The 288358-nt window shown below is 35.4% G+C and overlaps 2 long non-coding RNA genes across 2 annotated transcripts; one reads left to right on the top strand and one right to left on the bottom strand.

Moving 5' to 3' along the window:
* Window positions 1-106894: 106894 nt before the first annotated feature.
* LOC128314743 (uncharacterized) lies at window positions 106895-242147 on the top strand. Its single transcript, XR_008296720.1, has 5 exons — window positions 106895-107035; window positions 107765-107837; window positions 180277-180343; window positions 241565-241653; window positions 241842-242147. It is a non-coding gene; the product is annotated as an uncharacterized LOC128314743 (long non-coding RNA).
* A 23117-nt stretch (window positions 242148-265264) lies between these two features.
* LOC128314744 (uncharacterized) lies at window positions 265265-267941 on the bottom strand. The gene is made up of 3 exons (XR_008296721.1): window positions 267769-267941; window positions 267468-267513; window positions 265265-265864 (listed from the first exon to the last, which is right to left on the bottom strand). It is a non-coding gene; the product is annotated as an uncharacterized LOC128314744 (long non-coding RNA).
* Window positions 267942-288358: the final 20417 nt, after the last annotated feature.

The raw sequence follows: 288358 nt of genomic DNA, 5'->3' as shown, positions 1-288358 counted from the left end.
CCCCAGCGGTGGGATGGGGGCAGATATCAGGTCAGACTGCAGCCCCGCCCACCAACTCCAGTTATACACCACAGCACAGGGGAAGTGCCCTGCAGGTCCTCACCACACCAGGGACTATCCAAAATGACCAAGCGGAAGAATTCCCCTCAGAAGAATCTCCAGGAAATAACAACAGCTAATGAGCTGATCAAAAAGGATTTAAATAATATAACAGCAAGTGAATTTAGAATAATAGTCATAAAATTAATCGCTGGGCTTGAAAACAGTATAGAGGACAGCAGAGAATCTCTTGCTACAGAGATCAAGGGACTAAGGAACAGTCACGAGGAGCTGAAAAACGCTTTAAATGAAATGCAAAACAAAATGGAAACCACCACGGCTCGGATTGAAGAGGCAGAGGAGAGAATAGGTGAACTAGAAGATAAAGTTATGGAAAAAGGGGAAGCTGAGAAAAAGAGAGATAAAAAAAATCCAGGAGTATGAGGGGAAAATTAGAGAACTAAGTGATACACTAAAAAGAAATAATATACGCATAATTGGTATCCCAGAGGAGGAAGAGAGAGGGAAAGGTGCTGAAGGGGACTTGAAGAAATAATAGTGAGAACTTCCCTGAACTGGGGAAGGAAAAAGTCATTGAAATCCAAGAGGCACAGAGAACTCCCTTCAGACGTGACTTGAATCGATCTTCTGCACGACATATCATAGTGAAACTGGCAAAATACAAGGATAAAGAGAAAATTCTGAAAGCAGCAAGGGGTAAACGTGCCCTCACATATAAAGGGAGACCTATAAGACTCGTGACTGATCTCTCTTTTGAAACTTGGCAGGCCAGAAAGAATTGGCTCGAGATTTTCAGTGTGCTAGACAGAAAAAATATGCAGCCAAGAATCCTTTATCCAGCAAGTCTGTCATTTAGAATAGAAGGAGAGATAAAGGTCTTCCCAAACAAACAAAAACTGAAGGAATTTGTCACCACTAAACCAGCCCTACAAGAGATCCTAAGGGGGACCCTGTGAGACAAAGTACCAGAGACATCACTACAAGCATAAAACATACAGACATCACAATGACTCTAAACCCGTATCTTTCTATAACAACACTGAATGTAAATGGATTAAATGCGCCAACCAAAAGACATAGGGTATCAGAATGGATAAAAAAACAAGACCCATCTATTTGCTGTCTACAAGAGACACATTTTAGACCTGAGGACACCTTTAGATTGAGAGTGAGGGGATGGAGAACTATTTATCATGCTACTGGAAGCCAAAAGAAAGCTGGAGTAGCCATACTTATATCAGACAAACTAGACTTTAAATTAAAGGCTGTAACAAGAGATGAAGAAGGACATTATATAATAGTTACAGGGTCTATCCATCAGGAAGTGCTAACAATTATAAATGTCTATGTGCCGAATACCGGAGCCCCCAAATATATAAAACAATTACTCAAACATAAGCAACCTTATTGAGAAAAATGTGGTAATTGCAGGGGACTTTAACACCCCACTTACAGAAATGGATAGATCATCTAGGCACACGGTCAATAAAGAAACAAGGGCCCTGAATGAGACATTGGATCAGATGGACTTGACAGATATATTTAGAACTCTGCATCCCAAAGCAACAGAATATACTTTCTTCTCGAGTGCACATGGAACATTCTCCAAGATAGATCATATACTGGGTCACAAAACAGCCCTTCATAAGTTTACCAGAATTGAAATTATACCATGCATACTTTCAGACCACAATGCTATGAAGCTTGAAATCAACCACAGAAAAAAGTCTGGAAAACCTCCAAAAGCATGGAGGTTAAAGAACACCATACTAACGAATGAGTGGGTCAACCAGGCAACTAGAGAAGAAATTTAAAAATATGTGGAAACAAACGAAAATGAAAAGACAACAATCCAAACGCTTTGGGACGTAGCGAAGGCAATCCTGAGAGGAAAATACATTGCAGTCCAGGCCTATCTCAAGAAACAAGAAAAATCCCAAATACAAAATCTAACAGCACACCTAAAGGAAATAGAAGCAGAACAGCAAAGGCAGCCTAAACCCAGCAGAAGAAGAGAAATAATAAAGATCAGAGCAGAAATAAACAATATAGAATCTAAAAAAACTGTAGAGCAGATCAACGAAACCAAGAGTTGGTTTTTTGAAAAAAGAAACAAAATTGACAAACCTCTAGCCAGGCTTCTCAAAAAGAAAAGGGAGATGACCCAAATAGATAAAATCATGAATGAAAATGGAATTATGACAACCAATCCCTCAGAGATACAAACAATTATCAGGGAATACTATGAAAATTATATGCCAACAAATTGGACAACCTGGAAGAAATGGACAAATTCCTGAACACCCACACTCTTCCAAAACTCAATCAGGAGGAAATAGACAGCTTGAACAGACCCATAACCAGCGAAGAAATTGAATCAGTTATCAAAAATCTCCCAACAAATAAGACTCCAGGACCAGATGGCTTCCCAGGGGAGTTCTATCAGACGTTTAAAGCAGAGATAATACCCATCCTTCTCAAGCTATTCCAAGAAATAGAAAGGGAAGGAAAACTTCCAGACTCATTCTATGAAGCCAGTATTACTTTGATTCCTAAACCAGACAGAGACCCAGTAAAAAAAGAGAACTACAGGCCAATATCCCTGATGAATATGGATGCAAAAATTCTCAATAAGATACTAGCAAGTCGAATTCAACAGCATATAAAAAGAATTATTCACCATGATCAAGTGGGATTCATTCCTGGGATGCAGAGCTGGTTCAACATTCGCAAATCAATCAACGTGATACATCACATTAACAAAAAAGAAGAGAAGAACCATATGATCCTGTCAATCGATGCAGAAAAGGCCTTTGACAAAATCCAGCACCCTTTCTTAATAAAAATCCTTGAGAAAGTCAGGATAGGAGGAACATACTTAAGATCATAAAAGCCATTTATGAAAAGCCCACAGCTAACATCATCCTCAACGGGGAAAAACTGAGAGCTTTTTCCCTGAGATCAGGAACACGACAGGGATGCCCACTCTCACCGCTGTTGTTTAACATAGTGCTGAAAGTTCTAGCATCAGCAATCAGACAACAAAAGGAAATCAAAGGCATCAAAAATGGCAAAGATGAAGTCAAGCTTTCGCTTTTTGCAGATGACATGATATTATACATGGAAAATCCGATAGACTCCACCAAAAGTCTACTAGAACTGATACATGAATTCAGCAAAGTCGCAGGATACAAAATCAATGTCCAGAAATCAGTTGCATTCTTATACACTAACAATGAAGCAACAGAAAGACAAATAAAGAAACTGATCCCATTCACAATTGCACCAAGAAGCATAAAATACCTAGGAATAAATCTAACCAAAGATGTAAAGGATCTGTATGCTGAAAACTATAGAAAGCCTATGAAGGAAATTGAAGAAGATATAAAGAAATGGAAAGACATTCCCTGCTCATGGATTGGAAAAATAAATATTGTCAAAATGTCAATACTACCCAAAGCTATCTACACATTCAATGCAATCCCAATCAAAATTGCACCAGCATTCTTCTCGAAACTAGAACAAGCGATCCTAAAATTCATATGGAACCACAAAAGGCCCCGAATAGCCAAAGTAATTTTGAAGAAGAAGACCCAAGCAGGAGGCATCACAATCCCAGACTTTAGCCTCTACTACAAAGCTGTCATCATCAAGACAGCATGGTATTGGCACAAAAACAGACACATAGACCAATGGAATAGAATAGAAACCCCAGAACTAGACCCACAAACGTATGGCCAACTCATCTTTGACAAAGCAGGAAAGAACATCCAATGGAAAAAAGACAGTCTCTTTCACAAATGGTGCTGGGAGAACTGGACAGCAACATGCAGAAGGTTGAAACTAGACCACTTCCTCACACCATTCACAAAAATAAACTCAAAATGGATAAAGGACCTGAATGTGAGGCAGGAAACCATCAAAACCTTAGAGGAGAAAGCAGGAAAAGACCTCTCTGACCTCAGCTGTAGCAATCTCTTACTCGACACATCCCCAAAGGCAAGGGAATTAAAAGCAAAAGTGAATTACTGGGACCTTATGAAGATAAAAAGCTTCTGCACAGCAAAGGAAACAACCAACAAAACTAAAAGGCAACCAACGGAATGGGAAAAGATATTTGCAAATGACATATCGGACAAAGGGCTAGTATCCAAAATCTATAAAGAGCTCACCAAACTCCACACCCGAAAAACAAATAATCCAGTGAAGAAATGGGCAGAAAACATGAATAGACACTTCTCTAAAGAAGACATCCAGATGGCCAACAGGCACATGAAAAGATGTTCAGTGTCGCTCCTTATTAGGGAAATACAAATCAAAACCACACTCAGGTATCACCTCACGTCAGTCAGAGTGGCCAAAATGAACAAATCAGGAGACTATAGATGCTGGAGAGGATGTGGAGAAATGGGAACCCTCTTGCACTGTTGGTGGGAATGCAAATGGGTGTAGCCGCTCTGGAAAGCAGTGTGGAGGTTCCTCAGAAAATTAAAAATAGACCTACCCTATGACCCAGCAATAGCACTGCTAGGAATTTATCCAAGGGATACAGGAGTACTGATGCATAGGGGCACTTGTACCCCAATGTTCATAGCAGCACTCTCAACAATAGCCAAATTATGGAAAGAGCCTAAATGTCCATCAACTGATGAATGGATAAAGAAATTGTGGTTTATATACACAATGGAATACTACGTGGCAATGAGAAAAAATGAAATATGGCCTTTTGTAGCAACGTGGATGGAACTGGAGAGTGTGATGCTAAGTGAAATAAGCCATACAGAGAAAGACAGATACCATATGGTTTCACTCTTATGTGGGTCCTGAGAAACTTAACAGGAACCCATGGGGGAGGGGAAGGAAAAAAAAAAAAAGAGGTTAGAGTGGGAGAGAGCCAAAGCATAAGAGACTGTTAAAAACTGAGAACAAACTGAGGGTTGATGGGGGGTGGGAGGGAGGAGAAGATGGGTGATGGGTATTGAGGAGGGCACCTTTTGGGATGAGCACTGGGTGTTGTATGGAAACCAATTTGACAATAAATTTCATATATTAAAAAAAAAAAAGAATCTCATGCTCTACTGACAGAGCCACAAGGCCCCTGGGTTGCTAATACTTTATTTATGATTGTCACATCTATGTTTATGAATGAGATTGATCTGAAATTTTCTTTCTTGTAATACCCTTGCTTGAATATGGTATAAAAAATATTCTATTATTATAAAAAAATATTTTGTGTTTTCTATAGCTTCTAAAACCATGCTATATATGTGGGAGATAATAAATATTTAATGGATGATGGATTGTTATTCAGGAACTTGAAGTAATTGAAGTGTATCCAGAGAGGACTTAACTCATATTTTAAAGAAAGTAGCTTGAGTACTTGTAAGTAATCTAATTTGCTTGTTATACATTCTGATCAGAAGCTTTTGGATAGAACCTTTCTCTTTATCCATTATACTCCCACTTACTGTCAAGTACAAACTCTTTTCTAACACATATTATTCTGTCTTGCCATTATTTGTTTACATGTCTTCTCTACTCTTTGAATGCACAGAAAGTGTCTTATTCATATTTTTCCCTTCTCCTTGGTCTTCCAAGGAACTCAAATGTTTGTTTAAGTAATGAACTAATTAGTGTATGATTTTTTTTAAGGCTGAATCAGTGCAGAGGGGAATAAATATATTTCATTGGAAACTTTCAGGATGATGGAAACTTTACCCCTCAAAAAAGAGGGCAGTAGTATCACAAATTAATATTGGTCTGTTAAACCCAAAGTCTTGATAGCCTGATGTGTTTTGTTTATAATAATATGTGAATGTTTTTAGAGGAGGTATTTTTCTGGAAGGAGCAATCAGTATCTCTCAGCCTTCGTATAACACAAGTTCAATAAAACCTAGGTGTATCAAATACTCTTGAATATAATTTCTTTAAATGTGATGGCTCTGTGATTGGGATGTTATTGGGGAGTTACAGAGCTTACGGCATGAATTATTAATAACTGAGTGCAGGGGAGTGCAAGAGGAGAAAACCATGAATTCAAAAAACATAGCTTTTTACCATAGGAAAGCTCATGGTGCTTGGAAAGTAGACACAAGAGGGTAAGGGAGGGGTTTTGGCTCAGTAGCTGAGCACTTACAAACACTCTGTTCACTCCCCCAATAGTTCAGCTTTTCACAGTGCAGCCTAGAGAGAGAGACTCTTTGAAACTAAATGGAATTGTGTACTCAAATTACAACATACACCGTAGGGAAAAACATAGAGATTCATGGCAGGAAGAAAAGACATAGTAGGCAATGGTCATGTGGAAAAATAATTTAAGTTTCTGAGATTTGAAGAGAAGGTGAGATATTTCTAAGGCCATGTAGAATCATATTAACCCAAATTACATCTTCTGAATACCTATTATGAGCTATATGTTGTGCTAAAAGCCCTCATATGCGTTTCCATATTAATCTAACTCTGATAGAATCCTAAGTATTAGATTTGGGCAGGAGCGTAATATCATATCAAGACTAATCTTTCATGTCTTCAACTGGTTCTGGAAAAACTATTTTACATGAACAATTCTTCTGGGATTAAGGAGAGTCTACTTCTGTTGGCCTTCCTACTCAACCCTAGTTGAGTGAGAGGTGATGCACACTTAAAATTAGAGCAGTTCCAGAAAAGAACAGAGAGGGATATTGGTAAAACAAGTAGCATGTTAGTCTTTTGCATTACCTTCCTTGATGTGCATTTGTGAAACTATCATCCTCAGACTTTTGTAGTAAGAGACAAGGACTGAAATAATTAAATTGTAAGATTTTCCATAAACAAACAAACAAATAAATGTAAGATTTTCCTCAAAACTAACAACATAACAACTGATTTAACACTACTATATCCCCTGGTCCAGAATCAAAGCAATAATAGACATTATTACTAGAAGGGGAAACTGAATCACAAAATTTGTCTCTTTGTCAATATCAGATTGGACCAGAGGGGCTAGGATGAACCTACTAGATGGTTTAGAGGACAGATGAATGACTCTCAGCAGAGGCACAATGGTTTAATGTCAGCACCAGTGGTTATAGTGGTCCATGTGCAAAGGGCAAAAGAAGACAATCAGACGAGCGAGAAGAATGGCACACACCTTAAAAGAAAATCAGAAACTAGAGTTACTGTGTAGTTCTTTGGTATCAAGCTTGCCATGCTTAAGTGCCAGTTTACTTGAAGCCCAAACTCTCCTCCCGGGTTCCCTGAGATTCTCTTCAAACAAACAAACAAAACCAAAAAACCCTGCCCTACCCTTTTTTGAATGGCATTTCTTTTTCCTTCAACCCAAAAAGACCCTGGCTAAAACAAGCTCATTGTCTCAAAAAAAAAAATCTTTCAATTTCATACCAGAATATTAACATCAGTTTATCAAGAATCTAATGTTTAAAAAGCTTCAGTAACAGTCAGAGGGTTGTTATTCTCTTCATTTTTGTGTCTGAAAACATAGATCTGGGTCCAGTTGTACTGATCAATGTAGTTATTTGCTAAGAGTCTTTCATTACTAAACTTCTGAGGTTTTGATTGTTAAATCTTTGTTATAAGCAAACTTTATTTAATCTGTAACTGATCAATATTGATTTACATTTTGACTTTGGGGATGTGCTATTTTATACTTTGTCTGAACTTCAAGTTCAGAAGCCTGAACCATTTTAATCAGTGTACTGCACCTAGAATTTGTGATTGTTTTGAGGATATTTTTCCCAATTTAGTTAGTCAAGCTCTCTACTTATTTTCCTGAGATGCCTTTATTTAATATTTGACATATCAGAAACCATGTATCTGAATTTCTTTCTTTCAACATTTGGATAGGTCATTTCCTCTTGATGGCTTGTTCTCAGGCCGAATATGTAGTTTTATTTTTTGAATATGAAGCTAATATAACTCTGGATAATCTGTAAAGGATTTGGTATATCTGAATTAAAATTTAGATTTTTTTTTGCATAAGCCATTTACCTTTTCTGCTAAGTTGACATGAGTTATATCTTTGTATTAAGAAAAGATTCTCTTGATATTTGAGATATGAGTAGTGCACTGCTGAGACACTTTTTCTGAGCCATTAAAAATGTCAGTGTAAGAGGATGTCAAAACTGGAATTTCAACTTAGGCATCAAGAAGCAGTAGTAGTCACTGAAGGCACCAGGTCAGTATTACAAAAGGAATGAAAAAAGATTTGGATTCAAGATTCTCAGGAAACCCTCAGGCAAAGGCATAAAAAAAAGGTATTAGATTTGGAGAAGGCAAAAGATTTCTTAAGAGAGTGTGTGTGTGTGAGTGTTCTGTGTGTGTAAAAGAACTGTTGTCATGCTTTGAATGAAGATTGAAATATTGATTAATATCTTACACTGAACACTTCTAACCTCTAGATTGAGACCATGTTTTATAACTTGAGATAAATCTTGAACAATTTATTACTCTAGATTCAGCCCAAAAGTCATAGAGCACACATTTTCATCCAGTGAAAGGAAAAATAAGCTGCCCTGGTGAATAAAATTTAAAAATAAAATTATGTTTTGTTTACATCCATAGGGTATACTTTTTCAACAAAATGGCTACATCGATGTTTAGTTAGATAAAATATGCTGTTGGAGAGTTATCTCTTGTGTTTCATGTATCAGGTGATCAGGAAAGGTCATTAAAAATAAAACAAAACACAGAACAGATGAACATAAGGGAAGGGAAGCAAAAATAATATAAAAACAGGGAGGGGGACAAAACATAACAGACTTTTAAATATGGAGAACAAACAGAGGGTTACTGGAGGGGTTGTGGGAGGGGGGGATGGACTAAATGGGGAAGGGGCATTAAGGAATCTACTCCTGAAATCATTTTTGCACTACATGCTACTAATTTGGATATAAATTTAAAAATTAAAATTAAAAGAAATAAAAAATAAATAAAAATTCCTTAAACTATAAAAAAATATTAACAAAATTTAGATTGGTCTGTACCAGATAATCACTCTTGCTGTAAACCACATTTTATCAGAATATCTTATTTTGTGATTGATAGAATAATAAGAGATGTATTCCTTAATATCAGTAATTTTTTTCAAATGACTTGTTCCTTTTTGAAAGCATAGTTGAGTGGAACGGTATATAAATGCAATATATTGGACTCTTGAAGCAAAGGAATTCAGGTTGAGGTTGAGATTTTTGAAGACAGCACAAGAAATAAGAAAAAAGCAGTATCTTAAAATTTAGCTCCATTAGAATCTAATGATACAAGTTTTGAATTAACCCTGACAACAGTATAATCGTTTTAAATGACATTTGGTTGCAGTGAGGAGGAACCAAAACCTTACTGGAGACTAAGAATTAGTTGGCTGGAATTTTTAAAAGAAAGCACAACAAATGAAGACGGTGGCCTTTTTAGATGCTCCAAGGAGGCCCAAAGTAGGAAAGTTAAGTATATTTCTGTGAGGAACTGAAGAAAATAGAACTCCAATAATTCCAGTACATGAAAAAAGAAAATGCTAAAGAAAGGACAGGGATGGGGCACCTGGATGGCTCAGTGGGTTAAGTGTCTGACTTCAACTCAGGTCATGATCTCACAGTCCGTGAGTTTGAGCCCCGCATCGGGCTCTGTGCTGACAGCTCAGAGCCTGGAGCCTGCTTCTGATTCTGTGCCTCCCTCTCTCTCTGCCCCTCCCCTGCTCATGCTCTGTCTCTCTCTGTCTCTAAAATAAATAAAAACATTAAAAAAAAATCTTAAAGAAAGGACAGGGAGTACCAGTAGGTTCTGGGGAGTTATGAAGCCAGTGAGGGTAGATGAGTTTGTCATTATAGTTAAGCCCAGTTAGTCGACAGAATAAGAGACAGAAGGAGAGAGCAGCTGCCACCACTAGAAAAGAATGTCCTAGTGCTAAGAGACAATTATTGAGACACTGTTTTCATTTCACTGAATATACCATTCTCTCAAAAAGCCATTTTAACAGCCCATGGTTGATTTTATATGGGTCAGAATTGATATAACTAAATTGACGGAAGAAATAGACAATAATAAAAATAGTGCCCTTTTATCAAGTTTGCCATCATTAAAACATCTTCATGCAGTATAATGCCATAGTTGACAACAGGGATCTGAGAAGCTGTGGATAAATGGAGAACCGCCTTAGTAATAAAATGTAAGTGAGCTATTGACATCTGCATACCATTTATTTGAGAAGTAGAGTCACATAAATTCAGGACAATTAACGTTTTATATTTCACTTTTGGGTTTCATAGCCTGACTATGTGGCACTGGATTCATAGAGCACCCCCACCCCACCTTCTCCTCCTCCTTTCTGTTGATGGCCACTTTTCAGTCATTTCGCTTCATGTCAATAGGTCCATCACAGTGTGGGAGGAGAATGACAGAGAGGCTGTAAAGCCAGAACCAGTTTGTATTTGTAATTGCTAGTAGTACTGTTAAGGGCTTACATGGAAACAGATTCAAAATACTAACTAAAATTACATTAGGGTATTATTTGTGGCTTTTAATCATCCATGCAATTTTTGTCTGTCATTACCACATATAATTGAGAAATGGCCACTCGTGAGAAGACAATAAAAGCAAAAATTCTTATCCCTTACAAACAATAGAAACAAAACGTGTTAGCCAAGACTGTACCAGTTTTCGTTTGTAGAAATATCCCCTTTCTATTACATTAATGGATATTTAAATGTAAAGAAACCCAATTATTTCTGGAAAACAGGGTAAAATTTATTGCGTTCCTTCCATAGGCATACAATATTTTTGAACATTATGCAGGTGAATTTGTGAAGTCATTTTCCATGAATCCACAATTGTAAAATTAATTTATTTTATTTTGTTATAAAAAGGAACAGTCCTACACCTGAAAATATGGAATTTTCCCTTTATAATAGCATCCTTTTCAATTTTACTTCCTAGAGATAACCAACCACTGTTAACAATTTAATATGTAACTTGCCAAAATATTTTCCATGAACATATAACATGAAATCATCCTACCTATGGGTAACCTGTTCATCAAAGAGTCATAATTCATTTGATAAAACATAATGTGGCTTTAACCTTATGGCTTCTGTTTTCATAAACAATGTGTTTACATCACCCTGTGTCCAGTGCCTCTTCCTTTAAATTTCTGACTACTTTTACTTATTAAAGTTTAAATCAGCATTCAGTACATATTAAGATTCTAATATCACATTTAATAGTTTTCCTTTCTCTAGCTTTCCTCACTTGTATTTTTCTTTCTTGTTTTTTGTTTGTTTGTTTTTGGGGGGTTGTTTTGTTTTGTTTTGTTTTGGTGAGGGGAGCAGGGAGAGGGGAAGACAGGTTGTAGGACTTAAAATTGGAAGGAAAAGAGACCATGGCCTGCTTTTTCACTCCTGGTCCTGACCCCCTGCCCTGGGTCTAGACCCTCTAGGAAAGGAATGGGGTATGGGAAAAATAGAGATCGGGTTTTTACTATGAACGGGAACTCACCACCAGTAATAGGTTGGTTTGCCCTGTTTCCTTCAGGTTTTCTCTTTTACTGGTGGCCTCCACTGGTTTGTAGTTTATGAGTTCACTATACGTCTGATATCTTGAGATGGATTTTAGCCTCACTCGCCATTGTAGATGTCATCTACAAACACCTGAGGGAGAACAACCTATGCTTTTGACCCTAACTGACATCTGTATCCTCTGTACAGGGCATGACTTCCCTGGGCATGAACAGCTCTTACCCCTACTCCAGGCTTCATGCTTCTTTGTGAGACCTTTTTTATTCTCCGGGAAGCACAGAGATTGATCATGGGAGCCTGTTGTCCTCATCTCAGGGATACTATCCCAAAGATCATTTTCAGCCTCTCTGTGGCTACTTCCAACAACCTCTACCTTCAGAAACCTCACGCAAAATGTAGTCTCCAGCCTCAAAATTCATAGTGACTTCCAAACTCAAGAAACCTCTGTTGGCACAGATAGTTTTAACACCATGTTTTGCTGTTTTGGCCACAAAAGAGAGGCCTGAGTTTTAGCAGTTGAGCAAGCACGCAGCAAGAAGGAAGAGAGGTGCTTGTCTCATAGAAAGGCACTCTCCATGTTTACCAGTCAGTTTCTCAGAGCTATCCTTGCATTTGGCGTTGAGTGAAGTGGGATAGCAGGTGCAGCAGGTTCAGGGGAAGAGTTTTGAGTGGAGATAACATTTTCAGAATTATTTTTCTCTTTCCTCTTTGTAAGCCTAAGAGAAGGATCTGGATCTAACCATCATTTGGGGTTCACTAGGAAGTGAGCCACCTAGCACAATGGTCCACAGATGTACACACTGATACACACATACACATGCATTCATGAAGTACAATAGACATTCACTGTACTACCCACCTTGTTGTGCAAATTGGTATTGTTTAACATTTTATCAGTATTTCCTTCTCTGTAAATAAAGTGCCACACATTCTGTTAATAGAATGAACCTGAGCCATCTCCTGGTCAGGATATTTAATTGCTGGTGACAGATCCTCCAGGGGTGTCCCCTCTGCCTCAGTGACTGGCAGATTTGAAATAACAGCTGCTCCATCAGGCAATGCCCTGAAGCAAGGAGATATGGAGACTTGAGGCATTAGTAAGAAACAAACCTATGTGTTAAAAAACACTAAGGTTTGGGAATGTTCATTATTACACCATAGCGTTTCCTATTCAGACACAATAAAAGCTGCAGTTATTTATTATGTCATTACATTTAATGCGTGCCATTTATTTCATTTCATTGACTCTTGCACTGTTTCAGTGAATATCACTCTACATTTATCTTTGTACTTATGAATTACTGGACAAAATATTTAAGCTGTGTTGCAAAGTGTTAAATTTGTCTCTAAAAGACATGATTTATACACTCACCAACAGTATTTCAGGATACTTACCCCAAATATTATGAATCTCTTTACTAGGCAAAGAAGTATCTCATTTTAATTCATATTCTCTGGATTAGTAGTAAGATTTAGTTCATTGGGAATACTTTGGTAAATTTTTCTTTGAAACCATTTTCTTTCTTTCTATTAGATTGTTTTTCTTTTCCTATTTAGAATATTATAGAAATTATTTGAAATTATTTGAAAGTAAGGTCCTTGACCTTTTGTCTTTAAATAATTTTTAATACTTTCTCCACTGTAGATCATTGGAAATTTTTCAGGAATATTTTATTATATAAAACTTGACAATTTTCATAAGGTCATATCCATCATTCATTTCATCATACATGTTATGTCATGTTTCAGAAGGCACCTTGTGAAGGTTTTTTTATATTTTTCTTCATATATCAGAAGCTCAACACTGACTGCTCATTAGAATTATTAGGGGGGATTTCCTTTTTCTTTTGTTTTAATTTTAGTTAACATGCAGTGCAACATTGGTTTCATGAGTAGAATTCAGTGATTCATCACTTACGTATAATACCCAGTGTTCATCACAACAAATGCCCTCCTTAATATCCATCACCCATCTAGCCCATCCCCACCCAACTCACCTCCCTGCATCAACCCTTAGTTTGTTTTCTATCATTAAGAGTCTGTTTTATTCTTTGCCTCCCTTTTTTTCCCCACGATGTTCATCCGTTTTGTTTCTTAAATTCCACATGAATGAAATCATATGATATTTGTCTTTCTGTAATTATTTCGCTTAGCATGATACATTCTAGTTCCATCCACATCTTTGCAAATGGTAAGATTTCCTTCTTTTTGAGGGATGAGTAATATTCCATGTCCTCTCTATCCATTCATCAGCCAGTGGACATTTGGGCTCTGTACATAGTTTGGCTGTTGTTGATAATGCTGCTATAAACATTGGAGTGCATGTAACCATTTAAATCTGTATTTTTATATTCCTTGGGTAAATACCTAATAGTTCATTGCTGGATCATAGCGTACTTCTATTTCTAGTTTTTTGAGGAATCTCCCTACTGTTCTCCAGAGTGGCTGCACCAGTTTGCATTCCCACCAGCAATGAAAGAGGGTTCCCCTTTTCTCCACATCCTCACCAACACCCACTGTTTCTTGTGTTGTTGATTTTAATCATTCTGACAGGTATGAGGTGGTTTCTCATTGTAGTTTTGATTTGTATTTCCCTGGTGATGAGTGATATTGGGCATCTTTTCATATGTCTATTAGCCATCTGGATGTCTTCTTTAGAAAAGTATATATTCCTGTCCTCTGCCCATCTCTGAACTGGGTTGTTTGTTTTTTGGGTGTTGAGTTTGATAAATTCTTTGTAGATTTTGGATACTAACCCTTTATCAGATATGTTGTTTGCATGTATCTTCTCCCATTCCATAGGCTGCCTTTTAGTTTTGTTGATTGCTTCCTTCACTGTGCAGAAACTATATTGATGAATTCCTAATAGTTTATGTTTGCTTTTGTTTCCCTTGCTTTCAACAAAGTGTGTAGTAAGAAGTTGCTGCAGCCAAGGTCAGAGAGGTTGCTGCCTGTGTTCTCCTCTAGGATTTTGAAGGTTTGCTGTCTCACATTTAGGTCTTTCATCTGTTTTGAATTTATTTTTGTGTATGGTGTAAGAGGTGGTCCAATTTCATTCTTATGATTGTTGCTGTCCAGTTTTCTCAGCACCATTTGTTGAAGAGACTGTTTTTTTTTTCTTTTTTTCCATTGGATATTCTTTCCTGGTTTGTTGAAGGTGAGTTTACCATATAGCTGTGGGTCAATTTCTGGATTTTATATTGTATTTCATTGATCTATATGTCTTGTTTTTGTGCCAGTACCATACAGTCTTGATGATTATAGCTTTGTAATATAGCTTGAAATCCAGAATCATGATGCCTACAGTTGTGTTTTTCCTTTTCAGAATTACTTCGGCTATTGAGGATATTTTGTGGTTCCATACAAATTTTAGGATTGTTTGTTCTAGCTCTGTGAAAAATTCTGGTAGTATTTTGATAAGGATTGCATTAAATGTGTAGATTGCTTTGGGTAGGATAGGTATTTTAGCAATGTTTGTTCTTCCAATCCATGAGTACGGAATGCTTTTCCATTTCATTGTGTTCTCTTCAATTTCTTTCATAAGTGCCTTATAGTTTTCAGAGTATAGATCTTTTACCTCTTTAGTTAGGTTTATTCCTGGGTATCTTATTGTTTTTGGTACAATTGCAAATGGGTTGATTCTTTGATTTCTTTTTCTGCTGCTTTGTTATTGGTGTATAGAAATGCAACAGATTTCTGCGCATTGATTTTATATCCTGCGACTTTGCTAAACTCATGTATTAGTTCTAGCATTTTTTTGGTGGAATCTTTGGGAATTTCTACATAGAGTATTATGTCATCTGCAAATAATGAAAGTTTGACTTATTTCTTGCCAATTTGTATGCCCTTTATCTCTTTATGTTGTCTGATTGCTGAAGCTAAAACTTCCAGTATTATGTTAAATAGTAATATTCAGGTGCCTGGGTGGCTCAGGTTGAGCATCCAATTCTTGATTTCAGCTCATGTCATGATCTGAAAGTTGTGAGATCAAACTCTGCATTGGACTTCAGGCTGAGTGTGGAGCCTGCTTTAGATTCTCTTTATTTCCCTATCCCTTTACCCCTCCCTGACACCCTACTCAAGTGAGCATGTTCTCTCTCTCTCTCTCTCTCAAAAAAAAAAAAATAAGTATGGTGACAGTGGACATCCTTGTCTTGTTCCTGACTCTAGCAGAAAGGCTCTCATTTTTTCCCTACTGAGGATGGTATTATCTGTGGTTCTTTCATATATGGCCTTTATTTATTATTTTTTAATGTTTATTTTTGAGAAGAGAGAGAGAGAGAGACAAAGCACAAGTAGAGGAGGGACAAAGAAACAGGGAGACACAGAATCCAAAGCAGGTTCCAGGCTCTGAGTTGTCGGTACAGGGCCCGACGTGGGGCTCAAACCCGCGGACCGTGAGATCATGACCTGAGCCGATGTTGGTTGCCCAACTGACTGAGTCACACAGGCACCCCATATGTGGCCTTTATGATGTTGAGATATGTTCCATCTATCCCCACTTTGTTGAGTGTTATCAAGAAAGGATGCTGTTTTGTCAAATGCTTTTTCTGCATCTATTGACAGGATCATATGTTTTTTTTAATTTTTTTTTTAGTGTTTATATATTTTTGAGACAGAGAGAGACAGAGCATGAACAGGGGAGGGCCAGAGAGAGAGGGAGAGACAGAATCTGAAACAGGCTCCAGGCTCTGAGCTGTCAGCACAGAGCCCAACACGGGGCTTGAACTCACGGACCGCGAGATCATGACCTGAGCCGAAGTTGGATGCTTAACCGACTGAGCCACCCAGACGCCCCCAGGATCATATGGTTTTTATCCTTTTTTTTTTTTAATTAATAAATGTGGTGTATCACATTGATTGATTGAATGGATATTGAACCAGCCCTGCAGCCTAGGAATAGATTCCACTTGATCATGATGAATAATTCTTTTTATGTATTGTTGAATTCAATTTGCTAGTATCGTGTTGAGAATTTTTGCATCCAGATTCATTAGAGATATTGGCCCGTAATTCTCTTTTTTTAGTAGGGTCTTTGTCTGGTTTTAGAATCAAGGCAATGGTGGTGTCACAAAATGAGTTTCGAAGTTTTCCTTCCATTTTTATTTTTTTGGAACAGTTTGAGAATAGGTATTAACTCTTCTTTAAACGTCCAGTAGAATTCCCTTGGGAAGTCATCTGGCCCAAGATTCTTGTTTGTTGGAACATTTTTGATTACTGATTCAGTTTTTTGCTGGTTATCAGGGTTCAAATTTTCTGTTTCTTCCTGTTTAATTTTGATAGTTTGTAATTTTCTAGGAATTTGTCCATTTCTTCCAGATTGCTCAGTTTGTTGGCATATAATTTTTCATAGTATAATCTCTTATAATTGTTTGCATTTCTGTGATGTTGGTTGTGATCTCTCCTCTTTCATTCATGATTCTATCTATTTGGATCCTTTCTCTCTCTCTCTCTCTCTCTCTCTCTCTCTCTGTCTCTCTTTGCTTCTTCTTCTTTTTCGTCTTCTTCTTCTTCTTCTTCTTCTTCTTCTTCCTCTTCTTCTTCTTCTTCTGGATAAATCTGGCTAGGAGTTATCATTCTTTCAAAGAACTAGCTCTTAACTTCATTGATCTGTTCTGTTTTTGTTTGTTTCTTTATCATTTATTTCTGTTCTAATCTTTATTACTTCCCTTCTTCTGCTGGCTTTAGGCTTTATTTGCTCTTCCTTTTCTAACTCCTTTAGGTGTAATGTTGGAGTATGTATTTGGGACCTTTCTTGCTTCTTGAGATAGGCCTGAATTGCAATATACTTTCCTCTTAGGACTGCCTTTTCTGTATCCCAAAGGGTTTGGGCTGTCATATTTTCATTTTCATTTAGTTCTTGTATTTTTTTTATTTCTTCTTTAATTTCCTGGTTAATGCATTCATTGTTTAACAAGGTGTTCTTTAACATCCCTGTATTTGAGGGCTTTCCAAATTTTTTCTTGTGGTTGACTTCAAGTTTCATAGTGTTGTGATATGAAATTGTGATATGAAAATACGCATGGTATGATCTCCATCTTTTTGTACTTGTAGAGGGCTGATTTGTGACCCAGTGTGTGATCTACTCCAGAGAATGTTCCATGTGCATTCGAGAAGAATGTGTATTCTGTTGCTTTAGGATGAAATGGTCTGAATACATCTGTTAAGTCCATCCAATCCAGTGTACCATTCAAAGCCATTGTTTCCTTATTGATATTCTGCTTAGGTGATCTCTCCATTGTTGTAAGTGGGGTATTAAAGTCCTCTACTATTGTTGTATTATTATCAATGAGTTTCTTTATGTTTGTTATAGGTCAATCTATATATTTGGTGGATTCCAAGTTGGGAGCATAAATATTTATAATTGTTATATCTCCTTGATGGGTAGACCCCTTAATTATGATAAAATGCCTTTCTTCACCTCTTGTTACAGTCTTTGTTTTATTTTAATTTATTTTTATTTTTTATTTTTTTACACTCTTTGTTTTAAAATCTAGTTTGCCTGATGTAAGTATGTCTACTATGGCTTTGTTTATGTCCATTAGCATGACAGATGGTTCTCTATCCCTTCACATTCAATCAGCAGGTGTCTTTAGGTTTAAAATGGGTCTCTTATAGGCAGCAGACAGATATATCTTGGTTTTTATCCATTCTGATACCCTTTGTCTTTCAACTGGGACGTTTAGTCCATTTACATTCAGAGTGATTATGGAAAGTTATGAATTTAGTGCCATTGTGTTACCTGTAGAATTGGTGTTTCTGGTGATGTTTTCCAGTCCTTTATAGTCTTTATTGGTTTGGTCTTTTTTTTTTTCTCTCCACTCAAAGAGTCCCCTTTAAAATTTCTTGCAGGGCTGGTTTAGTGGTCATGAACTCCTTTAGCTTTTGTTTGCATGGGATACTCTTTATCTCTCCTTCTATTCTGAATGATAGCCTTGCTGGATAAAGAATTACTGGTTCCATATTTTTCCCATTCAGCCTGTTGAACATTTCCTGTCACTCCCTTCTGGCCTGCCAAGATTCAGTGGACAGTCTACTGCTAACCTTATGTGTCTATCCTTGTAAGTTAAGGACCTTTTGTCCCTACCTGCTTTCAGAATTCTCTCTCTTTCTAGTTTGCAAGTTTCACTATATGTCGTGGTGTTGACTGTTTTTGTTGATTTTGAGATTTCTCTGTGTCTCTTGGCTTGAATGCCTGTTTCCTTCCCCAGATTGGGAAGTTCTCAGCTAAAATTTGTTCAAATGAAACTTCTGCCCCCTTTTTTCCACTCTTCTTCTTCTGGGACTCCAATGATATGGATATTGTTCAGTTTTATGAAATTGCTGAGTTCCCTAAGTCTACATTTGTGATCTAATATTTTTCTTTCCAGCTTCATTATTTTCCATAATTTTACTTTCTCTACCACCCATGCTCTCCTCTGCTTCTTATATCTTCATTGTGGCCATATCAAATCAATTTTGCATCTCAGTTATAGCATTTTTTATTTTAGCCTGACTACTTTTTTGGTATTTTGTCTCTGCAGCAAATATTTCTTCTATGCTTTTTTTCAAACCCAGCTAGTAGTCTTATGACTGTTATTCTAAATTCTTGTTCAGATATATTGCCTATATCTGTTTTAAGCAAGTCCCTGGCTCTGATTTCTTCTGGACTTTCCTTTTGGGGAGAATTCCTTCATCTTATCATTTTGGCTAAGCTTCTGTCTTTCTGCATGTTTTGAAAGCTTGTTATATTTCCTGCACCTGAGAGTAATGCTATATTAAAAAAGCATCATACTCTGTCCAAGGCCTGGCACTTAAGTGTTTCTGTTGTATGCTGTGTTGCGTTTTGTCTGCTCTTTCCAACTGGCCAGTCCTCTGCAGAGCTCCTCCTTGCTTGCAATGGGAACTGTTTGGAACTTTGCTATCTTAACTCCTTCAGGAGAGATTTTAAAAGCATTGATATTCTAGTCCCATTCCCAGATATCCTGATTTAATTAGTCTAAGAGGGTCTAGGTATCTGCATTTTAAAAGTTCCACCATACCACTTTCCCCAGGGCACTACTGGGTCACAGAGTGGGCCTTTTCCATTGACAAATTCTCTTCTTTGTGAAGGGAAAATGGGATAGGCCCTTTTCCATTGAGTAATAGACTGGCAGCCTGGATCTAAGAGGTGCTTTAGGGGTGTTCTGTGCAGACCAGCTGCCCAGCGCATTTTTCCAGTTATGTTTTCCAGTCCTTTATAAGACTGATGAAGTGTTTCCATTGTGATGAAAGAAGAAACACCATCTTGTGGGAAGCTTGCAGGTGCATCCCCCACCATGGGGGCTACTCAGATTTCAGCTCAGCTCTGTAGTTGTCCAGGCAACCCAGAGTGAGGTGACAAGACCATTTTCAAGCATTTATGCTCAGGTTACAAGAACCTGGATTGAAAAAAAAAGTGAAGGCAGAATTAGAAACAGATATTAATGTAGACAGGATCCTACTAAGCAAGAATATGTATTACTAAGACTTAATAGTCGTAAGATTTTAAAATATGATAATGGTTTTGTTGCTGTTATTAGAAAGAAAACCTATGCAAAGATATCAATGTTTAAAATGTAGAGAGGGGCACCTGAGTGGTTCAGTCAGTTAAGCGTCTCAGTTTCAGCTCAGGTCATGTGTTGTATATGCAAGGGATTACTACCCAGAAGTAAAAAAGAATGATATACAGACATATAGTCCAAAATGTATAAATTGCAAAAGAGTTATGCCAGGTGAAAGAATCAAAAAACATAATTCTGCATAAAATATGATTACATTCATATGAAGTTCTAGAAAAGGCAAAGCCACGGTGGCAGAAAGCAGATCAGTCATCACCAGAAGTCAGAGCTGGAGGGAGGGAATTATTGTAAGATGACATATGGGGAATTTTGGGGTAATGGAACTGCTCTATGTCATGATTATGGTAGTGGTTGCATCACAGTGTGTCAGAAGGTTTAATTGTACAATTAAAATCTGTGAATTTTTATATATATAAATGGTACCTCAATAATACAATTGTTCAAATTAAAAAAAATAAATTTTCATTTCTACAATTATGAATGAAATTAAAGATTAATCATATTTATTAGCATTTCATATTTGAAATTTTTTTTAAAATATTTATTTTTGAGAGAGAGAGAGACAGGGCATGAGCAGAGGAGGGGCAGAGAGAGAGGGAGACACAGAATCTGAAGCAGGCTCCAGGCTCCAAGCTGTGAGCACAGAGCCCGATGCAGGGCTCAAACCCATGAAGAGTGAGATCATGACCTGAGCCGAAGTCAGATGCTTAACCAACTGAGACACCAAGGTGCCCCTAGCATTTCATATTTTTTAATGAATTACTTTGCCATCTCTTTTGTCTATTTGGATGCTGTTCTTAATGATTTAAAAGAGTGAAATTAAAAATTATTTAAGTAATTTGTTCTCCTGCTCAGCCAATATAGGCTATACCTCTGAAAGACATTTCTTATGAAATGAGTATGTGGTCAAATATATTACTTTGATTCATTATTCTCTTGCTTATATTCTTAATATTTTTATTCTGATTCTTTTATAATGTCTATCTTTTAAACTTATCTCTGTGGCTGTCAGATTTAGAAAATAAAAATATATAAGACACTGCTAAATTAAATCTTAAGATAAAAAGCTGATGATTTTTAGTGTATATTGCATAGGATGTATATTACAACTTTTGTTGATTACCAGAAATTCTAATTAAATTATATGTACTGTACTTTATCAGACAAATCTATTTCATTTTGGAATTATTTGAGAAATTTGGTCATAATGATTTCTTCCAAAAATATTTACCCAAATGTGCCACTGATACAATTTTTAATAATAACTCTACTATTTAAATTCCACCTTCATCAAAAAACAGCAACAATGTCTTTTATAGCTATATTTTTGGCTCTGTATTTTATTATTCTTATTTTAAAATAAATACTTTTAAGTTTTAAAATATCTCAAACATTATTAAAGTTGGAACAGCTTTGATTTTATGCATTAATATGAAAAAATAATATCAATATTGAATTGCATACAAAAGGATGTTGGTATCTTTACCTTTATTCAATCTCCTTTATAATTCTTATTAAAATTTTATTGATTCTTTTGTTCTGCCAATCAATGCTCATCTTAAGTTTATTCCAATGTTTGTGTGTGTTTACAATTTTCAATGTAATAGTAGTATTACAAGTATGTAAAAAAGCTCTTTCTATGAAGTTGAAAACTTAAAAAAAATTTTTTTTAATTTTTTTTAGGGAAAGAGAGAGAGAGACAGAGCACAAGCAGGGGAGGGACAGAGAGAGAGAGAGACGGAGACACAGAATCTGAAGCAGGATCCAGGCTCTGAGCTGTCAGCAAAGAGCATGATGCAGGGCTCGAACCTATGAACCATGAGATCATGACCTAAGCTGAAGTCAGATGCTTAACCAAATGAGTCACCCAGGTGCCTCTGTGGAGTTGAAAATTTAAAGTGCCCATGAATAAAATTCTATGGAATTAGTCTTATTTATAACAGTTCAAATTTAATAGCTTTAGAATTTTATTTTATAGACCATTTTTTCTCATGGGAATATGATGCTCCAATTTTTTTTTAGAATTACACACAGTATTTTCTTATACTATTATCTATTTTATGTTCAATTTATATGTACTCATTTTTTCTTTGATTTTTAAAAATTATTTGTCTATTGTTTTACTTAACAAAAAACATAGCCTTGGAGTTACTTATTCATTTTATTTTTATAATTTCTTATTTTCTATGATTAACTTGATTGCTCATCATGTTTCCCAAAAGTTTTGTTTCAGAGTTTCTGATTTTCATACTCTACAGAAATTCTCTTTAAGTTCAACCATATCATCACTTATTGTAAATGCTTAATGACACTATAAACAACTTTATCCTTTCATTGGAAGGTGAAAATTTAGAGATATAATAATTATGTCACCTTTAACATTTAATTATTTAACTGAATTTATCTATGTCATTAATTTTTCTGCTTAACTATTAAATACTGGGGAAGGTGTATTAAATTTTTTAATGTTTTCTGTGAGTTAAATGGCTCATTTTACACATGTAAATTACATATAGTATAGTTCATCATAACTTTTGTTTCTCAAGTAATAAAACCTCCACTTAGTAGATTTACTTCAGAGTCTATTTTGATTTGCATTTATATTTTGATTTCTGCTTTTCCTTATAAGCCTTTGGCGATGTATATTTTATTCTACATTTACTTAATTCTTTTGGTCTTTGTGGAAATGGTGTTTGTCTAAATTTTGGTGTTGTATGTTTTATTGAGGCATTTAAATAATTTAAATTTATTGCCAGAACTCATGATAATTATTGGTTTATTTTCTACTCATTTCGACTCAAGGAACTCTACCAGCTCCTTGAGGCTTAGAATTGTGGTACTTGTCTGTACATCCTAAAAAACTTATATAATAGTCCTGATTCAGGGGCACCTGGCTGGCTCAGATGGTAGAGCACACAACTCTTGATCTCAGGGTTTTCAGTTCAAGCCCACATTTGGCAAACAGCTTACTTAAAACATACAAAATCTTGGGGCACCTGGGTGGCTCATTTGGTTTAGCATCCAATTGTTGGTTTCAGCTTAGGTCATGATCTCATGGTTTGTGAGTTTGAGCCCTGCATTGGGCTCTGTGCTGATGGTGCAGAGCCTGCTTGGGATTCTTTTTCCTTCTCTCTCTGCTTCTTCCTGAATTGTGCTTGCTCTCTCTCTCTCTCTCAAAATAAACTTAAAAAAATATAAATATAAATATAAATATAAATATAAATATAAAATCCTGGTCCATAGACCATATTAACATTGTCAAATGAATGAGTGGCCTTCTATCTCTTCATTTTCTGTTTTTTAATTTAGACTATGATCCCAGTTTAAGTGTCAAAATATTCCATTTTAGTCCTCAAAACTTCCAATTTCACATGGTTTTTAATAGGAATTAGTTCACAAAATAAATCATTAAACACATTTCTAGTTGTGTATAAATGCTTAAATTGGTAATGCCAACATTTTAGAGTGTTTTATAGACTAGTATAGAAAATTTACTTTTAGCAGTATAAGCTTTAAATTTTTCTAAAATCATTGACCAAATCACTGGAAAAGATGTTTATTTGGTAAAATAATAAGATTAGTTACTATTTATCCAAAAAATGATCTTACTGAGCTGCTGAAATATAATAAATTCTGTTAGAAATCAGCACTCTGGAAGTTTAGACACATAACTTAATGGACAAGTTATTTTAACATTCATTTAAAATTTAATCCTTAAACTAAAATTATTTTCACAGTTAATTATAAGGTTACACACAGAGTTATTCTGAAGAAGTGTATTAAATGTTACTTTTCTAGGCACTTGATTAAAAGAGCAGTAGGAGTTAAAGAAATATGAACTGCAGGACATTTTTCAATCAATGCAATGTCTGGAAATAGACCAACATATTGCCTTGAAGACAGAACTTAGTGTGTTTTATTATTTTCTACAAGTTACTCTGCATCTAAAACTGACATTTTTATATGTAAAATGAGAATATTATACATACTAATTACTATTTCAATTAGTTTTGAGGTGAGAATGAAATTACAAATGCAAAAAAAAATTTAACATTTTTCTTGGATTTAGTAAATATTGTTACCAGGATTAAAGTCCAGGTCAGTCATCAAAACCTCAGGAAAGAAGGGAGAGATCATGAGTATTCCCACTCACACACACTCAAATGTACTCAATGAACTGGCAAAAGAGCTCATGAAGAAACAACGGTCCCCACCAACAGGTCCTTGTGATTCTAATATTCTCTTTAGATTCTCCTAATAGTGGGATCCTCATGACTCTGATTTCCAATATTTAGGGCTAATTCTTACCTTTACTTTTCAGGTTTGGCCATGAATAAAAATGTCTCCTTTTTTTTTCCACTTAGATTAGAAAAAACAGAAATTATAAAAAATTTTGAAAAAAGACTTTACTGAGGAAATCATACAAAAAAAAGGGATCTAACAAAAGGATTGTGAAACAAAATGTTAATCTACAATGCTTTCTAAATTCTAATGAGAAAAGAATTAATGTTTGTAGATCTGAGTTCCATCCATTACCCTTATATAATCTGTCCCATGGTCTTTGCCAAGAAAATTTTATTTTCATATGTGTGAGTAATCATTCCTATTCATCTCATTTTCACCCTACATACTCTCCCAGAGTGGGCTAATGTATGAGTTAATTACGCTGCTGACTACTGCTGACCCTTGAACAACATGGGGATTAGGGGTACTGACCCCTAGAATAATTGAAAATTTGCAGATAACTTGATTTCTCAGAAACTTAACTACTGATATTCTACTTTTGACCAGAGCCTTACAAATATCATACAGGCGATTAATACATGCTTTGTTTTTTATGTATTACATACCATGCTTTTGCAATAAAGAGAACAGATAATGTTACAAAAATCATAAGGGAGAAAAAATACATTTATAGTACTGTATTTATTAAAAATTCATGTAAAGTGGATCGCATCATTCAAATCCATGTGTTCAGGGATCAACTGTATTTTCAAGATGTCATGGCCCATAGTATGTTATTCCTTAACTCATGTTCAGAAGCTTTTATTAACCATCTTACAAATCGCACAGCAGAATCTTTGACATATTATTGTATAAATTAATGCATAAGTGATGTATTAGTGATGTGTAAAAGTATTACTAGTGAATTATGTTTATCTAGAATGAGCAATATTTTGTACTCTGTGCAAATATATTACTATATTATCTTACCCTTTCTACTGATTACAGTTTGTATCCTTTCTAAATCTATGTCAAATTCTAAAGTTACTATTTTACACGTGGGCCTTAGTAACACATAATTCATGATTTATATTGAGGATGTTTTAATATAACAACACATCCTCTTCCACCATCCAATTTCCACAAAATAATGGAAACATAATGAACATTTGAGAAAAGTGTCCCAGTAATAAAAATGAAAAATGTTTTCTTTCATATGCCATCCCAGGTAAAATTTCCTCTCAGGAAAATAAATGATAATCTCAAAGCAGAGCTAGAAATATAAAATTAATAATTTCAATAAACAAAATGAAGATAATGAATCAGAAGTAATAAACATATTTTCCTAGTCATACCTCAAGGAATGGTTAGTAGAATGAATATTGTATAATTTATTGTGCATCATAACGTGAAAGAAGTTTTAAAAGTGTTTTAAATGAAATGATGGTAGTAATTTGAAGGAGATAAAGAGAAGTATTTTATAATGAAAGTGGAATGTTTTCCTTTATCATTATTTGCATGAAATTAAAATATTGTGAAAACATTATCAAATTAATATGCAATTACTTTGAAAATCCTTCACACCTGAGCTTTTATGGATTTACAGACTATGCTTCATTATTATCATCATCTCTGTTCTTTGTTTAAACCTTTTTAAGAACTAAGACCAAGTGTTGTTTTTTTTTTACAGAGTTTTGCAAAACTTTTCTCCTCATTTCCTCTGTAGCACAGTGTATTAAAATGGATAAGAGCTTCAAAAGACCTTCTCTTAGTACTCCTTACTTAATGTAGCTCCACTGACAGCCCTCACCGTTTTTCCACAGGATAAGAGTGTAAACTGTTTATTCTGAGCCTATCTTATTTTTCATGTGTAAAGTTGGAGACAAAGCAGATTTTCCAGCTTCTGTTGTAATTAGTCTATGAAAGTAATACAAAGCAGCAGCATGTTGGTTGTTACCATGCTAAAATCATTCCTGTGGGGTATTTTGAGACGGCACAGCTGTTACAGAAAAGAAACTGCAAAAAAAGAAAAAGAGTTAATGTAAATCTTTTGAGGGGAGGTAGATGAAGAGTGTTTTCCTCACTATTGAAGAGAGACAGCTTCAAATATGGACAGAGAAGCGGCTGCAGTTTAAAATTAGGACAATGTGAAACTTTTTATTCTTTATTCTCAAGGTAGTTTTTAAAAAGGCTCAAATTATTTTTCTATAATATGTTAAAATAGCAGTAAGCTATTTTAATTTTAGTTTGGCAATCAATGTGAATTTCTATATGACGTGTTGATTTTTGATGTCTTTTTTTTTTACAATATTAATGAGCCTGATTAACTCTAATAGGAAAATCTTATGTAAATCTAATAAATTATATACCCTTCTAAAAATAATTGAGCTTCATTTAATTAATTCATTTATTCTTATTATTTGAAAATGCCACCATGACCTAAAGTAAATGCCACACAATCACATTTTCTTTTTTAAAAACAACTCTTCTCCTTTTATTCATATATTGCTTAAAGCTCATAAAAGTACCAAGGAAAACAAATGAGTAAGCTTTATTCTCTACCTACACTCAGGATACTGGTGAAATAGTCAGTATATTCTCTAACACTTTGTTAAAATTGTTTCAGAAATGCAGTGAAATGGGTAGTTATTCTGTTCAAATAGTATGTGATGCTTTTATTTTATTCACTTCCCTGTTATTACAGCATACCATCTAACAACTTCCTAAGAAACTGTATGTGTTAGGTAGATTATTGGGGTCTATGTATTTATTTAGTTTTTTTTTTTTCATTTTATTTTGATGTTCTAACCTCAGACGTAAATGATAATGTAGGTAGCATAGAACACTAGGTTGAAAATAATTTTCTTCCAAATTTTAAAGATATTTCATCACTCTTGTATATGTTTCTGCAAAGAAATACATTTCTGTGGAGAAGTTGATTCTATTCTGATCTTTATTCCTATGCTGGAATCCAATTTCTTGTTTGTTGTTGTTGGTGGTGGTGGTGGTGGTGTGTGTGTGTGTTGCTCTTACTCTCTGGTAACTTTTCTTACCCTCTGTTTACATCCCGGTGTTTTTAAGTTTCACGATGAAGTACTGTGGTGCAAAATATTTTTTTATATATTTTATTAATTATGTTGGAAGATAAATGCAGCCATTTTAATCTCAATGTTTGTGTTTGTCCCAGGTGGGATTTTTTGGTGCTTATTTTTCTTTTATTTTTCAAAGAATTTTTCATTTTAGTATAGGTTTAAATTTACTGAAAAGTTACAAAATAGTAAAGAGGGTTGCCATATACCACACACTCAGTCTTCCCTATTATTAATGTCTTATATTAGTATGGTGCATTTGTCAAAATTAATGAACAAGTATTGATACATTATTATTGGTTGAAGTTCATACTATATTCCAATTTCCCTCATTTTACCTAATGCCCCTTTTCTGTTCCAAGATTCCATCTAGGATACAACATAAAGATTAGTTGTCGTATCTCTTCTTGGCTCCAAAAGCTTTTCAGACTTCTTGTGTTTTGAATGACCTTCACAGTTTAGAGTAGTAATGGTCAAGTAGTGTTGCAGTGTCCCTCAATTAGGATTTTTCTGATGTTTTTCTTATGACTAGACTTGGGATTATTTTTCTTTTGGTATTTTTAAGGAAGATCACTGAGGGGAAGTGTCATTTTCACTGCATCGTATCAAAGGTATACACTGCCAACAAAACTGACTTATCATTGTTAGTGTTAATTGTGATCACCTGGCAAGGTTTGTCACTGTAATTTTTTTCCCCTTTACATGCCATAGTGTTTGAAAGTCCATATGAGTAGACCACACAGAGTAGGGAGTAACACCACTCCCCCTCTGTGAGGGAAGAGTATCTATATGAACTATTTGGAATTCTTCTGCCTGAACAGTTTATCTATTCTGATTTATGTATGCAAAATGTTTTAGTATCTGTAAGAGCTCATGTATATGCATTTTATACTTGATATTTTAATCTACTGCTGTTTTATGTAATGTGTTGCTCAAATTGTTCCACTTTGGCATTAGGGAGCTCTTTTATTTGGGTTCCTGTGTCCCTTTGGCATACCTCCACCCCTGTAAAGTTTGTCGAATACTTCCTAATTTTCTGCCACTACAAGATACTTCAGGCTCCTCTCATGTATTTCCTTCCCCAGTCCTAGAATCAACCACTTCTTCAAGGAACCCTGGTTCCTTTCACTGGAAAATGATATTGGAATCCAGGATCTGAGCACTGAGTGTTCTTCTTGCTATTGGTGTATCACTGTTTTCAAGCCCTTACACCTGACAGAAAAGGAAATACATGTGTGTATACAAACCCGTATATACACACCTATAAATGCTTCTGTATGTAATCATATGTGTCTATATTAAGTTAAACTGGAGTTTATACTGATGTTTCCAGCTCTATCCATTACCAGACAGATCAGCCTAGTCTTCTCCCCTTGTTTATCTGCAACCACTCCAACAGTTAGAAGCCTGGAGCTCACCATCCACCATTCATTTACTTCATTGTTCAATTCAGAGTATATATGTACTGTGTTTTCAGAATTGTTAACCCTTGCCTGTGTGAGAAACAAATTTATCACCTAGAATACAGAATACTTGTGGTTCTCTTTGCCTTTATTCTTGAGGATTCCATGTATTACCAAAATTATGTAAATCAGCACTTTTCACCTTCCCTGGGTGAGATTGTTTCATACATTTGCCATACAGTTTTGGGTAACAATCTGCATTCCATTCTGGGATTCCCCAACCTCCATAGTGATTGCTGTTCTTTTCTTAAGTTTTACATACAATGAGGTGCTCTTTGTGTTGTAAAGTTAACATGGATTTTAACAATTCGTAGGGTTATGTATCTACCACTACAATCTCATTCAGAATAGTTTTACTATCTTAAAATATACCCTGCACTTCACTTATTTAGCCCTCTTCCTTGAACCCATAGCATCCATTGATCTCTTTACTGCCTTTATTATTTTACTTTTTTCAGAATGTCATATAAATGGACTCACGCAGTACTTAGCCCTTTCTGATTGGCTTAATATAATGTATTTATTATTCATTTCTTTCTTTTCAAAGCTGATGGTTCATTCCTTTTTACCCTGAATCATCTCATTTTGTGGGTGTATCAGTTTGTTTATCCATTTACTTATTGAAGGATCTCTTTACTGTTTCCAGTTTTTAGTGATTTTTAATAAAGCTGCTATAAATATTCTTAGTGCAGGTGTTTTTGTGGGCACACATTTTCAAGTGAGTAGGGTAAAAACCTAGTCATGGAATTGGTAAATCAAATGGTATGATTCTGTTTAGCTTTGTAAAAAACTCTACCCTGCCAGAACCACAATGAGATTTCTCTTGGAGTGTAGGAGTCCCCCCTAAGATTATGACCTGAGAAGTTTTCACTCATACTGGTCCACATATAACCTGCAGTAATTTGGCAAAAATAGTCATTTAAGTGTTTTATACCAGTTTGTGAATCTATCAACTTCTGGTCCAGATAATCACATCATAGCTGCATTTCTCTGAGAAATAGATGTAGTATCTGTCTTCTCAGATTTCTAGAGTGTTGATTTACCTTGGGTATAATAAAAGTCATTAATTTTCAGTTTGTACAATTTTTTCCTTGACGTAAGGATAGGAATGGCAGCTTCTAAGCTCTTTACATGTTGGAGCTGATACAAATAGATTTTTTTTAATTTTCATAATTTCCCTTTTTACCATTTTTTGTCCTTTCTCTTCTCTTATTGTCTAGTTCCTGTGAGAGTCCTTAATTTTTAATTTTCATGAATTTTCTTGCTTTCTAATTATTCTGCTTTACTGTATCCTCTTTTTGATTATGAGTGTATAATTTATTTTAACTTTCTGCAATGTAAATTATAGTCAATTAAATCTGTCTTTTGCTCTCTGTACTATCTCTGCTTTTTATTTACTCCTGAGTTCTGATTTTATTTCCATTTGTCTCTTGTTTTTATTTCATGTCCAGTTATTTTTGATATCTGTTCAGAATTATGAGTAGAGCTTTAAAACTGTGATTTAATATTCCACTTAGGTAGGTAGTGTTTCAGTTTTAGAAGGTTGAAAGAATCTATGTGCCTGGATGCAGAAGCATTCAAGGATATCCTCCCTGGGGTGGGCAGAGAATCTAGCACATGGAAGGAGTGTTAGAGCAGTTTATGTCAGGGCTGGCTGATGCCTTTCTGGAAGGGAACAGAGGAAGTTGCTGAAAAGTCCTTAATTTAGGAAAAAGACTTACAGGGGTGCCTGGGTGGCTCAGTTGGTTGAGTGTCTGACTTCGGGTCATGATCTCGTGGTTTGTGGGTTCTAGCAGCTCAGAGTCCTGACAGCTCAGTCTGGAGCCTGCTTCAGATTCTGTGTCTCCCTCACTCGCGCCCCTCTCCTACTCCTGCTCTGTCTCTTTCTCTCAAAAATAAATAAACCTTAAACAATTAAAAAAAACATATTAAGCCTTTTTTTAAAAATGTTTATTTATTTTGAGAGAGAGAGAGAGAGAGAGAGGGAGAATGAGCATGAGTGGGGGAGGGGTAGAAAGAGAGGGTGAGAGAGAATCCCAAGCAGTCTCCACACTGTCATTGCAAAGCCTGACCCAGGACTTGATCTCACAAACCATGAGATCATGAGCTGAGCTGAAATCAAGAGTCAGATGCTTAATGGATTGAGCCACCCAGTTGCCCAAGCCTTCTTTCTTAAGTCCTCTGCCCTGCATCTGCCTTGGTGGCCTTGCATCCAGAGTGTTTTTTGTTGTTATTGTTGCTGTTTTTGTTGTTTTGGTTTTGGTTATTCAGGAAGTCAAATCCTTTTTAATTTCAGCCTTTGAAAATTTGATTTAAATCTTTATTCAGTTATGCTTCCCCCACCTCCCTACCCCATCTCTTATCCTTTTGGGCAATTTTTTTTCTTCTATAAATATAATTTAGTTAATATTTATTAGGGAGAAGAGATAAACATATGGTATCAGTGTGTTTAGATGTAAACACATATAGGGTGCTAGCCACACATTTATGGATAATGTCTAATTTTATTTGGTTGTTGTTTGAGTACATGCATCTAATGATTTCTGCACTAGGGAAATTATTAATAATAATATAAAAGATTATGTGATTCTTAAAAAATATAATAGGAACTTGAAAAGTTGTCATTTTCTTAGGATATGTAATTAAATATCTATCTAATAAACCCATCAATATTTGACTGGTACTACATGCACACACACACGCATATATACATATATTGTAAATCCATTTTAAAAGCATGTATTCTTAATGCAGTCAGGCAGTCTTTGAATTTTAATAGGGAAATTTAATCCATTTATAATGGTTGTCATAAGCATTATTTTGGTTGTCTATCATGTACTTTGTTTTCTATTTTTACTCTTTTCATTAATATAGTGTGTTTTATAGGCTATTATTGAGAAATTTTAAAGGTATAAATAATGTCTCTATAGTAGTAAAAAACTTTAAGCTCAGAATACATTATATAATTACTAGGGATGAAAAAGTTGTTAATTTCATATTTCATATGTAATATACTTTATAAGTTTAATTTTACTTCCATGTCATTTTTCCACACCAGTTTTCTTGTTTCACTATGCGATTTGGAATTTTAGATCTAGATTAGCAATTTTTTCTTTAATGTTCTATATTTTGATTGCAGACATTATTTTGACATATATTTGGACATATGTATTTTTAATGTTTATAACAATTATTTAGGAATCTTTCTTTAATATTTTTGGACATCAAATCTCTCTTTTTTTATTTTCTAATGTTGCAATTTTTGAGTTAATCTATTTTTGTAATGTTTATTTAGTTTTGAGAGAAAGTGCATGTGTGCGGGGAAAGGGGCAGAGAGAAAAAGAGAGAGGATACTCTGAAGCAGGCTCTGCACTGTCAGCACAGAGCCTGAGGTGAGGCCTAAACTCATGAACTGTGATCATGACCTGAGCTGAAATTGAGTCCGACACAACCTAATGAGCCATCCAGGCACCCCTTGATCTCTTTAATTTGTGCCTTTATCTCTCTTTCTCTTTCTCTCTCTCTCTCTCTCTCTCTTTCTCTTTCTCTCTCTCTCTCTCTCTCTCTCTCTCTCTCACACACACACACACACACACACACACACACACACTCACACACAGCTGCCCCAGCTCAAAATGAAAATCTTACCTAAGGACCCTGAGACCCACATGCAAGAATATTTTGTCTAACTGTGCACAGCCTATGGCCTTCACTCTTGTCATATAGCTTCTCTAGGCAATTAGTAAAACTGGCATGTGATGAACACGTAAGGTGCAAGCTCCCTGGAAAGCGTGTTTGTACGAGAATGCACAGCACAGCTGCACAGCTCCTGGCCGTCTCCTTGATGACTGCACCGACTTTGCGCTGGGAGAGCCAATCCCTCCAGGAGCCCAGCAGAGCTCTCTGCCCCCAAACTACATAGATGTGGTCCTTTAGGCAGTCGAAGAGATATATATTGGCTGTAGTTCTCTTTTTTTATAGTGTTTTTATCTGGTTTGGTATCAGGGTAAATCTGGCCTCATAGAATGAATTTGGAAGCTTTCTTTCCTCTTCTATTTTTTGGAATAGTTTGATAACAATAGGTATTAACTCTTCTTTAAATGTTTGGTAAAATTCACCTGTGATTATCTCTGGTCCTGGAGTTTTGTTTGTTAGGATTTGTTTTTATTACTGATTCAAATTTCATGGCTGGAAGTTGATCTGTTCAGATTTTCTATTTCTTCCTGATTCAGTTTTGGTAGGTTATGTATTGCTGGGAATTTATTAATTTATTTTATGTTGTCCACTTTGTTGGCATGTAATTTTTTATAATACTCTTATGATCTTTTGTATTTCTGTGGTGTCAGTTGTTATTTCTCCCTTCGTGTCTGATTTTGTCATTTAAGTCCTGTCTCTTTGTTTTTGTCTTTTTTTGTTTGTTTTGTTTTGTTTTGTTTTTGTTTTGTTATGTTTTATGATGAGCTGGCTAATATTTTTCCAAGTTTGTTGATCTTTTCAATGAACCAACTCTTGGTTTTATTGGTTTCTTTAGGTGTTATTTTATTTCTGCCTTAGTCTTTATAAATGTCCTTCCTTCCACTGTTTGGGGTTTTGTTTGTTCTTTTTGCTAGCTCCTTTAGGTGTAAGGTTAGGTTGCTTATTTGTAATTGTTCTTCCTTCTTGAAGTAGGCCTATATTGCTATAAACTTCCATCTTAGAAGAGCTTTTGCTACATCCCAAGGATTTTGGACTATTGTGTTTTCATTTTTAAAGGAATCATCTTACTTTAAGTCTTCTTACTTTAATCTCTTATAATTCCATCACACTTTTACTCTTTTATCTTAAGTCATCCATTTTTTCTTTAATTTCCTAAGAATACAGAGTAAACTTATTTCTAAAACTTAGTTATCTTTCCCATAGTATGCCTTTATCAAAAATATGTTTTGCCTGTGAAATTTGAAAGACTACTCTAGTCCTTCATATTGTAGTTTTTTGTTTGTTTGTTTGTTTGTTTATCCTTGAGAGAGAGAGAGAGAGAGAGAGAGAGAGAGAGACAGAGCACAAGCAGGGGCTGGGCAGAGAGAGAGGGAGACACAGAATCCAAAGCAGGCTCCAGACTCCGAGCTGTCAGCACGGAGCCCGCGCGGGGCTCAAACTCTTGAACTGTGAGATCATGACCTGAGCCGAAGTTGGACGCTTAACCGACTGAGCCACCCAGGCGCCCCTGTAGTATATTTAATCGGCTAAAGAAATGTTCTTGTTTATGAGTTCCTTGTTGAGTGAACAGCAGTCCATATAGTCAAGGTGACTTTTTTACTACTTGTTCTCTCTTACTAATGGTCAAGTTGTTATTCATATCCTGCCCTCAGACTTAAATATTTGAGTGTTTAATGACATAAAAACCTCTTGAGGGAGGTTAACACACTAGTAGCCATCTCCCTAATCTGTCTTCTTTTTTGCAGTTCTATTGAGATATAATTGATATATAATATTGTATAAATTTAAGGTGTACTTAATGATTTTATATATGTATATATTGAGAAATGATTACCACAATGAATTTAGTTAACCTCCATCTCCTCACAGAGATACAATTTTTCCCCAGATTGACTTCTTTCTCTACTTGATAATCTAATTGTGGAAATTGTAGAATAACTTAATTCACAAAACTTGAAGATCTTTTTTTTCACCAACCTCCAGATACTCATAAATGCCACAAACACCAGGGCAAGAACAACAGTTATAAGGTTCTTTCCATCATCAACAAAAGGCATTAGTATTTATTACAGAATTTTAATAAATATACTTACAAAAATACTTTGATAATTACTTCATAATTATCACCAAGGATATTTGTGGAATTTTGGAACTTAAACTGTTTTACATATAGGCACTCCCAAAGTCTCTCGATATTATCATGACAGAAATATTAAGTAAGTATAGAATACCTAAATTCAGTAGCTTAAGTTCTTCATTTTTCAACTGTTTAATTTCCAATGATTCAGTGTGGCAATAACTACCTAATTCCAACCAAAATCCCATGCTATTATTAAGAATTATAATGTCACAAATAACTGTAGAGCAGAGAGATCTTAATGATGCAATTGAGATGAAGAGAAATTGCCTTGATTGCCTCTAAAAGACCTTTCCATGCCTTAGGGATATGACTTCTCTCCCTTAAACAGTGAATATTCTAGGTCTCTAAACCAGGAATGTTCCTTAGGTGTGGGTGAAAATCTGATTAGCTTTCTAACTGGTCATGGTGTTTTGCTATGGAATTTAATTTCTGCTGTCATTAGTAGGAACTCCTCTTGATGCCCAGCAGATTGTAGATTAATTATTTCAATTTCTCTGGTGCAATTTTGCATTTTCTCCATTTTTCTATAGATAATTTGATGAGGAGTTGGAGGATTTCAAATTGGACACTAACTAGCTACCACCTTAACTCTGAAATTTGAAGAAAACTTTTCAAATAGCAGTACATGATTCCACATTGAAATATACAATGTAACTTTTGTGCACAAAAGAGTTAGAACAGTCTTGTCAAATATTAGATAGAATATTACAGTTAGGCAATGGCTATCCAAGAAATGGGGGATTTATTTTTTTAACATACCTATGATCTTCACTTAATATGTGTATCTCTTAAAGACTAGAACTTTCCATTTTGCTGGCAATTCTCTAAACACAAAGATTGTAACTTCTCTGAATATGAAGGTGACCCTTAGTGCTTTTTTTTTGCTTCAAAAAATTGTCGGCCTGAATGTGCCAACTAACACACATTCGTTTCCTCCACTGGATACTCAAATACTTACTTATTAGCTCTTACCTGTATTTACTTTCCATATACTTGTGCATACATTCCTTATCACCCTTACTCTCTATCTTTGTGTACAGTGGAGAAATCTGGATGAGTTAGAAAGAATAAGATGTCTTTATGTTTACAGTGATTTGAACTTTTGAATACCAAGGAGCATATAGGCCACAGGTGGGAACATGACATGGCCATAGGACTGGTGGGTTAAGGGTCAGGGCAAGGAAAGACCTGGAGTATTAGATCTATACAGTCAGTTCCAAGAACCAAGGTAGGCTATTCCCTTTAGCCTTTTACTTGGTCATTTATTTTTTCCAATCTATCAGGAGATAGGTTCGGGGCATCCCCTTGGGCATATATGGACTAAGTCTGTGCTCTAGAAGTTGGCCCTGGGCCTCCTGATTGTCTGGATTATCTTCTACTTTTGCATATGAAATGGAGTCAAGTCCATAGGTAAGATGAGGTGTTCTGGCTCACCCCTAGAGTCCCTAGGCACCCTTACAGAGATCTCTTTGAAGAACTCAGAGAAAGAGTAGTTTAGGAGAAATACATGATGAAAACAGGGGAGTTTCTTACTGTGCTTACTAATAATTAGAGTGATTGGATAAATGAATGTCTGTGATGGTTTGCTAACAATAATGGGAAAATTTATGAAAATGATCATGTCAAAGACTTAATGAAACAGTTCTCAAATGAATGGCAACTAACAGAAAGTACCAAAGACTCATAGCATCAGGAAGACGTTCTCTGCTTGTGAAATACCGTGTCTGCATAGTTGAAACATATTTCTTATTTCCTAACCTTTAAAACAGACTCTTGATCAAGGGAATAGATCCTTATTTTATGAATAATCAGTTGACAACATGTTAGTTTGGAGAGATTATCACTTTTTGCCAAAGTCTACACCATCTGTTCCACACTCTAATTACCAATAAAACAAGGACCTAATTCACAATTGCATCATAAAAAAGTTAGATGTGATTTAAATGCATTTGTTTGTTTTTTATTTAAAGAAGTTTCAATGATGCATCTGTTACACATTTTTCAATATTTTGACACAGATGATAAGAACAAGATAGGTATATAGAGGCAAATATGCAAAGTTTCCAAATGGATAATTCCTGTCAGTATATGGACCTACAAATAGGTGTTATTAACCATTGCATTAATAATTGAATAAGAGCAATTTATTATAAAGTTAATTCATATTTTGAAACAGCATTTAATTTGTTTTAAGTTTTTAAGAATATTTATTTCTTTTTGAGAGAAAGATAACACTGTGAGCAGGGAAGGGTCAGAGAGAGAGGGAGACACAGAATCTGAAACAGGCTCCAGGCTCAGCTGTCAGCACAGAACCAGATGCAGAGCTCAAACTCACAAACCGTGAGATCATGATCTGAGGCAGAAGTTGGGACACTTAACCCACTGAGCCACCCAGGTACCCCTAAAAAAATTTAAATTCAGATTACCTAAGAAATTATATCTGTGAGTTGACAAACTACTATATTTCAAGAAGAGTCAATTAATTTATATTAGGATTCAGGGCATTTGGAAGTTAATTAGGATTAGATAAGCTCCTGAGAGTAGAGCTGTCATGAATGGAATTACTACCCTTATAAGGAGTGAGGAGAGAGGTTGCTTCTTCTCTCTGCTCTTCATCATATGAAGATTCAAGGAGAAATCAGGAATCTGAACACAGAAGAGAGCTCACCAGAACTCCACCATGCTGACACCTGGATCTGGGACTTCCAGTCTCCAGAACTGTGAGAAATAAATTTCTGTTATTTATAAGCTATCCAATTTATGGTACTTTGTTATAGTAGCCAGAACTAAGCATGTGAGTTTGGACTACTTTGGAGCCACCTTGAGGCTCCATGAGGAAAACAGAGCCAGAATGTGGGGAGAACAGATTTCCTGTTGCCATTTTAACTGTTTGACCAAGCTGTGTTGAAAACCAAGTAGTACTTAGACATGTCAATTATATAATCCAGTAATTTTATAAATTATACAGGCTTTATTTTAGTCTCTAACCTTGCAAATGAGTCCTCATTAATCATTATTAAGAGCTCATTAATTTAGAAACAAAAAGTATTCAAACCTTTTACACAAATCATTTATATAAAATTAGTTATATATCATTAGGAATTTAGAAGGAAATGTAAAAGGTTTTTATAGTAGTTTACTGTTCTTGATTATCATATGGATTCATATAAGAATAATATTATAATTGGGAGCCATCATGTGATTATATCCCTGACAATCAACATATGGTAGGTTCTGAAAAAGATGCTTTTCATATATTATTTAACTTAATCTCTTTCATACAATAAAGTTCTCAATTTAATTTTTAAAAGTTTTCATTATTTAACTTATTTAAAAATATTTCAAATATAGACATAAAAATATAAAAGTATACTGAAATCTCTGCATGCCATCCAGTTTTATAACATATTTGCTTCTAATACTTTTAAAATACAAACATAAAATACACATCACAAAAAAAAAAAAACTGAGGGCTCTTTCTCTAGTCTCACTTCTGTTCATCTCTACCCAAAGATTACCATCCCCACCAATGTTTATCCTTTCCATGTATGGTTTTATACTTTAATCACATGCTTATATCTAATAATCTTCTATAATTGGATTATTTATATTTTAAACACTATAAAATTGTGTCATATTGTGTGGACCCTCAGCTTAGCTTTTATTTGTTTACTCTTCATTATTTTTGGAGACTGGTCTAAATCTTAGTTTATTCCTCAAAAAGTGCCATAGAGTTGTCTATTTTATACATGTGCCACAATTTATTTTTTGATGTCAGCATTACCTGCATACTGAAAATTGAAAAGATTATACAAAAGGCAAAATTGCAAGTCAAATTCATTAAATAACTGAGATATAGAAATTCTAAAAAAAAAAGAAAAAAAAGTACTAAGAAATCACATTTACCAGTATGTGAATAGGATAAATCATTCTGGAAAAGTTGGGCTGATTCTATGAATACAAAATTATCTTAGTATTTTCTAAACAACAGAGTAATTCATATTTTAGCAAAATAAAGAAAAACAATCAGATCATATCAGTCGATGAATAAAAAGCACGGTGTGAGTTTTGTTATCTATTCTAGGGAAAAAAATTAAAACTTTGCCTTTAGTTCTAAAATAAGATAAATAAGCTTGCTATTATCAATTCTTTATAATATTTTGTCTTCTGCCATTGAGGCATGCAAAATACAGAAACAATTATAAGGATTTTCATGCAAGAAATAAAAAGTTATTATTTTCAAAGAATATTATGTTCCTGTGGTTTTAAAAGAAAATAAAAGTCAATGAATATCATTACAGTGACTTAAAAAGTTGCTAGATACCAGATCAATATACAAAACTCATCTACATTTCTCTATACCATCAATAAGCATACAATAAAATAAATATATATGTGCCGTCTAAAATTATGGCATCAAATTAAAATATATTTGAACAAATCTAATAAATAATACCTAAGACATCTTCCAGAAAACAATGAAGTATTCATAAAAGAAGGCAAAAAGACTAAGTAAATGAAGGAAGGTTCCTTGTACATGAACTAGAAGATAGTCTCATAAAATGTTGTTCTCCATAAACTGATTCATTAATATACTTCCAATAAAAATCTCTGTATGTGTTATGTGAAAGTATGAGTGTACTTGAAACTAATTGCAAAATATACACAAAAGCTTAAAGAGCCACATACAGCACAGTCACTGTTGAAAAAGAAAAAAAGAGTACTCGTATAAGTGTACAAATTGATCAATGTAGCAGAACAAAGAGCTATGAAACAGTCCTGGACATATATGGACCCTTGATTTATACCAAAAGTTTACTGCAGACAGTAGGGCAAAATAATTATTGTCAATATATAGTATAGAACTATTGGATATCTATGGAAAAGAAAAAACAAAAACCAAAAACTTGATCCTTGCTAGATACCAAACAAAATCATGTCAGGTTGGAGGAGGGGGAAGTTTACCTAAATGCAAAAAAGTAAAGCTGTTACAATTCTATAAAATAATATTGGAGATTATTTTCTTGACTCTGAGTATGGAAGCACTTCTTAAGTAAGCATCAGAAAACTCTTAACAGAAAGTGAAAGGTGGATAAATTGGACTACCTTGAAATTAAACCCTTATTTTCTTTAAAAGAATCCACTAAAGGAATGGAAAGATAAACTAAGAAATGGAAAGATATATTGGGGCGCCTGGTTTGTTCAGTCAGTTAAGCGTCCGACTTTGACTCAGGTAATGACCTCAGTTTGTGAGTTCGAGCCCTGCTTTGGGCTCTGTGCTGACAGCTCAGAGCCTGGAGTCTGCTTTGGATTCTGTGTCTCCCTCTCTCTCTGCCCTTCCCCCACTCATACTCTATCTCTTTCAAAAATAAAAACATTTAAAAAAAAAAGAAATGGAAAGATATATTTACAATGAATATATCCATGATATATATATTACTACTACTATATTTTCATTAACAATACAAGAAGAAAAATGGGTTAGAGTCATAAAAGATATTTTACAAAAGAGGATATCCAGTGGTCACAAGCCTATGAAAAGACACTCAACTTCATTAGTAAGAAGGAAAATGGGAATTAAAACTATAATGGATAACTCTGCAACACTTACCCGAATGCATAAAATTTAAAAGTCTGATGAATGTTAAATGTTAGTATGGATGTATAGGCGAGGGTGCTCACATAAACTACTGCCATGTGAGGAAAGTTTAGTATTATTTACTGTAGTTGAAACTTCATGTCTTATAAGAACCAAAATCATACACGCAGATATATATAGCCAACAGCAATTTATACACATATGCACCAAGAAGTGTATAAAAAATTGCCCCATGGCAGCAATATGCATAACTGGCATAAATTGGATTGTCCATCAATATTTAAATGAATAAGCAGATTTTTTTGTAGAGTGGAATAATATTCAGCAACGGAAACAAGTATCACTACATGCAGTAGCATAGTTAAATCTCATAAAACAATGTTGAACAAAAGAAGCCAGACAAAAAATCTAAATACTCTGTAGTCTATATATTTAATGTTTAAAATGAGAAGAAACGAAACCACAGTGTTTAGACAAATACTTAGTTGGCATCTAAACACCTAAATACTTAGTTGGGTTTATGAAGAAAACTCAGGAGCACTTCCATAACTGCCGGACTCGTGGTTACCTTAGGATGGGAAGGGAGGGTTAAGTGGTTTAGATAGGACAACATGAGGAGTGGGTTCTTGAGGGTTCCATTTGCTCTTTTTTCTCTTGATATGGGTAACTATCACATGGGATTCATTTTGTGATAAAGCACTGAATAAAACAAAACACAACAAGAAGTACACAGTCTTAACCCTTACCCCTTACCAAAATGTCATTTAGATTATCTGGACTACAAGGTATCATGTGGCAGGAATGTAATAGGTATTTCAGGTAAGAGTTTTCATGATCTAATACAATTTAGGTGTGTTGTTGTTGTTGTTTTTGTTGTTGTTTTGTTTGGTTTTGTTTTGTTTGATTAGCTATACAGAAGATTGAAGTGATGGTCTAAATGTCCATCTCATTTACAACTTGTTAATGACCTGCTGAGCAACAGCCTTAGGCAATCTTTTGCTTTTACTAAGTCAGTCATTAAGAGAGGAAACTGTAAATGACCAGCAGGGAGTAAATTGCCCTTAGTTAAATGGAAATGTGTTAACTTCATTTGGCTAATAAAATTACTTTTGGCACTAAGCCACAAAATGGGAAATAGCTACAATTCCTACTAGGAGCTTGAAGTAAAAAAAAAAAAAAAAAAAAAAAAAAAAAATTATATACTTTGATTCTTCTGAATTTGAAATATCTTAATTGTGTTTAATTTATTTCAAAAGACTAGACATTTATTTGTCATTGGCAAATAATAAATAATTTTTAAAAAGCATAGGAGCTGTACTAAAGCAGTATACAGCATTTTGAACTACTTTTGTTAAGCAAATTTTAAAATAATTTTAAAAAACACAAATTTTATTCAGGAAAATATGTCTTACTTTATCGGCGTCTCCTCTTGAGGCAAAATATTGACAATTAAATCCTTTGTTTTCAAATGTACTCATTACATTTATATGCACTACAAATTGATACAATGTGCCAGTGACCTTTAACATTCTTGCTTGCCTCTCTGCCTTTGAGCCCTCTGTTTTCTCTAGTTGGAAAGACATCCCTTTCTTCTCACTTTTCTGTTTTCTTACCTATGGCGCAGCCTTGTTCCAATGCTAAGTGTTCTTCCCCTTTTGTTCTTAGTCTAAATAAATAATACCATGCTTTGTTCCTGGATCCCTGTGTTTACATTTACACTATATAAAATATAATCAGAGAGTTTTTTTGTTTTGTTTTGTTTTTTAATCCAGGTATGTTTCAATGGCACTAGATTATAAAATGAGGACAGGGACAGATCTTATTTATCCTTTATATCTGTAGGACACCAACTTGGTATCTTAAAAGCTTATTTATTGAATTGCTTATTTATTGAATTGAACTAAATTTAACTAAGATAAAGAAGATTAAGGTCTAAGATAGAGTGAAAATTTCATGTTTTCTCCTCTCAAGATAAAATCATTTTCAGCTAACGTGAGAATGCATCCCTGCTTAGTAACAAAGTTAGCTCTACCATTTTTCAGTGGCCCATGTTTAGAGATTTATTATTTGGACAATATTAAATCCAAGCCAGTGCTTTAAGGTGGCTTTAAGGAGCCACATTAGGAAGGATACATGATTAAATTCATATTTATTATTTACAGATGCCTCTGCCATTTTAATAGCTAACATTTATTAAACACTATGTGTCAGGTAGTCCAATAAGCACTTTAGTTGATTTATCTTTTTCAATCATATCACAGACCTGAGGTTGTACTATTTTATCTCCATTTTATAAATGAAGAAATGGAAACTCTCAGGCAGTAATAACAGGCACAAAGTAGCTGAGCTGGTAATGGACAGGATAAAACAATAGGTAAGGTCATGACCTAGGTTTAACATCCTAAGATAGAAGAAAAACCCATTCTACTACCCTGAGTAGTGTGAATGCTTTCGAATGTTATGATAAGCTCAAATATGCAAATATATAATGAAAAATCTCCAAAATGCCTAGGCATCAAGGTTTGTAATTTCTTTTTTCTTGATAATATTACTAGTACCAAGAGGTTTTATTTAAAAACAAACCAGTGTGTTTGAAATGGATGAAGGTAAAACAAAAAGTGCTGAAAGCTAAATAGATATTGATAGTTCAAGAAGGTACATAATCATGAATGAAATCATAATTAAGTTTTGTAGTAAAATGTGGTGAGTTTAAAGTTAACAGTAGCTTCAGTTTTGCCCTATTGTAAACTTTAGAACAAATTACTTGACAGAAAATGCTGAGGCTATGGTATTTCAGGTTATATTTATAGGATTTATGAATTAATATTTGAAAAATGTCTTTAAAGAACCTGTGACTTAAGGAAATATATGAAGTTATAATCGTATGATCTTTCTATCTAAAGCAACATTTATGATGACAAAAATATATCAGGTCTATTTATTTATTACTCAGGAGTAGAGGAGTTTCCTTAAAATGTCAATTAGAAAAAAAGCTGGTATAGTGTTTGCTCTCAAAAGTTTTACTTACTAAGATTTCTGTAGACAGATTGATAAGAGATCTATGATCTTGAGAGGGCTATTGTAGCCACACTTCTTTTCATTCTAATTCAGATGACATTTATTGAAACAGGGGTCTGAATCATTTAATAACTAGACTTGCTCGACTTAACTTTAGTTGCTCTTAAGTAGAGTATTTTCACACTAGCTAGTTTTTGAAGGGCTGGTTATATACAATGTCCAAAACAAAGTAACAACTCAGAAAATGTTATAGAATGATCCTTTGGATAAGGAGTAAGTTGGGGAACGTATAATTACTGTGACATGAAACTAAGATAGATAGAGATCTAAAGAAGATTGTAAGAAATCAATTCTTCTCATGCCCCAAGAAATCATAGTAAAGCAAGTGCCCATGGCAATATGTGAATTCCACGATTGTCTTTGCACTCAGACTTGTGTGTTCTGAAGTGAAATAGTTCAATGCTTATGGGGTTGTAAACATGTCTATTTCTCATAGAGCTCCATAGTCCAGGATTCAGTTTTTTACAAGCAAACTTCAGAGCACAACATGGTATTTTATGAACTACTGTTTTAGCAACTTAGTCTAGGTGGAGAAATTCACAAACCAGTTCAAATCAGTAAAATCTGGAAGGATCTTACATCCTCAGAAATGGTTCAGGTAGAACAATTCTAGTTCTAGTCTACCCAAAAAAAGAGCATACAGTTACTGCTTAAATAAGCAGATCTACCTTAGTACTATTGTGGCTGAAATTGTGGAATAATTGGTATGGTTCTCTAATAGTGCAAGATTGACACTTCTACCTAGTTGGTGCTCTGCTTGAAAGTGGAAAATATACTTTCACACATTTACAAAGAATCAGCAGGTGGCCTGCCTATCTTACCTCATTTATCAACATGATGCAGTAAGACAAATCCTATTTCTCAGAGCTATCTGGACATTCTGTGGTTTCTAATGCTACGAAAACTTTTTACTTATATCTCTCCTAGAATAGCCTCCATTGCACAATACACATCTTTTACAACTCGAAAAAAGACTATAAGGTCAAAAGGGCATCACTCAGGTGTCCTGTCCCAATTTCTTACTAAAATAGAGTGAAGATACAGAACAAGATTTTAAAAGGTCACAAATGAAGACAGACAAAATAAAACCGAGGTATTAGAAAATGAATGCAACTTTCTCTGATTATAAGACAGATGAGACTATGTGACAGATTCCTGTTATGTAGGTATATCTGGCTTCCCTTTACAGAATAAAGAGAAGACTGCCTGGACAAATATAAGAAGAGAAGGGCATCCTGTAACACATCCCACTTGGGCCATTATCATTGGAATCTTGATTCTGAAATGCAGAGCCCAACAATGGATCTTAGCCTCTGTCTCTACCTTTTTGGATGTGTTGTGTAATCATTTTTGTGCAGGAAAAGATTCCAAATCCCTGCTACAAGCAAACAAAAAACATGTCAGGAAAAAGTGGGAGAAGTAACCGACTCTTGGTGATGATCTGCAGGATTGGAGTTATAATTCCTGTTAGAAAATTAGAGTTTTCAGGAATGAATATAGAAAAAACTGTGGAAAACATACCATAATGGTTCATTTAAAAAGAATGACAGGAAAGATAGTAAAGATATTAAAATGTTTTCTATATTTTCTTTCTTTAAAAAAGTGTGGTTATATTTAAATTACAGAAGTAATTTGTGTTCACTGTAGAAAAACTAGAAAGTTCATAGATTATGGCTAAGCAAAGTTTTAAAACTTGTCCCTCCTCTACCTTAAAAACCTTTGACGGTTTTTAAGTTTTGGAATTAAATTGTAGCATTTTTACTATTGATTTCTAGTTTGTCTTGGCTCTAAAATATTTACTATATTATTCCTATATTAAACATTTTAAATATTGCATATAACTTAGAAAAAGTTATTATCTAAGTTTATGGGAATCATAGGTTCCCTTTTTATGTCTCCATCACATCAAGACTAAAAATCATAAGCTAAATTACCCTAATATTATAATTCTATTATTAATTTTTCTCATATGCTTCAAACTAAGGCTTACATGTAAAAATCTGAAATATTTACACTTACTATAAATTGAACAATTTATCTATATAAATGATACTGCTTTTCATTCAACAATTTTATTCATTATATATTTCTTAGTGTTACTATTGTAACTGCTATTGTCTTTTGATATTTCCATACTTGTGCTGTTACCCATAAAATCCCAATCTTAACGCTCAGGTCTTATTTTCTACATGATCTTCCTGGTGATCTGATCTATTTTCATGCATTAAATGTCAACTTTATAATGAAAACTCCCTACGTATTTATATATGTAGTCTGTCCTCTGAGTTCCAGATTCATATTTTCAGGTGTCCATTTCACATCTCCATTTTGATATATCACAGACATCTCAAGTATAAGTATTTCAAAAAGGAAGCCCTAATTTTTTCCCTACTCAATTCCTCCCACTACCTATCTATCTACTTGCCTTCCAGTATGTCTTCTGTATGTCAGTAACTAGAATTAATATCCACCCAGATGATAAAAACAAAAGAAAAATTTTCTGGTATATCAGGCTAGCAGCAGAAAACAAAAAGTACACCCAAATTGGGTAAATTTGAAAGAGTTTAATAAAGTTTTACATGCATATGGGGGGGGGTGGTTAGGAAAACCATGAAGATAGCAAAGTATCCCAGGACTAGCAAAAGTGGGAAGATAACACCACCTGAGACTTGAATGGGCTTGTTGAAGGGCATTTATCAAAATATGGGCAATATAGCTGTTTGGAGATAGCTACCCTTCGCAGGAGCTGTGGTTTCAATAGAGGGTTATGTCATCCCATCATGAGTCATAGAAAGAAATCTGAAGGAATAAACACCGTGCCCTTGTTCTCTTCCACTCTGATCTCCTGCTTGTACCTGCCATTGACCAAACTCAGTAAGAACCCAGATAGTAAGGGGATTCTGTTGATATAGTCCATGAAAGTCAGGCTTTCAAGGGCACAAAGCAGGATAGAGTAGAGTAGAGGGGAATTTGAATGGACAGTTTAAAAAGTATGAGTATTAGGTATATGGTTCAAAGACAATTATCTCTAAACTATAATATGAAGTGAAAAAATGAAGTTTTAGAAAAATATATATGGTATAATTGCATTTATTTAAATCAAAATTACTTAAAGAATACTGCATATTATTCAAAAATATGTGAAATAATTTAAAAATGTTAACCAAATTCTTGCTTATGGGGGTCTCAAGGGAAGTGGGGATAGTTTAATAACTGTCTTTATGAAAGGAAAACTCAGAGGTTATTTCCACTTTCTTTTCTCAAAACAACAGCAATAACAAATCAAGTTAATGTGATGAAATATGTTACAACATTTATTTTTGTATTTCTATTAAGAGGTTTCCATCTGAAAGTAATTTTCATCAAAAAATAAGGAATTATATATCATATATGTATATCCATTTCTTCTTCTGAAACTCCATTTTCATTATAGTCACACCCTATTCTCCCCTGCCCTCAGCCACTGAGAGCCATTAGTCTACCTTCTGTCTCTAGAGATTTACCTATTCTTGATATTTCATATAAGTGAAATTAAATAATATGAGAATTTTTGTGTTTGGCATTTTTCAACCTTAGCATGATGTTTTCAAGATTCATTCATGTTGTACTATAACTTCATTTCTTTTTAGAGCTGAATAATATTCTATTATATGAGACATCATTCTCAGACTTTGTCTTGACTTTCAAGGCATGGTTTTCTTTTCTTAAAAAAAAAATCTACTTAAAATAGATTTAGTCTTTGTCTAGTAAGTCCAGTATCTGGTGTTGCTAGAGACAATTTTTATTGACAACTTTTTTTTCTCCTGTATGGATCATGCTATTCTGTTTCATTGTTTTATCTCCTAACTATTTGTTTAAGCCTGGCTATTTTAAATAATATGGTGTGTAAACTCTGGAAATCAGATTTATATCCTGCGTCCTGGATTTGTTGTTGCTGCTTATCACTATTGTGCTGCTACTGCTGTTTGTTTAGTGATTTTTCCCGAATTAAATCATTAAATTCTATATTCTTTATTGTATCCCATTACTAAAGTTTCTTTACTATTAATTTCGTAGTCAATGGTGACCATACAGAAGCATTTTCTTAAATGCCATAAGCTAATATGTCGCCCAGCCTTTGCTAAGGAACTTAGTCCATGTTTTGGGGCAAGCCTTCAAAACTTCAACGGGCTTATACAACGGACTTATACAAGTCCGCCTTATTCTTTACTTCCTGCTTGTGTAGAACCTTAAGGTCAGCCAGAGGTGAGATCTTAGGACCTTCTCAGGACTGCTGTCTTTCACTTTCTGCTTGTGTAGAACCTTAAGGTCAGCCAGAGGTGAGAACTTAGGACCTTCTCAGGACTACTGTCCTTCACTTTCTTCTTGTGTAGAACTTTAAGGTCAGCCAGAAGTGTGAACTTAGCACCGTCTCAGGACTGTTCTGGGCATGTGCATAGCCTTGTGCATATGCATAGGTTTATAGATTCCCAGTATTATCAAAGGTTTTTTCAAAGGATCGTACGGACATCTCATTACTCAATATGTTCTTTTAAGTTTTTTAGTTAGTTTCTTATTAGTTTTAATTTTAACACTGCTTCAGCAGTGACCATGTTAAACAATTATTCACTGTTTTTTTTAATGTTTACCTTTTAGAGAGAGAACACAAGCAGGGGAGGGGCAGAGTGAGAGGGGAATCTGAAGCAGGCTCCAGCCTCTCAGCTGTCAGCACAGAGCCCAATGCGGGCTTGAACTCATGAACTGTGAGATCAAGACCTGAGCCAAAGTTGGATGCTTAACTGACTGAGCCACCCAATTGCTCTGTTTCTGATTTTTTTTTTTTTCATACACTCTGCACTTAGGGCTGTCCACATAAAGTGAGTCATGAGTCAGTTCAAACTAAAGCCCTAAGAAAGGAGCTCTTCAGAGAGTTTTCAGATAGGTCAAATGGTGACTATTCGCTAGGGATGAGGCTTTGAAGAACTCCAAGCCCATTCTGCTGTATCCAGGCTACCAGGCTGCTGTTTTTCACAGCTACCATGTTTGCAAGTCTGTTGGTTTATAAGGATGCCACAGAGCTAAGGAGAGAAAGATAGAATTACAGCAAAATAAAATGCCACATTGCTTACTGCTTATACTGAGATTTAGCCATTTTTCTTGAATAAACACTCCTCAGATTGTTTTAATTCTTTCTTTAGTTAATATCCAGAGTCCTAAAAAAATTTTTGATATTTTTTTTTCCAAATATCATTGACTTTACGAAAGGCTGAATTTTCGGAGATCCTTACTATACTGTTCTGGAAGTCATGTCTTGCCTCTTTCAAAAAGAACTAAATCTAAATCAGTTCCCTGAATGTTGCGAGCATTCCTAAGAACATATGTAGTTTGATACTTTAAACAAACACTTCCTTGAGCTGAAGGATGTCACACACAAAGCAAATGATTCATGAGCCCTTTTTTCCTGACATTTGGTTTGGGTATACAAAAGATAATAAAGTGGGATGTTCTCCAGTGAGTTATGAAATTAAATAAACAGTAACTTAAATGTAAATCTACATATTATTTACAATTAGCAACATTTAACATTCCCCTCATTTGTAATATGTGGAGCAAGTTTTGCACAAAAGGCAAGCAAAAGGGCCAGAGAGTAGCACTATCTCAGCTAGAGTCCAAATAGATTTTTATATAATAGGAACAATAATAAGATGGCTGAAGCAGCTTATTAAACAAAGTAGACAATTCCAGAAAAATAAATTATTTAATATTAAATCAGAAATTGTCCCTGTCCTTCTTGAAGAGTATTTAGAGTTTAGAATTTTGGAGCTCCTTATTTCATAAGATCCAGACTTATATAAAGCATATTTTTTTGGAAAAACATTTGAGCTTAATTTACTAACAAATACATAAGGTATGGTTGTAATGTCATTGTGTTTACTTTAGAGGTAAAGAAGCAAAGATATTCAGTTTTCCAAAATAATGAGAAAGATTAGGAATATAGTATATGAGGAATAAGTGCAAACCAAGTTGATGTGACTCAATATAAACAAAATAGTTACATGACTGATGACGAAGAGTCCTGGGACTTACATTATCAACAAAAATGTTTATGGGCGCCTGGGTGGCACAGTTGGTTAAGCGTCCGACTTCAGCCAGGTCACGATCTCGCGGTCCGTGGGTTCCAGCCCGGCGTCGGGCTCTGGGCTGATGGCTCAGAGCCTGGAGCCTGTTTCCGATTCTGTGTCTCCCTCTCTCTCTGCCCCTCCCCCGTTCATGCTCTGTCTCTCTCTGTCCCAAAAATAAATAAAAAACGTTGAAAAAAAATTAAAAAAAATATTTATTACTTCACAAAATCATCAAGTTGAAGATGTCACAAAAAAAGAAATATTCTAATTGTCCTGCCACTATCATATAGGTCCATTTTCTCATAATTCATTTATTTATTCATTTTATTAGTTTTACAGTGATCCTTTCTCCTTGGTTGGCTCCCCAGTAGCCCCAGAATACATTTCAAGCCCTTGTGTTGGTTGGTATAAAGGGTTCTTCATCATATGATCTCCACATACTTTTCCAGGCTCATCTCTCGTCAAAGAGATGTCTCCAAAAGCCCAGTCTTCCAGTTACGATCCAAATGCATCTACGCTTCTGCTTCTGATTTGTTTTGCATACTTTTTTTGTTTTTGGAACTACCTTCTGGCTCCTTGCCTTGAGTACCCAATTTAGATGTTACTTTGTGACGTCTGTCCGGACTTCAGAGAAATCTCATAGTCTAATGATTAAGAATGAACATCCTTGGGGTGCCTGGTTAAGCTTTCAGCTAAGGTCATGATCTTGCGGTTCCCAAGTTTAAGCTCTGCATTGGGCTCTGCACTGACAGTGTGAAGGCTTCTTGGAATTCTCTCTCTCCTTCTCTCTTTGCCCCTTCCTGTTTGTGCTCCCTGTCTTTCTAAAAATAATACATATTAAAAAGTTTTTTTTTTAAATAATGAAGATCCTCAAGTCACTGAAACTCTAGGTACTCCAAGTTTCTTATCTGAGAAAAGGAAATAGTAACAGTACCAACCTCATGGATTTTTGTGAGGATTAATTGTGCTGATACATGTAAAACTTCTAGTAAACACCATACACTGCTAATTTACCTCTGTCACTACCATCAGCAACACTTTTAGACTGTAAGGGGAATAGAATTGTGGAAGATGAAACTGGAATGGAAAATACGTGATAATTTCTCAATGGAGTCCGAAGAAAAGAATTAAGAGACAGTAATATGCTGGAACAACGGCGTGGAAAACAAAGACCCATGCTAGGAAGAGCAGGATTTGACTAGAATATTGGGAAGGATTCTCTCAGGGCATGAATTTCTGCTGCTGCTGGTTCTCTGCACACTGCAAAATTTATGATTATGTTGCCTCTAAAGGCATGTACAGTCTCATGTTCCTATTACATCCAATTTAGCTTTATCTGAACAGGAAGCACAGAAATGATGTTTCCATCTAGGAAAGAAAAAACTGAGCATGCTGGCAGCATTTTTCACAATAAATTCCTCAGAGACCTGCTCCCCTGAGATGTTCCTTGAGGAAGAATATTACATGAGAGGCTAAGTTTGGGAAATACTGCATACTATCAAACTATATTCCTCTCTTGGTATTTCACACATTATATTCAACTACTGAAGAATCTGCAAGGCTGTAGTAGAGTATCTCCTTGATGCCACCTAACATAGTGTTTCACAGATTTTTAACCATTGAAAATGATATTTACGGGGCGCCTGGGTGGCTCAGTCGGTTAAGCGTCTGACTTCGGCTCAGGTCATGATCTCGCGGTCCGTGAGTTCGATCCCCGCATCGGGCTCTGTGCTGACAGCTCAGAGCCTGGAGCCTGCTTCAGATTCTGTGTCTCCCTCTCTCTCTGACCCTCCCCCATTCATGCCCTGTCTCTCTCTGTCTCAAAAATAAAATTAAAAAAAAGAAAAGAAAATGATATTTACTCCTTGTTTATTTTTTGAACGTTGTTTAACACGAATTCGCATTTTGTAAAAAGAAAGTTTGCAATTTGTAATCTTTCATAAGGATTTAAGGAGAATTTTCTAATACGGATTTTCATCTCTATCACTATAAGGCCCTCTTTTGGGCAGAGTCTTGGCAAATGCCACATTGTAACACAATTTGATGTCCTTAGTTATCAGACTGTTCTCAAAATTAGTTAAAGCCCATAGGCCTTAACATATATACAAGTGGACACAGCAAGGGTATACTGCTTAAATGCAAATTTAAAACTACTAATTTTAAACTACTAATTTTAAAGTTTGAGAAGTCTGTCCATAAATGATAAATTGGAAATATTACCATTACGTGTACCAATCTTTAAACTCAAACTTTAAATCCCCCAATAAAATCAATGACCAATTCACATGGCCAGAAAAGAGAGAGAGAGAGAGAGAGAACAAACTTCGTGATTTTATCTCCAGGGCAGCCTGAGGTGATACAACATATTCTATGGTCCTTACTGAGTCATTACACTGACTAGAAATTCCTCATTTCCTTCTCTTACCAGTCAATGCAGATGGAGTTTCAAGGATGTCACCTGGCCCTTACTGTCCCCCTCGCCTTCCTCCTCTTAGCTCCCACTACTACCACTTCCTTCTTCATCGGTTCCAAACAGGTTTGGAGTCAGCTCTCAAGTGCATTTTTCTCATAATGTGGGTTCGCTATTTAAAGAGACACACTTTGCACACATTTTCTAGACCACATTTGAAATTAGGAATTGAGTATACAATTCAGTATCATGTTTTTAAGTTTTTTCATGAAAATCCCATCCTCCAGAATAATTTGACATGTTGAGTGTGTAATATCACCTAAATGTTGTTAGAACTGCAGTACAGCATCATGCCCAACAAAGACTTAAGTTCTCAGTGTGAGAGCACAGATAATGATCTGAAGGATGCAAGCGATATACTTCAAAGGCTTCAGAAAATAGTGAGAAACATAACTGTTCTGCATCAGATGAATGTAATGCCACAAATTGTCACTAGAGATTCAGTGTGCAGGGAAATAGAAAGTCTTAGGCCTAGAAGGCACAAGGTCTGGGGCTCAGCCCTGAGTCAACAATCACAAGTCCAGCAGACTGTGTTGCATGAGCTTTGAATGGCAAATTACATCTTTTCTTTGTGCCTCAGTTTCTCAGCACCATAGTCATTATATTATTTCTGCCTACCCCATATGGTTGTTTCAAGGAACAAACATTTGGTATTTGAGGATGTCACATGAGCAGGGCAAAGACTTCTCTAATTCCTCTCCTCTCTGTCAGTCATTACTTTTCATTCTCTCCTTTAGATCTCCCTGTGATGCATCTCTTAAATATTTTGAAAGTGCCCTTGGTTGTCTTGTTCTCTGACTGCACTGTTCATGCTAACTGTCAAATCCTCAGCGCTGCATTAGTTCTGCTGTTACCCTTTTTTCTTCCTTAGCTGGGACTATGGAGTCCTGCTGGAGAAAAAGAACATATTGGTGCTGCTATACATCTGTGTCTGCCAACCTCAGCTGGATTCCACCACTGTCCAGTCATCTCTCTTTATTTCCTGGGTAGGGAGTTGTCCACAGTGGTATTTCCAAGCTATGTCCACTTTTCTCAAATACTCACCCCCTTTCTTCCTCATTTTTGTCTCTTTCTTAATAAAAAGTACGAACATCCACATGAGAAGTCCCCAAAGTTTTATCTTTATAAGCACTTTACAAGTATAAAATTACTTACAACATAACTCATCTGTTCCCCATTTTCAATGACACAGTGGGAAAGATTACCTTACTCTTCACCTGTGCTTTGAATCTCCTCATCCCCTGCTTCTTCAGTGACCCTAGCCTGTAGATTACCTCTTCTGTTTTATAGCTTCATCCTCTTCATTTCTTAAAATAGAATTTATTCTTTAAGGAAGTTTGGGGTTCACTCCTCAAAAAAATATGAGACGAAGTATAGAGAGTTCCCATATACCCTCACACCCACATAGCGTCCCCACCATCAATGTCCTGCGTCAGAGTGGTACATCAGAGTGGTCCTGCATCCGAGTAAGTCCAAATGATGCACTTACGTTGACATGTCATTACCATCCAAAGTTCATAGTGTACATTAGGGTTTACTTTTGGTGTTGCGCATCACATGAGTTTTGGCAAATGTATACACTAATATATTATCATATAGAATAGTTTCTCTGCCCTAAAAATCCTCTGTGCTCTGCCTATTCATCTCTCCCTCTCCCCAACCTCTGGCAGCTACTCATCTTTTTACTGTCTCTATAGTTTTGCCTTTTCCAGAATGTCATAGAGTTGCAATCTTACAGTATGTAACCTTTCCAGATTGGCTTCTTTCACTTAGTAATATGCATTTAAATGTCCTCTGCATCTTTCTATGGCTTAAAAGCTCATTTCTTTTTAAAGCAATCCTCTTTATTTTCACTGTTTTCTTTTTAACTAGGAAAGTAAATACCCCTTTATTTAAGTACTTTAAAATCTCATCAGTCTTCAATACAAACAGACCAACAAACTAACACATAAAATGACCCTACAAACCCTTTTGTCCTTCACAGGTCATCCTTTCTTCCCCTTTCTCTAATAACACAAATTCTTGAGTTATTTACAGTCACTCTTTATTTTCTCTCAGTTTACTTGCCACCCACACACTGAAATCTGACTTCCACTCCCATATATCCACAGTTATTTTTTGTTTGTTTGTTTGTTTTTGTTGTCTTCTTTTTCATACTGACATCACTTTTAAAAGTTTTTTTCCTGGGGTGCCTAGGTGGCTCTGTCGGTTGGGCGTCTGACTTTGGCTCAGGTCATGATCTTGCAGTCTGTGAGTTCAAGCCCCACGTCAGGCTCTGCACTGACAGCTCAGAGCCTGGAGCCTGCTTCAGATTCTGTCTCTATCTCTGTCTGCCCCTCCCCTGCTCTCACTGTGTCTCTCTCTGTCTCTCTCAAAAATAAAATAAAAACATAAAAAAAAAAATTTTTAAGCCTTTTTTCCTTTGACTTCCCTGAGAACCAAATCCTGATTTTCTCTTTACTCTTCTTTATTCTCCTTGATTTACCTCATGTGATCTTCTTTTTGAATGGGAGATAGATAGATGATTGATAGATAGGTAGATAGATAGATAGATAGAGATTTCACTCTGCACATTCTCCTCAGACAATCTTATCCTCACCCATGCCTTTTGTATTACAATATAAATTATAGGCAGTCTTTGCTTTCCATGATACCATGTTAACCTGAAATGTGTACACATTGGAATCATGCACTTTGCATGGTTCCTATATGCATGGATTTTAATTAATACAATATCATGCAAAGTGAAGATTGCCTATATTAATTATATACCACTATCTTTATCCAGAGCCCTGTACATAAGTATATTGTTTTCTGCCAGTTTTCTCCCCTGGCTTTCCCAAGGGCTCCTAAATATTTGTAGGTCCAAACCTGATTTTTGCAGCCTCTATCCACACTCCGCCTCCCTGCCATATTCTCTATCATAGGCAATCAGTCAGTAAACAGATATTATTAGCACATGTTATTGCCAGGAACTGTGCTGGATACCAGTGATATGGTGATAATAATATTTAAACATGTCCTCTTCTCTCATGTAATTTACAATCTAGAAGAAAAGGAAACTTCCCAATATAATAAATGCATATATAATGATTATAGTTATCCAGTGTCCTGTAAAAGAGTTTATTACTGAAAGAGAAGATGAATATGGCTGATTTTCCTGAGGAAGTAATAAATAAGCAGGGATGTGAATGTTAAATCAAAATTAGGTTTAGAAAAAAAGGATCAAAAGAGTATATAAGGATGGGAAACCACATATGTAAAAGCTCAAAGCAGGGGGAAAATGGGCTCTCCAGGAACTGATACTATAATTGTCATGGTAAAAGTCAGAGTAAGACTAGCACATAGCAAATCTTGAGAGGTGAGTAGGAAATGAAAGGTCTTGCGATTACTACTTTCTTTTGTGTTGCTCAAGTCATTTTTCCCTTCCCTCTACTGTATGTAAGCATTCCATCGCCAAATTCCATCATCTCTATCTCCAGAATACCTGTCAGACATATTAGTGTCTTCCTATCCCATTTCCAGAGTTCTAACAGAGTATCTCACAGTAGATGAAGGCCTAGAAAGGTGTCTGGATGGGTCAGTGTAAGGGTCTGACTCTTGATTTCGTCTGAGGTCATGATTTCATGGTCCATGGGATAGAGCCCCACGTCAGGCTCTGCACTAACAGCGAGGAAGTTGCTTGGATTGATTCTCTCTCTTCCTTTCTCTCTCTGGTGTGTGCTTTCTCTCTGTCTCTCTTAAAATAAGTAAACTAAATAAATAACATTTTATTTATTTATAAAATGAAAGAGAGACAGAGAGACAGAGAGACAGAGAGAGAGATAGGGGTGCCTGGGTGGCTCAGTTGGTTAAGCATGTGACTTCAGCTCAGGTTATGATCTCACTGTTCATGAGTTCAAGCCCTGGTCGGGCTCTGTGCTGATAACTGGGAGCCTGGAGCTCCTTCAGATTCTGTGTCTCCCTCTCTCTCTGCCCCTCCCTCCTTGCACTCTGTCTCTGTCTCTCTCTCAAAAATAAATAAACATTAAAAAAAATTTTAAAGAGATATAGGTCCAGAAATTATGTATTCAATGTCATTTATATCGCTTTACTTCCTCTTTTTTATGTTTAGAAATGTTAGGACTCATAAAAGAAAGCACTTCTGCATAAACATTACATAGACTTAAATAGTTAAGAGACATGATCTGTTTGGTTCCTTGATTTTTTTTAACTTTTTCAGTATGAGAGGACTAAAAATGGACATTATGCAGAACTCCACATGTTCATTTATTTATCATTCCTTTTATATAACATTTATATATATAAATGTTAGATAAAAATGTATAACTTTTATGCACGGTATTGTGAGACCGAACATACAATTTTAATGCAACAGTAAACCAGAAACAGTAAGATTTTATGGTCATTTGTTGTTAAGAGTGGCTATAAGGATAGGAAACTGTACTGAAACTCCCCTGGGAGATTGGAGACAAGATGTTGCAGAGAGAGAGAGAGAGAGAGAAAGAGAGAGAGAAGAAACATCATATGAGGGTTCTTCCTACCAGCAACATTGTTGAAGGTTTAGGCTTGTCTGTAGCTCAGAGAGTAGTAGGCTAGATGATGACAGCCAATGTGCCTCCTATGGATTACTGAAAAGTTGGGAAGTAAATCTGCCATAATTCAAGAGATTAACCGGATGCCTCCAAGACTTAATGCAGATCTCAGAGAAAGAATAACTCTCTCATCCTAATAATGACTTGTGCATCATAATTTTGGTGGGGACAGAAGTCGGTATGTGCAGCAGAGTCTTGGGAAACCTATAGGGTACAACATAAAGGTAAATATCCCCCAAGGAAAGGCTTAATCTTCATCTTATGGTGGTCTGAGAATAAAATATTTGGATCTGATGAGCCCCAAAAGACATGTTAAGTCAGTCGTAGAGAGAATATTCTAGACCTAAAATCCTTAAACAAGAACAATTTAACATCCCACAGGTAAAAAAATATATATTAAGTAAATTTTTAACATTTTACATTGCTAGAAAAAAATGACTATGACTCATCTGACTAATATATTAGCTAAAGAGATTCTATTAAAGCAGAGTAAAATTTTTCATCTCCAAAGGTCCTGGTTTTTCTTACTCAGGCTGGTTATGAAAATGTTATGTATAAAATGAAAAATAAATGTAAAAGGTTTGATAGATTATGTAGCTATTTTATACTGACTACTTAAATAGATGAGTGGAAGCAATTTCTTAATTGTGGTTGGTTAAAGATACATCTTTTGCCTTATGCCTGACTTGGTTATACATATTCAAATACTAGTATTCTGTTTTTTAACTTCCTTTTTTTATGAAAAACAGGGTGGAGAAACCTATAATAATGAATAATTAAATTAGATATTGTATGTAAAGTAACTCATCTAATGCCCACAATATTGGCAATAATGATAGTATTATTCGTTGTTTAAAAACATAGTATTTACCTATTTGTAGAATATAAGAAATGATTTTTTTTGTTATTTTACTATAGTAAAGTATGTAAATCTCAAATGTAGATTGCTGAGTCCTGACAAGTGCATATACCTGTGTAGCTGACCTCTCAAACTAAGCCATGGGACATTTTATCACCCAAGAAAGTTCTCTCATGCCCTTTCCAGCCAATCTCCCAAGCCTGCTCTACCATAGACAACCATAGACAACTATGAGACAATGTCATAGTTGAGTGGAATTTATGGTGCATATCTTTTTGTAAAATGTTATCCAATTGAAGGCCTTCTGAATTAAAAGATAAAAATATTTCAGGTAGGAGGAAGATCCTCTTTTGAGTTAGTTAATTCAGTTAAAAATACCTGCCAATTAGACAACCAAGATTTGTTCTTACAAAGGTGATATGAATAGTAATAGACTTATACAATTAATACAAGGACCTTCATCCCATAAGCTCCCCAATAAGACAGAGGTACTAATGGGTAGAAAACTGGACTGTTTGAATAGAATATTGAATATGTAGGAATGTAAAGTGTCTCCCCTCAATAGATTTTGGACTCCAGAACCAAAAATAATGTCTCATTCAATTTTGAATGTCCTACATCTCCAAGTCATGGAAAATAGCTGATAATAATAATAAAAAAATTGTTTCCTGGATATTTACCTTAAACGTTCATTGATAAGAACCCTTTTGATGCCTCCACAGACTAAACAAGCAGAAAAAGTAATTTTTATTTTGGAACTCTACAGTAGGCTGGATTGACAAGATTGATTATATGTGCTAGAATTAGAGAGTTTGCATCATCTAAATCAAAAGTTGCATACTTAAGCATGAGTAAAGACCAGACTAATAGTGTATCAGAATGAAACCATTCTTATGGAACTAGTGAGTGCATGGCTATCTAAATGGTAGTTGCTAATCAGCTGTGGTCAATAGTAGCCATCAGAAATTGTTACCATGCAGACCCACTTGCCATGAAAGAAGGGACTCCCTATAGAAGTCACAGTCATTTGAGAATTCAGCAACTACCAATGAGGGTCCCAAAGCAAAGAAGAAGTAGAACAATAACATTCTTAATCTCCCTTTCTTCCTGCCCTCTGATGTTTTGTGGTGTTTCCCATTGACCAAATCACATAAAAAACCAGTCAGTAATCTGCAAGGGTCAGCCACTTTGGACTCAGAGCACAGTGGAAAAAGATCAAGAGCAGATCTCTGGTGCCAAGTAGAATATAACCAGCACAAGGAGTAAGTGTTTCCCTTGTAAAAAGGAGAGGAAAAATGTAAATCACTGTTATAGTTATGCATTTCTCTATCTCATTTATATAATGCTGCCATGCTTTATTTTAGATAAAAAGGATGTGTAATATTTGGAACTGTGTCAACACATTGAAATAGGTATATGTGATACTGAAATAATAGAGGCACTGTTTTCAATTTACTAAATATTTACTATTTAACTACTATGTACAAAGCCTGCTCTGGGTTGATTGGATATTCTCTACAATCAAGGATAGAACAAGGAATAGGCTTAAAGTGCAAGATGAAGAATTTATCATTAATATTAGTAAGACTATGACCTCGTATTAAATATTTACCTGTCTGAGCTCACTTGGATTAGCACAGCTTGCAGAGAGAGCTATGAAATCTGTTTTCTTTATACCTAGGTGTTATTTTTTTAATTTTTTTATTTTTTGTAATGGAGGAATGATGCTCACCTAGAAAGGCTAGAACTTAGTAATTCCTGCTCACAGGTCCAAAGTAATTTAATCTACTCATAATGCCAATTTATGTGAACAAATGTCATAGAAATAAATTGCTTTAGAATTTTTTCCTGTAAACACAAGCAAATAAATGGCAATTGGCATCATAATGTATTATTCTACATGCCAGTATAGAATCACTCTGTGGGATTTTTTCTGAGCTTCAATGTCAAAACTACATTCAACAATAGAGGCAACTTCCAGAACAATGTTTAAATATTATGCTCTTGTTTACTATATTTTACCGTGTGTGACTCTACCACAAATAAAATGGACAAGTCTTTTTTGCTCACAATATTTGAGAAAAACACCTTACAAAGAAATCCTTTCTTCTCACATGAAAAATGTATTAGTTTCCTAGGGCTGCTATAACAATGTACCACAAGCTGAGTGTCTGAAAACAACAGACAGTTCTGTTCTCATAATTCTAGAAGCTGCAAGTCTGAAATCAGGACCACCCTCCCTCTCAAACCCTCAAACCTGTAGGGCAATCCTTTCTCGCCTCTTCCTAGCTTCTGGTTGTTTCCAAGTTATCTTTGGTGTTCCTGGGCTTGCAGCGACATATCTCCAATCTCTCCATCTTTGTCATCACATTACATTCTCTCTGTAAATCTCTGTCTTCACATGACTGTCTTCTTATAATGACACCAGTTATATTGGATTAAAAGCCCACCCTACTCCAGTATGACTTCATTTTAAGTAATTATATCTACATTTGGAGGTATGGGACTTAGGACTTCAACATATCTTTTAAGGGTGATAATCCATAACAAAGAATAAGTGATAAAATTTTAAGTACAGATCTAGAAATGGGAACTAAAGAGGTTTTTGTAAAATCATTTTATTATTTTCTATTTTTCTAACAAAAAAAGCCATTTCTGATATTTTCTTAAATACCATTTGGTTGTGTTCAGTTGATTCAGGTACAGCCAGTTGAAATGTAAACAAATTAAATAAGTATTTTTTTAAATTTGGTCAGTAACCAAAAGCTACTTTAGTTTTCTACTACCCATCCCATTCTATTGATAAGTTGTCATGGTGTTAGAAATACTTTATTTAGAGTTTTAAGGAGATTAATTAGAGGATAAATTAGGGTAGGATAATATTGGAGAAAGAAGTATTATTATTAGAGTATTGCTGTGTTTAGGCTAGAGATAATAGGGCCTGATTTAGAACCGAAGAGAAATGGAAAAGAGGTAACATGGTATAGTGTGGGACACTTTGGTGTTGATGTCTACTGGTTATGTTAAAAGATTGTGTGTGAATTAAGGATTTTCTTTGAAAATACCCTGCCCTTATAGGAAAGAAGAAAATGACTTTATTATAAGATAGATAACTCAAAGAATCTCCAAGAAGAGTAAGTGGGAAGATTAGACTTAAAAACCTAGAATGACCCCTTCCTGGAAATGGGAAATAAAAAAAGGACCTTTCGCATGCCTAGCAGGTTCAAGGCACAGCAAGGAGGCCATTGTGGTTGGAACACTCTAAGCAAGACAAGGTGTGCTGTTGAATGACAATGGAGGGATAAACAGGGTCTATATCTTGTGAACTCTTACAGATAATTGTAAGGACTTTGATTTTTACACAGCCCTAACGAAGCAGCATTCCTTAACAGGTACAGGTGCTATCGCTGCCATGTTTGAAAGGAAACACTGCACATCACTGAGGCAATTATAAGAATAAAAGCTCAGTCAAGAAGTCTACCATGACTGCTTCTGAAAGCTCAGTTTCTCTGCCACCCTTACCAGAATCAATTCACTTCATCATGCCTTTTTTTCACTTTATTCTCTTCCAAACCAAAGTCTGTAATGGCTGAGTCTGGTTGTCAGAGTTTAGGTGACAAGCCAAGGGTGGGGTAAAAGTTTCCAGTTTCTGCCCTAAAGTAGGTCTCACAGAGCAGAAATTCCTAAATGCAGGTAGGGTTTTCAAAACATGACAAAAGTCCAGTAGAGATCGAAGGATGTGAGAGGGTGAGAAAGAAGGAAAATGTAAAGTTAACCCTGAGTATTCAAGTCAGAGAAACAGGGAAATGATTTTAACTTGAAAAAAGATGTCAAAGGACGAGTAAATTTATGGCAAAGGAGGTGAATTCCAGTTAAAACAAAGGAAATTTAAGTTAGGCCACATCAAGTAGAAGTATTCACTAAGGAGTGACAGTGAATGTGGACAGAGGGATAAAACTGAAGCCATTGACGAAGATAAAGATCTTGAAGCCAAATTCATGGATTGCCCATGGGCGTGAAGTAAATATCTATTCTTTTTGGAAATTAAGTAATGAGAGTTTAACAAGAATTGGAACCAAGAGTGCTTATACATTTTGTTGTTGTCAGTGGGGGATAGGAGTAGTAAGAAAATAAGATGAATTTGAATATGTTAAAGGAGAAAAAAGTATTTGGTAGAAAGATTGATAAGTTGAGAGTAAGAATGATAGAGTATGGTAGAGAATTTAAACAATTCAAACATTGTTGAAAAGGAGATTGAATCGAAGAGCATTGTGTTTTATTTTGTTTTAAAAAGAGAAAATATCTTTTCCTATCAGGCAGGTACAAAGAAATAAAATATTTTTTTTCCTCTGTTTTCTTGTAGGAGTTTTATAGTTTTAGATCTCACATTTGGGTCTTTAACACGTTTTGAGTTTATTTTGGTATGTGGTGTGAGAAAGTGGTCTAGTTTCATTGTTTTGCTTGTGGCTGTCCCATTTTCCCAACAGCATTTGTTGAAGAGACTGTCTTTTCCCCATTGTATATTCTTGCCTCTTTTGTCATAGATTAATTGACCATATAACCCAAATATAAACCAATTTACTTTTATTTTTTGGACTCTCTATTCTTTTCCATTGATCTAGGTGTCTGTTTCTGTGCCGGTACCATACTATTTTGATTACTAAAGTAGTAGTAGTATATCTTGAAATCTAGGATTGTGGTATCTTCAGCTTTGTTCTTTTTCAAGACTACTTTGGCTTTTGAGGTCTTTTAGTGATTCCATACAAGTTTTAGGATTATTTGTTCTAGTTCTGTGAAAAATGCTGTTGTTATTTTGATAGGGATTATATTAAATGTGTAGATTGTTTTGGGTAGTATGGACTGGATATTTTAACAATATTTGTTCTCCCAATCCATGGGCATGGAATATCGTTCCATTTGTTTGTGTCATCTTCAATTTCATTCATCAGTGTTTTACAGTTTTCTGAATATAGATTTTTCACCTCCTCCTTGGTTAAGTTAATTCTAGGTATTTTATTATTTTTGGTGCATTTCTATATGCTAAAAATTAAGCAGCAGAAAGAGAAATTAAGAAAGCAATCCCATTTACAATTGAACCAGAAATAATTTTTTAAAAACAAAAAAGAAAGAAAATTTGAGCTGAGGTTTGGGAATTTTAGGGAATATACATTCTTATTTATTTATTTTTTTTATAAAATCATATATGACCCTGGTTTTTAAAATGCAAATACTATACAAAGGTTTCATGTATAAAAAAAGGAAAATGCCCTCTACATCTCCTTCACAAAGACTAACCACACTGTTCAATTTCACTATGCATTTGTGAGGTTGTGTACATGTGTATGTATGTGTATGACACAAACATGATGAAAATTACATCTGTGTTTCCTTTTGGAAATTATTCAGTTAGAATCACTGGATTTGTCACATACTACTCTGAAGAAATACTAAAACAATAGATACTATTGTATTGTATACTATTGTATACTATTTTTGAAATTTTATTAGTCCTGTTAGATTATCTTAGGTTGTGATAAGAAAGTATTCCCTAGTTTTCAATGGATTAATAAAACAGGTTTATTTCTCACTGAGGTTACATGTATAATTCAAATTAGTGGGAACTCAGCTCCATAAAATCACTCAAGGGTTCCAGTTGACAAAAACTCAAATTTTGTAGTTGTACCATCTGGGAACATGTAGGCTGTTTTTAAAGCTCCAATATGGAAGTGGCATACTTTACTTCCCTTCATAGCACATTGACCAGCATTGAGTAAGATGCTATGCCTTACAAAAATTGGGGCTCAGGTATGTTGGAAAGCAGAATTATAGTCACCTAGCAGTAAATAACTCTGCCATGCTAACTGACAGACACATCAAATTACTTATATAGTCCTTTCAGGTTTCAGGTTAAAGACAGTGAAATAATATATAATTATCACAGGATTGATAGGTAAATATCAACTTTCTGTGAGTACATAATTGTGTGACTTCAAGTGATTAGCCTTTTATTTTCAAAAATAGTTAAACAGACATTAATTCCTATTATAACATACACAACAGATAAATATTTTTCTTTAAAAACCAACCATGTAAAACATAACCTCCTTTATTAATAGCTATATTTCACAGGAAATAACAGTAAACTTTTGAAGCCTGGATATCTCAAAAGTGGAATATAGTAGTTAAACTCTTAATACTTTAGGAAGATCCTTATTAGCATACAGACATTGATAGTAATTTACCTTTATATAAAATCTGTATGGTGTCATATAAACATTCAGTAAACCTTTTCTTGTCTGCATATTAAAGTGATGTTGTAAGCACTTTAACATATATTAACCCATTTAGTTATATCAACAGTATGTTGAATTAGTTGCCGTTTTTGTTCCCATATTTAGTAAGAGAACTGTGAGAGGCAGAGAAGTGCTTAATATTCTTTAACACCAACGTCAACAGTTTCACATTTGTCAAATATTCTTCATTATATTGCTAAGTGAGATTTATGGCTTCTCTGCTTTCCTTTGTTTTTCTAGTCATGTTTGAATTAAAGAATACAGGGCTTCTAATTTTCTGTTTTCACAAACATACTTATATATTTACTTTTGCATAAATAAGAGGATAAATATTGCATATGCTACCATTATTGTATCCCTCAGTTTTTGATTATTGAATAGAATTTGATTAACCAGTGCTCTATCAATAGTCAATTGAGTATTTCTCCCAATTTATTCCATTGCAAATAATGTTCCATGAATAGCCTCATCTAAGCACATGTGTATTTTTTGCCAAAATCTCCAGAATTGCTAAAATAACTTATATATCCCACCTACAGTGTTTGTGTGTGCCTTTTTTTTCTTTTTTATTTTTTAATACACCATTGTCAACTGTGGTATTATATGATAAAAAAAATACACGCAGTTTTTCTCTTATGAGTGAACATCAGTGGCCTGTGTGCATCTTACTTTACAAACTGTTTTTCATCTTCTTTGCTTATACTTATATGTAGTTGTCATTTTCTTATTGATGTAAAGGTGTCCTTTGTATTTGTGGTATCCAAAATTCATGCCCTCCTCAAAGAGGTCTGCATCCTAATCCTTATAATCCGTAAACGTGTTACATTTTTACATATTTTCCAGATATGATTAAGTTAAGGATCATGGGGAAATTCCACTGGATTATCTGGATGGGCCCACCGTAATCACTAAAGTCATAAAAAGGAAGATGCGAGTCAGAGAAGGAGATAGATGACAGAAGCAGAATCCAAGTGAGGCCATTACTGAAAGAGAACTGGAAATCAAGGATGTGGGGTGGCTTTTAGAAGCTGGAAAAGGCAAGGAAAGGATTCTCCCCTAGAGGCTCCAGAAGGACTAAAACCTAGCTGGCAGCTTGATGTTAGCCTGTAGGGTCCACGTTAGGACTTAATGCCAAAAGTGTAAGATGAGTAGTTTGTGTTGTTTAAAACCACCAAGTTTGTGGCCATTTGTCTCACAGCAATAGGAAACTAATATAAAATATTGAGGCAGTTAGTCCTATGCCAGTTGATGTATGCAATTACTTCAACTTTGTCCTTTAGTCTTTACTTCTAAAGTTGGGTTTTTAGGGTTTTGCCACAGTGTATTTTTTTTAAATTTTTTTTTATTTATTTTTAAGACAGAGAGAGACAGAGCATGAGCAAGGGAGGGGCAGAGAGGGAGAAGACACAGAATCCAAAGCAGGTACAGGCTCTGAGCTGTCAGCACAGAGCCTGACACGGGGCTTGAACCCACGGACCGCGAGATCATGACCTGAGCTGAAGTCAGATGCTTAGCCGACTGAGCCAACCAGGTGCCCCTTGCCACAGTGTATTTTAAAAGTACTCAACATGGATATTAAATCAAAATTTTTCAAGAAATTCTATGATTTTGTATTTTTTATACAAAACTTTGATCTATCAATTTGTTTTGATGCTGCAGTTAAGGTGGGAATCGAACATCATTGTTTTCCTCCAAAACAAATCAGAAGAGATCACAACTTCCTAAGTATGAGTGATATGTTTTACAACTGTGATTACTCCAGAGGTCTATTTCTTGAACCAAATTGACAGTCAAAAATTATTGCTTTGGAAGATAATAGTGATTTTTTTTTGTGCATGTGATTTAGTTTGATGAGAGGTACGATTTTGACTAATTTCTCTTCAACCTGAATAAGTACGCAGCAGTGCAAAGGAGATGTGAAAAAATGCATAGAAACCAGGTTGAGTGAACTTTCCCCAATCCTTCATTGTGTGATGTTTTAAAAAAGCACAAACTGAAAATCAGAATTTGTCTCTCTATTTCATATATGAAATATTCATAGTAGAATAATAATGGCATTAGTGTCAGGAGAGTAAATGTTTGGTTTGGTTGCTTAATTCACTAGGTACCATATCACTTGGAGCAACAAAGGTAAAACCAGACTAACTGATTATTTTTGTCACTTCTAACTCAGTGGATTCTTGGGGAGGCCTCTGGAGAAAAGCTGCCCAAATGATGAATAGGGATTTCTAGCCCCTGGATTTTATGCATGGATTTTAGTATTCTAGCCATCTCTAATTATTTCCTTTCTATTGTGTGTTCATTTATAAATCTCTTAAAAAGATGTAAAGAGACAATCTCCTTGGTGAACATTAAAAAAATAAGGAAACCAACACAAAGCAGTACCACTAGCTTTTTATTAAGTTGCTAAAAATAAAAGAATAGGTGGAAACCTTTACAGCCTCTTCATCAAGCTACAAGGAAGCGTATTGAACTCTAGGCATGCTAGTGACTTGGAATTAATGTGTTTAGTGCAATTTCAATAGAATTAAAGAAGAGAAATGCAAAATGTGAAAATGCTTGTTTCTGCTTCTCAAAATATTTCCCAATAGTTTAGAAAAAATGGTTAGTAAAGAATCCTCATCATTAGTGTTTAAAAGAAGTTCTGTGTTTTATAATTAATTACATTGTGTTCACAAGTTAGTGTGAAGAACTCTTCCAACAACACAGATATTCAGAGTCATCTTTAAAAAGAAAAACAAAGTATTTTCCAATGACTACTGGGAAACATTAGAATGACAGAAATGTGGGTATCTAATTAGTTTATAAATCCAAACTAGCATAAGTATGTATCAGACAGAAATGAATTGACTTCAAGCAAGATGCATACCTTGCCAACAGCATTAATGGTCACTGAAAGTTAACATTAAATACACTGTTCATGTTTGAGAGATCAGTGCATTTGGTAATCTGAATATATTTTTGGAACAGGAATTAATATTGCTAACTAAGGAACTTCCAGTGCCTCTAAAAATCCATTATAGCCTCTCTCTTCCACTGTTTGCAACTAAAACTCTGAAAAAAATATAAAAGACACTTCTTAAGGACTCTGAACTGTTAACAATAGTAAGCAGACTGGTGAGGAGAACCACAACTTTTAGAATAACCTATAACCAGATTGAGTTTCCTGTTTTGTTTTGTTTTTCTTTTCCTTTCTCTTTTATCTCTTAGCTTTATTTAAGGGCGTCCCTAGTATGGAACTGCAAAGCAAGTATGGGAAGAGAAATACTACGATAGCTCCTGTCTTTCTGGTCGGAAGATATGGATAAGGAACCTCTGCAAGCTGTCACCAGCAGTAGGGGATAAGATTACCATATTTTCTTCTTCTTTTCCTCTTGTGGCTCTTCCCCATAGGAGCCTCAGCCACAGATCTTCAGTTTAGTAATGGCAGCAGATCTAAAACCCTAAGAGAAAACCCATCTTTCTGACGAGATAAACTGAGAAAGGGGGACCGTGATGTCCAAAGAATGATAGGGGGAGGGCTTCATTTTTTTTTGTTTTTGTTTTCTTTTTTCTGTCACTGTTTTGCTCCAGGATAGACCCAGTCATGCAGAAATGAGCAACAGAGCAAATGGCTAAAATTCTGAGAGAAGCTCTTTCTATCTAAAGGATAGGTTGAAGGGGCCCCTAAAGCTTTTGAGAAATGTGAGAAATCCTATTAGGGAAGATAGCCAGAGAAGAGGATCCCCTGACTCTGGGTATGAAATAACACAAGTCCAGATTCACCCATGAAATGCAGTGCACGGAACAGACCAAAAGCATCATATCAGAGTCCATGAGAGTTGAACTATAATGTAAACTGAAATCCAGTCTCATGTGGATCCCTAAAAGGTATATGCATGAGATGGACCCAAAACAGCAGAGCAAAGCCTTTGAAAATTGAGCTTACCCTGGAACCACAGCTGGAAGGGGAGATAGAACTTAACTAGATTGATTGTCTGCAACAACAAAATAAAATAAAATGTACTTTCTTCAGAATATTTTAACAGGACCTAAGTTTCACAAGATACTATACAAAGTGGCTATGGTACAATCTAAAATTACTCAATATTCAAAGGACCAGGAAAATATGCGCGCTTCACAAGTGAAAGGAATCCACAAATAAAAATCCCAGGATGACCTAAATGTTGGAGTTATCAAAGACTTTAAACCAATAATTGAGGTACTATTAAGTTCCCTTGAAATTAATGAAAAATTAGTATTTCCAACAGAAAAATAGAAGTTACATTAAGAACCGAATAGAAATAATTGAATTGAAAAAGTAAAATATCTGCAATTTAAAAATTCACTGGGTGGGCATAAAAGCAGATTAGAAATGACAGAGGAAAGACTCAAAGAAGTTGAAGACAGACAGAAATAATCCATTTATAAAGAAGCGAGAAAAAATATATTGAACAGGGGTGCTTGGGTGACTCAGTCAGTTAAGCGTCTGACTCTTGATTTCAGCTCAGGTCATGATCTCATTGTTGTGAGATTGAGCCCTGTGTTAGGCTCTGCGCTGAGAGTGGAGCCTGCTTGGAACTCTCTCTCTAAATAAATAAACATTTAAAAATATATATTGATCAAAATAAACCTCAGGGACCTGTGACAATATCAAATTTGGAAAGTTTGTTCATTATATCTGAATTTCTTTTAAAAAATGTTTCCTCTCCTTTTAGGAATCCATAGCACAAAAGTTAGGCTTTTTGATACTGTATTTTTATTTTATAATTTGTTTCATGAATTCACAGGGTTTTGAATATCTTACAAAAGTTCATTTTAATAACATTATCATGTCTTTATAATTCAAGGAATCCAATTGAATACTTTTAATGAATAGAATTTGAAATCCTCTTAGGTCATAAGCATTAGTCTTAGAGAAAGAAAATGTAAAAACAGTTTAGTTTTTAGAGTTTAGTTTCTGGCAGTGGATGCATCTCAGACACTCAGGAGAATAAATAAACCTTTAAGAATTCTGGATAAAATAAAACAAAGTTTCTTTTAAAGGCACTATGAGGGGCGCCTGGGTGGCTCGGTTAAGCGTCCAGCTTCGGCTCAGATCATGATCTCGCAGTTCGTGAGTTCAAGCCCCGCGTCAGGCTCTGTGCTGACAGCTCAGAGCCTGGACCCTGTTTCAGATTCTGTGTCTCCCTCTCTCTCTCTGACCCTCCCCCGTTCATGCTCTGTCTCTCTCTGTCTCAAAAATAAATAAACGTAAAAAAAATTTTTAAAAATAATAAAGGCAAAATGAATCTCATATTGAATTAGGGGAATCTCCAGAGAATGAAAAAAAAAAAGTTCCTCAAAATTTAAGTGTTTTGTTAGCCATACTGAATGAATTTACCAACCTTGGTGGTAATGGACCCTTAATATTTACAATTAATTATTATTAACTGTCAATTACTAACACAGAAACAGCTGTAAAAGCCTTGGGCAGCATGAACTGGGAGAGTTGGAACAATTGGTTACTGTTGGTATCCTCAAATAAGGAGATACTAAATTATAAAAAAACAATCCACAATCATAAACAAAGATGAGATAACAAGTTTTGTTTTGTTTTTTTTGTTTTTGTTTTTTTTGTCTTAAATTGAACTCTGGGAAAAAATAATGTCTCTTTAAAAATCAGAACCACAGGCCTGTGGTTTACACACAGTGTGTACCCAATACACACTATTGGGCATCTAAATTTATACTAATATTATGGTAAATGAAAATAAAAACCAAGTCTCTTGTAGTAACTTTCCCATTGTACCTGCCAGAAAAACAGATTAATTATTTTCAAGTTTATTTCTTTTGAGAGAGCTAGCCAGGGAGGGGCAGAGAGAGAGGGAGAGAGAGAATCCCAAGCAGATTCTGCACTGTCAGTGCAGAGCCTCTTGCAGGGCTGGAAATCATGAACCATGAAATCATTACCTGTGTAGAAACCAAGAGACAGGTGCTCAACCAACTGAGCCACCCAGGCACCCCAAAAGATTAATTTTTTGTATTGAGAAACATACCTCCAACTAATGCATTATGAGATTCTGATATAGGAAGTTCCACCAAACTTTAGTAAGCAATCCAAAATTACAAAGATATATGAGGAAATTTTATAGGGATTATCAGTATGAACTAAAGAGCAACATTTGATGGCAAGACACTTAGAAAGTAATAAATGAAGCATACAATTTAAGAAGCATTAAAAAAATGCTAAGTTTGATTCTAAGAAATAAGCCTACACCCCATTGTAGTGATTCTGCAGAACACTAAAGACATAGCAAAGATCTTAAAAGAAACCAGAAAAAAGAATGCCATGACAAAGAATGTTGATTAGACTGAAAATAGAATTTCAGCAGAACAAAAATATTCTAAAAGAGTTGATAAAAATAACTGAAAATGCATGATTTTCTATCAAGGTAAAATATTATTCAAAGAAGATATAGAAAGAAAGAACCTTCCACAGATATCTCCAAAAAAGAAGGAAATTTTAAATAACATATTATATTGGCAATTGGTAGTCAGATTAAATCACCAGAAGGTTAGAGACATTATGTATCATTTTAAAATCAGAAAGATAAGAAAGAAGAAAAAACCCTTTATTAATCTAAAGCAATGTACAAAAAGGCAAAAAAAGACAAAAAAATAAAAGTAAATAAAAATCACAAATATATGTTGTAGAAACAAATCCAAACATATAGTGCCTGCAATGAAATAAAGTTGCCTGTATAAATGACTGTTGTCAGAATATATTTTTGAAAAAGAAATCTTCCATTCATGAGTTGTTTATAGATACATACCTCAAACACAATATGAAAGAGAAGTTGAAAATATGGATAAATATGTAGTAGGTATATAATAACCAAAATAAAGCCTGTGTATTTCTATTAATATCAAATAAAAATTTAAGGTGATTGGGCACCTGGGTGGCTCAATTGGTTAAGCATCTGACTCTTGGTTTTGGCTCAGGTCATGATCTCAGGATTCGTGGGTTCAGGCTCCCTTTTGACAGTGCAGGGTCTGCTTGGTATTCTGTCTCTCCCTCTCTCTCTGCCCTTCCACTGCTCTTTCTCATTCTCTCTCTCGCTCTCAAAATAAATGAATAAACTTTAAAAACGTATATATTAAATAAAAATTTTAATCACCTTGGGGCGCCTGGGTGGTGCAGTCGGTTAAGCGCCCGACTTCAGCCAGGTCACGATCTTGCGGTCTGTGAGTTCGAGCCCCGCGTCGGGCTCTGGGCTGATGGCTCAGAGCCTGGAGCCTGTTTCCGATTCTGTGTCTCCCTCTCTCTCTGCCCCTCCCCCGTTCATGCTCTGTCTCTCTCTGTCCCAAAAATAAATAAAGCGTTGAAAAAAAATTAAAAAAAAAATTTTTTAATCACCTTAAATATTTTTAAACAAATTTTTTATGTTTATTTTTGAGAGAGAGAAAGAGAGAGAGCAAGAGAGCATGAGAAGGGAAGGGGCTGAGAGAAAGGGAGACAGAGAATCTGAAGCAGGATCCAGGCTCTGAGTTGTCAGCACAGAGCCAATGCGGGGCTCGAACTCTGCAAACCATGAGATCATGACCTGAGTCAAAGTCAGACACTTGACCGACTGAGCCACCCAGGTGCCCAATCACCTTAAATATTAATATACATGATAAAGGACAACTAAATCATGGAATATCAACACAGTGAATGATATATAGCAGTGGAAAGAAATGAAATAGAGCTAGAAGTTGAATAATAATATAAATTAGTAAAGAATAAATATGGTATTATATGTATGTGTAAAACATTAAGAATGAATTTAACATAATAGGGGCATAAATAGTTGCTTTAATGAGTTCTTTACCTGGATGATGAATACCTGGGTAATTGTTATATTCTTTGTATCTTTTTGTATACCTATGAAAGATCAGAACAATAAAATAATGTGAAGAACAAGAATAACAGATTCGATACTACTAAGAGTTCCTCTGGCTTATATAAGCCTTTTTCTGGGAATGATAATATTATCTGGCTTTCTTTGAATATGAAAGAATAAATCATTAGAGTCATCTCAAGATTGATTTGCCAACAGCATTTTTTTTTCCTTCAACCCCGACTGGCTGAACTGTGTCTAATTTGTAAATCCCAGGATGTATTGCTGTCCTTTTGAAGAAGTCACATTATTTATTTTCTACAGACATTAATTTTATTCTGGCTTCTTTTTTTTGTAGGTAATTAGAGCATTTTCAAGTCTAACCCATTATTCATTTGGGGGTTGACAAATTCTTCTGTAGCCTAAACTGCCTTTCTAGATTTGAATCTGCTTTTAAGGGTCTTTAGTCTCCCTTACACTCCAACTGTCAGGACGTGTACTTGAAAAAAAACATAAATATTTATTTATGAAACTACAAATCCCAGTTTTATTAGCATATTCATAACCAGAATGATTCTGATAATATAAAAAATATAAAAGTAGTGCATGTTCTGTATGAGTATATATACATGTAGACACGTTATTGTATATATGTATGTTATATTTGTGTACATAACTTGTACACATATACATGTACATATACACATATATAACAATTTAGTATATATTATACATATGAGTGTATATATATACATACATATATAATATACATAGTACAATCATGACCTAGGTTTAGTTCAATTTTGCTTTGTTTTCATTTTATTTCACCATGGTGATATTATAGGCTAAGTTTGAGGTTCCAGAAACCATATCTCCTTTCTCTCTAACCTTCCTGCTTCAGCTCAATAACCTTTATAGATTTTTACCTTACTATCACAATGATTGATGAACAGAGTAGATTTATCTCTTATGTGTGTATGTTTGTTCATGTTTTTTTTTTCTGATATTAATTTGATTCTTTCCTATGGTAAACTTACTGTAATGTCAATTTGTCAGGCCTGTCTCCATGTCCCTGGCTGCGAACGTCATTATCCTCATTGATTATTTAATTAGGGTATGTGACCAAAGACTAGCTTTTTTTTGTTGTGACTTACTAGTCAAATATCAGAATAGACAATCTCTCTAACCCAAAGTATTTAAGTTTGTGTTATATAAATATGTCACTGGCAGCCATCTGGCCTGCTAAGAGAAGAGAGACTGTCATTTATAGGAGGGAGGGAGAAAGAAAAATGAGAAGAGAGAGACAGAAGGCCCTGGTGACAACATTCAAGCACCCAAACCCAGTAAGGAAGCAAAGGTGAATAACCTGGAAATACAGAGCCTGGACAATGCTATATGGTCCAGATTTGTCTGAACACACCTGTGTCTAGTACTTCTCAATCACGTGGATAATTTTTTTCTCTATGTAGGATTGGGATTCTGTCACTTGCTATGAATAGATTCAGAATGATACTAATTTTTTGAGCCTTTTGTTGAAGTATAGCATACATACAGAGCAATTAAACATCATAAATATTCAGTTTGTTACGTTTTCATAAAGTAAACACTTCTAGTAACTGGCACCCAGATCAAGAAACAGAATACTCTTAGGGTTCCCCAAGCCCTCTTGTGCCTTTTCCAGTCATTGTCCTTTCTAAGAGTAACTATGATGCCATTTTTAATTTTTCAACATTGTATTAATGAAAATTTTCAAGCATATAGAAACTTTGAAAACCTTTTACAGTGGACATTTTAGTAACCACTATGTACATTCTACAATTAACATTTACTATAGTTGCTTGATTACATATCTAGTCATCTGTTCATCTTTCTATCTTTTAATCTATCTCACTTTTCCAATGCATTCAAGGTAAGCTGCTGAGATCACTATATTTCTTTGCAAGTTCTTCATCACATAAAGCCTTAAATAGAATCTTTGTCTTCTTTTGAGGAAAAACTTATATAAAATGAAACATAGAGTCAATCCTAGTCAATCCTTGAACTCCTTCAGAAGCAAACATGTTTATGTTTTGTTTTTGTGGTATTTGGATGGGTTGTCTAAAACCAAAAAACATAAAGTCAGATGGGTGATATGTCTACTATATTTTAGCTAGACCATCTAGGCACTTAATAGCACTATTTCATATAATGATTACATTGTCTTTTTTCCTCTTTGAATAATCCAGGAAATGTATAAGAATAAGATTGTATAAGAATACTTATATTAATTATAACCTAATCATCTTAATTATGTTCGATATAGACTAAGTTGAACTGGATCTTCCATTTTTAGGCAATAGTTTTCTCTAGAAACACCGTCTCTGGGTGACTAATATCAAAACTACGGTAGATATCCAACATGCTCAGTGATCAGTCTTCATTCTATTAATGGTTCTACTTTCTGTTGATATCCTTTCACTCCGAAGATGACCAGGAAAGTAATAGGTCTTTTGAAAAATTAAAAATATAGTCTGCAGTCCTTGGTATAATATTTTGAAAGGAGTCAGAAAAACCAGTATTCCATGTATTAAATTAGCCCTTGATTTACTGGGTTAATGACTAAGTTCAAATTATTTGTGTGTTTATTCTCACTCCAAATTTCTAATAAGTTCAATATATTTATAACAGGAATGTTTTGAAAACAGAATGTGTTGATAAATGCAGCATGTTTTTGAACCAGAAAATAACCTATTTCATTTCTGTCATCTTTTAGTGATGTAAAAACTGTATCAGATGTTAAATGTTAGAACCTATATTTACATCTCAGGCTCTGTTGCTATTTTTGGTGGAGACACCACTCAAGGGTAGGGATGCTGGGCTTTTATTCTCTAATATACCTGACATGATTCTTAAGTGTGGAACTGGATACCACTTCCTAATGGTATTATACCATTGAGTGCACTCAATGGAATCTATTGTACCATAGAATCCATGTTCTCTGTGGGCCACTTTGCATTTCCAGCCTCTTCTCTAACTTCCATTGCACCCTCTGCCTCTAGCCAGGATGGTTTCTTGACTCTTCAACTTTCACCATCTTTAGGTCCCTTGATACTTGTTTGTTATGTACTGTAGAATGTGATTATTTATTTGTGCTGGCATTCTTTTTTTGCCTATATGCAGTCTTTAAGTGTACTTAACTCTTTTTTTTTAATTTTAAATTTTTTAAATTTATTTTATATTTTATATTTTAAGGGGTTGGGGTGGCAGAGGGAGAGAGAGAATCCCAAGCAAGTTCCACACTGAGTTCAGAGCCTGACTCAGGACTGGATCCATCGACCTGGAGACCACGACCTTAGCCGGAATCAGGAGTTGGATGCTCAACCTGTGGTAAAGCCCCTCCCTAAGGAATGAGGTGAAAACCTCAAGGCAAGGGAAGGCAACCTGGCTATGTGCGTGTGTTCGACATTCCTCATGACTTTGTAACATAGACCACCCATTCAGACTGTATGTTACCATATATGGGAGACAAAGGAGCAAAAATTGTACAAAAGGCAACTCCCTGCTGCTCTTGGGGCTCAGCCTTTTGGGTCTTAGCCCACTGAGCCCATGCTGGTACGGATAAAGCTGCTTCCTGGAAAGAGGAGCCTCATTGTCCAGACTCTCTGTGTGTAACTCACTGCTACAAACCAACTGAGCCACACAGGTGCCCCAGTATTTAACTCTTCTTAATGAGATTGTATTTAGTACTTATGGACTAAATTGAGATCTCACCAACAAACTTGAACATAAACAAATATAATTTTCCAGTGAGGGTTAAAATATAATATCTATTCATAATGAAAATAGCCAAAATAACACAAAGTCATGATAAAAAAAAAAAAGATTGAGGATTGATTGGTTCCGAGACCAGTAAATTTTGATTATAATGCTTTTGAATTCATTCATTTATTTATACAGTCAACAAACCTTAGTAAGCATTTTCTATGTGTTCAACACTGTTCAGAGTATTGAGGGTATGAATGATACAAAAGTCTTTACCTTCATGGAACCCACATAGAAAGAGAAAACAACTAGTACGAAAGGCCCAGGAATAGAATGAGCTTGGCATGTTTGTGAAGCATAATGAAAGCCAGTGTAATGAGAGTATAGTGAACAAATGGGAAAATGGTAGGAGAGGAAGACAGTGACTCTTCCTGGGGCTTATGGGCATAGTGTTATGGACTACATGTTTATGTCATCCCAAAATTCATATGGCTCTAATCACCAATGTGATGAAATTTGGAGATGTGGCCTTTGGGAGGTAATTAGTACATAAGGGTGGAGCCCTCATGATTGGACTATTGTCCTTAGAAGAAGAGATAGGAAGGTGTGCTTGTCTCTCTGTTCTCTGTCATGCAAGGACACAGCAAGATGGTGTTATCTGCAAGCCAGGAACTTGGCTCACTGCACCTCCCCCATGCTGGCACCCTGAGCTCAGACTTCCAGCCTTCAGAAATGTGAAAAATATATGTTTAAGCCAACCAGTCTGTGGTATTTTGTTACACCGGCCTAAGCAGACTAAGGCATATAGTAAGTATTTTGAATTGAAAGTATGATGAGGAGCCATTTGGCAAGTTAATCAGGGGAATAACAAATTGACCAAACTGGTCTTAACTGTCCCCTCAAATTGACCAAACTTAAAATTCTTCCTGCCTCTAGGCCCTTGACCTCTCTTTTCTTAGAGCTTTACTTTGAAAACTTGGGGTTGTAATTTCTTTCTCTGTCCCTTTGAGATGTAAATCTTTTTAAAAGCCTCTTGTCAGTTTTACAGCCCAGGAATGCCTTTCTAATAGGTCATTAATTTCAGGTGATTGTGTGTGAGGCAGGATGGCTCCTACTGAATATAAGGTAGCCCTATGACACAGGGAATCATGGACATTGAGAGAAAAGGGGACGTTCAGAGAGGGTGGAGCCCCAGAGAAAGGAAGAGCAAAGTGCAATCTGAAATGGGAGTATTAAGTAGGGACCAGCCCATGCAAAATATTATAGACTCCCTTAAATGTTTGCATTTATCTAAAAGCAAATGAAACCATCAAAGTGTCTGGACAAAGAGAAAGGTAGGACTTGACATAGTTCAATTTATATTTAGGGAAAAATATAACACTCTAGTGGTGGTGTGGGAATTAAATAGAGAGGGATAGAGTATACAGGAAGGTTTAGTTAGCAGGCCAGTGTGGTAATTTAGATAAGACAGTAGCTGGTCAGAAGGTAGTAAAGATAAAGAAGAGGGAGCATACTTCAACTATTTATGAAGCAAAGTAGACAACTTTGGGATGAATTAAATGGAGGAGATGAGAGAGAAAGCAAAAATGACTCTCAGGTTTGCAAATGAAAGTGAATAGAGCAATAGATTAATTCCCTAAGAAATAGAATTTGTGATAGCACCAGTGTTGGGCAGGAGGAGGGGGTGAGTTGGGAGAAGTATATATAAAGTGCATATAAAGAATGCAGCAATCAAAAGGGAAGTCAGTAAATCCTGAAACTACAAGAAGAAAATCAAAGAGGCATGTATATGGGATGAAAAGGAATTTTCCCTTCACCCATCTAGGATTTTGGTTGCGACACCCCTGAATAAACAAACAAACAAAAAACCCCACAGATTAACAGGAGAATAATAAGCAGACATTTAATAACATGGATACCTCCTGTATACATTGAAGATACCCAGGAGAACTGAGTAACCCTCTGAAATGGGTCAAGCCATCATCTTAAGTACCATCTCCAGCTAAAGATAAAAGAAGATGATGGGGCAGGAGCATGGGGAGTAATGGGAGTAATGCCTTTTTTTCAGGCAAAGCATGGTAGCTGAGGTTATGGTTTCCATGCAGATAGAATTTCTAGAGTTTAGTCATCCTTCTCTTCCTGGCACAGAGAAGGAGACACCCTTACAAATGGAGATTTCCCTTATAAATGTAAATGTCTCTCACAAAAGAGTGTCTTCTACTAGATTTTCAGAGCTTTTTCTATGTTTGCTGCTTAAAAATCAACAGTTCAAGATAATCTTTATACCAAAAAGGCATATATATTTTGGGGTGACAAAATCTCCCTTTCATGTGTGTGGACAATGACTTTGAAGTTACTGTCCAGGGAAAGGTGTCCTATTTCTGTTTATAACCTTACTGATAGGGAATCCATGTGGCAAAACAAAACAAAAAATAAACCACAACAGAAAACAGATTATTTTAGTGTCATTCATTCATTCATTCATTCATTCAACAAAGAAGTCTATTGTGCAACAACTAAGTGCCAGGAAGTTTAAGTCTGAATTTTAGGATCATCTGATACCATGCTTACTTACTTTCTTTTTATTCATAATTTGGATTTTATGTAGCTTTCCCATGGGGAAAAATGGGCTAGCCAAAGAACATGAGTTTGCAGGCATTTAAATTTCCATTGCAACATATTTAGTTTGCATTCAAGTTTTATCTATAGGTATCCTCAGCTTAGAAAATGTGAATTTATCCCAGATATATGGGGCCACTCTGAGTAAGCTAACAAACTACTGAGCTCTCTAAGCCTGAAAGGCTAAGATTAGTATACACTCAGGGGTTTTTATCACTCAAAAATGTATGGAAAATCCTTTCCATTGGCCAGATTTGCAACATGGTCACATACACATTAAGTGTAATGTCTTGAATGGATAGCCACCTCAACTGAGAAATAAAACTATAGTGTCTCTATAAATATCCTCAGGAAACATTTTGAACCATTCCATACCTGAGTTATTTTTAAAGTGTTAGGAATAGTTCACTTATTCCATGAATACCATTTAACATTATTTGAATTAACACTCACCCTTTCAGATCTTATAGCTACTAGCATTTAACTACCTTGTTGATTGGTTAATTCATCTTCCACTAATGTTTCCAACATGCAGACTTGACAGACTATTACCCTACTTGTAAATGGATTATTTGGTGTTTTAAAGTTGAATGTGATTTGATATAACATGACTTATAACTAAATAAACAATTTAAAAGCCATATGCCAACTCACTTTGCTATTATATTGATTTTTAGTTAGTGCCTAGTAACTTTTTTTTAAAGTAGCCACTTTTAGCACATTGAGGATTGATGTGGTGTGAATAACTTAGAAAATATTTTGGAGTGAGGTAGATCATGGATTGAATCACTACTAGCCCCTTAAGTATTACTGTATATTCCCCTTAGTTTCCTACATTGCATAGTTATTCTGAGGATTAGGCATAATGTTTGTAAAATATCTACAGAGTGATTAGCAAAAATAAAAGGCTGTGGAAATAGGTAATGAGAAATAATAAAATTATTATTACAAATGATTATCATTGTCATCTTCAGCAACAGAAGCTTCTGAAATTTTTTTCGGAAAAAGTGCCATTTTTGGTACTTGGGACAGACCCAGGTTTTGTGGATCCTGAAGCTTATATAATTGTAAGTGTTCTCTTTAAAAAAAAATTACAAACTGAGAACAAACTGAGGGGGTGGGAGGGAGGGGAGGGTGGGTGATGGGTATTGAGGAAGGCACCTTTTGGGATGAGCACTGGGTGTTGTATGGAAACCAATTTGACAATAAATTTCATATATTGAAACAAAAATAAAAAAATTAAAAAAAATACAAAAACCCCACAAAATTAGGTGCAGAGCCTTTGAAGGAGCTACTCTAACTAAGGAGCCTTGAAACTTAAGCTTTTTAGTAAAGGGGAACAAAATATGTGACCCAAACATATCCAGTTTGGCGTGTAGATTATTTTGTGCTGGAACAATCAAGACCCAGCAGATTCAAGAAAAAAATTACCTCTCCTTTAACTACACCAAAGAATTTAGATAGGGAGCCTGGCCTAGAAAGAGAGCGATTACCAAAGATAACTTTTTATTTGAAAGACCTATCTGTATGGCAGGGCAAGCATCCATTTACCAAACATGTGCTTTTCATATTGTCCTGTGAATTACCCTGCTTCCCTTTGAAACCCCAAGTCCCTATTTCATTCCTTAGCTCAGGATGGCATCTAAGCCTTAGTTGTCTGACTTGTCCTTGGGTCTTATATTCTTATGGGGCTCCCATACATCTGTAATTAAATTTGTTTTTCTCCTGTTAATCTGTTTTATGCCAATTTAATTAATAGACCAGCCAAAAGAACCTAGAAGAGCAGAGAAAAAAATTTCCCTCCCCAATATTAGCTTCACAGTAAATAAACCTCCAACAAAAGCAGACCAGGGTTTATAGTCTGGAAAATCTGTACCATCACAGTAATTAATATTTTCCCTCCTCAGGAGTAAAATAGAACTGCAGTTCAGTGATGCTCATCTCTCCAGGGATGTCTTTGCTCTTTCCCACATGCTTTTATTTAAGTTTTGAAAATGACATCAGATTAGAGCACATTTGTTCCTAAAGTCCTGCTGATACACATGAAGATATGCCTATACATACATTCTGGGACTTTAGTAACAGATATTCACCAGTAAAGCTTGGAGAGAAATCAGAGAGGAAAAAAATAATGAGAATTAGAAGTTTAGGCCTGGACTTGAATTTAGATGGATGGAACAGTTTTAAATGTCAATCAAGTCAATTTAACAATCATCATTTACTTTGAACTAAATAAGCCAAATCAAAACGATCTGAGAAGGCTTTACAAAGAAAGTGACTTGACTTTGGCATTAAAAGGTGATTTGAATCTGTCAAATTACTTTTTTTCTCTTATTATCCCACTTGCCCAAGTTAGGCTCTTTACTCTCTTGAAGAGATTGCTGTACCAGCCCCACCAGGTCTGTAAAATACATCATAATAGAAGATCCTTCTTTTTTCTCCACATTATTATCTACAGCTCAATGTCGTGAAATTTAGACATGCTGAAATGATACTAAGTCACTTAAAGCATTTTAAAAAGACCAAGAAAACCATGCCATGAACTGGAGTAGCTATGCCTATGTACAAGATTAGGAAATTGAAATTCAGGTGCCCATGTTTCTTATATGGCAGAGAGAAGTTAAATCCAAATTTCCCCAGATCCCTCTGTTTCCAGAGCACATGCTTTTTCACCCTTCAATGCACTTCTCTGTCCTTCTTGATTACTTCTGTGCTCCTGTCTCACCTGTTGAATATAAGTTGCTATAATTTTTTAAATGTTTTTGCACAGGTATTTATTTTTTTAAGTTTATTTATTTATTTTGAGAGAGAGAGTGGGGGAAGGGCAGAGAGAATCCCAAGCAGTCTTTGCACTGCCAGCTTAGAGCCCTATGTGGGGCTTGAACCCATGACCCATAAGATCATGACCTGAGCCAAACTCAAGAGTTGGACACTTAACCATCTGAGCCACCCAGGTACCCCTGCACAGGTATTTAGAAAATTATGGTCTTTGTTATTTTAAGGTTTTTTTAGATAGATATCTCACTCATATTCAAGAAACTGATTCTATATAGTACATGCGAATACCTACCAACTGCATTATTTAAAGTCTTATGATACAAATTAAGATACACATATTCAAATTGCTCCTTTTGCAAAGCAAGTAAATTATCTGCAAACTGTTGTAAGAGTTACTGTTCTATAGGGAAAAGTTGACTCACTAAAAATTTTAGAAAACTATTTGATTAATGCAATACACTTACACATTTTAAGACTGCTAGTCACCCTTCACCAATTCATATTTGACTTTTGATGCATGTGACATCTTAATATAAAATCTAGTTCATTAGATCTTTAAAGTTACAATGAGGGTTCTAATTTAAGACACATTTTCATGTGAGAGTGAAGCAAACTTCACTAGTATGTTCTACCTAGATTCATGGTCATTAATAGTTTTTCTTACTACATCCACCTCTCTTCCTTTTTCCTTTTCTCCCAGTCATAACGGGAAAGGCTTAATTTTTACCTGACTGGGGCAAAAAATGTCTCACAAAAGTAGGAGAAAATTTTCATGTGTTTGGGCGAAACAAAATCAGGTCTATTTCTAAGGAGGAATCATTGAAAAAAAAATATGTGCTAATGAAGAAAAAAATCTGTCTGTAATATTTCATTAAAATTTTAAGCTTCCAGGAGGAACCCCAAAATGACCTTGAGTGCTGAGCATGTCCAATAACTTCCAATGCATCAGAGGTCGCTCTGAAAAGAAACCCATAGGGAGCTGGCAAATAGGCAAGTGAAAAAAGACTGGAAAGGCAACATGGTCCTGTCACCAAAGCAGACACTAAAAAGTTTGCTTTGCTTTGGTAACTGTCTCAGTAGGGATGCAGCTGAAAACTTGACATTTTGTTCTCCTTTCACAAAGTTTTAGAGAAAAGAAAAATAGGTAGTGGGGGAAATTATGTAAGTAATGATATCACTAATTTTGCAGTAGTTTTTTCCTGAGAAAATATAAAATCTTCACAGAAAAATGTCTAATTAACCATCAGAGCATAAGCTTATGGACCAAGGAGCTCACAACCCAGCATGTACAAGTGAAGGGATTAAAAGACTTAATAAAAGTTCAAATGCTGTTGTGAATGTGTCAGTTCACTAATCCAGCCACTAGAGTTCACTGGCAGATGCCAATGCAAGAGCAATGGCCTAGACAATCAAGATGGAAAGGTTTTTTAGCATGGCTCACCCAGTGGAATACCCAGAGCCTTACTATGTTTATTAAATTCTCTGCTTATTCTAGCATTTAAGTAGCTTTTTATTCTGAGTCAAAAATGTAATATGGTGAAAGCTCATTTATCTGGATTTCACTGGGCTTATATTTTTTTTTATAATTTTGAAGGAAGTTGTACAGTATTTCCTTTAGAATATCTCTAAAGAAAAATTCAGTAAACAAATTAATAGCAAGCATTATGTTGTTGCTGGAAGGGGCTTTCTTAAAATACTTCACAGATGGAACCTTTCAATAAGCATCAAATAATTTATAATCTCCCACTTTCTTGCTAAGGCAATCATGTTTTAATTGGAAATCACTCATATATTAATTTTTAAAAATCCCCTAAGAAGTTCTACCAAAAATGGTTTGTTAGCCTGATTCCAGTTACTTAATTTAAAATAAATGCAAATTTTCTAGTACTCAGCTATTGTTAAAACTCCAATTATTTCCTGAAAGATTCCATTATAAAGATTTTTTTATTTTTTATTTATTAAAAATTTTTTATTATTATTTATTTTTGAGAGAGAGACAGAGACAGAGTGCAAGTGGCAGAGGGGCATAGAGAGAGAGGGAGACACAGAATCTGAAGCAGGCTCCAGGCTCTGAGGTGTCAGCACAGAGCCCGACGTGGGGCTGGAACTCACAAACCATGATATCATGACCTGGGCTGAAGTCGGACGCTTAACCGACTGAACCACTCAGGCGCCCCATAAAGATTTTTTTAAACCATAATCAACCTTACTTAAAATTTTTGTTATCTCATTTAGTCCTATACCATACCTTTCCCTGAATCTTTCTCTCTTCTAAAACTGTCCTGGAGAGAATTCTTTGTTTTGGCCTCTTTTAACCTGCGTTTCTTCTTTGTATCTTTTATTTTTTAAGTGTATTTATTTATTGATGGGGGCGGTGAGGGGCAGAGAGAGAGAGAAAGAGAGAGAGAATCTCAACACAGAGCTTGATCCCATGAACTGTGAGATCATGACCTGAGCTGAAACCAAGGGTCAGGCACTTAACCCACTGAGCCACCCAGGCACCCTTTTTTTTTTAATCTTTTTTATCTTTTTTTTATTTTATGTGTTCTGTACTTTTAGATTGCTGACTGGTTGCCACTATTCTGCTAGTGCCTGGGTATCATTTCATGAAACATTTTTGTATCACCATCCTGTGTCAAAACCAGTGACTCATTTCCTAAAGCCTGTCCTTTGTAAGAAGATGAGTAAGGGTAAAAATCCAAGTCTGCCTAATGTCTGGTGTTTACCAGCCTTAAGCAAAGAGATATATTAAGTCATTTAAAAAGCAGATGCTTTCAGAACTTTTTGAATGATAATATCAGGATACTTGAAGACCTAAGAAAACCTTGAGGCTCATGGTTTTGGTTAGGTAATCCTTGAAATCACCACCAATTTACTATGGATATGACTGCCTGTTTTGCTGGAACATAGATACCTTTTGGAATTGAGGACACTATTTTCACTAATCCTTCTAACAATTACTCCTCCCATCCTTTACTTTGTTTGGCCTGTCAGGCCTTTCCCAATTGTGAAAGTTTTAAGAAATAGAGTGCTAAGGGGAGTCCAACAGAAATGTGTTATTTTCTTTCAAGTTCAGATCACTCTATAACTACAATATCACAATTAACAGATTTTAATAAACTGGCAAGAAAATACTTAGCATATTTTCAAAGTCATTTTCAAGCAAAAATATTTAAGAGTTTTTACAGGGGCGCCTGGGTGGCTCAGTCGGTTGGGCAGCCAACTACAACTCAGTTCATAATCTCGTGGTCTGTGAGTTCGAGCCCCGTGTCAGGCTCTGTCCTGAGAGCTCAGAGCCTGGATCCTGCTTCCGATTCTGTGTCTCCCTCTCTCTGCCCCTTCCCTACTCTCTGTCTCTGTCTCTCCCTCTCAAAAATAATAAACAATAAAAAATTTAAAAGAGTCTTTACAACCTCTTTAAGAGTTCCTTCATCTGTAAAATGCATGTAATGCATTTTATTTCACAGAATTGTTCTGAGCATATCTACTGTTCTTGGAATAGGTACTGCTCAATGTATGTTGGTTCTATTCCCTTTGTGCCCCTTAACACAAACATGTGCATGTGTGTATACACATAGTTAGGAAATTGTATACACTTGAATTTACTTGGAGATGTTTAATGTAAATAATGTTTCTTATTACATTATTTCATTTAAATTTGTACTAATGAGGATTATAGCATGTTTTCCTCCTGCTTCCTGAGAAAGAGCATATATGCTTCTGTTGCTTTTGTTTGCTTACATACTCTTTTTTTAACATTTATTTTTGAGAGAGAGAGAGAGAGAGAGCACACGAATGAGCAGAGGAGGGGCAGAGAGAGCTAGAGACAGAGAATCCAAATGAGGCTCCAGGTTCTGAGCTGTCATCACAGAGCCCGATGCGGGACTCGAACTCATAAACCGCAAGATTATGACCTGAGCCGAAGTCAGATGCTTAACCAACTGAGCCACCCAGGCACCCCTGTTTTGCTCACATATTCTTAATCTCAAAAGAGGTCCTCATCATTTTAATCCCCCTTGAAAAATGTGTTGGTGTTTACATAACCACTGTACTACAGTGTGTATAGATGGGAGTGTGTGGCTATGTGAGAACAGAGGTCATTCTTCCATATACACAAAACACCTTAATTATGTTTCTTGGAGGCATTGAACACCCTTGTAAAACCTATGAGGACAGGAACTTTGGGCACTCTGGCTTACTGATAATTTTTATTTTAGAAAGAGTATGTAATAGGTTTTTGATAAACATTTATAAGGGGGAAAAGTAATACAAGGTTGAAATGAAGAAAAACAAATGTCCTAATAGAGCATATGTAACTTTCAAAACTAAGGCTTGACAATTAGGAATACTTTGTCACTTTAATGGTTCTTAATGTTCAAATTATCCCACTCTGTTCTGTGCTTACATACATGTGTGCACACACACACACACACACACACACACACACACACACCACTTCACTCTCTCACTGAGCCACTGTTACTGGAGAAGATAGCTATTTATGATAACTTTGATTCCATTGGGCTTGCTTGTTTACTTTTTGTATTGGTTGTTACATCTCCTTCTTGCCGTATTGTTGACTCTTGTGCAACACTGGCAAAAATAGAGCAGATGAGTAAGCTGAACTTTTATTTTCTGGTGATTAACTTTCCTCTGTGCAATTTGAGTTGATATAGACTTTGTTCACTGGTCAGAGAATTACAGGCTGTTAAAATTGTCACCTTTATTTAGCTTTTTCTCATCTATTTTTTACTTTTTGGTAATCCATGAGATATATTGTTATTATCATTAATAATCACATCAAGGTGTGGAGACTTATGGAAATAAGTACCCCAGCACACAAGTAGTCGGGCCTGAAACTCACTGTCTCATTTTCTCTCATTTCTCCTGTATGTAGGATCATGTGCCTACAGGTCTTCTTGGAGAGGTCCTTCCTCTCCCTCTAATAGACCTCTGCAAGTCCAGGACTCTAAAATGATATTTTAGATGCATTCCCATTACAATTCCTGGCACCTCTAGACCTTTGCTGTTTCTGTTCTACCCTTGGGTCAGCCGTACCACTCCTTGGGCTCATCTTTGGGCCAGCAGTGCTCAACTTCTTTAGCCCCAAACACTAGGATTACTTACACAGGACTCCAACCTACTGCCATCTTACCACCGGCTCTCTCTTGTGTTTCCTCTTGTCATCTTCCCTTTGTCCTCTCCCTTTTCTCTGCTAAGGAGTGCTGTTCGGCGACCACCTTATTTACTTTACTTGCCAAACCCCCAAGTCACTGTCTTCCAAATAATTTATCAATGTATTTTTCTTAAAAAATGAAGACACTTTATATCCCCACAAGGCAAATATTGTGTCCAACTTCTAAAATATTACATTTTCACCCTACTTGTTTAAAATAATATTTAGCTCTAAAATGAAACCCAGGGATGCCTGGCTCAGTGGTTGAGCATCCAACTCTTGATTTCTCTCAGGTCATAACCTCAGGGTCGTGGGAAGGATCCCCATGTATAGCTTAGCACTGAGTGTGGAGCCTGCTTAAGATTCTCTTTCTCTCTCCCTCTGCCTCTCTCTCCCACTCACTCTCTCTCTGTAAAATAAAAAAAAAAAATCAATTAATAAAAATAGAATAAAATGAAGCACAAATTTATATTAAGGTTTGTTGTGAGGACAGGATCCCTCCCCATGCCCCACCAAAGGTCAGCCTCTTCTCCCCCACATCAGTTATCAGATCATCTCCTCAGAATTCACACACAGAAAAATATTTCTCCTTCTATCTCTATTTACTTAGATCTTCTCATGTAACTCCAAGTCAGGATAATATTAAAACATGATTAGATACTGACTACTCAGAATGGAACCAGCAAACAATCAGAATGGATTCTGGTCACAACAAACAATCGCCTCTGGGAAAGCTGTATGTGATGAAATGACTTAACATATCTTCCTTTCAGTCAGCTTTTAAAGTTTTTTTTTTTCCCTAGTTGCTCCACATATGTTTTTAAATTAAAATGATCCCTAAATACGCTTCCATTACCATCGTCAGGGAGATGACTTTTTTTAACATTTTCCTACCTGGTTTTGTGTGTGTGTGTGTGTATGTGTGTGTGTGTGTGTGTCCTGTTGTCAAAGAAAACCAGAGCTGGACAGCAGTTAAAGTAGTGAAAACAGACTGGATTCAAGACCATTGCAATAGGGGGAAAGAGACCTTACTATGGAACTGGGCTCAACTCTGAACCCAATATGGGCAAGTAGAAATTTATAGCCAGGAACAGGGTTGGGCTGAGTGGATGGAAAATTACTAAGAGGAAACATGAAGACAAAAGGATTATGGTTAAACTTACATAACAGGACTGTGGTGAAGACAGTCCAGGGTGATCAGACATCACCTGGGGGATGGTGGAGGATGAGGAATCTGATCAGGTATCAAGGATAATCTATCGAGGGTAGAGGGTTCTGGGTAAACTGACTTAGCAGGGTTCTTGCTAAAAGTGGATTGTATGTGGGAGTACAAAATAATGCCTAGGATAAGGTTCAGGAACTTGACTAAAGTTTCGTCAAGCCAAGAATTTTTGTCACCATATCACTCTAGAGGTAATCCTTAATCATTCAGAATATTAGTGGATTTGTTTTTCTTTTTAATATTTATTTACATTATCTTCAGATTAAAGAGTATTATCTCCAATTTTGCAATACATGGCTAAGTTTGTTTTATTTAAATTTTAATCTTCAATTATTTAACAATGATTATTGTTATTTTATTTTTTATATTTTCTGGTAACATTAATATATGTACATAATTAGAAAAATCCTCCAAGTGTATAAATGCATTTACAGTGCAAAAATAAGTTACCCGGAGGTCCATCCTCCCAAGAAGCTGCAACAGTATATACTCCTACCAACAAGGCTTGAAATTACCTCTTACCAGAACATTTCACACTGTATAATCAATGTTTTTTATCTTTATTGGGATAATAGATAAAACAAGGTGTGATTGATATTTCAATTTGCACTTTTCTAAGTACGAATAATTTGGCATATTTTATATATGATTAAAAACATGCATATTTCTAATTTTGTATACAAGCTCTTCCTGTCCTTCATATGTAAGTAATATGTAAATAATTACCACCATAAAAGTAAAGTATTATGGATAAAGCTTATATCCCCTCCAATCACCAATCTCATTCCTGTTTTTTTTTTTACCTATCTTATAATAAGTGCTTATATACAGACATAAATGCTTAAACACACACATACACACACAATGGCTTGTGTATGGTTTCTGTTTTTCATAAATATTATTACTCTTTATGAATTATCCCTAAACCTGCCTTTTGTTTGTGGCAATATCTTGGAGTTTTATTCATGTAAGTACATGTAGATCTACCTCTTTTTTTAAAAGTTTATTTATTTTGATAGAGAGAAAGAGAGAGAGGGGAGGTACAGAGAGGGAGAGAATCCCAAGCAGGCTCCACGCTGTGAGTGCAGAGTGTGATGCGGGTGTCTGACTCATGAACTGTGAGATCATGACCTGAACCAAGATCAAGAGTCGTATGTTCAACTGACTAAGCCACCCAGGGACTCCAATCTCCTTCTTGTTTTTAACTATTGCATATTTATTCCATTGTATAAATATACATGTTGGATAGCCTTTTCCCTAATGATGATAATTTGGATTGCTTAAAATTAATATTCATACATGTACTTCATTGGGCATATAAGTGAGTGTGTCTCTGGAGTAGAAAAAATTGAAAGGAATAGTTGCATCATAAAGTATGCATATTAAAGATGTTTAAACATTGCCAGGCTGCCCTTCAAAGTGACTGCATAAATTTACACAGCCACCAACAGTGTGTGATTGTATCCATTTCTTTACATACTTATCTATAGTTTATATTCTAAAGCTTTATGATTTTTGCCAACATTATGGGTTAGAGAGATTATAGATATTTTACTTGCATATTCATCTTGCCTAATTAGGGTGAGCAACTTTTCATATTTTTTTTCCTTATAGGCAAATTACTTGTTTTTATTTCTCAGCATGTTTTCCATTTGCTTTCTTTAGGGATAAATAAATGGTGGATTCAAGTTTGTTGTCTTCTAAGTCTTTAGCTAATACTTATTTAGAGTGCTTTTTAATATATAGGACTTGTTTTAAATTCTGATGTAGCTAAATTTATCATTATTCTTAGAGTTTCGCTTTTTCAGTCCTATTTTTTTAATTATCCTACCTTATAGATATTATTTTACAGATATTATTTTATATTTTCCTCTAATACTTTATACTGTTGTTCTTTATATTTAGAACTTGAATTTATCCAATGAAAGTATCTCAACCTAATTCTTTTATTTAAAAGAATTCTTTAAAATGTTTATTTATTTTTGAGAGGGAAAGAGAGAGAGAGTGAGCGAGGAAGGGGCAGAGAGAGAGGGAGACACAGAATCTGAAGCATGCTCCAGGCTCTGAGCTGTCAGCACAGAGCTGGACGCGGGACTCAAACCTACAAACAGTAGGATCATGACCTGAGCCAAAGTCAGATGCCACCCAGGTGCCCCTCAACATAATTTTTTTGTTAGTCTGTTTTTCCTCAAATGAAGTGCAACACTTAGAATAATAAATTTGTATGTATGTATATGTGATCTATTTTTCTAATATACATAAATACCATTGCATTTCAGTATTAAAATTTCATAATAATTTTGTTTTATGACTTTTCAAATAAGTTTGCTATTTTTGTATACATTTACTTATATGAAGTTTAGCTTCTTTTGGTTAGCAACCATAAATAAAAAACTGTGAATAGAGATAGATTGAATGCAGAAATTAATTACACATAACACTAAGGGGGATAATTACTTATAATACTACTTATAAAATTAAGTATAATTACTTATAACATTATGTACCCACATTCATGAGCATGCTATAATTCTACATTTATTTGACTCTTACACATTCTTCAGTTGTTTTATTTCTTTGTAGATTTTTTTTTCATTTTAGTGTTGCACATTCATTCTTTACTTCCTATCAATATCTATATATTTTTGTGGCTACTATGAGTGGGATATTTTCAATTATATTTTCTGTTGAGTCTGTTTCATGAGTAAGAATCTTTACATGTGTGATGTTTTTGAATTCAGCCACATTCTAACACTTTGCTAAATGCTTCTCTTGTTTCGGTAGATGATAATCAATTCCTTACATCATTTATTTCCTTATTTTCACACATTTATTTCCACATTATATTTTGCTAAGTAATTGAGACATTGAGTTTTAAAACTTGTTATTCCTTAAGAAAGTTATTCCTTAATAAGGAATACTGTGTTTTAAGGAAATTATACTTACATCTGCCACATATATTTTTAATTATTATCATTCCTTTTTCCTTTTTCTCTTTTCTATTTTATTGACTGACAAATTCATCTTTATTTGTTGACCTGTTCAGAATTGCCCTCCAGAGAGAGACCAACCTAATCTCTTAGAAGGCATAGATATATTAACTGGAAGTAAGAGAAAAATCTTGGTGATAGGTTTAATTAAAAAAAAAATGTTAGTACTCCATTTTTAATAAAACATTGCTGTTGCTTTTATGGGGTTTTATTTTTTCTTACACTTTTAACCTATTATGAATTATTATGTAGTGTATATATCACTAAATCAAGCTAAATAATGGTGGGTTGGTACAACCAAAATGATACAGCCAAATGAAAAATAATTCTTTTGGGCCATGAGTAGAATTTTTGTTATGTCCAGTCTTAACAGAACAGGTGAATTTGATAAGAATTTCTTTCTCTTTCCTTAATGACTGAAAGATGATTCGATTTTAGGAGTGCCATACTTTATATTTAAAATATTGTAGATGTTGCTATGTATTCTCTTAGCATTGTTGTTAAGGAAAAATCATAGGCCAATTTTTTTGTCATTTTTTTTCACTTGTTGATTACCTTTTTTAAAAAATAAAATGTTATTTTAGGTTATGTGCTGCATACTTCCCTAAATCACTAATTCACATATTTTCCTATAATGACTGCTTTAATTATTTGCTTATTCATTACTTAATTCATAGTGTATTTAAGTGACTGTTTTCTTCCCAACTTACCTCTAACAGTTTTTACTTTCCTGTCTCGATTCTAGAATCACTGCTTTTTTTCAAAGGACTCTGGTTCAATTTAGAAACATATCCTGAGAATTTTATGCTCATTGCTACTGTGATATTTTTGTTTCTAGGCCGTTTGAGGAGATAGAGATAAATTATATACACATCTAGTAGTTATCTATCATCTATCTATCATCTATCATCTCTTAAACTATGAGCTCCTACTGATTCCAAGTTAATACCTCAGAGTTCATTCCTCTGACCAGGTTAGTAATTCTCTTCTCCAGTAGTGAGAAATCTGGCTCCCATGATCCTCAATATATAATAAATGATGCTTCAATGAATTGTCTTCCGCAATAGTATTTTCTTAGTGTTGGGGTGAATCTTTAGAGCAAATGTCTAGGAAACAAATTGATAGATCAAAATATATTTTCAAATTTCTCCTCTAGGAAGCTCGTACCATGTTATGTTGCCACCAGTAGTATGTGACAGGTCTTATTTCCCCACAATTTTCAAGTTTGTTTTTTAATTTTGTTTTTGTTTTTTGTCAGTCTTGGTGGAGTAACACTGAAATCTCAGTGAGGTTTTATTTATTTATTTTTAAATGTTTATTTATTTATTTTGAGAGGGAGAGAGAGAGAGAGAGAGAGAGCGAGCAAGTGTAAGTGGGGGAGGAGCAGAGAGAGATAGGGAGAAAGACATTCCCAAGCAGGCTCTGTGCTGTCGGCCTGATGCTGGACTCCATCTCATGAAATGTGAGATCATGACCTGAGCCGAATTCAAGAGTTGCCTCTTCACCAACTGAGCCACCCGGGTGCTCCTCAGTGAAGTTTTAATTTGTGCTATGAGTGAAGGTGAATATATTTTCATGTTTATGGGTGATGTTATATCTCTTTCTTAAAATTGCATGTTAATTTCATTGACCTATTATTTTCTATAAGATTTTTGTACTTACCCCTTAAATTTAAAAAATAATTGTATATTATGGATAGTAGTTTTTTTCTGGTGATATGAGTTGTAAATATTTTTTGCCAAGTTGTCAGTTTATCTCTTGGTTTGGCCTGGGATTATTTTTCTTTTCAATGCAAAGATATTTTTTTTATTTCTTAATTTATTCCAATGCTTAGATCTTTTTTGTCCACCTGGATTAGGTTATAGTTAGAAGCCTTTCTCAGTGCCTGGGTTATAGAGAAATTCCTAGAAACTGTATCATTTCATTTGCTACATTTAGATCTTTGACCTATTTGGAGCATATTCTTGGATAGGTTGTGAGACAGGGATTTTAATTTGCTCTTTTTCTAAGCTAATTGGTTGCCTCAGTGTAAATTATTAAAACACTCATCTTTTTCCTTGTGATCTGTGATAGCTTCTTTGTCATTTATCAAATTTGCATATGTATGTGGGTCAGTGTAGGATTTTATTCTATTTCACTGGCCTGTCTGTCTGTTCATATATCAGTGCCACACTGTATTATTTATCAAGGATTTGAATACTTTCATATCTAGCAGGATTAGTCCTCTCCTGCCCCTTTCCATAGCTTTTTTTTTCAGTGTTTTTCTAGATATTCTTGTGTATTTTGCTTTCTGTAATAAGTGTAGCATCAATGTCTGCCCATCTGCCTATTTTTTAAATGCTATTTCTATTCAGATTGTGTAAAATGTGTAAGTTAGCTTGGGGAGAACTGACCCTTTTATGAAATGGAATCATCTTATCCAAGAACTAAGGACTATTTTTCCATGTGTTTATATACCGTTTTATGTCTTTCATAAGTGTTTTAAAGTTGTCATTACAAAGGTTTTGATTTGTTCCTAAATATTTCATCTTCTTTGGTGATCTTGTAAGTGGTACTTTTGCTATGAATCATATGTAATTTTTTTGGTTTGTGTATAAGAAGGCCTTTGATTTCTGGTGAATTGTACTAATGGATTTCCTATTGAGAACAAACCTTCAATTCCTGAAATAAACTTCATATTGTCAGTGTATTGCTTTCTTGCTGTGATATTATATATATATATTTTTTAATTAATATTCATGTATGATATTGGCCTATTATTTTATTATTATTTGGTGCTACCACAGTTTCATTTTATTTCAACCATGTAATAAAAAGAGTAAATTTCCCTTCATTTTCTATTCTCTGGAACAACTTCTGTAGCATTTCAATAATCTGGTTTTGGAGGAATAGCAGAATTTCCTTCTGAATCAACTTGGGTCTGATGTTTTATATAGATCTTTTTATTTTTATATAAGTTTATTTATATATTTTGAGAGATATAGAGAGTGTGAGCAGGGAAGAGGCAGAGAGGGAGAGAGAGAATCACAAGTAGACTCCATTCTGTCAGCACAGAGCCTGAGGCAGGGCTTGATCTCACAAACCGTGACACAATGACTTGTGCCAAAATCAGAAGTCAGACTCTTAACCTACTGAGCCACCCAGGCACCCCTGTGGTGTGTGATGGTTCCTTTTTATTAAATTTTTTTAATGTTTTATTTATTTTTAAGAGAGAGAATGAGAGATAGAGCTTGGGCAGGGAGGGGCAGAGAGAGTGGGAGACACAGAATCCAAAGCAGGCTCCAGGCTCTGAGCTGTCAGCACAGAGCCCAATGCAGGGTTCGAATTCATGAACCCTGAGATCATGACCTGAGCTGAAGTTGGACACTTAAGCGACTAAGCCACCCAGTCGCCCCCAAAATTTTTTTTAATGTTTATTTTTGAGAGAGACAAAACATGAGTGGGAAAGGGGCAGAGAGAGAGGCAGACACAGATTCAGAGCAACTCCAGTTTACGAACCCTGAGATCATGACCTAAGGCAAAGTCAGAAGCTTAACCGATTGAGCCACCCAGACACCCCTAGATAGTTCTTCAATAATAATATTCTTCAGGGGAAATTGGTCTGTTTAAACTGTCTATCTCTAATGAAGTGGATTTTGACAAATATATCTTTTAAATTATCCATTTAATCTAGAATTTTCAATTTAATTTACTTTGCAGAAGTCTGCAAAGTAGTGTCATAATTTAATTCCTGGTGTGTTTTAAGTATTATATCACCCATGTATATTTTTGCCTTCTCAACATCACTTTTTTTTATTGATTAGTTTAGCTCTATGGCTTTCCTATTTTGTTAATTTTTTCAAAAAATCTAACAGGATTGGAGTGCCTGGGTGGCTCAGTGGGTTGGGCGTCCGACTTGGGCTCAGGTCATGATCTTGCCATTCCCAAGTTCCAGCCCCACGCCGGGCTCTGTGCTGACAGCTGAGAGCTTGGAGCCTTTTTCAGATTCTGTGTCTCCCTCTCTCTCTGCCCCTCCTCCTTCCCCCACCTCTCAAAAATAAATAAGCGTTAAAAATTAAAAAAAATCTAACAGGTTTTGAGTTATTATATTTATACTTTTCAAAGTGTAGATAGTGTTTTCTACCTTACAAATTTCTTTCTTCCAGAAAAATAAAATTTGGGGGGAAAAAAGAGCACTTTACTCCCAACAAAACTCAAGGGTATTACTTCATTCAGCACGAAATAGTCATAAGCATTTACTCCTTATTCTTCTCACCTGTGGTTTTTGGGAGTTGCTGCCTCTGAATGGACATACTAGATTAAAGTAAATTAATTTGCCATCATCGGCAGTCAACATTTATATATCGGCAATTTTATATGCTTTAAATTTTGGATGATAGAAATCACTTTTGGACATGTGGTCTTGATGCCTCAAAGAACAGTTTCACACATCATAGAAGGAGGTGCCCTGTTTGGTTTGTTGTTAGATATTTTTGTTCTGTGAATCAGAGTTTGAGAAAGAAACACAAAGGAGAAGGATTAGAGTGTTTTACTTAGATTTTTTTTCCCTGAAGAATTGTTTTTAATGTGGAAACTGGGTACATTGAGAAAAAATATATAGTTTTATTTTGAAGATGATTTTCTTAATCCAGAGCCATATGCCTTAGTGAAAACTGCTACTATATTCAAGACAGTATCTATTCCTTCATACTAGATCCTTTTAATATGTATTTATTCTGATAGAGAGAGAGAGAGAGAGCACATGCAAGTTGAGGAGAGGCAGAGAGAGAGGGAGAGAGAATCCCAAGCTCTGTGCTGTCAGCGCAGAGCCTGACATGGGGCTCGATCCCAGGAGTTGTGAGATCATGGCTTGAGCTGAAATCAAGAGTTGGCTGCTTAACCAACTGAGCCATCCAGGACACCCCTCTTTCATACTCGATTTTTTGTGATATTTGATTTTTACAGTAATTCATTAGCAAGTTGAGAGAAACTGTATCTAATTTATGCCTATTTGCCTGACAAAAGTGAAATTCGTATCACCTATAAGAATAAGAGAAGGCTGGCACTACAGTTGGCTTAGAAGCTGCATATCTAGAACTGCCTGCTGTTCACAGGGAAAAAAAAAACATAAGGAATTTTATAGAAAAAGAAAAATTTCCCACAAATAGCTCTGGGGCCTGGAACAATAAATTTGGTTGCCTACATTGTTCAGAAAATCTGAGAAGCCCTCTATCTTTGCCATAGAATAGTGTATTAGTATGCTTTGTGCAGTTGTTACCAGTAATTTGGAAGGAAACTCCCTTCTATTGGAGGTATGATCCATATTGATGTCATTTGAGATTTTCAGAAAGTTGTTTAGATAACTATCTCAGCAAAAATGATTATTTTTATTTGTAATACATTCATCATTATGTTAGGGGAAAGGTAGTCATTTGTAGATGATCAATAGTGTGGCATTTACTTATTTCTTATACCAGCTTGAGTTTCTGAATTCTCATAGTATTAGTACATATTGATCACAATTATTAATAACATTGGAAATTAAATTTATTTATATGCCTCAAATTCAAAGTAACAAATATCCATCCTTCAAATAAAAAATTAGTGGGGGATCATATTAAAAAGTATATGAAATACAGAAACATATGTGTCTAGGGAATTTTATTTTACCCTAAGCTAGTATCAATCTAGAAATATGTTTTATAATATATCTATATAATTATACTTTGCTACTGTTTCATATTTGGCCAGTGTTCAGGTAATGAAGATATTTTGCTTTTTATGACTCTAGAGATCCATTTTGAAAGTGGAATTGACTCTTTAAAATGAAGAGTTCTTTTAAAATGAAATAGCAGAAGAAAACGTATAGAAATTCAGAACACAGGAAACAAACTCATAAAGTCCCATTTTATTTAGAAAGCCCTACATTTTATTTTCAAAGTCTCTTTCTTTCCTCTGAATAAAAGGAAGTAATTTACAATACTCAATATAATGTAGTGTTCTAAATGGCCAAATGTCACAGGCAATACTCTACCTCATAAACAAAAGTGCACCATAATTGTCCTTGGAAGTTGGAAGTGAAAACATAACATCATAACAAAGAAAAATCATTATCTTGTCCACAGACTTGATAATGTTAATGTATCTCAATTGTGTTTAAACCATAAATAAAGTACAATTCTGCTGGGTTAACTTCCTTAGGTTTAACTAAATGATTCAGGAAGAAAGCAGCTTCAATTTAAGAAATTTGTTTGGATTACACAATGTAATATAACTGTGATGATATATATTTTTAATTTTTCAACTAAAACTTTGTTTTGACATGATGGAAAAACTAGTCTTAGTATAAAATAAAAATAAAATGAGTGAAATGACAGCAAAAATAAGAAAGGAAGAAAGAAAAGAATGATAATGCCAGATATAGTATAAAATATTTTCCAGATATCACATTTACATATTTTCCCTTTCCAACTTTTTGAGGATGCATGATAGTCCAATCTTTTTTAAACAGCCCAAACTGCTACTAAGATTATGTAATATGTCCTTCCCTTATTTTGTTGTCTCAGATAACTTTTCGTGTTTTCTAATTTTCAAGCTTAGTAATCCACTATAAAGGTGCAACAAAATGACTGAAGATAATAGTATTAACAGTACATATGAAAGAAAGTTATTGGAGGTTAATGCACCAAGGCATGGAAAATGGATACTTCTTCACTTTGCTGGAAAGATGAAGTCCTTGCCAATAAGCTTTAAACAATGTGAATGGTGTTTGAGAAAGTTGGTCATTAAGATTTTCTATAGTCAGTATGTGAAATTTCATCCATATAGAGACACTTTGCTGACTGTGCAAGAAATGGTAAAAATAACCATCAATGAAACATATTCTCATTATCATCTACTGTGCTTCAAATCATTGGCTTAATGATATATTGAAAAATCTTTTTGTGGGAAGGTTTCATTGAGGTCTCATTTCTCCATAATAATTTGGTACAGAGTTACTGAGTTCATCCTAGTCCACTGCCTTCAATTCCCTGTCTTTCTTTCTGTGTGTTTTCTACTCTAGTGGAAAAATGGAAGCTCTGAGATAGGTCACAGAAGAATTAATATTAATTAATATTGCATTAATATTGCAGAAGGAAATGTTTGTCAAATGATGGCATTTGCATTGATTTTAGAAATGTAATAATAATTAAAATGTGGAGAACAATTTCTCTTTGAAAATTACATTGATATTTTAAAAACACATTTTATTTTGAAGCCACTAGGAATCATATTTCAACGGGACTACTTTTTTTATAAATGTTGTTTTTCCTTTTAATTTTTGTGTTAGATGGTAATGTGTAACAGACATAGCTCACTGAATAAGATAACCAGATTCCTCTGAAAGGGGTTCATTAGGTAAGTTAATATTCCAGGTAACCCATAGAATGAGCTTTGCAGGTATCCCTCTGTGAACCAATTATACCTTTTCTGTTATAAGATGTGTCACTGTGGAACATGATGACTCCGTTGAATTTATCATAAGTTGTATTGCAAATTCTGTTGGCGTCAGGCAAATTAGGTGATTTTAATTTCTGTTTTATCCCTCTCTATACTAATGTGAAAATAATGGTATTTCATATGGGTATTGTGAGGTTTAGTTAAGATTTATGGAGAGTTTTATTCCAAGTGTATAAAGTTATGCATGGGAGTGCTGTTTGTTCATATTGCTGCTATGTTGTCCAATAGGTAAGGAGAATCAGGACATCATATTTTATACAGGAAACTGTGGTTTAGAAAAAAAATGTGTTTAATGAATTAGGGGTCTTGGAGGTGAGTCCTTATGATCTTATGAGTTGAGCTCAGCCTGTGAGCCATGGAACAACTTCCCTGAGCATGTATGTGTTAAAACTTACCTGGAACGGCAGTTTTTCTTTTGTAAAGCTGACAAAGTAGCATTGACTGTACATAGTTACTATAAATTACAAATGCAGCAGTGTTTGTAAGTTAAATATTTTAAATGACTATTAAAATGTTGAACTAGGGGCACGTGGGTGGCTCAGTCAGTTAAGTGTCCGACTCTTGGGTTTGGTTCAGGTCCTGATCTCACAGTTTCTGAGTTTGAGCCCTAATCGGGCTCTGTGGTGAGAGTGCAGAGCCTGCTTGGGATTCTCTTCCTCTCCCTCTCTCTCTCTGCCCCTCCCCTGCTTGCTCTATCTCTCTCCCTCTCAAAATAAATAAATAAACTTAAAAAAAAAAAAAAGATGTTGAAATACTGGAGGGCTACATAGTTGAGGAATATACAGGAGTCCAACCCAAGAAACGATGTTGTGATGGCTCGGCAGGATGCATGCATATACTTTCAAGGCAATGTGTCTGTGACAAATAATCTGATTTATAGGAAAATGAGAAGGGTTAAGAATGTAGGCCAGTGTCAGAGCCACAGAAATTGCCTAGATCCTTGCAACTCAAAGAGCAGTCCATGGATCAGAAGCATCAGCAATAATTGGGAGCTCGTTAGAATTTCAGACTCTTATGCCCCGTCCCAGACATACCGAATCAGAACATGCATTTTAGCAAAATGCTGAAGTGATTCATTTATACATTAAATTTTTAGAAGTATTGGCTTTGACATTGTGATGTAGCCTCGGAATGCCTGGGCTTGATACAACCCCTTGAAATTAATAATAACTAAATGCACATGGGAAGACTGAGCCAATAAGACCTGGTAGTATTTTAGAATTCTATTCTCTTCTATCCTTAGATCTTCCTACCTGCAAATCCCCTCAAGCATAGACCCATTTACTGGCCCCTATATATCGTAACCAGTATATCTAGATGACTAAGTCACAGGATTTAGGTTCTTTATAAAAACGGGGATCTCAGATAAGACTTATATTTAGCCCTACTGCCTTTTTTTTTTCTTTTTTTAAATTCTTATGCAGGGAGACTAGCCACCTTGGTTGCTTCCTTATAACTACTCAAAAGGCATTTAAAATTCTCAGAGGAGGCATTGGAGATACCTGCCAGACAAGGGCATATATTCAGGGCATAAGAAACATAAGATACGGATTCAAAGGCCCCAAATACCCAAAGGCTGATTCTCTAGGAATCTGCATTTTAACAATGAACTGTACTTTGTTCTTTTATAGACATCTTCATCATATCCAGCTTTACCCAAACCTGTAAATTTGCCTATTAAGGAATTGACTGAATAGGAATTGACTATTATCAGAAATTGATTTCACTGTGAGCATGCATTAGGGACTACAGTTTAGGGCGGAGTTTTTTATTGAGGGCCACGGACCACGTGCATCAGAAATACCTAGAGTGCAGGGCACCTGGGTGGCTCAGTTGGTTAAGTGTCCAACTTTGGCTTGGGTCATGATCTCACTGCTCGTGAGTTTGAGCCCTGCATCAGGCTGTGCGCTGACAACTCAGAGCCTGGAGCCTGCTTTGAATTCTGTGTCTGCCCTGCTCATGCTCTCTCTCTCTCTCTACAATATAAAATAAAACATAAAAAAAAGTTAAAAGAAAAGAAATACCTGGAGTGCTTGTCAAAATTTCATTTTCCTTGGCCATACCCAACAAACCAGTTTTACTGGATGATACAGCATTGTTTCTGGTTCTCCAGGAATGCCTGATACACAACTCAGCCTTGTAACCACTTCTTTGGGGCCTTAGTTTTTTTTTTTTTTTAATATGAAATTTATTGTCAAATTGGTTTCCATACAACACCCAGTGCTCATCCCAACAGGTGCCCTCCTCAATACCCCTCACCCACCCTCCCTTACCTCCCACCCCCTATCAACCCACAGTTTGTTCTCAGTTTTTAAGAGTCTCTTATGTTTTGACTCCCTCCCTCTCTAATCTTTTTTTTTCCTTCCCTTCCCCCATGGTCTTCTGTTGAGTTTCTCAGGATCCACATAGTAGTGAAAACATATGGTATCTGTCTTTCTCTGTATGACTTATTTCACTTAGCATAGCACTCTCTAGTTCCATCCACGTTGCTACAAAAGTCCATATTTCATTCTTTCTCATTGCCACCTAGTATTCCATTATGTATATAAACCATAATTTCTTTATCCATTCATCAGTTGATGGACATTTAGGCTCTTTCCATAATTTGTCTAGGGCCTTAGTTCTTAACCCTAGTTGTGTATTAGAATCACCTGAAGACCTTTTTCAATATCCCCCTACTTGGGTCCTAGACCTAGTGCTTCTGATTTAATTGGTGGCAGGAGGAGGACTGGGTAGCCATCAGAATAGTATGTCCTACAGTGATTCTAACCAGTGTTCTAGCTAGTATAGCCTATAGCTGGTGATCATAAGTCTCCTTTCATGAAAAATATTAAGGTCAACATTGGTTCTTTGCCATTGAAGGGGTTCGGAACAAGCCTCCTCAAAATGTGCGCCTTTGACATATGGATTATTTTGAGCTGAAATCAGTCAAGACCTAAAAGTCTCAGGAAGAGCTTTTACCTCCCCTTTAAACCTTAACCACATAAAAGAATTTAGGTAGAGGGCCTGGTCCAGGAAAAAGAGCTGTCACCAGAGATCACTACAGGTGTGGTAAGCTGGGGAAATGCTCAGCAGGATCTGGGTATCAAATTCCTCTCTGTGTCCCATTGTCTCTGTATGGTGTAGCAAACATTTGTTACCAAACATTTGTCCTCCCATCTTCCTGTGAATTGTCTTCCTCTCTTTTGAAGTCTCAGATCCCTACCCACTTCTTCTTAGCTCAGGATGGCATATAAGTCTCAACTGCCTGACTGCCTGTGGGTCTCATATTCTTATGGGGCTGCCATACATACATAATTAAATTAGTTTCTCCTGTCAATCTGTCTTACACTAATTTAATTAACAGACCAGCCAAAAGAACCTAGAAGGGTAGAAAAAAATTTTTTTCTTCCTCTGTGCCATCCTGAGTAAGGGCACTTTCTATACCTGAAACCCCTCCCCATCTCCCGAAAGCTAAATAGAGTCTATCATTGTAATTGCAGATTAGTAAAAAAAAATGCCCATATTCAAATCAGAAAGAGAAAGATTCCCAGACCTATTCACACAGATCTTGCTTCTGAATTCATTATCCTTCGCCACTGTTCCTTGTCTTCACAGGATTGTTACTGTATTTCATTTTGGGGAAATGGAGCATATTCCAAGCAGAGGAAATGGTGCAATAAGTGGAGTCTTCAGCAAAATGTCATAAGTGACTTCTTTTAATTCACGAAGCAGGTCATGAATAATAGTAGGAAGATGTGAGAATCTGATTCTATTTCTCTCCAGGTAATTTTAGTAATCATATCATGTAGCTCTTTGTCAAAAGAAAACAGGCAGAATTATCATTATAACTAGAACAGGTGCATTTTGATGGATAGCTATCATAGTAAAAAAAAACACACAGTGTTTAAATCACAAAGATTATAAATAAAGTAAGGGCTATACTGGAGGTTGACATAAAAAGGAACTCTAGTTTATCCTTTTGTAAAGTAAAAAAGGAAATTGGCTCCTATTTTTTCAAATATACATTTTAGTAGATTGTTGGTCTACAAAGAAAGATATTCATTTACTTAGCCTCAATAATTTCACATAACGTGTTAAGCAAAAGAGCACTTAGAAATACAATAGCACTCACTTATTTGTTTATATGTGAGAAGACAAATGCCATGAGAGATTCCATTACCTTTTTCACCCTGTAGTTAGAGGCAAGTGCAGAACAGGAATGGAAAGCGTCCTAACTTCTAGCCAGTGTTCTTTCCTCTCCTCCACCCCACTTAGTCTTTGAAAGGATAAAAGGACTTAAGTGTAAGAATTTGAACATTTAGATTCATACCATGAAAGCACGTTTTTTAAAGGTATGATTGATTTTTCAGGTGCAAAAGATCACTAATGCATGAGCATTTAAATATCAAAATTGGATGTAATAATACTTTTCATTGAAGACTTAAAATGGCCTGTGCTTTTAATGTTAATACTTTTCAAATATCTACTAATAGGTAAGCCAATTAATGCAGAATGAGTACTTAGCACCATCATTTAAATAATGTACATGTTGGATGCACTTATTATCAGTCTTTTCCCCTTCATTCTCAAACTGCCTAAGAGGTTTGCATCTGGTAATTTGTCCTAGTCACATGTTGCTTTTATAATGCAGTGTATAAACAGAGCAGTAGGATTTAAAGCCAAGTTCATCTCAAAAAGTAAATTCTAGGGGCGCCTGGGTGGCTTAGTTGGTTAAGTGGCCGACTTCACTCAGGTCATGATCTCATAGTTTGTGAGTTCGAGCCCTACATTGGGCCCTATGCTGACAGCTCAGAGCCTGGAGCCTGCTTCAGATTCTGTATCTCCCTCTCTCTTTGCCCCTCCCGCCCCCCTCTCATTCTCTTTCTGTCTCTGTCTCTCTCTCTCTCTCTCAAAAATAAATACACATTAAAAAAGTTTTTTTTTTTAAATAAAATCTATGGTCAAAAGAAACTGTAAGTTTGATGAAGACAAACAGAGGCTTGGCAAATTACCTAAGCTCTCTTCTCATATACTAATTTATAAAATATGACTTACAATAACTACTTCATTGGGTGTATTGTTCGGATTTTATTAGGTACTTCTTAAAAGCCCAGAAAGAGAATGTGGTACACAAGAGGCTATATTCTTATGACCTATTAGATTTCTCCTTTTTCTCATTCCCTTTTTAAAAGATAATTTGGGTAAAGATTCAATATTTACATTTTAAAGATCCTTTCAAATTATCAAGGGAAAATTTTGTAGGTAATTGCTTTTGATATGTGTTTTGGAGAAAAAGAAACATAGTATCTTGACTAGTCTGGTAGAATAGGATTAAAAAATTATTGATGCAATTAATTATATTACAGTAACTGTTTTAAATTCTACATGAAGTTTTATCAATAATCACTTAATCCTGACATTCTACATTTATATAAGTAAAACCTTGTTTGAAATAAAACCTGTCAAGGAAAGGTAAAGTGCTTTCTCATAGAAGTTGGACATTTGTGATAAATTGGATAAGAAAATTGAGTCTGATTCAGAATACTAGTTGTGAGAAGTTGGGAGACATTATGGATTCCTGTGGACCAAATGTCACAAAAACAGGCCAAGACTCAAAAAGAAGGCAGTGTACCCAGAAATATATTTAGTCTTTAGACAATTAATTATCCAATAAAAAGATAGAAAAATAATCACCTCGCTGGTCTTACTAGACTAATTTTTTGACCTTTGCACACTTGCAGATTTAACCTTTCCCCCACATTATTTGTGACAAGCACATTTTGCTATTGAGTAAACCTAACTACCTGCCCAGCAACTGAAATGCCACATAGCTTTTTGGTTCTGTATGCATAATTTTATTGCTATCATGCTTATGTTGTGATTGTAAAACAAAACAAACTTAAAAATTCATTTTTTAAAAAAGTACACTCAAAAGAAATACAACTGACACTGATGTTAGGAGTAAAAATAAAACGAAGAGTGCTAACAAACCGTTAGCCACACAATATGCCTAATCAAAGATATCCCTTGTTTATATATATTCTGGGGTGGGCACTCCCCCCATCCATGCTTTGAATCCTCCATGGAGTAGAAGGAGACCTAGTCTCCTCCCTACTCAAAGTTCTTAAGGAGGGTGTCCATGGGGAGAAAAATCTTTTAGTTATCATCCAACGTCTCTAAACAAGTAGAGCAAGCAAATGTAGGCAGATTGGTGGGAACAAAATAAAGAGCCAGCCAGAGTCTTAGAAACAAACCCCCACCCCTGGGCCACAACCCAGGTGCAAGAGATTCTGCATGGATGGGAAGGAGGCCACAGCCCCCAAGAATGTCAGCCAGAGGACAATGGATGATGTCTGCATCTTTGTTGGGGCTTGCTGGGCTGGTATGGGTGGGGGCACATGTCCCTAGGGCAGAGCTGGGATACTTGCCCCAGATGGTTCTGATCTCTCCCTGGATAGGAGGGGATGGATGGGGCAGCACCTTCCCCAGTGCCTCTCCCCCCCAAATTTCCCCTCCTTAAAAACTATGTGGGGAGATAGAGGGACAGTTGTGTGTGCTTCCCCCCCCCACCCTTTTTGCCTTCAACACTGGCATATTACTGACACAAAGACTTTTTTCTTTCATTTGAAAATTTTTCCTGCAAGCTTCACAAAAAGCACTTCTTGGCTCTGCTCTCTCTGGAAAGCCTTGAGCCACCCAGGGACACTCAGTCCTTGTGGGGCTGAAAGGATCCAACAGTGTGGGCAGGCACTATTCCCTTAGGATCTAACCCCTTCCCTCTTCAGAGAAGAGGGGATCCACAGGGAGACCTTGCCCCCATAAAGTGATGAAGGAACACTTACTGACCTGCACTCAAGATCTGGGCCCAGATGAATGCCAGCTAGATGTAGTGGTCTTCAGACAATGGAAGGGCAGCACTGAACCTCTTTGTGGCTTCAAGCCAGCAGTGGGGCAGACCCTCACCCAGGCCCATCTCTCCACAGGTGGCCAAGAACCTGAGTCATGTCTCTACACAGCCAGCTTCCCAGTGTCTTTGCCACTGAAGCCACCAATGCCACAGACCCCAGAGCGGGAGCTTATCTTGGGGAAGCAACCCCTGTCTCCAGCAACAGCCACTTCCATTTATGGTGGTGGGGCACTCCCTACAGGCTGAGCCTCCCCCAAGAAAGAGAATGGGTCCATATCTGTGCTTCCAGGTACAGTAGACCCCTCCCAGCCTCTGCTGAGCTGGTGGGTGGGAGGCTCAGATCCCAAACCTCTTCTTCAGTGCTAGCCACTCAGATGCAAAGTTCCCTCCTTTCCTTTTGGTTTTGGATGCAAAAAGGATATTTTGAAAATAAAACACACACACACACACACACACACACACACACACACACACAATTTAAGAGGAAAGGGACAAGTTTCCAAAGATTTTCTGGGGGTCACTGTAGGCAAAGAGATGGGAGGAAGACCAAGCTGTCTTTGGCCATGACCAGTGTCTCCTTCTGAAAGGGGGCTGCTCTTTGTGAGGTTTTCAGCATCCTGATATCAGGCAAGGAGTCAGGGTAGAGCCCCACTCTGGGTCAGATTCCCCCCACAAGGCTGATGTATTTAATCCACCACTATGGGATGCAGTGGTAGGCAGGCTTCATGATTATGGTTTCCATCCCCAAGGCAGCTGCTCCAGGGATTGGCAAAGCTCTTAGTACTTTCTGGTCTTTTATGCTTTAAAAATAAAGCCCTGTCCACCATCTACTGCCCTTTCCCTACTTCATCGGTGTTGACTTCAGGGTCTCTGGGCTCAGGGCAAGCCAGGAAGCTGCATGCCTGGCTGCCTGTGGGGTGGAAACACTGCAGAGCAGCCCCTGCAGGCCCCAGGCAGGAAGCTTTCAGTCCTCTGAGAGATGTAGATCTGCCAACTTGTCTTTGGGCCCCTGGGCCAGATACCATAGCTCTCTGGGGTCCAGTCACACCTCTGTATCTGGGCTTCCATCCTCTGAGTAGCTGACTTCTCAGCAGCTACTGCTGCCATCCTCCTGCTACCTCCTCCACCACTCCTGCTGAGCTCTCAGAAACCCAGCTGTCCCTCCCTCTCTGGAAAGTCCCTGGTATTGTCCTCTTTGCCACTTTCCAGGTCAAAGAGTTCTTCGAATTCCCCCCTGTCCTCCACCTTCTTCTGTTTATTTCTGGGAAGTTCAAGTCTTCCAGCCGGTATTTGTCATCCTCTTGAGCAGCATGTGGCACTGCTTGCAGGGGGTTGGGCGGGGGTGGGGGGAAGGTCAGATAGTAGAGCATTGAGCTGCTTACATGCTGGAAGACAACCGCTGCTACTGTCGCCTTTGCCACACAGGCCACCAGCTGTATGACTGAGCGCTGGTAAGCCCTTGCTGTCCAGTTGAAGCTTTCCCCCAGGGAGGGGGGACAGCTGCAGCACCCTGCCACTGTGCTTTGGGGCCCTTCAAAACAGTAGCTTCTGGGGGCACCCAAATTCTCTGATTTAGGAGGTGATCAGAGCATTGAACACGGCACTGTCGGGGACCAGGAATTTGCTGGCCTGAGCACCTTACTGGTCTCTTTGGGTGCTCAGAACGTCTGCATAACTTCGTGGAACAGCTTTGGAGTAAGGTGTAGCTTTGCCACCTGCTGCTCTCTCTCGACCATGGCGTGGGTCACCGAGGGCAGAACCAGTCATCTTCCCCTTCTGTCCTCTGGGGACTCTGTCCTTGTCCTCCTCATCCTTCTCCTCAGTGACTTCTCCCAGCCTGTTTGGCAGGGAATGAAAGTACTCCTTATCATCCTCAGAGCTGCCCAGGTGGCTGAGGTGAAACCGGCTGTGGTCGTTCTCCTGCAGGAACTTGTAGAACTCGGGATCTTTGCCCTTCAGCCAAGACAGCTGGTACTTGAGCTCAGAGGCACTGTCTTTTTTATATTTTCTTATGTTTATTTATTTTTGAGAGAGACCAAGCCTGAGTGGAGAAGGGACAGAGAGAGAAGGAGACACACAATCCGGAGCAGGCTCCAGGCTCTAAGCTGTCAGCACAGAGCCCAATGTGGGGCTCAAACTCAAGAACTGTGAGATCATGACCTGAGCTGAAGTCTGTCCTTTAACCGACTGAGCCACCCAGGTGCCCCTCAGAGGCGCTGTCTTTATGCTACCGTGGCTCCGAACAGTTCAGTGCCACCTGGATCTGCCCTGTAGGGGCTCATTTCTCTCCCCACATGGCTGGGACGTTCTGGCATCCTGGGTCCTCCCACAGCCCCGCCCACCGCCTTCTGCGACTGTGCTGAGCCGCTGGGCCCCGCCTGCCTGCAGCGCGCGCCGCACTTCCGGCGGGTCCGCCCACTTCCCATGCAGAAGGAAGGGTGAGGGAGCCAGGGTGGTAGAGAATGTCGTGAAATACAGACTCTAGAGCAAAGTTATCCAAGATCGTGGGCTGGAGGAGGCCTTTTGGCTCGGACCTGAGCAGAAGCTTTGTAGGTTTGTAAGACTCTAATTCTTAGATACATACAAGCAACTAGTTCCTATGTAATTTTGGTTAGGTTACAAATCAGTTGTAGTCTCCTCCGTTTTGAAATGGAGTTTCTGCTTTGCCTTGAGAAACAGGACATTTGGTGTCGACAAACATTCAGAGACCTTACTTTTTTATTACCAAATTTTAGGAATTATTTGCACATATCTTGTCCTTTATATTTACTACAAATAAAATGTTTATACATTTTCTCTTTGGCTATTGCTTATTTGAAAAAAAATTTTTTTCCAGTTATAGCAGAGGCTTACCCTGTCTCACAAGTGTCAGGCACTGAATCATTAATTTAAAATAACTATTTTGAAAGCAGAGCAAAGTAGTTACCCATCTTTTTCTCCCTCCTGAACTCTGGTTGGCCAGAGCTTTTTCTGTCTCTGTTTTTATTATCTGTTTGTTTCTTTCTGATTTATTATTAATGATTAAATAATAAAGGCTTTTGGGACAGTTTATTTCATTTTTTATGTTGTTGGAAATAAAGAATGTAAAAAATCAAAATTACATAAGCCTCAGTTTTACCTCAATTCCTAATGTAGTTTTTATAGTAAAGGGAATATAATCATGTATATTTTAAACATAGTTTTCATAGTTCATGGCATATGATCAGGTATATTTTTATGAATGCTATGTGGGGTTTTAAATGTACCTACTCATAGATATTTTATAATATTTTATCATTTCAGCAGAGCAATATGCTGCTATTCTACAGAACACTACGCCAGTTTCCTTCACTGAAGGGGTTTTCTGGAAATTAAGGTAGACTGACTTTGTTTTGTCTACTGTGTTATATCCCATTGCTAATAAAATATCCAAATTATCAGAGGTAAGAATTATGGATGCTACTTTTAGTCAGGTGATTACAGAAATTAAGAAAATACAAGAAAGTCAGGAATAAAAGCAGCAAGAAAGATCTATTAGCAACCTCTTTTGATAATCTTACTTTAATTCTTTTTATTCTTTTTTTAAAAATGGTATACCTAATCATTCTCTTTTTGGACAAAATGGTTGTTTATAGTTTTCAGATGTTGGAGTATAATATTTAAAAATTAAAAGTATTTTGAAGGAATATCTTCTAAATCTATCATAACCCCCTTTGCCCTCTTGTACAGAAAATAGAAAGCACCGTTTTACCTTTTGTTGCTAAGTCTGTATCATCACCTAAAATGAATTACTATCTGCAGCAATGCCCTCAGTAGTCATTGAGATATGTAGACTTACTTAACTTTTGCACAAAGGGGCAGTCCTTTTTCTAAGTATGTTTACGTGGATGTGTTTGAGTTTTAACGTTGAAATATTGTATGTGTATTCCATAGATTTCTCCTGAAATATACCATTTGGTCCCTCCAACATACATCAAAATATTAATTTCTGGTCCTTCAGCTAGTAGGGATATGGGGTTATTATCCATAAATTGATATTTTCAATCTCTAAAATCTTTTTATACATGAAAAAATAGTTTTTTATCTAGAACTGTTTTGCCTAATAAGTACATAATTGGTAGTATTTTTTGTCTGCGCACAAATGTATCACTCATGTCTTCAGATAATGCACGTCATTATTCTTCTTGGTGCCAAACTTAATCAGATAACCTGAGCTTTGTTTTTTAGAGATAAAATATTACATTAGCTATAGGACGTTAACAAGAAAAACAATGCAGCTGTAGACTGGAATGCCTCTGATAACTCAATTTTTGAATGTATTATGCTAATACTGCCAAGCAGATGTTACAGCTTTGTGGCCGTTTTATATGAGCTGCTGGAGGAAACACTGAGGATGGTTTTTAAATCAATAAAGCATATGATAGTAATGATGAGGAGAGAATATCCATTCCATTCTGGTAACTTTTAAATGATATTCCCACTGGCAATGGCTGGGGGTATCTGTTAGGAAGGTATTTTTACTTTTAAGTTAACCAACAAAGATACTTTCTGATCCAACAAGGAGCTGGGTATGATATTTTATTCTTTGAAAAACTCCAGGGGCACTGATATGGAGGTTTGAGCATTTCACAAATTATTACACACGTTTGGTAAAACCAATTCTCGCTTAGTTTAGTGTTAAGAAGGAAAGTCTTGCTCTGGGCACATCTAATGACCTTCCCACTGTAGACAAGGCTGGCTACTCTGTGCACAGGATATAATTTGATAAAAGGATTCAGACTCTTGAACCCCCTCATTATAACCTTGTTTTATAGATTCTAAGACTCTAGCTGCTTCAACAAAGTGTCAGGTTTTCTCAGTTAGGTGACTGATAGTGTAAAATCACTCCATACATTTCATGGGTTTTTTTGGTTTGTTTGTTTCTTATTGTTGTAGTTATTTTTAAATATATTTGCCCTGTGATTTCACAAAAGACATTTAAATTTTTCCATGTGACATTGATTTCATAGTAATGGTAGTGACTTAGCTGTCTTTATGTGCTATACATTTCTCAAGCAGTTACTGTGTGACTAGATAGTATGATAATTGATGAGAGAGTGAGAAATTGAAGACAATTTTCAAATTTCTTGCATTGTCATCTTGAAATGCTGCATATGGTAAAATATCAATTTAGGCAGGAGGAAACATGAAATTAAAAAATTATCATTTGGCACCACAATAATAATTGTTTAGACAAGAGTTATCAATAGCTACTCAATTGACAGGATGGAAGGTATATAAGAAACAGAGTATCTTCAATACTTTCCCACAAGATACACCTTAATTGCAAACACAAAAACTGTCTCATGGGGAAACCGACCAGATACCAGTGTAACCAGGTGATCAAAATTACCTATACCAATAATAGGATAAATAGGTATCATGTGCCTCCTGAACCAAAAGCACGTCTACTCTGGTGTCCTGGCCAAAAATATATAACTTGAATTATGCGATGACATCAGAGAAACTTTAATTTATTCTGTAAATAAAGTACCTGCACTCTTCAAAAATGTCAAAAGACATGATAAAAAAAAAAAAAAAAGAAGACCAATGAACTGTTTTAAAGACCAATGAGGAGTGACAACTAAATGCAACATGTGACCCTGTCTCGGATCCTGGACCAGAAATTTGTTTCTTTTGCTGTAAGGAACATTAGTAGGACCATTGAAATCTGAATAAGGAATGTAAATTAGATAGTAGTGCTGTTTTAATGTCAGTTTCCTGAATTGAATCATTGTATTGTGGTTATGTATGAGAATTTTGTGACTTCCAGGAATACTGAATACACTGAAGTATTTAAGGGGTAAAAGAGTATAATGTCTACAACTTATTTATCCAGTGATTCAGATGATATGTGTGTATGTATGCACAAAGAAATAGGGGGCATGATGATGCAAATGTCGACATTTTCATAGCTGTTATCTTTGTCCTTGCAACTCAAAGTGTGCACCGTGGACCAGCAATATTGATACTACCTGGGCAGTAGTCAGACATGCAGAAGTTTTGCCCCTACTCAAGTCCTACTGTTTGAAAATCTGCATTTTAATAAGATAATCAGGTGATTGGTATATCACGAACTTTTGAGAAGCACTACTCTATATCATCTTCGTTATGTGTATAATAAAGCTTAAGTCACAGAAGTGAGGTAGAACAGGAGTCTTAATATGCTTGGATATACCATCCTTGGAATATGTTTAAATGAGAGGTCTTACTATTATTATTACCCACTCATACAGTATGTTAAAAATCGAAGGACCAAAAAACCCTTTAGAGTCAGTATTTTTATGCTTTCCTTATCTCAAACTAGAATTCTCTACTGAAATCTGTAAGCCGGTTGTATAATCAGTGTAGAAAGTTATGATCAGTATTATTTTAAGTGAAATATGAAATGGAATAGAAAATAGGAAAGTTCATCACACAAGTTAGATAAATGTTGTGGTTACGCTGAAGAGGTAGAATGGCTCTCAAATTTGGTTCAGATGTGGAGACATGATGTCACACATGCACCAAGAAAGTGAAAAACTTACTACGTGACAGGCTTTCTGTGGAGAGCAGAGCAGCTCCCATGCAGGTAAAAAATGACTTGAGAAGCTCACAAAAGGAGAATTTTTTAAATTTTTTTATTTAATTTTTTATTTTAGAGAGAGCATGTGAGCAGGAGAGAGGGGTGGAGGTGGGGGGGAGAGAGAGAGAGAGAGGGAGAATCGCAAGCAGGCTCCATGCCCAGTGCAGATCCCCATATGGGGCTTGATCCCACTACCCTGGGATGATGACCTGAGCCAAAATCAAAAGTTGGATGCTCAACCAACTGAGCTGCCCATGCTCTCGCCCCATGTTTGAGGTTTTATGGTGGTTAGGGTGTGGAGATGTGGAAAAGATTCCCACAAGTAGCCAGAGCCTTGAGTGGTTTGGAAATTCCATACCTCTCTCTACCTCTCTTGGCTCTAAAGGAGGGAGCTTTCTTGTTTGCCCAGGTTTGAGGTAAGAGATAAAGGGGGAATGATGAGATATGAAAGCTGCCAGCTGTCAAGCATCAAAACTAGAATCACTCTCTTATTACAGTAAGCAGTACTTAATGTACATTAAGTACATTAAGCAGTACTTAATGAAACCTTTTTTTCAGTGTTAGTTGTGCAATAATGCATGGACTATATTCTGCAAAAAAATAGTATTTTCTGGTCAAAAAAGTTTGAAGGTTGGAAAGCCGGAAACCTAAAAGTTACTGAACAGGTTACATTAAATTGTAGATCAACTAAACAATGTACGTTCATAGATTCTCTCCCACCCCCAAGCTCATCACCAGGTGAAGTGCAGAAATGAATTTTAACTGTCTTACCCAGGCTCTTACTGTTTCCATATTCTTTTATTTCAGGGAATTTAAGGACTGGGATATTTAAAGCCCATTTTTTAAACACTCTTACTGCCTGCCAAGCCATTTGCTTCACCTGGACTACATTACTAAAGTTATTTCTTTTAATTTAACTTTGACATTTAGACCTTGTGCTCTAATCCCATCGTAGGTTTGGCTTTCCAAACTATCTTATGGTGTAAAAACTTGAATCTCTCAGTCGTTCTGTTAATCTTTTGCATAGCATCTTACTTGGATACTTTATTCTTTTCTATTGTTCTGCATATTTTGGGGGTAGATTTTTTGAACTTTCAAAATCCACAGAAATAGGAATTCAAAATAACTTTATTTGTTTAACCAGCTGAAGTACTCCTATTTAGTTTACCCTGGTAGTGGTAAAATGTCCATAAAATACTTTATTGTCAAACAGAGTTTAATAAAAAATATTTTATTTTGGTTAGCCTACAAATATATTTAGAATTTGTTTTACCCCATGACTCTTCCTGCTGACCCCTCTTCCCACCTCTTACTCAGATTATAGCATTACATGATGTTCTATGCATTAGGGTGCACTGGCTTTTACCTGATTATCTCCTTTAACCCAGAGTAACAGCTATGAGTTATGGTCACATGGCTACGATTTCCAGAGATATTCTAATATTCTGACATAAGAATTATTTAAATTAATTAATGTCTATTCTTGAGCTAAGTATACTTTTGAAATGTGTACAATTTTCGCTTTTTCTTTTTTTTTTTTTGCCATTTAAGTAATGCAATGAGATTATGCCAACCATACAAACATATATATATGTATTTATATAGACACACACACAGCCATATCCTTTTGATAGATAGATGGAAAATGTTGACTAAAATGATATCACTTGTCACTGTTAATTGAACTGTGATCTCACTGTATAATAAGCTTCCATTTTCAAAAAGTATGCGGTGTGAGGTGGTTTTGGACACTGCATTTTAGATTAGAATGTGACTGAATATATAGTCTGTTGCCTTAAAAAGCACAATTACCACCCTTTAAAAGAACAACATAAGTTGCTGCATAATCTGACACATGAGTGTCTTGTGAAGAAACAGTGTCTCAGGTGCATGATTTGGGTGTGATCTTAAGAGATAGGGAGAGCAAAGACACGTTTCTGTTTTGTTCCCCCACCCTTGGTTCTTCTAAAGTTTTTTATTAGTAAATGGAGCATTTTCCTTTTCATGCTCTCTTTTCTATGCTTTTTCTCTTATTGTCACTTTTGCCTGTTAAATTTATTTTTCTATTTTCTCTTTGTCTTGCTTCTTTTCCCTATCATTCTTTAATTGCTATAAAATCAAAAGATAATGCATGGTTTTGTGCAATAATGTTAATTAGATAGGGAAAATAAGGGTGGCCCTTTTTTTTTTACCTGAAAATCTCAATGTAAAGTAGTATTTTCTCAATTTTCAAAAATGTCTAAGATTTGTCTGAACTTATAAATGGAGTTAAAGAAAGTGCTTAGTTTTGCTCATAGCAGAGCAATAAAAATAAATTAACTAGCTTTGGTGGTCTGTATGCATATAGTCTTCAGCTTACTAGAATAAGATCACCTTTGAAAAAACACCTTACTGACAAAAGGGAAAAGTTTCGTCTATTACTATTGGTTTATCCTTGACAATTTCTGTCACATGGCATTCCAGTGTACCATGTGCCTTAAATTCCAGAAGGAACATGTTTCATTAAAATACATGGTTCATTTTCAAGGTTTCATTTTTATTAATCTTGATTACCATACACCAGACATTTAGACTTGTTGCTGCATAATTGAGCTAAACCTTTGATTTCCAAAATGTTTGAGAAATACAGGCTATTAATATGGACTAATCAAATAATGTGTGTGAAACTAATCAGTATACAATTGCTGTTTAAGGTAATTTGCTGTCTTAAATTGTAAGTCGAAGATCAAGGACAAAACAACAAATGATGAAAAATTGATTTTAATTGGTAGTTTAGTTGTGAAGCAAGTTACATTTTATATGAAACAAAATATATTAACGTATTAATATGGTGTTTGCACATTTCGTTTTTTATGTAAGTCATCAATTAAAATGTTGACTAGGAAAGAGTATTAAAGTATTCCATGGATGACTTTCTTCTATACTCACATAATTAATAACTAACATTTTTTATTAATACTATTCAATTAAATATCTCCTACCACTGTTTTTCAGCTCATAAATCAAGCCTAATCTGAAAATTTATGATACCAATGAAATTACTAAATGCCTACTATCTTATGATATAACTATAACTGTTCTTATTTGCAAATATTTGTGTTTAGATCATTATGTATGAACACATTTGTTTTGGTGAGAGTAAACCACTTTGGTCCTTTATTCTCATTATTTTATTGCCTAAATATTAATCAGAATATTTGCCCAGAGGTTCATTTTTTTTTAATCATTATATTTACTAATCTTAATTCTTTTGGCCACTTTCCATTCACCATCATGTTTCAATGACCATCCAGCCCAGCACTGTGAGATTGCCTCAACATGTCTCTCTTCAGCCCTCTGGGATAATTTTTAACAGAACAGTAAGTTGAAAGAGACCAGATATCAGTTTAGAGTACTTCCAACATGGAAGTTTTCAAAATAAATAATTGAACTATATTATGCAACCCTGAAATTATTTTTATGTTACTGAAATGAAGAAGGGTGGGGTTAGAAGATTATTACTTTGGAGACAACTATACTCTGAGACCTATAGGGTAAAGGTGGGAATAATCAAGCCTGGTGAGTAGACCTTTAACAAAACTATTGAGAAAGTTTAATAATGTAATCTACAGTATTGAATAGTGGGTATCTGTCTGGCTTCCTCCTGAAAAGTAGAAGGATTATACATGATTTAGGCAGTGGCTGGTAGATGAGTTGAACAAAAGGTGTATGTACTTCTAGAGTTCATTGGAGCAAAAGATATATGAGTACCAGAATGAGTGGTGGGCTACAGGAGGTGAGGGTTGGCCTGGTAGCATTTTAATCTCAAGGGGTCTGTAGAGGAAAGAGTGGACTAGCAAAAAACAAGATGAGGTGAGGAATGGAAGTGAGAGGAAAATGCATCTGAGTATTTCATGGGTAGTGCAGTAGACATTCTCAGTGAGACCTCCAAAAAGCCCATAAAAAATGCCTTATAAGAGCAAGTTGTAAACACCAGCAATGCCTAGGGACTGCAAAGCTATCTAAATACAGCACCAGTCTAATAAGGATTTTCCTGTTCCCTCTTACTGTCTTTTGTCTCTAAACTCAAACCTGAGGGAGATCAGAATCCTCTTTTGCAAGTGGACACATGAATAAAAAAAGAAAAAACCGCAATACCACCGTACCTACCCTACCCTTGCTGGCCTCTTGCTTGCAGGATGTCGTAGCTAGGGAGATTTAATTTTATAATATAAGCGTTTTTTCATTATATGGGTCTTAGAATTATAATTTCTGAATTGAGTTAGTATATTTATTGACTTAAAGTGACCATTTACTTTTCATTACCTATAAGTAGTCAGAAAAGTCAGTGAACTGAGTTTTTGTGTATATGCAAGGAAATATTTAGGCCACTGAAATGATTTTTAAACTTTTTATTATGGAAAATTTCAAATATATAATAGTGCTATGAACTATCATACACCTGTCATCAATTAAAATAGTTATCAACTCATGACCAGCTTGTTGCATTTATGCTGCCACCTTTCAATTTATTGAAGCACATCTCAGATATCCTGTTACTCACTGAGTTCATTTTAAAGAGAAAAAGGGGAGACAAAGTTACTTTAAGATTACACTTCAAGTGGGGGCGCCTGGGTGGCTCAGTTGGTTAAGCGTCCGACTTCAGCTCAGGTCACCATCTCACAGTCTGTGAGTTTGAGCCCCGCGTCGGGCTCTGGGCTGACAGCTCAGAGCCTGGAGCCTGCTTCAGATTCTGTGTCTCCCTCTCTCTCTGCCCCTTCCCCGCTCATGCTCTGTCTCTCTCTGTCTTAAAAATAAATAAAAACATTAAAAAAAATTTAAAAAAAGATTATACTTCAAGAGTCTTTTGTGAAACAAAAGATATATGAGTGTTTCTGCGTGCCATGTCAGGGACAGGGCTGGCCTGGGTTTTAAATCATGCCCAGAGAAGGCTAGATTTATCAGACCCAAGAATGTTGAATTAATTTAAAGTGATTTGAGACTTTTGTCTCCTAACCCATTTTGGGCTTCTGGGCAGTAATTCATTCTTTCTCTTAGAATTTATTGTGAAATATTTTATTCATAAATGGGAATGTTTTAATATCTTTATGAGGTATAGATAATAATACAGTCTAAGTACTTGAATTATCAATACTAGGGAAACTCTCTGTATACTCCTCCCTGACTCTGGTCCTTTGCTTCTCCTCTGTAGTAATCATAATCCCCACTTTTGTATTTATCATGCAATTGTTCTTTTAAAGAATTAGTTCTTGCGTGTCTGTGTGGATCCTTAAAATATACATTACTTAGTTTTGCCTGATTTTTAACTTTCATATGAAAAGTATTGTTGATGATGGACATTTGGAATATTCCTAGTTTTCCAGACATTATAAACAATGATGGTATGAGCATTCTTTTATATGACTCCTTGGGCATCTGGGCAAGAATTTCTCTAGGGTATGTGTGTAGGAATGAACTTGCTGGGCCATTAGGCTCATATCATCAACTTCACTGGGTGAATTTAAATGTATCTATAAAGTGGTTTCCCAATTTACATTCTTGCTAGCTCTGTGTAATAGTTGCCAGTGCACCACATCCAAAAGCAACCCATGAAATATACAAAACGTTTAAAGGTTTGTCATTCTGATTAATCTGAAATGGGAATTTGATATTGTTTTGATTTGCATTACCCATAGCCACATAAGTTTGAGCATTTGTTCATATTTTTATATGTCATGTGTGCCTCTCTCATCTGAAATGCATGGTCTTGTTTTTTGCCTAATTTTTAATTTGATTGAATTTTCCCCCTCATTTGTAAGAATGATTAATTTAATCTATATATAACCCCCTTGCCAGTCTTATATGTTAACAATTTGTGGCTTTTAATTATATTTTTAAATTGGTGCCTTTAATGAATACAAGGCTTTACATGTATACATTTTTTCTTTATAAGCTATGCTTTTTTGTATCTTATTTAGTAAGTTCTTTTCTACCTTAATGTCATGACGTCTTCTCCCTATTTACTTCCTGAAGCTTTTAAGTTTTCACATTTTCAGATTTTTGTCATCTGGACTTGATTTTTGCATAGTGTGCAGTAGTATCCAAAATTACCTTTTGTCAAATACATACCCTGTTGTCCAACCATTCTTCATTGTTGAACAGTCCATTCTTTCCCCAGTTGATCTTCAGAGGCAATTTGGATTTATATTAAGATAGCAAAAACAAACAAACAGAACGAAACTGGGAAGTCTGTTTCTGGACTCTTAATATTGTTCCAGTAGCTATTTTCCTATCCATGCACAATGCTACTCTTTAGTTATTATTTGATTTTATAATTTTTGGTAGGGTAAAGGTAATATCCTTTTACATTCTTGTTATGAAAAATGCTCTCTTTTTGAGATTTTAGAATTACCTTGTGTTGGATTTTGATTGGAACAGAAAGGAGTATATAAATTAATATTGAGAGAAAGGTCAAATTCATAACATTATTTGTTCTTCATGGGTATATTTAGTTGAACCATGTAAAATTGCTTGTATTTGACCATTTTTGATTGACCAAAATAGCAGTTTCATCTAGTTGAATGTAATAGTTCATCTCTCAGTGTATTTGTGCTTCTTTAATGTCATTCATTAAAATTTTATTTTCTTTATGAATTCACACACATTATTAAATTTAACCCTAGGTACATATTTTTATTTTAATCTATTGTGAAATACATCCCTTTTTAATATTACATTTGTTTTCCTAGTATAAAGAAGTGCAGATAATTTACTTAAATTCATTTTTTATCTACTAACTTTAATTTCCTTAACTAGATCCTTCAATATGATATTTGTGTGAGCAGTGATTGGCAATATCTTTGTCTCTTTCAGTTCTTGATTTTAAAGGTTTTGGACATTTCACTATTAAAGTATAATGTTTGCTTGAGGCCTTTGGTCAATAAATTTAAAAGGTTTATGAATGATCTTTTTAAATTCTGGTTCACAAATACAATTTAATTTATCACGAATGAAGGTTGAATATTGTCAACATATTTTTCTGCATTTATTGATAGGAACTTGTGGATTTTCTCCATTTAACTAATGGGTTATAGTACAATATATTGATAGCCTTTTGTGGAGAAATATATGTATATATTTTTCTAGTATTTTTTATTTTTTATATTTAAAAAAATTATATGCATGCCAAATAAAAGTGAATAAATATGTAAGTATGGTACACAATAATAGCTATAAAACTAACACCTATTTGCTTTATCCAGATCAAGCAGTAGAAAACTATTAATAGCTCAAAGGCTAACCAAAAATGAATACTACCCAAGATTTTGTGTTAAAAAAAAAATTTACTTGTATCATTCTTCTGGCAAGCAGTTGTGCCATTGTGCCATCTACTCTGGAGAGAGGCACTATCTCTGTATTCCCAACTCGTTTGCTGAACTAACATCGTGGATGATTTGGAACAAAAGCTCAAGCAAGATGTGCAGCAGCATAAAGACTCATAGAGAATTGTCTCTCTGTAACCCTGGACTTGAAACTGGTGTAGTGACTTTGTGGGATTTGGAGTTGGCTATGTTAGGGAGAGCTGATGTGCCTTCTATGCAAAAGAAGGGAGTTAACCGATATTTGGAGACCAGAGAGGCAGAGTGTAACAGAGACATAGATGCTCAGTGATACCTGTTCTTTCTCTTCATCCTTTACCACTGAACCACATTTTGGAGATGCCTTGCAACTATGTGGAGCTGTGTGATTAATTCTCATCAATGGACTATGGGCTGAAATAATGTGTGTTGAAACTTGCTAATGTTTTTAAGAAGGGATATATACCTTTCACATTTTTTTTTGTTTTGTATGACAGCTAGATGCAAAGAATCCAGTACCTTAGAAAATGACAGAGTTGTACAATGAATAGAGTCTAGGTTCCTGAGTGACTGAACAGAGCAGAGTCTCCCTTCTGACTTTCATTAGACTGTCCATAAATCATAATTTTTTTTCTTGTGAAACCTTTGAAATGTTGAAGTTGTTTGTTACAGCAGTTGACCTTCCTGACTGATACAAACATCATAATAATTTATAGCTACATTTTATTGGGTACTTATCATGTGATAGATACCATATATTACTGGATTTAACTCTTTCACAAGCTCGTGATACAGATTTATTAATCCCCTCTGAGAGATTAATTTCCTTCTTCAAACTTGTCACATAGAAACTAAGTTGGGGAGTTAGGGTTTCACGCTAGTTAGTACTGGACCCACAATTCTGTTCTTAACCTGTTCTCTATTATGCCCACAGTTAATTCCTGGTGAAAAAAAAAAAAAAAAAAAAGAAAGGCAGCTATCTGTAGTCTTGGGTAAATCCATCAACCCAAACTATGAATATCTCAAATTGTACCTCTCATTTTTGTTTGGTTAGTAGAGTAATAATTCATAATTACAACACAGCTGAAAGGAAATATAAAACATCTGCATAAACTAACAGTTTTATGAATGATGCATGTGACATTGTGGCTAACTCAATATTGTTCTAAGTTTATAGAGATATGAAGCCCTAACCATTTGCGTGGAAAACCACTTCCAACATTTGAACTTTCAATGTTTCTGTACATAATATATGAGTGTGTTTATATGTGTATATTTTACCTGTGCTGTTAACAATTATTTGAAATTACATTTTTCAGTTTTTGAAACAATTTCAATGTTATACAAATTAGTATTTTTAAATATTTTAAATGTATTTTTAAAAAGTGCTTTGTTGATCTGAGACCCTATCACGTCCTAATTTCTTATGTACTTCCTACTAACAATAAATGCATTGTGACCATCCCTTTTTCTTTTTCTCTCTAAGCACACTTACATGCACACACCGCACATACACACACACACACAATTATTTCTTTGGCTGTGTATATCTAAATATTGAAAACCTCAAGTCCTATCAGTATCTTCAGTTCGAATCTTAACACCACATAGTTTATTCTGCTTTTCTCCCTTTCCAAATTTGCTAGTTACTTTTTTTTTTTAGTGAAAAAAAAGCTTTCATGTCCTTCTCAGATACACTTATTGTTGTGTCCCATCTTCTTCTGCTTCTTCTGCATGGATGCTTTGCTCACCTTGCTCAGGCTCGAGCACCTGGTGTTCTGACAACCTGTACCAGGACATTCCTTTGTGTGAGTTCTCTTCTCATTCCACTTCAGCTCTGATACCTCACACATGACCACCCCTACTCAATGCATAGATGTTTTCCTTACCCTGTTCTAGTTGTAACATCCTACCCCAGGCTGTCCCTTATTGGGGACATCCTCTTTGCCCACTAGGGCATATGCAGTTTTCCCTATGAGACACGTTTTAAAGCATACAAAGTATACCTGTGAAAGATATTGGAGGTTGGTTATATAAATATCACCTCTTTTGTAAACATTCATCTATCAGTGGAAACTTGTATTGCTTCCATATTTTGGCTACTATAAATATTGCTGCAGTAAACATAGGGGTACATGTATCTTTTCCAAATTGTGTTTTCATATTCTTTGAGTACATATCTAGGAGTGCAATTACTGGATCCTATGGTAGTTCTATTTTTAATTTATTAAGGAACCTTCATACTGTTTTCCACAGTGGCTGTACCAACTTGCATTCCCACTAACAGTGTACTAGGGCTCTTTTTTTTCTGCAGTCTCACCAATGCTTGTTGTTTTTGATCTTACCTGTTCTGACAGTTGTGAGGTGATAATCTCATGGTTTGATTTGCATTTCCCTGATGATAAATGATGTTGAGCATCTTTTCATGTGTCTGTTGGCCATCTGTATGTCTTTGGACAAATGTCTGTTCATGTCTTTCACCCGTTTTTTAATTGGATTATTTGTTTTTTGGGTGTTGAATTCTGTAAATTCTCCATATATTTTTGGATATTAACCCCTAATTGGATATATCATTTGCAAATATCTTCTCCTGTTCAGTAGGTTGTCTTTTAGTTTTGTGGATTGTTGGCCATGCAGAAGGCTTTTATTTTGATGTAGTCCCAATAGTTTAATTTTGCTTTTGTTCCCCTTGACTCAGGAGATAAATCTAGAAAAATGTTGCTATGGCCGAAATCAGAGAAATCATTGCCTATGCTCTCTTCTAGGATTTTATGGCTTCAGGTCTCACATTTAGGTCCTTAATCCATTTTGAGTTTTGGGGGGTTTGTATGGTATAAGAAAGTGGTCCAGTTTCATTTCTTCATATGTAGCTGTCCAGTTTTCCCAACACCTTTCACTGAAGTGATTCTTTTTTCCATTGTATATTCATCCTCCTTTGTCAAAGATTAATTGACCAGATAACTGTGGGTTTATTTCTGAGCTCTCTAGTATATTCCATTGATCTATGTGTGGTGGTTTTGTGTGTGTGTGTGTGTGTGTGTGTGTGTGTGTGTGTGTGCCAGTTGCATACTATTCTGATTACTACAGCTTTGTAATATATCCTGAAATCAGGGATCGTGATAACTTTAGCTATGTTCTTTTTTAAGATTGTTTTGGCTACTCAGGGTCTTTTGTGGTTCCACAGAAATTTTAGGATTATTCTAGTTTTGTGAAAAGTTCTATTAGTATTTAGATAGAGGTTGCATTAAAACTGTAGATTGCTTTGGGTAGTATGGACATTCAACAGTATTTGTTCTTCCAGTCTGTGAGCATGGAATATCTTACCATTTGTGTCATCTTCAGTTTCTTTCATTAGTGTTTTTTTGTTTTAAGAGTAAAGGTGTTTCACCTCCTTGGTTAAGTTTATTCCTAGGTATTTTATTATTTTTGGTACAATTGTAAGTGGAATTGTATTCTTAATTTCTCTTTCTGCTACTTCATTATTAGTGTCTAGAAATACAATGGTTTTGTCTGTACTGATTTTTGTATCCTGCAAATTCATTTATCAGTTATAATAGTTTTTTGGTGGAGTCTTTAGGGTTTTCTATGTATAGCATCATGTCATCTGTAAATAGTGAAAGTTTTACTTCTTCCTTATCACTTTGGATGGCTTTTATTCCTTTTTCTTGTCTGATCGCTGTGGATAGCACTTCAGTACAGTATTGGGTAAAAGGAGTGAGAGTGGATGTCCTTGTCTCGTTCCTTATCTTAGGGGAAAAGCTCTCAGTTTTTCCCCATTGAGGATGATGTTAGCTCTGGGTTTTTCATAGATGGTCTTCGTCATGTTGAGGTACCCTCTAAACCTACTTTGTTGAGGGTTTTATCATGAGTGGATGTTGTACATTATCAAATGCTTTTTCTACATCTGTTTTTTTAATGTTTATTTTTTTGAGAGAGAGCACATGTATGTGTGTGTGTGAGGGCCAGAGAGAGAAAGGGAGAGGGAATCCCCAGAAAATGTGGGGCTCCGTCTCACGAACCTTGAGATGATCATCTGAGCTGAAATCAAGAGTCAGACACTCAACTGACTGAGCCACCTAGGCACCCCTCTACATCTACTGAAATGATAATATGATTTTTATCCTTTCTCTTGTTGATGTGATAAGTCATGTTGATGTATTTGTGAATATTGAGCCACCCTTGCATCCAGGAATAAATCCCACTTGATCACGGCAAATAGTTTTTTTAATGTATTATTAGATTCAGTTTGCTAACATTTCTTGAGGATTTTTACATCCATGTTCATCAGAGATATTGGCCTGTAGTTTTTGTTTGTTTGTTTGTTTTTTGAGGTCTTTATTTGGTTTCGGTATCAGGGTAAATCTGGCCTCACAGAATGAATTTGGAAGTTTTATTTCCTCTTCTATTTTTTGGAATAGTTTAAGAACAGTAGGTATTAACTCTTTTTAAAATGTTTTTAGAATTCACCTGTGAAACTATCTGGTCCTGCTTTTGTTTGTTGAGAGTCTTTTGGTGTCATTGCTGGTAATCAGTCTGTTCAAATTTTCTATTTCTTCCTGATTCAGTTTTTGGAGGTTATATATTTCTAGGAATTTATCCATTCATTCTAGGTTGTCCAATTTTTTTGGCATCTTATTTTTCATAATATTCTCTTATAATTCTTGTATTTCTGTGGTATTGATTATTATTTGTCCTCTTTCACTTTTTGTTTTGAGTCCTTTCTCCCCTCTCTCTCCCCCTCACCCTCTCTCTCTCTCTCTCTCTTTTATGAGTCTGTCTAAAGGATTATCACTTTCATTCACTTTTCAAAGGAAGAGCTCCTAGTTCTGTTACATTTTCTATTGATTTTTTAGGTACTGTTTTGTTTATTTCTGCTCTAATCTTTATTATTTCTTTCCTTTTACTGACTTAGGGTTTTGTTTGTTCTTCTTTTTCCAGTTCCTTTAGGTATAAGGCTAGATTGTTTATTTGAGGTTGTTCTTGCTTCTTGAGTAGGCTTGTATTGCTGTGAACTTCCTTCTTAGAACAGCTTTTGTTGCACCCAAATGATTTTGGACTTTTGCATTTTCATTTTCATTTATGTCATTTTTTTTTAATTTCTTCTTCAATTTCTTGGCTGAGCCATTCATTGTTTAGTAACATGTTTCTTAAATGCCATGCATTTGTGTTTCCTTCAGATATTTTCTTGGGGTTGATTTCTAGTTTCATAGCATTGTGGTTGGAAAAGATATATGGTATGACTTCAGTCAGTGTGAATTTGTTGAGACTTGTTTTGTGGTCTCATGTGATATATTCTGGAAAATGTTCCATGTACACTCGAAAAGAATGTGTATACTGCTGTTTTAGGATGGGATGTACTGAATATATCTGTTAGATCCTTTTGATCAGTTGTGTTGTTCTAAACCACTGTTTCCTTATTGAAATTCTGTTTGGATAATTAGTCTCTTGATGTAAGTTGGGTGTTAAAGTCTCCCACTATTATTGTATTACTATCAATTACTTCCTTTATGTTTGTTATTAACTGCTTTACGTATTTGGATGTTTCCACTTTGGGTGCATAAATATTTAGAATTGTCATATCTTCTTGGATTGTTCCCTTTATGATTATGTAGTGTCCTTCTTTGTCTCTTGTTCCAGGCTTTGTTTTAAAGTCTTTTTTGTGTGATGTAAATATTGCTACCCTGGCTTTCTTTTCACTTCCATTTACATGATACATGCTTTTCTATCCCTTCACTTTTAGTCTGCATGTGTCTTTAGGTCTGAAATGAATTGTGTATAGTCAGGATATAGATGAGTGTTGCTTTTTGTACCCATTCTGTCACCCTATCTCTTTTAATTGGAGCATATAGAGCATTTATATTCAAAGTAGTTATTGATGGGTGTGTATTTATTGCCCTTTTGTAATTTGTATTATGTTTGTTTTTGTAGTTCTTCTCTATTCCTTTTTTCTCTTGCTCTCTTCTCTCATGGTTTGCTGGATTTAATGATACACTTAGTTTCCTTTCTCTTGATTTTTTGCAAATCTATTACCAGTTTTTAGTTTGTGATTACCATTAGGTTGTATATAACATCTTCTGCATAGAGCAGTCTATATAAATAGATGGTAACTTAAGTTTGAACCCATTCTTTACTCCTCTCCCTACTCTATATTTTAGGTATATGTTGTCATACTTTACATCCTTTTATTTTGTGAATCCCTTGACCAATTTTTATAGATATTCTTAATTTAATTGATTTGTGCTGCCTCCTTTTCTTCTACTTATGGTCTTCCTTTCTACTCCAAGAGTCCCCTTTAGCATTTCTTGTAGGGCTGGTTTAGTGGACATGAATTCCTTTGACATTTTTGGCTGGGAAACGGTATCTCTCCTTCTATTCTGAATGATAGCCTTGCTGGATAGAGTAGTCTTGGCTGCAGGTATTTTTCTTTTTTCTTTCTTTCTTTTCTTTTTTTTTTATATGAAATTTATTGTCAAATTGGTTTCCATACAACACCCAGTGCTCATCCCAAAAGGTGCCCTCCTCACTACCCATCACCCACCCTCTCCTCCTCTTTCTTTTTTTTTTAACGTTTGTTTATTTTGAGAGAGAGAGAGAGCGTGTGCACGACAGTAGGGGAGGAGCAGAGGGAGAGAGAGAGAGAGAGAGAGAGAATCCCAAGAGAATTAGGCTCAGCATGGAGCCTAATCCAGAGCTCAGTCTCATGACTGTGAAGCCATGGCTTGAGCTGAAATCAAGAATCAGAAGCTTAACTCAGCCACCCAGGAGGCTTAGTTGCAGGTTTTATCTGTCAGCACTTTGAATATATTATGCCACTCCCTTCCAGCCTTCAAAGTTTCAGCTGAAAAATCAACTGATGGTTTTATGGGGTTTCTTGTGTATGTAACTGTTTTCTTTTCACTTGCTGCTTGTAAAATTCTCTTTTTCACTACTTTTTTCCATTTAATTACTATGTGTCTCAATGTGGACCTGCTTGGGTTGATTTTGTTGAGGGCTCTCTGTGCCTCCTGGATATGTATTTCTGTTTCCTTCTCCAAATTTGGGAAGTTTTCAGCTATTATTTTTAAAATAAGTTTTCTACTACCTTTTCTCTCTCTTCTTCTGGGATCCCTATAGTATGGATAACTTACTCTTAATGGTGTTACTGATTTCCCTGTCTATTTTCATTTTATGTATTTTTTTTTCCTTTCACTGTTCAGCTTGATTGCTTTCCATCACTCTGTTCTCTAGATTGTTCTTCTGCTTGCTCTAGACTACTATTTATTTCATCTAGTATGTTTTAAGTTTCAGTTACTGAGTTCTTAATCTCTGATTGGTTCTTTTTGATGTTTTCTATGTCTTTTTTAAGACATAGATCTCACTGAAATTCTCCACTCTTTTCTCAAGTCTGATTACTATTTTTATGACCATTACTTTAAATTCACTATTAGGCATATTACTTATCTCCTTTTTATTTAGTTCTCTTGCTGTGATTTTGTTCTTTTCTTTCATTTGGGGCATATTTCTCTGTCTCATCGTTTTGTCTAACTCTCTGTGTATGTTTCTGTGTGTAAGGAATGTCAGCTACACCTTCTGTTCTTGCAAGTAGTGGCCTTATGAAGAAGAGGTCCCATAATGTCTTGCACTGCAGTGTCCCCTGTTTGCCAGAACTTGGTGCTTCAGGGGTGTCTCCTAGTGTGTTGCATGCTCCATACTGTTGTGAATAAACCATATTTTCCTTCATTTCAGTCATCTGTAGAGGCTCTCTGTGTATTATAGGCAGGATTTTGTCCCTCTGTTGTTAGTGGGCCAGTCTGGGGCCACCTTTGGTTTGAGTTTAGTTAGACCAGGTATTTGCAAGAGATGTTGTAGTACAAAACAACAGGGCCCACTCCCTGTGTTGTTCACTGAGAAGCTTTTCTTGGTGGACAGCCTAGAATCAGAACAGATGTCTGTCCCCAGCCCACTGCTAGGGCCAGAGTCAGACAGATGTGTATGGTTATCTTCCCCTCTCCCCAGGAAAGGAGTCACTTTGTATTGGTGTCAGGCTGGTGCCAACACTTTGGATGGTTTCTGTACAAGGGTGTATTGGAAGGAACAGGCTTACAGGAGAATGTAGGGGTATGGCACATGGTGTTTGCAAGGTTATGTACATCTACTGGGAGAGGGAACCTGGAGCTGAGACTGGAGGGGGCAGATCTGCAGAAGTGTAAAGGGCCCAGATGTGGTCTTAGCATGCTAGATAGAGAGTGTTGCACTGCACTGGTACCTGAACATGTCTGAGTCTAGGCTGGGAGTCAGGGGAGGGCAATGGTGCCCACCAGCTCTTTTGTTTAGGGAAGTCTCCCAAGGTTCTCAGCCCCTCTAGCACACATTCTCAGATTAGTAAACAAGTCTATATATACTACAGTCAGTTTTCAAACTGCTGCTGTATCTCATTGGGGCTGTTTTTTGTGTTGTCTCCTGAAGGATGTGGACACATTTTCCTGTCACTCTTCTGGCTCTCCCAGAGCTGAGCCTACTACTGATTTTTAAAGTTCTAGGTATTAAGTCCCGCTAATTGTAAGAACTCATGAAATTATATCCCTCTGGTTTTCAAAGAGATATTTTGGGGATTCCTTTTCCCCATGTGTTCCCTATGCCTGGGTGCTTGGTGTGAGAGTCTGGTCCTCTCCCCTCTCTATGGCCCTAGTGTCCCTTCTTGGTGTGGACATTTTTGTGGGTCTCTTTAGCTCCTGTGTCTCTGCCCTTGCTACCCTCTTCAGTGTGAGGTATTCTGTACATTTACCTGTAGAGAATCTGTTCTGCCAGTCTTCAGGTCATTTTCTGGACTATTTACACTGATGTGAGTGTTTTCTACTTGTATTCATGGAGCAGGATGAGCTTAGGATCCTTCTACTTCTCCATCTTCTCTGGAAGTCCCTAAATTACAATTTTTGGAGTCTGCATTCAATTCTGTGTTTGTGTCATGAATTTTAAATTGAAATTTTTAGTCTTGGATGTCTTAACATTCTTAATTTTTTTTTACTTGATACTATAATAATTTTTGTGACCTCAGCTTATTTTCTTAAAGAAAATTGCTATAAGTAAAATTACTAGATTGCAGCATGTAAAATTCTTGAGCCTTTATAATGTGACAAAAAAAGCTCTTTCATTGTTCTAATCCCCATTTCCTTAATTACCAACAATTTTGCATGTTTTATTATTTCCCATTTTTCCCTGTGAATTGTTTTTTCATGTTAACTGACACCGTTTTTTTATAGTGCTTTCCTGATTATTTTTAAAAAGTTGTTTATATTAAGCAGTGTAATACTTTGTCATTCTTATTGCAAATATGGTTAGTAGTTTTTCATTTAGGTTTTATGGTATATTCTTAATGTACCATAATTTAAAAAACTTTTAATATTATTGAATAGTTGCTGTGGTATACTTAGAAAATTATATCTCAGTGATAATTTAATTGTTTATAGTTTTCTTCTATGACTATTGTTTCATCCTTCATATTTAACTCTTTAATATATTCATCAAAGATTTATTTTGTGTGGTTTATGGTGAAGATTTTAATTATTTCTCTTCTAAATGTAGCATAATTTTTCTAACATATAAGTTGAATAATTTCCTTTTATGTAAGTATTAACATATATTAATACCCATTTCAGGGCATTTTATTTCATTCTGTCCACTTCTCAGATCTTAGACCAGTACCACAGTGTTAAACTGTTTGTATGTTTAAATAGTCAGTAGACCAAAAAAATTCCTTTTATGCCTTATCCTATTCAACACTGTCCAAGTTATTTTTGAGTGTTTTTGCAGATGGTCTTAGAATCATCTTTCTCGTTTTTCCCTGAGACTTTAAAGTGCGCTTAACCTATTATAATTTATCACTCATCCAAATCTATGATGTATCTCTCCTTTTATTAAGTCCTGTCTCTTGACAAACTTTTCATCTTTCCTTTTTATACTTGTTCCTAGATGTTGTACATATTTTGTTGTCATTATTTACGGGTTCACTTTTTTTTCTTATAATTTCTACTGTCTTTGTGTTATTTAGGGAAATTACTGATTTTTATTCATTTATCTTATGTCAAGCTATTTTACTGCAGTTGTTTACACTGTAAATATTATGTCATATTTTTCTTGGCATTAAAAAAAACCTCCTATGTATCTTCACTCAGATAAACTGTATTCAAATAAATTTATCAGTAAATTATGAAAGCTAAACTTTCATAACACACTGTCCTCTGGGGTGACAGATTTACTTAGCAATATTTTGTTAGAAAACATAACCTCTGTCTGGGTTTTGGGAAATTAGACTTACTCCAAAAACCCATGTGCACAAGAGGAGATGTAAGTGGCTATTTAAATATGTATATTTTTACTAATATATAGCCAGAATATGACATAATTTATTTTAATTATATGTATAGTTTTAATATGTTTTCTAACTATATTTTTTCTTACTTTTGATTTGTATGCAGATCATTTCTGAGTCCTGTTTCTAATAGTAATGAATGGTATTTCAAAGTCATTCTGTATTATACTGACACACAACCATTATGAATTATTAAGTGCTTTAGGAAAGCCCAGTCCTTAACTCCAGGAAAAGTTCATACAGATGTAACAGGAATCCCTATAGTACATCTTTAACAAGGAATTTTATAAAGATGTTTAATGTCTGAACCTCGAATGAAAAAAATATTTTTGTGGACATTAATTTGAAAATCAGTCAATATAGTTGGAAGCTCTGTTTGCCATTCAGCGAGATTCACTAAAGATGAATCCATCCTCTCTGTTGTGTTCTCATTTCTACTGACTTTCTTCTTTGTTTGCTTCACTGCTCTTTCCCAGTCCAAAAATAGCAAGTGGTGAAGCATTACCAAGAATTATTTAGTTTTTTTTTTTGTGATTTCAAGGGAAAATAAGTCATAAAATGTTTTTTTTTCTTTTAAAATAATTGCTGTCATAGGGAGTGATTTTGTTTGGCCCTTGTCTAAATATTCCAAGCCTCATAACCTGGTAGGTCTATTAATTCCATGGGTACTAACCATTTCTTGAGTATTTATGCCACCTCAGGATAGGAAATCCTAATGGTTCCACTGGCATTTTAATTAAGAGAAATGTCTATATCTATATACTTTGATTATATCTGTTCAGTAAACTTTTCATTAGTCCATATTTTGCTTCCTTAGATGTGTATAAAGAAGGTCACTAATTATCTTGGAACATTAGGCTGGGTAGAAAACCTGGTGAAAATTTCTGTGGGAAGTATCATTTTTCAGAATGTTTCCAAGGATGTGGGAAGGGCTGGGATTGTAATTTACCTGTTTAATAGCTACCTGGAGTAAGCTGATATGCAGTACTCATTCCCCAGATATTCTTCTATTCACCTTCAGCAAGATGTTAAATGCTTTTAAATAGCTATTCTGTACCGTTTTATTGGTGTTAACAGAACTGTTATGGCTGTTACTGGCCATCTTTATAGCCCTTTGCTGCTTCACTTCCACAGCATGCATGTCTGGCTACCAAAAATGTCATTGATCATTGTTTTAAGCATCATCCTTAGATGATAAAATTGGTGATACCATTGAATGACAGATTCAAAAGTATCATAAAAAGTCTCTCCAACAGATGGCAAATATACCACTGTTTACATTTTTTAAATACATGCTACAGATGGTAAGAAATTATTCCTCCATGTTTAATAGGAAAATTCCACAGCATTTCTACAAAGGCACTTTTCTTTTTACTGCAAGGAAATATATTCAGTAATTTAGCTACCAACCACTCTTTTGACTTCCAAATTGTATATTGGAAGCATATGGAAAAGATGTCTAAAGAGCCAGTATTCATTTTTCTTTATGTGTCTTTAAATTTATTGAGTTGTAAAAATAAATGGGAATGAGAAAGGTGTGTGGATGTGTTCATTTTTAGGGAAAAGAATCATAATTCCTAAATGCATTTTTAGGTAATTTACTCATTCAATTACGACATGTTTCATGATTAAAATTTCTTGGCTATAAAGAAGACTTCTAAATGTCACATTTTAACCATTTTAAAGAATATCATTTTTTAATGTACTGATAGTCTATATTGTATACTAATTTTCTGCTTATATTGTGAAATGATACAACAATGTTTTGAGTGACAGGAATAATTTAATAAGCATTAGACAATAAGAATTTAAGTTTTCTATTTGATTATAAATATGATTATAGTTTTAGTAGCAGAGTAGTAGAGATTACTACACATTAAACAGTTGTTCACACCTTAAAGTATTTTGTTTTTTTCTCTTAGTAGTATATGCATACTCTGTAGTACTGATGAGGAAATCAGCCCCTTCATAATTAAACTATTTTATGCCACATATTTTAAAAAACAAAAATTTAATTTTGACATCAGAATCCCTTTGTAGAATGTTAGTATCATTCTCACCTTTTTTCTTTTGAACAATTATTATGACTGTCTTGTTTTGCTTTTTTTTTTTAATGTTTATTTATTTTTGAAGGAGTGAGAGACCGAGCATGAGTAGGGGAGGGGCAGAGAGAGAGAGGGAGACAGAATCTGAAGCAGGCTCCAGGCTCTGAGCTGTCAGCATAGAGCCCAATGCAGGGCTATAACTCATGAACCATGAGATCATGACCTGAGCTGAAGTTGGAGGCTTAACCTACTGAGCTACCAGGCGCCCCATTTTATTTTTCAAATGTACATTTAACTTAAAAAAATTTTTTTTGGTTTGAAAATATTCATGATCAGATTTTCTCCTTCAGATAGCGTCTTGAAATATTTCCCACTTGTGAGTATAAGGTTTGTCCCTGAAGGGCTGATAGTAGAGGTAGTCTCTGGTTGTATCACATATAAAAGATATCTTGTTATATTTATGTGTTAAGAGTTGAGGTACCATCCTCCTTGCCTTCTGGTTGTTGTTTGTTCCCATCATTTCTTTTTTATATAGACCTTTAATAAACATAAAAGGCGTTGTTAAAATCAAATTCTGTAATTTTTTAAAAAATCCAAATAGTATTGAAATGAATGAGAGATGGACTCAAAACCTAATGTTTATAGGTCAACATTTAACATTTCATGGCACATGTGTTTTGTGACAAGATAGTGCCCAGTGGCCTTCCAAAGGCAGGATATAGACATTGCCTCAGTGTATCAAAGCCAAGGCCATTTAAGACATAACTGTTAAAAATTCTTTTGTAGTTTTGATTTCTATTTTTTAAACAGTGGTTCTCAAACATTATATCATAATCAGTTGGAAGGCTGGGTAAAACAAAGATTACCAAGTCCCAGACCCAGAGTTTCAGAGCCAACAAGTCTGGGGTGGGGCCATACAATTTGCATTTCTAACAAATTCCTAGTTGATTTTGATACTGCTGGTCTGGAGACCATACTTTGAGAAATACTACTTTAGCATTAAGACAAAGGGAAAAAGTTCTAGCATTCTAAATTCTGTTTTGCCATTACCTGTGTAATCTTGGAAATGGCATTTACTGTTGCAGGTTTCCTGGTTTATTGTTCTTCAAATGAGAGCTTTTATTTAGGTGATCACTCATTTTCTTGCCTTTCACCCCAAAATCTGTGAATGCAAATCAAGAGCCACAAAAGAGCATTTAGTGCCTTTATAATTAGGGTGATTCAAAGGTCTTACAAAAGACAGAGCTCTGAAAGAAAATACGTTTTAAGTTACACTGGAATTCTGCGCTTCATCCTGCTTCCTCTGAAAAGGTGACTACAATTAAGGATAACCGAACTTATTATGGGTATCATTTTGTTATGTATAAAAATATCATATCACTGTGATATACACCTGAACCTGATAGGATATTGTATGTCAATTACACTCTGCACTTGAAATATACACACAACAAAGAGAACTAAAAATGTTTTCTAATGTGTGTGTGTTTCTAAGTTTAATCTTGTCTTTATCGCATTACAGAATTATTGTGGAGGTCTCCACAACAATGTTGTCAGAGATTTCTTGGTCTCAGTCTGCTCTTTGGGCTCAATGTCATAGAGAAGTCAGTTTCTTAGTACTGTATATTGATTTAAAACTCAGAGGCTTCTAGAACATCTTCCGAAACCCCCATGTGGTAAATTTTTCAATAATTACTATTTTCTGTTAATTGTAATGGTGGCTTTTCCCATCCCTCTGTTTCAGAGACTTATAAACCTCTGAATTAGAATTAGAATGGCTGGGGCTTGGAAATATACCAGTGTTCTCTCCATGATTAATGTGACTGGGTTCTACTTAGGGTGAACTTACCTAGGTCTACTTAACCTTTCTTGAATTACATTACTGTATTTCAGTTACTGCTGAGACCATTGATGAAAACAGACTGGAAAGATTATTGACTATTCAGAATCTGTGTAGGGCATGAGGGCTTTCTTGTTTTGACAGAGCAACTGAGTGTTAGGAAAATGGTTTTCAAATCTGTACCATTGGCAGTCTCCAAAATTTACCAAAAAGGCTATTAAAGTATTAATAGGTTTAAAGAAATCAGATATCATATTCTTAAAATTTATTTGTAGTCTGTTCTTTTATAAAATTGGTCTGCCTGAAAACTTGTCTAGCCTACAGGTTCTCCTTTCCCATCTCCCCCTTTAATAGTGATCCTTAAAAAAAGGATCATCAAAAAAGGCTCAAAACTCACATCAGTGCCTAGCCTGATGTATAAATATGTCCAGAATGGCAAATAAAGGAATGTTTCCACAATTGCTTCAAGCAAGTCATCCACAGTCATATATTTTGCTATTTTATATAAAGTGCTAATAATACTTGTGATGAAGAGTTAATCTAAAAGATACATAGAACCTTGTGGTTATAGGAACTCAAATTTTAAAAATAAATATCTGAGGAGGAGAATGATAGGATGGGTAATATAAACCTTAAAGTATAAATCATTATTACATTAGGATAAATCAGTATTGCAGAACTGGAATGAGAATGAAAGTTCAGAGACAAAATTAATGGTATAAAATTTCCTACTATTAAAAAAATATAGCTTGTTGTATGTTTGTAAAGGAATGGCGTTGATACCAGTTTATTATGGTATTTATGTTTCATAGATATCAGTGCTTAAATAATGCCGTAGTTTCACCTATCTGTACTTAAAATTTAAATTTTAGACACCACTTTAAAATTTGTGACTAGAATATTTTTAACAATTCTTTTTAACAATAATATCTGCACACCTGTGTTTTATTATTGAATAAAGTATAAAATTGGCAACTCTAATAATAATAGTAATAATTCAGATACTGATAACCTAGTCTAGAAAGAATTTCTTAAATAAATTGAACTGAAATTGTCATATAATGAAGTAGGTTTTTTTTTTTTTTTAATCTCCTCTTTAGAGATGAGGAAACTGACCATTGGGGTAACATAGGCAAAAGTGACTTGGTCAAAGTGAAAATAGTGTGAAAGGTGCAGCCAGGAAAGGATTTGATCCAGTGATTTCAATATCTACTCTTTCTACCTAATTTCTACCTGCATGTAAAAAGTGAATGTATACAATAACATTCCAAGTTCATTTTGTTTGTACATTATCGTTGGGTCTGAAAAACTTTGTGGAAGAATTTGTTTGGTTCTCACCAAAATAGTCCCAATTTATAATTCTTTAACAATATATCAATTGTAATATCATGTGTTTTCTTCTAGAACCTTAATATCTTTCTATTCTGAACTGTTCTTCTTTTGTAATTAGTGTAAGTCACTCTCCCAGCTTTAGTTAAAATATTAGTGAAGCACCAGTGGATTCAATGTCATCAAATCCAGTGGAGTTAAATTACCACTTCTGAGTGATAATTGTCAAGAGCAAATTATCTCTGAATTCATTAGGGAGATTAACATTTGTAATTACCTTTATTTAAAAAAAAAAGGAGTCTAAATTAATTCAATCAAGAAACTTGGTAAAATATTTTTTATTTGACAAAAATGTTGCTATTGGCTGTAATTAAGAAAATGAGTGCCTGAACTGCCAAGAATATTATTTTGCACCTATCTTACATGAACATTTCATTTCTTTCTGTTAAAAGGTGTTAGACTCACCCTTTATTTTGATAATCATATATTTTCAAGTCTAAGATCAAGTTTGGCAACCAAAAACTTTGCCAGTCATTTCAACTTGAAAATAAAATCTTGAGCATTCCAAATGCTAACTACCATCCTACGTTTTGCCCTCAAATATTTATTATAGTATATTATCAACTGTTAATCTAATATTTGTTGGAGAAAGGAATATAACCTACCCTGAGTTTCATTATACGAACTCACTCACTGGTTTAATGTAATCTAACTCATTAGTTTCAGTACTTCAAATATATACCCCTTCTGAGTACCTGAAAATGTATTTGGGTCCCAAGGTGGTTAGAGTTAAGTCCTTAAGGGGGGGAAACAGTTCTTTAGTTCCCATATATGTGGCACACAATGTAAAGTTCTCTTATAATTGGAAAATGTCTCAAGAAGCCTTCCTCTATCTCACCAAAAACACATGTTTAAAATTCGCTATGTATCTACTGGTGAGGGAACAGAATTTTCAAAACATCATTATTAATTTCCCCATGCTATCGAATCTGTGGTGAGCAACCTTGACTCAAACTGAAGTACAGCATTATAATGAGGCTTAAGTTTAACTATGTCATGTACAACTGATTAGTGATGGAAGCGTGCATTTTTGAAAGATACATTTTTATTTGGGTCCTCTTTTAAATACAGAACAGTGTATTAGTTGTAGAAACTGAAGAATATCTATATTTTTAAAGTTACATAGCTGTTTTAAGCCAGTTACATGTTATCTCTAAAAGGTTGGGATAGTGGTAATGATAGCACATGTTCATAAAAAAGAAATGATAAAAATTGAAGAAAGGTTTAACTTATGTGAAAGCTTAGGTTAACACTTGTTGTTTCTGAGTGAACCTGATGACAGACATGGATTACAAGAATGAGTGAAGGGAAAACTTTCTCCAGAATGGGTATAGGGAATTATTCTCTACTTATTAATCAGAGTAATGTTCATGACATTTCTAAGCCTTGGAAGAGTAGGAATTCATAATAGATCCAGTCACACTTTTACATAATTATGAAGTCAGAGGGTGCCAAAATGAAGGCATTTTTTAAAAGTTCATAATGGAATAAAATCCACTTTCTAAATATTGGATAACCCTATTTGAATATCGAAATAGTCTTTTCTAAGTTATTAGAATAAAAGCATTTCTTAATCAAACTTTACTTGGTAAAATGTTTTTATAAGACAGGTTCTTATGTTTTATACAAATACACTTCATCTAAAGCTCATAGCATTGCGAGTAAAGTCAATTACTTCTTTCTCGGTCACACTTTATTTGGCAGGAAGTCTATTGTTGCTGCAACATTTAGGTTTTACAAGCAGTTGTGTTTTATAGGAAGCAGTAGTAGTATTTTTTAAAGAGAAGCTATATAATGCATTTTACAGTCTCTGAGGTGAAGATTTATTATATTCAGTGGTGCCAAGAATAGATAGCATGGACTGGCAATATACAAACATGTCCATGGTCATGATACAGCAGTCCAGCACTGACATACAAAATGTCTCCTATTTCAGCCTCTGACATCTCAATGGAGATTGGCAGCTCAATCTTGTGCTAACTTGTCCAAACATGCGGCAGAATTCTAAAATATGAATCTCTGTGTGCAAGTAAAAACTCTAAATATGTTTAGTAATTTATGACTTTTCCCCCATAGAAATTGTCTAATATTTTAAGTTTAAATATATAAATAAAGTTTATTCTCAAACTGATTTTAATTTTCAGACTTTTTAAAAACCAGCTAGGTACCATGTGTAAAATATTTATTTGAATGTTATTTAAAATCATTTTAGAATTTGTTATCTAAATTTGATCAGCTTACAGGAAAACTTTGAGCTTTAAGAGTAACTCACCTCTTTTGTTAGAAGTAATTTTGTCAAAGGGCAAAACATGGTTAAGTTTCCAGACAGAGATATTAATGTTTGCAATGAACATGCATTTGAGAATCATGAAGAATAATTTTAAGTATTTTAATAAGTAATTTGTTTGCTTAATTGTAGAGTAAAACAGCTTTAGTAGTAATCAGACATATTAAACAGAGCAGATTGACTTGTTTCTTATTGCTTTTGCTTAGAGAAATGAATGTAATTATTTGTGATTTTAATAAAGTTTTTGGTTTAGAGTATGTCAGTTCTACCCCACTGTATTACAATGTAATATGAACATGAAGATATAAAGTTACTCATTTGATCATAATTGATACTATAAATTATTTGTTGTACTAGTGACCCCATTAATCAAAGAAAACGTAGTAAAAATGTAGAAGAGTACCCCATGAGTCTTTAACAAATAATGTCATAGGATCCTATGAAAACATATATTCCAAGATATTGTCCATTATTCTGCTTAAATGAGTTATGCTACTTTTATAGAAGGGATAATGAATGGATGAATAAATGAATAAATTGAATGGGATAAAGAAATAAACTAGCAGATAAGCTTACAACTTGATTAAGCTACAGCATTTTGAACTTCTATTATAGCTTTCATGTCTTCTTTTCCCTTAGACACTTAGTGATTCCCAGCATAGATTCCTAATATCCACATCAAAAATAGCATCATTCCACATAGCTAACACCTATAATCTAATTTCATATGAAAGTTTGCTTCAAATAAATGAACTTTTGAATTAATAACATTCTGTCATATTAACTGCTGAGTTGTGCATTTAAGGTACATTTTTAATGCAACTTTTATTGACTAATATATCACAATATACCATTTTATTTACATTTCAGAATTATAAACTATATTGACTAAAAAACAATGAAAGGTGAAGTAATGTATTAGGTTTTACTGTTTCCTAGGAACAATAACAAATGACTATTATTAATTCTAGAAATCTGTCATTTTGAATTTCTAATTTCTCTTCTCCCTTCCATTGCTTTTTAGCGTCCTATTAAATATCTAGCACAGACACAACATACCCATTATTGTCATCTTCATTGGAAATTTTTATTTTCTCAAAAAGAGCATATGTAATCCTATATCACATTATGTTGTATTTGGTTACTCAGAATAGTGTTACATGCAGAGCATTTGCCTGCCTAGCAATATGTCAGATTTTTTAAGTGTGATATGACAAATCTTTCAAAGCTTTACCAGTTCTGGGTACTGTAAGGAAAGTGTAGCATTGTTTGTAGATAAACCATGTGAAAGGAAATGACACACTTTAGAATTTTTTTAAACAATGTCATGCCTATAAACTCTTTAGTTTCACATCAGGAATGAGGAAAATGGTTAAAATATTCTAATATTAAAAAAAAAACAGGTGCCCAGTGATTCTCATATTAACTAAATTGAAACAGCTTAAAAGAGATGAAGACTTTTTTCAAAGCTTTAAGATTTCAGAGCAAATTTAATGAACAATATTTTATAAATGAACTACAAATAATAATGGTAGGAAATTTGAAAGAGAAAATGTGAGAATAGAGATTTGACAAAATACTAGAGGCAGTTAAGGAAGCCTATTAACATAGGGAAAGCAGTACCAAATTACTTTCTTGACATCATATTAAAAACAAAAGAGGAAAGAAAAGGAGGCAATTTTTTTTTTTTTTTGGAATTAGTCAATTTTGAGTGAAAACAGCTAAGGGTAAATAGAAGAGTCAGTAGAGGCCTTTGATATAAAATTGAGGTATATTGATGGTAGAAAGTGAAAGAGAAGACGGATTTCAAATAGAATCAAATAAATCAAATAGAACTTGAAGAGTGAAATACATTTATGTATGTGTATAATTGGTAATAGAAATTCAGTGAATAGTTTTACTCAGTATATTAAACTCAAGTGAAGAAAGTGTAAATTCATTCAAAGACAAATACAAATAATTGATCAGCATGCAGGCAGTTATGCACACAAGGAATCATTAATTTACGTAGAAGGATAAGTTTCAACATAGGTATGATTGGAGTTTCAGAAAGATTTGATTTTTATATTGAATTTCATATATTGTTGGTGAATCTGAAACTTGATAACCATATTGGAAACAATTTGTCATTCATTATAAATTTAAACATGAGTATCATTGGTTTCCAGCAATCCAACTCTTAGGTGTATAACCTACAGGAATCATTTCACATGCATTAGGGGACCTACAGAAACATATTCATTACAAAAGCAATAGCAAAAACAACCCAAATCTTCATCAGTATTATAAATAATAAATGATATGTTCAAGCAATAAAATATAGTATTGGAAATGAATGACTATAGCTAAATAAGATAAAAAGAATGAATTTCAAAAACACGTTAAGCAAAAAGGAAAGCCTTGGAAAAACACATTATTCCATTCATAGAAATTAGGTATAGGCAGCATTAAATAATATATTCTTTCTACATATTTATGTAACAAATCTATAGAAAGCAAGGAAATTACCATAACATTTAAGATAGGAATTATATTTAGAAGAGAAGAGATGTCATGAAGTGGAAGGAGCATCCAGTGGCTTGGGATTTGGATGATACAGTGTCTAAGGAACATGAATGTAGACACAAACTTCTAATCAGAATAGTAGGAAATGGAATGTGGGATCATATGAAAAGATTCATGACCAAGTAGATTTTATACCAGGAATTCAAGGTTGATTTAATATCTGAAACTCAATATAATTTATCACATTAACAGGATAGGGAGAAAATAGTACATAATCACCTTAAGAAGTAGAGATGATTTTCCTCCAAAGGCAAAGATACCTGCTCACATCATACTATTCAACCTTGTATTAGATGTCCTAGGTAGTTCAATAAGGCTGGATAAGTACTATGTATTATAAATTATGGGTATTTAACTTTTGGTAATGGAGCATCTGATTAATTGACCTTGATAAACACTGTCAAAAAATATGAACAACCACTTAAACACATATCTTAAGGAATGAAAGTGAATTTCAAACAGTATGGTGATGTGAGATTTACATAATACTTCAGTTGAACATTTTAAAGACTGGCACCTTACCTTCCATTTGTTTCAGTGTTTACCGTTGGATCCATTAGAAATAATACATATTTCCTGCTGGTTCTCTTCAACCAGAGAAATAGAACCACTAGGAAATATGTATTAAGAGATATATTTTAAAGCATAGCTTCATGTTGTTGTAGGGACTGGTTAGGCAAATATTAAATCCATGTAACAGGCCATGAGAAAGATCAGACTGGAACTCTGGCACAAAATGAAGCATCCAGCCCAGGCAGAATTTCTCCTTTCTAGGGAAACCTCAATTCTTAAGAACATTTCACTAATTTAATTGAGCCTATCCAGATATCTAGGATAATCTCCCTTACTTCAAGCTGGAGTTTAACTACATCTATGTAATACCTTCACAGAAACAATGAGGTTGATGTTTGATTACATGACTGGATACTGTGGCCTAACCAAGTGGAAACACAAAATTGACATTCATGATCTAACCCTGGTCAATTTGGCACCTGTACAAAAATCTCCTTAAAATACATTAATCTCTAAATAAAGATAATGATACCTACTTCTGCCTTAGATGATATGGCTGTCTCGCATACAACTAAAGACATGCTAATCCTTTCTCCATAGGAGGATAATGTTCAGTCTTTTTCTTTGGTATTCAGGAACTTCAGTTCTATGGTATAAAATTAGCTGCTATTCATGTATCTTATGTTAAATAATAAGGGAAAAAGAGAAGGAAGAAAATAAAATACTGTGTTAATATATATAACTAGATGTATTCATAACAAAAGAAGGAATAAATATTCAAAATGTATTAGGGTTCTCCAGACAAGAGAGGGGGAGGGTTGGTGGAGCAGAGAGGGAAAGACTGGGAGAGGGAAAGAGAGATTGGGATTTATTTTAGGAATTGGCTCACATGATTGTGGTGGCTTGGTGAGTCCCAAATCTGATGCAGTGGGCTGGCAGATGAGAGATTCAGGAAAGAGTTGAAGTTCTACTTCAAAAGTAGTCTGCTGGCTGCATTACTTGCTTGGGGAAGGTCATTCTTTGTTCTGTTAAGGCCTTCAACTGATTGGATGAGGCTGATCCATGTTACAGAGTTTATCTGCTTTATTCAGAATCCACCAATTTAAATATTAATCTCATCCAAAAATCATCTGCACAGAAATATCTAAAATAATGCCTGATGAAATATCTGGGCCTCAACTGGCCCAGCCAAGTTGACATATGAAATGAACCATTTCACATAGCTCTTCTCAGTTTTGCAACTGGTCATTTGATATAGCTGGTATTTTATAGCCACCTTCTTCTACCCCTGACTGCATATCCCCTTTACTCTGAGCAGCGACCTCAGCTGGTTGTGGTTCTTTGCCTAGTAGGTGACTCACATCTAATGGTCTTGAAGGTTCTGGACCATTAGAAGTCTAGCCTGAATTGTGTTGTTGTAGTTTTTCATTGATTTTAATCATAGGACACGGTACCACTTTAAGTCACCTTATGGGATATCTTGTATTCCTGACATATTCTTCCTTACTTCCACTGTATGAGAGCAACGCATTTTCCCCTTGGTAGTATCAGTTGTCCCAGCCAATTTAGTAATTTAACACTCTTCTTTGCCTGTTGATTCAGAGGCATGCAGAAGCCCAAAGTGGCCGAATGACAGTCTCAACTTCCAATTTAGTGGTCATGGTTGTGTTTCCTGATGATAGCAATACTTGCTTTGGAACTAAGACCTCTAGACCATCAGGTCCTAAATTGGTAGGAAAGGAAATGAAAATTTTGGTAGTAGATCACTTGGGCTAAAAAATCTGTGGAGCCACTCCCATTTCCACCACTTGATTCCTGCACTCATAGATCATAGGTATGAGAGAAAAAAACACTGTTATGCTGATTTAAAACATACACAGTATCCTGGAGGACATTGCCCCAACCTTGCAAATTATTGGAAGCTAGACTGATCTTACTGGTTTGCTGGTGCTATAACTGACTTTCAAAGGCCATTTTACCATTTTAGCAAGACAGCTGCTTCTGGATAATGGAGACCATGGTGAAACCAGTGCATTTCATGAACATGGGCCCATTGCTACACTTCATTTGCTGTGAAGTAACTTCTTTGTTCAGAAATGATGTGTTGAATGCTATGATGGTGGATAAAGCATTCTAAAGTCCATGTAGTTTTAGCAGAAGCATTGCATGCAAGGATGGAAGATCCCTTTCCAGAGTAAGTGTTTTTTTCCAAGAAGAACAAAACACTGCCCTTTCTATGTTGGAAGTGGTTCAGTGTAATCAACCTGATACCAGCTAGCTGGTTGATGATCTTGGATAATGGTGCCATTTAAAGGACTTGGTATTGGTCTCTTCTGCTGGTAGATGGGGCATTCAGTGTTGGCCATAGATAAGTGGACCTTGATTACTAGAACTCCATGTTATTATTTCCATAGAATAAATGTAAAAATTAAAAACTTAAGGGTATAATTTTTCATAATAAAGATCTAGATGGGTAATTAACAAGTATTATTGTAAAAAGTTACCAAGGTTGGTCCACTTTCATAAGACTTTGAAAATATGCCAAAAGTAAGGCAGAGGGGAGGGTAATCTTTAATGTATTTCCACCCTTACAAGTACCTATGCACTTCTGATAATTTGGCATTTAAGGATAAAGATATGTGTACTTGTAACTTATTGTTAACACTACCTGTGCCATGAGACCAGAGAATCCCACTGTTTGTGAACTGTAATTACTTCATACTCCCATCCAGAAGATATCCTACACTGTCACTCTTGTCAAGGGGTTAACATTTATTCATAAAGTAATAAAGGATTTGGTTATCAGAAAGGCATCTTTGCAAGCCCTACTTCTAACCACTGAGCTGGATTTCATAGACCAGAGTCCTTAATGATTTCTCAGTTGTAACTGCTCTGGTTAGAGAATTGTGTCTTCCAGCATAATTGGCTCAAGCTTTGACTTCTGAGGAAAGTTTACCTGTTTTCTGGCAAATAAAGCTTCACTAACAATGTTTGAATTCCCAACCAAGCTGAAGTTTATTTCTCAAGTTGTACAAAATAGATTTTTATTTTCTACAAGTGATATACTGTATTAATTAGATGCACTTTCTAAATGGCATCAAGCTTTTCTATAGATACACAAATGTGAAGGGAGAGTAGATAAATACAGCAAAGCAGTTTTGTAGACAATTTGATAAAGTTTCCTACTTTGAAAGGATTTTGAAAAATAATGATTTACCTAAATGTTTAGTCATGCAAAGGAATGATCCTCTTTACAACATAATTAATGCACACAAAATCTTTGAAGACATTACTCATATGGAGCATATTTTAAAATTATATAGAACCAAATTAAACTAGCATTTTTAAGGTAAAAACGAGTCATCAGCAATTTCACATATAATTTAAACATTTTATAGTTTTATCTGTTTATCATTGTATAGCCACACTGTTTTAAGTTTATTGATACTGTTTTTTATTTAAATAAACATTTTTTCTGTAACAATAGGTATTAAAATTATTATATTTGTTATTTTAGGGAAATATGTTATTGTTGGGGAAGAAAAAAGTTTCCTTTATCCTTGAAAGTGCTTCTCGCTGTTCTAAGAATTAATTTAACTTGATACAGATTAATAGGAGAAAATAAAATTTAATTATGTATGTACAGGGAATTCACATAAACGTGAGAAATTTCAAAGAGAAGTCAGGCAAAATGAGGTATATGTGTCATCCCGAACTAAAGAGAAGGAGGTGAGGGCCCAGGACTTCAAAGGGAAGAAAGGCAGTTCATAGGAGGATGAGAAAGTAAATATCTGATACACAAATATTTGCTGGCCCACACAGAAACAATATGACATTGAGCGGAATTTTAACAAACAGACTGCTAAATTCCTCCCTGTCTACCACCCCTATTTCATTTTATAATGTGGTTATCTTTGGTGACAGTTCCATTCCTGGAGCAGGTCCTTTATGTAAATTGTTTTAGGCAGTTAGAGAGAAGGTCAAAGTTTCTTCCTGAGTCTTTTCGGCCTTGATTGTTTTCAGCTCAAAATATTCATATGCCAAAGTGGTACATCTTGGGGGAATTTGTTTTGCACCCCCCCCACACACATTATTGAAACTTAAATCCTTTTTAATGACTGAAGTTTTTATGTTCTTGGCTCTGATGACTGTTTTTTGTGGGTTTTTTTTTGTTTTTTTTTTTGCTTATCTCACACACAGTACAAGAGTTACAGCATGTTACAAAAATGTTCTAACTGACTAGAACCCACTGAAGCCCCATATTATTTCTGCATATGTAAATGGTAGTAAATGTGAGGTGAGACAGTGATGAGACAGACATACAAATACAATTTGCCACTTTTCAAGGAATTTTCAAGAAGACTGGTTCTCAGGAGATTCAAATTCCATGTAAATATTTCAGCCATTTTCTCACATGAACTAACATTTTCATGCCTCTTAGAATTACTTCAGGAAGAGGTAACACCAAAATTGATATTCAGCTTTGTTTTCCTGTATCCCTTTGAAGCTCATTGGATACCTAGGAAGGGGAAAGGAAACAAAATGGAACACAAGACTCAGTAATAGATGATCCACAGGTCATACATGCAGACAAGCTTGTGTGACCTCAGGAGGGGCCCTGACATCAAAATATATCTGTGGTGTTGCATTTGCTTTCACCAATGAGGAGTTTTTAAGGGGACAGATGGGAAGATGGATATTACTTTCATGGTGATAGTGATATTTTTTAAAAAATCTTTTGTTTTCAACTGAATTTTTTTTTGCTAGTATTTGTTTAAATGATTTTCCTTTGATTGTCCTTGATACTCCCCTATGAAAGTACATAGTGAATAACCTTTTTAAAAAATAATTTATTGATGTCTGTTAATACCAGTCTGTAGCTTTGTGTGACAAGCCCTGTCAAAATGACATAAAGTGGACATAGTGATGCGCCTATGCTGTAGCAACTCATGATAGAGGCTTATTTTGTCATTTGATCTTTATATCTGATGGGTCCCTGCTGAACCTGAATGAGTGACTGAAAGTGACAGTAAGAGCAAGTCAGTGCCTTGCATCTCAATGGTAGGTTGAACAGCGCCTCAATTGAGGAGTCTTTGTGCTGGTGTGAATCTTGATGCAGTGTTGGCATAAGCCTGCCACAACATGTGCTTGCCTCTCTTGGATATGGTTTTCAAATTCCTGATTTATCACTTTGACATTTGAGAGAGCAAAGGAAAAAAATAAAAAGCACAATTCAGTGACAACTAACAACTTTCTCTTCCCTCAAAGATTTTCTAGGTTTGCCTGAGGAGAGTTGAATCTCTATTTGATTGTTAATTAGAACTGCTATATGAACACTCCAGAATCAAAACAAGCATAATCTGGTTTGTGTCATATTTGTGACAATAGGGCAAAATCATCAGTTTACTGCAATTAATGAATAACTGCCTCAAGGACTGTGGAAGTGATTGGTCTCAAAGAAGATTTTAAATGTATTATAATGCCAAATTTTTTTTTAATTTCATACTACAGAATAGTAATAAATTTACATGTGCAGACAAATAAAACTCAGGCCGCCCTTAACAGCCCTACTTAACTAAAATTGGTTTAGACAGAATGCCACTTATTTAAAGTCAAGTATGGAAATTGTATTTGGTATTTGGTTTGCTGACATTAGATAAATACTTGTGTATTTTGGATGTTAATATGAAGAACTCGTCACTCTTTTTAAAAAATTTCCTAGGTCTTTTGTTGAATAGACCATTATGGAAATGGTGTGTCTAAATTCACCCTTTAAACACAGACAACCATCAATGATAATGCCCTATGAGAAGCCTCAAAAACCTCATAGGAGGTGACAAAAGTATATGAGAAGAGAATTAAAAAGTTATTGTATCACACTACTAGAGGCTGACTATACCCTTTAAAGTTGTCAATGATAATTCTGTCTTACTCACTTCTTAGTTTAGGAGTAGATGCATCTAGGTTTCTTCATTAATGGTTCATTAAACAGTAAATTTAATTACATATACTTGCCTTTTTTTCTGTTTTAGTAATTATATGTTTTTTTCATTTCTTATTTATTTTACTTCCTTTCAAATGAATAAATGGTCAAGCATAAAAATGTTACCTTTTTAGTCATTCATTTATTACTAATAATCAGTGTGTATAAGGAAGCTTTATGAAGTTCCATCCTTTGAGATGTACTATTTGTTAATCTCTCTGACTTACACTGAACTCAGTCACTCATTCTATAATTGCTCAGTATTTTAATTTAACATATATTGCGAATTGTTCTTCAGTGTTTCCATTTTGTTTTTAACTTTGTCCCTTTTATTAAACGTCTCTAATTGAGATAGTTATCATTTACTGAGACACTTTAAAATGCTCTATACCCCCAACTCCTCTTCATTCTTTTCGTAGTCTTGGGAGGTAGATACCATTATTGGCTTTGTTTCATGGAGTAGGTACAGAGAGGTTAAGTTACTTATTCAAGATTGCATAGCTAACTAACACAAAATTGTTCATCATTGTTCACAAGCTAAGAGGAATCATTGTTCACATTTGCCTACGCAGGAGCCTCTTAAAAACACTTACCTTAAATTAATGACTCTAATGGAAATAATTCAGGTGGGTACTTGAAAAAACTGTATTGTGCACATGGAAACCTTTGAGAAAATATCCTATTATGATGGCAACTGCTTGTTTCACTTTTATCCTGGAAACATACAAAATTTATCTCTTTCTCTTCCCCAGTCCCTTGATTTACCAATATATTAACAGAAAAGAATGTTTCTTACTTCAGATATTTAATAACAAATAAAAATACTCAGATTCGAAACATCAATTTATGCTACTCATTAAGTTATTTGTAAACGTGAAATAGATATGCATATGCAAGATGAAAAGGAAAAATTACTGAATTAAGGATTATGTATATTTCTGTTACCTGTTCTCACTTTCTATATCTCTTAAAGATCGTTTTCCTTATTTCTCACTCTAAATGCCACAACTCTAGAATCTATAGGATGATGTGATGATCTTCATACCAGTATCTCATCTTCTCTTGGGCTGCATACTCTTATGGCTATAGAATCTCCAAATTAATATATCCAAATAGATCTCCACCCTTCCTAACCATTCCTTCTTCTATTCCATTTTCACCTCTCTTCTCTGTCCTTGTCTTTTATCATCTTTCACCTTTGTTCTCCCTGTTGACTTCCTGCTTGTAGACACTCAGACCACCAGCCATCATTAATCACACTAACTACAAATTACCCGTCCAAACACCAAATACCATCATGTCACTCATCATCTCAGAACCAAGTCCAAACTCCTTAGCAATGAATATAGTTATTCTAGCTTGTCTTTTCTTAATTCTTTCATACTTATCAAGATTACACCCAAAGTATACTACCAGTTTGGTTGCATTGGATTAGTACATCTTTTAAAGTCATATAGTAGTGTGTGTGTGTGTGTGTGTGTGTGTGTGTGTGTGTGTGTGTGTGTGTTTTCCTTTTCGTGAAGACTTCACAAATACTTGGTTGTAGAATACCTGATACAGATACCTTATTTACTCTTTTTTGTGTTTGGAACCATAGGTTTTTATGAAAACTAGTTTCTTTTGAAATGTGGAACATGTTTATAAAAGAATTTAAAGTGCAAAAGGAAGAGTATATACAAAATAAGAATGGAAAGAGGGAGATTCATGAAATGTGTTAGATTACAGGATATACTTTATTCAGCACACCTACAGTCCTTTGAAAACAACTGCAACTGCAAGTTCTAGTTCAAAATGAAAAATTGAGCAAAATTAGCTGTCCACATTTCCTAAAACCATGATATAGTGTTTAATAATAAAAACAAACAAACAAAAAAAACGTATAAACTTCTTCAGGGTTCTTCCCTCCCCCAACATGACAGCAGCAGAGTGCAAGGTACTTCTGTGTGGCTCCATGAGCTGTTCTGAACCAGCAGGCAGGTTCTGGATAAGTAGAAGTGGCATTTAAATCCACCAGCATCCAGATGGTCCAAGATAAGGTAGTCAGAGGTCTGAATCTCCTTGACACCAGTTTACAAAGAGATGCATAATGACCCAATGACAATTACAGTTTATGCTAATAGTATATTTGAAATGTATAAAGAAATCTAGGTTTTTTAAGGCTGTCAGTAGAAAACATTTTATGATATGAATAACTGTGCCTCCTTTTACTTATGCTTTCAAGATTTTTGTATAGGCTCCTGTGTACATGCACACATATGTATCGTTGTTTATTGGTGGCTTATAAGAATTCCCCACACAAGCATTTATGTTAATAATTCAACTAAATAATTCTCATTTGATGAATCTGAACAAAGATCTCTTGAAGTTGATTTGATTAATATCCAAATTATTATAATTAACTAAAGAAAACATAGATAAGCATATTAATACAGTTGAAAGACAGTAAGAATCTGGAAGGTGATAAAACTTATTGTGGAATTTGTTTAAATTCAGTTTTTTAATCTTTCCTATTAAGATGAAATTCTTAAACTTCCCACATTTCACCATAGCAAAAAGAAAGGGAGAAAATTGCTTCATGTCTCAAGTTCAAACCTTTGTTTCTTTATTTCATTGTACATTGTCTTTATGTACTGGTGATAGAAGCCCTTAGCAGGTTCCTAATCCTCAGTGCCTTGCCTTATACACCATATTAGTGCTACATTGTGGGGACACTGAATTTTTATATGCTTGGGGCTGAAACAACTACAATGATAATTTTTCAATACTATTATCTCTCCACTGATAGAGAGGATAATCACATTTATATCCTCTTCCCTTATATGTTCAGTCTGTTCTAGACATGCATTTCTTTTTTATACATGGCAAAATAATTGACTCAACAGCTGCATAGAGATAATAAAAAAAGGTATCTAGGAAAAAAAGGGTCATCCCTAATTCTTAAGGAAGTTGATTTTAGAAGATTTTAAGTTATGTGTTAATGCAGTTTGTTGAAATGATTGTTTTATATTCAAGGAAAAGTTCAGATCATTTTAGCAGTATTATACATTAAAATTGATTTTTTTTTGAGTTTCCCATTGTTTATTTATTGCCAACATTTAGAAAAGCGTTTACTGCTTCATATTAAGAGATTATCTTTGGTTTTAATTGTTTTATATTTTAGCCTCTGAACCATCTTTAGCTCTAAACTATCCCTGATCTCAGATGAAAGAAACCACCTGAAGGCAGTTTTGTCAATTTAGTGCTGGGATCAGTCCGCACCTTTTTATTTTTTTAATATTTATTTAATTTTGAAAGAGAGCATGCACGCAAGAGAGAGCAGGGAGGGGCAGAGAGAGAGAGAGGGAGACAGAATCCAAAGCTTGCTACAGGCTCTGAGCTGTCAGCACAGAGCCTGATACAGGCTCAAACCCATGAACAGGGAGATCATGACCTGAAGATGCGTAACCGACTGAGCCACATAGGTGACCCAGAGCACACCTTTTTAGAGAGTTGTATCTACCAGTAAGCAAAATCAATACATGAAAATTTTCATGTAATCAAAAGGTTATTTATTCTCTTTGCAGAGTTATTTGCACTTTGGAAATTAATTTGTACAATTTCTTTGTGTATCCTGCCACACTATTGCATTTAAGGTATTATTCTATTGCAAACCAGTTTTTTTCATACTTTCTCAGGAAATTATCCACTATAAATCCAACAAGTGGTTTATCTAAAAGTAGATTTTCATTCATTCATTCACACATAAGTATATTGATGAAACTCCAAGGGTATAATTTTGCAAACTTGATGGGTGCCCTGATAATTACATTTAATTTGCCACAGACAGCTAAAATTTGATTCTTAACTCTTTTTGACCACACTAAAATTGAGTGTTGTATCATAAAAGAGCACATCAATGGTGTCTTAAAAATTATTTTTGGCATTTTTTGCAGTTGAAACAATGAGAAGAAAGTAATTTGTATCTCTCTGAGGCTCATTTATGGTCCCATTCTCTTCATTCAGCTACTTTTTTTTTCTTTCTTGTCACTCTTTATGTTGTAATTTATAGTTATCAGTCATCAATTTAATAGATGTTTGTTGTGTTCCAGCTATGCATTATGCATTAATCTGGGGACTGGATTTACAATGATATGCCTGGATTTAAGGAATTACATAATTGGCACATATGCAAGTAAAAAGTAATTATAATACAGTGTGATAAAAGCAATAATTACAGTATGAATGGAATTATATGGGAGACAAAAGAGGGATTGAGTAATTACTCTGGCTCGAGTTGTTTCAGGATGGAAAAGATGATGTTGAATTAGTTTTTTGCATATAAACAACTTATTGTTGTTCTTGCTTTTTGTTCATTTTTTCTTTAGGTTTTTTCATTGTGGTAAAATGAACATAACAAAACTTTACCATTGTAACAAAAATTTTAGCCGTTTTTAAGTATACTCTGAAATGGTATTAAATACATCCTAACATTGTGCAACCATCATCATCATCTGTCTTCATAATTCTTTGCAAACTCTATTCCCATTAAACAATAACCTGTCATTCTGCTTCACCACCTACCATATCTTGGTAACCACCATTCTGCTGTCTGTCTCTGATTTTTGACTACCTGACTACCCTAAGTACCTCACATAAGTGGAATCATATATTTACTTTTTGTGACTGGCGTATTTCACTTAGCATCATGTGCTCAGAATTCATCCCTGTTATAGCATATGTCAGAATTTTCTTCCTTTTTAGGGCTGAAAAATATTCCATTGTGTGTGTATGTATGTGTGTGTGTATACATATCACATTTTGCTTATCCTTTTACCTGTCCATGCACAATTGTATTGCTGCCACATTTTAGCTATTGTGAATAATGCTGCTATGAACATGAGTATACAAATATCTCTTTTTGAGACCTTGTTTTCATATCTTTTGGATATATATCCAAAAGTGGAATTGCTGGATCATATGGTAATTCTGTTTAATTTTTTGAGGAACACCATGATGTATTACACAGCATCTGTACCATCCACCAACAATGCAAAAGCGTTCCAATATCTCCATATCCTTGCCAACACTTGTAATTTTCTGGGGTTTTTAATACTACCCATCCTAATGGGTATGAGGCAATATCTCATTGTAGTTTTGATTTGTGTTTTTTTTTTAATGTTTATTTATTTTGAGAGAGAGTGCAAGAGAGTGAGTGGGGCGGTGGGCAGTGAGAGAGGGAGAGAGAATCCCAAGTAGGCTCTGCGATCACTGTTGAGCCTGACTTGGGCTTGATGTCATGACTGTGAGATCATGACCTGAGCCGAAATCAAGAGTAGGACACCTAACCAACTGAGCCACTCAGGCACCCCGATTTGTGTTTAAATTTGATTTTTTGGTTAATTTTCCTTACACCAGTGTTTCTCAGAGTGTGTTCCAAGGATTAAATGACCAAAATTAACCAGAATGTTTGTTAACAATGTAATTTCTTATGCTCCCAAACTTTTATTCAAGTTATGGTATTCTATGAAAATTGTACACTTTTAAACTCTTCAGGTGATTTTTTAGCACAATAAATTTTGCCACAGAATCTAGTGAAAATTATTTTCTCTTTCATCAAGATTACTGTCATCTTTATAATCACATTGTTTATTATCATCATGTCTAAATTGTGTTAATGAGAACATACATTTAGATTACACTGGTGTATTGCATACCCCAAACAGCATGGTTTTCTTAGAGATTAGTGAGCCACAGATTCTGGGATTGGTGGGTACTTCATAGATGAAAGTAGTCAGCCCCCATTTAATCTTCAGATTCTTCATGCAATATGCTACTAAGTCACCTAGCCTGTGCCATGTCTTTGAACCTACTGGATGGTTCCTCTCTTTGGAATATATTTTAGCCCTCACTCTCTGCATATATTTGCCCATGATTTACATCCAGTCCAAGTGCCTCCTCTGTGAAGCCATCCATGGATTACTTTAGCAAGGCAGAGCTGATGTTTCCTCCTGTTGTATCATCACTGGACAAAGCTTTGCCCTTGTACATACCTATATTGCAAATTTTGTTGCCAAGGCTGCCCTCAACTCCTTGAGGATAAAAACTGTTCTAATTAGCTTTAATTTTTTGCCTAAGACAGTGCCTTATACCTAATACATAAAAATATGTTCTTTAAAACTCATTTGAAGTGGAATTTTAAGAAATCTTAAAACAGTAAGTTAACCAAGCAGGTGTGATAATTTTGTCCACCCAAAGGGTTAAAGATTAAAAATTATGTAAATCTTCTCAGGTTGAAAAATATTAGAACTTGAATTTTGTGAATAAAACAGAAAAAATCTGTAGTGATACAGAAAAGATGATATAACAAAGGTCTGTGTAAGAAAAAATGTATTTTTTTCAGAATTCTTTTGCAGTGATAAATTCTTTTAATAGGTAGAAAATAGGAATATAAAGATACGTTTAATTTTTCCCTTTGACATTTCATATAGAATTTTAGTTTTCAAATAAAATAAAGATAATTAAGTGTTGGAAAATCTGAAGATATTAATACAGGTATCTTGTAGTGTATAGGGTACAATTTCAAAACAAATGCTAAATTTATGGGGGTTTTTGTGTGTGAAAGTTTTTCAATTATATAATACTGATGGAATTTTTTTTGAGATAACATTTTGGGACCCTTCCTAAGCAGGAAATTAGGAAAAGTAATTACGGACTACAGTTTTCCTTGGAAAACTATATAGTTGATCTCATCGATGGCTGTTTTCTTTAAAGAACAGTCCAATCCTGGAGCCCACAGAGTCTCCCATAGATGATGCACACTAATTCCACAAACAAACCAGAACTGCTTTAACATGTTTTCCCTCTTGGTCTCTCAGGTAATTAGCTGTAGCTAGAATCAATAGTTGTTTCCCTAACACAGAGTATACCATTGCAGTGATAATGAAATAATCCTTTTCATTATATATTTACTAAACTACTCTTCCAATTTGGTGCATTAGTTCAAGGACCAGATAATCCAAAAATAATAATCTTCAACGAGAAACCATATAATCTATAATGCCCATTAAAAAGTGAAAATTTCATACATGGCCATAAATAATAAGGAATACATTTACTGAATATTAACATTCACAATACTAGTTGCATGTTCTAAAGATTTATGACAATCTGATGGCAGGCACATGATTGCAGTAAGCTAACAATTGACCATGTGCTTCAAAATAATGAGCCAAGCCTTTTCCAGAAAGCCTAGAGAAAACAGAGCTTGCCCAGAGAAAATAGGCCTGCCCAGAGAGCCTGACAATGAGGAAGTGAAATGCCGGTGATGGCAGTAAGGTAATCTTCACCTGACTCATTATCCAGGTGTGAAAATCACTATGAAAAGTACCATTAAAAATCAATGCATATTGGCCTTTTACTCAAAAATCTTCCTCCTGAAAAACATCTGAAGGCTTTTTCAACTTGACATTATAAAAAGAAAAGGAAAAGAAAGGAATTTTTTTTTTTTTTTGAGTTAAAGTTCTCATAGGTGCCTTTATGTGAAAATTTAGGACTGCTTTGGGCCATCCCAGAAATGTTTGCATTTCAGAATATAAACTTTACTCTCAGAAGTGCTGATATACTCTTCTTTATTTTTTCCTTTGCTCACCCTCAGTAGTCCTGAACTTACACCTAGTACATGGGGCTTCTGGGGATGCTCCCAGTTTTTCTCCTCTGAGTATGATATATAGAAAAAAGAGAAAATAAAATTACTCAAATTTTGCCAATGTATTGAAAGGTTATGGGCTAAAATGATCTGTCAGACCATTCTTTAGACTTCAAAGGTCAAATTGAGAGGTTAGCAATTCTAAAGTTTTACTTCATTGACTATTTTTTTTCTGGCAAAGTGCTGGAAAATTTTGTTCCCTGGGGTTAATCCTCTGTCAGAGAACACAGCCAACCCCCTTTAGTCAGCCAGAGTTGTATTGAATGTTCTTCCTTCATAGCCAGCAAGTGAGTGGTGGATGATTGCCAGTTTTGATCTATTAAACATTTTGATTGTCCTCCTGTCAGTTGTCTGCCTAAGATTGTGCAGCCATTCTATGCACTCAGAGATGACTTTTTTTGACAGATGGACAGGCAGAGGCTGAAGGTAGCCTGACAGCACCTGTGATTCTATTGTGTGTCAGAATCAACCTGCCGATTGGCACCAGATGAAGGCAAATGTGGGCCACAACTCACCCGCTAGAGTGTCCTGATATCACTCTGCTTTGGTTCATTTGTTGTTTCATTTCGCTGGCTTTGGTTGTTTCTAATTTTGACCTTCTGTGACTGGAGTGCAGGGAGGAGCTCTGTCTTTGGGGTCCTAAAATCTTAAAGGAATTGAACTCTGTGGGACGGTGGGAAGCCAGCCACATAGGCATTCAGGAGATATGTGTAAATCAGTTTACACAGTGTTTGGGTCCATCAGAGAGTTTTTTACTTACTTAAATTACCTTATGAAACTTAAAACAGCCACTGACTGCTAACCAAACATACCATGCTTGTAATAAGTATAACATTTATTTTTAAGATTATCATGAATAAAATAATTTTAAGAAAGGACTAGATGTAATCTGTTGGTTCTCATGCTGGGTAAAGGAATCTGGATGTTTGGAGTTAGGCACAATGCAGATAGGCTCTGCTCCCACATCTGTGCCTGTCCCCTCTGCTCACCAGTCGCTTCCCAGAAAGAACTTCATTATAAATTCAGGCATTGTGTAAATTTCTGTCATGTTTTGAGATCTGAAGAGAACACAGCCTCACCTACACGGGCTGGAAGTTGCAAGGAGAAGCACAGCAGGAGCACAGGGTCATCTGTTTCTCAGTGTCCTGCAGGAAAGCATGCTTGCCCTGCAGAAGAGCTAGCTGGACATACTGTGCTTCAGTATAGTTTTCACAGGATGTGGTAGTGAACCCACTTGTTACTCTGTCCAGGTCTCCTCATACATGCCTTCCAAGTTATTGCTCCCCATCTCCAGCTTCAAAGTGCTTTTGCTTCTGATGGCCCAAACCTGAGGCCTGTTTTTGTCACAACCCTCTGGCTACCAGAGTGGTTTTGCCAGAAGCACAAGGAGCAAAGAAAGCACAACTGTCAGGTTGTAATTTCCCACTGCTCAACTAGGCCACCCTTAGCTAATGATGAACAACTATGAAAGTGTGGAAGCCCACATCTTTTGTCTTTGTGCAGGGCGCATGTGAGGAGTCACATAGACTCCCTGTTCCCTTGTGGGACCCCGCTGAACCTACTATTCTCCAGTCTTTGTCTGGAATCACATCCTGGCTCGTCTTCATCTTCCACACCTAGTTTCCCTCACTTCTTTATGTGCTTCTCCAGGAGGACTTCTTTAGTAAATCCTTAATCCACGTCAGGATCTGATTCTAGACAACTTGACCAAAAATCTGGGTCACATATGAAAGCTGCCTTAGTACACTTAACACATTTGTTTGATCAGTAGTCTATCTGGATTTGGTGTTAGTCATTTTCAATTGTGAGATAGGAGCTGTTGGAGACTTGGGGAATGCATGAGAGGTTAGGTAGATGCATTAATTATCTGTTACTGGAACAAATTACTCCAAGGTTTGATAGTTTACATAATACACATTTATAATCTCACAGTTTCTTTGTGCCAGGAATTCTGACACAAGTAAGCTGGGGCTTCTTCAGTATCTCTCATCTGTAATTAAGGTATTTGCCAGGTTGTAATTATCTCTGGATTTAACTAGGGTGGATCCACTTCCAAGTTCACTATGTGGTTGTTGACAGGATTTAGTCCATTGTGGGTTGATGGATTTATTTTCTTGCTAGCTGTTCTTGAGCCCTCAGCTCCTTGCCACAAGAGCCTCTTCATCATGGCAGCTTGCTTCAGCAAAGTGGAAAAGAAAACAAAACAAAACAGAAGGCAAGGGAGAATAAGAGAGACTTTGAGCAAGGGAGAGAGAGCACACTAGAAAGGGTGGAGTCACAGTCTTTTGTAACCTAATCATGGAAGTGATATTTCATTAGTTCTGTCACTCTCTTGGTTAGAAGCAAGTCCCTGTGTGTAGTCCACACTTAGAGGAAGGAGACTGCACAAGGGCATGCTTATAGGAAGTAGGAGTCACCTGTAGCTGCATCCTTGTAGGCAATCTGACAAAGTTGTCTGGGGTCATCTTTGCAGATTCTTGCTTGTCACTTCAGTTTCCTCTCATTAAAACTTTATACCTCAGTGATCATATTCACATCTAAATTCTATGGAGTTATTTTATATAAAGAAGAAGCACGTATTTACACATAAATATCCCTCAAATGTCAGCATAAGGGAGAAATACAATGGTTTTGTCCTTGGAATACCTCAAAAAAAAATGGTTAAAATTCTGTCATGACAAATCATGCAGGTTAGAAACTCAAAAATCTCTGCTGGCACTCAGTTGGCATTTCTTTTGACACTTTCTGAAATGATGCTTAGATAATTTGCTCCTTTGCTCAATCTGGCTTGACAACTGGAAGGTATTTTATGCTGGTCTTCTATGAAAGGCTGTGTGTCCACTTCAGTGGCTCCAAAATGAATCAGCTCAACTCCTGGATATGAATGATTCATTGGATCTTATCTCCCTCATGCTGGCTGCCTTGGCTCTCAATTTGCTAATATAATGATTTCCTAAATACTGAGTCCAGATGTTCCCTTGGGATAAGCAAGGCAGAGGAATACAGGTATGTGAAAAGACAAAGTTTGTTTTGATTTTTTAATTTCAAATAATTGTGGTTATGGCTTATAGTCATACTGTGCTAAAGCCTTTAATGCAGTAGCACAGACAACCCCTTTTCTCTCCACCTGCATCAATATGTGCATAGATAGATAGACAGAGAGATGCATTTATATCACTGCATTATATAGGTAATAAGTTCTGGTCAGCAGAGCTGCCACGACAGCCATTATCTTGAAGTTGGTTGGCCTTACACTGTGTAAAATTTCAAAAAAGACTGAGAAGTCCCCGCCTCTACTAGTTAGTAAGAAAACCAACTGGCATTAAATAAAAAGTAGTGATCCTGTGCCAGATCGAGTAGATTTTTTATGCTTGCAAACTCTGGAGTGAGCTGTAACTACTGACAGGGGCTATGACCCTGTTTTAATATCATGTTCGCATGAAGGTTATCTCTTTGGTTTCCAGAAATTTTTATTCAATGCATAATTGATTTTAAGATGAATCATCATTATATTTAATCATTATTAAAATATATATGTGTGTGTGTGTGTGTATGTTTGTGTGTGTGTGTATGTTTGTGTGTGTGTATGTTTGTGTGTGTTTATTTAAAAACCCTAATAGCTAAGGAAAAGGCTTGCTTTGTGCCAGAATGTTTAAAAAGCTCTAAAATCCCAGGGCACCATCAGCCAGACAGCCACTCAGATAGCTGAACAAAACGACGGAGCTATGCAATTCATATAAATACACACAGATGTGATGCTGGAAACCCATTAGTTTTCTTGTGGGATGCTTTCTGTCTCAACAGCAATAAAATTTATACAATTGTTAAATCAAACAGATGTAGCTTACATTGTGTCTAAAGGCCACCAAATCTGGATTCTGTAAGAATTAGATAAGAGAGAAAGCTCTTGTGTCAAAACTGTAAACCCTACACTGGCTTCACAGCCCTTTATGCTACTATGAAGGGATAAATAGATGGTGAAAGTCAGATCTCTATCTACAGTTTAAACTTTCCAAAATGAAATGATGTGTTTGCTGAGCAAGAAACATATAACACCTCTTAACCCAGTTAAGAAACTCTCAGGACTATGGGCAGAGACAGAGATTTTGGTAGTTGGGACACTAAGATATTAGGTGAGCTGACCAAAGCCTTTCAAAGACCAGGATTATTTTCTAAAATTTAACAAAATCTGATGCAACAAAATATTTTGATTTCTTTTTAAAAAATAGTATAAATCCAGCATTTAAAATAAAGTTAAGCTTAAAAAGAAATTATCACCCATCATTTCAACACAAAGAAACACATTTTCACTTATAAATACATGGGTATATACACATACATATATGTATACATTAAATCCTTTGGAAAACCAAAATCAGACCGTACATACTGTTTGTAAACTGCTTAAACTTGAAAATATGTCACGAATACATTTCAGATTATGGTAGAAATTGTTAGTTACCTACAGTCTAGTTACCTAACATTCACTCCTTATTTTTTGCTAAACAGGATTTAGTGTGAAGCAGCAATGTATTTGCAAAATTTAAGAGGCTGGATGGCAATTGGTTCAAGCTGTTTACAATGATCCTATTCCCTAACTTTCTGCTTCTTTAACATGTAGGTTGAGCACATGGTCAGTTCAGACCAATAAGGTTTAAGAGAAGAGAGTTGGGGGGATTCCAGGAAACTTTGGATTTTCTGATTAAATAAGATAGATGCGATTATCTTGGTTCTTTCTCTTCCTCTTCCCCTATCTTTTGACTTGCCCCTAGACATGAGGGCTGATGCTGTAGTGGCTTCCTTGGAAGCGTGAGAGAAAGGCAAAGAGGATCATGGTGATAGTATCCCTGAACCTAGACCAACACTGCCTTCCTCTAAACTCCTGTATTTTATTTATTAATAGAAAGATAAACATAAATTATTAAAGCCACCGTGATTGAGTTTTCTGTATGCTAAATATCTCTTTCTAATATGCGTCAAAGATTTCCTTAAACATAGGGTATATACTGCTGATGCTATGATTATAAAATGTAGTTCATGTTGTTTGGAACAAGGCATTAAATATTAAATCTTATAGGGAAAACTTTATCCTACTTTCTGTTTTATTTTAATCACTATGATCATTCTTACAATATAAAAAGAGGGTCATAATATGACTTAAATTTAACTAATTTTACAAATTACCTTTTTTATAAAATGCATTAACAGGTTTATCCAGCTCAAAATTAATACTATTTTCAATATATTTATTTTTTAACATCACTCTTAATTATATTAAGCAATACTGGTTTCTACTTTTCATAAGATATTTAGTGGACTTAGGGAAATATATTAAGAAAATTATTAATTCAGGTGGCATATACATATGGCAAAAATCTTAAATGTGGACTAGCACATGATTAAAGTTGGAACACTATGTTCTACTATATCACTTTTAATGGTTGTGTATCATACTCTAAATTGTTATATTCAGGGGTAATATTTAGAACATTTAACTCCTGGTATGTTGTGGATACCAACCATGAACCATCAAATGGCCATAAAGCAAGTAACAGAAATAGATGCCAACGTTAACAACTGGGGCGGTTGGAGTACCAGCTGCCTATCAGTCTCAAAGGCATCAACAGTGCATATAATCAGTTAACCTCTTAGTAAATATTTAAGTTGTGACCTGCCTAAATCTTTGCTAAATTTATTTGACAAATAAATGTTTGAATTGTTTCCTCAGGAAAAAGGATAAGTTAAATTTTGGGGAAATAAATATTTTTAAGATTTTCATATCCTTTTTGCCTAATTATCCCCAGAATGCTGGTACCAATTATATTCTCACAAATACCATAGAAGAGTGGAATGTTTTATTCAATCTATCATGCTTTTTGTACCACTCAAAAAACAGAGATATAATAATAATAATAATAATAATAATAATAATAATATAATTCCAATAAACATATACCTTAAACACACCTACACACATACTTATTTAGGTTTGTTTTTTTTAATACTCCCTATTCATAATACTGTTCATTTTGTTTTATTCATATAATACATCTTAACAGTCTTCCAATTTAATATAATTGATCTAGCCAATAATTTCAAAATTTTCAGTCTGTTTTAAATTATAAAAGTCATATGTGCACTTTCTAACAAATCAAATACTACTGAGATATAGAAATAAAATGGTGATAATGTCACCACCCCTCTCCAAATATAGCTTGCTTGCATTTATCATTATTAGTGTAAGTATTCCATAATTTTCTCCATGTTTAAACACAAGGGTGCCAGCATAAAGTTATGTATATGTAGAGACTTTCATTACTACTCTCTTAGAAAAAATAGGTTTTTACAAATGCACAGTGTAATTTTTTTTCTGTCATGTATCATTTATATCCTTTCATGTTAATAGTAACATATATAACTCATTTTTAATAGCTGGGCAATATTTCACTATGTTAATATTTTATAGTTAATTCAAACATTACCCTGTTGGCATACATGCATCTTGTTTCAAAATCTTTTACTACTACAATTTTTTCTTTTTTTTTGAGAGAGGGCACAGAGCAAGGGGCAGAGAGAGAGAGAGAGCAGGAGAGAGAGAAGTAGAACTCACACAAAGTGGGGCTCTTGCTCACCCAATGAGGGACTCAAAGTCAAAAATGATGAGCTCGTGACCTGAGCTGAAGTCAGATGCTTAACCAAATGAGCCACCTAGGCTATGTTTTGTTTTTTTTTTTTAAACCAATGTGTTTTTGTTTGTTTGTTTTTTAAGTTCCTGTAGACATACACTTTTCTACTTGTGTTTGGTTGTTTTTTTCTCTACTATAGAAACCACCCCCCACACCATATACAGCTACCAAAATAGGATTATTAAGTTAGGTTGTGTATATTTTTTAACTCAACAGTTGTGATAGAATATGTGAGATCACATTTCCCCACAAAATGTTCCAGTATACACATTTCCCCATTTAATACTGGATTTCATTAATCTCTTAACAGTTTGCTAATCGGGTATGTTAAAAATGGCATTTTGCTGTGATTTATCTACCATGAGATTGAGAATACTGCTTTAAAAAGTTTTATTTATTTGTTTTAAGAGAGAGTGAATGTGAGTGAAGGAGAGAGAGGGAGTCAGAGAGAGAGGGAGACAATCTGAAGCAGGCTCTGTGCTGACAGCAGCAAGCCCAATGTGGAGCTTGAACTCACAAACTGTGAGGTCATGACCTAAGCTGAAGTCAGATGTGCAACCTACTGAGCACACAGATGCCCCACTAACTTTTTTTTTTGAAGTTTATTTATTTTGAGAGAGAGAGAGAATCCCAAGCAGGTTCCACACTGTCAGTGCAGAGCGTGATGTGGGGCTGGAACTCAGAAACCTTGAGGTCATGACTTGAGCTGAAACCAAGAGTCGGATGTTTACCCAGTGGAACCACCCAAGCACCTGCTACCTTTTTTTTTTTTTTTTTTTTAATAAATTTCAGTTCTCTTGTGAAGTTTTATCCTGGTTTTTAATTTATAGAGCTTTTTATAAGTATGTATGTCTGAGGAGTATTAACTTCTGTTTGCAGTAAATGCTTCCAATTATTTCCTAGCCTATTGTCTTTTAGCTTTTCTCAGTGTATATTTTCATTTTTATCTGCCAACATTTTTCATGCAGTAAAATAGGGATATTATTCATGTGGATCCTTAAACAATAGAGATTTTATTTTTATGTAAAATGTGTTAAGTACTTAACTGTATTTTCTTTAAATTGCATAGCTAATTATTCTATCTCAATTTATTAAGCAAATTATCGTTTTCTGACTTAAAATAACACCTTGTCAGTGGTGTGCTGCAGACACCAGTTATTTAATTTTCAGAGGTTTTACATGTTGATTATCATGACATTGGTACCTTAAAATTGACCATGATAGGAGTATTCTTGTATTCTTTTCACTGATATCCTTGGACCCATGTCAATATTTTCATTCATTCATTCATTCAGACTCAATATTTTGATTCATTTATTCCATTTGCATAATGATATACAAATAATATACTTTTTATTTACAGTACATTTTCTCAGAATCTGGTATGATAAAAAGATTCTTCTCTTGTTCTTTTGCAAGTATCTGCTGTCATTTTTCTCAAATATTTACAATGTATTTGAAAATAATTTTGACATGTTGTCACTCTCAAATTGTCCAAAAAAAGAAAATTTTATTGTGATCAAAAGTGTGTTAAATCAATATATTCATTTGGTAATAATAGATCTTTTCATTTTATTAAATTCTTTTGCTCACATTTTTTTTTCTCTTTATTTAGGGTATTGGCATTTTAAAGAAATATTTTTTATATCTTTAGGCTCACTGTAATAGGTCTATTTTGTTAAATGCTTTAAATTGTGGAACAGAAAAGAGTCCATTCCTATTTTGAAAGAGCAAAATGGGTGAAAGCCTTGAGGAAATAAGTCTTTTTTTTTTTAATTTTATTTTTTATTTTTTTAAATTTTACATCCAAATTAGTTAGCATATAGTGCAATAATGATTTCAGGAGTAGATTCCTCAATGCCCTTTACCCATTTAGTCCATCCCCCCTCCCACAACACCTCCAGCAACCCTCAGTTTGATCTCCATATATATGAGTCTCTGTTTTGTCCCACTCCCTGTTTTTGTATTATTTTTGTTTCCCTTCCCTTATGTTCATCTGTTTTGTCTCTTAAAGTCCTCATATGAGTGAAGTCATATGATTTATGTCTTTCTCTAACTAATTTCACTCAGCATAATACCCTCCAGTTCCATCCACGTTGTTGCAAATGGCAAGATTTCATTCTTTTTGATTGCTGAGTAATACTCCATTGTATATGTGTACCACATCTTCTTTGTCCATTCATCCATCAATGGACATTTGGGCTCTTTCGATACTTTGGCTATTGTTGATAGTGCTGCTATAAACATGGGGGTGCATGTGACCCTTTGAAACAGCACACCTGTATCCTGTGGATAAATGCCTAGTAGTACAACAGCTGGGTCATAAGGTAGTTCTATTTTTAGTTTTTTGAGGAACCTCCATACTGCTTTCCAGAGTGGCTGCACCAGCTTGCGTTGCCACCAACAATGCAAAAGAGATCCTCTTTGTCCGCATCCTTACCAACATCTCTTGTTGCCTGACTTAATGTTAGTCATTCTGACAGGTGTGAGGTGGTATGTCATTGTGGTTTTGATTTGTATTTCCCTGATGATGAGTGATGTTGAGCATTTTTTCATGTGTTGGTTGGCCATCTCAATGTCTTCCTTGGAGAAGTGTCTATTCATGTCTTTTGCCCATTTCTTCACTGGATTACTTGTGTTTTGGGTGTTGAGGTTTGATAAGTTCTTTGTAGATTTTGGATACTAACCCTTTATCCGATATGTCATTTGCAAATATCTTCTCCCATTCTGTTCATTGCCTTTTAGTTTTGCTGATTGTTTCCTTCTCTGTGCAGAAGCTTTTTATTTTGATGAGGTCCCAGTAGTTCATTTTTGCTTTTGTTTCCCTTGCTTCTGGAGACGTGTTGAGTAAGAAGTTGCTGTGGCCAAGATCAAAGAGATTTTTGCTTGCTTTCTCCTCGAGGATTTTGATGGCTTCCCATTTTACATTTAGGTCTTTCATCCATTTTGAGTTTATTTTTGTGTATGGTGTAAGAAAGTGGTCCAGGTTCATTCTTCTGCATGTCGCTGTCCAGTTTTCCCAGCACCACTTGCTGAAGAGACTGTCTTTATTCAATGGATATTCTTCCCTGCTTTGTCAAAGATGAGTTGGCCATATGTTTGTGGGTCCATTTCTGGGTTCTCTTTTCTGTTCCACTGATCTGAGTGTCTGTTCTTGTGCCACTACCATACTGTCTTCATGATTACAGCTTTGTAGTATAGCTTGAAGTCTGGAATTGTGATGCCTCCTGCTTTGGTTTTCTTTTTCAAGATTGTTTTGTCTATTCAGGGCCTTTTCTGGTTCCATGAAAATTTTAGGATTATTTGTTCTAGCTCTGTGAAGAATGCTGCTGTTTGATCCCCTTTGATAGGGATTGCATTGAATATTTAGATTGCTTTGGGTAGTATCGACATTTTAACAATATTTGTTCTTCCTATCCAGGAGCATGGAATCTTTTTCCATTTCTTTGTGTCTTCTTCAATTTCTTTCGTAAGCTTTCTATAATTTCCAGTGTATAGATTTTTCCCCTCTTCGGTTAGATTTATTCCTAGGTATTTTATGGTTTTTTGTGCAATGGTAAATGGGATCGATTCCTTGATTTCTCTTACTGCCGCTTCATTATTGGTGTATAGGAGGAATGCAACCGATTTCTGTGCGTTGATTTTATATCCTGCAACTTTGCTGAATTCATGAATCAATTCTAGCTGTTTTTTGGTGGAATCTTTTGAGTTTTCCACATAGAGTATCATGTCACCTGCGAAGAGTGAAAGTTTGACCTCCTCCTGGCCGATTTGGATGCCTTTTATTTCTTTGTGTTGTCTGATTGCAGAGGCTAGGACTTCTAATAATATGTTGAATAACAGTGGCGTGATTGGACATCCCTGTCTTGTTCCTGACCTTAGGGGGAAAACTCTCAGTTTTTCCCATTGAGGATGATGTTAGCATTGGGTCCTTCATATATGGATTTTATGATCTTGAGGTATGCTCCTTCTGTCCCTACTTTCTTGACGGTTTTTATCAAGAAAGGATGCTGTATTTTGTCAAATGCTTTCTCTGCATCTATTGAGAGGATCATATGGTTCTTGTCCTTTCTTTTATTGATGTGATGAATCACATTTATTGTTTTGCATATATTGAACCAGCCCTGCATCCCAGGTATAAATCCCACTTGGTTGTGGTAAATAATTTTTTTAATGTATTGTTGGATCCGGTTGTCTAATATCTTGTTGAGGATTTTTGCATCCGTGTTCATCAGGGAAATTAGTCTATATTTCTCCTTTTTAGTGGTGTCTCTGGTTTTGGAATCAAGGTAATGCTGGGTTCATAGAAAGAGTTTGGAAGTTTTCCTTCCATATCTATTTTTTGGAACAGCTTCAAGAGAATAGGTGTTAACTCTTCTTAAATGTTTGGTAGAATTCACCTGGCAGGCCATCTGGCCCTGGACTCTTGTTTTTTGGCATATTTTTGATGACTAATTCTATTTCCTTACTGGTTATAGTTCAAATTTTCTATTTCTTCCTGTTTCGGTTTTGGTAGTGTATATGTTTCTAGGAATTTGTCCCTTTCTTCCAGATTACCCATTTTATTGGCATATAATTGCTCATAATATTCTCTTATTATAGTGTATAGTGTTTATTTTTGCTGTGTTGGTTGTGATCTCTCCTCTTTCATTCTTGATTTTATTTATTTGGGTCCTTTCCTTTTTCTTTTTGATCAAACTGCCTAGGGGTTTACCAATTTTGTTAATTCTTTCACAGAACCAGCTTCTGGTTTCATTGTTCTACTGTTTTTTTGGTTTTGATAGCATTTATTTCTGCTCTGATCTTTATTATTTCCTGTCTTCTGCTGGTTTTGGGTTTAATTTGCCATTCTTTTTCCAGCTCAAGGCATAAGGTTAGGTTGTGTATCTGAGATCTTTCTTCATTCTTTAGGAAGGCCTGGATTGCTGTATACTATCCTGTTATGACCGCCTTTGCTGCATCCCAGACGTTTTGGGTTGTGGTGTTATCATTTTCATTGACTTCCATATACTTTTTAATTTCCTCTTTGCTTGGTTAGCCCATTCATTCTTTCGTAGGATGTTTTTCAGTTTCCAAGTATTTGTTACCTTTTCGAATTTTTTCTTGTGGTTGATTTCGAGTTTCATAGAGTTGTGGTCTGAAAATATGCATGGTATGATCTCGATCTTTTTGTACTTACTTAGGGCTGATTTGTGTCCCAGTATATGGTCTATTCTGGAGAATGTTCCATGTGCCCTGGAGAAGAATGTATATTCTGCTGCTTTAGGATGAAATGTTCTGAATATATCTGTTAAGTTCATTTGGTCCAGTGTGTCATTCAAAGCCATTGTTTCCTTGTTGATTTTTGATTAGATGATGTGTCCATTACTGTGAGTGGGGTGTTGAAGTCTCCTACTATTATGGTATTACTATTGATGAGTTAGTTTATGTTTGTGATTAATTGATTTATATATTTGTGTGTTTCCACATTTGGCACATAAATGTTTACAATTGTTAGGTCTTCTTGGTGGATAGACCCCTTGATTATGATATAATGCCCTTCTGCATCTCTTGATACAGTCTTTATTTTAAAGTCTAGATTGTCTGATATAAGTATGGCTACTCTGGCTTTCTTTTGTTGACCATTAGCATGATAGGTGGTTCTCCATCCCCTTATTTTTAATCTGAAGGTGTCTTAGGTCTAAAGTGGGTCTCTTGTAGACAGCACATAAATAGATCTTGTTTTCTTACCCTTTCTGTTACCCTGTGTCTTTTGATCAGAGCATGAAGTCCATTGACATTTAGAGTATGTACTGAAAGATATGAATTTATTGCCATTATGATGTTTGTAGAGTTGGAGTTTCTGGTGGTGTTCTCTGGTCCTTTCTAATCTTTATTTTGGTATTTATATATATATGTTTACATATATATACAGATATATATATATACATATATATACACACACACACACACACACACACACACACACACATATATTTTTTTTTTTCATCTTTTCTCCCCTCAGAAAGTCCCCCTTAAAATTTCTTGCAGGGCTGGTTTAGTGGTCAAAAACTCCTTTAATTTTTTTCTGGGAAACTTTTTATCTCTTCTTCTATTTTGAATGACAGCCTTGCTGGATAAAGAATTCTTGGCTGCATATTTTTCTGATTCAGCACATTGAATATATCCTGCCACTCCTTCCTGGCCTGCCAGGTTTCTGTGGATAGGTCTGCTGCAAACCTGATCTGTTTTCCCTTGTAGGTTAGGGACTTTTTTTCCCTTGCTGCTTTCATGATTCTCTCCTTGCCTGAGTATTTTGTGAATTTGATTAGGATATGCCTTGTTGATGGTAAGTTTTTTTGAATTTAATGGGGGTCCTTTTTGCTTCCTGGATTTTGATGTCTGTGTCTTTCCCCACGTTAGGAAAGTTTTCCACTATGATTTGCTCACATAACCCTTCTACCCCTATTTCTCACTCTTCCTCTTCTGGGACTCCTATGATTCTGATTTTGTTCCTTTTTAATGAGTCACTGATTTCTCTAATTCTTAAATCATGCTCTTTTGCCTTAATCTGCCTCTTTTTTTTCTGCTTCATTATTCTCTATAAATTTGTCCTCTATATCACTGATTCTCTGTTCTGCCTCATCTATCCTTGCCGCTGCTGCATCCATCCGTGATTGCAGCTCAATTATAGCATTTTTAATTTCATTCTGGCTATTTTTTACTTCTTTTATCTCTGCAGAAAGGCATTCTAATCTGTGTTCGACTCCAGCTAGTATTTTTATCATTGTGATTCTACATTATGGTTCAGACATCTTGCTTGTATCTGTGTTGGTTAAATGCCTAGCTGTTGTTTCTTCATGCTCTTTCTTTTGGAGTGAATTCCTTCATTTTGTCATTTTGAAGGGAGAAAAGGAATTAATGAGGTAGAAAAATTGAAATTAAAAAAACTAAATTCAAAAAATAAAAATTAAAAACACATACACAAAAATTGAATAGATGATGCTAGATCCTAGGTGTGTTTTGGTCTGGGTGTTGAAAATGGTTTGACAGAGGAAAATAGCGGGGGGGGGGGAGAAAAAGAAAAAAAGAGAAAAAAGAAAAAAAAGGAAATCTTTTGAGAATTTGAAAAATGAATACATTGGAGTAGACTAAAATGAGATGGGGTAAAATAGAATTTGAAAAAATATACAGAAAAGTAAAGAATATAGTAGAAAAAATTAAAAATATTTTAATAAAAATTAAAAATAAATATGAATTTTTTCTCTATTTAAAAGAAATGAAAAATAAAGATGAAAAAGAAAAAAAATTGTTTGAAAATTTGAAAAAGTGAATACACTGTAATAGACTAAAATAAAATGATGGAAGTAAAATAGAAGTTGAAAAAATTTACATAAAAGCAAAAATATAGTAATAAAAATTTAAAATATGTTTAATAAAAATTGTAAATAAAAATGAATTTTTTCTCTTTCTGTACTCAAGAAAAAGAATTGTAAAAGAGAAAAAGAAAACAAGAAAATTGAATAGATGAACCTGCTAACAGATTGAAGTAGGACTGAAATTGCTTCATTTTCCCCTAGAAGTCTGTCTTTGTAGCTCTTTATAGTCCATAAGCTACGCCAGCGGTGAGACTTATGTTCTTGAAGAGCCAAGTTGGGTGGGGCTCAGTGTAATAGCTCCACTCTCCACTAGATGGTGCTGCTAGCTGACTGGGGTGGATTGTTGGGGGGCTCGTAGGTGCCTATGTGCATGTGAGGGAGTAATGAAAATGGCACCACCCAGCTACCCAGTCTGTTCTCCCGGATCAGCAATTGTGCATCTGTCCTCTGTCTTCAACTCTCATCCATTCCCTGCTTTTTCACTTTTCGTGACGAGGCCCCATGCAGTACCTCTCTCCTGAGTTTTGTCTCAGATGCGGCTGCCTTCCCTGGCCCCTTTCTTCTGAACAACTACGGCTTTGACCCGTTCTGCCCCTTCCACCCCTCTGCGGGAGGGTGTCACTGAGCAATAGCCGAATGAGCAATGGCTGAATGAGCAATGGCCGATTGTTGTCTGCACCCGGGAACGCTTGCTGGGACCTGCTGCTGCCAGTGCCCCGAGACTGCAGCCAGGTGCCAGCCGCCCCAGAAAAAGCTCGCGAGACAGTGTAGCAACAGCATTTCAGGGATTATGGAAAATCACAACCCACATCTGGCACCAGGCTTCACCCTTAACGACCTTGTTCCAGCACCAGCAAATGTGGCCGTTTTCTGGGGTCTGCTGGGACCAGGTGGCTTCAACAGTCTCTACCAAATGTTCTTCCAGCAGTGGAACCACTTTTCCTCGTGTGGCCCGAGAACCTCCTAGACCCCACTCTGTTTCTGGGGATTCGCCCTTCCCACCAGAGTACCACCAGCTATCGAGCTACAGAGTTGCAGCCTTTGCGCTCCCCTTGTTTACAGTCTTAATGGAATTTAAACCCTCTCCTTTCTCCTTTCTCCCTTTTTAATTTAGTCCCTGTGGCTGTTTCCAATTTTCCACTTTCTCTCCAGCTGCTTTTGGGAAAGGGTGCTTTTTTCATATTCTCCCCCCGCCCCCCAGTCTGTGTCTTCTCTTTGCCCACAAAAGTGGTTCCCTACCTTTCGTGGTTTCTCGCTCCCCATATTCACCTCTCTGTGCTGCGTACCTGCTGAATTCTGTGGTTCAGGTTGTGCAGATTATTGTGTGAATCCTCCAATCAGTTTTCTAGGTGTGTAGGATGGTTTAGTGTGGTCTGGCTGTATTTCATGGACGTGAGCCACACAAAAATCTTCCATGCTGTTCCACCATCTTGGCTCCTCCCATAAGTCTCCTTTTTTATGAGATAGTTCTCTAATGTAATAAATTCGTTGGGAGACAGTTGTGAAGTAGATTATCTGCTACCTATCTGCCTACCTGTTTATTTAAATTCTGTCATTAATACGGCAAATACTGGGCACCTGGGTGGTTCAGTCAGTTAAGCATCCGACTTTGACTCAGGTCACAGTGTTGTGGTCTGTGAGTTCGAGCCCCGCGTCGGGCTCTGGGCTGATGGCTTGGAGCCTGGAGCCTGCTTCTGATTCTGTGTCTCCCTCCCTCTCTGCCCCTCCCCCATTCATGCTCTCTCTCTCTCTCTCTCTCTCTCTCTCTCTCTCTCAAAAATAAATAAACGTTAAAAAAATTTAAAAAAATATGGCAAATACTTGAACAAAATAATTGCCAATCTGGTACTTTTAAAGAAAGTGTGATGGTCTAAGCTGTTAGCCCTTATGGTAGGTCTCAGACATCCAGCTGACCCTTTGTTTCCTAGTTAACACAATGACTCTGTGCTATCAATAACATGAGACCGAAAACGTCAGAGTTTTTCATTTTTGTTCGTTACAGTGTATGCAGGCAAGAGAAACTGATTTGGAGGAAATGGGGGGCATTTTTCTCATGCTTTTTAAAAGCTGCAAGGACAGAATTATACCTCTGATTTGTCCTTGAGAAATAAAGCTTAAATCTCTGTGCCTCAGTTTGCCATGAATATATAATGAAAATGACATACAAATCCTAAAGGAAGGATAAAAGTGTGTGGGGAAAATGCATTTGACCTCTTTGGCACTAACTTTTTGATAAAATATTACAGTGAGAGAGAAACTGGAAGTTTGGTATAAATTTGAATCATTAAAATTTAAGGAGAGGAAAGAAAGAAATATGGCAAGTATCTGTAGCTATATGCATAATGAGTGAAAGTAAACCCTTTCTTCTTTATATAGCAGATAATGCAAGTGCTAATAAAACCAGAATAGCTGGTGGTGGGCTTTATTTTCACAGATGGAGCTTGGGTTATTATCTAGATTTAGTCATTTTCATTTGATGTCCACTGGAAATCAGGAGAAAAGAGCACAACTGACTGACAACTGAAAATAGTGGACACAAATAGTAAGGATAGTTTTAGTTGATAATATAACATTTTTGAGAGCCTTTCCAAGTTTTTTGCTTGTTTTTAATAAAGATTTAATTTGTGTGTGTGTGTGTGTCTACCTTACAAAATTGAAATAGAACCTTTTGTTAATCTTAGCCTTAGAGTCTTTTTTTTTTTTTTAGCCTTAAAGTCTTTTGAAATTAGTATTAGATTAATATTACATTGTAAACTTGCCTAAGGGATATTGGGGTCAGGTCTTGGTGAGGCCTAGCCCTGGGGGGCTGAATTCTTATACCTAATGAATATGCAACACCAATTAGTCCATATTTCCTAGCATATTACCTCATAACATGTGGGCAAATTTATGAAGGTATATGTGCCTTTGTTGTAGAGAATTAATAGCTGTTTCTTTCATAAGAAACCAATGAGATTGTTATTATTTTTATTATTTGTAATAGTAGTAATAGCAATATTATTAGTAGAAATAGCAAATTATATATTTCTATAATCTTATCTAAAGAATATGCTGTTTTGCTTATTCAAAAATAATTTTTAAAAATTTTTTAAATTTTATTTAAATCCAAGTTAGTTAACATAGAATGTAATAATGATTTCAGGAGTAGAATCATCACTTACATATAATACCCAGTAGTTATCCCAACAAGTACCCTCCTTAATGCCCATCACCCATTTAGCCCCCCCGCATCCAACACCCCTCCAGCAACCCTCAGTTTGTTCTCTGTATTTAAGAGTCAGAAATTCTTAACTGGCTTCTAAGGAAGACCAGGCTGATGGTCTACAGGAATCTATGCCCAGAAGTTAAATCTGTCATGAACTGACATATCTTTCAGGGCCAGACTGGGAGCTCTTTTGACCTATAAATATAGACTCTGCTGAGAGTACAGAGGGTCCCAGTTTCTATCAATGTTTTGCAGAATGTAGACACCCTTTTCTAAGCAGAGAGAGAGTACCAAGTAGACCGTATGTGTGGGTCTAACTGGCCTACCGAGCCTAACTGGCTCGGTTCAAATCCAGATGCCACACTACCTTCTCTGGCTTCCCACTGTGCTTCTTCCCTGACATGATGTCCTACCTCTCCCTGAGGCTCACTGCAGGTCAGCAATGCTGACCTTCTCTTGATACCTTTAATGTGCCAAGCCAATCTAATGAACTCCCATCCCAGGAACTTTGAACTTGCTATTTAATTTCCTGGAATGTTCTTTCCCTAGATATTCTTAGGACTCATGTTGTTGAGGTCTCTGTAGATGGCACCTTCTCTGGGAGGCTTTGTCTGAGCACCCTGGGTAAATATTACTCCATAATTTTCTGCCTTCTTACCCTTCACCTATTTTTGACACTTTATTAGAAAAGAAATAAATGATGAAGAGAGTTTTTAATTACCTGGATCTTAGTATGTATTTTAATAATTACTGTTTAATAAATATTTGTTGAATGAGTCAGTAACTGTTAATATTCCATTCCCTCCTCCACACCCTCATCTTCCGGACTGAGACTGGAAAAACGAAGCTGAGAAAATACAGCTTGTTTGAGTTGCCGATTACACAACTCCATAATCCTATATCTGTTCTTAGTTTACAAGTCCTGGTATCACTTGGCATTTTTGATAGTCCCTTCATGGTTAAAAACTTATTTCCTTGGTTGATTTCTATTGACACTATTTCTTTGATGACGAATATATACCCAGTCTATTTTATCAGTTTCTTTTCTTATATCTACCCTCCAAATGTTAGTATTCCACAGAGCTTCATTCTCCATAATGACTCTTCTGCTTTTCCTGAAAAATACTGGCCTGAATTTTAAATACCACATTTTGCTAATAGTGCCTAGTCTTGTCTTTATTTTCAGATATTCCATACAACTTTCCTGGATATCATTTCTACCTAGATGTTACACAAGCTGCTCAAATTCATTTGGCTTTATCTGAGATAGTTATATTCCCCACCAATCTGCTCTTTTTCAGGTGTTCTCTAACTCTTTAGGAAATGAAGACTCACATCCATCAAGTCTCTCTAGCCAGAAACCTGAAGGACAGGATAGACCACTTATCTTTAAAAAAGAGCAGAGGGAGAATGGAGAGGAGAAGAGAGAGACAGAGAAAAAAAATGAAAGAAAAAACACATGCAAAGAAAGGATAAACACTTACACAGGGAATATAAGCATAATAATGAAATGACCATCTGTATATTTATAACCCATGCAGAGGTATAGAATATTAACCTTATTCAGAAGCTTACCCAGAGGTAACCATTCTACTGAATGTGTAAATCATTCTTTTGCTTTGGGTTGTAATCAACACCTGTCTACATCTCCCAAAGAGGGAAATTATTCACTTTGTCTATGCTAATGTATAGAAATGAAGTCATACAACTATATACTCTTCACTGGCTTTATTTTTCCTTTAGATATTATGTTTTGTTTGTTTATTTTGAGCAAGAGAGAACATGAGCAGGGGAGGGACAGAGAGAGGAGAGAGAGAGAATCCCAAGCATCCTTCTTCCTGCTGTAACTCAGAGCCTCAAGCAGGGCTTGAACTCACAAACTGTGAGATCCTGACCTGAACCAAAGTCAAGAGTTGGACACTTAACCAACTGAGTCACTACCCATGGCACTCCTCTATATTACATTTCTCAGACCCACGCATATAAATACATATAGCTGTGGTTAATTCAATTTCACTGTTGTTTAATATACCATGGCAAGAATACACAATAACTTATTTATCACTTATATTCATAATGGATATTTGAGTCATCCCCCATTTCTTTGTTTGTTCTGCTATTAAATGAATGATGTTGTTGGGGCGCTTGGTTGGCTCAGTCAGTTAAGCGTCTGACTTTGGCTCAGGTCCTGATCTCGTGGTTTGTGAGTTTGAGCCCCATGTCGGACTCTATGCTGACAGCTCAGAGCGTGCAGTGTGCTTCTGCCTTTGTCTCCCTATCTCTCTGCTCCTCTCCTGTTTCACACTGTCTCTCTCTCTCAAAAATAAACATTAAAAAAAAATGATGTTGCTTACAAACATTCTGATATGTCACATGATGATGCACAGTGCAAGATTTTCTTTAATGTGTATGTCTAGTAGCAGAATTGCTGGCCTACAGAACACACACATACTCAGCTTTGTTATGAATTCCCATAATTATTTCTCAAATGTTTTATCTATATACACTTGAACCTGCACAGGAAGGTTGCTGTTGTTTCAATTTCCTGCCAGAAATTGGTAATACCTAATTTTTCAGTTATTACTAACTGAATTTAGTGGATGTGAAATTTGTTGGATTGTCTCACTGTGGGTTTAATATATGTTTATTTGATTAATTGACTGGAACACAGTTTTATATAATAAAGAATTTTAAACTTGTCTTTTCACTTTCTTTACATGATGTCTCTTGATGAAGAAAAAAATCTTAATTTAAGGTAACTAAATTTATATTCCTTTCTCTTACGGTGAAGGATATTTGGCTCGTATGCAGTTTGTTGGCAGTTATGAATAAAGCTGTTACAATTTCTGTGTACAGGCTTTTGTATGAACATAAGTTTTCTGTGGAATGCATACTCAGCAGTGGGATTGCTGGGTTATACATTAAGTACATATTTAACTTTGTAAGGAGCTGTTGAACAGTTTTCTAGAGTGACTACTCCAGTTTACATTGCTATCATCAATGTATGAGTGCTTCAGTCACTGCATATCCTTTCTAGCACTTGGAATGGTCTTTGTTGTTTTGTGAGTGTGTGTTTAGCCATTGTAATAAGTGAGTGGTGACATGTCTGATTTTAATTTTCATTTCCCTAATGATTAATGATGTTGAACATCTTTTCATATACTTGTTTACCATCCATGTATCTTTTTTTTGGGGGGGGGTGAAGTGTGTGCATATCTTTTGCCATTTTTAAAAATTGGCTTTTTTTGTTCTTATTACAGAATTTGGAGAGTTCCTTGTGTATTCTGGATACAAGTCCTTTCTTAGACATGTATTTTACAAATACTTTCTCCTAATCCGTAGCTTGTTTTTAATCCTCTTAAAGTATTTTCCAAAGAGCAGACATCTTTATTTTGATGAAGACTCATATATCACTTTTTTTTCTTTTATGGATCATACATACATATATATAGTATCTATGAAAACTTTGCCTAAGCCAAGATCCAATATATCCTTCTATGTTTTCTTCTACAAGTTCTATCAATGTACATATACAAGATCTATGATCCATTTTGAGTTAATTTTTGCATAAGGTATAAAAAATGAAAAAATGCACTGAGGTTGAATTTACTGGTATCAATTGATATATAGTGTTTACTTAGTATCCTTTTAATGTCCTGATCTCCCATTTTTCTTTCCTGATATTAGTAATGAATCTGTTTCTTGTTATCTTTTTTCCTTGGTCAGTCAGGTTAGAGGTTTATGAAGTCATGGATCTTTTCAAGGAACCAGTTGTTGTTTCATTGATTTTTATACATAGCTTTTGCTCTTTTCAGTTTTATTAATTTCTGCACTTAGTTTTTTTCCCTTTTATATGCTCAAGATGGAATTCTTTCTTCTTTTTGTAATTTTCTAAATAGAAGCTTATTTAATTGATTTGATTTGTGTAGTTTCTTTTCTGAAATTGGAATTTAATGCTGTAATCTTCTACATACTGCTTTAGCTGGCCAAACAGTTTTGCAATGTTGTGATTTCTTTTTCTTTCCATATTTTTTTGAAAAATTTCCCCAACAACAGCTTCTTTGACCACTGGGTTATTTATGTATGTGTCATTAGATTTCAAATATTTGAGGTTTTCTAGTTCTTTCTGTTAACAAATTTTAGTTTAATTGCAGTGTATTCACAGATCATACTTTGTATAATTTCATTTTTAAAAAATATACTGGGTTTGTTTCATTCCCAGAAAATGATGTATTTTGAATGTTTATGTGCACTTGAATGTTCCATAAATGTCAGTTAGGGCAAATTGATTAATAGTGTTGATCAGGTCTTCAGTATTGTTGCTTATTTCATTTATAATGTGCTATTGATTACTTTGAAAGAAGAGTTGAAATATTTAGCAATAATTATGGGTTAGTGTTTTTCTTCTATTAGTTCTACCAGTTTTTACATTATGATTTTGATACTCTGTTTTTACGTACCTAAAAATTTACATTGTTATATCTTCTGGGGGAATTTTAGTTTTTTTGTCATTATGTAATTTCCCTCTTTATCTTAGCAATATTCCTTTATTTTTTCTTTGAAGTCTAGTTAATCTAATATTAATATAACCTTTAAGCTTTGCTTCAATTTGTGTTATAATTACCTAGACATTTATCTCATTTAGGATTTACTTAGCTTCTTGAGTCTTCATATTCATATCATTTACTTGTCATAATGTTACTATATGTGTGTAGGTTTTATTCTCTTCCACTGTTCCTTTGGTCTGTTCTTGTACCAATACCAATTTGTTTTAATTACTTAATAGGCCTTGATATCTGATAGTTTAAGTTCTATAAATTTACTCCTGTCAAAGATAAAGCTATACTTGGCTCCTCATATATGTGTGTGTGATTATATACATGTATACAAATATAACTATGTAACATATATGTAAATTCACAGACACAATAATGGACAAAATTTGCTGAGATAATTAGTTTTTTTAGTTTTTTCTTTGCCATGTGGTATTTGTTGAATAGTCAGTGAAATGTTAAAAATGTGAAGAGTAAAAGTTTCTAATGTTGATAAAATTCAGTTAATTCTCGTTTATTGTTTGTACTCTGTGGTTCCTGTGTAAAGAGTCTTTGTTTATTCCATCATGAAGGTATTCTCCTAAATGTTTCTCTAAAATTTTATGTTTTGGATTTTATGTTTACATATAAATCCATTTCAAATTAGTTTCTTTGTAAGGCAGTGGTTCTCAGTGAGGATGATTTTACTCCCTGGAGACATTTGGCACTATCTGGAGACTTTTGGGGTGGTTATACCTGGGGAGAGGATGTTATAGGCATCTACTTTGGCAGAGGCCAGGCGAACATCTTAAAATATACAGGAAAAATCTCTACAACAAAGAATATATTATCTTAAATTGCAAGTGAGGTAAAGATAGATGGTCTTTTTTCATACAAATATCTGCATATGCATGGATCCTTTCCTGAACTCACTTATTCTATTTCATTGATATAAATTCCTATCTTTTTACAATTTTGAATACTACGAGTTATTTCTTGAAATCAAGTAGTGTAGGCACTATGATTTTGTTTTTGCTATTGTTTCAATGACCTTAACTATTCTGTTTGAAATTTTGTATACACTTAGAATCAGCTTCTCCAAAATAGCATGTTAGAATTTTTACTTTTATTGTATTGCATCTAGAAAACTATTTGGAGAAAACTGACATCTTAACAATATTATGTCTGCTGATCTATACACATTATGTATGTGTACTTTAATTTCTGTAAGCAGTGTCCTGTGGTTAGAGAGCAGAACTCTTGTTTGTCTTCAGTCAAATTTATTCCTAAGTATTTTATGTTTTCAACGCTTTTATAAATGCTTTATTTTAAAATGGTTTGTTTCTAGTGTATGCACACATACAATATTTTTCATAATTTAACGTCTTCATTAACTTGCTAAATTCACTTATTAGATGTTGTAATTTTTTTGTAGATTGCTTTGGATTTCCTATGTGTACATTCATGTCTGCTGAAAACGGAAGCTGTTTTATGTCTTCATTCTCCAGGTGTATGGCTTTTCTTTCTTTCTTTTTTTTTTCCACATTGTGAGAACTGTGTTCTCCTCCCTCCCCACCCCCCATATGATAGTAAATGGGAGTGGGGAGAACAAGCATCCTTACCTCATTGTCAGTTAAGAGGTCAAGCATTCAATATTTTGCCATTTTTAAAAGTGAGGCTACCTGTAGGATTTTTGCAGGTTACCTTTATCAGCTTTTATCTTAAAAGGGTGTTAAATTTTATCAAATGTTTTTCTGTAGTTTTTGAAGTGACCATTGGATTTTTTTCCCATTTTCTGTTAGTATTGTGAAGCATATTGATTGTTTTTTAAATATAAACCATCTTTGTATTCTCAAGATAAACCCCACTCTGTCAAGCTGCAATCTTTCTTATGCGTTCCTGGAATTATTTTGCTAATATTTTGTTAAACAATTTGTAGTTCTATTCACAGACACAAAATTGGTCTATGTGGTCTGTAGTATATGTGAAATGTTGAACTCATAAAATGTGCTACGAGATGTTCCTTCTCTATTTATGACTGAATATTTTTGTAGCATTTTTGTGTAAATTTAATGATTATTTTTCTCTGTATTTTTATCTGAGCATCTAATTTTTTGACATTTCTGAATTCAGCTATCAATTCTTATACACCTGTAAATTCTTAAGGTTTTCTTCACATACTATCAAGCCATTTTTAAGTAATGACAGTTTTATTCCTTATTTAACTTACTTTTTTTTTGTTGGTTCATTGGTTAGCATTTAGAGAAATGTTGAGTAGAAATGGTGATAGCTAGTACCATTTTTTCTTGCCTTTATAATGAATGTTCTCAGTGTTTCAAAATAGGTATAATTTTTGCTACTGTCATTTTTTTCACAATCAATTGGTATAATTTCAGGAAGTTCCTGGTTCATTATAGTATTAAGATTTTAAATTAATGAACATATATTAAATTTTATCTGTTAAATTTTCATCTGTCTACATAGTCATATTTATTGTTTTTACTGGAGACTGTTAATGTAGAAAAATAATTGATTTTTTAATGTTAAGTAAACCTTGCAAAACTATGAGACTTTTTGCTACACCTGCCTGAAAAGATTAGAGTATCCTGTCCCCTGTCCTCCCCCCCCCCAAAAGTATAAATCTGGGCAAAATGGTTAGAAACAACAATTTCAGCCCTCTGAAAATTATCTAAAAGCAAAAAAAAAATTATAATCTTTTATCATGAAAAGCTACTATGAATAGCAGGACACTGCAGTCTTTTTGCCTAGACTTTCTTCCATTCCTTTCCTGTCTGTATTGTTCCCAGGACAGGGCTGGCTGTTAGATTCAGCAGTTTTGCTACCAGAGTTAATAGATTTGATTTGGTGCAGAGGGTGAAACACCATGCTAGTGGTTTTCTGGTGAAAGTGGCAAACTCAGTAGAAAACAAATAGGAGAAATCCACTGTTGTGCTGTACTGATTTTATGGAACTGGTTATGGGAGTGGGACAACAACCAGAAACTTGTGGGGGGAGGAATTCAATAGTAGAGCCACACAAAAGATAGCTAAATTCTCCACATATCTATACCTGACTAAGAATTAATGTACATGTACAGAGCATATCAGTGACAGGCCCACAGAAAGTGAACATTAAAGTGGATATTTGAACTTTAAGTGTGCTCACAAACCCACACACAAATCCAGTGACATAGGGGTCAAAGCATTATAGGCTCAAAATTTTTGACAAGATCATTTCAAATAATTGGCTGATAACTTCTCTATGTGGACACAAGAGCAACCACTAGAAACCAAACAAAGTAAAGTAAAAATGATAAAACACGAACAATACCTCAGTGATTGCACACCATGAGGAAGATATAATTTTAAGTCGGACAAGTTAAAACCTTCAGAAGAAACAAATTAAGAATTGCTAAACCATATTATCTAGATTTTTCATTTTTCAGTATAAAATGTAGAAACATGGGAAGAAAAAGGAAACTGAGACCCATACTTAGAAGGAAAAAAAAAAAAAGCAGGCAATAGAAACTGATTCTCAGTAGGCCCAGATGTTAGTTTAGCAGACACATAGTCCAGTGTAGCTATTATGAAAAAGGTTTTAAGAATTCTAGGACAATATAAGAACAGTGTCTCAAAAACAAGAATCTTTTTTTAATGTTTATTTATTTATTTTTTAGAGAGAGAGAGCGTGCACACAATGAGGGGAGGGGCAGAGAGAGAGGGAGACAGAATCCTAGGAGGTTCTGTACTGTCAGCACAGAGCCCAATGTGGAGCTTGAACTCGAAACTGTGAAATCATGACCTAAGCTAAAACTAAGAGTCGGATACTCAACCCACTGAGTCACCCAGGTGCCCCAAAATAATAATCTTAATAAATACAAACTATAAAAGGGAATCAAATGGGAAATTTAGAGTTGGAAATATAATAACCAAAATTAAAATTTCACTAGATGACAAGGATGTGGAGCAACAGGAACTGTCATTCATTGCTGGTAGGAATGCAAAATGGTGCAGCCATTGGGAAGGCAGTTTGATAGTTTCTTGAAAAATTAAACATACTACTACCATATGATCCAGCAATCATTCTTCTCGGTATTTACCCAAATTAATTGAAAACTTATGTCCACACATAAGCATATGGATGTTTATAGCAGCTTTATTCACAATTGCCAAAACTTAGAAGTAACCAAGATATCCGTCAGTAGGAGTATAGGTAAATGAACTGTGGTACATTCATACAATGGAGTATTGTTTAGCACAAGGAAGAAATGAGCTATCAAGCTGTGAAAAGACATAAAGGGACCTTAAATGCATACTGTTAAGTGAAAGAAGTCAATCTGAAAAGGCTAGATACAGACAGTATGATCCAACTTATGACATTCTGAAAAAGGCAAAACTTTGGAGACAGTAAAAAGGTCAGTGGATGTTAGGAGAAATGAATAAGCAGTGCACAGATCATTTTTAGGGCAGTGAAACTATTATATATGATACTACAATGATAGATACATGGCATCAACATTTGTAAACTAGGATTATTTGACACCAAGATGAATCCCAATGTAAACTATAGATTTTTAATGATTATGCTGGGGCATTGTAGAGTCATCATTTGTAACACATGTACTGTTCTGGTGCCAGAGTATGGGGAAGGTTGTACATTTGTGGGAGCTGGTGTTATGTGGGAACCCTCTGTACTTTCTGCTCAGTTTTCTGTGATCCTAAAACTATTCTAGCAAATAAAGTTTTTTATTAAAATAAAACTTAATGAAAGTATAAAGAAATCATTAAATGGGCTCAAAGTAGAACTTAACATGGTTAGAAGACTCAATAAAGATCAATAAGGATTATCCAGTTGTATAACAGAAAAACAGATTTTATACATATACAGAAACATACATATATATACATACATATGTGTGTACGTATGTACATATATTATACATAAAACAATAATAGTACTAAGGAAGGAGGAAAAATACTTATATTAGAGAAAAGTTACTGCATTTTGTCTGAAATAGATTGTTACTAGTTAAGATGCATATTGTAACTCTTAGAGCAACCACTACAAAACTTTATCTCTGTCCAGCTCAGCCATGTTTCTAGCTAGTTGCCAGCAGTGGGAAAGGGATGTGTCATACTAGCCTTCTTCTACCCCTACCTTAAGTTTCCATTCCTCTCTTTTCTTTCTCTGACTCCTTCAAAGCAGAGGCTGTAATCTCATGGCGGTCTACTAGAAGTACTCTTCTGGCTTGGCAAATGTTTAAGCTGACTTTTTCTCTTAGAGAGCCCCTTGCCTGGATGCTCTGAAGACAAGCCCTCTACCCAATCATTGGAGATCTCCACACTGAACCTGCTTTGATGTATGCAAATATATTTATTCTTAATCCCTCTGTATAATGTATAATTCTAAATTCTTTCTTTTCTGGTCTTTCTCCTCCAGGCAGTGTTCTTGGACAAAAAAATCTAAAACCACTTTATAACCAGACTTCACCTTCACCTTTTGTAGTGTAAGTAGTTGGAACTGTTATCCTGAGAATTGTACTAAAACTGAGACAATCAAACTCCCATTAAAGCATTTTGTTGTATTAGTCTTGCCAGACTGAACTTGATCTCAAACTTTGTTAGAGTATATGTATTGACATATTTGTACATAATATACATAATGTTTGGTTGTCTTAGTAGTAATTCCCTTGATATGTGCCTTTGACAGATGTGCTAATCTATATAAAACAAGTCAGTACCAGCCTCCTTTAACAGGTAGTTCTGGATGACTTAGCCTTATAAGAAAATATTGTTGGTCATTCTTCCCTCATTCCTGCTTTGCTCCATTCCAGTATTTGCTTAACTTTTGACCTCTAATTTCTACTTCTGTTTGGGGCCCTCCCTACCTTCATCTTTTGGCTAAAAGAGAGATATGGCTTTTTTTTCTTTTACCATTTTTTGATACTTTTTGCAAAGCATGATTTCCCACCAATCCTATGTCTTTACTGGGTTTAGATATATAGTTGGGTAATTGCCCTACTGAGACTTCTGTATTTGCATGCTAGAACTCTAACACCAGTTTGGCTTTGTTTTGGTATTCCCAGACATGCCCTAGACTCATGGGGAAGTGCAGATAAAACTGAATTAGTCATCTAAAATTTGGCACAAGCAAAGAGTCTCTACTCACTGATCTAAAACCTCAGTGATCATTTTTATGCTTGATAATGATGGACTCAGAGAAAAAGCTTTTGATTAGGTTGTAACTTTTGATAGCATAAGAATTAGAGGATAGTCTGCTTCAGTGGAAGTAAATACAGTTGACCCTTGAACGATACGGGTTTGAACTGTGTGGTTCCCACTCATGTGGATGAATAAATATAGTACAGTATTGTAAATGTATTTTCTCGTATGATTTTCTCAGATTTTCTCTTCTCTAGCTTACTTTATTGTAAGAATGCAATATGTAGTTCATATAACATACAATTTATGTGTTAATTGACTGTTTATGTTTGACTGAGCCACCCAGGTGCCCCTAATTGACTGCTTATGTAATTGGTAAGGCTTCTGGTCAGTAGTAGGCTACTAGTAGTTAAGTTTCGGGGGAGTCAAAAATTATACATGAATTTTTGGCTGCATGGGGGCCAGCACTCCTAACCCTTGTGTTGTTCAAGAGTCAACAATATTGTAGAAATAATTTTAGAGATGATTTATCATGGATAAAAATGGGAGATTAAAAAAATATATACCTATGCATCCGTTATTTCTAAGCATACACTTATATTTACTCTGATTAAAACTAAAGGCAACTTTTTAATATATGACTAATTATCAAGTCCCTGTGGACCTGTATTAGGCACTTAGCATATGTTGGGAAATTGTATGAATTGTCCATAAGGCATTGAAACTGTACATGTTTGCCTATCCTGTTGATTTCTCACATTTGTCACTTATCTTTTCAAAATTACTGAGTAACCTGATGGCTCATTTATGAAACTAAAATATGGCTACTGGGAGAATATTCAAAGTGTACCCATAGCCCTTTAAGGTCATAAGTTTTAACTTAATAGAGTTATCCAAATAACACACAAAAAAATTAGATTCAACACATTCTATATTGCTTTCTTGGCTCCATTTTTTCCTTTTTTTAGTTTTTCATATGTCATGTAGCTATACTCAGAGTGCAGTTAGGTAAACTGTTGGTCATAGAGCTTAGAAAACTTCCTAAGTCATTTAAGCCCTTTATCAGTTTGCAGCATCAAAAGTTTACAAGTGTCTCACTCTCCAAAATGTTTAAATAAGGAGAATTCACAGATTAACATTGAAATTTGTTGTAGCAGTCCTCTCTGTTGTCATACATTTATCTTATAATCAGTTTGTCAAGTGCCAGACAGCATGTTCCCCTTTCCCCACGTGATGGTACTTAGGATTCCACTATAAACTAATGGCCATGTTCATCTACACATTCAGAGAAACTGCAAACATCATCTTACTTCTTCTGACTCATTTGTAGAAATAAGCCACAAAATGCAACACTTACTTCCAGAAAATTTCAGTCAACTATTCAGAATGCACTTATCAACTAGACTGCTTGAAGTAGGAACCGTAATTATTGTTATCATGCCACATAGGAGGTTGGCTTTGATAGATGGTTGGTAATTGTCTGTTTAATTGTATCATGATTTACATTGTAGACTTGACCAAAGGGACAAATGAGTTCTCTAAAAATATAATAATTGTCCTACTTTTTCAAGCACCTATCATTTTCTCATTCAATAAAAATCATCTCAATATTTATGTATGTGCTTACTTGAGGATAAAACTTAGAAACAGTCATAGGTTTTACTTAATATGTAAGGTAATAATCAGCCTAACTAAACTAAGTAAATAAGTTTTGAATCACTTTGACTTAATAGGGTGATATAATTGGACTGTGGATATAATGATGGTTAACATAGACCATTTCTGATAAAATCTTTATCAATTAGAAACAAATAAACTGAACTCTTAATTAAATATTTTAGGAATAGTGTAGGCCCTCATTTAATCCTGTCTGGAGACAGGAACAAAAGACAAAAGTTCCTAAACAAACCAGAAGTGGAAATTTTGGATTAAAGGTACTTCCAAGAAACTAACAGCACTCTCGCCTACCCTATGCTAATTTCATGACAACAGTCATTACTAAAATGATAAGTTTTAGGAAGAGAATGACAGTATTATTTTTAAAAATAAAAAGCTAAATTGAGTACTTACTATGTTCCAGGAATCGTGTTAAGATCTTTCTAAGAATTATCTGATAGACTATAGGAACAAAGCTGTGAAACCTAAAGAGAAATTCAGCAAATTTTCCAAGGCCAACAACTGGTAAATTTTGGAGTGGAGTAGCACTACCTGATACTAAACCTGTATTCCTAGTGACTATATAATAATGTAGCCTCAAAGGAAAAAAAATATAATCACTGTAGTCTACACACCAAGGCAAAGTGGATGAGTCCTCTTTAGATATGTTTTAACCAGGGATAATTTTCATGCCAAGTAAGCAATTAAATAGACAAGCTTTCTGCCAAAACGTGATGGCTAAATGTGTTTTCTTATTTACCATTGTCTTTCATGTTCAAAAAACAAGTCTATTAATGGTGCTGGTAACTGTGGGTATGAATGTGACCAAAGATTCCACCTAACAACAGTGTCTTCCTGAAGTCCTTTCTTGGCAGTTTGGATTCATGGTGACTATTTGCTGACTATTGAACATGATTATCTAACAGTGAAAAGGAAGGAAGCAAAAACAAATGATAGAACTATCCAAAATTAAGCCCACCTATCATCCCTGCAAAGTGGGGAAAATTATTGGACTGAAGATATATTATCAGGCGCTAATTATTTTTTTTTATTTTTTTAAATGTTTTATTTATCTTTGAGAGCGAGAGACAGAGTGTGAGTGGGGGAGGGGCAGAGAGAGAGGGAGACAGAATCTGAAGCAGGCTCCAGGCTCCGAGCTGTCAGCACAGAGCCCAATGCGGGGGTCGAACCCATGAACTGTGAGATCGTGACCTGAGCTGAAGTCTGATGCTCAACTGACGAGCCACCCTGGCACCCCTATCAGGTGCTAATTATTAAGCTATTTGAAGAAATTCGGTTAAATTGGGCTGGCACATTCCAGAAACAAAAATTCTGGATGAAAATAAAAATCATTTATATTTTTATATAAAATATTTTAGAAATTTATTTAAGACGTCTAGTACAGAAAAGATAGTATCTACTCATTTTCACTGCTCTTCTCTGCTAATCACAACTGCAAACCTTGGAAATGCTAAGGACAGCCAAGGGGGAACTCTGCAGTGTGGTAAGAAGAAGGTGGGTTGGTTTGGGATCCCAGGACTAGAGGAACAACACCGCAACAGGATGTCTTGCATATGATCACCCAACAAAGCAAGGCCACCCAGACCTGACACTTCATGACCCTTATCTGATCAACAGAAGCCAGCTCAGGTAGGCTCATATCTCCCATTGATCAGTCAGGTTTTGCTTACAGTGTCAGGAGGGCCCAGTATCATTATCAAGCACGATCATTTAGAAGTCCCACTAAAAATGAGAAGCCAAGAGAAGCATTTCCTATTTTCATGAGGCCTTAGACTTCCCTTTCACTGAGAGATACTGAGGCAGCCAGGCAGAACCAGCAGGGACTCCATCACAACAAGAGGCCCAGGCCAGATGTTTCTTTCTCCCTAAATCTTTTCTACGCTGCCATAAACAGTGGGGCAGGGGTGGGAAGGAATTGAACTAGCAAAAAGAGGACACAGGAGAAACAGATATGAACATGGTCTGGGTGATATGCCTACAATGTCAATAAATGCCAAATATTTCCATCAAACCACCAGAAATTAGGAAAAAGACATGGAATAAATTCTTCCTCACAGCCCTCAGATGCAACCAACTCTGCCAAGGCCTTGTGTCAGACTTGCAGCCTTCAAACTTGTGAAAAATAAATTTTGTTGTTTAAGTCAACTAGTTTGTGGTACCTATTACAGCTGACCTTGCAAACTAATATATCATCTGATACTGAAGACCATGGTATGTGAATGTTGGGAACATTAAAACATTTAAGTGGAAGTGAGTTTTCCACACTTCATTCAAAGTAGTAAAATACTAAGTTAAATATATATACTATTATACCCAAAATAACTACCAAAAATACTACACAAAGAGATATACTCAAAAACATTATATATAAATTAAGATGGAATCCTATGAAATAACTGAAGTAGCCCCTATGTAGATAAGGGAAAAGAAAAAGAGAAATGAGAATCAAAGGAAACAAATAGAAAATAAATAATAAAATTAAAATAAAATAAAACTCAATTATAAACATAACATTACTTTTCCTAAATGGTCTTAATGGTCTTAATATACCAGTCAAAAGACATAGAATGGCAGTTGATAAAAAAAAGTGACCCACCTATATGCTGCTTACAAAAAACTCGCTTCAAGGATATGATACAATTGAAAATAAAAGTATGACAAAGCTATGCCATGCAGATATCAATAAAAACAATAAAAAAGGGGCTGTATTAGTATTTTCTAAACTGAACTTCAGAGTGAAGAAAATTATCAGAATCAAAGAGGGACATTACATAATGATGAAAGAATCAATCCATCAATGCATCAGTATGCAGCAAACAACAAAGTCTCAGAATATATGGATGAAACTGTTAGAACCAAAAGACGAAATAGATTCATCCACACTTGTAGTTGCAACTTTAACACCTCCCTTTACAAATTATGGTAAATACAAATTCACGGTCTTTATTAAATAGGGATTTTTTTTTAAATGAGAAAATCTAAGTAGAAAGAATTTGCTTATGTATATCACAAATCTTTAGCCCCCCCCCCCCTTTTTTTTTCCTTCTGTCTTCCTGGAATAAAATTGGTCAAGATCCAGGAGTAAAAGAATTAAGTGTGTGGATGACTGTTTAAATGTTTCTGTTAAGTTGAGACAGTGGAATGACCACTCAATGATCAGGCATTTCACTCTGCCAGATATACATATGGTAAACTATATTCTAGTTATGAAGTCTTTACAATAAGCCACTATTATCAAACAAGTTAATCAGATCTACAGATTATTCTAAGACACCAAGAAGTATAACACAGAACCAACATATTTTTCTGGAAATAACTTAGAAACTTTTTTCAAATGCAGTTCAGACTTTTAACCTAAGTGAAAAGTGGTTTGACTATTTGACGAACTGTGGCGAAAAAATAAGTAAATAAAAACCATCTGGTCCTCTGACAGAATATTTACATTTCCACAATATCAACAAGGAAATAGGCAGTCCATAAATGTGGAGTTAGTGTCATCTGTGTCTAAATGTATAGATTGGTATTCCTGTAAGTATTTTCATGGAAGCAGTATAGTGTCTCTTTTAAAATTATTATGTATTGCTATTATTGTCATTTATTTAAAGATAATACATAGGTCTAAACAGAGCAAAAAGGGGAAAATCACCTTGAAATAAATAATAGTTTCTTTGAGCTTCTATGATTTGTGCAGATACTAGCTTTAGTAAATTTTTGATGCTGGGTGTATAGATTGGTGTCATTCTTTATGGTTATTGAATTTTCTTAATGACACTCCTGTGCTTTAATAGACACCTCTAGGCACTCAACAAATACTTATTGACTGGCCCCAAGTCACTGTTATTCATTCATTCTCCTGTTAGAATATATTTGCTTCTTTTCCCCATCTTACCTGGGATCTTTTAATACAGTCATTCTCACTTCCCCATTGTTCTTCCTAGAAACAAAACAAAACAAACAAACAAAAAAAACAAATATACTCTTACCATATGCAAATACTTAAAAGACTTATAGAAGGAAAATAATGGACATTTGGACCAGAATTGTTGAAATAGGTTCATTACCAGGATTCTGCCACTAATATAACAACAAAACAAAATAGGAACATCTTATTTAGCTTTCATCAGTCTGACATAAATATGCTTTCTAGATACTTTTTGGTTTTAATAAAAAGAAAAAAACAGGGGCACCTGTGTGGCTCAGTCGGTTAAGCCTCCCACTCTTGATTCCTGCTTAGGTCATTATCTCATGGTTTGTGAGTTGAAGCCCTGCGTCAGGCTCTGTGCTGCCAGTGCGGCATCTGCTTGGGATTTTCTCTCTCCCTCCCTGCCTCTCTCTCTGCTTCAAAATAAATAAATAAAATTTCAAAAATATGTGCACTTTAAAAAATAATAATAAACCTTCTAACTTGGGGAAAAATCATTAAAATTTAAAGGTCCACACTCATCTTCTGCTTGAGGACAGTCTTTATAATGTTTAATCTTGGATATAATAGGATACTCAAGAGTACTGTTTGGAAAGCATGCCCTTAGATGGGCTGAAATTTGTGATTCAGTGGACATAGTACTATTAGTTTGGTAGAGTTTCATCATCTCAAAATGAAGATTTACTATCTTAATATGAAGTTATTTCAATAATATCAGGGTTTTTAATATTAGGTTTTGTTTTTACCAATTTGGGGGGTGAGTATGAAGGAGTTTCCTGAGGAGAGCAACCCAAAAACACCTAGTTTCTAGTCTTCCAGGCCAAAGAAGGCTTATTTTCTAGTTCTAGATATTTAAGCAGGTTTATGAGTCAACATGAAGACTATCAATCTCTCTCATGACAGGAAATTCCTTGGCCCTAAATAGAATGAGTCTCGTGTCTAGGAAGAAGACTAGACAGTAAGGAACAGAGAGTTTCTGGACAGGATTATCAGTCTCGTAAGGACTGCTTTGAATCCTGTCTCAAAGTTGTAGAAAAGGGAGAGATTGCAGACCTTGACCCATTTGTGCAATTTAGATTTGCAGTAAGTCAGGGATGGCTGTGACCTCCTTCGTGGTAAGGATTGGTATCCAGAATGCCTCACAAGTTGTTCATGAGCTTATTAGGAAGGGAGCACTGAAGATATGGATTCTGCTAGTTAATGTTTTCTTCTGAATAGTATTGATTTTTGTTTTAGTGAGTTTTATTGGCTTAGCTCCAAACTATGCTGTCATTGTCAGCAGCTGAAACTTCTTTCTTCTTTCAAACATCTACCTGTCGCTTTTCACTGGGTACCTTTGATTTATCCTTGCACATGCACAGTTCTGTGATCATCCAAAGATTTGGAGGAATTTCTACATAGATTTGGGAGCTTTCTCTTCTGTGATTCATTCCTAAGATTTACCCTTTCATTTTTCAAATATGTTAGAAGGCTTTATCACAACATCCGATTTCTCTAGACAGTAAATGGTGGATTTCAGTTTAAGTTCCAGTTCCCTTTAAGTGAAAAATCTTGTAACTCTATTTGTCCCCAGTGGAGTTCTAGTTGTTTCTAGTATTCAATTTTCTCCATGTTGTTAATGTTTTCTCTGGGGTTTATAATTTATATGTTTGGATGGCTAATCTTATTTCAGTTGCTCTACTCTTACCTTTTACTGTCCTTGTAATATGCTAAAATATACCAAACCTTCCTGGTTTTGAGTTTTGGCCATGACAAAGAAATAATTTTCAGTGTTTGAAAAACTATTTCTTCAATGATATATTTTAATTGTTTACCTTTTTAAAAAACACTTTTTTTATTTGCAGTTCTTAAAAACTCATTCTTTTGAAAGTACTTATCTGATAATAGGCACGTCAAAACTATTCCTGAATTTATTTCCCTATTCCCCATTTCTAGCCACATATCATTTTTTCCCCCTGTGGCTCCCTGATGGCAGTGGCATTACAAAACAAGGATTATTCAAAGTCTTGTGGTCCATAGATCAATTTTTGCCTGTTTTAAATAGTGTTTTTTAAAGAGAAGTTTTAGGTTTATAGCAAAATTGAGAGGAAGTTACAGAGATTTCTATATGTACTCGGCCCCCACATATGCCCAGTCTCCCCCATTATCGGCATTCTTTATCAGAGAGTAGTATATTTGTTACAATTGATGAACCTATATTGATGCAGCATAATCATCCAAAGTCCATAGTTTAAGGTTAACTGTTGGAGGTGTACATTCTATGGGTTTGCACAAATATATAATGACATGTACCCACCACTGTAGAATTGTACACAATAGTTTCCCTACCCTAAAAATCCTTTCTGCTCTGCCTACTCATCCATCCATCCTTTCCCATAATCTCTGGCAGCTACTGATCTTTTAGTGTCTCTGTAGTTTTGCCTTTTCCAGAATGTCATATAGTTAGAAACATATAGTACATGGTCTTTTTTAGATACCAAGGAGAGCTGGATCATATGGTAAGAGAATGTTTAGTTTTATAAGAAACCACCAAACCATCTTCCAAACTGGCTGTACCAGCAGTGAATTCTCACTAGCAGTGATTTGTATTCTCACTAGCAGTGAATGAGAGATCCTATTATTCTGTATCCTTGCCAGAATTTAGTGTTGTCAGTGCTCTAGATTTTGGCCATTCTAATAGGTGGTAGTGGCATCTCACTGGCGTTTTAATTTGCCTTTGCCTGATTATATATGATTTGGAAACATCTTTTCATATGCTTTATTTTTTAAATTGCAAAATTAGTGTCAAACAACACTTCGAGAGAAAGGCTTAGAGATTTTATTTCTAGTTAGTCTTCAAAAATGTCAAAAAAGAAAATTTAAGTGCAAATATTTTCCATTTTGTAACATGTAGTTATATGTAAAATTATGAAGCAAAAGAAGATACATTCGGGGCGCCTGGGTGGCTCAGTTGGTTGAGCGTCCGACTTTGGCTCAGGTCACGATCTCGCGGTCCGCGAGTTCGAGCCCCGCATCGGGCTCTGGGCTGATGGCTCGGAGCCTGGAGCTTGCTTCCGATTCTGTGTCTCCCTCTCTCTCTGCCCCTCCCCCGTTCATGCTGTGTCTCTCTCTGTCTCAAAAATAAATAAACGTTAAAAAAAAATAAAAAAAAAAGAAGATACATTGAAGAAAAAATAAAATATGGCTGAATTTTTGACATATTTAGTTTGCTTACAATCAGTATAATATTAATTGCTAAGATAGGAAATAGTGCTTTTCACTCACTATGTATAGCACCCTAATTAATCTATGTGCTGGTTGAGTATAATTTCTAAGCATGATTGTTGATCTATGAATTCAAGTATACTGTAATAGACTGTAATAGATGCTGAAATGTACCATGGAAATACTCATTTTGGACACTTCTTCCAGTACAGGTGTAACTTCTACTTATTAATACGACTCTGTAGGAATCATCATTATTTTAGTGATCTTTAGAGTGTGACAGTTTACCCTATGGTACATATATTCCAACCAAGGTGTCTGCCACATAGTTGTGAAAGGAAGGTAGAGGACACATGGTGTTTCACAATTTAAGAAAAAAGATTCATAAGTGGTGGACCCTTCCTACTGTGGTAAAACACTGAAAATCACTCTTTAAAAACACTGAAAAGATAGAGGAATGAGAATACCAAAAGTGAAGAATGATTAAAAATGAATGTAAGTATATTATATTCTCTTATTATATTCTTTTTTATTTCTACCTGGATTTAAGAATCTTGTAACTACTGTTTTGATTTTGCTTTTCACCTTTACTCGGATCTTTTCATTTGTAAATTTCTTTAAGTAACTGTGCCAAATTGAGAGGGGAAAAATGTGTGTGTGTGTGTGTGTGTGAGAGAGAGAGAGAGAGAGAGACAAAGAATTAAAAATACATTTTATGATAAATATAATTTGTCCATTAAAAAGTGGATAAATGACTGAGAAATAGAGAATTGATAATTCAGTTCCCAAGCTGTACTCCTACACTGAGAAGATGAATTGTTCAAAACAGCCAGCTATATCACACAATTCTCACCTATTTCATTCTTCTCTTCTGATAGTGGTAATTCCAGATATGAACCCAAGCCTTGGGAATTCATTAGGTTTACGATAACAAGAAGCTGTGACCTTCTAACTCTTCTCAGAGTTGTCTTGCTTTTATTATAGATGCAAAATACTTTTTATCTTCAAAAAAAACTTAAACATTTCCATCACTTCAAAGTAAAACCCTTTTTACCAAATTCTTTGTCTTCCCACCACAATCTCTTGGCAATTACCAATCTGCCTTCTGTCTCCATGAAGTTATCAATATTGGATATTTCATATAAACAGAATTTTACAGCATGTGAGCTTTTGTGTCTGATGTTTTTCGATTATTGTGTATATTTTTGAGGCTCATTCAGATTGGATCACATCTCACTACTTCATTTTTCATGGTTGAATAATTGTATAAACAAAATTTGTTTATCCGTTCATCTGTTGCTGGACATTTGGGCTGTTTCTACCTTTTGGCTATTGTGAATAGTACTGCTATAAATATATGGGTACATGTACTTACTTGATTATCCATTTTTGCTTCTTTTGGGTATATATCTAATGGATATAATACTTCTTTTGGATATGTATCTAATTCTATGCTTAACTGTTAGATAGATAATGGATATAATGCTTCTTTTGGATATATACCTAATTCTATGCTTAACTGTTCGAGGAACCAATAAACTTCCATAGTGACTGAACCTTTCTACATTCTCATCAACAATGTACAACACTTGTAATTTATGTACATTCCTGCCAACACTTTTTACTTTTTTTTTTTTTTTTGTAATGTAGTCATTCTAGTGAACATAAAGTAATACTTGGTTTTGGTTTTGATATACATTTCTCTAATGGATAATGATGTGATAGATCTTTTCAATGTACTTGTTGGCCATTTGTATATATTCTTTTGAGAAGCACTATTCAAGACCTTTGCCTATTTTTTTTTAATTGAGTCTTTTTGTGGTTGAATAGTAAGAGTTATTTATATGTTCTGAATACTAGTTACATGATTTTTCAGTTACACGATTTCCATATATTTTCTACTTTGTAGTTGTCTTTCTACTTTTTTAATGTCCATTAGTGCAGTTTGTTTTTTCCATGAAATCCAGGTTACCTGTTGGTTGGTTTGTGCTTTTGATATCTAAGAATTCATTACTAAATCCAAGTCATGAAGACTCATGACTATGTTTTCTTCTAAGAATGTTATAGTGTTAGCTCTTATATCTGTCATTGATCTATTTTGAGTTATTTTTTTAATATAGTGAGAGGTAGGCATCCAACTTTTCATTCTTTTCATTTTTTTCTTTTTCATGAAGACATTTAGTTTCAGTACTATATGTTGAAGAGACTGTTCTTTCTCCATTAATAGTCCTTTGGCATCAGAGTAATGCTGGCCTCAAATAATTAGTTAGGAGGTGTTCCCTCTTATTTTTTTGAAGAGTTTGAGAAGGATTGATGGTAATTCTTTAAATATTTGGTATATTCACTAATGAAACCATATGCTCCTAGACTTTTTTTTTTTTAAGTTTTTGTTTATTTTGAGATAGAGCAGGGGAGGGGCAGAGACGGGGAAAGAGAAGATCCCAAGCAGACTCCTCACTGTCAGTGCAGAGCTTGACAGGGGGCTTGAACTCACAAATTGCGAGATCATGACCTACGCTGAAATCAAGAGTCAGAGCTTAACCAACTGAGCTACCCAGGTGCCCCTAGACTTTTTTTCTTGAGTAGTTTTGATTACTAAGTCAATGCTTTCCTTATTATGTCTGTTGAGATTTTCTACTTTTTCTTGAGTTAATTTGGGTAATTTTTGTTCCTAGAGCTTTGTTTAATCTAGATTATCTAATTTCTTGGCTAATAATTGTTCATAAGTTTTTCATAACTTTTTTCATTTTTGTAAGGTTGGTACTAACATTTCCACTTTCATTGTATCAGGAGACCTGCCCCACATGAAATACTACAGAGAGACCTTCATGTTGAAATGAAAGGACACTAGATAGTAACTTGAAGCCCTATAAAGAAATAAAAATCCCTGGTAAAAGTAACTACATGGTAAATATAAAAGCTAGTATTACTTCATTTTTAGTTTGTTATTCTCCTTTTTATTTCCTGTATCATTTAAAGACATGCATAAAAACAGGTATAGATCTGTGTTACTGGATATACAATATATAAAAATACAATTTGTGAAGGCCTTCTGGGTGGCTCAGTTGGTTAAGCATCTGAATCTTGGTTTTGGCTCAGGTCATGATCTCACGGTTCATGAGTTTGAGCTCTGCGCTGTCAGTGCAGAGCCTGCTTGGGATTCTCTCTCTCTCCCTCTGTCCCTCCCCTGCTCATGCTCTAACTCTCAAAATAAATTATATATATACATATACATATATGTGTATATATATATATATATATATATTTAAGTGTTATATATAATATATATATTTATGTTTTATGTATTTATGTGTGTGTATATAATATATTTAAGTGTTATATATAATATATATATATATTTGTGTTTTATGTGTTTGTGTGTGTGTGTGTATATATATATGTATGTGTGTATATATATATATATATATATATATATATATATATATATTGAGGGAACAGAGCTATATAGGAGCAGAGTTTTTGAATACTCTTGAAGCTTAAGTTTGTATTAATGCAAACTAGATTGTTATAAATTTAGGATGCTCATTGTAATCCTAGGATAACCCATGAGAAAATATCTTTAAAATATGCAAAAAAGAAAATTAGAATGAACTAAGAACAAATAGCACTACCAAAATACAAACAAACCCAAAACAGCTAAACACAAAATACAATAATAATGGAGGAAATAAAAAATAAAAAAAATATGTAGGACATAAACAATTTAAAAGTAGCAGAAATATGTCCTTTCTTATAAGCGATTACTTCAAATGTAAATGAATTAAGTCCTCTAAGCATCAGGCAGAGATTGGCAGGATGGCTAAAAAGATATGATCTAAGTATATACTATTGACAGACTGATAGATCCAAATATAAAAGTAGGTTGAAAGTGAAGGGTAGACAGGGCTCCTGGGTGGCTCAGTCCAGTGAATCTGGCTCTTGATTTTGGCTCAGGTCATAATCTCAAGATCCTGAGTAGCCTGCATCAGGCTCTGTGCTGATGGTGCAGAGCCTGCTTGGAATTCTCTCTCTCTCTCTCTCTCTCTCTCTCTCTCTCTCTCTCTCTCTCTCCCCCTCTCTCCCTCCCTCTCCCTCTCTCTCTCTCTCTTTCTCTTTCCCTTTCTCTTTCTCTTTCTCTTTCTCTTTCTCTTTCTCTTTCTCTTTCTCTTTCTCTTTCTCTTTCTCTTTCTCTCTCTCTCTGCCTCTCCCCCACTCATGAGCACACCCTCTCTCTCTCAAAATTGATAAGTTAAAAAAAAATGAAAGGGCAGAAAAAAGAGAATCATGGAAATCGTAAACAAAGGGGAGCTGGGATGGTTATACTAATATGGGCAAAGTAGATTTTAAGTCCAAAAAAAATATTAGAGAGGCACCTGGGTGGCTCAGTCAGTAAGTACCTGACTTGGGCTCAAGTCATGATCTCATGGTTCATGAATTTGAGCCCCACACTGGTTTTTCTGTCAGCACAGAGCCTACTTCAGACCCTCCATCCCCTCTCTCTCTGCCTCTTCCCCACTTCCTCTCTCTTTCTCTCTCTAAAAAATAAGTAAGCATTAAAATATATGTATGTATACATATATATATTTTAATGCTTACATATATATATATATATATATATATATATATTAGAAACAAAGGAGGGCATTCAATTTGATGAAATGTTAATTCATCAAGAAGATATAACCATCATAAACATACATAACACTAAACAACAGAGCCTCCAAACATAATAAACACTGATAGCATTAGAGAAATAGTTCTACACACATACACACAAAAATCCTAACTCTGTGAGGTGATGATGGATGCGTTACCTTATTGTGGTAATAATTTCAGAATATATACATATATCAAATCATTGCATTGTACATCTTAAACTTACACCATGTTATATGTCACTTGTATCTCCATACACCTGAGGGAAAAGAATAAACCAACTACATCTAACAGACATAAGCAGAATAATACATCCAACAAGAATAGAACAATATATACCAAGTGCACACAGAATATTCTCGAAGATAAAACCATGTTAGGCCACAAAACAAGTCTAAATAAATTAGAAAAGATTGAAATTATACAAAGTATCTTCTCTGATGATAAAGGTTGAAATAATAAACCAAGCTAAAAATCAGAGACAGAAGGAAAACGTAAAAATCTATAAACATGTGAAAGTCAAACAGCATACTCTTAACAATGGGTCAGAGAGGAAATCACAAAAGTAATTTGAAAATTACTTACAGAATAAAAATTAAAAGATATCCTACTAAAATTTATGGCATACAGTGAAGGTTGTGTTTGGAGGGGAATTTATAGTAGTAAATTTATATCTTAAAAAAAATATCTCCAATAAATAGCCTAACTTTATACCTTAATTACAAAGAGAAGAGCCATCTACACCCACAGCTAGCGGAAGGAAGGAAATAGTAAAGATTAGAGTGGAGATAAATGAAATAGAAAATAGAAAAACTACAGGGAGAATCAGTGAAAACAAAAATTGTTTATTTGAAAAGATAAAATTTGCAAATTTTTGGCTAGATTGACAAAGCAAGAGAAAACAAAATATTGTTAATACTCTATCTTACGTTTGTAGAGATATGAAAATAAATATAGGAAAAAATTCATTCTAGCTTTTTATTGTTCTAGCATTGTAGTTTGTTATTCTGTTTCAAGATACAATATTTAAAGGTTTTGAATTAGTTCTGTAATGTTAAAGAAAATGTTAAATTTTCCTTCCCTCGGGAAGGAAATACTAGTTTTTTGTTTTGTTTTGTTTTGTTTTTAGTTTTTCTATATATGTAAAAGAAAAAGTATATATAGCAAGAAAGCTTACACAAGTTACCACCATGTCATTTTTATGTGTAGATCTTCTGGTTTCTTCTATAAATGAAGATTAGAGAATGAATTTGTATAGAAGGAGTTTACACAACACATTTTGATTCTTTCTCTGATTCAGCTGTTTCCCTTCTTTATTATATATACCACATATGTGCAAAACTTAAGAAAGAAGTTTACTTATTAAAAGAATCAGGAGACTTGTTCCTATTCTTTAAGAGTTACTCATTTTTCATTCTTTTTGTTTGGGGGTAGTGACACAACCAACAAAGCCCACCAGTTAAAAGACAGACTGAGGAATGTAGATTGGTCCCTATGATAATTTACCTTAGTTTATTTCCTATTCAAAGTCTTATATACATAGTCTAAAATAATATAAAGTACATATATTCAGAGCAAAATAAAAATTACACTTTTTTTTTTAATATTAGAGGCAAAGTTGGGCCAACATGATAGTGTTTTTGAACAGTTTTTTTGTTTTGTATCCTCCCATACTATGGAACAAATAAATCCTCTTGTGCTCCAATATCTAAAAATTTAATTACAAAATTTATGAAATCTTGATTTGATATTATTTTTAATGCAATTTTTTATAGAAGGGTCAACATTATACTTCCTCAAAATACGATAGATGTTAATTGAGTAATGATTTTTAAAAATTATTTATATTACGGTTATGGCTCTTATTAGAATCATAATCCCTTTTTTGAAAAACTAATGCATTACAAATTTTTCATGACTTAGAGAGTAAAAGTTATGTACACTATCAATGTTATCAAGAAACATATTTTAATGTGGGAATCTGCCCTCCATATTTTAAATCCCAAAACAAATTTTAACTAAACAAATCTAGTTAACTCTAAATATCATAGAGCTTTATTATCTACAAAACCTTGTTGGATTAATTCCTTTTTGTACCTAATAATTTTCCAAAGTAATGAGTTCAAATATGGTATGTAAAGTAAGATAGCTTTTATCTTAAAAAATCTCCACTAAGGTGTAATGTGCTTGAAAATGACTGAGTTTAATTTGAGGTATGAGATCTCCCAAGATCCTGCTTCTCAAATCTACAGTGATACTATGTATCTTTCAGTATCCTTGGGAAAAGAATGTAAGATAAAGAATATTGAAGTGTTTTGTATGCTATAAAGCACTCTGCCCACAAACATCATGTTTAAGGGAGATTCTGAAATTTGGGAAACATAAGTAGCTGTTTGTGATTTTATAGACATAAATCACATTCTTTTAGCTTTTATATTTCCAAACTGAAAAACTGGTTTTTTAGACTGTACTTTTAGAAATTTCAGTCAAAACAAGATTTATTAGTGCCCACTATCTGCTGAGCATGAACTTCACTGCTTGTTTACAATGCACAGATAAACATAGCAGGATTTTTTCTTCTTTTCTAACCCCTTTTCACTTATTTAGTGCTACTCAGATTGTTCAGCTGAAACTCTGCTCTTGGTTGAGTATTCTGAATATGAGCCTAGGGGAGAAACAATGGGAGGAGGCATGCCCCAGTTTGAGGAGAAAATAAATAGTCCATCTCATTGTCCTTCAGAAGAGCAATGAATAGAACTGCCCACAGTATTTTAAGTATGATTGTCCGTTATAAGGAAAAGATTCTATTTCTAAATATTTTATCCAACATTCTTCCCTTGGGCTTTTTATGGTACCTTTTTTTTCCTTACTGAAGTACAGTGAACAAATTTCTGCTCAAATACCTTAGCTTTCAAATTTTCACTCTTAGCCGAGTCAAGTCAATAAGTTAATACACCAACATGAAATAAAGGAATAAAAATATCATGAGTAGATGAAAATTGAGTCTATAGCAAAATACAGGATTTTTTTTTCAGGATGGGAGTACAGTGCTATAAACATCACAACTTCCACCCCCATCCCTTACCATCCCTTACCATCCCTCACCATTTGTCACCTAGCATTTTATAGCCAGTAACCAGCACATGTTTAGCCTCTAATAAGTATAGTGAAGCTACAAAATGGTATGTAGGTCAGACAAACCATTCAGTATACCTGTATCTCCAGTAGTGTGGAGTTTCTTTAATCATGCATCCTTGAGGGTGGTTTTAATAAATGACTAATTTCTCTCTTCACAAAAAGCGTGGATGATATGACAATTTGAAGAGGGATCTAAGAGATAATGTAAATCACCTGGAGGGGTGCCTGGGTGGCTCAGTTGGTTAAGCATCTGACTCTTCATTTTGGCTTGGGTCATGATCTCATGGTTTGTGAGTTTGAGCCCTGCATAGGTCTGTGCACTGACAGTGTGGAGCCTGCTTGGGATTCTCCCTCTGCCTCCCCCCACCCAAAATAGATAAATAAACTTTTAAAAATAAATAAATCACCTGGAAATCCACATTAGTGGTTAGCTACTTTCTCATAATTTATCATAGTCACTAAGAATATACTATGTATATAAAAACACTGATAGAAACTCAGCCCATTTTGTAGTTCTTGAATTTCTGAAATTACTTTTGATCTGCTGAGGAAGAGCTAACTCACTGTAGCATGGCTCTGCCTTATGGGTTCTTTTTGGTTTGCTCCATTCATTCATTCTTCATACGTTCTCTTAGAGTTCAGTAGGTATAAGCATAGCAAACAGGGAAATAAATGTAAATATCATATTCCATCTCCATACCTGTGATTAGATAAATAAAACAGGTTTGCCCAGAAAATGAGTTGTCTGACAATTTAGTTGTCTCAATACCAAAATTTGCTTATTAAAATTATTTCTAATTCTCAACAGTTTAAAAAAAGATAACATAAAACATTCAACTTCATATAAATGCTAATATCTTTTGTTTCCTCCACATCTTTGCATTTCTTGCTTTTGACATTCAACTTTAAACTTTGGAGCCATTCTTTTCTTGGTCAAATCATTTTTAAAAGGAGAAGGCAGTATTATAAAATCAATGAGTAACTCTAAATTGAATGAGTAGTTTGACAGTGCAAGTCAAGATTGCTAACAAAATGCACCATTTGAGATAGAAGAAATTTAAGTCCTGTCATTCTCTTCTCCCATTTCCAGGAATAGGTCAGTAACTCTTGAACCTCTTGCAAAGAGTTTGCTCATTTACTGTACTCAAAACAAACTCAAAAATAAATAAAGGAGTTAGCCTTTTATGTACCTCTTTGGAAAAAATGGATAGATGAATGGGTCCACATTTTCAAAAGATAGCCTCTACTGAATTGTAAGGCTTTCAGTTTCTTGTTTTGAGAGTGTTTCTTCTGGAATTCTGCAAATATAAGCCTATATAGTATTATAAAATAATTACATTCACAGTCACTCATTCTTCCTGTTACTAGCAAACTTGGATGTATTAGAGAAACTCAGCATATGAAACACTCATTAACAAACTGACATTTTGTCAGGCATTTTAATTCAAATCCCTCCTACCTGCCTAATCACCAGGTGGCAGTGTAGTAGCACTCATCCATATCTGTCTTTGAAAAGCCTCAATAAAAGAGACATTGCAGTATCTTCACATAGCATAGGCAAAATTATTCGGGTTTTAATTTTTTTAAGTAAACTCTAAGCCGAACATGGGGCTTGAACTCACGACCCCACGAGTCCCATGCTCTACCAACTCAGCCAGGCACTCCCCAGGGTTTTAATTTTTTTTTTTTAAGTGTTACTCTCTCTCAATATTAAAATAGCCCTGCATACATTTTCCTAAAATGCCTTTTTCTTTGAGTACTATGTAGATAGTTTCCTTGTCTAATTTTCTAAACTGGAAAAACTGAATATGTATCATCTAACTGTTTTTTGTTGTCTTACAGTTTTAAGTAAGAACTTTTTATATATCATAGTAGGAAGTAAATTATGTATGTTGTTTTCAACCAGCACTTTCAACAATTGGATTAAGGCAGGGTTGCCCACAGCTTCAACAGAAGCATATGCTAGCATACTACAAACCTCTAAGACAAGAATTCTGACATTTCATTTTTCCTTATCTAAATTTCTCCAGCTGTCATTATGCCATCTGAGACAAGTTTTTAGTCTACAGTACTATTCCACTCTATCAAGGCTTTTGTATTTGCACAATGTCCATTCAGCAGTTTCACCGGGACAAAAGAACCAATTTCAACATTTGGTTTCAGATACTCAGGATTTATTATGTGTTTGAAGTGTGTCTGGATTCTTCTTTTTTGCAGATGGAAATTCAGACATCCCAGTTATGTCATCTGATCCAGTGTCAGCTAGCAAGTATAGAACAAAACCTACAACTTAAAACATTTAATGTTTTCTCTTTGACTTTAGTGTCGTGTCATCCTCAAATACTATTGATGGACTGGAACAAGTTTAGGAATGTCTCCCAAACCCTGCATATAATCTTTTCCTATATTTCGAGGTAGTGGTGGAGGAGATTGTCTTCACCTCTGGAGGGACTCTGTAGATACTATTTAGGAGGCAGAGGAAAGGGCCTGTGTAGGAACTGCGGTTAAACTACAAGAACCTTCTGTTAAAGTTGACTATACAAAACCTTTGGAAAACAAAAAGAAAGGGAATTACTGTATGATCTGAAGAATCATTGGCTGTCATAGAAGACGAATTGAAAAATATTCAGACTTTGACCTGGGCAGCCTTTCTTCTATAGCCAGTCTACCACCAGTAGACTTTGAACAGTTAGAATTTTTTAACCTAAATAAAATTGATCCAACCCCACGGCTAAGCTACAAAACAATGTAGTCATAATTCATATCAGGCTAGTAGCAACTACTTTTTACTTATGTATAACTTTACTAAGTTTATATTAGAGCATTTGGTAAAACACATTAAAATTAAGTTAGAAGGGACAAGGCCCTAAATTAGGAATCTAAGATTTCATATTTTAATTCAGTCTCTATAATGCAGTTTGTTACTCAGCCTTGAGGGGCTCTTTGTTTGCACTAAAATTCCAAATATTAGGGATAAAGCTCAACCGTACACCCTTGTAGCCAAAGTTGCATGTAACTCTCTCTGGAAAAAAGCAGATAGGTGAAGGTTCCAACTTTTCAAAAGATAACCTCTGTTAAATTATAAGCCATTTCAGTTTTTTTGGTTTTAAGGATGTTCCTTCTGATATTCTTCAAAAATAAGCCTATACAGTTTTATAAAATAATTACATAATATTCATTCAACCTGTGCAGTACATGTTAAAATGGAAATCTGTTTGTCATTCTGAAAGAGAAATATTTTTGTCTATAGCTACAAGGTGAAAAGTGTTGTGAAAAATAATTTTAAGATATTAGAAGTTAAATGTCGCAGTTTTTATAACTAGTAATGTTACAGAACCTGGTCTGGATTACCTGGTGGAAAAACCAAGCAGCACTCGGAGATCTTGGAAGGCAGGAGGTTTATTTCACACCGACAGGCTCAGAGGAGATCATTCTCCAGAAGTCTAAGTCCTGAGCGTAAGCAGAGGAACAATTTATAGTCTGTTACTTCCGCATTCTGCATTAGTAGTAAGTGGCAAGCAGGGTAGGAAGAAGAACCTGGAAGGGGAGTCTTCACTCTGCGCTGGAATTTCCCCATTAGTCCTGTCAGTAATCTTGTAACAGATTTTTCCCTATCATTCCCCCCTTTGATGCCTCTTTAAACAGATCTAGGCATCTAAAGATGCCTCTTTAAACAGATCAAAGGGCATCATCTTTATTTGTTATGAGCTGGTCCTTTCTCTTAGTTCCCTGACTTTGGTTGTGACTATTCTCAACTGGTTTACAAAGTAACAGCATACTTCTCTGAGGAAGATGCAGGTGCCCCCTTTCTCGGCAGTGAGGAGGTCAAGTGCCCATCTGTTCTGGAGGACAACTCCTTTCAGGTAACTTCTTTGGCTCTGCAAGGACACTAGGGAGTTGGTGCCATAGAAAAGCCTATGCCTCCTATGCTTATCTCTATCCTTGTGGCTATTCCTGCCCCTAGGAGGACAGGTAGCAACACCACTTGTTTAGCCTGGGCCTTAGGGCTGAAAGTTTACAAATGGGGCCCAGATTAGAGGCAACCAATACCAACAAAACATCCTATCCATAAGAGGAAAGTGAGTGCGAACAGCAACCTCTCACTGTTCCCCAGCTTTCTTGGGCAACCTCTGCCAATCCAATGACAAGGAGTAAGGACAGTTTATTTATTTTATCTGACCTGTGATTCCTCAGGCTTCTGCCATGCATAGAGCAGCCAGCTTCTGGGATGTGGTGGAGCAAGGCTGACGATCAGACTTGGATCAGTCTTCAAAATCTGGGGCTCCTCAGGATTGGCCCTCTTGACTCTGGAGTAATGGACCCATGGAGTGATATCTATGACCTTGAGGGCAGTAGGGGTGGTCAGAATAATGGTATGAGGCCCAATCCACTGTGGTTTGAGAGGGTCTTTTTTTTCCCCAATCTTTGACCCAGACTGAGTCCCCTGGTGATAAGGGGTGTACACGGGATCCTAGAGAGATTGGGGTGCTCTCTATGGTATATTGTTGTAACTCATTTAGGAAGGCCCTAAACTTGAAGTTGTTCTCTTATTTCCTTATCCTCTGTTTGATGTAGGTTCCCTGAGAGGCTCCCTAGACATGAAAGTAGCCTCCTGTATGTTAGTTTAAAAGGGGAGAAACCTTGAGTTCCCGGTGTGTAATGGACACACAGGAGGGCCAGGGGCAGCAGATTGGGCCACAGGATGTCTGTTTCCTGACAGAACTTGGCTAAGGTTCCCTTGAGGGTGTGATTCATCCATCTACTTTCCCTGAGCTTTGAAGCCGGTAAGCAGTCCGCCATGAATACAAGCCCGTTATTGCTGTGAATTGTGGCCAGTAAGCCAAATCGGGGACAGTTTCTTTTTTGAACTCTTGGTGGGGGTCACAGCACAGATAAGGGAGGGAGCTATGTCTACCTCCTTATTAGCTGCTATCTTGGTCACTGTGTTTGTTAGACGATTCCCTGTAGGGTTGTGCTGTAGGGTTGTCTCCCTTCTGGTGTTCTTTGCAGTTCTGCAAACTATTCTTTGCAGAACTGCAACTTATTTTTGGAAGCTAGACAGGCTTGAGGAACTTTAGTATTTCCTCTTTGTTTTTGATGGTCTTCCCCACTGTGGTGAGGAGGTCCCTTTCTTTGTAGATTGCCCCATGTATGTGTACAGTAGTAAAGGCATACCAGGAGTCAGTGTAGATGTTGACTTGCTTGTCTTTGCTAATGGTGAGGGCTTGGATTAAGGCATGTCATTTAGCCTGTTGTGCTGACCATCCCACAGGTAGGGCATTGGCCTCTAGGACTTCGTCTGTGGTTGTCACTGCATACTGTGCCTTTTGAATGCCTTCTGTGATGAAACTGCTACCATCACTGAGGTCTGAGTTTCTAGGGCCTGGTCACACAGATCTGGGTGACTTGCGAATACTTTATCAGTCATCTCAGAACAGTCATGATCTGGTTTCCCTTCCTCAGAAGGTAGGAACGTTGTGGAGTTCAGTGTCTGCACTGTTTCAAGAGTGACTGGATTCTCACAGAGAAGCCCCTGATATTGTGCTAGCCAAGAGTTGGAGAGGTAGTGGTGTCCTTGAGGGCTCATGAGAGACCAAACAGCATGAGGGACCTTGACATTTAGTTCTTATACCAGGGTGAGTTTATCTGCTTCCTTAATGAGCAGAACTGTGGCCGCTAGTGCCCTAAGGCATGATGGCCATCCTGCTGCCACTGGGTCCAGCCTCTTTGATGGGTATGCTCCTGGACGTTGCCAAGGGCCAACAGTCTGTGTGAGAAACCCAAGGGTGACCTTTTCTCAAGCACAAAGAGATTAAAAGGCTTTTCTATATCGGCAAGGGCTGGTGCCTGCCCCAAGGTGGCCTTTATCTCTAGGAAGGCAGCTTCGGCCTCCTCTGTCCAGATACCCCAGGACCGGGTTCTTGATCTGGTCCTACCAAGGGATTTTAGAGGGGTCTTGCTGTTGCCGAGAATCTGGGGTTCCAGATTTGGCAGAATCCCACAGCCTCCTGGAATTCTCGTAGCTCTCTTTTAGTTTAGAACTGGGGTACGGAGGTGATGACCTTTATTTCTCTCCAGCCCTAGTGCTCTTTTACCTTGGGTGAGGAGGAAGCCTAAGTATTGGACTTGCTGTTGGCAGATCTGTGCCTTTTTCCATGAGACCTGACACCCTGAGTCCGACAGGAGTTGGAGGAGGGCCCTTGTGCACTCTGTGCAATGTGGCCTATCTTGGAAAGCCGGAGAAGTCTCCATCCAGTGCCTCTCCAAAGAGGGTAGGCAAATTTTTAAACCCTTGTGGGAGGTGCGTCCAAGTCAGTTGCATCTGACGCCCTGTGTCTGGTTTGGTCCATTTGAAGGCAAACAAGGGTTGGATCTGGGGGGCCACGCAAAAGCAGAAGAAGGCATCCTTTAAGTCTAGGCAGGTAAACCAGCTGGCAGAGCCTGGGATCTGGCTGAGGAGGGTGTATGGGTTTGGGACCACTGGGTGCAAGGAGACAGTCACTTTGTTGATAGTTTGTAGGTCTTGAACTGGCCGGTACCCTCCTCCTGGCTTCTTGACTGTTCTTGGATGCCTGATCTTGTCTCTTGTGGGAGGGGATATTGCCACTGTCTCTGTGGTTGAGCCCCTGGGATCAACTCTACAATGACAGGGGCCCAGTTATGGGCAAGTCCAGGAGGGTTGTCCTCAACCCATACAGTGAGGAAGGCAGTCCTGAATTCTGGTGGGCCACTTGGTTGGACCTGGTATTTGGACCCTCAGCTTTGAGAGTACATCCTGGCTGAGGAGAGGAATAGGGCTTTCAGGTAGGTAGAGGAACTCATGCTGTACTCTATGGTCCCCAAGTTCACATAAAAGTCATAGTTTGGCCCCCTACTTTCATTTTGACCATGGGCTGGGCTTATGGGGGCCAAGAAGAAGTGAGCCTGGTCCCCCCTCAATCTGAATCTATAACTGCTAGGCTTATGAGGTCTTTTTTGCAGGGTTCTTTTGCGTATCGGCTGGGTTTCTGGGACTTTCCCTGGTTGGGACATTTATTCTAACAATGTCCTTTCTCCTTGCAGTAGGCACATTAATCCTTTGCTAAGGAGGTTCTGGGCCTCCTCCTTTTGGCAACTGGACTTATCCTGTCCTTTTGTCGTGGCTCTCTTGTGCCTCAGGATCAAACAGGGTGTAAGCCTCAAATAGCCTCTCATAATAATCCCCGGGGGATTTCCCTTGCTGGTGAGCATATTCATGGCTTCTTACCCTCTGCTCAGATCCCCTGGAGGAGAGCTTCTTGGTACCGGTGGGTGTGGACCGGCTTCTGGAGAGCACCTGCACCTGGCTGATGGCGCAGTCTGCCTGCTGGTCCGGGGGAGAGAGAGGATCTGCCAAGTCTGAAGGTGGCAGAGTATCAGGAACTGGGGGATTAGGTGCTGACAGTCTTGGGGGAACATATGGCAGGGGCACCATTGGTCCTTCCTCCGGATCACTGGTGAGAATTTGTGGGGGTCAGGACTTCTGTACCCTAGCCTGTCTCTGTTCATTGCAGGTAAATCGCACCCAAGGGGGAAGGGTTTGGGTAATCCCTAACCAGAAGTTGATATACGGGACTGATCAGGGTGACCTGGGTCCCCAGTGACAACACTCCAGATGCAGCAGACCATTGGGACATCTAAGGTTCACTTCGAGGGCCATCCTATACCAAAAGTGGGACATTCCAACTTACATACTGTCCTTAACTTGCCAGGGGTCATTTTAATTCCATAGTCTCCCCAAAACCCCATTTTTGCACTGTCCTGACCCCATAATGTTCCTGTGAGATGGAGTCGCAAAGAGACAGAGGGGTAGAGGAGCCCCCTCTAATGAGGAGACCAGTCAGATGCCTGTTTGGCCATGTCCCGAAGGTACTTAGGTGATACTTAGCTGTAGTGGCCTCAGCTTTGTGACTTAAGATCAGAAACTATTCCAATGCCGTCATAGACTGTGTGCCATTCACCATGGAATCACAGACGGGTGCACTCAGACTCCAGGTGCTTTTGGGGACCTTACGGGGTGCCTGCCTTTGGAGCCCCAGAATGGAACTTGGCAGGCAAACCAGAGCGAGTTGCACATTCACACTCACGTACACACCAGAGGTTATTACATTCCCTCCCACAGAATTCCTACCTGTGAGATCTCTGAAGTCTGAGGCGACAGAGCGGGAGACTGCTGAATATCAGGCAGGGCATGCCTTCTCCGTTGCAATTCCTCATTCTGTCATTGCCTTGCCGTTTTCCCAAACTAGTGGCAACAATGGGCTCTTGCGGTTAGGGAACCAAATGTTATGAAACCTGGTCTGGATCACCTAGTGGAAGAACCAAGCGGCACTTGGAGATCTCGGAAGGCGGGAGGTTTATTTCACACTGGCAGGCTCAGAGGAGATCACTCTCCAGAGGTCTCAGTCCCAAGTGCAAGCATGGGGGACAATTTATAGTCGGTTACTTTTGCATTCCGCATTAGTAGTTATTTGGTGCCCATGGCAAGCAGCGTAGGAAAAAGAACCCAGAAGGGGAGCCTTTGGTTGGGGACTGGACTTTCCCTATCGGTCCTGTCAGCCATCTTGTAACAGATTTTTCCCTATCAGTAAAATTTCATACATATTTATTTCTGATTATTTATTTCCATAACAGCAAAAACATTCTTTTTAATGCAAATTTTACACAAATTATTTAAAAATAAATATTAAGCTATATAATAAGTAATGCCTTTACATGGATTTTTTTTCTTACTCTGAATATAAATTGAACAACAAACATTCTAGAGATCTTATAATTTGAGAGCTAGAAGGGTCTTTGGAGATATCCCAAGAAAACATAGTTTATGTACGAGGAAACTGAGACCCAGTGAAGTTAAGGGACTTATCTAAAATAAGGGACTTATCTAAAATGATACAAATAATTAGTGGTGAAATTAGATTTAGATTCAAATCACCTCAGTCAAGTGCCTCCTGTGAAATTTTCCAACATTTTATAGAAAAAAAATTAATTTCTTCACATTTTGTATATTTTTTTAAGGTACATGTATTTATTTTGAGAGAGAGAGCATGAGCATGAATAGGGGAACAGCAGAGAGAGAGGGAGAGAGAGAATGCCAAGCAGGCTCTGCACTGAGACTTGATCTCACAAACCGTGGGATCATCCCACAAACCATAGGCTCATGACCAGAGCCAAAACCAAGAGTTGGATGTACAACTGACAGAGCCACCGACTGAGTATATGTATACTTTTTAGTTGATTCCTAAAACTTACTGTGTAAAATTCAAGGCAATATTTCTTAATTATTGTTTTCCTTAGGAAATGTTACTATCCTTGATCATTCTTGAGATCAAAGCAATTGACTAAGTAACAAATATAGATACAAATAGGCCTGGGTTCACATCCCAGCCAAGTGTGTAACTAATTTCAGACAAATCACTTTACCAATCTCAACTTTAATTTCCTGATTCATACAATGAAAATAAGAATTGTGCCTTTCACCAGGCTTGTGGCAAGAATTAAATAACATGCACCTTAATTGTTTGCCTTTAGTAATAATAGTACTACTAATAATTATTATTATAGCATTTCTTATGTGACTGTTGTAAGGTTTCAGCAGACTTAAAGTAGGTATTAAAATGATTTTATATTACTTTCCAAAACACAAATTCTATTTTGTAAAAGGCGGGAGGGGAAATGGAAATATAAATTGCAGCAGGAGGAGTTAACCTTGGCCCTCCTCTTCCATCCCCCTCAAATGAGGGTTGTTCACTCTTTTATTTCTGTATAGCAATGAATCAGGAGGTGATATGACATTCTTCTAGTTCATTCCTGACACTTTTGTGCAGCTATCACATACTTTACCTTTCACATCTATTATCAGAGGACCTCATAATTACTCCCCAACATTTACTGAGGATGTGGATACCAGTTCCTGGTCCATCTTTCTACCTTAGTTGGTGCTATCAATGGACATTATTTAAAGTTCCAAGTGTACAGCCTATCTAGGATGCCAGCCCTTGAAAATCACTCAAAGAATACTGTATGTCATAGAGGTTTTCCCAAAGGAAAGAAAATAAAAATAATGAGATGTTCAATTGAGGGCATAAATATAGTAACTAACCTTGAATAGATATATAGGTAGATAATGTTTAGATAAAATATTCAAATAATAATAGTATTGTTTAATTTTATTAATAATTTATTAATATGAAATATCCAAATTATGCCATGGCCAGTGTAATCATATGATATAGATAGACATAACCATGATGAAATGAGCAGGTTCAGTTTATATATGCAAAACTTTGATGATAGAAAAAAAGGTGGAATACAGTGAATTATCTGGATATTAGGTAAATGGTGTCTCCAATCTAACTTGATGGCTAAATTAAACTCTTTATTAAGAAATTATTCATTATAATGTAATTTTTATAGTTATAATTTTAATATATTTTAACGTTTATTTATTTTGAGAGAGCACAAGCAGGGGAGGTACAGAGAGAGAGGGAAAGAAAGAGTTCCAAGCAGACTCTGCACCGTCAGTGCAGAGCCCAGTGTGAGGCTCAAACTCATGAACTGTGAGATCATGACCTGAGCCGAAATCAAGAGTCAGCCGACTGAGCCACTCAGGCCTGATTATTATTTTAATTAGACAAACAGTTGGGAAACAAAACATTAAAAATATATCTCTTTTATTAAAAAAAAAAAAAAGAGCAGGGTGCCTGGATGGCTCAGTCAGTTAAGCGTCTGACTTTGGCTCAGGTCATGATCTTGCAGTTCATGAGTTTGAGCCATGTATCAGGCTCTCTGCTGCCAGGGCAGAGCCCGCTTCAGATCCTCTGTCTCCCTCTCTCTCTCTGCCCCTCCCCCCATCTTGTGATGTGCTCTCTCTCTCTCTCTCAAAAATAAAAATATTTTTCAAATAAATGAGCTAATGAATATTATATACATTTGTGGGCTATACTGTTCTATCTCAGTTTGCTTGTTTTGCTGCCTGCTGAATTAAGCAGTTAAAAGCATCAGTGGCAATTATCCTTGCATCTGCATTAGACCATGTGTTAGAATGCCTCATACAAGTGATTAAAACCTTCAGATAAATAAAAGATTCAAAATCATGGACCTCTAATATATAGCTAGTAAGAATGATCTTGCTTCAGTTAAGAGTTCTCAGGTTGAATTAAAATCATAACAGCTGTTGTAGGATACAGCTTTACTTGCTGGCCAGAGAGCAGGATGGACAGTTCTGCCACATTTGGGTTGCAGCCATTGAACCATAATGACTGTAGAGCCCTTTCTATGGCCCCACCTGGACAGGGAAGCAATTTGTAGCCCTGTCCAACTGCTGAATACAGCATCCCATCCCACTGGCTAGAAAGCCTGACCAGAGCATGCGGGCAGCCAGAGAGCCCATCACACTGCAGCACCTGAGCAAGGAATCAAGCCAGATATTCTTTTCCACTGTTCCCAGACAGTGGCATGCCTCTTGATCTCAGAGCATGAGCAGTGGCCTAACCCAAATAGAGACACTGATAGCAGGCCCCAACTGCCAAAGGATGCGACCACCTGAATCATGCAGAACTCGAAGCTAAACTGGAGTCTGGAGGAGGGGACAGCTTACTCAGATGTTCAAATACCATTGCAAGGAATTAAGGATCACAAAGAATCAAATAGACATGACACTAACAAAGGAAACTAATACAGTTCTTGTGGTAACCAAAAGAAATCAGGAGTAGCTATGCTTACATCAGATGAAATAGGCTATAAGAGAAAAATGCTCAAAAGGGACAAAGAAGGTCATTGTGTAATGATAGAGGAGTCAATCCATCAAGAAGATACAATTCTAAGTATGTACTCAACATCAGAGCACCTAATATATAAAGTAAATAAGGAAAAATAAACTAATAAAAGTTGGGGAGTTAATACCCTACTCTCAACAATGGATAGATCATTTAGACACGGAATCAATATGAAACAATGCTATAGACCAAATGGGCCTAACATATATACAGAACATTTAATCCAACAGCAGAAGAATGGACATTATTCTCAAATACATGTGGGACATTTTCTATGATAGGTCATATGTTAGGGCATGAAATAAGTCTTAACAAATTCAAAAATTTAGAAATTATATCATGTATCTTCTCTAACCACAATGGTGGGAAACTAGAAATCAGTAACAGGAATGAACCTGGAAAATTCACAAATACATGGAAAGTAAGCAACACACTTCTTAAAGGATCAAAAAAGAAATCAAAAGGGGAAAAAATATCTTGAGACAAACTAAAATGGAAACACAACATACCCAAACTTAAAGATATGGCAAAAGAAGTTCTCAGAGGAAAGGATCTAGCAATAAGTACATACACTGATAAATAAGAAAGATCTCAAATAAGTGACCTAATCTCATACCTTAAGGAACTAGAAAAAGAATGAACTAATCCCAAGTTAGCAGAAGGAAGGAAATAATAGAGTAGGACAAATAAATAAGGTAGAGAACAGAAAAAAAAACCCAGAAAATATTTACAAAATTGAGTTGGTTCTTTGAAAAAATAAAATTGACAAACCTTTACTAAGACTAACCAAGAAAAAGAAAGAGTACCCAAATCATAAATGCAAGTGGAGACATTACAACTAATACCACACATATACGAAGAGTCAGAAGAGATTACTGTGAACAACTGTATACCAAGAATTTAATGACCTAGAAGAAATAGACAAATTCCTAGAAACATATAACTTACCAAGACTTATCATAAAAAATAGAAAATTTAAACACACTAATAATGAGTAAGGAGAGTGAATCAGTAATCAAGAAACTCTCAATGAGGAAAAGTCTAGAACCAGATGGTTACAATGGTGAATTTTTCCAGACCTTTAGAGAAAAATTAAAGACAATCCTTTTCAAACTCTTCCCAAAAAATAGAAGAGGAGGGAACACTTCCAAACTCATATTAGACCAGCATTACCCTGATATCAAAGCCAGATAAATATACTACAAGAGAAGGGAGCTAGCTACAGGCCAACATTTCCTGGTGAATATAGATGCAGAAATGCTCAACAAAAATACTAGCAAACACAATTCAGCAGCACACTGAAAAGATCATACACCATGATCAAGTGGGATTCATCCCTGGGATGCAAAGATGTTTCAACATAGGTAAATCAAAAAACATTATACATTAATAGAATGAAAGATTAAAATCATATAATCATCTCTTGATGGAAAAAAGCAATTGATAAAATTCAACATCCATTTGTGATAAAAATTCTCAAAAACACCCTGATAGGTAACATATCTTAACATAATAAAGGTCATATATAACAAGCCCACAGATAACATCATACTCCATGGTGAAAGGTCAAAGCTTTTCCTCTAAGATCAGAAACAAGACTCTCACCACCTTTATTCATCATAGTACTGGGATTTCTAACCAGAGTAATTGGGCAAGAAAAGGAATAAAAGGCATTAGAATTGAAAAGGAAAAAGTAAATTTATCTGTTTGCAGATGACATGATTTTATATATGGAAAATCCTTAACACTCTACCAAAAAACTTATAGATCTTATCAATGACTTCAGTGTAGCTACAGGACACAAAATCTACTTGCAAAAATTAGTAACATTTTTATACATTAAATACCAATAATTTGAAGGAGAAACAAGACAATGTCATTTATGATAACATCAAATACAGTGAAATACTTAGAAATAAATTTAACCAAGGAGATGAAAGATTTGTACACTGAAAATTTTAAGACATTGATGAAAGAATTGAAGAAGACGAATAAATGAAAAGATACTCATGTTCATGGATTGGAAGAATTGATGTTAAAATGTTCATACTACCCAAAGCCATCTATAGATTCAGTGCAATTTCTGTCAAGATTCCAATGGATTTTTTGTTTGTTTTTTACAGAAATAGACAAAGCAATCCTAAATTCTTACGGAACAAAAGCTGCAAATAGCCAAAACAATCCTGAGAAAGAAAAAAGCTGGAGGCATTACACTCCCTGATTTCAAACTGTATTACAAAGCTATAGTAATCCAAAACAGTATAGTATTGGCTTAAAAACAGACATATAGATCAATAGAACAGAATAGAGAGCCCAGAAATAAACCCATGCATTTATGGTGAATTGATTTATGACAGAGGAACCAGGTATATACGATGGCAAAAGGCAATCTCTTCAATAAATGGTGCTAGGAAAACTGGAAAACTAGATGCAAAGGAATGAAACTTATCTACACCATTGACAAAAATTAACTCAAAATGTATTAAAGACTTAAATGTAAGACTTGAATCAGTTAACCTCCTAGGAAAAAATAGGGAAAAAGCTCATTTATATTGGTCTTGGCAATGATTTTTTGGAAATGACAAAGAACAAGCAGCAAATGCAAAAATAAACAAGTGAAATTACATCCAACTAAAACGCTTCTGCACTGCAAAACAGATGGTCAACAAAATGAAAAGCAACCTATGGAATGGGAGAAAAAATCACCTCTCTGGTAAGGAGTTAATATCCACAATATTTAAGAATTCCTACAGCTCAATAACAATAGCAAAAGTAATCTAATTAAAGAATGGGCAAAGGACCTGAATGGACTTGTTTGCAAAGAAAATAGTCAGATGGCTGATAGGTACCTGAAGAGGTGCTCGACTTCCATAATCCTCAGGGAAATGCAAATCAAAACCACAATGAGATATCACCTCACACCTGTTAAGATAATTAATATCACAAAGATGATAGGTAAGTGTTGGCAAAGATGTGGAGAAAAAAACCCTTGTGTTGGTGAGAATGTAAATTGATGCAGCCATTATGGAAAACAGAATGGATATTCTTCAAATATTTGAAATCCAACTACCATATGATCTAGCTGGTATATGTCCACTGGTATATGTCCAAAGGAAACAAAATCACTCTCTCAGATATCTGAACCTTCATGTTCATTGCTACATTATTTATAATAGAAATGGAAGTAACCTAAATGTCTATACACAAATGAATAGGTAAAATGTGATATCTACTTATGTATACATAATGTAATATATAATGTCCACATATATATGGTATAGAGATGTGTGTATTTGTGTGTGTGTGTATATATATATATATGTATGTGTATATATATATACACATACATATATATATGAAATATTCAGCTATAAAAAGGAAGGAAATCCTACCATTTGTGACAAAATGGGTGAACCTTGAGGGCATTATGCTAAGTGAAATGTTAGACAAGATAAATACTGTGTGATTTCACCTAAATATGGAATCTTAAAAAACCTAACTCATACAGGCAGAGAACAGATTGGTGGTTGCCAGAGGTGGGGAGCTAGGGGTTGGGGAAATGGGTGAAGGTGATCAAAAAGTAGAAACTTCTGTTATAAGGTAAATAAATTCTAGGGGATATAGAGTGCAGTATGCTGACTATAGTAAATAATACTGTATTAAATATTTGAAAGTTGCTATAATGTTAAGAGTAGATCTTAAAAGTTCTCATCACAAGAGGGGTTCCTGGGTGGCTCATTTGGTTGAGCCACTGCCTCTTGATTTTGGCTGAGGTTATGATCCCAGGATTGTGGGATTGAGCCCTACATCAGGCTCCGCACCGAGCATAGAGCCTGCTTGATATTTTCTCTCTGCCCCTCTCGCCTGCTCACACTCTTTTTCTCTCTAAAATAAAATTAAAAAAAATTTTTTAAAGACATTTTTAACAATGTGTGGTAATGAATGTTAATTAAACTATTGAGGGAAATACAAATACTTCACAATATATACCTAATCAAGTCATTGGTACGCTTTAGGCTTATACAATGTTACATGTCAATTTTATCTCGGTAAAGCTGGGGGAAACAAAGATAAAGGGCATCAGGTATAGGGTGTCCAACCTAAGTTAGGTGAGTTAGGTAGAGAAGGCCTCTAAGGCCTTACTGAGGTATGACCAAAATACTAAAAAAGAGTGTACTCAAAGGTTTGGAAAAGAGTGTTGCAGGAAGAGGGAGAAATAAGTTCCAAAGCCCGAATTTTGAGGAAATTAAACAGTAAAGTTTAATAACAAAGCTAATATGGGGCAAATTATGAATAAGAACAGAGGACATAACTAATATAGACAAATAGATCTGGGATGTATTCCCATTACCTGAAATATGATGTTGAACAAAATTGTTAAACTCTCTGCACCTCAGTTTCTTCATTAGCAAAATGCAGATAACTGCCTAGTAAAGTTTTTCCAATTATTAAATGAAGTTATATATGCAAAGAACCTTGTTCATAAAAGTGCTCAGTAACTTTTTATTCCATATTTTATTGAAATTGCTTAACCAAATGTTGACATATTACCCCTTTAATTCATGAGATGTTGTTCCAAAGTAAAATTGAGAGAAAGAGAGGAAGGGAAATTGATTTGTGTCCTTATGGAGAGTAATTAGACTATTTTGTATAATCTAGTAGGAGAAAATAAAATTTTACCTTCCAAAAGAAAACAAATTCTGAATATTTCTGTCTTAATTTTTTTAATAGCTTATTGATGAATACATAGAGAATGGTAATATTAAAGAAACACTACATACGAGATCATCTGTTACTACTGCAATCTACTTCTTTATGTATTAGACAACTCCAGTTCTTGCTCACTTCAGTCAGATTTTGAGGAAAATTTTTAGATTCAGGAGACCTTTTAATTAACTAGTGAATATCTAAATATAGCAGTGAGCAGATCCTCAACATTGTATAGAGAATGAGGAAAACACAGGAGGGATTGAAGGAAAGAGAAATACCACATAGTGGTTGCTAGGGAATAAACATGGAGAAATGTATTGCCTTCATAAATATATCTTAACTGGGGTCAGGAAATAAAGTGCTAATCAAATGCTAATTTGATTTAGTACCAAACAGAGGTAATTACAGTGGAGAGAGAGAGAGAGAGTGTGTGTGTGTGTGTGTGTGTGTGTGCGCGCGCGCATGCACACTGGCGAAGGGGGTTAGTTCTCCAACAAAACTGTTTCTGGTTAAAGCAGGGGTTCTTATTAATAAAATTGCTGACAGGGAAAAAATTCATTATATGGCGTAAGAGAAATTGTATTTTTTCTTCAAGGGAAAATGAATTTTAAATGTAATGTAAAAACAATAATTTAAAAGATTCTAATTTCCAAAATGCTTAAGTGACTTGTTGAATTTTCTGCAGTGTAACTTTTTTAGATGAGTGCTAATATATGTACATGTCAATTATTTATTTTAGAAGATCAACATTTTTCTTTAATATTGATTTCTATTTCATTTCTTCCAGAGCTATTACAACTAATTGGTAGGTAGTATGAGTTGTCAAACAGAGAATTTTCTCATGCTAATAGTTTGAAGTGGTGGATGGTGGTATACTACTCACAGAACACTGATTTTATTTGTGTGGTCTTGTTTTAGAAAAAAGGAGGGGCCATAACTTATTTTTAAGATAAAACACAGGCCAAAGAAAAAGTAAATGAGATAATAAAAGATACAATAAGTGCACATGTGTGGAAAGGTTGAGAAAGAAACAATAAGAAATAAATGGGGAAAAAAAAGCTGTCCTCTATTACTCACCTGATTTTCATATTTACTGACTAATAGCTTATCAATGTGAGAGAAGCTTGAGGTTTCCACTTTTATTCTGGTTGGTCCCATTTGTCCCAGTTCAAATTTAAGCCTCCTCAGTGTTCTCCATTTAACTTCTTTTAACTAAAACGGAAAAAAAAAATTCTCTCTCAGAGACTTTTCATTCACAGCCATAAATTTAGCCCTGGGACTCTCAATTTTCATTGCTTTCTTTCATTTTTTTTTTTTGAACACCATCCTATGAAAACTGTAATGAAAATAATCATGTATGTGCCTGCTTGTCACGTGACCATGCAATAATTGTGACAGCAAGTCTTTGGAAAGAGAGATTATTAAACTGATAAAGTGGTCATCTCAGTGGAAAAAATTGTTCTAGCACCTATTCTTTACACAGAAATGTTATTACAAATGGGAAAACAAATTAACTGACTATGACAGTATAATGAAAGTGAATTGACTTAAGTATATATCCTTTGTGTGCTGTGTATTATTGTCTTAAGTCTGCTTCATGAAATTTTTTAACAAATACAGTCTTGTCAGCCAGGGCCAAAGACTTCTCCATTTACGGAAAGTGTGATCATGTTAAAATGTCTTACTAATTTTACCCCTTCCTCATTTTTACTATAATCCAATGTCTTATAGATCATAAAGATGGAGTAGAAAAAACAAATGTATTTAGAAAACCTATAAAGGATTTAAATGAGGGGGCATATATAGAAGGAATAAAATTTAGAAATAAGAATTGTTACTAGAGACAAAATAACCTCAGTAAATGTTAATCACAATTTATACATATTGCTTTATTTATTTACTTAAACATGGTCTAACCGCCCCCCCAATATAAAGTCCATGTATCAGCTTTAATTTTGCTGTACTGTTGTATTCTCAGCATATACAGTACTTTCAATAAATAATCTATTAAATGCATACACGTTTATGCTTTAGAAATAAATGGCAAAAGCCCTGGCTCCTTGGGTTTGGGGTACATATATTAATGTTTATTGGAGTGGGTGGTAAACATATACAGTTTTACCTGTCTTGAGAACCAGTTTGTTTCTGAAATCAGAAAGTTAAACCTCACCAATTGTAAATTTGGTGAGCTAAAGTGGACTTAATTTTTACATACAAAAAGGCAAAAACAGATGGGGAAGTGGACAATCATAGGGTATATCATGACTTTATTTTGATTAGAAGTGCTCTTTTTGCTTAACATCTCTAGATAATTATGTAGACTTTCACATTTATTGTGTATTAGTAGGAAAAGCTACAGGATGTCATCTCCCATCCATTGTGCTAAAACCCAGAACTCCAGAGGCCTGCATGTCTCTGGTCTTTCCCACTCTCTCAGGTAGTTCAACCATCCCACCTTTAAATGTGTTGAATCTACTCAATATTTTCATCTCCACGGCTGGTCCAAAACACCATTACATTTCTCCTGCATAACCACAGCAACCTCCTTCCTTCTGTTTTTGCCCTCCCCCCACAATCCTTCCTCCACATAGCATCCTGTATGATCATTTTTTATCAGTCCAACCATGCTATCACCCTGTTTCAAAGAGTCAGGTGATTTCCAGTTTCACTTAGAATAAAATTCAAACCTCTTACTTGGCCTATGAAACTATGAAATCTGCATCTCTCTTAGCTCATAACCACAAACTGTAGCACCCTGTATTCTAGTGATAGTGGTCTTTTCTCTATTCTGCAAGAACACAAAGTTTTTTCCCATCCCAGGTCCTTGGCACCTGGTACACCCCTTGCCCATGTACTGTACTCCCAGATATTCACATACCTGGCCACTTAGCATTCATACTCCCATCCTGTGAAAAGTCTTACTTGACAGTATAACTAAAGAAGCCTCTGATCCCCATTTATTCTCTGTTCCAGGGGTTGGCAAACTGTGGCTCCCAGTTCAGCTGCCTGTTTTAGAAAATATAGGTTCATTAAAACACAGCTATGCTTTTGTGTATGACTGCTTTTGTACTACATCGGAGTAGAATGACTTTGGGAACCAAGTTGATGAACCATAGTGACACAGACCAAAAAGCCCACAAAACCTAAAATACTTGTTTTTGGGTCCTGAGGTAAAGACCTGCTGAAGAGACTCATTTTGGAGATGTTACACGAAAGAGAAATAACCTTTGTTAGTGCAAATGATTGGAGGCTTTATGTTATCACAACCCAACTTAGCCAGTATAAATTGACACAAGGAATATGTAGAATATATTGTAGATAAAAATAGAATGGTTTTTAGATCAATGAAATAAGTCTTTATGTAGAGGTATTTCCATGTTACAGCGTGGGGTGTTCAATGTATCTTTACTAACTGTTCTCAAACATCTCTTATGATTGGGAACAGATGGCTGCAATGATTTTCAGATGATGTTCTGTAATCCTGGAAACATTGAGCAATCTTTAATCATCTTGAAATTCTTAAGAAATAATTTGTTATTTATTGGGACACAATGAGCTACAAGGTATTTTTTAAGAATGACTTAGCATAGAAAGTACCCATGATTAAAGAATCAAGTAAGACCAACTGCAATTCAAGTATTCTAATTTCAACTGCATTTTCTTTCCTATCAATATGTAAAGATCTATGTCCTGCAAAACTATAAATTCTGAATATTAAGCAGTTACTGAATAAAAGATCAGAGACAAAAGCAGTACAGTGTTACAACATTCAAATAAGTGTATATAAAGTTGAAATTGTAATGTGAGGTAAAAATATTTAGTAAAAGTCATTAAATTTGACTCACTAATATCTTAATAGTTACTCTTTTGATAGACATATATATCTAGTACTATTAAAAGTCATAAGATTATTCCTTTTATTTAATATGTGGAGTTAATTTAAAATAGAAAGAAAGGATATATGAACTTTACGCTCAAAGTTCTTAATCACACTGCATTATTTGGGGCTAGTTGTTACAGTGTGTCTATATCATATCCATGGCTATTATCTGTAAAAGGTTTTACAAAATTTAGATCACACATTATAGTCAGATTCATATCCTGGGTTTTTTTGTCATTATGAGTGATTTATATTTCTAAAAATTTTTAATGTTCATTTATTTTGGAGAGAGACAGAGACAGAATGTGAGTGGGTTAGGGGCAGAGAGAGAGGGAGACACAGAATCTGAAGCAGGCTCCAGGCTCTGCGCTGTCAGCACAGAGCCTGACAAGGGGCTCAAACTCATGAGCTGTGAGATCATGACCTGAGCTGAAGTTGGATGCTCAACCGACTCAGCCACCCAGGCACCCCTATTTATTTTTTTTAATACAACTTACTGTGAAATTGGCTAACATAGAATGTGTACTGTGTGCCCTTGGTTTTGGGGATAGATTCCCATGGTTCATCGCTTATATACAGCACCTAGTGCTCATCCCAACAGGTGCCCTCCTCAATTGTTTATTTATTTTTGAGAGAGAGTGAGAGAGAGAGACAGAGTGCAAGTGGGGAAGGGGCAAAGAGAGAGGGAGACACAGAATCTGAAGTAGTCTCCAGCCTCTGAACTATCAGCACAGAACCTGATGTGGGGCTCGAACTCATGAGCCATGAGATCATGACCTGAGCCAAAGTTGAACACTTACCTGACTGAGCCACTCCGGCACCCTGAGTGATATTCTTAGAAAATCTATTTTATTAATAAAATAATTGTGGAAGAACAGATTTACTGAAACTTGCCCTATTTTAGACAATTTTGTTTATGCACTTTGTTATTAAAAGTGCTGTTAAAAGAAATCCATCCCTTTTTGAAATTATGCAAATGTTATTCGTATTATAAATATTATTGAATGATTAGATTGCTGATGCATATCAACAAATTGCTTTCCATATAGTTTGCATCAAATTTTTACTGTCTTGATAAATATGCATCAAAGTGCTATCTTAATATAGGCTCACTAAAGGGGTGGCTGGGTGGCTCAGTTGTTTGAGCATCCGACTTTGGCTCAGGTCACGATCTCACGGTTTGTGAGTTCGAGCCCCGTGTCGGGGCTCAGAGCCTAGAGCTTGCTTCACATTCTGTGTCTCCCTCTCTCCCTGCTGCTCCCCCACTCATGCTCTGTGTCTGTCAAAAATAAATAAACATTAAAATTTTTTTTAAAAAATACATGCTCACTAGAAATGTTACCTTTTTGTTTTGCTTTTTATTTTTGTAGCAAAGAAATCTCTTTATTGTTTTAATGTATACTCTTTCATATTTTATGGCATTCATTAAATACTTAAGCTTTATTTGTAATAAAGTCTTATTCTGGGTTTCTATTCTGTCCCATTGGTTCATACTATATCACAATAATTTATATAATGCGGATCCTCTTTTCTTAACATATTTGGATTATTTCTCTATTAATAGTAGTCAAATGATAATGGTAGCTGAAGTTTCTGGAGTTCTTAGTAGATGTTAGCCACTCTGCTAAGCAGACCAATCTGTTTATGTCTCTATGCAATGCTTATCATTGGTTGTGGCTGTTTGCTGAGTTTCTGCTATAAGATAGTACTTTTCAGTTTTCTTCAAATGTCTTCTCATTATGGGAAGCAGAGGTTGTGACTGTCTGGAATATGATCTTCTGATGATAGAAAGCAGTAGGGGAGAGTTGGCAGAAACTTGCCATGCCCCTGTAGTCTTTGCTTTAAAGTGGAAGCTAGTCAGTCTGTCATATGACATACTGCAAGTCACATAGCTAAATCCAACATCAGTGGAGCAGAGACAACACAGAGGATGTGAACATTTGCAGACAATTTTAAAATTTACCATACTCACAATGCTTCTTTTGTTACTCTGTGGTCTTTGTGAGTTCATTGCTTGATCCTAATCAGTGATGCCTTTGGATTGAAATTAAGAAGTTCTGTCCTTGAGAGGATTTTCAGAGAGAAATCAGGGAGGGTTTTATAATAACTTATTTATTATATAGATAATAAAAGCATGGAGGAATTTAATGCAAACATTGCTAATGCTAATGGATTTCTTAAGTTTCTGTGGCAGGAGAATCTTCATCTAGTGTAGAGACTCAATGTTTCATATAATAATGACTTTAAAATGATAGAGGAAATCCTATAACAAATGTAATAGCAGTTTACATTTGATCACAGTGGTCTGATTGATAGTAAATAAAAATGATTTTACTGTCCTTGTATTTCCTTTCCATAGTGGTGGCTTTTTGATGCCTGATACACATGTATGTCTTTACTTCAGAAACAGGTATACATAGGTATGGTTTTATATAGCCAGTTATGTCTCTTCTTTCATCTTATGAAACCTAAGGCTATCTGCTCATTTTGGCAACCAATTATGTAGCATTTCATGTGAATCACATTATGCAGCTACTTGCAACTATTATGAAGATTACTGAACAAATATGCAAAGTTAGTCAGTCATAGTAAAGTAAGAAATCCACAGGTTATCAGTGACTGTAAAGGAGACCAAATAGTTTAGTTCATGGTAGCAGTTGTCTTTTTGCATGGACTCTTTTATCTTTGTCATGTATTAGCTAGATGAAACTTAGGTTAGGTCTTAAGGATATGCTATTGTTTACCAAGTGAAGAAGAAGTTTTAGACATTCCAATCAAAGGGAAAGTACAGGGACACCTGGGTGGCTCAGTCAGTTAAGCATCCAACTCTTGGTTTCAGCTCAGGTCAGGATTTTGATCTCGTGGTTCATGAGTTCAAGCCCCTGCATCAGGCTCCGCACTGACAGTGTGGAGGCTCTCTCCCTCCCTCTCTCTCTCTCTGCCACTCCCCCACATGTACTCCCTTTCTCTCAAAATAAATAAATAAAAAGAAAAGGGAAAGCACATGACACAAAAGTGAACAAGGTCTTGCAATTAATGGTATGCTTCCGCAATAGTGCAGTTTATAGTGTCATAAGGAACTGAAGGAAAATGTATAATCTGAAGGGCACTCATTTAAACCATATCCACATGGTTTCTGGGTTCTAGATTCTTAGAAGATTCAGCCTACTTTTTTAAAAGAAATGTCACAAAGTTGATTGAACCAAAACAATAATTTGTTTAACATTTCACATTAATTTTTGTCCTGCTATATTCCCTGAGAATACAATTTTATATATAAAAGAATATAATGGAATTGTGTTTTCAGGTAGTGCAATTTTCTGGGTGCCTACCTTCTAAAATGTTTTCTTTCTCAGATGTTTGGAATTTCATGGAGATGCCCTAGGCATGGGTATATATGGAAAGGTAAGTAAATTGGTTTCAGTGTCCAAGCGTTTCTTCCATCAGGGCAGTTCTACTTGCAATCAGCTGATGTTCCACCAAAGACTTATTTGAGAAAAATGATGACAGTGCTAAAAGCCAGAATATCATTGTGCTAGATTCTTTCTGGCACACAAGAGAGAAGGAGGGGCACAGTTGTGGCCTGCTTTCACCCTCTGTGAAATGATGCTGAGAGCTGAGATGAACAAAGCCAATTTCGTCCGAATACTAAAATCCTGACAGTACTTCCGTGGCATTGGCATGAGGAAGGGAGAGGCAGTGTGCTGCCTCAGTACACACTTCAGTCTTGGAGCAACTCTCACATGCTCCACCAACACAGATTCTTAAATGACTTGGTAAGTCCCTTAAGAATCTGCATTAGGTTTAGAGACTACATTAGGCAGCAGCTGCTGGCTACAGCCGAATGATTACCTATTCAAATGGAACAGATTCTAGGGAGGGTGTGAAGGGAGGCCTTCCCTCACAGTGACTCTGCAAGGAAGATTTTTGAGGCAAGGGAAGCCAGAAGGAGACCTTCAAACAATAAGGTTTTATGATGCTGCTTAGCCTTTCTAAAATCCTTCTTAGTAGACAGATGCAAAAAAAAAAAAAAAAAAAAAAAAAAAAAAAAAGCAATGAAAAGATGCTGAGGGGTAAATAAAAAACCTCTCCAACATCTAGAAATAATGTAAAGATGATAAAACTTCATTTTTTTTTCAGCCTGGTTTGCTTTCCTACAAATTTTTGTGCTGATGAATGAATTTTGTTATCCTGTAAACTAGATAAAGAGGAAGTGAATATGTGAGCACACCATTCATCACAACGGACCTGATCTATAGAAAGTACTCAAGAGGGCGTTATGTGATTTTTCTAAGGACCCCTTTTACAAATGATTTAATTAAAATGAATGATTGCACAGCTGTCGCATAAAGCAGCATTCTGAAAAGTGCCCACTTCTGCCTAATCAGCAATTAAATATAGGTAAAGGGAAATGCCACTTTCCTCTTGCTGATCATATATTCACAGATACCTTTCACTTCAATAACTGTAGAGAGGTCTGTGTTGCTGTACCTGGTTCAAATATTACCATGGTGACAATAGCGAACAAAATTTTTGAAATACTCTAACTTAGAGATAATATATACATTAAAAATATGTATCACAAATCCTCATATGTAATTATTCTAACTGAAAAGAGAATTTTTCAAATTAGGTCACACAAAAAAGTACTTTATAGATCAAATACTTTTGGAGAATGCTAAATTAAACAAATTGGTTTCTACTGCATGAGGCATTTGAAACTTTAGTTGTAAATTTCTAAGAGGAGAATACAGTAGAAAATTCCTCCTCTGATTCTCATATGTGTCTGTGTATGTGGGTATGTGAGTGTGTATAGAGGTATGTATAGAGTATGTAAAACATCTTGAGAAACACATGTGTTCCATAGAACATAGAGAAATGAGTGTTCTGTGGGTACTTGCTGTTTTTCTAACAATACTATGTGTATAGACATTCTCTAAAATGGAATTGCTTAATCAGATAATCTCCATGCCTTGTTGTCTTCAGTTATGATGGTTGCAAACATGTAGTTGGTCATTTCTCAAATCATATTGATCATACAGTCTTCAAGTATTACAATCAAGAAGCTTCTCTGATAATCAGTTTAGTCACTGACAATTTTTCCAGAAACATGTATATAATTTCAGGGGTTTCCAGACCCCTTGGAGCTTCTCGGAGTACAGAGAGGGAAAGAGATCCCATTCACAAACATTCTTTGGGAAAAACAAAAAACAAAAAAACTGAGAATTATAGAATGAAAATATGGATGATTTTGAGAACCATTCAATGCAAAAATTAAGGGGTTGAACTTGGGACCCCTTTTTTGTGGTGAGAAGAAATAAACAGAACAAGTGATAAGGGGAATGAAGAAGGGAATCATGATTATATATTAATGAATAAAGAGAACCCCCAGGCTTTGAACACTCAACATATAAATATTCCATTTGTAAACATCAGACACTTGAAATACCTGAATTGAAGGTCTCAATCCCACCCATGGCAGAATGAATTGCATGGGTAGCTCTGTCTTAAAGTGATCAAAGGGCTGATGCATAGTGGTTAGCATACAGACTCTGGAGTCTGACTGCATATCCCAGCTCCACCACTCACAACTTGTGAACTTGAGCAAATCATGTAGTCTACTAGTATCTCTGCTGCCTCGTTTGTAAAATGTGGGTAATAAAAGAATCTAGTCCATCAGGTTGTGAAGTTCCAATGAGTTAATTTTTTAAAAAATAGAACAGTGTCAAGTATATTTAGATGGAAATATAGACAAATGAATAGACCTCAAGATCAGTAATTTTTGGCGATTATTTTGTTTTATATCTAGATTGTCTTGTTAAGTGGAAGAAGACCCCCTAACATGTTACTAGTGCCAGTAAAGACTATCTCATGTCAGTCTATCTGACCCTACCCTCAACATTACCAATGAAGGAAGATGTGTCCTCTTCATGCAAGGAATGCATTTTCTACAAGATACTATAAAAAAACAATTTTGTGAATAGATTGTACCATTAGCAAGAAACCTCAATAGACATTAGAGGCTAAATACCCTGTATGTCCTGCCTTGAAAATACTACCATTTATAAAATTATTTCTATGAGGAAAGCTATTCCTGTTATAAACTTGGTAACAATTTTGTAAAATAACCTATGTATAAAATGAGGACATCTTGCAAAAAATTTATACTCACATGATGATTCGTTATTACGATTAAAATAGAGAATATTTGGATTTTGAGAATGCACATGTTCTACTGAAAAGGACAAAAGGGAAAATAGAACATGTGTAGGGGGAAGGACTTTGATTCTAGGACTATGTATGGGGGAGCAGGGCTAGGAAGTCTCCCAACAGCGGGAAAACTTCTGGTCTAAGGTGTTTTAAACCATAATACATTCTTTTGCCCATTGTTTTTCAAATCATAATTTTGTTAACTTGTAGTTTCAGTGGAAGTCAGGAACGAAGAAAAAATTGGCTGATGGACTATGTTATCTGAAACTGGATGTGACTATTAAAGATGTGCCAAAAAATGAAGGTTTTTACCTGGTTTTTATAGTTTCAGCATTTTTCCAATGGAATTTCATCAGACATAAATAAGCAGAAAAATACATAAAAGTTTTATTTTCAAAGAACTTTTCTTTTTGGCTCATGTGGCTAGCAATATTTGTTTTTATTTTACAAGGAAAAAAGATATTAGTTTTCAACATAAGTGTCTAGGAATTGTGCTAAGAAGGCTAGAGTGTCACCCCAGAGTGTCTGTGTTCATGTCCTTGTGCTATCATTTAACATCTGTGTGACCTTGGTGAAATTCCATGACCATTCTGGATTGCTTTATCGATATAAAAGAGATAACAGTAGTTCATAGTGTTGCTATGAGTATTCAATGAGAACACACACTTTAAGCACTTAGAATAAAGCCTGGAAAATAACAATAAATGCTGGAAAATTTTTGACTGTTAGAATAGTGGGATTACCAAATTGTATATCAGCTGGAGTCCAAAGTGTTTGTTATTCTGTCTTTATAGTGTTTCTTTCCTCCTTACTGATGAGTTTAGCCTCATTTTCAATGAGGAAAGATTCCTTGTCACAGTATGAAGACATAGTGTAGATATGATTCCCATAAAACGACCAGTGAACTGTTAACACAGCATTTTGAACTGTTAGTATTGCTTTCATTTACCAAAGTCGCTGCTCCCCGGTTTGCAATCATCATTGTGCAGCTTGCTGTAGAAGAGTGTTTAGCTTCAGTAAAGCACAGATATCACTTACACGCAAAACTAAGATGCCAGCTACATCTGAATACCTCCCTACACATTTCTGTTAGTGAACTGATAAAACCGGGATGTCAGATCATTCATATAATTTAGATTTGAAATGTGATCCATGGAGAGGCTTCACAGATAGAAGTCTGATGTGGCTCATCTTAAGGAACTCTGAAATCTTTAGTTTGACCAGAGAATCATTAGATTCAAGTTTTTTCATATCATAGAACAGTGTAACACATAGGCACGATTCAACTCAGTAATAAGCAGAGAGGAGTGAAACCAGCCCTCAGAGTGCCTCCCTTAACAAGTGTCAGGCCTGAGATTGAGCCAGTAATTTGCTTAAACACAATCAGTTCTTGGAAAAGATGCACCCAGCAGAGACTTCCTGAATGTAATGCACTTCAGCAGTTGTCAAAAGTGCATTAGCACAATGGAAATGTCTGAGTTGCCATTAACACTGATGAGAGTGTTGTATTCAAATACCAAATTCTTGGGGAGATTGGTGGGGCCAGGGAATGGGTGAAGCAGGTGACGGGGATTAAGGAGTGCACTTGTGATGAGCACCAGGTGTTCAGTGAACGTGTTGAACACCTGAAACTAATATTACGCTGTATGTTAACTAAACTGGAATTTAAAACCTTAACCCAAATGCTTATATAATCAGTGAATTAACCAGCAGCAGACACTGTTAACTACTTTTGGCTGACTGCCACTGTTGGGAGACAGTTAACCATAGGGATCCTACCTCATCAGAAAGATCTGTGAATTAGTAAGTGCCATTAGAGTACTCTACCATGCCCAATGCTAAGGACTGTTTAGTATCACTGTGTTGACTAAGGAAGTACTAGGCTTGGACTAACAAAGAGCTTATTTTGGGGACATTAGTTAGAAATGATAGTTATCCATTCCTCTCCAGCTCCATGTCAGAAAGATGATAACATCCAAGTAGAGATTTAGAAGTTTAAAGCAGATGAGACTTTAAAAGAAAGAGAGTTAACATTAAGTGCTCTCATACTATGAGGAAACTCATAGTTTCCCCAAAAGGATAAGGTGTTTGCCTAAGAAAAACAATTATTTAACAAAATAGACTAGATTTCAGGTATCCTGTTTGCCAGGCTGAGGTTGAAAACTTCATTTCTTCCTAGTTCCTTGCCTCTTTCAGTTTCCTCATTTTTTTTTCCCTATCTTAATGTGTAATTCAAAGCAGCTGCATTTGCTAGGCCTCAACATCTCTAAGAAATTGCACACCGGGGATTTTTTTCTGCTATCCATCCTGCATCCTAGCATTTGTGACCATTCTTGTTGCTGCCATCAGACACTGAACAGGGGGGAAGAAACCTCTCTGGGTTAGCCAGATAAGGAGGAATAATCTGAGCAGAGTACTCATTACCCTGAGTAGTACACCGTTGACTTTTAGAAATTGTCTCCTTCTCTCTGCCTTTTGCTGGCATTGCTAGAAATGGCTCTTACTCCTTCAGCTGAAGCTTTCCTGCTTTAATCATAGATCACACCTAGAAACCTTCATATATTTAAAGTTATTTATCATCATTCTGGGAAAAGATCTAAGGAGATGTTGAAGGATTGTCTATTTTCCCTCCAAAATATGTATATTAATCTTTTCTTAAATATTGCCCAGGTGGGCATTGGGGCCAATTCCTAACTCATAGCCTGAGTCTCTAAAAATTGAAATGCACCCTAATCCATGACTGTTCTTCTCTAATTTTTTAAAGGATATTATTAAAATTTCGAAAGTATTTCAAGCAAAAAGAATACTAATAAATATCTGAATACCCCATCTAAATTTACCAAATTTTGTTTGCCATATTTGCTTCATAGTTTTTGATAAAGTAAAATGACTCTGTCAAGGTTACAAACCCGTAGACATTGTCCTTAACCAGTCCTATTCTTTTCCCTCCATATGCAGAGAAAATTCTGACTATGGTGTTTTATATATTCTACCCATGTACCTATATATGTGCATATATTAATAAAATATGTATTATTTGCATGTTTAAACTTCAAAATATTGTATCATTTTGTATTGGGCATTGTGATGTACTTGTCAAACATGTTTTGCAATTCATCAATGTCAATAGATGAAACCTTAGTTCACTGGCTACTATACACTATTATATAAATGTCACAATCCATTCACATTCATTTATTTTTTATTCTGTTCATTGATGCTTAAGGTTTTTCATAATTACTCCTATTAAAAATAATGTTTTTAAAAGCCTTTTTGTTCGTGTCTCATGGTATACCTTCATGAGAGTTTCCTGAAGGTATAGACCCAGAAAGTGAGCCCTCTCATGATATAATTGCTTAGAGTAATTTCTACTTCTATTTTAGCAGATCTTGACAGATTGCTCTTCAAAATGGTTGCAACATTTCAGATGCCCACAAGCATGTGATGAGAACTTTTTCTGCTACACACTTTCAACAACATTTGTTATTGTCAACATTTTGTTTTTACCAAACTGATGAATGTAAAATAATGCCTTCTTTTAATTTGCATTTTATGGATTGCTATTAAAATGAACATCTGTTCACATGTTTATTAGCCATTTGGGTTTTCACTTCGTAAAATGTTTGCTAATGTCCTTTATCTTTTTCAGTTGAAATGTTTGCTTTTTTTCTTATTGCTTTTTAGTGGTACTTTATATATTCTGGATACCTATTCTGTGTTTATTAAATTTGTGGCAAGTGTCTATTGCCAAGTTTATGGTCTGTATTTTCACTTTTTTAGTGGTATTTTGATGTCCTGAGCACTTTGTGTTTCTTGGTTTATTTTGTTTTGTTTTTGTTTTTTTGTGTAGTCAAATGGAGCAATATTTTCTTTGTTGGGTTTGTACTTAACTCATATTAGTTAATAAATCTCCAGCCAACATGTAAAAATTATCTATGGCATCTTTTTTTTTAAGAAAAATCAATGCAACATAGTCTTTCTTGTTCAGATCTTTAGTTGACCCAGAATTTATTTATTTATAATAGAAAGTATAGTTCTAATTTTATTTTTTATGTGAATAAATTAGTTTCTGCATTATTTATTAAATATTTAATTACTAATATATACTATTCCCCCTAACATGTAGCAATTTTCCATAAATGTATTGCTTTATCTCTGGACTCTATTCTTATCCCTTGTTCTAATGTCTAATCCTGAAAATTACAACACTCTTTTGATTACCTTACAACCTCCCTAAGTAGAATGAATCCTTTTGAAGTCAGAGATTCCATCAGTTTTGTTCACTGATTTATTAGAAGCTCTTAACACAATGTTCAGTGCATGAATTGTTTTTGGTGAACATTAGTGGAATGAGTATCTTTAGGTGTGTGTATAGTTTCCTTCACCAACTTTTTCTACAAAATTTGTCAAACTATACTAAGTCCTTTGTCTTTCTATGTAAGATTTTGTTCAATAATCCAGCTTCTGTGAAAAACGTTGGTAATTTGATGGGAAATGAATTGTATTTTAAAAAACACGGATATCTTTTCCATTTCCATGTTAGTGAGTATCCCCATCCATGAATGAGGACTCTGTCCCTATTTGGATCTTTTTATTCTGATTTCCATTAAAGGTTTATACTTTTTCTCCAGAAAGATCTTCCACATTTTTGTTCCATATATATTTTGCTAATTCATTAAATGCTATATTAAGAATATATTTTTAACTTTTTTTAGACTGTAGGGTCAAATTAATTTCCTGTAGGAAACTTAATACATTTGTTACAAGCTACTAATGCTAATTACTACTGAGTGATTGAAGATTCTCTAGGATTTTCTATGTAGACAATCATATTTTAAGTCAAAAATGATATGTATATGCTTTTAAGATATTTTTATTCCCATTTTACTGTGTGGATTAACACATGTAGTAAAATGTTAAATAGAATCTAAAGAGACTGGTTATAAATTTCAACATTATGAAGTAATGTTGTGCTATATACCTTTTATGTAACTTCTTGGATACTTAACAATTTTCAGACTTAATTCTTTTGTAATATAAATCGTAAGGGCTATAATTTTTTTCTAAGTTCTACATTTTTCTATACGTTTTTTAACAATTTAGAAACTGAATTTTTTCTAGCTGTTACATATTCTGAATTATTTTAAACTTAGAATATTGTTTTATTTCAAATAGATACAGGGGCTCTTCATTTAACTTTGGATAAAAGTGATACAAAGTTACACTCACAAATGCATGAACAGAGGCACGAACTGCATAGGGATATGGTGTTCAAATTTATACAGCCTGTGCTGACTTTTAAAAATTCTTGCACTTCCCTGTGGCAGTGGGCACATATTTTTCCTTACTGTAATCTTTTACTGTCTCTCTCTTGATGAGTCCTAGCTGCATGATTCTCTTTGAACACTCCATTATTCAATTCTAAAAACTCTTGACTCATGCCTGTGTGAATCTTATCTGAAAGACCTACGCACGTCTGAAAGATAACCCATAACCATATAACTTCACCCAGTGCAGTCACAGTGTAAGCCTAGGAGCATGTTGCTCTGGTTTTTAGTTCTCTCTTCATCACTGCCTCCTTGAGATACACTTCAAGGCATCAGCTGTGCATTTGAGACAGGATTTACTGCATGTTAATTTTAATTTTGATGTGTCTGTTATAACAGGGTTTCAAATTCTTCCTATTAAACTATAGCTGGGATCAAATGTCTGCTATTCTGGTTTTATTCTTATTTGCCTTTCTGTTAACTGTAGAGCTTTCAAATCCAGCCCTTTGTATCTAGCATAGCTTACAGCACTTTCTAACTCTAGCTATGCCAAATAAGCCATTGTGGAATTCAAATGGCTTTATTGTATCCCTTTACCTCATAGTTACTGCCCCAATCTCTTCTCCTTTTTATCTAGTAAAACACTTGGTAAAAAGGTGGCAATACTTTTTTTTTTCTTGCCTGCCTTACTTACCTCCTTAGCATACAGCCTTTTTGATTACGTAAAGATTTTTACAGATCTTGTCACTATCTAGCAAATGTGTTTCATTCTGGAAGTCAGCTCTGATCTCAGCGTACTGGCTGCCCGAATTGTGCTGGAAAGAAGCTAGCTGTTTCTGGACTGGGGAAGGCCAGGGGCAGGGGTAAGTGTGATTTCAAGCAAAGAAGGAATGTATGAGGTGTTTTTAAATCACTGCACAGTGTAGAGTTTACAGTTACCCAAGATAATACATTAGAACACATCAAAATAACTCATATTTGCTGAGGACAGGATGTTTTCATCAGCATACTGTATTACTTACCTCCCATGTGCCTCCTTTCTATTCTACTCTCCATTTCCAAATTATACTTACTGTATTAGCAAGAGTATGGGCTTCGGAGTTAGAACGGCAATCTTGCAAACTGCAGTTCTGGTTCTACCACTCACTAAAAAAGGCGACTCAAGATTTTAAAGGACCTTCTCTTACATGCATCATTCTGTCCTTGTATTGTCTCTTATATTCTAGGTGTTGCACTTGATGCCATAACAGTCACTGTCATAATCACTTGAAATGACCTGAGAGCTAAATATTATCATTCTTCCATAGAGCTGATAAAACTGAGTCTCTCAAACTCTTATTCTTATTTTACTCTGCTATAAACTATAATACTTTGTAATCACTTTATGTACTAACTATTGTATAATTTATAGTTACTTCAGAGTAGGGAATACCATCTTCTAATAAGAAGTCACTTTTAAAAGATCAAATTATTCTCCAAGCCATAGTATTAAAATATAATAATTTCAAATATATGTGTTATTTTTAGTAATACCATTGGTCTATCATAGCACAACTTTTATCTTAGCAGTTTTCAATAACTTGCTAGTATATTTCCTATTTGTTAGGATAATTAATGATCATATAATTTTGATCATATAATTTAGTGTAGAACAAGAACCAGTTTACCTTTTCCATGACATGATAATAAGGTTTTTCAAAAGTAGAATTAGCGTTATCAGTAGAGTCCATTCAGGAAGCAGAATAAAAGAACAGAGAACTTAGAAGTTCTTCCTGAGGATGAGTCCAGATCTCTTCAAAGAGACAGGTATGGCTACCACAGAACACACAGTGTGCTGAGGTGAAGAAACTTGTCAGGGGTGGAGATGCTACTTAGAACTGGCCCACCAAAAGGGGAGACTGCTGCCTGAGAACATGGTCAGATGATTTCCCAGAGAGTATGGCTGGAACTGGTTTGTGTGGGTCACTGGGCTCCCTTGCTGGATAATAAATACAGAAGATTAAGACCTAAAAGTGGAGTGCCTTTCTAGGACTAGCACCTCAAAGTGTCTCTTCAGCGGCCATGGTGAACAGTCTAGCATTGTACCAGCTGGCAAATGAGACATGTCTAAATGGTGTGGTTCTGGTATCACAAGTTGTTGACAAACTCCAAAGTATTGAGCACACTTGAAAATGAGTGTAATATGTTGATAACATATCAAGGATGTTTTCACATGAGGGGCGCCTGGGTGGTTCAGTCGGTTGAATGTCCAACTTTGGCTCAAGTCATGATCTCACGGTTCATGAGTTCGAGCACCACGTCGGGCTCTGTGCTGACAGCTCAGAGCCTGGAGCCTGCTTCGGATTCTGTGTCTTCCTCTGTCTCTGCCTTCTCCCTGCACTCTCTCTCTGTCTCTCTCTCAAAAATAAACAAACATTAAAAAAATTTTTTAAAGAATGTTTTCATGAGTTTTACCTACATTTTTCTTTTACATTTGAATGATCATAATAGGGTTTTACAAGACTTTCTAGTGAAAGAGATTTTACTCTAAATTCAGAAAATCTTTTCAAAGAACATTGGAATCAAATTTCTTGAGGCATGAGTAGCTTTAACAAAGAGCAGATTCAAAACTTCAACCGTAATTTGAAGATATTTAGCTTGTTATATCCTTACATTAAAAAAAAAAGTGGACACATTTGTTTCTGTGGCCTTAGTTTTATCTCAAATAAGTTTTCTATGCCTTTAGAAGCATGTTCTTTAAAACTGACAGGAATACGCATCTTGACTATCCCATTTTTTAATGATTTCCAGACAATAGATTGAGAACTGGAATGTTGCTTTTGGTTGCTGAATGGATTTTCATTCCTAATTAAAGAAAAGAAAAAAAAGTGATATATGCCTCATACATTTTTGGAGTCTACAACTTTTTCTTAAGAATTTTCTAGGGCCCCCTTTTCAAGAGACAAATTTAGAAATTGGTACTCTTTGATCATGAGGTATGGGCAAGGATACTTGTTTAATACTCTGACACCTATGATAAGAAAATAGTTAAAATCACCAAACTTTAACTAATCTCATCTGATCTTACCAACCTCAAGAACTGTCTGTGTAACAATACAACGGCTGGTTTGCAGAGGAATCCATCTGCTATCTTTTCATTGGTCCTTCAAAGTCTACTTTCTAAGCATTTAGGCCATAGATCTGGACTCTTAAAATGTAGACATTTTAGGAACAAAAACACCAAGAAATCATCTCTTTATCCCCACCCCACCCCCCTTTTTCTTTGGCATAAATGTGATTTAAACATTTTCCTGATAGGGAAAACAAAGTGAAAGGATGAATATCCTGGCACCAATAGAGGGCTGGCAAATGAACACTGCACAATGGGTAAATGGTTTAAAAATTAAGGTGGGGGTGTAGGCGCTTGGGTGGCTCACTCAGTTAAGCATCTGAGTCTTGGTTTTGGCTTCAGGTTGTGATCTCACAAGTTTATGGGTTCTGGCCCCTCATTGGGCTCCACGCTGACAGCACAGGGTCTCCTTGGGATTCTCTCTCTCTCCCTCTCTCTCTGCCCCTCCCCTGCTCACGCGCGCGCGCTCTCTCTCTCTCTCTCTCTCTCTCTCTCTCTCAAGATAAAATAAATAAATTAAAAAAAAATTAGGGAAAGCAGGGCTCAAAAGACCAAAACAACTTGATGAGTTTATCTGTACTTGAGATACTTTTCCAAATCCCAAACACTTCTAGTAGCAGTTTAAAATAATAATGACAGTGACCATTTATACTGCCCCTAAAAATATGTTTAAAAACTTAGAGAAATGAGCAAAGTTGAAACATAAAGATACTAATTTTTTCCTAAGATTGCTTAACCTGTCAGAAGTATGAAAATGATATCTGAGCCAGTGGATGTGCTTTGTGCTTGCTTTATTCAATGTCTGTTTTAATGCTCCCTCTCTCTGAGGGCCTGCAATTTTATTTTAAAGAATTGGAAACACTTGGAGTATTTTCATAGTTCCTTAGAAGAAATATGGGATGTTGTTGTCTACTCAGTTTTTTCTGTTGAATCAAATGTTGCCTTTGTTTATGGGTTTTTGTTTTAATTTAATCATTTCGGGGAGACATAAGGGAGAAGGCTAGAAGTGATGGGTTAGAGATTAAAGACAGGATAGGACGGTAAAGGGAAGTGTACATTTAACATGATGATGACTGTTGGCTGGTGGCCTGTGCCATGCTTTTTACCGTTCAGCCACTTTTAACCACACTCCGCCTTTTAGATCTACCAACACTTAGGCCGTTACAGTCATTGGTACACTCATTGGTAAAGGGAAGTGTACATTTAACATGATGATGACTGTTGGCTAGTGGCCTGTGCCATGCTTTTTACTGTTCAGCCACTTTTAACCACACTCCACCTTTTAGATCTGCCAACACTTAGGCCATTTCATTCATTGGTACACTGGACACCCTCAGCCACTGCCCTGTAGCCAAACTTGCATCCTCTGTCCAGAATTTTTCTTTGGTTATTTCTTTAAAACCCCAAGGTAGGGGCACCTGGGTGGCTCAGTTGGTTACACGTCCAACTTCAGCTCAGGTCATAATCTTACAGTTTGTGGGTTCAAGCCCCATGTTGGGCTGTGTGCTGACAGCTCGGAGCCTGGATCTTTCTTCTGATTCTATGTCTCTCTTTCTCTCTCTCTTTGCCCCTCCCCCACTCATGCTCTCTCTCTCTCTCTCTCTCTCTCTCTCTCTCTCTCTCTCTCTCTCTCTCAAAAATAAATAAACATTAATTTTTTTTAATTAAAAAAAAAATAAAACCAAGGTAACAATTAGCAAGTTCTTTACTGGGCTATATCAGAAAATACCTATGTTTCCTTGACCCCAAATCTGTATATTTTATATAGCCTTTGGAATCAATACTCAGTATTTATTTTGATTAAAAAAACAAAAAAGACTTTGGATGGAGGTATAGGATATGTTATAAATACACAAATTTGGACATAGCTGTCCTAGGTCAAGCAGACGCAACAATTACCCATTGCTTCTGTGTTCAGATTGTCTTAGTCAGCATCTTAAAATGTGTAAACGCGTAGGGAAAATGTCCTGGATGATTTAAACAGGGTAAATTATTCTCCAGATCCATAATTACAAAACTCAGTTTGAGAACATATTTTTGAAAGTTTTTTTTTTTTTTTTAACTCAGATTGCCATTTTTCTTGGGATGGATATTTAATGCATTTGTTGTTAGCTGTAGGAAACTCGCTAACCTCAGGGGGAAAAATCCTTAAAATAACCAAGATTTTTAGAAACTAGATAGAGAAGAAAGCAGACTTGATTGCTCAATATAAGACTAAATTAAAAAACGATGTTATCAGCAATTAACTACAAAGCTTGATTCTAAATAAAAAAAAAATTAGGAATCAAAGTGGAAACATTTTTAAAGAGATGAAAACACCACTGGTGGCTCCATGGGGTATGGAATTTCTAAGAGGCCATGATCAATTCACATTTTCTTATATCTAGGCAATATTCATCTTTCAGTTATTTTATGAGGATGTGGGGGATACAAATGCTGAGAACATATATAACCACTGGAATAAGCCAGAATGACCCCAGAGCTTTCACCTCTCTTTTTCCTCCTTTTCCCTCATTGTGCTTTGCAAATAAGTTATCACCACAAGCCAAAAATGGAACTGAAACATCACAATGCAAGGTTTCATTAAAAATCACACAAAATCCAATTGCTTGCAGTAGTCATGACAAGACTTATGATTAACTGTTAAGTCACTCAAAAAAAAAAAAGGATGACCTAAAAAGAAATAAATGTGTTGGTGACAATCTTGGGGGAGAAAATGCCAAGTAAATAAACAAGCAGAATCTTTTTTCATTTCAGTTATAGCTGTTGCAAAGAAAATAATGCTTGTGTTAGAAAGAACCAATTTTTCTTATGAAAATTGAGGAAGTCTGCTGTTTAACAGAATTTACATGAGTTCTACCAATGCATTTCCACGTAACCTCAGCATAAGGAAAGATGGGGATGGTCAAACATATGCCCAGTTATTTAGGAAGGCCTGCCATGTATCAGAGAAAACTACACAGAGGATGAAGATTTGTGTCCAGTATCAGGAAAAAGGAAAATACTATAGGCACTCCCTAGAAATTGGCTGAATGTCCTTAGATACATGATGGTTTTGGGGTAGGAATTGATACATAGGTCTGCAGTCAGATGCTTCCAGGCTAATTTATGATGATGGAAGTGTTACAGTGTTAGGATTTCTTTCATGTTCCAGGCCTACTCAGGTTTTTCCATCTGTCATTATGAAGACAGAGTTCTAAAAGCATAATTGTGTAATTATGATTAAATGATCTAGAAAAATGTGGAAATTTAGTGGCATATACCACAAATAATACTTTTTTTGTTTAATTTTTTCCCAAATATAAAAATGGTAATAGAAAATAATTATATTTACTAACCTCTTAACAAACAGAAGCAGCAGAAGACAATTTTTCCAGTTCATCCTTTCTAGTTTCCCTTCCTTGCTCTTGCCTTACAATCCAGAAATTAGCCACATTTTAGTGCTTACAACTTAGAGGTGAGACCATGTACTCTTCCTCTTACATTCTGATGAATGAATGTTAAAACGTTCTACCCACTTTCAGTGAATTTGAGAGGACTCTTCAGGCCAAAAGCCGTTCTGCCTCATGAACTGGCATACAGACATTACAGCAGATGATTCCATATGTCAAATATGGTGGTTTTGAAGTTACAGAGTAGAGAAAGATTAGACCCTGTCTTTCCGCAGCGATCCATTAATGCTATTGAGCACGCAATGCCTGGCAGATTTACAGGTGGCAGAAAGAAGAGATTAATTGTTTTACTTTATTTATGCCTGGAATGTAACAGAGGACTAAGTAATTTGATTCCCATCAGTAATATGTTTCCTTTTGTCATTTCCCAACACCTGTCATTCTGTTAATTCATCCTTCTGCTTATGAATGTTAGGCACTTGAAGGAAAAGGTTCTTCTTCTTCTTCTTCTTTTTTTTTTTTTTCATTCACTTATATTGAGCTAGTAACTTGGGAAGCTTTCCTCTTTGTATTTGATTTCCCCTTAGTAGGAAACAAAAGACACATTCTAAAAGACTGCAGACTGCCATAGGAGTTGTGTTTTTCTCTCCTTAAATTACATAAGACAAAGAGATGGATATGGGTAAAAGGACAGAAGTAACAGAAGTTACAGAAGTAACAGAAAAAAAATAAAAACTAATAAACAACAGTGACTACTACTACCAAAACCTCAGCTCCTTCACCATTTTCTGTAGGCTTAGTTTCATTGAAATTCTAGTATCAAGGATTGTTTAGATGTGAAAAGATATTTCTGTCCTCTGTTTTCTTCTTTTCCTTATTTCAAAGGAGGTGATTTCTCTGATCTTCTCTCTCTTTTTTTCCTGTCTTCGATCTGTAGCATTTAAATATTAAAATAATACCAGAGAATGCCAATCATTATACTGGCCAAACATTTGTACTCTAAATCTGCGCCAAGTTCATAATGAATATTCTCTCCCATATCCCTGAAGGATCAACCCCTATATACAACATGACCCTGCTCAGTCAGTCACTGCTATGTACTGCTATGTACCTGCCTTTCTCCAATAGCAACACTACCCCTGCTTGTCTCCTACTCAGACCTCAACAATCTTCCTAGGTGGATAGAATGACCAAAAAGAAAGTCCTCTGTCTTCTGTCCAAATCTTCTTCATGTATGGTTCATGGTCAGTGTAATTTCATGTCCTTGAATGTTGATTTTTTCCCTGTAATAATAATAATAATAATAATAATGAGTAATAAATGTAATTTCAATAACACACAACATCAGATAGTTGTTTCATTAAATGTAAATATTTTATATTAAATACTAGTAAGTATTTGGCATATTCAGAGTTTATTCCCTAAATTCTAGCCAAGGTCAAATAGAGATCATTAAAAATAGGTAACAAAGCTTGAAGAGAGATTTAGTCTACCCCTCTGCCTGTTCCTGCTTTTTCATCCCTTCAATAACTACCAAATTTGGGTTTAATTTTTTGTTTCAGTTTTCACAAGTGGCCCATGGTTACATTCTTGTAAAAAAATAAAATAAAAACCTAGAGACACACTGAATCATCTAAAGTTTTCTCCTTTGAAGGGCTCTCCCTTCCTCAGTTTAATCTCACTTTCTTCTCCAGAGGAGGTGACTATTGTCCACAGTTATGTACCCACTGCTTCCACAGAATGTTTGTACCTGATGGAAATGTTCCACATCTGAGCTGTACAATATTTCAAACATGGGTAATGGGACAAAGGAACTAAATTTTTAATTTTACTTAATTTGAATTCATTTCAGTTTACATTTATATGGACATGGGAGTAGGAACCCCCAATTAGTGTAGGTTTTTCATCTGTCCCCAGGGCTGTTGCAATGTACTTATTAGTTTCCCTGTATCTAGACCCATTTTCCTCTTCACTGGCATGAACCTTACACATGTCTGATCATATTTCCCTGTTACAAATCCTTCATTCACTCCCCTTTCCCCATGACAGCACTTTAAACTTATTTGCATGATATACAAGGTTGATTATGATCTGGCCTTTGTGTACCTTCATCTTCTTTACATTTATAAAATATGTCAAACTGTCTCATGCCTCAGTAACTTTTCATCAAACACATTTCATCAAATCTTAGGTAACACCTCTTAATTTTTTTGCCCCTAAATACTTTCCCAGGGACAATAGGTGCCTTTTATCTCTGTGCCTCCCAATATGCAACACACAATAACAGTAGGTACTACATAAATGCTTATTCTCCCATTCTCCCATCTAATGGAGAATGGCTATAATGCTTTCAGCTAAAACCTTGTTTAGTGTCACTAAGGGGAAAAAAGAAATCTAGGAGGAAGTAATTGCTATGGTATATATTTCACAGGGACAAAAATTAATCATTTTTATTCACAAATACTCTAACGTATTAGGACAATGTTTGGCATAGATTAGGAACACAATAAATATTTATAGAATGAATAAATTATCAAATTATAATTTCATATTTTTTATGGTTATCCTTTCTGACCATTGCAAAGTCTGTCAAGCAACTTCCAGGTTAAAGTAATTCTTGTGAAGTTATAAAATATAGAATTAAAAGCTGCCATGAATCTCCAAATCTGCCCAGTCTTTTGTGGTTGCTACTTTTCTCAGGCAAAGAAAGTCATTGCTTTAGGAGAAACAACATAAATAAACAAAACACCCAAAAAATCAACTCACAAAGATGGAATCCCATGTAATACTTGTCTAAAGCATCTATTCCTCACATCTAGAACCTCATTCCTGCTAAAACCCAGCACAACACTTTGTCATTTTTCACTACTCTTCTATTTTCATGTCATCAGCAAATGTAATTAAAGCTCATTTTTTACCCATTAGTAAATACTCAGTTAAATACTTTGTTTACCATTAAACTCAATGCCTTCCAATGCATAAGTTCACTGCTATGTTAGCTGATTGGAGCCTTATTCGATGGGTTCCATTAATATTAATTTGTGGTTAACTTTTGCTTAATCTAAAAATCCATTTCCTGTCTACAGGATTGTGTTCATATCCAAACCAATTTGTATTAATTTTGGAAGTCAAATATCAGGGAGCATGATGTCAAAATTGTTAATAAAACTTTAATATAAAACATCTTTTATATTCTGATCATAGTCACATCTTTCAACTGGGTAATAGTATTAAGTAAGAGAATATATATTAAGTATAACTTTGCCACATTACTGGCTTATTGTTCTTGATTTCATTACCCACTTTCCATATACTTGGATATATCGTCTCAATATTTTTGTGCTATTTTGATTGAATGACAATTTATATGAATAGACATTTTATCTTTTTAAGGTACATGTGGGTTTTTTCATTGGTAAATGACTCAATATTTTGGTCAACCTTATTTAAGATAAAAATCCACTAGTTGCACCAATGTGGGGATTATTTATCCAACATTTTATAACAATTTTGTCATTAATATCTAGTTTTTTAAACTTGAAGTACTTTCCAGTTGTTCATTCTTATTTTCCTCTCCTGTTGGACAGGGCTAAACACAAATGCATTGATTGAGATACTTAAAAAAATATTAGTTTAAAGTATTACAGTTATATTATTTAGGATATCATTTTTATTAAAAGTATTTATAACAAGAACACTTTAATGTCATTTGTTTTTACACCCTGGAAATTTGTCATTCTAGTATGTGAAAAAAGCTTGTACTTTTTTATTCACTATCCATACCCACTATAGATTTTTCTGCAGAGATAGATTACTGACTTTCATAAGCCCATCTTAAATCTTTCTTATTGTGTTTATGTTTCTCATTTCAAAAAGAAACGTACATTTTAATTATAACATCATAATACATTATCATTCATTAGTGAAGATTAACATCCTTTCTCAATACTCAGTGTCCATTATTTTTTAATTAGCTCAAATGTGGCTTGTATCCAGAGTTTCTCATTAAAACAAATTCATATTTTCTTTATCATGTTTTACAGTTCATTGAGAGCCCACCAATGATGAATATAGGAGTATACTTAGTTTCTAAGAGCTCCTCTGAAGGTTGAGATTGGTTATTATTTTATAACCAAATGTTATCTGTGGAACTCTCTTTTAACTTGAACCTGGTGCTTTGAGTTGAAATCCTTTGAGGTATTAGGGGAAATTCTTAACCCTATATTTCTTTAGATGGACTTAATATCCACCAAAAGAAAATTCTTTATTAAAATACAAAACTAAGGAATCTGAGCTGTTTCATTTGATTCCAAAAGAGTATAACAAACCAAAATGTAGATTTGTTACATAATTCCTCTCTTCATGGATATAATGAAGAATTTGCCTCCAAAATTCAACTCTCTCACATGTGGTATTGAAACTTGTATATTTTTTTTTTGAAGAGTAAAATAAAAATTGGTTTATAAAGGTAACAGAGGTAGAAAATGAGGCAATGTATAAAAATGTAAGAAAGTGAAAATCCTTTGAAATTGTACAACCCAATATTAACATTCTGACACAGTTCCTGGTATCTCTCAATACATTTACATCCAGTTAGTCATTTATTCAACAAGTATTTATGATGTGCTTACTAAGATTTGGCCAGGATTCTAGGCCTAGAGATACGGGGAAAATACTAAACCTCTTCAGCTAATTTTGATGAGGAATATTGCAAAGGAAGAAATACACAGCAAAATTTCAGGGAAGCCTAAGCCTAAGTTGTGTGAGGGAAAATAAAGCAGGGTAAGGGGATAAGGACTGACTGGAAGTGGGATCCATTGCAGGTAGAATAATCAGGGAAAGCCTCTCTGGGGAGGAGACATAAGGAGCAGAGCCCTTGACTGAGGGCAGGAACATCAGTTATCTAAGGATAAACAGATCAGGAGGAGGGCAGTGTCTTTGGCTCCAAGGCAGGAATATACTTGGCAAGTTAGGACTGTATAATGCCTTGTAAGGGTAGATTAAAGGGATAGCAAGGGTATTGGGTAGGTGGGAGGGCAGGTGCCTCATAGGCCAAGGTGCAGAGTAGAGTTTTTATTATGATTGAATTCCTTGAAGTTTTGAGCAGGAAAGTGATGTGGTTTGCTTTGCATTTTTTAAAAATGATCACTCTGGAGAGTGTGGGAAGAACAGATTATAGACATGCACAGACACGGGGAGAGTTATACAGTCTCAAAATGCTGCATATAAATGATCCAAATAAATCAGAGATTTTGTCACTTAATGATACGTTACAGACCATTTGAATGTTGTATGGATTGGGTTAGGATTGGCCAGGGTTCCTCAAGAGTGGCACTATTGACATTTTTGGCCAAATGGTTCTGTTATGGGAGGTTATTCTGTGCATTACAGAATATTTAGCAGCATCCCTGGCTTTGACCCACTAGATGCTAGAGGAATTTCCTTTCCAGTTGTGACAATCCAAATTGCCTTCAGACATGGTCAAATGTCTCCAGTGGGGCAAAATCACCCCTGATTGAGAGCTGCAGGGGTAGGTAATGCTGCAGTAACAGAAACCTCCAAATTTCAAAGGTTTAACAACATGTACTTATTTCTCACTCTTTCAGAACAGTCTGGTGGTTCTCAAGGGCAGCTTCCTTCTAAGTTGTGGGATCCAGGTGGCTTGCCTCATGAAGAAACACTGCCTAGCTTTCAGGTAACCATTACAGGGAAGAGAAAACCATATCTTAATGCTACTCTGCCAGAGTGACCCACATGAGTTTTGCTCATAGTCCTTTGGCTAAAATTCCTAACACAATTTTTTGGACTGCAAAGGGGCTAGGGAAAGTAGGGGAGTACATGGATATTTGGTGACCATTAAATGTTTCTGCTTCACTTCTAAAGGCACCAAATATCACTGGTCAAGAGAAATTCCAGAATTCTGCTGGCAGGTACTATGAAATCGTTTACCCTACGAGTGTGGGGAGTTGGTGATTAAGCTCCTAGAGTTGCTCTTGAATCTGAGGGTCCCAGACCCTACTTATCATGAGGTATTTGGTTTTGTTTTTTTTTTTTTTTCTTTCCATCCTTGTTGGGCACATTGAAAATGGATCTTGGGTTTTGCTCTCCTTTGTGGCTGCATAGCTTTGTCAGTCTGATTTCTGACCTTGGAGAATTGTGGAGCCAAGGGTTGTTTTAAGCATTGAACAATCACAGACTTTTAAAGGCAAAATTTATGGTTTTTTGGCAGTATCACTCTCTCATAATCTTAAAAGGCTTCGTATCTTTCCGATTATTCTCATTTCCATGTGCCAGTAAGCTCATCTATAATTCTTTTCTAGGCATAGCCCTTCCATCTGTTTTATTTCTTTCCTTTTTTGCCTTCAAAGTCTTTCTCTCTTAATTTAATGGTATGTAATATAAGATGAGAAAGTAGGAAGGTCTTTCCTATTAAGTTTCAACAGTTATGTTTATTTGAATTATTCTGAAGATAGGTACAAGGTTTCTGAGGCAGGAAGATATTATTGCTCATAGTAATAACTGCATTCGTTCCCTTTGTCTCAATTTGTTTTTCCCTTTCTTGGGTCATGTGATAAAGGCCAGATAGATGTGACCTTATATGTACCTGAGTTTCTACTATAAGTAAGGAACCCCAAAAATATGAATCTCAGAGTTTATATAGAAGGATAACTGTTTTCTCTTCTCCTCCTGAGAGAGAAAGTAATCTTTGCTCTCTCATGTAAACAAATTCTCCTTGGAAAGAGAAGACAAACCATCCTTGGCTCTTCAGCTCTGGAATGTACATAATAAACATCTGGAGGTGTGGGAATAGGGTTAGGCAGGCCCCTTCTGGTTTACAACCCCTGTAATATCTCCATGGCCCCAGGCTCCACTCCCCTTTGATAGACAATACACACCTCTAGGGAGGTCAATCCCAAATCCCTCCCTGAGCTGTATTGTTGATGCAGTTATGTTTTCACTTCCTAGTCTTTTCCTTAACCCACGTTTCAGTAAACTTTGTTTCAAAAACCTTCACATGAAAATATTCACTTCCTGACAATGCCCTTAACCTAATTTTAGCTCTGAAATTTTGCAATCTGCTGATATGTTTTACTGAGTATTTTTCACACAGGCTTTTTTTGTAACTTACCCAAGATAATAGCTTTTTATTGATAGGACAATTCAGTTACAAATGTCTAAAGCTATTTATATTTTCCAAGAACTAATAGGAGAAAAGGTTTGTGGAATGATAGTTTAAACTTCTAAAGGATTATTATATTTCCACTGTGTATTATGCCATCCTGGTGGGATTAATGTAGAAAATCTTGATAAATGTACTCTAGTTATGGTATTATTTACTATATTAATTTCATAGTCATAGTTATGTTAGATTAATAAGAAAGTGTGGTATCTCTATATTTTCAGTTATATAGATCCTTTCTATCTCAGGGAAAGTTGGTATATATGCTTGATGTACATTGTCTGAGTATTAAAATTATTCAATTCCTTTTTGAATGGCTTCATATTCCACAGTGACTGAACTTATTAATAAAAAATTATTCTGTAATCTTTTCTATAAAATGTTTGGTATCACATCTGAAACATGATTTATAACATAAGATTATATCTAAAAGAAAAGCTTTATTTTCCCATAATATCATATTTGATAAGATTTTCCCTGAGTATGAATTCTTTGATATATAATAAGTTTTGATTTATTGTTGAACACATTTATACTTTCAAATACTCATAATATTTCATTAATATTTTAGTTCTCTTTTCTTCATGAGTGCTTGCATTTTGGTTCTTGAATTCATAGGCATTTTCACAGATATGACTGAATTCCTCTGGGCCTAGAGCCTACCACCCTCTCTCTTCTCATGCCCAGATCTTCCTGCACCTTGAGGGGCATTTTGTGAGGGTGTGTGGCCCTACATTGTATACAACCAAGCTCCTCCCTATACATACCTCTGTGCACCATACTGGTGTAAGTGTGTACACACTTTTGGTGCTTTCTGTTCAAGAGAGGACAAATCTAAGGAGCAGGCTCATGTGGGCCCTCAATTTGGCCCTAGGGCTCTTTGGACAGGAAGTTATAAGATCTGTGGTTACATGGAGCATGTTTAAGCAGAGATTCAGTAGGCTTTGGGTGGGTCCCCTTTTGGTTCTGGACTCTGCTCTGTGGAGAGATATGGCTTGAAGATGGCCAAAACGGGCCTTTCAAATTGTGACACTTCAGAAAGCAATACCAGTCTCATAGGTCTAAAGACACTGGGTTGAGTGTTCTGATAAATAGTGACATGCTGCTTCTTGCTGAAAGCATTCCCACATTTAGTGCTTATATCAGTTTTCTTCCTTGTATGTGTTCTCTTATGTAAAGTGACATATGTGTTCAAATGAATTACTACATTCACATAGTTTCTCTCTGTAATAAAAATTGAGGACTGTCTGCTGGCAGTTTTTTTTCCATATATATTACATTCACAGGGTTTCTCCAATGTATGTTTTCTCATTTGTGGTGAAATGGGATTTCAAATGGAAAATTGTCACCGCTTTGGGAATTGGTCAAAAGGTATTGAGGGGACTGAAAAATCAAACAGGAACACTGATATACCATAGAGATAATAATTATGGGAAGAAGCCATTGCCTCTAGGACTGGGGAACAGTGGGAAGAAGCTGAGGATATCATGAGTTAGAAACAGAAAGGAGGGACCTGTAAAAGTGGGATCTAGACTTCTGAGGAATAGTTTTGCCTGGCTGTCATTGACAAGATATCAAAGGAGCCCTGCATAGTGGGACTAATACCTCTAAGGAGGAGACACTGGCTGCTGCTGGTACATCTGATGGACTGTAATAACACTGGTCCTGGGGATGCCAAAAGAAATCAGTGACTAGGAACCAACTATTGCTTCTAAGATGAAGAACCATGGTTGCCATGATGCTGACAGGAATAGGGAGCACTCAGAATGGAGCACATGGCTTTTCCATCCTCTTACCTTACAGTGTCCTTGTAATTAAAGTTCCCCCTATTGGTGGAAATCGTAGCTTCAGCATCAAATAGCAGAGTCCAAGGTAAACAACTTGTTAAAAGGTATCTGGCCAGGCTTTCCAGGGGAATTCTACCAAACATTTAAGGAAGAATTAACACCTATTCTCTTGAAGCTGTTCCAAAAAATAGAAATGGAAGGAAAACTTCCAAACTCATTCTATAAAGCCAGCATTACCTTGATTCCAAAAGCAGAGAGAGACCACACTAAAAAGGAGAACTATAGACCAATTTCCTTGATGAACATGGATGCAAAAATCCTCAAGAAGATATTAGCCAACCGGATCCAACAATACATTAAAAAAATTATCCACCACAACCAAGTGGGATTTATACCTGATATGCAGGGCTGGTTCAATATCTGCAAAACAAATAATGTGATTCCTCACATCAATAAAAGAAAGGATAAGAACCATATGATCCTCTCAATAGATGCAGAGAAAGCATTTGACAAAATACAGCATCCTTTCTTGATAAAAACCGTCAAGAAAGTAGGGATAGAAGGATCATACCTCTAGATCACAAAAGCCATACATGAACAACCCAACGCTAATATCATCCTCAATGGGGAAAAACTGAGAGCTTTCCCCCTAAGGTCAGGAACAAGACAGGGATGTCCACTCTCTCCACTGTTATTCAACATAGTATTGGAAGTCTTAGCCTCTGCAATCAGACAACACAAAGAAATAAAAGTCATTCAAATCGGCCAGGAGGAGGTCAAACTTTCACTCTTCGCAGGTGACATGATACTCTATGTGGAAAACTCAAAAGATTCCACCAAAAAATGGCTAGAATTGATTCATGAATTCAGCAAAGTTTCAGGATATAAAATCAATGCACAGAAATCGGTTGCATTCCTATACACCAATAATGAAGCGATAGTAAGAGAAATCAAGGAATCGATCCCATTTACCATTGCACAAAAAACCATAAAATACCTAGGAATAAATCTAACCGAAGAGGGGAAAAATCTATACACTGGAAATTATAGAAAGCTTATGAAAGAAATTGAAGAAGACACAGAAAAATGGAAAAAGATTCCATGCTTCTGGATAGGGAGAACAAATATTGTTAAAATGTCGATACTACCCAAAGCAATCTACATATTCAATTCAATCCCTATCAAAGGGGATCAAACAGCAGCATTCTTCACAGAGCTAGAACAAATAATCCTAAAATTTTCATGGAACCAGAAAAGGCCCCGAGTAGATAAAGCAATCTTGAAAAAGAAAACCAAAGCAGGAGGCATCATAATTCCAGACTTCAAGCTCTACTACAAAGCTGCAATCATGAAGATTATGTAGATCATGAAGATATGTAATATGGTAGTGGCACAAGAACAGACATCAAGATCAGTGGAACAGAATAGAGAACCCAGAAATGGACCCACAAATGTATGACCAACTCATCTTTGACAAAGCAGGGAAGAATATCGATGGAATAAAGACAGTGCTGGGAAAACTGGACAGCGACATGCAGAAGAATGAACCTGGACCACTTTCTTACACCATACACAAAAATAAACTCAAAATGGATGAAAGACCTAAATGTAAAATGGGAAGCCATCAAAATCCTCGAGGAGAAAGCAAGCAAAAACCTCTTTGATCTTGGCCACAGCAACTTCTTACTCAACACATCTCTGGAGGCAAGGGAAACAAAAGCAAAAATGAACTACTGGGACCTCATCAAAATAAAATCTTCTGCACAGTGAAGGAAACAATCAGCAAAACTAAAAGGCAATGAACAGAATGAGAGAAGATATTTGCAAATGACATATCAGATAAAGGGTTAGTATCCAAAATGTATAAAGAACTTATCAAACTCAACACCCAAAACACAAATAATCCAGTGAAGAAATGGGCAAAAGACATGGATAGACACTTCTCCAAGGAAGACATTGAGATGGCCAACCAACACATGAAAAAATGCTCAACATCATTCATCATGAGGGAAATACAAATCAAAACCACAATGAGATACCACCTTACACCTGTCAGAATGGCTAACATGAACAACTCAGGCAACAACAGATGTTGGCGAGGATGCAGAGAAAGAGGATCTCTTTTGCATTGTTGGTGGGAATGCAAGCTGGTGCAGCCACTCTGAAGAACAGTATGGAGGTTCCTCAAAAAATTAAAAATAGAACTACCCCGTGACCCAGCAATTGCACTACTAGGCATTTATCCAAGGAATACAGGTGTGCTGTTTCAAAGGGACACATGCACCCCATGTTTATAGCAGCACTATCGACAATAGCCAAAGTATGGAAAGAGCCCAAATTCCCTTGATGGATGAATGGACAAAGAAGATGTGTGTGTGTGTGTATGTGTGTATATATATATATACACATACACACGCACACACACACACACACACACAATGGAGTATTACTCGGTAATCAAAAAGAATGAAATCTTGCCATTTGCAACTGTGTGGATGGAACTGGAGGGTATTATGCTAAGTGAAATTAGTCCGTCAGAGAAAGACAAATATCATATGATTCACTTATATGAAGACTTTAAGACACAGAACAGATTAACATAAAGGTAGGGAAACAAAAAAAATAATAAAAACAGGGAGTGGGACAAAACAGAAGAGACTCATAAATATGGAGAACAAACAGAGGGTTACTGGAGGGGTTGTGGGAGGGGGGATGGGCTAAATGGGTAAGGGGCATTAAGGAACCTACTCCTGAAATCATTGTTGCATTATATGCTGACTAATTTAGATGTAAATTAAAAAAAAATAAAATTAATAAAAAAATAAAACATAAATAAAAAACAATTAATTAAAAAAATAATATAAAAAGATAAAAGGTATCTGGCAAGTCCTCCAGCCATACCCAAGGAAGAATGGTCAGTTTTGGTCTCTGATATTGGCAGATTAGGTACCCAGTATTTGCAATAATAGAATCAGATGAGGGGAAGTCCATTGGTTGACTCATGCAGAGTAGTCTCATGGACACTTTTTATGTGAATTCATGGTTAAGATTGACAGACATGAACAGAACATGTTATTCTTTCCATCTGACATTGGAGACTGTTCTCTACAGCGGATGCCCAATGATAAACATTAACGTGGATACAAAGATCTTCATACTCTATGCACATTGCAAAAATTCATTTTCCCATCTTTTCTGCAGATCCTCTTCTGTTGTTTCCATGTCTCTGACCATCCAGTCAGTTAGCCACTGCCAATGCATCAGGAGCTATCTCTCAGTCCAAATTGGAAAATCAAATATATGGTTTGAAATTCTGCTCTTGAGAGTTCTCTTCAGTACTATTTTTCAAGAACATTCCTGAATAGAAGAGTGATGCTACCAAAGGCCACTCCCTGTTGGTTCCAGGAATATACTGTGAACCATCTATAAAAGTCAGAGATTTTTCCTCCTCAGTCAACTTGTCACTGGAATTTCCCAAAAGGAAATAGATGTGGTATGAGGGAGAAGAGACAATGCAGGAGAAGTTGTCAAAAAATAATTTTCTGTGTAAGAGAACCATGGAGTAATGCATTTATTCCCAATCCCTGTGGATACATTGCATTTCTTCTATTGGAAATTTCCAGAGCTGTTTATAATAGCCCCATTTTTCTTAGACACTGTTAAGCATGATTAGATCTGATGTATCAATAAGTTCAAGTAGTACAGTGGTTTGTATTAAAATCTGAGCCAGCTTCAGGCTTCTCTCTTCCTCTGGGCCCCTCTGAAAAATTTTCACTTTATGGGTTTCCATAAATTAGTAAAAATAGCACACTCTGAGATGCTATACATTGTCTCAAGAATTCAGAGACTTCCAACCACTGTATTTGTTTTTTTAATAGTAAAAAGTGAAAATGCAATAATTTTTCATTTTGGAGTGAATGTTGCAAAAACTAGATCCCAGAAACATAACTGAAGTGATTAGACCCTGAATTTTGATAGGATTAATTCTGTCATCTTTTGGCTCATATGTGTCTTATTAAATCAACTAAGACAGTCTCTGTTTTCTGCTCATTTGGTCCAATTTTCATGATGTCATCAATGTTGTGGAAGAAATGCCCTATTCTGTAGGATTTCACTATGATCCAAAGTTAAGTGGACTAGAGTTTGGCAGAGAAGTGGAGAGTTAATTTGTTAACAACTTTTGACCATGCTAGGTAAAAGCTGACTTCTCTTTATGTTTCTTAACAATTGTTAGAGTTAAAAAAAAAAAAAAAAAAAAAGAGTAATTGTCCTATCAATAGCTGTATACCAGGTACCCACACCCGGGATAGTAGCAAAAGCGTGCTGGGCTTCTCGACGTTCGCTTGCTCAGGTCTGGCCTGGCGGGCATGTGCAAGGGGCCACAACGCCTGCGCCTGCGGGCCCACCCATTGGGAGGAGGGAAAGGAGGAAAGGAGGGGCCGGGAGCTGCTGGAGGTGGTACTCTTCCTGCAGACCTGCAGCGTGGAGGCTGGGGTAGCAGCTCATTCTCTTTCGGGTCTTGCGTTGGGCAGACTCGGATTCGCTCTTTCTATGGGAGAGGGCCAGGCTTCACCTGGGCACCCGCATCCTAGCCATGGCCACGTACCACCGCTGTGACCCGTGTTGGTGCTCACCTCCACCTCCTAGATACTTACACTTAACCTGCACTGGCTTTGCCCAGCCCTTAGCCAGGATGACTGACAAGCCGCTCACCAGCAACAACCTTCAAAACACTGACAGTAACTTCACATTACTTGTGGCAACAGGATCAAGGAAGAAATGGAGGCTTTTCCGGAAAAGTTCTAGTAGAGGGGCAGAAGTGAGATTTGTAACTTAAATACACTACACATTTAAATCAATGGATTAAATTTCAGGGGGAAGAAAGTGAAGCTGACACCTGTGGAAACGAGAGAAATATAGTGGTTATGAAATAGAGGCAGCATTCAGTGAACACCGACACTGACTTCCCCATCAGCAGGTATGAAGTCCACAGTCCTGCGCTGGCCTGTTCTGTCTCCTCTGCCTCTGACAGAATATTGGTTGTGCTCTGTCTAAACTCTGTATATATCCAGTTTCTAGAAGAAGATCAACTACATGTCAGAGTACTGTTAGTCATCTTTAATAAAAGAAAAAGCAGACGGCTTTAAAAGAGGTGTAATTCTGGACTACTGGGGGGAGAGAGCAAGAATATAATACAGTGTGACCTGGGACTCCTCCCCAGCAAGTAGTCTGGCTCTACCTCAGGAAGCCTCAAGTCCTCTGAGGTCCAGCCTGGCTGTGAGGAGCCAGGGCACCTGAAGAAGCTGGGTCGTTTCTCAGACATCAGCACACACACACTTGGAACTCCCTCGTGTCACTTGTTCTACTGCCCTAAATGGCTTCATGCATCCCCACCCTCCAGAATCTGGAAGAAGAATGCAGAGAAAGTGGCTCATACCATCTATATACCAGGTATCAGAAGCTTTGATACGTTGCTCCCAAAAAGGTACTATTTCTAAACTAGCAGCTTAAATTGGTATAGTAACCTGATTAAGTTTATGACAGTCTCTCTCTCTCTCTCTCTCTCTCTCTCTCGCTCTCTCTCTCTCGCTCTCCCTCTCGCTCTCCCTCTCGCTCTTCCTCTAGCTCTCTTCCTCTTGAGAGCCACTTTCTGCTGGTGGCTCTTATCTGCAATTTCCCTAGGCATTTAGTATAGGGAGAGGGAAGTTCTGAGGGAGCCCATTGATCCTGTCTTTCATAATAATAGTCCATATTCCATGAGGTAGGGAGCCAATGTCTACCAGCTGCTAAGTATATCTACTTAAATTATATATCCAGGGAATGGGAATATAATCACAGGATGGGTCCTGGGCCCACTGAGTTCATTGTGATACAGACTTGAATGAAAACACCATTTATCAAATTACCACTATATGCTCATTTTGACTTGCAGAATATTGTGGCCTTTGGGGCATCCAAGAATGAATACCAATTCTGAGCCTGTATTTAGACATTTTTAAAGGTGTGGCTGTCTCATCTTTCCCATGTACCAGTCACCAAGGTAAATGGTGGTAAATACCTTTGGAAAGACTAGGAGAAATATTTACAGTATTTGTGGCAGTTACTCAGGGTCATTCCTCAAAGGGAACCAGCCTCCCCATCAATCAGGCTCTTTGGGTCTGTGAACTGTCTTAAATCTATTAAAACTGGCTAAGCAGCTATGATTTCAATTGTGGTTATTCGAGTCTGGTGTTTGGTCACCAGACCTATTTTTTTTTTCCTGTTATACAGATCAAATAATTTCTTAGTTAGGACTGTCTAACAAAATACCTGGGTAGTTTATAAACAAAAGAAATTTATTTCTCACATTTCTGGAGGCTGGAAGTCATAGATCAGGGTGCAAGATGATTGGGTTCTGGTAAAGACCTTTTTTCCAGTAGACTTCTCATTGTGTCCTCCCATGGTGGAGGGAGCAAGGGAGCTTTCTTGGGCCTCTTTTATAAGGACATTAATGTCATTCATGAGGGTTTCACCATCATGGCCTAATCACCAAAGGCCCTCCCTCCTAATACATTGGGCATTAACATTTCAACATATGAATTTTGGAGAGACACAAACATTTAGACCATAGCAAATAATATTTAGTGACTGCCCATATATTTCATTTCTAAAGACACTGTGATTGATTAGACACTGGTGAAAAACCAAAAGCCAAAAACTCATGTTCTTAACATTCAGATTATGACTTCATCCTTATGTCATATTACAGTAATTACCACTACCTTCTCACTGGAAGTTAAGCAGTGCCATTGTCCATTAATATTCTGTGAATCCATTTTTTGCTTTGAAATCAGAATGTTCAAAACCCAAGCTTGTCATTTCCTTTCTGCAAACTCTGTAGTGCAGAAGTCTCTCCCTCATCAGTGTTTTAAAATAATAGTTATGTAACAGAAACATGGAGCCTTCCTTCAGGATCTCAAAGCACTTAAATCGGCAGATCCTCACAATCAGTCACAGGTCACTTAATTGTGATAACACAGAGCATCATGGATTACTAGCATCCTATTGCCATAAGCAAGGATCCCAGCTGTGTTTTCAAGACCAAAGATGAAAACAATTGTCCTAGGGTTTCGTTTTGAGGGCTTGCTTCCTAGTACTCTCCTTGGTACTAATTCTATCTTGATCTAATTGTTTTCTTATAATACTTGCTAAACACTATCAGTTAGCAAGTAACACACACTATTAAGTCCATTCAATCATCATCGTCATTGGCCCAGAGCTACAAGTTAATTAGATATGTAGACTCAAGTTTATCAAGTCTTCAATTTTATCAAATGTTTTGCTACTACAATAACATAAATCTAATATCTCACTGGTCTCTGGAAATAGTTTTCTTACTATCTTCCACTTGCTAACTAAGCCAATGTCACATATTTTAGGCTTGTTGTTGTTGTTACATTATCCACCTTTGCTAGAAATGCCTTTGTTAGGTTAGTATCTATGATGGTAATTAAATCACCAAATTCTCCCTAACAACACACTGAAGTTTGTTTTTTGATAGTCTGTTGTGGCTCTAATAGCTACCTTCCAATTAGTGACTCACTGATCTAGCCAACATTTACCTTGCATATATGCTATTTAGAAATAATAGATTCTGGGTCAGGGGCAGCCGGGAGATGAATGTTCACACACTGGCTCTTAAATACTTAATGTGGACATGTCACCCATCACTTCTGCTCACCACCCACTATTCATAATTAGTCATATACCTTGGCTTAACTGAAAGGGTGTTGAGAAATGTGAAGGGGGAGGACACACATGTATATAAAGGGAACAGTACATGGAGAGATTCAAATTAACATCGATATTCATGATCATTTTAATATGGGGCTTAGATAACAGGATAGTTCTTACTTGATAGAAATTTAGATTGTTTCAAAATTTCTGATATTAAAAAATGCTCCTGTGAACATTCTTGCTTAAAATTTTTTATACACTTATTCATATATCTCCTTAACATATATTTTTAGTAATGCAATTTCCAGAATAAAAGGCATCTTTCTTTCTTACTGACTCTATGTGGGATAGATATTCTCCATCACGTTTATAATGCTAAGTATTTTAAGTCTTTTCGTATTTGCTAATCTGGAAGAGAAGAAACAATATTTTATTATTTTTTATTTATATTTATTTAATTACAAATAAGTTTAAATATGTTCAATTGTGTTGATGTGCCTTTTGGATTTCCTTATTGTTAAATTTCTATTGATGTTCTTTGCCTAGGTGTTTGTTTTTAAATGAGAATCTTTGTTAGGTTTGTTTTTTTTTTTTTTTAATTGGCTCATACAATGACCCACTGATGCTATAGTGAAAGAATCATGCTTACAGCCATAATCTGTTGTTTTTATGTCCATTTTTTATGAGCAGTTGGAGGCACTGGTTTCAACTGATTATCATTAGGATCTTGTCTTAGTTTTACTCTGCCTACCTTTCCCAGATGGGTGAGAAAAAATTAACTATGTCTAAGATTAGCCATGGTCTTAAAGACTAGTATAGTGCACTGGATTACTGGATAAAATAACCCTATTCTCTGTAGGGTTCATAGGAATTACATGCAGGTTTGTTGTTAGTTTGTTCTTTTGTTGTTAATCTTTTTTTTTAAGTTAAATTTTGAATGTTTTTAGGACATATAATCCATCTCTGATGCTGGAACAAAGCTATATTATTTCAATTATTGATTTGTGCCTTTTGCTGACAATATTTCATTAATATTGAAGGGTCCATATAAATGTAAAAATGTATTTAACACAAATGGAAGTCATTCTGTTTTCATGATTTAACCTTTACCTATGAAACATATAAGTGAACATCTTCAAATAAGACGTTCTGCTTTTAAAAATAAGTCTCTGTTCTGCTGTAGTTTGCACATTCTCAAAATTCAACTTTTAACTCACCAGATTACCTTATTGAAAGTATCTTGATGGTAAACCACACAGTATTGTGAAAGCGGCATTGAAGAAATGACTTATTTAGCAAGTGTATTGTATCAGAGTTTCAATAAAGAAGTGATCTGGTCAATTTCATTCAAAATTATGAGACTTCTTGCTCACTGATGAAATAGATATGACAGAATAATGGCTGATGTTTGGTGCCAGTCACATACACAGGTGTCTCCAGCCATCATTCTGTTTCCAAAAGAACCCATTGTATCTTCGTAACTTAGGGGATGGCTCTCTCTATGCATTCCATTTCACTTTAATATATGTATCTTGCTGAGGAGAAAATGTTTTCTCTTTAAGATTATATTGTGGTCTCACATGTATTTACTTTCATTATTTAAAAGCAATATGGGCTTAATTTCTTTGGCAAAGCCAAAGAAGAACTGTTGTAGGGTTTGATGTAGCTTCCTCATATGTATTATGCTCTGATTTGTGTAAAGGTCAATATAATTCTACTGTAAATCCCCTGAGATCTTGCATTTTAGCAATTCAAGTGAGCAGACACAAATTTTCTATGACTCATTTAGGTACCTCAATTTCAAATATTAGCAACAAGATAGTATCATCCATCTACTTTTCCTCTGCACTTACAAATAATGCCCATAATACTTTTACAAACTAGTTTTTTCTTATGGCATAGATATACCTCCCTTATGTATTATACTTATTTTTGCTAGACCTAATTTTGACGGATTCCTTCTTATGTTTAAACACATATGGTGCTATTTTGTCACATATTTTTTACCAAGTTTAACAGATGACTAAATTGGACAACTTATATTTAGGGAAAATGACATTTTCATGTTGTACACTGTAAAACACATATTGGTGGCCTGTGGGAACTTTGGATAAAACATCTTGAGAAAAATTACATGATTCCTTTAGTATAGAAGAGGAAGTAAAATATATGTGTATACAGAGTATGTGTGTGTGAGAGAGAGAGACCAGATGATCCACAAGATTCTTTCAAGTGCTAAAACTGCATAATTCCGTTATAATATAGTTTTATAATATTAAGTTGTTCCTAGTGTGAGACCAAGCCATCTTCCCGAGGGGCCCATTTACTAGTGATCAGTCATAGAAGCCTTTATTTAGGCATTGTGAGCTTTCTTAGAGGCCAGAAATAACCTCACTAAGATTCCATTTATACTTTATTCTCTTTCCTATAAGAGGTACTATCATCTTAGGAGGGATATATAGGTGGAAACTTGATAATTGCTTATATTAAGATGAACCAAAGAGATGTGTTTGCTCAAGCTCAGATTATTAGTTAGGCACAAGGCATTTCATATGTTTCAAACTCCCAAGAATGGTATGTGGTTTGGAAAAGAGTATAAAGGGAACCTGTGAATTAGTACTATGGGAAGTGTGTGTGTGTGTGTGTGTGTGTGTGTGTGTATGGAGACAGAGAGATGTGCTTCCTACTGAAAGAATATAAACTTTTTTTCCTGTGTCCATGGAAATTTTACCAGAATGTATATCATTTTTGTTATAAAATAAATCATAAATTGTTTAAAGTAGAGATATTATAGGTGGCATTTGTATAAATCAATATATTTATTTAAAATAAATTTATAAAAATTTTTATAAATAAAAATTATACATAAATAAATAAAAATTAAACATATGGTTCTTGTAGCTCACCTCTCAAGAGCTCAGAATAGCAGGACAAATTAAAACATGAAGTCTCAAGGGAAGAAATAGAGCCAAAAAGGTTTAGATAGTAAAATATATATTTATAAGTACAGAAGTAATTAATGAAAAGTGTATACTCAGAAACAAATTGAAAAAAATTAAAAAAAAAGAATACTACCCATACAAATCTTTGTACAGAGACAGGGCAATGTGATCAGAGATGTAAGAGAAGGTAAATTCCTATCCAAGTCACTATGAGTAAAACAAGATAAGGTGAAATTTGAAGGAAAAACAGGCTAAGGTTAAGATGACAATGAAAAAGAAATTTTGGAAAATTTAAGTCCTTATAGAGGTCTTGCAGTGACAAAAATAAGAATACACACTTTCTCTTTTTGCAAAACTGAGGCAGAGATTTACTAGGATAGCTGATGTTTAACCAAAGGGTGAAGACACAGACAATTTAACAAAAGATATTACATCTCAGGGATTGGGCCATGGGAGGAAACTGTGGAAAGAGTATGCGGGGCCGGTGGCTTCTGGCCCCACTGCAAAGCTCTACACAAGTCAAAAGGCCTGTAGGAATGGACCTTTGAATGCCTTCTTCAACAACATGTGGGAGAAATGTGAAATTCCGGACACAATAAAGTAAGGCCTATTAAGCCATACTAGTGACAATAATCTGTGATAGGAAGTATTAGAAACTGGGCATTGGTGTTTGTAGACAGGTGTTAAAGATGTTTCTGGAACTTCTCTTACTAACACTGGGGGAAAGAGATGAGGGATTGATACAGAAGATGCAGTTCTTTATTAAATTTTGGATGGATCAAAACTTCTGCCAAGGGAGAAAATTAAGCAGGATGTTTGCAATGCTCTCTCAAAAAAAATAAATTCTGAGACTAGGAAAAAAAAATAGCTGTCAGAACTTTTTTTTTTCCTGACAGAGCCCTGAACATTATATTGGGGGTCAAGAACTTTGAGAATAGGGCTACCTCCGAAACCATTCTGAGAATCCACAGTTGGCATCTCATGTGTTTTGAGAATTTGTTTTCTTGTTCATCATTCTGTTATTTGCCTCTCTCTGCTCCTGCTTACTGTGGATGTATATTTGGCTATCTTTGGGTAGCTCAAAGGAAAAGCTATCATATAGACACCCACCCAAATACTGGGGGTGTTGCTGGTTCTAGGCACTGAGGTCTCCATCCATGTCATGGCTCAGATGCAGTAATACCACAACAAAGCGCTAATATTTGATGAGCAGTTCCTATGTTCCAGGTATGATTTTAAGCATCTCATGTACAACCTCTGATTTAATCCTCATACTGAAGAATATCCTGTATCTTTTTATTTGGGGCCTTTATATATTATGGAATAGAATTGCAGTTTAGAAGATAAATTCACAAGAAGAAAGAAAGCTTGGTCTGACTGGTACAGAATTGTTGTTAGGGTACAATGTTTTGGTTTTCAGTGTTAAGGCAGTGGTTGCTCAAGTTCACATTCCTTCTACTACTATTGAAATTTAAGAAAGTGTTCTACTAACTGGAACATTTTAAAACAAAACACCAAGCTATAAAAAGGACATAATAAGGATATTTAATTCTGAGTGACCGGAAAGTGTGAGAAGGGAGAAAATTACTACCCAGGAAAATATGACATATGCCTGAGCTTTTAAATAAAAAAATAAGTTTTGTAAATGAAATCATTAAAATCTAATTATAAGGCAACCATAATAAATTAATAGTCACCATTTACTGAATAAGTACTGTGTGTCGAACAATAGTCTTATATTTTTATATACGCTATTTTACTTAATCTTCACAATATCACTCCTACGCAGGCACTTTTAAAGGCACTAAAATAAAGCAAAGGTTTCATTAAGTGTGCTGCCTCCCACTCTGAGCAGTGGGTGAAAATAACAGAAGTTTTGGGTTGAGGGGAGAGTCTCAGCCTAAAGGAAGGGTATAGAGAGGAAATGACACCATGACATTTAGTATCTGACTTTGCTACTTCAGAAGGCTTTTAAAGGCTTTTAAAGCCAACTATCCAAGATCATGGAGAAAATGTGTAAATTACAGTTCTGGAAAAAATTTTTTTGATTTCATGAAAAGGAAAGGGTGAGGAATGAAAAACTAATACTTTCAAGATACAAACCCTTTCCAGTAGCAAAAATACTTATAAACCTTATGAATATGCAATGAATGCTACAGAACAGTTCAAAAGGTAAAACACATTGTGTAATAAAGGAGGATGAAATAGATTATGGCAAAGCAATGAAAAAGAAGTCTGTTTTGTGTTAATTAGAAACTACTCTGCAATGTTTGAAGGATTTGTATTGATCTTTTTTGGAGAATCATTAATATGTATTACATGTAAATTTAATAATAACTTACAAGAATTGAATGAATGATGGAGAAATTTGAAATGATATTAAAACACTAACCAGATGTAAAGTAATTTTAATCCTCCTCTTTAGTGAAATCAATTATTTGATCAGATATTGCAACAGTGTGTTTTGTTTTTTTCTTTCATCAGCTCTAATTTTCCTTTAAAGTGACCTTTAAATGTGACCAGCAGGGAGTGTGTGTGTATGTGCATGGGTGCATGTCTGTGTGTGTGTGTGTGTGAGAGAGAGAGAGAGAGAGAGAGAGAGAGAGAGAGAGAGAGAGAGAAGGAGAAGGATAAGAGGGGGAGGGGAAGGGGAAGGAAGAGAGGGAGAGAGAGAGAGGAAGAGAGGAGGGAGAGGGAAAGAAAGGGGGAGGGGCAGAGAGAATGGTAGAGGGGAGAGAGAGAGAGAGAGAGAGAGCAATTGAAAGCAGAGGGTCTGGACTCAAATTTTGCTAACTAGTTGTGGAAACATGGTAATAACTTACTCTCACTGAGCCCCAATTTTCTCAATTATAAAATAGAGAAGTAAACAGAACTTATGCTTAATAATTGTTCTGAAGAGTAAAGAGATTGTCTTTTACCAACAGTCCCCAGTTATATCTTGAATTTATTTACACAACCAGACATATTCTTATATTGCATTACATATTTCATTTTTATAAATTTATATTCACAGATAACATATATTTATTTTTTTTTTTAAAAGAGACTGGTTCTGAAAGACTGAAATAGTGAAGAAAACTGTGCTGGAATACAACAGTTTTAGTCCAAAAACCATTCACTGGGTACTTTCCATATGCAGGTTTTTACATGTTGCATTCTGGCTGGGGATAAGAATACATATTGCTGTAGTAAATAAAAGTAATACTTGATCAGTGCCATTAAATCTGGGTCAGAGGAAGTACATAGAGTGTTGAGAGAGAAAATTTTTTCTTTAGTGATTAAGGGAAGGCTCAAAATGGAAATTAATGTTTGAGTTGGCTTTGAGGAAATGTAGGATATTTTTTTTGGCAGAGATATTGGTGGGTGGACAGTACAATTTCAGAAAAGCAATGGCATAGAGGAGATGTAGAAAATGTGGAACATTTTCAAGGAATGGCATTAATCTGGTAGGATAGTTAGTATCTTGCTAACTCCAGAATTTATCTCATTTCTTTGTTCCCCTTTGTAACCGAACTTCACTATTTTTAATTTACTCTTCAGAAATATTAAATCCACAGTAAATAAGAAATCCATGTTACCCATAATCTCTCAGATCACTTTTGCCATACTTCCATGAGATCCTTTTTTCCTTTCTTTTTTTTTTTTAAGAAAAACATTGTAAATATAGTTGAAGAAACCCCATTCCTCTTTCATATCCCTTCTCTCTCTCCCTAGGAGTGATTGCTATTCAGAATTTGGAATTAACCCTTCCTATTTCATATTTTTAAACATTTACCACACATATATATAATATATATAAATATTATATATGTGTTATATATAATATATATAATATATAATAATGTATAATATATAATTATATATAATATATATGATAATATATAATAATATACATAATATATATAAATATTATATATGTTATTATATATAAATAACATATAATATCATCTGTTATTGTCCTTTTCGAAAGATGTTTGATACTGTGTATTTATTTTGTCTGTGGTGCTGCATACCACTCCTGGATGGATGGATCCCTTGGCCCTAAAGCTGTCGTTGAAAACACACTGCATAAGTCTCTCACTACTTCCAGGAGCTTTACTTGACCAGCTGACAAGAAAACCTTTATAGTAATTGTGTGAGACCTTCTTTAAAGAGTTTCAGTTACCCTAACTACATAACCTTCTTCAATTCTGTAGCTGAAGCAGGCCTTTTTGGTTTTGTTTTTAATTCCACCAGGCATTTGTTTAAATTATCCTACCAAATATTTAATTGATAATTTGGTTTCGTTCTACCTACGTTTGTTAGACACCAGACCAAACTTGTATTCTGGTTAACTAGTAACAGATATTTCATGCCACCTTTGCTGCTCATCATTTGTAATTAAACACAGCTTAAAGCATTTATTTTAATAGTGAAAACTCCCTTCTGAGGAATATGTTCAGGATATCCTAGGGGAAAGAAGAATAGGAAGTTACCATTTGAAAGTGCCAAAGGCCTTCATGTAAAAATATTGGAAATATTTCCCCTGGCTGATTCCACAGGGGCTGAATTTCCCATAACTGGCGTTTTTTCTTACAGATCCTACCAAGAATCTATGTATATTTTTACCTGGTTAAAGCGTGATGCTTTGTGGAAAATGAAGTATACGAGGCACCATTATACCACAGGAACAAATATTTAGAAGACTAGATAAATTTTGTATAGGTTTTATACTAAAAAATTATAAGCAATTATTGCCCAAATTTCAGCAGAAAAATACATAAACAAACTCAACACCTGATAGACATATTTACAAAGCTGTTAACTTGAATTCTTTTAACTGTTTTTGGAAAAAATTCACTCAGTACTTGATCACGTTAGGGATAGTATCTGTACATGTTGTGCAATCAAGTATGTTACTTTGAATCCTATCAAAATGGGAAAAAAATCAAAATCATAAAAGAATTACCCATGTAACGTAACATTTTTACACTATACATGTTTGTGTATCACACATATACACATGTATATATGATTGAAAGACAATTAAACATGAGTTTTATATTTGGTAACTCAGATTTTTCCCTTCAAGTCAATAATTTCAAAATGTTTGGTGTGAAAAAAAGAATTTCATTTTGAGTTATGAAACACATTTCAAGAGGGGTTCTGATTTTGTTACTGTGCCATCAATGAAGTTTTGTTTCTCCCTCCTGGAAATACAATGATGGAAATCAACAGGTAAAATCTGAGTACTAAGAGAAGGAACACATCCCATGTATTATTAATTGCTGCTTGCTTTGGTAGGTTTTTTTGGCTGGTGAGGCAAAAAAGGTCAAGTACGAACATAATGAATATGCTGGGATCCAGGTCTTCATTAATAGCATTCTTTAGCTTTGGGGTCATGTAAAGATGACCCTTGGCCTTTTTTAGTCAATTACTGTTTTATATATTCATTACTAATACAATATCTTAACTGTTATATTTGGGCAACAGAATATCTCTTTTTCACTCACATATCTCTTTTTCCTGTCTATGGGAACAAAAATGACTTAGGGGGTTATCAGATTTTCCATATCATTTCTTGTTAGCTAAAGGGAATTCTCTCAGTTTCTCTCTGAGTACTACTCATCTGACCTAAATGGGAAGAGTAAAGTTTATTTTATGTTTAGGTATGTAAGCTTTTTCACTGAACTTAGGAGCAAAACAGTAGTGGGAGAGTTCACAAGTATAAATATTTGCAGACATTTAAAATTATGGTTGAAAATAAATAACACATGGGAAGTATAATAATGATTAGAATATTCTCCTATTTCTCACTGGAATCATGAGTTTATATAGGAGATAATTTTTAATATTTCATAATTTAAAAAAATGTTATCATGGGGTTCCTGGAGTGTCTCAGTTGGTTAAGAATCCAACTTCAACTCAGGTCATAATCTCGCAGTTTGTGGGTTCAAGCTCCACACTGGGCTCTGTGCTGACAGCTTAGAGCCTGGATCCTGTTTTGGATTCTGTGTCTCCCTCTCTCTCTGCCCCTCCCCCACTCACGCATGCTCTCTCTCTCAAAAAAAAAAAAAACATTTAAAAAAATATAGTCATTTCTCAAGTTTAAAGGATATATTTGATATAATAGTTTAAGCATCAGCTATGGTAAATACAGCACAGTGATAGATATATTAGTGATTTACATGGTCTTCTTAAAATTTACATTTATTTTAGGTTTATGTTGAAATAAAACTAGTAGAAAAACATTACAGTGTTTCATAATTGTGCTCCAGGCACCTTTAGGACAATTCACTGCTTATTAACTAGCAGCTAGATAGTGGTCAACTTATGACTGCTCACTAATGAGTCAAAGTTATTTTGCTACAACTGATTTTTCTTAAGAAAAGCCTAAGGGTCCTATCTCCTGTGGGTTAAAACTGACAGAGATTAATTTAAATTCATTCAGCAGTCCAGCTGAGACAACTGTGGTAAGGTGGTAGTCATAATTTATCTGTGCTCTGAAAATGTTCTGACCTTATTTACTTTCCAAGCTATGAATGAATGAGTTTTAAATGGCTCAGCATTCAGGATGAGTGTTGGCAAGTAAAAATCCCATAACACAAGAGGAATAATGTGACAGCAGAAGTTTAAAGCCAAAGTCCACAGCAGGGATCTCACCAGAAGTTGCCTCTTTCATAGCATTCATATTTATAACTCTTTTCTTCCTTCTCTTCCTTCCTCCCACCTTCCCTTTTCCCTTTCCCCTTCCTCTTTCTAGAACCAACGTAGCCTACATCTTAGAAATGATTGGTATTTGGAGGTGCCTGGGTGGGTCAGCCAGTTAAGTGTCCAACTTCAGCTCACGTCCTGATCTTATGGTTCATGGGTTCAAGCCCTACAGGGGGTGTCTGCTGTCAGTGCTCAGCCTGCTCTGGATCCTCTGTCTCCCTCTCTCTCTGCCCCCTACTTGTGCTCTCTCTCTCTCTCTCTCTCTCTCTCTCTCAAAAATAAATAAAGATTTTAAAAATGATTTGTATTTGTAAACAATATACAAGAATTGGTTTCTATTTTAAAGGAATCCACATTTCTAGATTAAGCAGAACAAGAGAATTGGACAACATACGAAAAAGAACTTGCCTTTTCTTTTTCATTTACTGTTTTACTTATGTTTTCTTGTACATTAAATCTCATGGCCATCTAGAAACAAATTGTAAGAGATGAAATTTGCCATTCTTCTCCCTGCCTTTTAGCATCTCTCTTTCAATTTCTGTGCTCCTACCCTGAACAGAAACCCTTTTCTGCCTTTCCTTATTTCAGCATTTCAAGTAAAGCTTGAATGGTATATGGAATATGAGTCCATTCCCTTTACATCTGAAGAAAATTAGAAAACTAGAGCTTACACGTTGGTAGGACAGGTAGGTTTAAGGATAAATTAACTTTCATTATTACATGGAATTTTCTCCTGTAATGCTACAGTGTAGTTAGAATGACATTGTTACTCAATACGTAAAGAAACTTGGTTCAGAAAGGTCCTAAGCAATGCCAATCAGTAAGTGGCCACTGTAGAACTGAAACCCAGGTCTTCTGACTCATAGTTGGGCATTGTTTCCATGACCTTAATTTGGAAAGGTCTTACTTAGTTAAATTTTATGTGACACTTATATATGATAAAAATGTCCATTTTTCATCCTAGAATGAAACTGGAGACAGTTTCTAAACCCAATTAGAAGACCATCAAGTGATAGAATTTCAGTCACTAGCAAGAGTGTACTGGCTGTGAAAATACTGTAAGGAAGGTCTTTTTGGTATCATCTGGTACGAGACAAGGTCTATGGACTTCACCTGTACATAAAACAAACCCTTGCAAATCCAATTACTTACTTATACCACTTTTTGGTAGAAAATTACAGAATTCTTGTTTTTATCATTCAAATGCTGGCAATAGACCTAAGAAAATTCTAGATACGTAGCACAGTTATTGAGAACACAGGCTTTAATATGACACAGATTGGGGTGAAGTACTGACTCTGTATCTTACTACCTTGATGACTAAGGTTTGCTTAATTAACCTTTCACAATCTCATTTGCCTCAGTGGAGAATGGGAATGATTAGGTCTAATCCTCAGCTTTTATGTCCTATATGGCTGTATTGATTGCTAACTCTTCAATTATTGAAGACTCATAATGGCTCTTAAAAAGTTACACCACTTTTCAGATGACTCCTTTCTTTCAGTATAGTACTTTTTTCATTCCACAACTTAACTAAATTCCCTACATTAACCAACATTCTGACACTTTAGTTGCAGTCAAAAACATATTAAAAATTTTTCCAAAACATTGTCTTTTGGTCAGAGAATATTATGTAAAACAATTTTCAATCACTGTGTTAGCATGCTTGCCTAGTGTACTTAGAAGTGAGAAGTATGAAGAGGTACCTGCTTCTTTGACACCTCAATCTGTTGTGAGCATACACTAGTTTCAATTATTTTGAAGTGCTCTCAGGTTTTGTCTTTATTTTGTGCTTCAGGTTTTTTTTTTCCCTGTGCTGTAACTATTTTCAAGTGCAATTAGAATGCAAAATAACCATGTGCCACCCAAAAGGCTTACCTGTCTGAAAGTCAGTCACTTGGCTCTCTCCTTTTTAAATTCTTTTCCTAGTATGATTTCTTTGTACCTTTTCCCACCTACCTCCACCTGCTATTCAGTCATCTTTTCCTCCTTTGGTCGGTACAACAAGCTTTCATGATATTGCATGTTTTTTAGATGTTCAGATTTTTCGATCTTTGAACATTGTTCAAACATCATCAAGTGTCTTGGGTTAGGATGAAATGCACCATATTTTTTCCATTAAAATTAATGGAAATGTTTATAGTTTATTATTTAACATCTTTGCAACTAATGGCTAGGTTTTTATGAACACATTAACATCATTTCACAAGAGACACTAGTTGTTAAATAATGAATGCCCTGAGTCCTCTAAGTGCTCCCCCTCCTACCCTGGCTACAGAAGTCTTCCTCCAGAATGTCTTCCCCAGACATTCCCCAACACAGGACTGGGCTCAAAAAATCCTTCAGAATTTTATTCCATTATGCATTCTGGCTTGCCTTCCAAATGGTCCATATTGTTGCTATACTTGTTATTTAGTATCGTGAATATTCCTCCTAGTGATGACAATAATGGAACCTATCCCCAAAGGTTGTTTTAGGAATAAAATTGTATAATGCATGGAAAGAACTAGTGTAATGTTTAGTACCCAGTAAATATTCCATGCGTATTAGCTGTAGTTGTAATATTATTGTTTAAGATGTAATAATTTAAGAGGTGCCTGGGTGGCTTAGTTGGGTAAGTGTCTGACTCTTGATTCCAGCTCAGGCAAGATCTCACAGTCATGAGATTGAGCCCCGCATCAGGCTGCATGCTGAGCATGAACCCTGTTTATGATTCTCTCTCCCTCTCTCTGTGCTCCCCAATTCTCACTCATATCTTGCCCCCCCTCCTCTCAAAATATACATTTTTTTAAAAAAAAGAGGTAATGATTTAAAAATCTGTGTATTTCTATAAGTTAACACTTTAAACATCTCAGTTTTATAAATATGTTGTGCTAAGTGCAGGCTTCTATAGCTAGTATCTTCAGTTATATTTCATTAGTGAGGAGTAATATATTTGATTTTAAAGTTGATATCCATTGGATTACATAAAACCAAAATAAATAGCAACACAATTAAAATTAGAAATCTTCACAATTGATTTATTTTTAAAGAAACTTACTTAAATATTAATGCAGAAAAATCCTTTGTGTGTAAATATGTGTGTATGTAATCAAATATTTAGCATTTCAACCAATGCAAGATTCTAATTTTATTGATAACATTTTCATGGAATCAGTATATGATTCAAACTTAGGTACGTATTGGTTATCTTGGCTAATTTAATTTATATGTCATACTTACATGATTTGTGTCAATTCACAGAAAGCATGTAAATATCTTACTTTTAGTACTCTGAGATAAACTCAGCAAAATTCAATAATTCGGCATCTTGAACCTTGAGAAAATCAAAACTAACCCATTTTTTCCCCTTTCTGGTAATTTACATTCTTAACATTAGTCACTTATTGCGTCTACTCATTGATGGAGTAGTCACTGAACAGAGTACCCATCAACCTCTGCAGACTACATGGGAAGTCAGGCATATTTTTGAGCATCTCATTAATGTAGCCTCTGAATGCAAGCCACCAGGATCTGGTATAACCCTATGTTGGTCGCCAGGGTTGAGTGAAGCAGTTAATCAGGTTTTCCATGTATCAGTTTTCTCATCTGTATAAAAGAGAATAAAAACTCATGTACCTTATAGTGTTGTAGTGTAGACTTACCAAGTTAATACATTTCAAACTTTTAGGATAGCACCTGGCAAAGAGCATGTGTTCTATTAAAGTCGACTGTTTTTACAAATAACCATTGTCATGCCATATCACATTGAGAAGAATTAAATGATGTCAATTTTGACAATGAGGAGTGTACCTGACTATGTGTGTTTCTAATCCTGATATTTTGGTTTTCATAAAAGTAGATACACTGTTAATTAAAAAAAGGTCCAGCATATTTTAAATTATTTAGTGCTAACTAGTATTATTTTACTGTTGGATTTAAAATAAGCAAAAAATCAACTTCTTAATTAGGATTATTATATGCTGGGCATTAAAATGAAAATGATTCAGATAGGATAGGGAATTATTGAAAATCAGACATACTCTATAAATTTTAGATCAATCTTAAATTCATTAACTGAGCTTCCATTAGAAATAGAAAGCTCAAATCTGTGAAAATGTGGAAGAGTCCTATGCAAAGCAATCTCTTCTGATGGCAGTAACAGGTGCAATTACTTGTATCCTCTCAAAGAGCAGGAAACCAAATTAGGATTGTACTGAAAAAACGGAGTTTTTAGTATTGAGGAAGAGTAAGCTCAGATGTAACGGAAAGGGACATAAGATAGAGGAAGAGAACTGCCAGTTATACTGAAGAGTGTGAGACAGAAGGAAAAAGAAGATGTGACAAGTGATGTGGAGGATGCCAGAAAAAAAATGAAAAGCATCATAGGAAATATAAATGAGGAAGGGTTTATAAGAACGAGACTAAGAAGAAATGAGAAAGAAGGAAAAGATGGAAGAGAGATTGCAGAACCTATGGAAACAAACTCTTGTCTTATCATTTTTTTTGTTTCCTTACACTTTTGCCCCTGTTTTTTTCCTTGATTTTTGCATCGTTTCTTTCAGAAAATACAGAGCCTCTGGCATAAATGAGTATTTTCTGAAATAAATGATACAAAAGTCAAGGAAGAAAACAGGGGCAAAAATGTAAGGAAACAAAAAAAGTGTTAAAACCATGATATAATTGAAGTCAGTTAAATGCTCACCAGTGTCTACCAAAAATTCAATTCCTTTAATATTTTAATAAATTCATCACTTGTTCTTTTAAAATACAACACAAATTAGCATTGTTCACCAATTTGCTAATTTGAGAAACATTCTTCCTAGGTTAATCTATTGTTTATTTGTTCAAACACTGTACCAATAAACAAGCAATTATTCTGTTATTCTAAACAAATATGTTAATCTCTTTTAAGGTCATCTTTTCAGCATATTACTAGAAGTGATTACAAGATTAAAGAATGAAAAGAAATGAAGCCAAGAATATGCTAATGAAATTTACATTAATTACTGTGCATTGACAAGGATGAATGATCTTATTTTTAAATCAGGAATCACTCCTGAACTAGCAATCCACCACTGACACTTATTGTCATGATACTTCTAAAATGGCCTTTGAAAAGATCACCGTTATAATATATGCATATGCTTTAAATGTAGACACTGTGTTAACTCAATCTTCATAATATTCACACATGAAATGATATACTTACAACATATATTTGCATTCATTTTGTTGACCAGGGTTTAGTTGAGGCTCTAAGATACAAAGACGGTAAGACTAAGTTACTACTCCCAATAAAATGCAGGCTTAATAAAACAGATATCTAAAACAACTTTAGCAAAATATATGTGTGTGTTATTACAGTTTGGTGAAGGTGAGACAAGGGGAGATGAAAAGAAAGTGTCCTTGGAGTAGGTGTTTTTAGACAGGGTCTCAAAATATAAATATGGGATGGCTGAATTATTTCTTACAAAGGAAAGGGCAGGCAGAAAAAATACAGAATATTTTACATGTAACAAATGGGTCAACCAAAGACAATGGTATTCTTATTTTTTGAGGTGAATTTTCAGGATTCCAAGTTTCTATTTTGTATCCATGTAGGTTTATATCATGATCCAAACCTGAAAATTAAAGGACGAATGACACAAAGTCATTAGCAGCAATGTACCATCATTAATTCTGAACATGACATGCCTTTTTACACCTCTTAAAGTTTCACTGGTATCTTTACATATTAATAGTGGAAACATGCTATATCTGGCCAATACCTATGTATTTTATGCATAGGGGAAACAATTAATTTTAGCATATTTAAGAAAAAAAGTTTTAAAATTCTTATATTTAATTACATCTAATTGTAATTTCATCAAATTATAATTACATCTAATTGTACAAGCCAGCAGTTAAATTGAAAACAGATACATGAACCATCTCATATATAAAAACTTTCAGCCCAAAGAGAAAAATGAACCTTTCCAAAGATAATTTTGCTCAACGTACTGCTATTGAGTGGTAAATATGCTCGTCACTGATAGATGCTAAAAGATAGGCATGAACTTGGATAAGATGTTGTCTGTTCGTATTTGTCAAAGGAAAGAGTGCATAGGAAGCTGTATTAGAAAAAGATGCATATATATGAAAGGAATGTGGATAATCTAATTGGAAAGGTAGCATCGCTAGGAATTGTTTCTAGAACTGCATTTGCATGGCAAAACTGTCATTTATACTTAAAACTGTATGTTTATTTTGGGAGAGGGAACTTATTGAAGACTGATGGAGGTTTATGGGGTTAAAGTCATCCCTTGGTGACATCACTATAACCAAAACATTTACTTAGGGGAAAAAAATAAAGAAAAATTACACTGGAATTTCAACAGGTCTAGGACAAATCCGGTTAAAAGGATCCTATGGTGAAATGTTGCCCAGGCAAAGTCTGCTAAAGAAGACTTTAGTCTGGACTAGAAAACACAAATGTGCAGCAAAATTATTGCAAGAAGAGACAATAATATCAATTTATTGGGAATTCCTAGGAGCAGAGGGACTACTATAAATAAATGGATGATTCCCTGAAAGACTACTTATCTTTCTTAATCTACGAATCATACAGAAGATATCTCACAGTTAAAACCCTTGGGTACAGAGACCACAAATACAATTTATTGTGTACATTTCAAAAGTGTTATTCAAAGTATGTGAGAAAGATAAATTATTCTAATAAGCCAGAGAGGGACCTGATATGGTGGTAATATATTGAGTAAAAATATCAGAATGAACAGAACAAATTTTGCAGAGATCAAGTTATGTTGAATATCAATCCTAAAAGCTAACAGAATACTGCACCAAACTCTAGTGTACTTACTTGTCAACTGTGCACTGTAGAGGAGCTGAGCAACTTTCTTGAAGGGGACAGAAGTTTCTGCCTCCATTCTCATGTGCAGTAATAGCTAACCCTTCAATGAGTCTTAGCATTTTGGTGCAGAGATGCTTTAGTAACTCTACAGCCCTTCATTATGTTGGATTGCAGTCCCTGTCTAGCACAGGACCTCTCCCCTTAGATAATCAGAATAGTTATTGCATGCAATTTAGAATTTCAAAGACTAGCAGAAAGGAAGGAATTGCAATATATAGCTTGTGGCTTGCATTTGTATTGCTCCTCTCTGCCGAAGGTAATACACTGATTAGCAATCCAACAAACAGAGTTTAATAATTGTTCTATTTAGGGGAAGGTATTAGAATGGTTAATTAAGGGCAGTCTTGTTGCTAGGAGACAAAGGAAGTTATTACAAGTAAGGTTTTAACATAGGAATAGCGCCCTCTAAGCCTACAGTGAATTCTTATTAAATGATTGCATAGTTTCTGTTAGTTTGTTTGTTCTTGTTTTTCATCTTCAGAGTAAATCTATCATTTGGGTCTACCACCTGGACCATAAATGCAGTGTCAGTTGTTTTTCTTTGTTTCTTTGTTTTTTAACTGAGATTGAATTGGTTTCAGATATATTCTAATGCTCATTAATTTTTCCTCTCTTGTAGAAATATTTGTGACAATATATAATAAATCGTCTGAAAAAGACTTCAGTTTAAGGTTTAGAAGTACTTCCTGCCTTTAATTATTCTTTAGAATCCTATTTGCCATTCAGCAGACATTTATCAAGTGGTTACTGTGTGCCTGGTATTGACCTAAGCATTGTATGGGAACACTACAGTTTTTGCTTTTGGCCAAATTTGGGAGATAAGACTTGCCACCGCAGGGATTCAGAGGAAGAGCTATGGGAGTTTATAGGACATATAATCAGAAGTAGAAGGTATAATATAAAAATAGTTCAAAAATAGCAACTATAGTGTATGTTCTCAAATTAACACGTTTTTGATTGCCTGCCCAGCGTAAGACTCCTTCTCTGGACCTAGAGTCATTCTAGTGCTTGGTCAGCTGCCAATAGGAGTCTGTCTTTCAAACACAGAACAAAGAAACAAAGGCACTGAGGTAGAATGGCAGAAATGAGTTCATAGAAATATCACATGGAGTCAGGGCAATGGAAGCTGTATCTGGTAAATTTGCTGCTGAGAAACACAGAACATTACAAGTTTCTCGAGTCTCATCTCCATGCTTCATGTGATTTAACTCTGCTTTGTTCCTGTTTAAAGATTCTGTGCCCGGGGCGCCTGGGTGGCTCAGTCGGTTAAGCGTCCGACTTCAGCTCAGGTCATGATCTCGCGGTCCGTGAGTTCGAGCCCCGCGTCGGGCTCTGGGCTGATGGCTCAGGGCCTGGAGCCTGCTTCTGATTCTGTGTCTCCCTCTCTCTCTGCCCCTCCCCTGTTCATGCTCTCTCTGTCTCAAAAATAAATAAAAACGTTTAAAAAAATTTAAAAAAGATTCTGTACCCTTTCAATAGACTCTCCTTTATTTGGACTAGCTTCAGTTGGTTTCTGCTCCTTGAAATCAGAATCTTGACGAAGATATTATGATCAAATGGTGAGTCTAGAATGATTGGTACCTTAAGTGAATCGGAATGAACTAGGGGCACCTAGTGGCTAGTTGGTTAAGCATCCAGTTTCAGCTCAGGTCATGATCTTGTAGTTCATGAGTTTGAGCCCTGCATCAGGCTCTTTGGGATTCTCTCTTTCTCTCCCCCCGCCCCCGTCTCTCTCTCTGCCCCTTACCCACGTGTGCTCCCTCTCTTTCTCAAAAAATAAATAGATAAACTTATAAAAAGATAAATGAAGTGCTCATGAGGTTAAATGGGATGCAGATTTTGGAATTTCCTGATGCCAGTCATGTTTTCTATACTGGGAACAATAAAAGAAAGTTTCTGAGCAGGATGGTGGTGACATGATGAGAGCTATATACTTGAAAAATTAACTCAGCTTCAGTGTGCAGAATGGATTGAGGGAAGGGTCACGTAGACAAATTAAGAGACTAATTAGGCGATGTGAGTGTGAAGCAAAATGATGACAGTGGGAATGAAAAATAATTTGTGTAAGTAGAATCGTCTCCGTGAGGCAACTGCTGGGATAGCACAGTTAAAAACGGAGGAATAAAGAATATTTTAGAGCATCTCTGCTTAAATGACTGCCAGAAAAGGAGAGACTTAGGGCTGTAGATTTAGGAATAAATTTTTTTGAAGGTAGTATTTTGAATCATGGGATGAGATCAATAAGTGATGTAGGGTAGAGAGTTATGGGGATAGATGCTTAACAGCACAACCTGCAACCTTGAGGAATGGCTTTTTAGATAAGGACAAGAATGAGAAAATTGATTAGTAAAAAAGAGATTTCCAAATGGAACAAGATTTAATGACATTAGGTTTATATAAGATAATTTCAGTGTATTTTGAAGCAAGGTTAAGAAGATGAGAAAAGACCAAAGGACTGGGATAAATGTATCATTGGTGAAGTTATGTGAATACATTTCAAATTAAGTGAGTGATGGTGAAGGAAAGACTATTTGTTTAAAATATATTTGATAGTAGGAAAGTTTTATGTACTGCTTGGGGGGGTAGTAAGTTCAAGAAGAGATTTAGGAGATGGACAGCCAGGCTCTTTCCATAATTTGGCTATTGCTGATAATGCTGCTATAAACATTGGGGTGCATGTACCCCTTCGAATGAGTATTTTTGTGTCTTTTGGGTAAATACCTAGTAGTGCAGTTGTTGGATCATAGGGTATTTCTATTTTTAACTTTCTGAGAAACATGCATACTGTTTTCCAAAGTAGCTGCACCAGTTTGCATTCCCAGCGACAGTGTTAAGAGTGTTCCCCTTTCCCCACATCCTTACCCAATGGAAGACATGATATATATATATATATATATATATATATATATATATATATATATCCACACACACATACACAAATACCCACATAATTTCACTCATGTGAAATTTAAGAAACAATACAAATGAACATAGGGAAGGAAAAAGAGAGGCAAATCAAGAAACTCTTGCAACCATAGAGAACAAACTGATGGTTACAAGAGGGTAGGTGGGTGGGGGAATGGGTTAAATAGGTGATGAGAATTAAGGAGGGCACCTGTGATAAGAAGCTGGTATTGTATGTAATGTTGAATCACTAAATTGTACATCTGAAACTAATATTGCACTTTATGTTAACTAGCTGGAATTTCAATTAAAAATTGGAGGAAAAAAGATTTAGGAGAGTGAAACTGGATTGCACAGTAAGCGTGGAAAGGCTGAATATTCAAAAACATGGTGAAAATAATCTTAATGCATAATGATTGTGAAGATGATAGGAAGGCTGAAAGTAGTGCACAAGTATCAGAATGAATCTTGTAGACTGTAAGTAAAAGACCAATTGAAAATTCAGATATTTTAAGGCAAGCAAATAGGAAAAATAAACAATATTGGATGGCCTCAGAAAATAGTAGATATTATTTTCTGCTGAAAGGAATTGGGACCTTAAAGATAGCAGAAGAGGAAATCAATTGGCTAGTAATAAATCATTGATGAGTTAGCAAGAGTTTTCAGTAAGACCAATTTATCTAGTTTCATGACATTTTCTATTAATTTGAAGAAATAAGGAAAATACTAAATTGAAAGAGTAGACAGAGAATCCTGAGTTCTTGAAGTATAGAACAACTTCTTCTAACAATATGGTTAGCCATATATTCTGAAAAATACTGTCATTATAGAACATGTAGATGCATATAAAACATGTAGACTATCAAATTAATAGCTAAGCTTAAGCAAATTGAGAAACATAAACAAAAGAGTAAGCAGATATGAAATCTGTGGTTACTCTGGGACATTTGCTTTTACTGGGAAATAGAGTTGGGTTTTAAAGCCTCTGTGGTAAAGTTAATACAATATCTAGGGTTCTTACAAAGTGACAAGTTTGCATTTTGACCCATATATAAAGAAAGAACCCACAAAGAACTATAGTGTCAATGAAGGAGGGATAGAAATCTGACCTGTGAGCAAAAGAAGATGACAAGATGACTTGTCAATTTTGGACACATTCAAGATGAGAAGCCAAGAAAACTCTCTGAGAATATAAGCATAGGCTTTCCTTACATTAATTGCGATCTCAATATACTCTAATTTCAAGGTCCAGAAAATTCTAAACAGAAAAATTGAGGAAGACTTGGGGTTACAAAACAGGAAGACATGTGACAGAAACAAATCCAAGTAATCTCCCTTAAAAAATCCTAATATGAGCACATAATAAAGTTTAGCAAATACATAAAGAATAAAGCCCCCGTGAGTGAGAGTGAACAAAATTAATAAACAACATATTTAAGTATCTAAGAACTCTTGATATTTGAATTCTTTAATATAGAAAATAAAATAAATGTATTGAAATGGACTGAACATTTAAAATATAGATTTAAAAACTATAACCACTAACAAAAAAATGGAATAAGAAACTATAAAAAAATTATCAGACCAATTGTAAAAGAATGACAAGAACAACAAGAAAAAGCAACAAAAGATTTGGAAATTAAAGAGATTATCATCAAATTTTAGAATGTAATTAATTGATTGGTCAAATAGAAAATGGCATTAAAAAGAGAATCCATGAAGTTCTGTGATCATTTGGCAGGGTAAACCTCTAATATTCTAATTGTTCCAAATATAATATGAATAAACCCTGGACTAATGCAAGAAACAAACAAACTACCTGTGGACTCCAGAGAGTGAACAAAAGCAGGCAGATTTTGGCAGGAAGTTGAAACTTGAAAAAACACCATGGCATAGGTGAGTCCCATTCTTGTGAATTTTGGCCTGTGTGTGGGCCTTGTTCACAGTGCAGGGAAAGACAGCTGAAGCTGTAATAAAAAGCCCATTGCCTATGCTAGTCAACGAGAAGAGACTCCTGGAAAGGAGAGAATGTAGTGTTCTGTGTATAATCCTTACCTAAGTCTCTACCTGATCTACAAATAGCACAGGCAAGCATCCTAGCTAAAGGTTAAAAAAAGAAAGTCATCCTGAGAACTGGGTTGCTACCCATTTCATGAATTTGAATGAATTCATGAAATTGAAATTGAAAGCAGAAATAGAGAAATTAAATAAAACCAAAAGCTGGTTCTTCAAAAAGATTTAAGAGAGAAATCACAAATTATCAAGTGAGAAATGAAAGAGGGATGTTATTAAACATCCTATAGGCATTAAAAGGATAATAAGAGAATACTGTAGTTAGGTTTATGCCCATAAATTCAATTTAGATGAAATGGAAAAATTCCTTGAAAGGCACATACTAGCCGATCTTACTCAAGATTAAATAATGTGAATGGTCTTGTATCTATTAAAAAATCAAATTAATAATTAAAAGTTTTTCAATAAATTAATCTTCAGGCTCAAATGGCTTCTCTAGAAAATCCTAATGAATATTCAACAAGGAAATATTACTGTTTCTACATTAACGCGTCCCAACAATAGGAACGGAAAGAATACTTTCCACTTTATCTTTTTGAGGCCAAAACCCAAACCAAACAAAAAAAGACTAAAAACCAATGTCATTCATTAACTTAGGTATAAAAAATTTTTGGAAAATATTAGCAAATCAAATCAAACAATATATAAAAAGGATGCTATATTACAACAAAGAGGGATTTATCCTGATAATTCAAGCCTGATATATACATGTCAAAATTACAATGTCAACATATTAGAGAAGAAAAATGACATGAGATATGAAAATAAAAAATTCAATAATGTATAAGTTTTTCTTAAAATATCTGGTAGAAAATAAAAATTGTAATAATGCATACATTTTCTTAAAATATCTGGTAGAATTTATTACTAAAGCCATCCATTGATGGCTTGAAATGTCCCTGGGAAGGGTTTTATTTATGGATTCCATTCCCTTAAAATTATGAAACAAATCTAATTTTATATTTTTTATTTTTTACTGTATCTTTCTTGGAATTTGTCTACTTTATCAACATTTAAAATACATAGGCAGAAAATATTTATACACTGTATATTAGTTTGCTATGGCTGCCATAACGAAGTACCACCCATTGGTGTCTTAAATAAGAGAAATTTATTGTCTCACACTTCTGGGTGCTAGAAATTTAATATCAGTATTATCAATATTTGTTTCTTCTGGGAAAGAATCTGTTCCATGCCTCTGCAGTACCCTGCTACTGGCCTCTGTTGTTTCTTGTAAATACCATTCCCTCTGTTTCTTCACATCATTTTCCCTCTAACAAGTCTTTCCCTCTAGCAAACTTCCCCTTCCTATTAGGACTTCGATAGTATTGTAATAAAGTCAACCCACACTAATAACCTCATGTGACTAGATTTACAAAGACATTTTTTCCCAGATCGGGCCACATCCTGTAGTATTGGGGATTGGGATTTCAACAGATAAATCTGGGGGAATACAATTCAGTCCATAACAGTATTACTTTTTTTAATATCTGTAGAATATCTTTAATAATTATTTTTCTTAAATCTGTATGGAGGTATCTCTCTTTTATATTCCTAAGTGGTTTATTCTTTTTACATTTGTATTATTTACATTGCCACAGGATTTTCAATTTCACTTATCTTTTCAGAGAACCATATTTTGGCTTTGTTCCCTCTTTTGGATTATTTGCTTTCTAAATTATTGATTTCTGCTTGTGCCTTATGTGGAATTTGCTTTTCTTTCTCTAAATTCTTGATTTGGTTATTGAGATTTTTACCTTTTGTTCTTTATCAATATGTTCATTTGAAGGCTGTATATTTCCCTTTGAGCAACAGCTTGAGCTTCAGCCCTCAAAATTTTTCTTAAAATTTTACTTTGAAAGATTGTGGAGATAGAGACACATTTAAAAAATAGTTGAAGAAATAGATGTACATGTTTACAAATTGGTAAATATTTATTTGTCCTCTCTCATCAGTAAATAGGTATGTAGTTTCTGAACCATTCGAAAATAATTTTAGATATCATGACACTACTCCCCGAAAAAAATTAAAGATATGTCCTCCTAAAAACAGGGATATTTTCCTATTTAACTGAAATATCACTATCACATCCAAGAAATAATTTTTACAATTTTTTAATGTTTTTATTTATTTTTGAGAGAGAGATACAGAGCATGAGTGAGTAAGGGGCAGAGAGAGGAGACAGAATTTGAAGCAGGCTTCAGGCTCTGAGCTGTCAGCACGGAGCCCAACGAGGGGCTCGAACTCACAGGCCGTGAGACCATGAGCTGAGCTGAAGTAGATATTTAACCAAATGAGTCACCCATGAGCTCCAAGAAATAATTTTATTTGTCTATATTCTTTATTTAATAATATTATCAAATGTAATATTCATTTTAAAGATTTGTATTCATCCAATAATATTTATTATAATAAATATTGAAATCTAATATGCAATCTGGTTTCACATACCTACATACATTAGAAAATGGTATAATTTGATTTAAATTATTTCCTAATTCTTCCTTGACAAGATTTCTTTGACCCAATTGATTATTTAGAACTGCATTGCTTTGTTTTGTGTGATGATTTTAAAATAATCTAACTTAGCACTTGGTCAGAGAACCTTTGCAGGATCATTTCAACACATTAGTTCTTCTTGAGACTTGATTTTGGTGAGGCGTATACTTAGATCTGATAAATATTTAATGTTCGCTTGAGAATTTTGTTTGCAAGAAGTTCTGTTCTGCAGGGGATTGTTCTGTAGTGAATTTTGTTTTGAGGTTGTTACCAGCAGAGTTTTATATAATGTTGATTAGGTGAAGTTTGTTAATAGCACTATTCAAAATTTATATATTTATTACTATTCATATTTTGTCCTATCAATTATAGAGAAACATGAGTTAAAATACCTTGTCTAATTGTGGAATTTTTTAATATCTTTTTTTAGTTCTGTTTTTTTGACTTTGTTTTGAGGCTTTACTTTTAGGTTTATACAAATTTATGGATATTATATATGCTTCCTGAATTAAACTTTATATCATTATAAAATTTATTTTTAAAATACCTACTAGCACCTTTTTACTTGAAAGCTTTTTCACTGATATTAATATACCTATACCAGCTTCCATTTTGTTAGTTTATGCATTGTATGTTTTTCTCTTTTTATTCTCAAATTTTAAATCGATATATTTTGTATGTCTCCTGAAACTATTTTTCACTAAATGTTAATAAGTTCTTATTAATATTATGTTTGTGTTTAATTAGAGTATACACAATTTTGCATTTAATAGAATAACTGATATTTTGAAATCTAAATTAGCCATGGTACTATTTTAAAAAATTTTTCCCACCTGTGCTATGTTCTTTTTTCTCAACTTGCCTTACTTATTTTGAATTATTTTTATCATTTTATTTTTCTTTGAGTAGACAAGTAATTGTATCTTTTTTCACCATAGTGGAAATTACAATATGCATTCTTGAATTATCAAATTTAGTTAGTACTTTTTATCTCTTCCTGGACAAGTATAAAATCTTAAACCTGCTTAATATATTTAGTCCTCTTGAACTTGCAACTTACAAATTATTAAGAAGTTTTTAACCTTATTAATACTTTTTGGAAATGCGGATTAAAACTATGATATGATGACTCTACACACTTACAAATTTGACCAAAATTAGAAAGTCTTATAGAGCTTGTGGAGTAATTAAAACTTTCACATCTTTCTAGGTTGGTGTGCAAATCAGTACAGTTACTTTCTATGAGTCTGCTATTATATAGAACATTTGAAGATATACATACTCTGTGTTTTAACAATTTAACATGTGGATATATATCTTTAGAACAGTGAACACAAGTACTTACAAAGGTAATCTTTGGAATATTACAATACAGGCAACTACCCAAATGACCATCAACATTACATTGAATAAATAATTTGTGATTTATTCATATAATGGAATATTGTATAGAAATGAACAATAGTGATCTAGACCTACATAAAGCAAGAGTGATGAATATTTCAGGCATAATGTATAACTTAAGAAACAAGACCTAAACACATAAAGTAGATTTCCATTTATATAAAGTTCAAAAATAGGCAAAGCATTTTGTTAACCAGAAAACTTCCTTTTAGGGATTTTTTTTAATGTTTATTTAGTTTTGAGAGAGAGGCAGAGCATGAACCAGGGGTGGGGCAGAGAGACAGGGAGAATCCAATGCAAGCTCCAGGCTCTGAGCTGTCAACAGAGTCAGACGCAGGGCTCGAACCCACAAACTGTGAGATCATGACCTGAGCCGAAGTTGGATCCTTAATGGACTGAGCCACCCAGGAGCCCCGAAAGTTTTCTTTTTAATGTGAGATGGAATATAAACAGTTTTGTTGAGCCCTCTTAAACCATGGAAAGAAAGTCAACACTTCTTCACGTGGTTCCTATTTCCAGAGAATCTGGCAAATACACTTTGTATATTCTCAGCCCTAGAGTCACAGAGCAGAGTATATACATGTTGCTTTTCAGTATATTTTATTGTTGTTTAATGTTTTCAGATGATTATATTTCCCAGTCTTGCAGAGACGCAGGCTATCTATAAAAACTCCACCTCTGACCATTTATAATAAATGAATCTCTCCTAAGCAGATTTTAACTTTAAAATATTTAGAAGTACCTCTGTGGCCAAAAAACTGTGTTCTTTACTGGGCAAAAAGGATTGTTAAGATAAGATGTTGATTTAAGATGACGTTTAAAATTTTTGTTCATTCTCCTAAATTAAAAAAAAATGCTACTTACAGAAAATTTTTGAAATCTATCACCTTGAGTCTAAAATATGAATACTTTTAATCAAACATACTTTGATACCAAGCAATGTATCTTTAAAACTAAATGTTTTCTTAATGGTAACATAATATCCAGACAGCATTATCCATGATGAGGGATTGTGACACTTTTTCTCACTTTCATTGCTCAAGAATTGACACTTATTCTTTATTGATCCCTGTGTTCTTATCATTGAGGTTGCTTCATTTTAGGAATATACAATAGGAATTATAATTGTGAATTTATTTTGCATGAGATCACATAAAATTCTACATGTAAATTCATTTAATTAATGAAGGAACTTCTTGATTTTTTTTTTTATAAATCAGAACTTGAAATCACTTAGAAATACCAATTCATTTAAGAGTTGAGTGTTAATTAAATTCACTGTTTTTAGCAGTAGGTAATACAAAGGCATAGGATATGTGGTAATTCTGTAAAAAATTAAAATGGTATATAGATTGCATTGAAAAGGTATTAATAAATTGCTATCTTGGTACAATAAAGAGGGGGATTTTCCCCACGTGTGAGAAAAAGACTTATAGATCCATTAGTGTGATTGAGGTGGCTGTGAACTTGGAGCATGCCAGACACTTCACTTAGAAATTGTCATAAAATATGGACCTAGGAAGAATGTTCAGAGAGTTCTAATTTTATTGAAGTCACATAGCAGACAATGAAAAAGCAGGCGGGGGTGGGGGGGGAACCATACCCTAAGGCGATTTGCTACTACAGATATTTTTCCATTTGCCAGTATGGAAATTTATTTTATTCATTAATATTTATCTTTGAAGCATGTGTATAAGATATTACTTCAGCTTTTAAAATTTTAGTTAGCATGCTGTGAATAAAATATTTGCCCTATCTTCAATTTTATCCTGTACTGTATCTCTAATAGGATAACTAGTTAGAATTTTTTTAACTCCAGGCTCCCTTTTGTAGTATTACTTAAAATCCCTTCAAAGTCACTTCATAGTTTCCAACTCTTTCATATTATAAGCAAACGTTATCCTGTTCTTTCTGTTTGCCTCTTACACTTAAGAAGAACATGAATTATCCCATATTTTAATAATCTCCTCTCTTAAGCAATTTTATATACAAGAGTGACTTTAACTTAATAACCTTAAAATGATACTACCAAATGGAAAAATTAAGAGACTCTTTAGAGTGATTAATATCTAGTTACAGGTAAAAATAATGATATTTTAACTTTACTGGAATGTCTGATTTTTTTAAGCCTGAAGTTTTAATTATAAAAATATTATTATGATAGAAACATTTTTTAGAAAGATGAAACATTTCAGGATATGAACATTTTTATGTTCTGTTTTCTCATTGGAAGTTCATAAGTTAACAATTATATTGTTTTGGTTGCTTCCAACTGTGTAATATTTTTTCCTTTCCATACTCAAAAAAAATAGCTAAGCTCAGGTTTGTTAAATGGTTTTTCTGATGACAGTGAGGAAAATAGAAGTCCCAGTAATTATGCATTCCCATGTTCACTGGCAGCATTACTTACAATAGCTAAGATATAGAAACAAGCTAAGTGTCCATCAACGGATGAATGAATAAAGATATGTGTGTGTGTGTATACATATATATATGTATATATGTATATACAGTTTATATAAAGCAGTTTTTCTGCTTTTCTTTATGAAATGAATTAGGAGATCTTTGCTGGAATGACTTTAGAGGTCTGTCCTTGCAAAAAGGTGATGCTGAAATTCCTAAGATCTTTAATGCAAATGTGGAATTATCCTATATGTCTGTGGTAACTGTTAACAAACCTTAAGTTTACTGGTTTTAAAAGGGGGAGAATATGAGAAGTGGGCGAGAACCTAGGAATATAGGGAAAACTATGCAACATCTGTGAGTGAAGAGAAAGAAACGTGCTGTGTGGGAGTAGCTCCAAGATAAATTAAGATGCTGTTGGAGAAGGAAGGAAATAATGAGCGAGCTTCATTTATGAACTTTATTATTTTTGGTAACTATGTAGCTTTTTCAAATGTTCAATCTTGAATATTCTTCTCTAGGTACTATAATATAAACCTGTGGAAAACTTCAAACATTTGGCATAGATATATAAGACAGGGCAGAATCTGCTGCAAGAGAGACATAGGGAGTGGTGTGGGCTCATGGTCACTCATTCAAAGATAGTGCCAAAACCAAAGGTGAATATTTCAGGTACATGGAAAGGCAGAGAAAGGGGCATAGGTTTTTAGTGGAAGATAATATACAAATAGGTGGATTTTGAGTTCAGCTGAGAGATTAAAAGAAAAGATACTACAATTGACCCTTGAACAACATAGATTTGAACTGGATGGGTCCGCTTATATGTGGATTTTTAAAAAAATAAATACAGTACTGTACTGTGAAAGTGTTTTCTCTTCCTTTTGATTTTCTTAATATTTTCTTTTTTCTAGCTCACTTTATTGTAAGGATGTAGTATATAATACATAAGATATACAAAATATGTGTTAATTGGTTGTTCGTGCTATCTGTAAGGCTTCCAGTCAACAATAGTATTAGTATTTAAATTTTGGAGGAACAAAAAGTTATATATGGAGTTTTGACTGAATAGGGGGTCACTCCCCCTACCCTTTGCATTTTTTAAGGATCAACTGTAGTTTGTCGGTTACAATGAAACATGCTTCAAAAACTTCTAATTGAAAACTTCAGTTTGCCTTCCATATTATCAGGAATAATTTCTACCAGCAATGACAATAGCTACTCTTTATTTTTTTATCACTCTAAAATTCTATGCTAAATGGATAAAATTTGCTTGCTGTAATGATGTCTATTTACACTTACCCAACATACCAATAACTTTGACCTATAACTTGTCCAAGTACTTGGAGGTTGTGTTTGCTTTTAAATTCCCTCCTTTTGGGTCAGTGTTGAGACTATGATCTTTTTTTTTTCTCCCCTAATGGTCTTTGTCATGACAGTTCATCCACATACTGCACATCACTTCATTTTCATGCACTTGTGTGGAATCTACATAGCATTGGTCACGACTGAACTCTCGAAATAATCAGGGTTACACTAACTTGAAACTTTATGTGGTGTACCCCCTTAGTTGCCTGTAGACCTTGCCAAAAGTTCAGATGCATATCATCCATTATTTTGTAATGGAATGTGTAATTCTAGGGAGATTTATATCAAAAAGAATATGGGTAGGTGTTTTTCTCTTTTCATCTTCCCTTTTCCCAAGCATGATAATACTACACATATTTATATGCAAATTCTGAATCATTAGAAAACACTTTTGTGAACTGTATACACTAACATCTAACCTTCACTTAGGAGAATAACTATGAGTGTAGATAAGGAAATTAATCCTGATAATAGAAATTTTAAAATGAATTTTTTTTTTATTTTTAAAAAAAATTTTTTTTTCAACGTTTATTTATTTTTGGGACAGAGAGAGACAGAGCATGAACGGGGGAGGGGCAGAGAGAGAGGGAGACACAGAATCGGAAACAGGCTCCAGGCTCTGAACCATCAGCCCAGAGCCCGACGCGGGGCTCGAACTCACGGACCGCGAGATCGTGACCTGGCTGAAGTCGGACGCTTAACTGACTGCGCCACCCAGGCGCCCCTAAAATGAAATTTTAAGTATTATTTAAGTAGTTGAACCTGATCACAAGTAGTTAGAAAGTACTCTGTTAATTTGGACTAGTATTTTTTTTATGCTTCTTAAAGTACATTTTACCTTCTCTTTTGAATTTTTTATCAGTGAGTCATCTGTTAAATTCTTGAATTCTTGCCATAGAAATCTCATGGGAGTCTGTAGAAACACTATGAAGAGAGACAAATTATTTTATAGTAAAAAATGAAGAGTTCAATGTATACGTTTGTTTCCATGAACTAACAGAGAATGGCTTCTTGATAAGCTGTAATGTGGTATAATGACCCCTCAGATTATATGTATGTATGTGTATGTGTGTGTTGAGAGTGGAGGGTGGGGAGAGTTGGGAGCAACAACTTCAGCATCCAGTTCTATATAACCATTCCCACTGAGATTTTCAGAGGCTTCAGTATTACATGAATTTACTTCAAGAAGCTCAGTAATGTTTGTTTCCCAGACTTATGGGTGTGGAATCATCAGTGGCATTTTACTCTGATTTCAAAATTATAAAATACAGCAACAATCTCAATGATACTCTTCTCTTTATAAGTGCAATCCTCATCCTGTTTTCCTAGATTCTCTTTCTATTAATTTCTTTTGTATTAATTTTTATTTCAAGTTTGAAAATACTTAATATAACTGTTTTTAATAGAAATTTTTATCATCTAGATCATTAGCACATGACTGAGCTGAACTAAACCAAACAATAAAGGAAATCAGATGAATAAGCATTTGCTAATATTTGCTTGTCATGAACGCTAGTTCAGTTAAAGTCTTTAACACATTTATACTTGTATTAATGAATGTAAATGACATAATTAGCAAGCTGCATATTATTTTAGAATGTTTATAAATCAAGTACCTGTTATCTTAAAAGGCTATATTCTTTATTTTGTAACACCATTGTATTTAAATATCCCTTTCTAATATACTTGCTGTAGACAGACCTCTAAGGCAGGCAGACAGAACATGAGGGATGAAATTAAGGAGAAATGCAAAGTCAGAGAATTTTAAAAGTAAAAATTATAAAGGAAGACTGGAACAAGCAAGAAAATAAGTTAAAAGAGGGAAGAAATATTCCCTGGGGAAAATGTGAAAGCTATGGCAATCATCAATTCTAATTATGTTACTCTGAGAATGTGTGAAGCACACATGCCATCTGTCACTCTGCTCAGACTATCACATCAGTGATCTGATAGGTACTGCTGTTTCCCCAGAGGGGATTCTTTTACCAATCCGTGAGGAAAGAATATGGTGGGCTATTCCAAGAAAAAGAGTGGATATATGGGGCAATGCTACATCTATCAGTGGAACATGTGGTCTCTAGCATCTCAGATGTTTGTGATTGCTCTGTAAGGAGCAAGTAGAATTTGATTATGTCCCATGCACTAGCTGCTAGTTTGAGTTCAGGCAAATAATGCCATTGAAGGGATGGGCATATATTATTATATTTACTTATATATAATTCATTTTATTATATATAAAAATATATCATTTTGAACATTATAACCAAGAATGACTTTGCTAAACCTGATTCCTAAATTTGTGACTAAGCAAGTGTTGTTTGTATTATAAATTATAATGATAGTAATTGATAATTGGCACACATTGTCTTAATAATAAAACTTTTTTTGTGTATTTATTTTGAGAGAGTGCCCATGTGTGTGCATGCATGAGCAGGGGAGGGGCAGAGAGCGAGGGAGCAAGGGGGGGGGGGAGAGAGAGAGAGAGAGAGAGAGAGAGAGAGAGAGAGAGAATCCCAAGCAGGCTCCAAGCTATCAGCATAGAGCCCAATGTGGGGCTTGAACTCATAAACCATGAGATCATGAAATGAGTGGAGATCAAGAGTCAGATGCTTAACTGACTGAGCCACCCAGGTGCCCCAATAATGAAACATTTTAATGAACGAACTAGGTCCCCATGTTTTGATTAATATACTCTGAGGAGGTTCTTAATATTTACAGTACAACAGTATAAAAAAAACATTTTGACTTACATAGTATGTGATAGGCATGAAATAATGCTTTTTTATTTTCATATTTTCATCTTAGTCTATATTTATTTAATGTTCATTTATTTTTAAATGAGAGAGAGACAGAGTGTGAGTGGGGAAAAGGCAAAGAGAGAGGGAAACAGAATCTCAAGCAGGCTCCAGTCTCTGAGCTGTCAGCACAGAGCCCTATGTGGGCCTTGAACTCACCAACTGGTAGATCATGACCTGAGCCAAAGTCCGATACTTAACCGACTGAGCCACCCAGGCACCCCTTAATATATTTTGTTTTGTAGTCATCTGAAATTGCTTTTTAATAAGATGTTTCTATTGCTTGTTTCTTACTTCCCAATAATTTTTTAAAAAGGACATCATATACAGTAGGGTCCTTCTATTAAAAAAAAGGAGGATAAAAGCCTTTAACTAGAATGTCTGACCCATAAAACTACACCTTAACTTTCTGCCAAAGACAATTTAACCGCTAAGTCCGCACCAAGCAGAGATTTTTCTAAACACCACTATAGTCACAAAGTTTTGGCCTTTTATTTTTGCAACTGCTCCATGAGTGTACATCTGATTTCCTTATGGGAAGTATAAGCACTGTCAGGGAAAGGGTCATCACAATCTCATTGTTCTATATTTCATTTTTCCCCCATGCTTTCTCATTTAGCCTTTAACACATGTGTGCATCCAAAGTAACTTTTTAATGTTCTGTATTTGCTGTTGCTCATTTGGTGCATACATGTACTTGTGTTTATGTATGTAACATACATACATACATAAATTCTAAACTCTAAACTACTTTTAGTAGATAATATTTTAATATACTTGGGTTTCTTTTTTCCACACTCCCTATACCTATTACTTTCCCCCTACTATTAATTTGGCAGTGTTAACTTTCCCTAAGCTCCATTATGAGTTTAAAATTGATAGTTTAAGAAAAAGAAGTCAATGGCAAAATTTATATTAAAGAGTCTGGTTGTGAAAGATAAATACAAGTCTGTAAGTCCAAGATCCAAATAGTTCTGAAACTAATTTTTTTTTTTGGCGGCCAAACTTGACTTAATTTATCTTATTTAAGGCTTCAAAATTTGACTAGAATGACAGTGGTGTATTTTTAGTCTTTACTTATGCTTCTCACTCTGAATACCCATACAGATTCCTATAACATTATTAGTGTGTTGGATTTTGGGATGCTACTCCAGATTCTTCTGGGGTGCTGTTTAATATGCAGCAAATGCATTTTATTACCTTTTTAGCATTTAGAAAATTCTAATATTTGAAACTCATTTGATCCCAAGAAGTTCAAGTACCGGGCAGTGGACTGAAAAAAATCTGGTGAGAAACATCAGCAATATATTTTTAAACTGAGTATTTAATTGAATTGATTTTAATGCCTCAGTGGTTTCAAGTCAGAACTATTACATCTTCTTTTTTTACATTCCTTTTTTCCCCCTTTCATTTCATAATAGGCAACATCTCAGCACAGAGTGTAGAGAAATCTCTTGCCTAGTGGAGGAAAAGGAGATGGGGTAGAACCTTCATTCTCTAGAGAACAAATTATTTTCTCATTATTTATCCTTTTCTTCCCATATCCCACCTTTTTATATTTTATTATGGAAAGAGTGTCTGCAGAAATAGCACGGCATCAGATTTGATGATGTTGTAATGTATTGCAGTTCGTATTACAAAAATTAAAATAGTGTAAGATAAAAATATATTTAATATACAGTTTGATCAAATTAAATTCAGCAGATGTTTTCAAGCACCTATGGAATTTTCCTTCAAAAAAGTGCGTGTGTCTGCATGAAATTTTGCATACGTTAAAAAATTTGTTTCACTGAATCCCTACAAGTAATCTATAAAGAACCTTGGTCCTTAAATGTCCCTGTTATCATGCAAAGGATTGGTGCAGCTTCTGTCCCATGGTTTGGATCATTGAAATACTCCAAATCTAATGAGGATACAGACAATTAGGCAAATTACTACAGTGCAGTAGAATAATTCTTCTAATCAACATAAATGCAAAACGATTTTGTACCACGGAGGAAGGAATAACTGGTATTTTACAAGGAAGTTTTCCTGGAGATCACATTTTAGTGAACAATCACAGAGGAATATTGTAAAGAGATGTGAGGGAAGAAATCTCGAAGAGGCTAGAGAATAGCTGAACTAAATAACATTGTGTACTGTCTCCAAACACCATGTTCTAAATTCCCTGATTATATTTGCAGAAACAAAACAACAAAATTTTAGTTTCTGAGTCTGATTCTTGGGGATTCGTTCAGTAAATATTGGCTGAATATATTTCCTATTCTCTGCTAGGTCTTAAAATATGGAGCAAAGTGACACAATGTTTTTTGTTAAGGAGCTCACTGTCCCATCAGATAAGCAAATAAACAAGCAATTGTAATATTACTTACAGGAAGTGGGTACTGCGGTAGCATTTTGGCTAATGAGCAGTGGTAAGCCATCTCCTAAGATTCCATTGAAATAGCCTTGGAGGAAGATACACAAATTGGGGCAACAGTGCTATAAACTAAAGAGAAGAACTAAGTTGGTATCTGGAGAGATTTACAGACTCACCTGTACTATACCTGTTCCACCTTCTGACCTAGAACATTCCAAATTGCTGTCCCTAAATCTGGAACTCAAGGATTGTTGTCAAGCAGAATTACATTGGAATTCTCTGACCTGGCTAGAATCAGACTCATTCCTTACAAATCTTTCTTTCTGGCATTTTCTTGTTCTATACTGGTTTCAAGACTGCAACTGCTCTAAGAGTCAGTACCTCTCAGTCAGTGTTCTTAGTGGCAAGCAAGAGAAATGAATTCTCTTGTCTTAGGCAAAGAATTTATTATTAAAAGCATCATGTATAGAATCTCCTAGATGGCTGAGAAACGTAGCGAGGAGGTAACAGTGCTCCAAACCACACTTCCAAACTGTTACTGCTGCCACTAAGCACTGGAAACTGCAGCTTGTACCCCTGACAGTAATGAGATAGGGCAGTGGATACCATGACTAGCACTGTAACCCACATGGAAACCCACAGGACAGCCGAAAAGTGTTGTTTTTGGTCCAGTTCTCTCTTTAACATGGCAGAAGCAACTTTTCCAGAGTCCATATTAAGTGCATATCAGTGATGAGTCCTGAGACACAGACCTGCCCCCTACCTACAAAAGAGTCTGAATGAGGTAGTCAGAGTCTAGTCTAGTTTGTAAGACCATTTGGTCTTATAAACATTGTGGATTGGTTAATGCAGGTGATGCAAGAGCTGAGTAGCCAAATGGAGGATAATAAAGACTATCCAGAGATTAGCAATAAACACTCCTGGGGCTAGAGGAGAAATGGGTGTTACCAGAACCCAGGAGAGGGAGATCTGGTTAGAACCAAAAATAAATTGAGGAATGTTTAGAGAATGTTGGGGCCATGTGGGAGAAAGTATCCCAGGAAATAGAGTCATGGAGGTCATGTGACACAGATGCCACCTAAGACAGAATAAGAGAGAGAATACCCTGGCTATCTTTTTCATTTCTCCTGTATTCCAAACACCCATCCCTGCCTTCCATTGATCTGACCTCTCCAGAAGTCTCTTGTGGCTTCCTCTGATACAGAGCTGAGCAGGGAAGGGGAGGAAATGGGTTTGAGAGAAAGTAGGCAAGTCATCTGAATATAGAGAAAACAAGGCGCTGGAACTGTCAACTTCAGCAGAAGTTATGAGCTCTGCCTCTCACCAGGATGCAAAAGATAGGGAACTCCCATTTGAAAGAAGAGTTTTAGGTTGCATACAATTAATAA

Source organism: Acinonyx jubatus, chromosome A2 (genome assembly GCF_027475565.1).
Source record: "Acinonyx jubatus isolate Ajub_Pintada_27869175 chromosome A2, VMU_Ajub_asm_v1.0, whole genome shotgun sequence".
Taxonomy (NCBI): Eukaryota; Metazoa; Chordata; class Mammalia; order Carnivora; family Felidae; genus Acinonyx; species Acinonyx jubatus.
The sequence above is the reverse complement of the archived record's forward strand: the minus strand, read 5'-3'. Positions and strand labels throughout refer to the sequence as shown.